This window comes from Lissotriton vulgaris, chromosome 9 (genome assembly GCF_964263255.1).
Source record: "Lissotriton vulgaris chromosome 9, aLisVul1.2, whole genome shotgun sequence".
Lineage (NCBI taxonomy): Eukaryota > Metazoa > Chordata > Amphibia > Caudata > Salamandridae > Lissotriton > Lissotriton vulgaris.
Genome location: NC_141697.1, coordinates 1166338172 through 1166626529, shown reverse-complemented (window position 1 = coordinate 1166626529; position 288358 = coordinate 1166338172). Strand labels below are relative to the sequence as shown.

Here is a 288358-nt window from a genome sequence, read left to right as displayed (position 1 = left end):
GTTCAATGGAAGTGTGAGGACCACTGTGCTGTGGAGCCATCCAGCTTTCTAGCATGCTAGTCTGGCAATTAGCCCTAAAGGAAGTGGAGGTTGAGACGTCACTATCCTCCTGATGAGGCACCATGGATAAGAGTAGAAGAAGATGCGTTGATGCGTCTGTGCCCTGCCTTTGTCCTGGCACTTTGAATTAGTTCCCTCCATAAATGTACCTGGTCTATGTGTTTTGAAAATTGATGAATTATGTTGAAAAGTCTTCTTTTTAAAGTAAAAACATTATTTGGCTGATCACACTTATTCTGAAGGCTCTGTTGTAATGAAGGGGCAGATGTATCAAGATTCGGATTTGCGAATTCTAAGTAGCGATTTTTTAGGAATCGCTATTTAGAATTCGCAAAATGGAATGTATGTACAAAATCTCTATTTTTTAGCGATTCCTTAATATTCTTTATTTGCGAATTCACAATTTGCGAATTCCCAAATAAGGAATAATTTCCAATGCATTCCTATGGGCCAGGAGGCCTATAGGAATGATAGTGCAATAATTCTCAAATTGCGAATTCGCAATTTGCTAATCGCAATTTGAGAATTATTTCAAGGGTGCAGGGGTGTCTCAAAGACACCCTGCTGCACCCCTGAAATTTACATGTGTGTGCATGTGGCACACATACATGCCCTATGGGCATGTATGTGTGTCACATGCCACCCTCACAAATGCCAAATAGGGCATTTTTAAAAGAAATCGCAAATTACCACCAACTACAAGTTGGTGGTAATTTGCGATTTCTTAACACAAAATCGCTATTTCCAAAAGTTACATAAATATCATTTAAGGAATCGCAAAAATTGCGATTCCTTAAATGCTATGGCAAAATAAGGAATGGCAATTTTTTGCGATTCCTTAAATTGCGATTTTTTGATACATACGAAATCATGCTAAAAGGCCGTTTGCGAGTCGCAAAGGCCGAAATTCTGCGAATTTCGGCCTTTGCGAGTCGCAAAAGCCTTGATACATCTGGCCCCAAATCATATTAATTGTTAAACTTTTATTCATGAGTTATTGCACTGTTTAGTAGGGGAAATCTCTTGTTTGAGCACTAATATACATTGTGAGGGGGTTTGGCGCATTATACGCTTTTCTGTACATATGTGAAGTTTGTTATTTGTGGTTTTGCATGAGTATGGCTTGAGTATGAAGGTGGTTGAGTGTTCTTGAGTGAAAGTTGAGCAATGGGATCTGATTTTTCAAAAAATTCTGAAGTTTGGTTATCTATTTATGATTACACTAATAATTGTGTATTGAAAAGATAAAAAAAACAATAAATCAAGTGATGAATACACTATCTTGAATGCCCTTAATATTTATGTCAACGGTCCAGCCAGAGTGGTCTATATAATATATGACATACAGCATATTTTAAATTGAAATAGGTAGAGTTCATCCTTTGTGAATTTTGGTCTATACCCCTGTTTCTCCACCTACATCCTTTCTCAGGGGTCCCCCTTTCTTGTAGTGGCCGTCCTTTGTGCTGGAACTGAGGCCACAAGCTTATATTGCTTTTAAAAATGAAGTCTGGAAACTTCTCGGCTGGAAACGAAAAAATTCTGAAAAGTTATGTCAACCAAATCAAATGCTCTTGTAGAAACAAAACTGTGTTAAATGCGGATAATAGACCAATCAAAATTCACTCATCACATATGACTCATAGCTTGACAACTTTTTTGCAATGCAGCTCATGGCGGGACAGAAACTGCAGCGCGTGTTGCGATTCAAACCTGGCTAATTATCACTTATTTTCAGATTTCACAGCTTGAGAGCTGGATGGCGAGGACCGAATCTCAGCGCGCTTTCGGAGGCTAAAGAGAAAATCTTTGTAATAAAAGCTATACTCGCTGCGAGCTGATGGGGCCTGTAACTACTCTGCAGCCTGCAGGCTGCACATATCACTGTCACAGCAGCCGTAGAGCATAGCTAGCCCTTTAAACATCACATCCCGACAACCAGTGCTTTAAATGGAAAAAAAATAAGTGCAGGTACTCATCAAAAATAAGCAGTGGATTGGGGGTGGAGTTTAGGAAGGGCTAGGTTTTTTACCTTTCTAAGCTTTGAATGCAAAAAATACGCATGCATTTTAAGAATGTATAACCATTTATATTTTAGTTACAAATAAGTCCTTAATATTACAAAGTAGAGAGGGCGTGGCTTGGCGAGCCAAGATGGCGGTCACACTCTAAGAGTGCTCTGGACCCCTCTGTGATCCGTCTCCATCCTGACACTCCTCAAGTGGCATCCTTTCAACTGGGGCACCTCTAGCCTCGAGGCGCCCTCCCTTACAACTGCCCGGAGACAAATAAGCCACTGCAGAGACTGAGGGGGCTGGCGGCGATCACCCGATGAGCAGCCTGGCTCGGGTCAAAATGGCGGCAGCCTGGCCTATCCCCTGGAGGCCGGCTCCCTGAACCCAGTAAAAGCTGTTGCACCACTACAGAGTGCACACAGACCCTGCTGACTGACCGACTGCCTCCGGAGGCACAAGGCTTCTTCCACGCCCGCACAGAAAGTGACTGCTGCAGCGTGACAGAGCTGCGATGCCTGCGACGGGACGGGGGCCCACCCCTGAGAAGGGCCGCCGGAACCTACAGTCACATGAGGTAAGGAGGGGACGCTGGTAGAGGCGGTGGGACCCCCGCACTGCCCCCGGAGTCAGCGGTGGCCCTCAGCTGTCCGTGAGTAGCACCTACAAGAGATAACCTGCCCGCGGCCGGCAGAGCACCCCGGGTGGATCTGTGGCTGGAACGAGACACATTCCCTGGGGCAGTGGATCGTCTGGAGAACCCATGTTCTGGTGGCGTGTTCCCCCATTGCTGAATCCTGCCTCCTCTGGATCCGCTGAAGGTAGCACAGTGCTGCCTGCCCTCCGCATTCCAAAATCCCGCATACCATGACTCCGCATTATTTACAACGCAGAGCCATTACTCCGCAGTAGAATCACTCCGCAAAATTTAACTCAGCATATAACTTTACAACGCATGCCTTTACAATGCAAAGGCATGTGTGCTGAAGTTATATGTGGGGAAAAGTTAGAAAATGTACTTACACTATATATATATATATATATATATATATATATATATATATATATATATATATATATATATATCCCAAACATACCCCAAACCCTAAAAATACCCCTGTACCCCAAAACCCAAACCTACCCCTGAACCCTAAAAATACCTCTGTACCCCAAAACCCAAACCCAAACCTACCCCTGAACCCTAAAAATACCCCTGTACCCCAAAACCCAAACCTACCCCTGAACCCTAAAAATACCCCTGTACCCCTAAACCCAAACCTACCCCTGAACCCTAAAAATACCCCTGTACCCCAAAACCCAAACATACCCCGGAACCCTAAAAATACCCCTGTACCCCAAAACCCAAACATAACCCAAACGCACCCTTAAAATACCCCGAACCCCAAAAACATATACTCCAACACCCCCAAACTAAAACCATATACTTACCATACACTTAAATATAAAAAACATATGCTTTTACCAATCATGCTTTTACAACGAATTTCGTTGTAAAAGCATGCGTAGTAAAAGCATATAATATATAATGGCATGCGTTGTAAAATTTTGCAGAGTAACAGTACCTGCGTTATCATGGTATGAGGAGTAATGGTATGCGGAGTAAAAAATGCGGAGTGACGGTGTTTTACCTTGGCCTACAGCTAATGTGGGCTGGTGAGGAGGAGGCACTTGGGGAGTAGAAGCGTGCGGCTGTACTGCCCCAGTGGACAAGGATAATCCTTGACTGCCAAGGTGCTCCCGACGGGTGGACTAAATAGAGACAACTGACCTGGGTAAGCAGGGCACCTCGGGAAGCAGATAGTTGGTGCAGGATGCGGCCTTCTCTGCTGGCAGCTACATGTGAGCCAAAAGGCCCCGCAGTGAGCCCCCCCCCTTGGGTTTGGGCCCAGCCTCCCTGACCCCCACAGTTGGAATACTGAGCCGCTGGTAGTGGCTGAGATCCCTGGTGTAACGTGACCTGGAGCTTCCAACCTTTGGATGAACACCTTCATTGAAGACTGGAATAAATCCTGGATGCCCCCCGAACACCCTGCCATCGTGGTTTGTGGTTGAGAGGGCTCAAAGGGCGCTCGTGCCCAAGCCGCCACCGGGAGTCCCTCACTGACCAATAATAGCAAGGATTCTGAATTTTAGAGACCGCAACGCAATTCTGCAGGAAGCCTGCTTCCGATCAGAGTTGTTCCACAAAGGCGCCAAAATGATGATCTTCCCCGATTACACGAAAGAAGTGCAAGCCCAAAGAAGATCAAACACTCAAGTGAAACAGAAGCTGCAGGCCCTCAATCTGCAATACAGACTCCTCTCCCTGGCCCATCTCAAGGTGATATTCCAGAACAGTACACACTTCTTTGACACACCGGAGGCGGCATGGACCTGGGTGACTGAGGAACGCCCAACCCGCCCACTGATGGGCATCCCCCTCAATCTGAGCCCCAGAAGGGACCACGAGTGGGCATAATGGCGGGCACCCGTGTGAGGCGCACATGGTCCCGCCGAAGGTGCAATGCCCATGGCACGACTTCCGCCTCACCTGCGGGATGCCCCCAAGAGAGGAGCAGATCGTCGAGATCTCAGGAACCAGCAAAATCCCGGGAGAACACTGAGCGACCTGAGCCGACATCCAATCTGCGCTCCATGGACTCTCTGGGGCCAAGCTCTGAGGACAACAACCTTGCACGCAGCCCCTATGTCTGAACTTAAGTATCAATAGTACTAATGACTTAAACTGGAGGAAAATGAATCCTTAATTGTAGAGGGGCCCAATTCATTGACTAACACCACGCTGCCTTAGTTAAATTTCTAACACTCTTAGTCTCTGTTTACCGGGCAACAGATGCTTCAATTGGGGAAGTACGGGGAGGTGGGTGGGTTGGGATTCGGGGTAGGGATTGTTCTCCCTGCTTTTGCTTTGGTTTGTGTTAATCTGTTTCTCTGCAACACTATGTAAAAAACGTACAATGTCCCCCCATGCAGTCCAAATAATACAGCTGAGTGCCCTCAGCCGCCCACAAGGTCTAACCTTTGGGAACAACTAAGCACCCCAGACCTCTGGCCACACACGTCACAACCCTACCATAATGTCACAACCTTATAGCGGGGCAAACCCCTTACAGTCCTTTCATGGAACGTTAACAGACTCTTAGATAAGATTAAGCAGACTACGATTTTAAAATGTGTGTGGGGGGGGTCCACCCAGATGTCCTTTTATTGCAAGAGATGCACCTGATGGGGATTCGAAAGGGTGTGGCACTCGGGGTTCACTAGAGGGGCTCGAGGTACGGGGATCCCTCTGCGACGTTCCCTCCCATTCACACCGGCCCACATGGTAAGCGACCCTCAGGGCCGTTTTGTCGCCCTCACAGGTACCCTTGAGGACACACCCATCAATCTGATGTCAATATATGCCCCACCGGCAAATCTAGACTCCACTCTCCAAACAGCAGTAGAGACAATATCCTCCCTCCCCCAAGGTCTGACGGTGATTGGAGGAGACTTGAATGCTGTCCCTCAACCAGCCAAAGACGCCACAGGCTCACCATTCTCCCACAGGAAAATAGGGGATAAACGTCTCGGAGACTGGTCCTCCAAACTGGGCCTCTGCAATGTCTGGCAAACATGGCACCCTAGAACACTACAATACACGCACACTTCAGCCGCACAGCATACCCACTCCTGCATCAACCTAATCTTCGTGCCCGCCCCAGACTGCAGGTCAGTTACAGAGGTCCAAATCCAGGCAGTAGGCATATCAGACCACTCCCCACTCCTCCTGCATAAAGGGGGGCCCACAGACGCTCTACCTCCAGTATGGAGGTTGAATGCATGGTTCTTTCAGGACCAAGAGTAGAAACGAGCGATTGAGGGAGACCTTAAACACTATTTTCACACTAACAAGGGCACTGTCCAACTCCAGGGTACACTCTGGGAGGCGGGTAAGGCCACAACCCGTGGGTACGCCAAAGGGTTCCTCAGACATAGAGGGCAGGTTCAGGATCGTCATCTCTCCCAACTTGAAGCCAGGGCCCGCCACCAGGAAATGACGATGGCCACCGCAAACGTAGGGGCAGATCGTCGGCAGCTTCACTTCTGCAGTGCAAGAAGAGATCAGGACTATCTCTTTTGAATCTGACAAGATGGTCTGGCGGTCCTTAGTGGCCCGGGTTTATGGTTGGGAGACAAAAATGGCAAATTACTTCATTGGCTTGCTACTCACCCCCTAGCCAACCAGATAGTCCCTGAGATACGAGATCCCGAGGGCAGGGCTTCTGCACCCCCGCTGACATTGCAAAGACCTTCGCGAACCATTATGCGGGGCTTTACACAGCAGACCGCCCATGTACGTCAACCGCCAGCTCTCTCTTCCTGCAAAATGACCCCCTTCGGCAGCTCTCCGAGAGGAACGCCGAGGCCTTAGATGAGCCCATTACTCCAGAGGAAATCGGAGAAGCAATCTCTGCACTGGCACGGGCTACCGGCGGAATCCTATGTGGCATTCCAGGAAATTTTTATCCCACATCTCCACACCCTGTTCGATGAGGTACTGGAGGGAGGCACCTTTTCCCCGAATCACTGACAGAATTTCGACTTCAAAAATATCGACCTACAAGAATATCGAGTCAACAATATCGAGGGCAAAAATATCGACATCCTATCTACAACATGGTAAGTACAAAAATATCGAAAAAAAAATATCGATGTTAAAAATATCGATGTTAAATATATCGTTTTTTTTTTTTTAATATATAAATGTAAAAGTAAGTCTATAAAACTAATAAATAAAAGAAACATATTTAAAAGTATCTAATAATATTTAAAAGTAATAAATAATACATATATTAAGAATACATTAATTAAATATATAAAGTAAATATGTAATATATATACACTGAACAATAAGTATTAATAATTATTTTACGAATTTATAAATTAATGAAATATATTCTAATTTACTAACCCATTTACAAACATAAAAAAGTAACATAAATAAAATGTAAGTAATATAAAAAATAAAATAAATATTTGATATATTAACAATTAATTAAATAAAACGTTGCATAGCGTAAGGGTAAAAATTTCTATTCCTACTCCAGAGAGTACAACAGTAGGGAAAACTGACCCTGAACTGAAAAACACCCCTTTACCCAAGAACTGAAACTGACCCTGAACCCTAAAAATACCCCTTCACCCAAAAACTGAAAACTGACCCTGAACCCAAAAAATACCCCTTTACCCAAGAACTGAAAACTGACCCTCAACCCAAAAATACCCCCTCACCCAAAAACTGAAAACTGACCCTGAACCCTAAAAATACCCCTTTACCCAAGAACTGAAAACTGACCCTGAACCCAAAAAATACCCCTTTACCCACGAACTGAAAACTGACACTGAACCAAAAAATACCCCCTTACCCAAAAACTGAAAACTGACCCTGAACCCTAAAAATACCCCTTTACCCAAGAACTGAAAACTGACCCTGAACCCTAAAAATACCCCTTTACCCATAAACTGAAAACTGACCCTGAAACCAAAAAATACCCCTTTACCCAAGAACTGAAAACGGACCCTGAACAAAAAATTCCCCCTTACCCAAAAACTGAAAACTGACCCTGAACCCTAAAAATACCCCTTTACCCATAAACTGAAAACTGACCCAGAAACCAAAAAATACTCCTTTACCCAAGAACTGAAAACTGACCCTAAACACTAGAAATACTCCTTTACCCAAAATTAATTATTATTATTTAATTAGCAATTAATTAATAATGAACAATAACAAATAAAGTAAATATATTATCACATTAGCTGTAATTATTATAATTTAATAATTAATATTATTTTTTCCCAATTAATTAATTAACAGTAATAAAAAATTATATATCAATAAATAACTCTAATTAATGTAACTTATTAATATTATTTAATTACCAATTAATTAATAATGTTAAATATGTTCAAAATAATAATAATTAATTAACTAATTAATATTAATTATTTTCCAATAAATTAAATATAAATTTATAAAAACATATATTAATTAATTAATTATTATTAATATACTCCCCACCCCATTCCCCTATAAATACACATCCCGCTACGGAAAATATATATTAATTAATCAATTAATTTTTTTCCCAATTAATCAATATTAATTAGCAATTAATTATAATTAATTAATTAATCCTACTAATTATTAATCAACTTACCATAATTAAATTACTTCCCACCCTATTCCCCTATAAACCCACAACCCGCTACAGAACATATATATCAATTAATAAATTAATTAAAATGATTTTCCTATTATTTTCACATAATTACCAATTAATTATAATTTATTAATAAATCCTACTAATTACTAAACAATTTACCATAATTAAATTACTTCCCACCCTATTCCCCTATAAACCCACAACCCGCTCCGGTACAAAAACATAAAATTTACTTATAAAATTATTTATTATTAAATAAAATTTATACACATATAATAGTAATTATTTTAAATAGTTAAATTAAACATATAACACATACATAATAAAAAACTATACAATAATACAAATATCGATATTAGTGTCATCGAAATTAGTAACATCGATATATATGCTATCGATATTACTTACTTCGATATTACTTACATCGATATTAAGTATTTCGATATTACTTACCTTGGGTCGATATTCTGTCCTACGATATTCTTGCCTTCGATATTATGCACCTTCGATATTTCAGACTCGATATTATGGTAGGTCGATATTTACAACTCAATATTTTGACTGTGTACCCTTTTCCCCCTGACACAGACACAGCCACCATCGTGGTCATACCCAAAATGGACCCTCTCCCAGCCTCATGTTCTAACCACTGACTAATTTAGTTAATTAACACTGAGATTATAATTTACACTATGATTCTTGCTACCCGTCTGAAGCAGGTGATCGACACTCTCATACACCCAGATCAGTGTGCATTCATGCTGCATCGTAGCACATGGCACTGCCTGAGATGCCTCCATTTGGCCCTCAATCACCGCCATCTTCTCAATCCATACTTAGCCTAAGTGCTACTTGACTTTGAAAAGGCCTTTGACACGGTTGACTGGAGCTACTTGGGAAGTGTACTGGAGAAAGCAGGTCTCGGTCCCCATTGTCGTAAACTCGTGGGAGTCCTGTACTCCAACCCGTCAGCTAGCGTCCTCGTAAATGGGACATTATCAAACGCCTTTCCCATCAGAAGGGGAACCCGACAGAGGTGCACTCTCTCCCGTCTCTTATTCGCTCTAGCAATAGAGCCTTTGGCCTGTATCCTACATGCAGATGAGCAGATACGGGGTGGCGCTGCCACGGCTCCCACAAAGACCGGATTGCCCTGTATGCGGATGATGTCCTGTTCTACCTGGCTGATGCGGCCCAATCTGGACCGAGGTGCCTCCAGATACTCCAATCCTTTGGGGGAGCATTTGGCCTGCGTCTTAACTGGGCTAAATCCAATTTAGTGCCCCTTAATGTAGCACAAGAATGTGTGACTGGCAAACAAGCATTCCCTTATGGAGACTTTTGAATATCTCGGCATGTGGGAGGTCCTTCTCCCGGAGCTGACCTATACCCTCAATGTCAGTCCGCTACTCAAGCGTATAAAAGACGACCTGTCGTTGGCAAACCCTTCCGCTCATTCCCCTTGGTAGGATCGACCTGTTCAAAATGATGGTTCTCCCCCGCCTCCTATGTGTACTCCAGAATCTCCCACTTCACCTCCCTCCCAGCTGGTTCTGTGGACTTGATGGATAACCACGACTTTCCTTTGGGGTGGCTTGAGATCATGCCTGGCCCTCAAACATTGTCAATGCCCCACACAATGCGGGAATGGGAATGACAAACCCCTTTCTGTACTACCTGGCCTCCCGCCTCTAGGTGATTCACGACTGGTTCAATGGCGGATGGTCGGACCTGGCCTATAGGCTAGAATTAGAAAGCCTCGGATTCCCACGGGCCCAGGCCATAGTACATGGGGCAACAAATCCACACACTTTACCAGCAGTCACCCGTACAGCCCTCCTTCATTGCAGCGCATTTAATGGGACTGCAGAAATACACTACAGACGCTCCTTTGGCACGGCACCAAGCTGCAGGAGGTTGGACATTAACTGGATTTCAGAAATGGGATCTAATTGGTGTCACTCACTTGGAAGATGTGTAGAGAGGTGAGCACTTGTTTTCCTTCCAAGAGCTCCAGCAAACATATTCCCTGCAACCCACCCAATTTTACAAATAACTCCAATTGCGACTTGCCCTTGCCCTCCACATTCCTGAACACACAGCAATCCCCGATTTTAGTCCTCTGGAAGCTAAGCTCCTCATGGGAAACCTAGGGAAGGGCGGAATATCCCAAATCTACAGATCACTGATAAACAACACCCATACTCCCTAGATTCCATTAATACCCAATGGGAACAACGGGTTGGCTCTTTAGAGAAAGAAGACTGGAGAGATGCATTGATGGCCCTCAGGGTACTAACCATATCGGCCAGGCTCCGGCTCATTCAAATTTACTATCTTCACTGTGCATATCCTACCCCTGTGAGTCTTCATAAAGCGGGCTTCCCCCTAAATGCCCATGCTGTGAGGCAGAACCAGCTGATTTTTACCATATGGTCTAGTCCTGCACAATCCTCTCCAGATATTGGTTGTTGATTGTAGCGGAGTTAAGTGACATAGGGGGTTGGACGGTCCCCATTAGTCCTCTCGCCCTTCTCCTGGTGGTGATGGATGGGTTGGACGGTTCCCATAAATGTATAAATGTAAATGAAAACTTACTGAAAAGTTACTCCTGGGGACAGCCACATTGGAAGCCAAAAGAGATATTGCAGTGGCGTGGAAGGACTCGGCAGCTCCTTCTCTCACAAAATGGTACAAGGGAGTGGATTGGTGTGCCAGCCAAGAAAAAACTGTGTACGAGGCTGCCCAGCCAAAAATGGGCGAATATGGAGCAAATGGTTAGACCTGTTAGGCTGATTGATCACGGACGTTGGTGGGGGCTGGGGGCAGGCTAGATGTTATCCGTTCCTGGGCCAGACATGAAAAGGTTCTTTGACTGTGATGAAATGTCTGCTCTGTCACAGTGACACTATGTTCAGTTTGTCGCTTATACAATTCAATAAAATTGTCTATAAAACAAAATTAACCAATGTAAACTTTTTTTAGCAACCTTAGAATAATAAAATACCGAGAAACAAACAGCAAGTGTCCTAACGTTTGCCTTGAAGTTTGCCTGCATATCCTTGATGCAGGATCTAAGTCACTAAGCTATATGACAAAGATTTTAACTTGTGACCTGCAGATAACACATTGATCTCTGCAGTAAAAACAGTAACCAACTGAGCTCTTTACATTAAAAAACAAATCTGTGGTTTGCATGTTTCATGCTGTGCTTTACAGCAGGCACATTAATCCTCTATGCAATTTTATATTCAGTCAAACCTTTGATTGGAAGAATGCACACAGATATTTCCAGCAAGTGCATTAACCACCAGAGTTATTTCACTGAGTCACTTTACCAACGCTGATGCGTCAAAGATCTCTGTACCAGGTAATATTTCAAAATGCAGCATGTTATGATGAGTTAAGAAAGGCAGAATACAGTTATTATCACATTTGTTTTGTTAAAAACAAATAAGTTCAGACTTTGTTCTTTGGTGAGGTAGTGTGGCTCACTGGTTAGAGACGGCAGACCCGAGAGCAGAGGACGGCCCGGGACCAGGGTTCGATTCCCGGCGCGGCAGGTTTCTGGACCAGGGTTAGCGGACTCGATAATTCTCTCGCCTCGGTGCCCACTCTGATCAGCGATCACACTCGGCAACTCTGGGCATTAGCTTGCCTCATCTTCACTAACGGCCCCACCAGACCGCCGGGGATGCCTGGTCTCACCCTGGAGATACCCATTAAGGGACCATCTCTCAGGGAAGCCAGGAAGGGTTTCGCAGCGGTCGAAGCGCGGAGATACTCCCCCGGGAGTGATTCTAGCGCTATATAAACACGCAAATTAAAATTAAATTTGCGTCTGCGCCCACTTTCTCCTGCCAACCCTTGGCTTTTGCCCGATTAATTACCCGAGTGTTGGCCTCATGAGTAGCCATTTTAAAGTACATTTGCCCTGGGTAGGGTGAGCCACTTACCCGTCGAGCCAGACTGGAGCCGGATGCTGGAAACTGGCTCAGCTCAAGGTTCTCTTAGAACCTTGGCTGCAAAATGACCCGTAATTTAAAGTGATATAATGTGGCGCCTGCCTGCTGCACACACTGTACCCTTAAGTACAAATTTAGAAACAAAACATTAACGTTTGACGTAAAACGGAGAGACAGATAGATACCCATTTAGTGGCTGATATGTACAAAGTGAAACAATGAAACCTGCGATTTATCCCAGCTTCCCTACTTAACCAAACTCTGTGATCTTAGGCAAATATATTGTTTTTACAAATCTCCCTTTTTCTTCATTATACCTCAATAAACTTGTAATGTGACTTATTAATATCAAAGCTGCCACATGTTAAAGAAATATGTTTTTATTTTTATTTTGAAGAGACGTTATACTATTTTACGTAATGTTTGTTGGATGATTTACTTTGCAAACATGTCCAAGGCTGAGCTCATGCAAGGTCTCTTAGAGTCAAGTCAGACCCTTGTCTCGGCTTTCCCTGTAAAGTTCACAAAATTATCTTTGAAAATGATGGAGACTGACTGTTAACACACATTCCATACACGCTAAATGTAAATGTAAATGTGCTGGACTTGTAAAGCGCACAGCTGCCCGTAAGCGTCCCGGCGCTTGCTTAGGGAACCAAAAAAAGTTTAAATACATTTGCCCCCTTTCACACACACACTCGCCCGCTCATACACTTAAGCACCCACTTCAAACTCTCTAAATCACATTTTGTTTCACACAAACACACAGTACCACTTTTCATTCTTACAGTCATGCCCACGCTTTTACTTCCTAGCTCTTTCACATTCTCTCTCACATGCAGTGCCAGACAAAGAAGGCTCTCAAAAGCTTTACAGGTACAGCACAAAGTCGGGGGTCGCATTTTGTGCGATGTTCGTATTTTCATATCGAAACATTTTCAGAGACTGCCACAGGTGTGTCTCATTGGAGCAGAGATACTTAAGGTGATTTGTCTGCTGCAAACCACCTACATTTATAGTTCTAGAAAAATGTGTATCAATAAATGGCACACTAAGGAATCAATACTAGAGCTGCTGCTTAAAATAAAAAAAATCATGAATGCATTGACTTAACTCTAGATTCCTGCACATTATTTTCACCTCAATCATCTGCAGGGCCTCCAGTGTGGAGAATGCATGGTCTGCCAGCATGGATCATATCCGTCCTATAAACAGATGCCAGAGTTAGAACATTTTACTGACCGCCTAGATGAATGCATAGAGGCTACACCAGAAGCAATCCACTGAAATAATTCCTTATTCAACATAAACGAACCAAAACAATGTTTTTTGTTGATATTTGTTTTATGCAAAATATGTGAGATGGGGCTAGGTTGTTCCCAAGTGACTCCATATTATGTGACATGTTTAATGTGTTCCTGATTTTTGCAATACATACTTTGCATGCTGGGATTTTTTTAATCTCTATTGAGAAATAGAAAAAGAAACTACAAATCCCAAAATGCAAAGTGCTGCAAGCTAAAATCCAGAACTGTAGGAAAGTGTCACACCTATAAACAAGGGGGCAAATTTATGTGGGACTTGCGGCACTTTTGCGCCGCCGTTGCGTCACTTCTGTGACGCAGCGGCGGCGTAAACCCTGCGCCACGTTGCGACACACTTACATCGTGACGCATCTATGGAGATGCATCACGGTGTAAGGCCCTGCGCCACAGGAAACCTGCGTCAGGTTTCATGTGGGCATTTCCACGCAGGGGGGGGGCGTTCCGTCGCAGGAACGCCCCTGAAAAGTGACTCAGTGAAATCTGCAAGATTTCACTGAGTCACTTTACAAACGCCGATGCGTCAAAACCCTGTGCCTGCTTGAAGCAGGCGTAAGGTTTGACGCACCACGTTAGAGTTAGGGCAAGTTGGAAAATTGCTGGAGTTGCGTGCCACATGCAACACAACTTCAGCACTGTGCCAACTTCACGCCCTAGATGCGACACGCATCTGTTTATTACTGCGCCATGGTGCGCCGCATTGTAAATGCGACGCATCATGGGTGGCATTTTAAAAAGAGGCACACTTAAAAAGAGGTACATTCCTCTCAGGATTGTTTTTGTGAAGAACGTAAAAACAATCCCCTTACAGCGCAGGCACCCTTTCACTATGGTGCAAGGGCGCCTGTGTTGGCGCTAGGCAGCACAGTGTGCGCCAGTGAAGGAAAAAGGCAGGAATGCGATGTATAATGTTAAATACGGCGCATTCCTGCCCTTTCCTATCCCACAGTGCAGCTAGGTGACTTACTTCTCAGCATAATTTTTTCATAAATATGCCCCTTAATTTCCTTGTGATTAAAATGGAAAAAAAAGTGTTACACTATTTGATTCTGTTATGAAGTGCTCTTATGCCCTTTGGTCAAGTCTGTGCTACAAAAAAAGTGCAAAATATGTAACTAAGCATGGTGCAAAAGTCCCGTTATGTAGACAATCCATTTTATTCTGCCCACACAACACCCCCCAGGTGTGGAATTTACTACTACAGATTTTTCCACACTTGTGGTTTAGATATTTGGGTCCCGATTCACGAAGAGCCTCTACGGTCATGGTGGAGTCTCCAAACTTGTGGCAGAATCTCAGCACCTGTGGCAGAATCACTGTACTTGTGGTGGCAGATTCGCTGAACTTGTGGCGGAATCTCTGCACTTGTGGTGTAATCTCCACACTTGTGGAGGAATACCCGTACTTGTGGTGGCATATTCGCTGTAATTGTGGTGGAATCTCTGCATTTGTGGTGGAATCTGCCATTGTGGAGGAATCGCCATACTTGGGTTGGCAGATTCGCTGTACTTGTGGCGGAATCTCCGCACTTGTGGTGGAATCTCTGCACTTGTGGTGTAATCGCCACACTTGTAGCGGAATCACCGTACTTGTGGTGGAATCTCCGCACTTGTGGAGGAATCTACGCACTGGCAGATTCAATGTACTTGTGGTGGAATTTCGTACTTGTGATGGAATCTCTACACTCGTGGAGGAATCGCAGTACTTGTGGAGATTCTGCCATGAGTGAGGAGACTACACCATGACTGCAGAGCCTCTTCCAAGACTGCGGAGGCACTTTGTGAATCAGGCCCTACGAATGGTAAAACTATTTACGCCTGCCAAGGATCATTTTGTGAATTCCCACCTGCTTTAAATGCAGTTATTTTAGCTACAAACATACATTTACAGCTAAAAATATCTTTGTAACTGTTTAACAGATACTTGCCTAAGCTTCTGGAAGACCACCCGATCAAAAAATTACACTTTAAAGAGTTTTATTAGTGGCATGAGCACATATACAACCTGTTGTACACATCACAGCCAGACAAGAAGGAATGTACGGCCATTAGAAACAGTTTTACTAAAAGGTGTCTCTGGGTTTGCATCATAGAAGTGACACCTACACATAAATTGTTGATTTTGGATTTACTTTCCAGAGCAAACCTGTATTTGTGCTGGAATACAGCCCTTAAGTCTTACAAAGTAGTGCTAGCGATGATTTGCCTTATTTTCCAACACTGGAGTGTCCCGTGGGTCGCACCCATGCAGCAACCCATGTGGTTTGAAGCAAAGCCCTATCTCTTAAAAATGGAAGACAGGGCTTTGCACCAAATTATTAGGTCTCTTCAAGGCTGGCATTAAAAAGGAGAAATGTTTTCATTTCGCCAAACCTTTTCAACATTGCATGTGCACACATCCAATGTGGAGAAAGTGTTAAGCTATGTCCAAGCATAGTATTTTGTACTGGAAGGGTACCCAACCTACACTAGCCATCACGCACACACCCTGGCAAGGGTGTGCATGGTGCAAGGCAGGTTGGAAAAGCCCCATGCAAGGGGAGAGAGAATCAGCACCTTATCTTAGTATATATGACACTGTTCTGCTCTCTGCCTTTTATGCAACAAAGCACAGTGACTTTGGTTGCTACATGGCGTGGCGTTGTGTAAAATGTTGATAAAACTACCACTTCGTATCTTAGCCACTTCAGGGGCCTCATTTATGAAAAGCGAAGCATCGCTGCGTGAAAACAGCGATGCGTCACTTTTCACTGCTCACTCCTTGCGACACCAATGATGCGTCATATTTAATGTATGACGCATCATGTCGCAAGGACTTACAGATACGTCAGTATTTCTGACGTATCTGTAAGCGCAAAAGTGACGCATTGCTGGAGTGTGTCACAAAAGTGACGCAACTCCAGCAATGCGTCCTTTCACATGGGGAAAGCCCCATGTGAAAGGGCTTGCGTCAGTCTTACGCCTGCTGTGAGGCAGGCGCAAGATTTTGACGCAACAGCATCCTAAAAGTGACGCTGTGAAATCTCATAGATTTCACTGCGTCACTATTACGAGGCTTTTTGTGGGGGAACGCCCCCTCTGCATACATTATACCTGACGCAGGTATAATGTGGCGCAGGGGTTTAAAAAGTGACGCATCTACCTAGATGCGTCACTTTTTAAATATGGCGCAACAAGGCGCATATTTTACGCCGCTGGTGCGTCACAAAAAGTGACGCACCGGCGGCGCAAAACTGACGCAAGGCCTCATAAATAAGGGCCCAGATTTAGAGGTGGATGAAAGACAGCTCATTGAGGGTTGCTGTCCTGTTCATTTTATTTTTGAAGGACAGGAGCACATTTGTGCATCAGAGCTACATTAGCATATGCTAGTGGGCAACGTGAACACATTTTTGGGACCAGGGCTTTTTTTTCATTATCAGACTTAGACCCAGACCAAGAGAGAGAAAGGCTGAAAAGTGAGATCTAAGTAGAAATAGAAAGATAAGAAGGGCAACTTACATTTTTTAGGTCATTTTTCACATGTAATGCACTCTTTCACTTTTGCTAGTCACAAAAGCCTAACATAAAGTTACTCAATTTATTTCAATTTACGAAGCTTTATTCGATTTCTTACAAAAGAAATCACGAAAGCATGTACAATCAAATCATTAATATTTACAATACAAAAATACACGTATAAACATTATTTAATGTACAATTATCTTTAAAAAGGTTAAAATCATCTGCGGCACCTAGTTGAAAAAAAATACGTGCAAACATAATTATAACAACAGGATTTCATAATATAATTGTTTTTCTGCAATTAATTACATTCTTTCAAAAGGTTGCTACAGGCCTCATAAAACATTCATTTTCTAAAATTTGGAGAAATAAAAATGCTGGACAGTATTGCCTAAAACCAAGCAGCTTTAAAATTGGCAACATCCACATCTTTCTTTGTGCCTCATAAAATTTACAAAACAGCACAACGTGTATTGTTGTTTGCTGCGACTTTGCATCACAGGGGCATTTGCTTAGCAATTTCGACCAATCATTGGTTACAGGAAAACGTATCAGTCGGTGAACGATACCAAACCTGAATCAAGTCAGGACAAAACTATCCTGCGGGCCTTCGATGTTTAGGTCTCGGCCTGATCCAGCGCATGCGCTGCTCTGGCCGAGACTTTTAGTAGCTGCTTTGAGAAGTGCTGCTTTCCCGCCGACCAGCTTACCATCACGCGCACAAGAGCGTGCGCGCATGCGGGTAATAGCAAGCTGGTGGCCGGCAAGATAGCACTTGCATTGAGGCACGTGTGCACCACTCGCGTTACCACTCACGTTTTTTAAAAATTTAATTTCGAGGCCCTGCGGCTTTACTTTTACGGCCACGCGGCCAATGCTTGTTTTTAATGCCACGATCTTCTCCGATCACTTGTCTTCCATATACTAACACTCAGCCGAAACCTGAAAGCTGTTGGTGACTAAGAATGACTCTTTGGAGGGGGCACACTACCTACTCCTGGCCCTGCAGCACCCTGATAGATTTCCCGCTCCCTGTATATTTACCATTCCTTTCTCGCCATGCCAAGTTCCTCTATTACACTGCACCTTACCCCCTTCTAGCAGATGGCTACCGTAGATGCAGAGCCACAAGCTGACCCTACCCGTCTTCACACCTCCCGTCAGAAAAACGCGACGTTCCCTCGGATTCTTTCATGGAAACATGTGTGCAGGGTTTTAAGGAAGAGGGAGCCTGAGAAACCATTTGCAGGGCGCCCGTCCGCCCCATACTCTTGTAGTTGTTCGTCCTGTGCCTGTAGTTAGTTTGTATAAATGGTGTCTTGACTTCACCCTGCCGAAACCGGAGGTGATTTATTGCGGCCTTCTTTCTAGGGTTGGCACATTATCACTTGCTCGTGTGCTAAACGATTATAACGAAGTGAAAGAAACGTGCCAGGGGCCATGTGGGGGTTTAGCGTTCATTCAAATGCTGTTTGGTTTTACACTATCTTCACACACTCTTTCCCTTTGTTTGACAATTAACTCTCCTTTAAAACCTGCTCCAGTGAAGACACTCCATAATTACTGCAGTTGGTGTAATACAGCGATTTACAATTGGCATGGTTTTCTATGTCGTTCATGCGCTGTTCATGTCTACAAATAGCATGCATGCCTCACACAACTTACAGCATGCCGAGGTTTCTATTTACCACGCACCGGCTGTGCTTCTTGTGATATTGTGAAACATTTCTGGCCAACGTCAGGACACCAGTGGGGGGATTAACGAATGTGAACGGAGTTTCCACGCTCACTTTGGAGAGGAAACGCCGTCCCCTTAGACCAAGCCAAGGTAGACTTGGAGGTGTGCCTTCTATTATAAAGTTGATGCTGAACACTAGCCGATTTTTGGTGCGATTATATCCTGGTGCTTTTTCTAGTGTTTCTTCAGAAACTGTTGCTGTGGCTGGACTCTGTGAGCTCTCTCTGTGCAAGTAAAAAGTTTCCTTAAGCATCTTCGTGAGTGATAATACGTGGCCATTAGAAATGCGATCATGTGCACTTGAAACGCCATCTCTACCCTCACCCCCTCTTACCTGTCACACAGGTGACTGCCCTTCTCCTCGGAGTCTTGTTACGGCAGGGGTTAGGTTGCAGGGAAGAGCTAGACTAGATGCAGCACAATATTGGGGGATGTGATCAAGAACAATGTTCACCTTTCATACCAAAAAGAAGAAAGCAAAGTTTTTAAAGTACTAATTTCAGTGTGGTTATGTGAGGATTACCAAAAAAGCTGAAACTTCCCACAAGCTGCATTTTTTTGCTTTTTATTCCATCATCAAGTAACTCTCTGCCATGGGAGATATCTTCAGCCACCCTTTACTTTGAGCCAAAAGGTTCCCTATTGTAACACTGCCATTATGATTTCAAAAATAAAAGCATGCAAAGTGATTCAGGCTAATAAGGCGGGACTTGCCAAAGGTTTCAAACATGACATGGAGTCTCTCGGCAACTATGCTATTTTACAAAATATTCTACTCTATTTCGAAAACTGTGACTGTTTGTTTTCATACCCAGAACCAAACAAGCATTGTCATTGCCAATAGGTCTCGCTTTTGGGACCGTATAAGTATTTAGTTATGCAGCACAATATCCTTGGTGCAACAACATTAAATGTTTCTTGGTCAAACACTTATAAAGTCCCAAAGGTGAGACCTATTGGCTATGCCAAAACTTGTTTTAAGGTAGGGCTGAATGTAGTGAGTGGTCAGTATCATTTGATTAGACTCTCCACTTGACCTTAATATTTCTGTAGAAAATATATTTGTCTCCAAGAGAGTCATACAGTCTCTTTTGAAATCTTTTCTGGTAACAGAGACTATCGAACCAGGGTCTTCATAGTGTTCTGGGTGTCCTAGGTCCTGAAAAAGGGGTAGAAGCCAAATTTACAAATGTAAGTTACTAATGCCAAAAAGAAACAGGCCACACCTGGCCAACCACTTGTTCTGTGACACTCCCGATAGGAAATAATGGTTGTCATGCTGCGTTGCGTTACTCTAGATTTATCAAGCGATGCAAGGTGGCCTTGCGTAGCTTGATAAATCTAACTTAGTAGTTGCATGATGCAAGGGTGACACAACTCTTTGATAAATATACCCCACAATGCAGAGCTCTGTAATCTTTGCCCCATATGCTAAAAACTGAGGGGCATATTTATTGTAAAATCACACAGCGCTGGAAGTCGCCTTGCTGCTCTGTGCCTCATGATAGGGAAAGGGCAGAAATGCACTGTATCTAACATGAAACAGCGCCGCATTCCTCTCTTTTCCCTGCACTAATGCACAATGAGCTGCCCAGCGTGAAAGGAGGCACCCTTGAACTATGGTGCAAGGGTGCCTCCTACGCTGTCAGCAGGATTGTTCTTTGCAGGAAAGGACACCTTCCTGCACAAAAACATTCCTGAGGGGCATTTTCCTCTTTGCAGAGTGCAGCACACATAGAAAGAGGAAGTAATGAGGAGCACCCTGTCTGCTGTTTGAATTGTGAAATACGGGCCCGGTGCCACTGCACCTGCTGCAGGAATGGAAGCTATGCCCTTGAAAACGGGTCACAGATGAGCTGTTGTCGTTTTTTCATCGCACTGTTGCTGGTCTGTTTGTGGACACACACGCAAAGGTGTGTTTTAATGTCATTAATAAATTCACTAGCTGGATTGAAGGCAGGGGTGAGCTCACAGGGACCGCTGCCAAGACCTACACTTTTGAGCCCATGTGTGACAAAGACATTTCTGGCCTGAACATGGTAACATGGCAGTCCAAGCTCCGTGCCTCTTCCCTGCAATGGCTGAACCTCCCAGAGCATGGGTACTCACAAACATTTTCCCAAAGGCCACAAGTAAGGTCTGTGGCGTGCCTGAGGGCCGCATTGATGTCAGCCCGGTGGTAGAGTCGCAATCCTTCTACCGCAACTTGGGGTGAACCTTCTGTGCTTGCTATCACTACCTTGGGAGAGCCAAGTGTAAAAAGAAAGTAACTTAATTTTTGAACTGGAATGAAACAGAATTGCACAATGTGGAGACCATAAAACCAGGGGTTAATCGTGGCTTCCCGACTCGAACAAATTGTGTGATCCTGGGCAATTGTCTCCTTTCACTTTGCCTCCCTTTTCTTCATCTTGACATGTAAGAGCAGCTTGAAATATATGTGGAAAAAATATATGCGGTATAAAACTTTCTCTTGCGTTTGATTAATAGAAACTATAATGTTGTCCATCTATAATAACAACCCAGACCACCAAGAGGGTTCATCGTGATAACTGACTAGCCTATTAGTTCAGTGTCTGCAGGATGACTGCTTCTATGTTCATTTTGAAAATTGTCACATTTAAAAAACACATCTCAAAGCACTGATATCATTTGATGTACTAAGGTGAAATTCACTTTTTTTAAATTTCGAAAACACTTTATTTTTTACACGTTTGTAGAAAGATGTTTTAAAAAATAATGTCTTCTGGGTACAGGACATCTTATTTGCTTCTTTTATTTTATTTCAGTTAGTGTAAATAAATGCTTGCCCGGTCCATTAACAGCTTCATGAATGTTAGTGCTCTCAGCAGCCCGGAGCGGCCGTTCAGCTGGGGACCGCATGAATTTGGTCAGGAGGGCGGCCCGGGCTATACTTTGAGCGTCACTTTCTTAGAGGTTCATACGGTGAAGGCAGGCAGCAAGGAGTCGGCCAGACAGTGGAGTGTTCAGCCCTACCAAGCCTCACTTCTTTCCTCTCTGTCCCCTGCAGCTTTTAGCCTATTCCATATCTTGTGCCTTTTGTCCAGATGTGAACACTGGTACTGCACTGACCGCATGCCTCAAGGGACAGACAGTTCTACCAATCAAGACTATGGGCCCGATTCACAGAATGAACTTAAGACTCAATCCTAAACTTACTACTATTTTGGTATTCACAGAATGCACTTACTCATTTCGATATTCACAGATTGCACTTACTCATTTCGGTATTCACAGAAGTTAGTAGTCCTAACTTTAGGACTCCTAAATGCCTTCTGTGAATACCGAAAGTCTTAAAATTAGGATTTTTCTCAGTTTAGTAGTAGTAAAGTTAGGACTCCTAACTTCTGTGAATACCGAAATGAGTAAGTGCCTTCTGTGAATACCGAAATGAGTAAGTGCATTCTGTGAATACCAAAACAGTAGTAAGTTTAGGATTGAGTCTTAAGTTCATTCTGTGAATCGGGACCAATGGCTTCTGACCCCCAGAATGAAGTGTGGTGGCTCTGTGCCATGTTGCTATTAGACTCCCAAGACTACCACTCTACTGGAACCAGGCTGCACGGAGCTTCAGCTTTACAAATGGGAACAGATCGTATGCTAGCCACCGTCAAGTTAAGTGACTCAGGGTCATATTTATTAAAAAGTTGTGTTGCTCTTGTGCTGTGTAATGAGGCGCAAGAGCAAGGCAACTCTAAAAACAGATTTATTGGGCCATGCAAGTCCACCTTGAGAGGCTTAGTAAATCTAGAGTAGAGCAAATTACTGCATTGTGCTATTCTGCCCCAGGGCGGCATTCCATGGGTGGAACGTGCGTGTCACCAGGCATCCATCGATAGATTTTGGCGCATTCCCAGATTTACCACTACTGGTAGACCTGGGAATGCTTCAAAATGCTATTCCCACCCAGATGAGGCGTAACAAGGAGAAATATCTTTTTTTCTCCTTATTTCCTCATTCTATGTGTGCTGCATTCTGCAGCACACATAAAAAGAAGGAAATGCCTCTCACGATTGTTTTTGTGCAGGAGGATGTCCCTTCCTAGACAAAAAAAAATCCTGCTTTTAACTCAGGCACCTTAGCACCATGTTAAATACAGAGCACTCCTGCCCTTTCTCCATCACGCAGCAAGGTAAGTGGTTGCGCATGCTCGCGACCGCTCGCGATGAGAAACTACCAGTTCGCGTTGAGAAAGCTGCCGCTCGCGTAAAAATCTCCTCGAGCAGCAGAAAACTACAGCTCGCACTGTGCAAGATGCCATTTTCAAAGATTGCACAGTGCCGGATGCTTGTCCGCACTGTGCAATTATTAAAAACGCATCTTGCACAGTGCGAACATGCTACTATGCAGCTCGCGTAGTGCTACGTGAAGTTCGCGTAGTGCGAAGTGCACTTCGCGTAGCGCTACTTCGCGAACTACGCCCACCCCTTAGTTGCAACCACAAACAGCCAACAAAGTCTTCCAGGCTCAAGACAATGAAGTGGAAGAGGGCAAAGACCGGTCTTCCCCTTCTCCATCCCCAAGAGCTGGAAATCCACCCTGACTCAGATCCAACAAACTCCATCCCTCCTCCTCTGAAAGTGACTGAGTTACACCTCTTAAAGAAACATCTCGCCTCACCCACAAGTAGCGACACCACTCTCAGTTAATGGATAGCAGCAGATGAGTCCGACCCTCCCGGAAGATAACCTGATGAACATTGACGAGCACAAAGGGACATATTTATAAGAGTCTTGCATCAGAGTTACACCACACATAGTGGTACGTGCGTGACTCAAGCCTCTAAGTCAGATTTAGGGACCACGCAAAGCCACATTGCGTGGCTTTGATTGGCTTAAACAAACTGGAGTAGGTCAATGTAGCGTAAAGCTCTGCATTGCCTCACTCTGTGCAAGGGAGGCTTCCATGGGTGTTGGGGTGGGTGTTCTCATGCAAATCCCATGGTTTTTGAGGCAGTCCCAGATTTACCAAACCAAGCCAACCTGGGAATGCGCCAAAAAGATAAGCCTCCCCAGTGAGGTGTAACAAGGAGAGATAACTTTATTTCTCCTGGTTTTATTCCTTTTCTATGTGTGCTGCAATCTGCAGCACACATAGAAAGAGGAAAACGCCTCCATTAACTTTTTTTGGGCAGAGAGGTGCCCATTCCTGCACAAAAACAATCCTGCCTACACCAGACGCACCCTTGCTTCCTGGTGCAAGTGTGCCGACGTTGGCGCCAGGCTGCCAAAATAGCGCCAGCACAGGGAGAAAGGACAGAGTGTTCTGAATTGCTTTAATACGGCGCATTTCAGTGTTTTCTCTGTGATGCAGAGCAGCACAACAAGCCAACTTGCTGTGCTACCCTTCGGCACTGTTCCCTAAGTATGACCCAGAGTACGCAAACTGAAACATTTAACATAGGTCTGTATTGATGGTTGTAAGGCAGTGGAGTGCAGTACATGGCCAAAGACAAGCATAGAGTCAACGAGTAATTGGACAGAAAATGGGTTGTGGATGATCAATGCATTGTGATGGAATGTGAGGTGCGCTTTCAACTCTTTAAAAAATTGGAGCAGTACTGGGGCTACCCTGAGGCATACGGGGATGTTGTAAAAACCACAGTTGATGGACAGAATGCAGAACAATGTCATACATTCACCCCAGTACAGAGATCTGGGACTAAATCCATCGTTTTTTTGCACTCCAGACCACCCCAGTTCAGACATGGCCGTATGCAAATCAGCCTTGACCCTGTGCCTCATGGGAACAGTCCAGCCCGAACTGCCAAGCCATCTCTTTCCTGGACCGGAATCAAGCATCCTAGAATCGGTTTCTGGCTAACAGCCGTCTTCAGCCAGGATAGCTTGACTCCAGTGGTGTGGAGAGCATGGGACTCACGTCTGAGCATACCCATCCCACTCGGGGTGACAAATGCAAAACCCACAGATGATGGACAGAATGCAGAATAATGTCATACATTCACCCCAGTACAGAGATCTGGGCCTAAATCCATGGGAAGGATGTGTTCAGACGTGAGTCCCGTGCTCTCCACACCACTGGAGTCAAGCTATCCTGGCTGATGACGGCTGATAGTTAGAAACCAGTCCTAGTATGCTTGATTCCGGTCCAGGGAAGACATGGCTTGGCAGTTCGGGCTGGACTGTTCCCATGAGGCACAGGGTCAAGGCTGATTTGCATATGGCCATGTCTGAACTGGGGTGGTGTGGAGTGCTAAAAAACGATGGATTTAGGCCCAGATCTCTATACTGGGGTGAATTTATGACATTGTTCTGCATTCTGTCCATGAACTGTTGTTTTTGCATACGAGGATGTTGTTCCAAATCTAGCTTGGAATCCCGGGTTTGGCACTTGGTAAAGCATTGTGGGACTCAGGGTAACTCATTTTCTCTCACAGGGTTTCAAGCTGTGTCCCTGTTAACATTCAGGTATTATATAAAAACCGTCTGAAAAAATCAATCCTATATCCCCCTCATTCTGACTGTGGAGAAACTATTGGATGCACAATTTAACACTTTACCTAGATGGACTATCGTTACTGTGCTTTCCTAGAGGTTTTTCTGCCTGGTATTAGTTTCCCGTTGGGAATAATGCACAGAAACAATATCACCAACCAGGATTACCACTTGGTATTCCACTTTTTGCATTGTTTTTGCTGCACAAATTCCTCCAGCTAATCCCTGGAAGAGTTTCGCTGAGCAAACCTCAGGTGGAACCTCAATTTCTGCCATACTCGAAACCTGGAATGGGATGCAAACCCCATTTGTGCCTCATTTCTATTTTATCTCAGGAGTAATAACGGAACTAGAGCTAGATGTGTGACCCTCAGTGTTTGCGACTTGCAATTTGTATTTTTTGGTGACTTGTAAATTGCAAATCTCAAACACTCATGTACAACAGTGTCTGAGACATTGCTTGTGATTCCCAAAGGGGTCGCAAAGGACCTGCCTTATTAATATTCATGAGGCAGGTCGCATTTTCCGACCCACTGGGAATGCCCAGCACTCACGGGGATGGTGGTCAGCAGACCACCATGTTGGTGACTGCTTTTTCGATAAAGCAGTTTTTTTTTAAATGCAGCCCGTTTTCCTTAAAGGAAAAGGGTATGCATTTTTACAAAAAACAATAAAATGTTTCAGTTTAAGTGTTTTTAAGAGCAGGCAGTGGTCCATGGGGCCATTGCCTGCTCTTAAACAACATTTTCACTGCCAATCACAAAGGGGAAGGGGTTCCCAGCAGACCCCTTCCTGTTTGCAACTGGTTTACCACCAATTTGAAATTAGTGGTAAGAGCAATTGTTTTGCGAACGCATTTTCGATCGCAAAACCATCTTGCATCCTCTGCTACTTGCTATTAAGAACGGACTCCTTTGGGACTCCTTCCTAATAAGTTACTTGCAAAACCTATTTTGCGAGTCGGTAAGAAGTTACTGACTTGCAAAAAAGGCTTGGTACATGCTACAACCCTTTTTAGCGGTTGCAAATGTGCCGATTTTCCGTTTTCAACTGCTAAAAACGGCTGTACATCGGGCCCCTAGTGTTCTAATTTTATTCTCCATCCAGACAACATTTATCTATCTGTAATGCAGTCTAAACTAAACCCCTCACTCCTATGTGCAACAAACACCCTATGTTCGAGATGCCCCTGCAGGAAAAAAAATCTCTGGAAAGCACTTTTTGTTCTGCCCCTAATCCTGCATTAAAACAGATGCCTGAAGTAACGTTTCCTCCTTAGTTGCTAGATTGCACATTTCTGTGATATAGTCTTCTATTTTAAGCGTTCCTATTGACTTCCAGTTTTTCAAGATAAGCCTCTGGCCTCTGTAAACCACTTTTTGATCCAAATATTGATTTCTTAAGGAATCATGATCCCTTGGTTTAGATAATTACATAAAATCAGTAGCTTGTCTTTTCACAACCTTATTCCTGTGTTTATTTGAATTCTCAGGACAATTTAATTCCCAGAATCTTCTGTGGATGGCATGTCATAAACAGATGAAGGAGAGAGCAAGAGATTTCTGTTTTGACCAGATTTCCCTCAGCGCCTCCAGGTCTCCGAAAATTCCACTTAAGTAGCAATAGTCCATCCATCAGCTCCCACCATGTCCAGGTGAATTAACATCTGGCCAGCTGCACTTGAGAAATGGTTTTTATGCTCAGGGCCCACCTGTGGGTCAGCTTGGGTATTGCGAGGCTGCTCCTACCGCAAGAACAGGCTGATACTGGCGGTAAGTACTTCAGAAGTGTTTTCGTATTACAGCCGGATTAACAAATCTTTCACACAATGGAGCGCAAAGCCATATCCACTGTGATTGGCCTGCGGCTGCTGTCATCATCACATGCGACAAAGCTCTATCAAGGCTGCCTTGTGTGACGCACAGCCTCGCACACTGGTGCAGAGGTGAGAGTGCGCTGTCTAGCACATGGGTACTCGCAAAGATTTTCCCAGGGGCCAAAATGTTTGGTCTGTGATGTGACCGAGGACCGCATTGATGTCAGCAGGGTGGTGGTTGGGGCAGGGGAATTGGCGGGCGGTGTCTGTGGAACGGTGGGTGTTTGAGAAGCGAAGCAGAAATATCTAGTGATGAAATGCATAATGTGAAGCCAGAAAATCTGTGATTAATCCCGGCTTCCCCACTTTACCTAATTGGTGATCCTAGGCGATTGTTTTCACTTTCCATCCTTTTTCTTCAGTATCACATATAGGAAGACCTTGAAATATGACTTCAGGGTGTGCACTTTACAAAATGCTCTCCTGTGTTTGATTTGATTAATTATAATGTGGTTCATGCATAATAGAAACCCAGGCCACTCGAGAGGATGCAGGTAACAACTGACTTAAATTTTAGTTCAATATTTGCATTGATGAAAGGGTGGAGGGAAGAATTCATGTTTTTAAATTCATGTTTGAAAACTAAAACTTTAAACAAAAAAAATACTTCTCAATGCACTGATATAATCTGATGTGCTAAAGAGAAATGGTTTTGCATGTTAATGAAATACACTTTTGAATGTAGAAGAGACTTTACAAAATGTTGACACTTTAGCTGAAAAATTAGCGTTGCTAAAGTTAAGAGGTGCAGGACACTTTCTTTCTTTAACTTCACTGAACCTTTAAATAAATAGTTGCCACTTTATAGAACATCTTTTGGAGGTTAGTGCTGAGTCGAGTAAACAGCAGCCTAGTGCTGCTTTTGACCAGGGGGCCACACTTAAAAGGTCAGAAGGGCCGCATGTGGCCCCCGGGCCGCACTTTGAATATCAGTCTTACCATAACATTTATACTGGAATCACACCCTTACAGTACTAATTTTGATGCCTAGACAAATTCTCTAGGATCCCATGTTTTGGATGCATACTGTGCACTGCAACACACATGCAATGCTTCATTTTCTTTAGAAAAATGAATATGTTTCCTTGTTTATTGCAGCATTAAAGTAGGTGTTAGTTTATGGTGTAAATTCTGGTCTGACCTTCTTAGTAGATCAAGCTTTGCGACATCAGCTCTAGTAATGCCCCCTTAACACAAATCTTGGCAAGGCAATGCAAAGCAGTGCAAAGCAGTTTTTGTGCTGAGAAAACTGGATTTTTTCAGTACAAATACCATGCACCAATTTGCAGCAGGCTGCCACACCAGTGCCTTGCTCCAAGACCGCTAAACTCAACTGTCATCCGCCTGCCAGATTTCTAGTCATTTTATGGTCTGGCGATGCTGCAGGCTGCCAGGCTCATATGTGAGCCTTTGCAATGCAGCGCCGAACAAGTGCCAAAGTAAGTTCCTGCACAGCATGGACTTTGCAGTTCATGCAGTGCCGGTACTAGGGTGCATGCTCACAGGGAGCACACCATGTGCCCCCCTGCATGCACACCCATGCATAGAGGCACCAGGGGGCCCTGTAGGGCCCCCTTACCTTCCTGAACACCACACTTTTCATAGCGGGATCACTGAAATGAAAAGTGTGGTCAGAAAAGTCATACTTTGCTAGTCGGTGATGCAGTGGCACTGCCAGCATATTACTGGAAACCGACTGCCTTGCCAATGCCGAGAGATCGCGGATCCCTGGTAGCCGCCACAAACTCATAATTAGGCCCTTAGTAAATGTGGGACCAATTGCTTACCCATCGTGGGTGCCTTGTCAACCGTGTCTGGTCTTGGTGACATCATCCAGCTACAAGAAAAGGGTGATTCAACTTATTCATGTGTGAAGACACAATAAAATACAATATACGATGTTAGTGGTGACATTAGTTAAATTATATGACAAGTGTACACTGGCTCTCAATATAGGGCACTAAAATGAAGACCACTGTGCAGAGAGTCTAGTGAGACCCAGTTGGGTTACAGAGCCAAAATAGATAATACTAACACTCTATTTGTGGTATGTGAGCCAGCAGTTAGGCTTAACAGAGAGTAGTGCTGAGCATTTGTTGTACTCACAGAGGCAATAAATGAGACACACAATCAAGAATAACTCTGAGACCAATTTATAAAAATTACACCGATTTTTATGTAATTTTTCAGACTAAGAACTTTATTCTACAGTAAGTACTTTTTAAGATATGAATTTTTCAGGTTCGCAAAATAAATCACTTTTATGCGCAATTATGCACCATTGAAGTGAATGGGAGAAAATAGAAAGACCATATCAATTCACACAGTTGCATCCCCAATAGCGCTGGGGATGCCTGGCTTCACCTTGGGGGTGCCCAGTAGGGAGCATCTCACAGGGAAAGCCAGGAAGGGTTCCACAGCGGTATACAGCGCTACGATGTCCCGAGAAGGGGCGGCAGTGCGCTTTACAAGTATACACACATTTGCATTTACATTTACATTTTAAGGTTCAAGATCGGGATTTAACTAAGTAGCAAGATCAGGTCCAATGTTCCACCAGGGGATTCGTAGGAGCGTCTCAGATCCGGTCGGGAGCAGGGTGCTGAAGTCGTTGGTAGCTGGGACACTACGAAGAAGGGGGACACTTGAAAATACACTGCACAAGGGGACTTACAGGAAAGTCTGAGTTGTCGTTACCAAGGCCGGACGGGCGAGGTGCAGAGCAGATAAGTCAGCCGGGTGGTGCGCGTCAAGATGTCCTCGTGGTAAGAGCAGGGATCTAGGAGGGGAATTCTGGGACAGCTGAGCCACTCATGAAGTGGCCCTCTGGGGTCTGGACATCACTCAATGGGTGCTTACTTCCTTGGCAGTTGGAGCCTAGATTGGACTCTTCGTCTTGGTGGATGCTGCAGAGGGTCCGGTACCACGGGTATTGGTGCAGCATGGCTCCAGTAGGTTCTGGTGTCTCCAAAGTTGGTTTAGAGACAAATCCAGCCCTCTGGAGCTGGGAAACCTCTTTTAGTTTGGGTGCTGCATCAGAGTCGCCTGGGAGCAGCAAGTTGGTACAAGCAGATTCTATAGTTCAGTGCCTACGGACTGCTGGGGAGTGGTACTTCCACTCCAAGGGAGTTCTTTGGTGATTTTTTTAGAAGACTGGAGAAGCTTCAGGATTCTTGGAGACCCTACAGTTGCAGGACGAGACAGCACACCATGATTTGTGAATACCAAAATAGTAGTAAGTTTAGGATTGAGTCTTAAGTTAATTCTGTGAATCGGGCCCTAAATATAGGGGCACTAAAGGGAGAGACAGGTAGTAGCCAATGGGCTACCTACCTTTAGGGTGTCTACAGCGTGTAAGAGGGGGCACTTCCCGGCCGTTTTGCTGTTCTCAGTGAGACAATATTTTCACTGGCGCTCGGCCACGTGGCCGCGTTACTTTTACGGCTGTGCGCCTTCTCCTCCTGTTATCCGTGGCGCGTGCGGCACCCCAGTTCTTCTTGTCTTTCTATTCTCCGTCCTCTTTGGTTCTCGGTATCTCTCCTAACCTGCGATCTTCCCTCTCTCTCACCTTTATCCCACCCCTGCACTTTCTTCCTGCACATCGTCTTTCATATCATTTTCGTGTCTCTCCGCTGCTTTGTGAAGCTTCCCCTCTTCACCACTCCCTCCTCTTTACCTCCTTTTTGCAGTTCTTATCTCACTTTTCTTTCATGGCTCCATTGTGATCCCTTCGTCCTCCCTCATTTTTGTCCACCTCCCCTCCCCTTCCTCTTGCTACACACCTCTTTCCTATTGATCCCTGTCTTCCCTTCAACCCCATCTCACCCACGCTTCTCTACATATGTTGTTCTTTCCCCTCCAGCATCAGATTTCCTTGAGCTCCTTTGTTGTCCACCTGTTCTCCTTTTCGCAGCTTCCCCTTTCACCTTCTCCCCATTCCACCCACTCACTTAGACCCCCTCTCTTTCTTCTCCTCGCCCCTCTGATCTCCCCTTCTATCTTGCTCGTCGGCCTCCACTTGTCTGCCTCTATATATTCCTGTTACCCTTCGCCCCCACCTGTTTCCACGATGCTGACCCACTCTCATCTCGCCCTGCACCCCCTTCTCGCGGCCTCTCTGCACACCCGGCCTCTTCCTTCCAATCACATATGCTCCCTCGGGCATCGCTTTTTCCTCGATATATCTCCAAGGCCTTTCGCTCACCCACTTCCTTCTTCCCTCATACCTCATTTACCCACCTGCTCACTGTCTCACTCCCTGTCTGCATCGGTTTCATCCTCAGTCACTTTCTCTTGCGTCTCCCCTTTTCACAAGCCCCATCCCTGTCTCTCTCTCTCTCGCTCGCTCCATAATGCCTTCTTTTTCTAATATATTTACAACTCTCATACTCACCTGGCTCCTCTCTTTACTTCGCTCTGCTACCTCCCCTCCCCACTCCTCTACACCCTTCTCACCTGCATTCCTCCCAGTGCAGCCTTCCCCCTGTCACACCTGTCTCCTGTTTCTCTTCCTCTCTCTGCTACATTCACCCCTCCCCACCTTGAAACCCTCCTGCTCGCCCCTTTTCACCAGAGCCCCCCTTTGAATCTCTCTGCGCCCTCTTTCCTTTGGCACCCACTCTCACCCCCTTCTCACCTTCCGTCCCTTCTATCCCTCCACACTTCCCCCTCCCTCACCTGTATCCCTCACTGTGCAACCCGCCGCCCCCTACTCTCGCTACCAGCAGAAGTTGCTGTCCTCATAAGGGCCCCTCTGTCTTTAGCCCTGTATGGCAGCCACTTGCCCCCACCAGCTCGGGATCGGCTACTTCCCTAGTGAGACCTGCAGAGAATGAATTTGGGGCCAGTGGTGGCCAAGGACACGTCTCCTTGGTAAACACACTGGCTATGATGAGAAACTCCCAGCCCCAGCCGTGTCCGGCCCACGCGGCTCTGATGAGAACGGGTCCACGCTGTATGCAGAGCATGTTCTCGCTAAAACCGAGCCTGCTGCTATTTAGAGGCCACTGCACCATCATAATATATTCTGAGGCCCCAGACACCGCCACACGTGGGAGGAGACAGCCGCGGATTGCAATACCGCATGTAAAGGGAGCACTGATGCAGTCACACCTTGATACAGACACTAAAGGACTGACAAAAGGACTCTTTTCCTCAGACCCTGCACTTTGACACCATAGGTGCTTGTGCTATAAAATCTATGCATAGGTTTTGAAGCTAGCAGATTGTGTTTTTTCATGTCAGCTGACGCATTTGAAATCATTAGTTGGTGGCGGAGACTGGAGCTACTTTGTTTTCTCTTTCCCATAACACTTTATTTTTAAGCTTCGAAACAGGCGCTTGTCACTTGGGGCCCTGCATAGTTGTTTGTATAGGGGTCCGTAAAAACTGCTGACGGGCCTGGTGCTTCTAGATGCTCCTCATGCTCTGCCTTGCACCCTTCTCCCCCTCCACCTTGCACCCTTCTCTACCTTGCACCCTTCTCCCCCTCCGCCTTGCACCCTTCTCTACCTTGCACCCTTCTCCCCCTCCGCCTTGCACCCTTCTCTACCTTGCACCCTTCTCCCCCTCCGCCTTGCACCCTTCTCTACCTTGCACCCTTCTCCCCCTCCACCTTGCACCCTTCTCCCCCTCTGCCTTGCACCCTTCCCCCCTCCACCTTGCACCATTCTACCCCTCTGCCTTTCACCCTTCTATCCCTCTGCCTTGCACCCTTCTCCACGTCTGCCTTGCACCCTTCTCCCCCTCCGCCTTGCACCCTTTTCCCCCTTCTGCCTTGCACCCTTCCACCTTGCACCCTTCTCCACCTTGTGCCCTTCTCCCCCTCCGCTTTGCACCCTTCTCCCCCTCCGCCTTGCACCCGACTCGCCCTCCGCCTTGCACCCTTCTCCACATCTGCCTTGCACCCTTCTCCACATCTGCCTTGCACCCTTCTCTCCCTCTGCCTTGCACCCTTCTCCCCCTCCACCTTGCACCCTTCTCCCCCTCTGCCTTGCACCCTTCTCCCCCTCCACCTTGCACCATTCTCCCCCTCTGCCTTTCACACTTCTCCCCCTCCATCTTGCAACCTTCTCCCCTCTGCCTTGCACCCTACTCCCCTCCACCTTGCACCCTTCTCCCCCTCTGCCTTTCATCCTTCTCCCCTCCGCCTTGCACCATTCTCCGCCTCCAACCTGCACACTTCTCCACCTTGCACCCTTCTCCTCCTCTGCCTTGCACCCTTCTCACCTTCCACCTTGCACCCTTCTCCCCTTTCGCCTTGCACCCTTCTCCCCTTCCGCCTTGCACCGTTCTTCCCTTCCGCCTTTCACCTTTCTCCACCTTGAACCCATCTCCCCCTCTGCCTTACACCCTTCTCTGCCTTGCACCCATCTCCCCCTCTGCCTTGCACCATTCTCCCCCTCCCCCTTGCACCCTTCTCCCCCTCCGACTTGCACAGTTCTCTACCTTGCACCCTTCTCCCCTCCGCCTTTTATCCTTCTCCACCCTGCCTTGCACCCTTCTCCCCCTCTGCCTTGTACCCTTCTCCACCTCCCACCCTTCTCTGACTTGCACTCTTCTCCCCTCCGCCTTGCATCCAAGCATTGGCATAGCCAATAGGTCTTGCTTTTGGGACCTTATAAGTATTTAGTTATGCAGCACAATATCCTTGGTGCAACAACATCAACTGGTGCATGGCTAAACACTTATAAGGTACAAGGTTTAGTCATGCAACAGTGATGTTGTTGCACCAAGGATATTGTGCTGCAAAAATAAATACTTATAAGGTGACAAAAGCGAGTCCTATTGGCTATGCCAATGCTTGTTTGGGAGGAGGGTGCTCGGGGCGGGTTGGGGGTTCAAAAGTACCTCGTAGTTACTTCTCGACACGAGGCCCCGCCCACTTTAAGCCCCCCCCCCTCCTCACACAGTGAGATTGTTCTTCAAGTTGGCAGGTTTGTTTACGTATTTCTCCTCTCACCCTGCCCCTCCTCTTTCATTCACCACCCTAATTCAGATGTATCATGGAACTTTTCACAGCAAGATCAAACCTGGAGCTGAAAGCAACTTCTACATCAGTCGTCGGTGTTTTACAAGTAATATTTCTAATTTCAATATATGCAATCAATACGTACGTGGTGAGTCTCGTCATTCTTGCTATTAGTGAATTGCAATGCCCTAGACGCCAAACAAATTGATTGACGGCTCACAACTATCGGTCCGTTTTCCCTTTCGCCCTCCATGCTCCCGACCTAGTTAATATTCCTCGCTTCACAAGTGGTCTGGTAAATGCTTCAATGAGTTAAAACTGAGAAAGGTCTGTGAAACCCGCCTTCAAGTTTCTGACTAAAAATCTTATACCGTAAAAATTCAAGAGAAAAACAAAATATTGTACAATACTGCCCCTTGGTGGACACTATCAAGCATTATTTGTTGGAAAATTGTAGCTATAAAATGAATAAAATATAGCTAACCATAATAAAACGTGTGGAATTAGTTTTCTTGTTTCTATAGCAACAGAACATTTGGAAATTATTTTTCTACATAATATATTAATAATTATGTGTTGGTGCACAGCTATAGGGGTGGAATTAGACGTTTAGTGAATGTTCAACAAATACCTAAATGCTTTATAAGGTGTGTTCCCTTAAATTCATTTATAGAGCCCAACAAATTACTCCCAAAAGTGCATCCTAACGCTCAGAACAATAAAACGTCGAGAAGGCAATACACGGAGTAGGCCTAAGGTTCAGAAGAGCGATGTTTTCAGCATTTTCTTGAAAATGGACACAGGGTCCCAAAAGATCGAATGTGGAACGGGAGCTTGTCCCAAACATGCGGCGTAGATGTGAAAATAGTACTCATTTCATCAACCTCGAAAGGACGAAAGGCTGAGTGGACCCAACTGGATTTGAACCTGTGACCATGAGGTCGAGCACAGACCCCTTCAGTGGCGCATGGCTAACATAGATAACTTAAACTTTGCTCTCCATGGGGCATATTACCAAGGGCCTTATCGCCGCTTTAGCTGGAATTTTTCCCGCTAAAGCAGCGATAATTTTATCGCCCTATTACCAAGCTGTCGCTAACACCAGTTAGCGACAGCTATTAGGAGATAGCGATCATCTTGGGGCCTGCTTTGCATGTCAGCGATAATTATCGCTAATGACATGCAAAGTGGGCGTGCCAAGATGTTAGCGACTGTAAACAGTCGCTAACATCGCTATCTCCTATTACCTACAAAGGCGTACTTTTGCAAACATTCGCGCTAAGCACGAATATCTCCAAAAGCTAACGCCTGCCCAGAGCAGTTCTTAGCCATGTTATCCAATGGTAGGTGGATAACATGGCTAAGAGCATTAGCTCGGTAATGCCTGAATATCGCTGACTTTTCAGCGATGTTCATGCATTTCGGCCTATTTTCATCGCTTTTGAGATAAACCTTGGTAATAGCAAGGTTTATCTGCGATAAAAATCAGCGGAGCTCGGCGATAATAATATTGCCGCTAACCGTGTTAAGCGATAATTATTGCTTAATCTTGGAAATAGGCCCCCATGTCTCTCGGAACCTCTTTGTGGAAAACCTCCCCATTACTCACCGTTGCCCATCTATACTTCGATTTGTACATGCACCATTAATGGACAGCCAAATGACTTCATGATACTTAGAGGTGTGTGGGGGGAGGGGTGTTTGTGAACTTTTTAGAGGGTTCTGTAACAAGAATCTGATCTTTTGTCAAGTGGCTGAAAGGAATACAATTGGAGTCCAAGTAATAGACTAGTGGTCAAGTGTGTTAATGACCAATGAAGATTAGTGTATTGAATGTGTGAAATTAAACGTTTGCTTGGATTTTCCCTATGTTCAGTAGATGAGAACAGGCTGCTTTGAATGTGTTAGGTAGAAATGTTTAGAGAAACTTTGGGGCATATTATCAAGAACGGCGTTAAAATTATCGCCGCTTTAGCGGCAGAAAACTGCCACTAAAGCGACGATAATGGGCTTGATCATATGCCCTTGAGAATTCCAACAGAAGCCCATGTTCTGGTGTGAACCTGGGGTTCTATGGGAATTCACAAGGCCATATTATCAAGCCCATTATCGTCGGTTCAGCGGCAGTTTCCTGCCGCTAAAGCGGCGATAATTTTATTGCCGTTCTTGATAATATCGCCCTTTGAGTGCTTGAAATATACCGAAATGCTTCTAGCGGAATATGTTGTGGTTAGGATGTCTGGAGGGAAATGCACTGGGTAGCAGCGGTAGACAGTCACCGTGCACAAGAAAAATAGAATATTTCGGTTTTGGACAATTTCATCATAAGTGATTGAACTTCCCATAGGATATCAAATAGCTACCGGGTCGTTTGGGATCCCTGTGTAGAGTTGAGAAGTGAAGACGTGGGAATTAAATATTTTGGTATCATCTGCATAAGCTGATGGGGAAAACAATAAGAGATAATGATATTGTCAAAGGAGGAAGTGCAGAAAGACAGCAGAGGAGTCGACAAGGACAGAGCCTTGTGAAATGTCCAGCAGCAATGGTGTGTGGATGGAGAATGAGGGACACAAGGAGGCAGAGAAGGAATAATCTGAAAGATCAGGATAAAACCACTTGAGTGCAGAACCAGTGAGCCCAAAGTTTGTTTGAGGGGATGGGAAAAAGGGGTGATTAATGATACTCAATGATGCAGGGAGCTCAAGAAATATAAGAAAAAAAGATAGGTGACTGCGGTGGTCAGAGCTTATGGTGTTGGACCAGAGAGAAAGGGTGGTTTCAGTAGAGTCAAATTGTAAGAACCCTTTTCAGAGGGTCATGAGGCAAGCATGGGCAACTGGGCAAAACTGAGGGGATTGAGGCATTTTACTCCTGATGTCCCAAAGCCCAACCTACCATGGATTTTGAGAAATTGGGCCTAGAACCTCTTCTGCACTTGACTCTGGTCGAGCAGCCCAAGGCTCCCTCAGCGGGGGATGGAGGTGTGGAAACAGGAGAGTGAACACAGGCTCACAACTCACAATGCGCGCAGCAGCAGCAATAAATCAGTGTACAGCAAAATACTCACTTTTATGTAAAAAGAGAAGTATTTTACTTCTATCACTACCAACACAAAGGAAAAATGCAACATTCACTGACAGCTACACAGTTGCCATGAGGTCAGGGCTTTAGTGATTCATAAGGCGGTTCCCTGGGTCCCACTCCCTCCTCACTTCTAGTGGTATTGGTTATTCTTCATTCACTAGTTATTCTCCAGCAACATCTGCTTTTGTAGTCCAAGTCAACAGTCAGCAGTGCTCGAGCACTGCAGTGCTAACTAGCAGCAAGTTCCTCTGGGGTCGACTGGCCTGAAATCAGTCTTAACTCCACCATACATGATTGGAGTGACCAAAGTTCCTCAGCACGCCCCTTCCTCGAGTGCAGGAGTGGCAGAAGCTGATTCTGGTGAGATTTGTTTTCATGCCATCTAAGTGGGTTGAATTCATTGGTCGCAGAGTACTGCTTCCGTGATTGGGGGTGGGCATGGTGGTGCGTAGATCCTGGTATGAATCCTTCATCCCAGGCATGTACGCCGGTTCCCACATCGGCCTCACACCTCTTGGGAATGACTCCGACCAGGTCACACAACTTCCTGGTCCTTGTGGCTCCCTCTGGAATTTCAGGATCACCGTATTCTCATGGTACATGGGCACCAGCCCAATCGACCCAGTTAAGTCCTCGGAGTCGGCCCATCCTGGCATACGGGGTTGTGGCTCGCTGCCTTATATTGCTCTGGCCCTTACCAAAGGCAGTATTCTCATGGTGGTCCCTCCTGGCATACTGGCTCCCCACTGCACATAGGTTCTGGTTTAATCGGCACATTGATGCACATTTCTCCAGTCACAGTGGCCCTCCTCTGGCATACGAGGGTCGCCAACTTTGTTCTGCACATTGCAGCAACCCGATCAGTGCAGCAGCCTTCACCTCACACTTCGCAAAGGGAGTCCACTTGACAGGGCTTCCCACTGGATCTCGATCCCTCAAAATCTCTTCTCTTCCTTACAGAGCTCACTGGTCTTGGCAAGCAAGCAGGAGCTGGTGCTCCAGGCTCCAGGAAAGGTGATCTAGGATTACCTGGGTGATGATCCTCACCCCGCAAGGAGACTAGAAGGCCTTGGCCCCTATTCCTGGTCACAGGCAGAAGTCCTGCAGCCAAGCAGTCTGTTTGACTGCTTTGCAAAGGACAATTTTTGGGGTCCTTTGCGTATCTTTTTATAGCCCATTTACACGAAACAAGGGCCAGATTTACTAAAGTGTCACCCAATGCAGCGCAGCATACAAAAATGCTGTGCTGTGTTGTGTGGTACAAAAGGGGGTGGTGATGGACGGAGCATCTGAACCAATCAAACACTCACACCCAGTCAAAAGATCTGGGTTTAATCCATCACCGTTCTTTAGCCCACTCTGCCACCCCAGTTCAGACATGGCTATATGCAAATCAGTCTGACCCAGTGCCTCATGGGAACAGTCCAGCCCGAACTGCCAAGCCATGTCTTCCCTGGACCGGAAACAAGCTTCCGAGGGCCGGTTTCTGGCATTCCAGCAGTCTTCAGCCCGGCTTGCTTGAATCCAGTGGCAAAGTGAGCAAGGGACTCACGTCTGAGCATACCCTGCCACAATTATGGCGGCCAAAAGCGGTACAAAAGGGGGTGGTGATGGACGGAGCATCTGAATCAATCAAACACTCACACCCAGTCAAAAGATCTGGGTTTAATCCATCACCGTTCTTTAGCCCACTCTGCCACCCCAGTTCAGACATGGATATATGCAAATCAGTCTTCCCTGGACCGGAAACAAGCTTCCGAGGACCGGTTTCTGGCATTCCAGCCGTCTTCAGCCCGGCTTGCTTGAATCCAGTGGCAAAGTGAGCAAGGGACTCACGTCTGAGCATACCCTGCCACACTTATGGCGGCCAAAAGCGGTACAAAAGGGGGTGGTGATGGACGGAGCATCTGAATCAATCAAACACTCACAGCCAGTGTTGTGTGACAGGGAGACAGCAGGAGAGTGCCATATCTACAGAGATATGGCACTCTCCTCCCTTCTCAAGAGTGCTGGTGCCGAATTTGCTGCAGAGCACCACACATACACATTTGTGCCTTAGTGCAACGGTGTGTTCTTGAATATAGCATAGGTTTTGTACTAGAAGGGTACTAGAAGGGTTCCCTTTCAGTAAAGTATACTATGTCCAGAGAACTTTTAAAGCTTGTCCTACTTTGTATGTATGTATGCTGTACAGTGCAGTACACAAGCAGTTTGAAAAAGTAGGAGAAATGAAAACATTTCTCGTTTTAACATCTGCTTTTAAGCAGCATTACTATTTGGCGTGCAACCCTGTCTACTATTGTTAGTAGATAGGGTTCTGCTTTAAAAATCATGGACGGTTGCATAGGAATGCCCTCATGGAATTCATCTTGGAGCTAAGTATTGCAAGGCAGTGCTCTACACTGTTTGCGTTACTTTCAGACTACTTTCCAGCATGAAGCAAGTTGCGCATTGGAAAGTAAATTACTTTAATACTTGTTTGCATCAGTTTTGCAATGTAAACCTTGTGGAATATGTTAGTAAAACAGGCCCCAAATGTGATTTAGAGTTGAGGGACAGATTTACAAAGATTGGCGTATATTTAACAAGGGCCCCCTGAGTTCATAGAAAATAGATTCCTATTAGCAAATTACTTTTGAAAATTTCTTTTGTTTTTATTTCAGAAATCTCATCTCTAAATCGCTACTCGATAGAAATGCTGGCACTGAAATATACTTTTTCAGTTCCTTTCCTACCCTGTTAACACATGAAACAGCAATATGGAGTCTTTTCTCAGCGGCAGTAGTCTGCCCTCCACTTCTATCTCTTCAGCGGCTCCAGTCCGCTTTCTACTCCTATGTAAAGCACACCTGAGCCACATCGAATCCCCTCCCAACACTATATAAACACCCGCACAGACACATTCAGTCACTTTCTGCTTGTGCACGCTTGCACAAACCTCGAGTCCCGCCGCCGGAAGTAGAGAGCCCTGTTGAATCATTTTGGGTAAGTGCACCTTTAGAGTAAATAGCACAATCCTAACTCTTAAATTTACCTATTAGCTACATCTCCCTTTTCTTTTATTTTCCAGACAGGGAGTTATTTTAACCTTTAACTAATCATCTCAATTGGAAGAAGAACCACCTTATTAGAGGTAAAACAACAAGAGTTCTCATACAATAATATGTATGTAGAGTGATATCCTTTCTTAGGAATATTAACAGAACCTCAATCGCTTTCTTTGCGCTCCCCTCTTTTTAAATAAATTAAAATTACCTTTTTCCAATTATACAGGGGTTTTGCTCTACCAAATATCTCCACATCAGGAGGATCTCGCTATTTTAAATTACCAAGTATATCCTTCACTTGAATGAATAAGAGGTTCCGGCCGGCGGGATCAGTTATTAACCTTTTTTTTTCATACAGGTAACTCACTGAAATTTTCCTTAGAACAACATAATTAGAATAACACGAATTTCCAAATAGATTAATTATAATGATAGGTTGGTAGTTTATCCATATTCTCAAATTGAGATCAATTTATCTAACCGATCATTACACTAACTAAAATAATATGGATTCTATCATTCGCTATCTCGCTTAATTTCCTTAGAATAAGATAAGGGTGATATATAAAAAAAACTCCAATACCTGCATCTCCTGGATTTAAATGAGTTGTAGACTGATTACCTAACAATACTAACCAGCAATGAATCTTTCAGATAATCTGCCTAGGAACTCTTTTATAAAATCACCCTTAAAATACAAAAAGATAACTTAACTATGATGATATGGCTAGAATAAGATAACAAACAGGCCCGGACTGGCAATGCCGGGCACCGGGCAATCCCCCGGTAGGCTGCCAAGGGTGGGGGCCGGTTTTTTGGCCGGGGGCCGGTTTTGTTGCTGGGTGGGCCGGGCCGATTTTTTTTTACACTGTCCCTTACTGTTTGCTCTGTTCTGTCTCTGCTGCGTGACTGCATCTCCTTCGCTCGGTTCGGAAAAAAGCAAAATTTATGAACGTAATTTTATCTGCTGACTGCTGGATAAATAATGATTTATTGGAGGCGGAGCAGCACAGCACCAGTGCCATTTTCGGAGGTGGGTGGGGTCGCGCGCGGCACGCTGAAGTCTCCACCGCTGCGTCTGCGCGGCCTGCTCCCAGTCGCAGACTCGTTCACCCACCTAAGGGGGGTGGGGCGGGCACGGCTGTTGGTGGTGAGGTGGCACATGCGCATTGGGGGATCACTCAATAAAAAGTGCGCCTGACCCCCTGATTCCAAAACCCAGCAGAGACTGAGGCCTGGACGAGTCGACGAGAGGCCCTCTCTCGCCTCCCCATAATTTAATTATTTCTAGCCCCCCCCCCCCCCCCTGGCCCAGGCCTGGCCCCTGCCTCTGTCCCAGTGTCTCCCAGTGTCCCGTCTGCCAATGCTGCCTGCCGCCAGGTGAGTGTTTTTGCATTTTTGCTAATTCCATTTGCAATCAGATGATGCACAGCAGTAGGAGCGCAGGGTCAACGGGTAGGGGATCGACCTGGTATTTTCTGATTGTCGTTTTCACCGAGCTCAGGTTTGTATATGTAAGTTACGTAACAGAGCAAAAGGAGAATCCAGATCAGACTCTGATATATTCCTTTTGCTCTACTGTTACGTAACTTACATATACAAACCTGAGCTCGGTGAACACGACATATGGGCAACTGTGTGCATAGTTCCGTCCTATAACGTTCATTTTCATCAAGTGAACATTTTATTTCCCAGCGAAATATGCTCATTTATATTGGATCTGTTCCAGGCCTGAGGCCACGGGAACAGTATGCTGCATTTCACCGCATACCAAGCAGTTTTTGCATCAATTTCCTTCGACCTTGCCTGTTAGTCAGCTGTAAACTAAGAAAAGGTTTTAAAAAGTACTAAAGTTGATGCAGACAGGTTTACTTGCAAGGCCTCTTTATTAAGTCAATTACAAAAGAGAATTTCAAGTCAAGGGAAAAGTAAACAAATGTAGCATACCAAAGGCTTTCACTGGTAACTGTCATCTACCAGGACAGACACTTTACAACCTGAATTGGCAAGGGCCACTTTAAAGCAACATCTCTGGTGTCCGCCATTGCTTGGGCTATGGAAGCTGAGTTTAACTGAAATTCAATCCAAGCACGTTGGAAACAAACATTATGGGTAATAATTGTGTGTTAAATTCAGATAACTGTATTATGCTGTCATTATCATCTGCTCAATTCCTTATCACATATTACATAAATCCACGTGACAAGTCATTTGATCTTCCAGTAAATAAAGAGAAAACAACACATCATGCCATTCTCAGTTGTGAACGAATGGGCCATGACAGCTAAAGTAACAGTACAGCTGGATGTACAGGAATTCATAAAAAAGTAACGTGTGCTTAATTTCTGTGAATTCTGCCATCTTAAATTATACCTTTAATTATTAATATACTCTCTTGAAAAGTAAGCAATGTTCTCGTTTAGAATGATAGGCGTTTCTCTGGTGATGTTTGCACTAAAATGAGTATGATCTGTGTTTGGGAGTTCAGCATCTTCCTTTCATACTGCTGCATAATTATTCGTCATGCAGATGAAGACCAGAGGGCCACCACAGTGGGACAGGAAGCGTGCATTTGTGTTTGTATTAGGTCCTTAATATATTGTAATTTAAGGGGGGCAGGCAGCTTATTGGAGAGATAATTTCAGAGCGTGTCTGCACGTTTTTATTGTTTGCCATTGCCTTTGTAACATGACATTACATCAGGAATGTTTTTGGGCTGTGAACAACATAGCGCTAAAACGAGGTGGCTTTTTCTGCACAGCCCACCGCATAGGCCCCTAAGTGTGAATTTATTTGTGAGCAGACCTGCCTGCTTTGGTTCCTCCTGCCACGGGCCGCCTGCCACCCCCAGCAGTGCAGCACTGACCTCAGGCTCAAACCCTGTTGTGCTCAGCGGCTCAGGTCAGATTCTGTAAAAATGATGGGTTTTCTTTTCGTCAGGGTCAGCCATCAGGTAATGTCTGTTGTTCGTGTCTGTATGTCCGAGTCGAGTCTCCGACTCTGAGCAGGGCCAGGCCAGCTGAAATGTTCCGAGCCAGCAGGCCGGATACATGTTGTGACTCGTGTGCTCCCTTTGGGGGCGCTGTGCTGTGCTGCTTGACTCTTGGGGGCTGTAAATAAGGCAAAGGTTGGGGTCAGCAAGTCTGCTTAAAATATATTTTTCAGTACAAAAGGGGGTGGTGATGGACGGAGCATCTGAACCAATCTAACACTCACACCTAGTCAACAGATCTGGGTTTAATCCATCACTGTTCTTTAGTCCACTCTGCCACCCCAGTTCAGACATGGCCATATGCAAATCAGTCTGACCCTGTCACTCATGGGAACAGTCCAGCCCGAACTGCCAAGCCATGCCTTCCCTGGACCGGAAACATACTTCCTAGGACCGGTTTCTGGCAACTTGGGGCTTGTGCTGAAAAGTATATTTTAAACCGACAACAGGGCTTTCTAGTGTGTTTTTTTTGTTACACAAATGTTTTCTTTTCCACTGGCCAATGGTGTTGCCACTGGCACTTGCAACCTCCCTAGTAAATTACTTGATATACAAGTAGGCCAGGATAGTGCAGCCATTGTTCACTTACGAGTTGACTAGTGCCCTATTCCACGTGGTGATTTTATGGAGTGATGCAAGGCAAGTTTTTTTATGAGATTCCATTAATTGGGTACATTTTCCTAAATCTCCACTTTGGAAGTAGAGGTCTGCATCCCATACAGCACCAAGTTTCCTTACTCTAACTCTCTGCTAAAGATGTGAGAGAAAGTTTGGTCTGTGAGATGTATTATGCTAATTTAGATGGGGTGTCGAGGAACTTCATATGCATGTAGGCTGGAGTTGGGGGATATCATCTCCCACGTGTTGACTGCAGTCAGAGATGAATGATTTGAAACACTTGGTGGAATGGTCTGAGATAAAAAAAAGCTACTGTTTGCAATCAGTAGATGAGAATTTTGGGGTCACAGTGTTGAGGGTGACGGAGACATGGGGGCAGGAAGAGGGCTCAGGTCTGCTTCTTCCAGTAGGTTGTCCCGTACTGATATCAATGTAGTATTCTTTGTCTGAAGTAGAAGCCAGATTAGCTTGTGTTTAGGACTTGTGGTCTTGAAGTTGAGCAAGAATTATATTTTACCTGGAGTTTGGAATTCTAAGAGAGTCCTGCAATGTGGCAATAATTATTAGTCAGCTCAGATTGATCAGCGATATTTCAAGGCTGTGGGACTTTAATGTCTATAGTAACTTTACTAATACTTGTCAGGATTCAATAATTTTAAGCCTCAGCTGCAGGCTCTTTTGGAGTCTGTCTCCTACACATTCAAGAGACCGGGTAGAGTTTGGGTCAGCCCCTTTCTCGTGACTGGAAGTTTTAGTATTGAAGCTCACTTCTTTGCTCTAGTTTCAGTAGTTTTTGTCTGGTCTTCTGTGTGTCCTACCGGCAAGCATTCGGTCTCACAGCGTTTTGTTTGGTTGATGTGGTGTTCCACTGCTGACATCAAACCTTTTATTGCAGTGCACGTGCGGGTCTATTTTGATTCCCCGTCTCTCTCTCTCTCTCCTCTCTTCTTCCTAGCCTCAGTGTCTGCACTTTTTCTTTTAACATTCCCTCTCCTTTTTCACTATGCTTCCTCTTTACCTGCCCCGTCCCACCTAGTTTTGTCGCCCACCACACTATTGGTGGCTGGTAAAATGTTTTTCCATTTTAAGATGGCCTCCCGCAGAAGCATTTACATCCGGCATCTTTAAATGGATTTGTTTCAGGTGTAGAAATCCAGTGCAAAGATGGCCACTGTGGATGTGCATGCATCCACGGTAGCATTCTTTAAACAGAAATTGTAAAAAAAAAAGTGTTCAAAGATGGCAAACCACGGTCGCAAGCACATCCAAGACGGCCACCTTTGAAGGTATAAAGTAGTTTGTTATAAAATATTCCCAATCACCTACAACTCACATTCTGAATTTCTGTAATCTAGTCTGAAGCAAAACCCACAGACACAGATCCCGGTTTAATGGATAGCAGTTGGTGTTAATCCTGACAATAGAAAGGCTCTCTAGAAGCTCTTGAGTTCCCCTTGGAGCTAGGGGTGTGCTATAGTAAAGTCATAAAATAAATATCAATTAATAGTCAGACGCAACTTGATCTTTTTGGCTCTGTACAGTGAAAGCTGTCATTCTCATTTATGTACATAAGGTCACACAAACTGGAATCTTTCAGCCCATACGCAACACGGCTGCTGGATGGATTACATCCCTGTAGTTAATATGGAGGTGTAAATGTAATAATTGCGTATAAAGGTAGATATCAAATGCAAAAGAAAAGGGATACACTGCTGGTTAATCTCTGAAGGCCTGCCAGACACAGGCTAAGGTACACAATAATTAATTCGAAGCAGTTTAAAAACACAACATGAAAGGAGTTCCAGGGGCAAAGGCTCTTTAAGATATCCGCTTCAACAAAGCCCCTTCAATTCAACTTACCCCAAAATACGTAACAGGTAATATGTGTAATATGCCATCTTGGGTAGTAGCTCCAACCAGACCCAATGTCTCAGCCAGCCCGAACCAATTGTAAGAGTGAGAAGAGGAGAGAGACACGAGACAGACATACACTCATCTCTAGCATGTGATGCCTCAGTCCCTTAATATCAAGCACAGGATCCGACATCCACTACTTGTGTCTATTTTTGGCGCTCTCCGAAAGAATGTCTATGGGTACATAAGACTAAATGGGTAACCTGGGGGCTCTTTAAGGTCATCATCTACTATTTACTGTGCTTTGAAAGTTGATACAGTTGAATATGTAATGAAAAATGTGCTGTAAAATTCACCATTTTGGTCTGTCGTTTTCCAAAATTTTCTTGGGGGGAGAAGTCCCCCAAATCCCCCCTAGTAGCAGTCGGGCTCATTCGCTGCACACGCTCACTATCGCGCCGAACGGGGGCTGGTCTGCCAAAATTTGCCAGGGCTGCTTTGAGTTCCCAGTCCGGCCCTGATAACAAACCTGGCCTTTTTTCTAAATATCATTTTTATCCCTTGTGATTTTACAGCCTGATATTTTCTTGTTTGGAATCCGTCCATCTAGGAAATAAAATACTAATGTCCTATCTTGACTAGACGTCGCCATTGAGCTTTACACGCTATATCTACATATCATGTAAGTGTCTTATAATTGCTATAAAATATATATATATATCAATGTCGCATAAAGCTAGGATTAATATAGAAAATAAATTTTTCTTTAGACTCTTGTTACCAGACAGCTAGAACCGCTCTCTAAAGAAACTAAGAAAGAAAAGTATTTTCCTTACATCATTACAACAACTTTTTGTAAGTATAGATTATCATTCTAATCTTTTTCTGCCAGTTTTGTTAAAAGGCCATCAATATCTACATGGTCTTAAAGAGGGTTCATTGCCCCTATCTATTTTCTACCACAGGGTCTATTCAAGTAAATTTGTATTACTTTTCCATATTGGTCAGTATTACAAGGAAATGAAAACTATGATAAGATTTGTCATTATTTTGTGACTATCTTAAATAGGAAGGTTCCATTTTTAAGCTACTGTAAAATCTGGAAACTGTTCTCTTGTTGTAAAGTCATTTACCTATGTGTGTAATCCTTATTTCTGTCTATATTTATTTATTTTTTTAGAAACTTTTTGTGGCTACTCCAGAAGAAGGCGCTGGCCGCCGAAACGCGCGTAGAGTACCAATCTGCCACTTCCAGTGTTTTTTAACTTTATATATGTTCCCATTTGCATTGTGATTCATGCCATGTGATTTATAGATTGTTGTTTTAAGTCTAGTTTGTTTAAACTACACTCTTTTAACGTATATATTAAATCTGTGAATGTGATATTGTTCTTTTTAACTCTTAATAAATTGTTTTCTTTACAAACATTTTGTAGCTTAATTCCCTTCCATTTATTAAAATTTCTTTGATTGTCTCTTATGGTTGCCTAGATTGTTAAATATCAAACAGATTTACAAAGATGCCAGGCAACGCAGGGAAGCACCTAAAGTTGTTTTGCCGTGTTGCATCACAAGAAGAGAGCAGAAGAGCACCACATCCGTCTGCGCCCGTCTGCGCCAGTCCCGCGCCTAGTGCCAGTCATGCTGCCAGTTGCCAGTCTGATATGCGACGCCCCTGGTCCAGGTCCCAGCTTATGAAGTTGAACAGTGGGTCATGTACACCTTTGGTACGTTGTAACCTTGCGGAGCATTCTCTCCCCCATTTTCAATGTAATTGTTGCGCTTTCACTCTGTCCACCATAAGGAAAAAACGTGTGTGCCTTCAAGCTGATCTTCCTGTGCTACCTAATCAAGTGAGATTGTATACACCAGGCCTACTTAACTGCCGGTCTCTCCCCCGCCACTCAAGCAACTTATGGCTGTTGCTATCTTCGAAGGCCTGGGATATGCTCTTTCTCACAGAGATTTGGATTAAAGATTTTTCGAATCCAGATATCAACCTGGCTATCCCTCCTGGCTATCGGTTAGCGGGCATGAATCGTGAAGGGTCAAAGACGGGTGGAGAAATCGCGGTCATTCTACTTTCCCATTCAAAAATTACGATTAGGAAAATTATCAATGTAGGACCGATTGAAGCTATGTACTTCTCTATTCTAGATGCCACCTCTGCCATCTTTTCTGGCATCCTTGTGTATAACTCCCCAGGATCACCCACTTCCACTATGGCCACTCTGTTGGCTATGATTGCGGATCTATCACTAAAACATCCTCACTTTACAGTATTAGGTGATTTCAATCTTCATGTAGACGTGGGTACATGTGTGCGTGCGAACAATCTCCTGGATACCATGCTGGGTCTTAATCTTACCCAATGGGTTAGGGGACCCACTCACTCAGCGGGCCACACCCTTGATCTTGTTTTTTCTAATTGTACTGGCCTTAATGTGCTTCCCTCTCTCCCTCTTACATGGTCTGATCATTACCTGATCCCATTTGAACTGTCTTTGCCTAGGCCGTCTAATATCCCATCTAAAATCAGGGAATATGGCAGAAAATGGCATAAGGTTACATGCAATGCATTAGATCAAACTTTTTCTAACATGTTAGGACCACGGTCTGGCGACCTTAATGCAGAAGTATCTAAATTTAATACATGTCTCTCCTCTGCAATTGATCAAATTGCTCCGATGCTTCCTCTTACCTCTTCAAAATTGAAACCTTCCGCACCCTGGTTTTCCATGGAACTGCGGGAGGAAAGAAGCAAGTGTAAAAAATTGGAACGTGTCTGGTGACGGGCTTACGATCTGGCTGCTAAAGCCCTCTATAGAATGGCCCTTAAGAATTTTCACAAACTTAAACGTAGCACTATGAAGGACCACTTTATAGGAAAAATTAAAACAGCGGAAAACTCTACAAAGACCCTATTTAATATTATCAAAGAATTTTCTAACCCCTCTGCCTTGGCATGCCCTAATGTGCCTAGTCAATCCCTTTGTGACAGCCTATCAGAGTTCTTCCATGTGAAGATTGTAAACATCACGGCTATAATTAATCAGAAGAGAACGATGTCTGTACCAAACAATAAAATCATTTATAATGAACTGTTTACTTCGTTCAAACCCTTAACTACAGATTACGCTCTCTCTCTCTGTTTCACAAATGCAAATCAGGATCTCCTCTGGGCCCGGCCCCCACACAGATATTGAGCGAACTGGCCCCACTACTGATTAATCAGTTGTTGAAAATTTGGAATGCTTCTTTGCACTCCGGCCTGTTCCCCTCTGTGTGGAAACAGGCTATGTTGATACCAATTCTTAAGAAAGCAGATGCAGACCCGCTATGTTTCAGTAACTATCGGCCCATCTCTCTTCTCCCTAAACCAGCAAAAATCATGGAGAAAGCGGCGCAGGAGCAACTGTCCGAATATCTGGAATCACATCACCTGTTACATGATTCCCAGTAGGGCTTTAGGCCGGGTTTCAGTACTGAAATTGCTCTACTGGAAGTGTCGCAGTGAATTCGTGAGTGTGTGGATAGGAGGGAGGAGGCCATGTTGGTCCTCCTCGACCTATCCGCAGCTTTCGATACAGTCTAACATGACATCCTTTTGGACCGCCTCCATGACAGTGGCATTGGGGGGACACCGTTGGCTTGGGTGAAATCCTTTTTGAAGGATAGACTGCAGCAGGTCTTTCTCAGGCCGTATGTTTCCAGTAAGAAACCACTGATATGTGGGGTCCCGCAGGGCTCTGCATTGAGCCCTCTATTCTTCAATGTATATCTGGCACGCTAGCGGAAGTGGTGGAATCCTATGGTATCAGAGTGATCTCTTACGCTGATGATACTCAGCTTGTGTTTTCATTTAGAGATCACTCTGATGGCGAAATGGCTAATTTGCTGCCTGGTTAACATCGCATCTTGGATGACCACCAATAACCTTAAATTGAATACTGATAAGACGGAGGTCTTATTTTTCAATCAAAAATCTCCTTTACCAGCGAATATATGGTGGCCAATAGAACTTGACCCCCCTGCTCCAGTACAAACTGCCCGTAACTTGGGCTTCCAATTTGACACTGCTATGTCTTGCAAAACTCAAATTAACAAAGTCTCGGCAGCTTGCTTTGGCAAGCTCCGTATGATTAAGAACATTGTTCTCTTTCTCCCACTTGATGCACGGAGGACGGTGGTCCATGCCTTAATTACGTCCCATCTGGACTATGCAAATAGCCTATATGTGGGAGCCCCGGCTTTCCTGATTAAACGTCTGCAAATTGTGAATAATGCCGCGGCCAGGCTAATCTGTAGCATCCCGTATCGCCATTCCATCACTCCGTATTTGGCTAAGCTGCATTGGTTGCCGGTGAGCTACCACATACAATTCAAGGCCCTAGTCATCGCCTTTAGAGCTCTCAATGGTCAAGGTCCGGCCTACTTGAGGCATAGACTCAAATTTACCCAATCGGTTCGTGATTTGAGATCAAACCACCTTCGTCTGATGTACGCTCCATGTTTTCGTCTTGCACGAACTGGGGGCCGGGCCTTTGCGGTGGCCATTTCCAAACTCTGGAATCGTCTTCCCCCTGATCTCAGATTTATTACTTCTGAGTCTCTGTTTCGGAGGAAACTTAAGACCTGGTTCTCCATGATCTAGTTCACACAGAATCCCTCTGGTGTCGGTTGTATGTAGCGCCGGGACACCCCCGTTGGGGGTAGCCGTGCGCTCTACAAGCTTCAAATAATAATATCTACAGAGGTATGGGAATCTCCTCCCCTCTTCCTAGCGCTGGTGCACAATCAGGCAGCTGTGCGCCATGCATACACCTTTCCATCATAGTGCAAGGATGTCTGCATGAGTGTAACATAGGTTTTCCACTGGAAGGGTACCCTTCCAATACAAAATACAATCCTTAGACTACTTTTCTTACTGTACAGTGCAGCACACATGCAAAGTCTGAAAAGAAAGGAGAAATAAAAGCATATATCTTTTTAATGCCTGCCTTGAATAGGTGTTATTTTTTGGTGCAAAACCCTGTCTACCATTGTTAATCGATAGGTGTTTATGTCAAAAAGCATTAGTGGCAGCATGGAAACACCCACGACCACCTATGTTACGCCCCTCTGGCACAGAGTAACGCAAAGCAGCGCTTGCCATTACTTTTAGGCGACTTTTCAGCTGGAAAGTAAATCCTACAAAAACCATTTTGCACTGATTTGTTAACCCTGTGCAAAAGTTTTGAATATCTGCCCCGGATTCTTTGAAATTTATGTTGAGGGTCTGCTTCTTTTGAAGTGCAGACTCTTCTGCTCTCATCTTCTTGAAAGCAGTCAGTCAAAGTCAGAGGCACTCCATAGCTTACAGCCCCACAATACAGTCCATAAAAGTGACTAGAGTTCACACCTGGATGTCAGTCACAGTGACGTGTATCAAAAGGTTATCCTCTGGCCCCAGCCCTACTCTTTATGATTCTCTTTTCAGCCCCATCTCCTTCCTGAAATGTGCTCAGGCCCATTCCTTGTGACACTCACTGAATCAAAGAGCACCCTTTGAGTAGTGCAGGGGCAGCCTTGCTCTCCCCTCTCCAGTGTGTGATCCACCCAGCTCACAAGAATGCAGCAATACACAAATCAGTCTGGGGGATTTCTCTACATCCTTTGCAGTTCATGATCCAGTGGTCAAGGTTGCATGTCGCAGTGTTAGGGTCTGGCATTGTTGGTGGTGGAGTGCTGATGAGGGCGGAGGTGAGCTGATCTTTGGTGACTTTGTTCCACCTTCTGCTGGGGAGGCGGTGAGCATGCTTGTGTGCAGTGGATTTTCTGAAGGAGAAGTGGATGCAATGGTGGTCTGTTCTGAGGAGTTCCATGGTGTGGCTGTAGGAGACACTGTTTCCTTCTGCGAAGACGGGCCGAATGTGTGTCCCGCTGTGTATGTGAGGGCGGGGACCAGTTCCTTCAGTCCTATGTTGGCGAGGTTCTCTTGGAGGGTGGTGGTGGTTGTCCAGGTGGAAGTTTAGGTCTCTGAGTAGGATGTAGTCAGAGGTTGGCGATGGGGTCAGTGAAGGGAGAGTAGGGGCCGCAAGGCCTGTAGAGGAGGGTTGTGCGGAGATTCATTTTTGGGTTTGTTTGGATCTGGAAGTGGAGGTGCTCCATGAGGGTCATTGTGTCATCCAGGCTGGTGGTTATCATGCGGAGGGTGCTTTTGTGGACGATGGTGATGCCTCCTCCTGGGCAGGTGGGGGCAGGATCTTGTATCCCTCTGGAAGGGCAGGTGGCGATGTCGGGCGCAGAGCTGGCGTTGGTCCAGGTTTCTGTGAGGAAGGCGGCGTTAGGCGCATGGATGTTGAGGAGCTCCCAGATTTCTATGGCATGCTTGTGCAGGGAGCGCACGTTGAGAAGGATACAGTTGAGTGATTTGTGAGCAGTGATGTCTGGGAGACTGGGGGCTGCTTCTGGGATCCGGAGGTGGGGGAAGGTTCACATGCAGTGTCGACAGAAGATCGGGCCTTTAGTGTGGCTCGGCATCAAAAAGTGGCAGTTGTTGCTGCATCCAGGGTTGAGAGCGTGGAGGGTGCTGGAGTTGTAGCGGCGACAGGTCAGAGGACCAGGGTCCATGGTGCTGGTCGTGGTTAACTCATGGACGGGTGCAGACGGGCTTGCCTTTGGCGCGCCAGCAGCCCCTCTGTCCAGCGGCTGCTCTTAAGTATCGGTCGGGGATGGGCGGGCTCCTGAGAATACATGGATCAATGGCACTTTTTTTTCAACAAGTTAAGCATGGTTCTCCATCACCTTGTACAATTTCAATGAAATTAAATCCGATTCTAAGTTAAGTCCCAACCACATGTTAAAGTATGCAACTCATGTGAGCAGTAGAGACACCTTAAAATCATTAACAAAAAAGTTAACATAGTTCAATGAAATTATTCATCCAATAAGGAGACCTGTAGGTCACAGGTTTGAATATGGCACATCCACTTAGGTTTTCATCCTTCTGAGGTAGATAAAAATAGTAACAGTGAGTTGGGTAATAATTAACACGTTATTAGTGCCAAACCACCGAATTGTGAATTCTGCTTTATTTGAATAGAAATTCATATTATTAAATAACACCTATACACAATTTTGAGAACATTTGTTGTGCTGGTTGTCTAACCGCCAATTCTCTTTGGGTCCCTTTCTATAATGTAAATGTCTATAAATACATAAACCTTGTAGCAGGAGTATTAATACCAGATCTGGTCAAACCTCGAGTACCTCGGGGGCATACATATGTCAGTTACAATGTGCACAACTTTTCTCAAAATCTATGTGTCATCAGTTTATTTGCAGACCTTGCAAACAAGACTTCGGTTCTATTCCCAGTTGTGGATGTGACCAAAATGTTCAGAGTCTGTGGAAATGTGAAATGAAAATGGGAGCGAGCTCATAACAACTCTACAGTAAGCTATTTAGTCCCAATAATATGTCCTTAATTTCCTCCCCAAAACATCCTGGTTTCTGCAACCTAATTTCAACTGGAGAAAACACATACAATGCAACCCAATTGGAATCCATCAGGCAAAAGGCAGTCACGTGACTGGAGTCTTCAGACAATAACCAATCAGGTATCAGTAAGACGCAATCATGCTGCAGCAAGCCTTTCTTGCCATTGGCGAGAGTAAATAAAACCTGCAAACTCCACTGCGCCTTCTAGCAACGGGTTGCATACAGCCACCCACCCCACTCTCTGCTCAGACCTCTCTCGCTTATCTTTAGACCTGTGGCCACCCTCACCTGGGCACACATAGCATATGGTGAATAGGAGCATTCCCTGTTTGGTCCTGTTGGTAACTATTTAAGATGTCAAAGGCTGGGGTCTTCTTAGCAGTCTGCGATAGTAATTTAAGGCTTCACTATCTTTTTGATTTGCTGCTCCCAGGACAATCATGTGTCTAAAGTAAGCCCCATGGTCTTTACCTTTTTGCAAATTGTTAATCTAACTTTCCTGCATCGTAATGATCATCTTTAAGGTCATTTATTTTTAGGGTGATTCCAGGACCCATCAACACGAGTTCAGCCCATTGGCCTCCAGCCAGTAATAGCAGTGTAGTGCCTCATCAGAGATACTCAAAATACATGTCTCTGCAACATGCGTTCAGTCGTTACCATCTAAAGAACTCACTGGGAGAAATCTACTGGCAACTCAATAGATGTTTCCCGTTGTCTTCCCGCCTGCACTCTCCGTCAGCCCCAAAGGTTTTGTGAGAAACCTACCATTATGGGTGCCCCTCGGCGGATAACAAAAACCTAACGGTAACTCTTTAATCCTAGAAGGGGGGAGCTAGAATGAGATGCCTGCTGTATTAGAATACCAACAATGCCTGGTTGATTGAAATTGACAATACAATCTCCCTCCAGGCATTTCTCCTTATTTCCTAACCACTTCACTCTTCTAGTCTTGTTAATGTGGGTTGTCAGGAACCCCCCCATCCATCAATTGGTTATTGCACCAATGTGTAACCTTGCGTATGAGTTGAGGGGTGGTTTCCACAAATCCCTCCTGCAAAGGGGGAACAGCCACTGAAATCGCCACTAAGGGAGTAGATTCAGGAGGGAGATGTAGCCTGTGGCAGGCTGAGGTCACCCCATTCGTGAATGTGGGGGGGGGGGGGGGCAGCTGCAAGCCCCCTGTCGACCTTTAAGGCTAAGAGTGAGACAGGTCGGAGAAGTGAGCCTGGACTGGTTAGAAGAGGATACTGCCATCTCTCACACTTTCTGACTTGTAGATCTATTTCTTTTACTCAATGATCTAGGCATAGCTCCTAAAACATCTCCCATCAACTCTCTGCTTTTAACAACGGGCTAAGGTTTCTGTAAGGGGTGCGGCCGGACCTTGTCATGGGGCCAAAAAGGTGGGATAACCCTCCGGCCGCCAGCATGCAAATGACTAGAATGGCTTCTGAGTTTTTGTGTCAATGCTAAACTTAATTTGGCAACAGTGGATTCTAATACCAACAATTTCTCCTGAAAGGCCTCCATAATAATTTCAATTAACTTATAAACTCTGGGGCATATTACCAAGCAATAGCGATAATTATCGCTATTGCTTGGTTAGAGACAAAATTTTCCGCTGAGCTGCGGCGATTTGTATCGCCGATAAACCTTGGTATTACCAAGGTTTATCGCAAATGCGATAAAAATCGCTGCAATGCATGAATATCGCTGAAAAGTCCGCGATATTCATGCATTACCGAGCTAATGCTCTTAGCCATGTTATCCACCTCCCATTGGATAACATGGCTAAGAACTGCTCAGGGCAGGTGTTAGCTTTTGGAGATATTCGCGCTTAGTGCAAATATCTCCAAAAGTTGGTAATAGGAGATAGCGATGTTAGCGACTGTTTCCAGTCGCTAACATCTTGGCACGCCCACTTTGCATGTCATTAGTGATAAATATCACTGACATGCAAAGTGGGGCCCAAGAAGGTCGCTATCTCCTACTAGCTGTCGCTAACTGGTGTTAGCGACAGCTAGGTAATAGGGAGATAATTTTATCTCCGCTTTCTTGGCTTTTAAAGCCAAAAAAGCGGAGATAAACCCCCTTCATAATATGCCTCTCTGTTCAGCAGGTTTCTAAACAAGGGTTCCAGCGCTGACTTTATGACACTCACTAAAGTGATTATGTCTCTGGATGCAATGTTAATAAGAGGGTCCTCAGCAGGAAAAATAGTGACGTTATCCTTTTTGGGGGCATAACTTGCCATACCGGTTCTGGATCTTGCCCCTAACTCTTTGTTTTCTCTTAGCGGGCGGAAAATGTTCAAACGAGGAAGTACCAGGGTCCAGATCTATCTCAATTATTGTAGTCCCCTCGCTTCAGCCGCATCTCACGGTAAACCTTCCTGATTGGGCCCATGAGCTGCCTCAGCCTTGTCTCTGGCCCTTGCCCCCTAGCCTGGGGCAGTGGACTCGGTGTAAGGGTATCCTGGCTTAAGCCCAGTTTTTCCTTAACACTCTGTATCTCTTTGTTTAAAGCCCTAACTGCCGAAGTGAGACATGAGATAATGGAATGGCACTTACATGGTACCCTTTGTTCTTCAGGTCCATTAATACAGGAGGATTTCTGCCTACCCATTCTTCAACAGACTTGAAGATGAAAGAGTGGTGTCCGGCCTCCTAGGGGCTCTGACGGGCGCAGACGGGCACACTCTTGGTCCAGTCTTCTCCCGGGTGCGTCCTTTGCAGTCAGCTGTAGGCAAGCACTATCTAGCGCAACAGGTGTAGCCCACCTCCTCCCTGCGGGCTCTGATCACAGGCTCACTGGGACTTGTAGTCGCACCAGACGATGAAAATCATACCGAGCAGCGGGGTGCTGGCAAGCACTATGTAGGGCAACAGGTGCTTCAGGTTAAACTATCCTGTAAATTGTACCTCGCCATCAGTGATAATCTACTACTTTCAACCTCGGTCATAAGGGCGAAGATTCATGAGAGAATTTACAAGTGCAGGAAGTAGTACAGGAAACTCTTTTATATACTCTTGCATACCTTTGTGAATCGAACCATTATGTCCAAGTCTTTATTAGTAAAAGCGTTGAGGGCACAGTCCTTTCTGAGTGTAGCACTACTATATAAAAATTCACGTATCATTCTGTGGGAGCGCGGGTTTGATATACAAGCGAGGAGGCTGTATATAGGTGCGAACAGGTTGAGGTTATAGGTCTAATTTCAGGGGAAACAAATGTTCGTGCGTCACAATACTCTTCTTCAGGTGTCTCTTCCTCTTTAAATGGGGGTGTGGAGGGCGATATTTCCTGCTCCTCGTCTTCGGAGTCCGAGGGGTTTCCCCGGAGGCTCATAAAAGAGGAAAAAGAAGGGCCGTCAGAACACAAGTTTCCTGAGTGACTAAAGGGTTAAGTCGTCACCACACCTTGAAGTGTTCCAGTACTTTTAACCAAAATGAGGCTTTTTAGGATAAGTGGGTTGGGAAGTAAGGTTTAGCGTGCACAGGGGAGTAAAAAGTGTGAGGGAAAAACACCAAAATACAATAACCGGAGGTGAAAGGTAATACCTCCTGTTAATAATACAAATAAAGCCTTTTAGGCGGTAGTCTGTGTCAGGTACTGTGGGTCACGGACAAGCTATGGGTTACATGGTAGGCAACCCACCCGGAACGATAGAGTGCTCAATCCAGTACTCGGCGTGCAATTTCACCCTTCCCGCACCCCTCCCTTACCTACCCCCCCCCTCCCAGGTTCCTCCCTCCAATTCCCATGGTACACCCTCACTCACCGGCCCTGCCGTAACTCTCTCTGGGGGTGAGTGTCTGAAAAGTATTAATGCTCCATCCATCATCTCCTTGTGTTTGCCCTAAGTTGGCAGGGTATGCCCAGATGTAGGTCCCCTGCTCACTTTGCCACTGGATTCGAGCTAGCCTGGCTGATGAGGGGTGTTACCCTGAAACCGGTCCCTCGATGCATGTTTCCAGTCCAGGGAAGACCTGGCTTGGCAGTTCAGGCTGGACTGTTCCCATGAGGAACAGGGTCATGACTGATTTGCATATGGCTGGGTCTGAACTGGGGTGGCGAAGTGAGCTAAAGAACGATGATGAATTCAACCCAGATCTGTGACTGGGGGTGAGTGTCTGAAAAGTTTCAATGCTCCATCCATCATCTCCTTGTGTTTGCTCTAAGTTAGCAGGGTATGCCCAGATGTAGGTCCCCTGCTCACTTTGCCACTGGATTCAGGATAGCCTGGCCGATGAGGGGTGTTACCCCGAAACCGGTCCGATGATGCGTGTTTCCAGTCCAGGGAAGACCTGGCTTGGCAGTTCGGCTGGACTGTTCCCTTGAGGAACAGGGTCATGACTGATTTGCATATAGCTGGGTCTGAACTGGGGTGGCGAAGTGAGCTAAAGAACGATGATGGATTCAACCCAGATCTGTGAGTGTCTGAAAAGTTTCAGCGCTCCGTCCATCATCTCCTTGTGCTTGTTTTGATTATAGACAGGTCCCCCGAAATTATGAAATATTGTGGCCCTAGCGTTTTCTGCATAGTTATGGAATTACCACATACACCATCTGCTGCTGCATTGTCTGCAGATTTTAGCAATTTTTTTGTTTCTGGCTCAAACAAATCAAAAGTTACTAAAATGCAGCAGCACGTGTTGCTGCGTAGAGGAAGACACTTCGCAAAAGTTGACTGGTCATTTTTCTGTTGCTATTTATGTGTCAAAGTGGTACTAATGAGGTGAGCCACAGTCCAAATAGTGTTAAAATGTAGAAAAATGCAAAAATAATGAGGTTATACTAACTCCCATTGGGCCGCATAATTTGCCTTTCATGCCACCTAATTCAGTAAATATGTCAGATATTTTGATCCTACCCTGACGCATAATTCCAGTGGCCCAGGTTATAGGTCTATAAGTAACTACATGTAATTGGTCCTGCGAAGGCTTTTTCAATAAGGTGTGAACCTCAGCTTTTTTTTATGTTGGAGAAATAGAAGTGTGCATGTATGTTTGGCTGGCCAAGGACGGCCAGCCAAACATACATCCGCATTTCTAAGTGCCACCACCTGCCTTTCATGGCTCGGCCCTGCCCCTCCCTCCAAGCATGTCAAATCCAGTGAAAGAAAATAAAATTATATTGTTTCATTATAATTTTTTTTTTCTTTGACTGGCTCTGACGTATGGGGCGACGCTCCTCCGCCATTATGGAGGAGCCGCCCCTGAAAAATTGGCAGGGAACACTTTTCTCCAAGGAGGAAACAAAACTGCATCTAGGGTGGAAAGAAAGATACGTGGCAGTCATGCAAATACATTTGCACATGCAGGACTGTTCTCTGAGTACCAACACGGTTATGGAGAAGAATACACATAATAAGAAATTCCTAAAAAGAATAATTCTGAACCCACAAACGGTAGTAAACCTGCGAGTGGAAGTGTAGGGTTTTTTTTCAGCATTGGCACATGAATGTGTGCTCTCCCTTGGTCCGTTGGGCCAGAAGCTGAAATCGTAGCGACTACGTTTCTTCTACATACATCACATTTATTTATTGCCCTGTGTAGAACAACTGAATGTTAGTTTTAGGGATTTAGAAATGCCAAGCAAATAGTAGTTTCCTCAGAGCAAACACAAATGCATTAAGGCTTGGCATTAGATGATCAGTGCAGATATTTTTTTTTTCAGTTTAAGAAATTTTTATTTGTTTAAAGAAAGTACAATACAAAGATAATATAATAGTACAGTAGAACCAAGTGATACACATGTGATGCAAAGCAGTGCAGATATTTTTAACCTCACATATCTTCCTTAAAAGAAGTGCCGCCTATACAGCCAGCTCTCTTACTGGCAAACATTGTATAGGTCTGTGGAAGCAGCACTGGAAAGCACAACCACAGTGCTCGTTAGATCAAATTTCAGCAATTGCCAGGACTGAAGGTGTGGTGTACTGTGGGGTACTGACCAAGCCAATTAAAAGGTAGGTGGCCTCACTCTCAGCCTTAACTTTTCCTGGTCCTGCAAGGTAACAGCAAAGAGGCAATGGGGGCGAATGAACCACTTGTCCTGTGTTTCCAGGGGCTATGATAACGTGGAGCAGGCCATCTTTGTAAAAAACCCTCATATGGTAACACAGGCGTAAGGCGGCATATCTTGGTTCTCCGCCATTCAGTGTCACAACAGCATTATCATTGGGTCTTTTCCTTAGTATGTTATGCTGACCTCCACATGGAGGAAGACCAACTGGTGTAACAGTAGTGGCCAGAAATAAGAATAAAAAGAGGGTGGGTTTGTGCTCGGGTGGGTGAAAAAATATATTAAAATTCCTTTCTTACTCTCGTGTTTTATTCTACAAATCACAGATATAGGAAGTTAAAAACAGAAACGTGCGTCTGCAGGCCTAGTTACTAGCCTTACGCATTGGACATTATGATCAACATGTTTCAGCCTTCTGGTATCTCTAGAGGCTTTCGTCAGGACCAATATTTTAGAGCCAATTGTGGCTCCTAGTTATGTAAAAGTGGGCTACTAACCACTTTTGAGGTTTGTACGGAGATAAATTATATCTGTACCTTAAATCATTGAGACTTTCGGCTTCATCTCGGAACGGTGCGAGCTGGGCAGACCTGTTGCGGTGCTGCTGCTACTGGAAGGTGTGCTGGCTCTGGTTCTTTGGGAACCAAAGAACCAGAGCCAGCACAAGTTCCAGGTAGAGATATAATTTAATCTCCGTACAAACCTCAAAAGTGGTTAGTAGCTCACTTTTACATAACTAGGAGCCACAATTGGCTCTTAAAATGTTGATCATACTGTCCAGTGCGTAAGGCTAGTAACTAGGCCTGCAGACGCACATTTCTGTTTTTAACTTCCTATATCTGTGATTTGTAGAATAAAATACGAGGGTCCTGGTATAAGGAATTTTAATATATTTTGCGACACTGAATGGTGGAGAACCAAGATATACCGCCTTACGCCTGTGTTCGCATATGAGGGTTTTTTACAAAGATGGCCCGCTCCACGTTATCATAGACCCTGGAAACACAGGACAAGTGGTTCATTCTCCCCCATTGATTTATTGCTCTAGCCTAAGGAAGCAGAATGAAATATAATTCATTTCCCCTCATCATTGATTTTTGAGCCTGCAAGGTAACAGTCAGATCCATTAGGCTACTGAAATGCCACTTTCCACTCTCAGCAACTCAGGCCACCAGTTTCCATCTCATCTCTAGGATTCCTGAGCAGAACAAAGATTTCATTGATGAATTCTCAGATCTCCTCATCACCTTGTCCATCTGACACCCCAACACCACCCTCTTGGGTGTCTTCAACCTCCCAGACAACAGAAGCTCTAAAACTACAGTCAACCGAATACAGTATGTTACACAAGCAACCAGTGATGTTGATTCCTCTGCAGGTGGATGATGGGAAATGCAGTGATGTCAAGTCCTGTTCATATAGATGATGAGAAATTAAATCCTCGTGCTCAACTTCTTCTTTTAAAGAAGGTTTTGGCAGGAAACCCATAATATCGCTTTCTATGCATTCGTGCAAGAGTGTGTGCATTGGTGGAAGGCAACCAAAGTGCGCCTGTGCAGCGGGATCACAAAACAACCCCATATCTTAATAGATATTCCACTGCTGTGCTCTCTCCCTTTTATGCAATGCAGCTCAGCATCTTTGTTTGCTGCACTATGTTGCATGAATTCTTTGTAAATTTGCCCCATGATTTTTTATAGTTGTCTCAAAATGTCCATGGGATTTGCTGTGAAATGGTCTTTTCTTTTAGGAGTTAAACTAAATTACATGATTTGTACACACATTGACCTAGCTGCTGTGAGCACATTGCACCACTGCATTTTAAGATTTGTGGTTCACAAACAAATAAACATAAACACCATCTATTTCCTGATTCCACAGGTCTGTGTGCACTCGTGAGTCCCCGGTGTGATTAACAGGAGAAAAAACTGTCCAGTGGAAATAATATTTGCACCAGGTAATGGGTGTCATGTTGTGTGGTATTAGCACATCAGTGTAAAAAAAAAAACGAGGATTAACATTTGTAGATGGTTTTGCACCTGTTTGCTGGCAGTATTTCCCGGGTATTAAGATTCTGCGCTGCCATCTACTGTCAGGTAAGAGTAAGACATGGTTGTATGTGCCTATGCTATATAAGAAAAATACATATTCCCCTCCCCTCAAAGGAGTGCTAGAACCAAATTGGTTACAAAATGATAAAATTACCCATCTCAACAAGAAGTGACATCCCTACGTTTCCTATTATCCATCTGTTTTAGCACCCCACCCCACCCGAACAAAGCCATGTTAGCATCTTGTATTTATCTCACTCTATAGTCCAGAATAAGCCTTTTGCTCAGTTGAAAGGAGCCAGAGAATATTACTCAACTTTAGACATTTGTGGCAGTTACTATAGTTGAAGTACTTGGGTAAAAAACAAAAAGAGAAACTTCAATTTGTGATCTGCTCTGAAGAAATGCTAATGGTAAAAATCGTCTCGAATTATGGGTTTTAGCATAAATGCCAAGGTCTGCACAGTTCCCACACCGTCTTGTGGCTCTTTTATTTTGTAAATGGTACTGTAAATGTGTTCACTCTGACTGAACTATTGAGGTAAGTGGGACAGGACGTGTGCTTGGGAGGCAAGAGTGTTTTGAGCAAGTGAAGATATCAACACAACAACACAAAAGTTCCTGCTCTTAGTCCTTGGATTATGAGGTCTCTTGCACTGTAACCATTGATAGAAGTGAACATGTCCTGGGAGGGTTGCTTGTACCCATTAGGTTTGCTTCCAGGACACTGTCAGAAGAAGAAAAGAACAACCCACTCATCAAAAAAGAAATGTTGGCTTTCACTTGGCAGTGAAACATTTGAAATCATTCTTTTGAGGACAGTACGTCTAAGTTGAAAGATGGCTCTGTTTCATATTTTGTCTAAAGATCGGATGAGCAACACTACCACAGGTAGCACCGGATTTATCTTTGGAAGATGTTGGGTGCTAGAAGACCAGCCTTTTTTCTCCCAGTTGCCAAGCAATCTTGTGCAGGTTTGTGTGAGGACCATCTTGCTATAACCATCCCCGAAACAAGGGGACTATTGGCCGACTATGGATCTCATGTGAGGTGAGAGTGAGCAGTGTCATGCTGATTTACTACCATGCAATACAGCAATCAAAGCTGCAGTGTTGTGCTGATTGAAACGGAGAGAGAGCAGAACAGTGCCTTGCCTACTAAAATATGGTGCTGTTTTCCGCTCTCTCAAAGTAGGTCAAGACGCGACTTGGAGCTATGTGCAAGCTCACTACGTCAATTTCTATGACATAGGATCTGTTCGATTAATGAGAATGGCCCCCAGTGCCTTCCTGGTAGGATAATTAAAAGTATTAAGGAGCAGTACCTTGAATTCTTCAAGTTCTTGTGTTTTTTCTGAGGAGGCACAAATTAATTGGGCCGTAACGCGTCGGCCAGCATATCATGAGGTGTTGCTAATTCTTTTTATATTATGGAATATTTGGATTGATTAAAATTAACTTTTGGATTTGAAATTAACAGAACAGTCTCTGATTTTGATAAACCCGATTAGAACTATCTCTGGGTGGACTTTGATCACTGACATTGCATGGAAGGCAATATTTAGCAAGGACTATGACTGAACTGCAAACCAAAACTTTGTGGAAGTGCACATGTCATAAAGTTCCTACAAATCCGTAGGACCTTCACATTTGTTTGGACAACATAAACTTTGGGTGAGGTGCCGAGACTGATTCCGGGCACCCCGCAGAATACGTTGGCTGGCTCACAGTGCCACCGTAAACCTCCCTAACCTTACCAGAGAGATAATAGTTTCTGGCAACCACTGAGCATGACAACCCTGACCCCTCAGGGATCGTGTATACAGATCAGAACCTTTTGCTCAGTCACTTATGCTTTCTTGTGCTCAGAGAAATGTACAGAATACACAGTGGGACGTTTTCAGAGTATTTATTGAACCAAAGTTATTTTGTTACAAAATACATGTGCTGCAATAATCAGTAGACAGAAGCAGATGAAAGTGATTACAAGCACCAAAAGCATAGTAGATACAGTTCTACCATAATGCTAAAACAGTGTACATATGTAGGCATAGAAACAATGCAGTAATCAGGTGAGGCATAGGATTCTGATGCATTCCAAGCTTTACAAAACGTTGTAAAGCTGGCAATCTGTCAGGTTTCATGGATGTTGTGTAGGGACACCCAACGCAACACCTATGGAACGCCCCTTTCGCGCAGAGTAATAAAAGGGCCCATATTTACAAGGCAATGAAAAGTAACGCAGGGTGATTTTATGAGGCCTTGTAATTTACATTTACATTATTAAAAGTGACGCATCAGTGGCGCAATGGCCTTGTAAGTTAGGCCCTACGTTTTTAGCTTGATTGTTTTCAGGGTAAGACTATAGATCTAATCTGACATACTTTCAGATACTTTTTCAGGATCTTGGTGTAATTGAATAGTAAAGGTGTTCTCCTTCTTTTGTGTCAAGTTAGTTGCATCTGAATGTCCAACCCAGTTGTTTTGCTATTTCTGCCTGGCACACAGACGGATTTATCAGTGTTGGAGCCGGTGCAGTGGCACCGGGACCAATTGAACCTTGATATTGATGTATTTTATATAGTGGAGAAGTGTAGCTCAATGGTTAGAGCGGCAGACCCTGATGCAGAAGTCTAGCCCAGGACCAGAGTTCAATTCCCCGCCTCAGCGGGTCTTGGACTCAATTTCCGCGGACCTGATAATTCTCGCCTCGGTGCCTATTCTAATCATGGGTCCCGCTCTCGACAATAGCTTGCTTAATCTCCACAACGGCCCCAACAACGCTAGGATGCCTGGCTTCACCTTGGGGGTGCCCAGGAGTGGGCACTTCACAGGGAAAAGCCAGGAAGGGTTCCACAGCGTACAAGCGCTTGAGATACCCCATCGGGGGTTGATTCGGGCGCTATACAAATACTACTACATTTACATTTTACTACCTTAACAGCAGTCATAGGGGTCATTTGTCTTGCCTGCACCAGGGCCCATAGCATCCTTGTTTGACTACTGTAACACACTTTTAATGTGATGGTAAAATTCCTTTTTTATCTGTTCAATTGCCTTGTATTTTTTTTAGTTCCTCCATTCTTGTTCAATGTGTTTTGTATTATTGTTTCCAGTTGTTCCAGGAGGACAAGCACTAGCCCTGGTGAAATTTAACTACCGTACATCGATAACATTTACAAAATTCATGACTTATCTCAAAATCTTTGTAACACGTGAGTACATATAAATTTTAAGGGAGTGAGCACCTCATGTAAAAATTATATATTTTTTACACGTCATTACCATTTGCTAAAAAATAAATCATGTGAGATACCCGCAATGCATATCTTCCCATAAAAACAACATTTTGCGAAATTCTCATGTCATTTCTAGATGAAAAAAAATACAATTTCCCACAAAGATTGGAATTTTCAGATAAAAGGTCATAAGAAAGGACACATAATTTAGATCACTTTAATCCACAGGCATGCAGTGCTAGCAGGCTCCTCGGCTTTTACACATTTCCTACCTCTACAATGGCTAAAATATTTTATTGAAGATATACTACATTTTGGTTTTCACAAAACATACCAATTTGCCTTCATAACACTGATGATGACAAACAGATAATCTGAGAACATGTAGATATCCACCCAGGTAGGAGAAGAAATCATGATTTTATTTTTTTTAAATTAATCTTTGTCGTTTATATCACTCAACTCGAACTTGAACCTATGTATGCCAGTTGCGGTATTCTAGGATTGCTCCATGTTACCTAGACACTTTTGGGCCGATTCACAGAACTAATCTGAGATAAAATCCAAAACTTACTACTTCTGGTATTCAAAGAAGACATTTGGCAGTACTAAAGTTAGGACTCCTAACTTTACTACTACTAAACTGAGATACAGTCCTAACTTTACTACCTTTGGTATTCACAGAAGGCATTTAGTAGTAGTAAAGTTAAGACTCCTAACTTTACTATTACTAAATGCATTTTGTGAATACCGAACCTTTTGATGTGGATAGTAAATGTGTTGTTACCGTAGATGCAAGCAACAAAGGCTTAGGGGGGATTTTGTCTCAAATTAATGAGAGCGGAAAAGAGTCCAGTATTGCCTACGCATCTAGAGCATTATCTCTTGCTGATAGAAAAATTCTCAGTTATTGAGAAGGAGACCTTGGCCTGTGTTAGGGCTGTGATGGTCTGTTTAAAGCTTCAGCTAGGGGGGCGTGGCCAAGATCGCGGAGTGAGAGGACGCTTCTTCTCGCAGCTCCCCGATCCGACTAGGCCCGAGCCCTAAAATATAGCTTTTTCTCCCCCCGCCAGAGCTCAGGGAGCGGTGGCGTAACCAGACGTGAAGACCCTGGTCTGGAACTAGTTGTAAATTGGCCTCAGGACAGCCCGTCGACGGCGTTGGAGGTCCGGACCGGGAGTCGGAGGAGAAAGAGGCCGGCCCCCGAAGCACGTCGGGAGGCGACGGAACGACCACACGCCGCGCCCACCACCGATCAGCGTGCACCGCCGGAGGAGGTATTGCTCCACAGCGCCCGGACGGCCCTGAATACTATCCGCCGGAGCAGCTGTGGGCGGCGCTCGGGGTCGCGGCTTCGGCCTGCTCAATTGAGCGCCCGCTGGGAGAGAACTGGAGTGTAAAGGGCGCGGACCCGGGGCTCCACGTCGAGTCTTGCATGCCCGGTCCCCCCTGGAGCCCCCTCCGGCTTGGTAGGCGAACATAAGGCGCAACAAAGAACCCGGTTGACTTGGAGGTCCCGGAGCTTGCATTGACGCACACTGACCGACCACCGGCTGCTGATTTCGCAACACAAGGCACGGCTGGGCTGGAGTGGACGGCCGCAGGGGCGGCCTGAGAGGCCTCCGTCAGCAAACACAACTGAGGGGTTCCGGGACGATCCGGTGGGCCCCACAGCGCTTACCCCGCCCGGAGCGATCGAGGTCTGGCGGAGACGACAGGCACGGAGGCGATATAGCGGATCGCAGTTGCGGCCCACAAACCAGTGTCCGAGTGGGGTCTCATCGGAGCGACCTGACCTCTCCACGCAACGGACTGCCCAGCAGAGCACGCGACACCCGGAGAACAGCGGGGGCCTAACGGAAGGGTGAGCGATGTAATGGCGCCCGCCGTCAGCTTCGGCTGAAGCCTAGTACGGCGGTGCTAGTAGCGCTTTTCCCGGATGTACTCGAAACTGCCGCTGGTGACGACCGACAGTCCCCTACTTAGCCCAGGAAAGCAACCACGGGGCAGGGAGCGTCGAGCCGAGGAGATAGGGAGAACTGGCCTACACTCGTTCCAAGATGGCGTCCGGCAAAGGCACCAAACGGGGAGATCGCACTCTCCCCGAAATGCTTAACAGGCCCCAGCTGAGAGGAGACAGGGGGCAACCGTCTCCAAGCTCAGCCGGAGGATCACAAGGTGCGAGTGGAGGGGAACCGTCTGTCACTAGATTGTTCCTTGAATCGCTGTTTAGCACCCTCAGAGATGATTTTCAGACACTAAAACAGGAAGTGGCGGGAGAAGTTCGGGAGGTAAGTAGAGAGGTGGATGAATTGGGGGAGCGAGTGGCCACAATAGAGAGCACGAACCACCGTCTCGACGAGGACATCGTGCAGTTGCAACAGGAGGTGTTGCGCCTCAGAGACCAGCATCTGGACCTGCAAACGCACAATGGGGACCTTGAAAACAGGTCACGACGAAACAACATCCGAGTCCGGGGAATCCCGTCTACAGAAGAGGGCTCGGATGTGGCTGGTTACTTGCGAGACCTGTTTAGGGCTATCCTGGGAGTTCCCAGTCCAGATCGATAGAGCACACAGGGTAGGACCGCCACGACGAGCATCAGCGCCACCTCCGGACATCCTAGCGTTACTCCTGGACTTTCCACTGAAGGAACGCATCATGGCTGAGGCACGGAAGCAACCCTCATTCACTTTTCGTGGCCACTCTGTGGCCCTGTATCAGGACTTGTCCGCCATCACCCTCCAGAGGCGGAAATCATTTAAGATTGCCACTGACTTTCTGAGAGAGCATGAAACATCCTATGCCTGGGGACACCCCTTCCGCCTCATCTTCAGATGGAATGGCACGATGCACCAACTGAGATCACTGCAGGAAACGTGTGAGGTTCTGGGGATCACGGTGGAGGGGGAAGAAACAACTACACCGAGCCAGAGACGCGGCCCCAGAGACAGCTGGCAGAGGGTATCGCGGAGACGGGTGTCCACCAACTCCAGAAGACCGGACTCGCCTACCATCAGAACTGGCATGGCGAATGCAGTTTCCGAGGCGGCCAGAGACACTGCTTCCAATGGTGATGTAGCGCTGACAGCATAACTACGCTCCGGGGGAGAACACCACAGCCTTACTGATGTAGCAGGTTCGGGTCCTGGGAAGAGGGGGGCCATGGGGAGGAGGACGGAGGAGTAAGTGGCCGGACGTCCACTTTGGTAACTCACCACAGACTTGTCCGCTGGACATGATTGGGACTGAAATTTGTTGGGGTTTCAGGGTTCTGAAGAAGGGAGGGGGAGGAGGGTGCTTGGTTGTTTGCATGAGGGGTTATTTGGGGTGTAGAGGGAGACGGGGAGGGGGGGGGGGTAGGTAGTTTGGGGGAAGTTCGCGGGGAGTTGGGGGGGAGGAACAGGGACCATCCAGTGCTTTTGATTCATTCGCTCTAGCCTTCCGGTGCTCCTACTCGCTATCTGCACCAGAGCCGCCCCTCCTGGGCTGTATCTCACTGCTTGAACTTTGGTTTCACCCATACAGATGACAGCCCTTAAAGTAGTCACCCTTAATGTGAAAGGGATAAATAACCCTGTCAAGAGGAGGGCAGTGCTATCCCTACTGGAAAACACACTCGCAGACATTTGTCTCCTGCAGGAGACTCACCTCCTGGCCCGAGACTGTCAGAGGATGCGCTCTCACAAATTCTCCACACAATTTTTCTCCTCCAACACTACCAAGACAGCCGGGGTAGCAATCCTAGTGTCCAGAACATTTAAAGGGGAGGTCCTACATAAATTTGCTGAACAGAAAGGTAGACTCCTCGCTTATAGGGTTAAGTCCGGGGGTCTGTATTCACCGTCCGGGCGGTGTATAGCCCCAACGAACACCAAGAAAGATTTCTTCACTCGGCCATGGTGGATATCACCGCCACCCCAGACAGGCACATAATTATAGGGGGGGACCTGAACATGGTCTTCCATTCTTCCTTGGATAGGTCTACACAGAGATATCCGCAGACAGGGGAAATTTTGCAGGTGGGCAGACGCCAGTTGGAGTAATTAGATGATCTCTGGTGCCGTCTCCACCCCACCGCCCGAGACTATTCCTATTACTCACACGCACATAAGACCTATGCATGGCTGGACCATCTGTTAGTCACGGGGCCGGTCTGTGACTTGGCCACAGCTTCCGAGATAGGGGTTCTCTCTCTGTCGGGCCACGCCCCTGTCACGGGAACGTTTCAGTTGCCACCGATGTCGCCCAAGCGTGGGGTCTGGCGCCTCAGGGATACTCTTTTGCATAAAAAGACAGTGGTGAAGCACATCCTTGACTCGATACGTGATTACCAAACGCACAATGATAATGCTGATACCACCAAGGCGACACAGTGGGCGGCACTGAAAGCAGTGCTTTGAGGGGAATTCATTGCCATCTCCTCCGCAGAGAGTAGGGAACAACAGCAAAAGCGGGATGAACTCACCAGTAAAGTGCGAGAGCTGGAACAGGTTCACCAGAGGACGGGAGCTCTCAGAATCTGGAAGCAACTTAAAACAGCGAGGAAACTCCTGTCAGCTTTAGATATGGATAGGGTGGAATATGCTGCATTGCTTGAAGCACGCATATTACACGAGTGGAGACAAATGTGGCAAGCTTCTGGCGCACAAGCTCCGGGAGGCGCATCAAAGGCACTAGGTGAAAGAGCTATCGATATCTAATGGGGTGATGGCTACGGAGGATAGCCAGATAGCGGAGGGCTTTCGCCGATTCTATGCTGATCTCTATACGGGCGAACCCCCGTCGGCACAGGCAGAAGCGGATTATTTGGCCTCGGTTGACCTTCCCTCTCTCACTCCAGAACAGGCGGAATACTTCGAAAGGGACATTCGAGTTGAGGAGGTGTCTTGACCGGTTTTTTGGTTCTATTTCGGAGTGATAAAGACTTTAAGCTTGCTCACATCTAGGATCTGTATTCTTACCTTGTGTTGGCCCTTTTAAGCCCTTTTTCCAGACCTAGAAGAGGATAGCTGCTTTATATGATGATAGATCCCTTATTCTTGACTCTAATCCATCTATTGCCTATTGGCTTTCACACAATTATGTGTCCTTTCATTATCCTGCCTATAGTAGAGGGTGGATCCTGTGGTCCTGACTTTATATTACACATTGGTATGGTTTCTGTAGGTACTCTGACAGAGCTAAGGGTTATTTCATCCTTCTCAGGCCTACAAGGCCCAGAACTAGAGAGATTCTATTTTGCTTTCTATCCCTGCAGAGCTGAGATGCTTGAAGGGGAAAGGTAATATTTTGGTTTTGAGCTGTTGTTCGCCCTAAGCGAACCGGAGAGAACCGGCCAGAGCTGAATCTAATCAAGAAGTGTCCCTGGGCTCAGGTCTCTAGACGAAACAAGCAGCTGATCACTGTGGGAGCGTCTAGAGCAAGGAGCCCGGTGCATGGACCTGGTGGGAGGAGGCTGCTGGCTGGAGCTTTCCACTAGAGGAGAGGAATCCATATTAGCGAATTGCAGGAGAGGAGGAGTGGTCAGTTTGGTTCTTGAAGAGTGGAGAGTAGGATGTCTGCTGGAGCTGCAGAGTGCAGTGCAGTTCTATTGGTTTTCTGGAATGGAGAAAGAAGGCAGATGATTGCTGAAGCTGAAGAGAGCATTAAAGCAGATGGAGGAGTTGAGGCTGTCAGCTGAAGCAGTTGAGCCAGAGGCGTGGAGCTGTGGTGACGGAGGGAGAGACAGAGAGCCCTGATCCTACCAGAGAGAGAGATATTCCCTCTAATAGGTAAGGTAGTCTAAATTAGCTTACTTTACACTTACACCTTAATCTTGTCTTTATTCCCTAGGCTATTGTATGTCTAATCCCTTTTCTTTCAGCGGTGTGTTAAAAGTTCCTGTTAGTCACAGAGACCCCGCAGATAACATTGTCCCTGTTATATTGTATGTCTAATCCTTTCCTTTCAGCGGTGTGTTAAAGTTCCTGTTAGTTATAGAGACCCCGCAGATCTGTGTATGTGTATTCTATTGTTATTGTAATAAAGATACCCCAGTTCTTAGTGAACTAGTGTGCATGTGTTGTTCTTATGATAGAGAGCGTTTTTACTCTTGCATATAGTGTGTGTCTATTGTTCTTAAAGCACAGGTAACCTTTCCTTCTAGTCAGGTGTTACAGCCAGAACAGATGCTGTCCCTGATCCGGTAAGTAGCCACTGAATAATTAGGGAGAGAGAGGAGCCCTTGAGCTAGGGAATTATTGACACTAAATGATTCGGCCATCCCATAATATTATTGTAGTAGCGAACCCTTAGTGAATAGTGAGAGAGACTTCCCAACATAGAGAGAGAGCTGAAGGTATTCATAGGAAAGTGGTCGTCATTGGTAAGTGGCGTTAATGAGAACACCAGGTAGGAGACTGGTGTGTAGATTCGCCGGATTGCGGATCGGGTTGTAAGTGAGCGAGCACTGGGAGGGAGACCAGTGTTTAGGTCCGCCGGATTGTGGACCGGATAAAGAGAGAGAGAGCACTGGGGCTGCAGCCCAGTGTTTATGGCACGCCGGATTGCGTGTCGAGTGAGCACTGAGGGTGAGCAGTGTGTATGGCATGCCAGATTGCGTGTCGAGTGAGCACTGAGGGTGATCAGTGTGTAATGGTACATAATCAGAACTGCCCCAGGGTAGATTAGTCTGGACCCATGTGGTCGCAAGACTATGAGGTATGAGTGTGGTGTAGGGCATGAATGTCCTTAGTAATCAGTGAGTATTCCTAGTAATCCCTATAGATTTAGTGGTGTTTCTGATGATATGAGCTTGTATATTGCGAGTTCCCCATCCTCAGGTAGGTACCCAGGTGCCTGGATAGATGGGTCCTGAGGAGGGAGGTGGTTACGTTCCGGCTGGGTTGGAGGGGCTCTCAGGAGCTGATCCCATCTGGTCTGAGAATCCGGTCGTTACATCTGGCGTCAACGAACCGTTTACGAAGCCTGTGTGCGCTGTATTGGTTTTTATCTTGATGGTTTGCACTTGGCATGAAAATTGGCCTATGGGCTTGAACAGTTGGAGTATAAGGAGATTGCAGTACATCATGGCATTTGACTTATGCAGAGTGGAAGACATGCTTTTCATCTTGGTGTTTGAACTGTCAGGCTTGAAGGGTGACATTACATGAGGGAGCCAATTACATCTTTGTGATGGTCCAATTGTACAAATGTGTGTGAAAAATGCTTTTAAATTGCCCATTAAATTGCTTGCTGCGTCTGCTTATGCTGTGCAATGTGAAATGTGTTCTGTGAGAAGTTGGCCTGATATGTAGTGTTTCCAATTCTGGAACCACTGGGTATCAGTCCAAACAAACCCCAAAGATGTCAGGTTGTAAGTCAACCTTGTAGACAAGCTATCCTAGTGGTAGCATGGACTAAGCAGCCTTAAAGGCTTAACTTAAGAGGTCGTGTTAAGCGAGCTGTTTTACCACATACAATCCTGTAATCAAATGAAAGGACACCACACAAGTATATATTGTAAAAATATATGTATTTATTTCTAAATTACTCCCCAGTACTCTTTATGAGGAAAGGGGCACAAGCGTTAAATCAAAAGCACTGTTACACATATAAAGTTGCACGTTTATGGATGAGGGCGGGTGGCCACTCAGACCATATATTAAAAAAGTGGTATAAGTAACACTTATCGAACAATGGTTAGGCCTAGGGCCTAGAGATTCGCTGGGAGCAGTCAGGACAAGCAATGAAGAAGTCGGGGGTAGCCCACAGGAGACGGGTGCAGCACGGAAAGTGCGGCGCGCACCAATGCACTGTCAATGGTGCGTAAAAGTCAATTAAAGTGAATAAAAAGATACTTCCGCTGAACCTAGGAACACAAAACTTTAGACACAGACCCTAGAGGTGTGTACCAGTGTAAAGACACCGGCGTTGCAAAGTTACCTCACCCACAGGCCGTGGGTGCACAGGGTCGAAGTGGCGTCGGGTTCTGTCACGCAGGTTCTTGGTGCTTGGAGCTGTTGCAGCTGCAGGCGCTGTGAAGCAGAAGTGTCCGGTGCGATCCAAGGGTGGATCGAAGTAGAAAAGTACCTGAAAGCAGAGGGGACAGAGTCTGGGTCACTCAGCAGTGACCAGGGTGGAACCAGGACGGAACCAGGCAATGTCGGGCGCAATCAGGCGGTTGTCGATAGGCTTCTCTCCGCTGTCACGTGGGCTCTGGGGCATCTGCGACGTCCAGGAGCAGGTCACGATCTGTCCCACGTAGGCTCTCGCCGTCAGCACCGTCGGCTTCAAGATTGCAGCAAACAGCACTTGGCAAAAGCAATCCACGCGGAACCGGGAGATTGCTTATCACTCGAACCAGGAGGGTCAGAGTGGGTGCTCCTTTTCACAGGAGCTGGTGCAGATCTGGAGCAACCAGAAAAGCAAGTCGTATTTCAAAGTTCGTCGGCACAGGGGCCACAAGCCAGCTGGCAAGTGACCGGGCCAACGCGTCGAGCGCACACAAGCAGAAGGGCCCCACGCAGCACTCGTCGAGTGTGGAGGGGTGAGCTTTGGTGCAAGTGGAGCTCGGGGCTGGGGCTTCTCAAACCCCGGTGTACAGCTTCGAGGGTCACTCGTGGGCCGCACGGTCAGCGTCTCGTGGCCTTTTCAAGATGGCGTGCCCCACGCTTCCGGTCGCCTCCACGGGTCTCAGCTCTGCAGGGACTGTGGATCGGGCAGGTAGAAGGCAGGCAAGCTTGATCTCGTCGATCTCTGTCGCTCGAGTTCCGGCGGGAACTGCAACAAAGCAAGGGTCGAGGGCTGGATGGTGCCTGTTTGCACAGGGTGGTCACTCCTTGACCACAAGGGAGATTCTTCAGTCTTCTCACGTCGTGTAGAAAGTCGAAGGGTCCAGATTTCGTTTCTTATGTTTCTTCAGGATGATCTGAGGTCCGTTGGGACTGCTCCCCCTCTTATTCGAATCTCGGGGGTTGGACATCCTGCTAGGTCCCCTCCTATGGGTGGGGCCCAGGAAGGGGGTGGTTACACCCCTCTCCTTTGATCCTGGCCGCGCTGGGACAGGGGCTGGGAGGCCCCAGAACCGGTTTGGCCGGATCCTGCAAGGGGCAGCCTTGTGCTCCCCAGGCAGTGTCTGGTTTCATTGAAACCTCCCTACTCCAATCCACTATCTCCTGTCTGGGGTGGTTTGACACCGCCCTGTGACAGGAAACTCTTTGTCCAGGCCTCCTCTGCCGGGTTTCGGTCAGCAGCAGGAGGTCAGACCCGTGTCTGTGGCAGGGGCATCCATTTTGTGGATCTGAGGCTCATTTTAAATCAACCGCGTTTCAGTAAAGTAACATGTCTTCTCCCTCTAGAAGGGTGGAATGCTACCCCCGTCGCCAGAACTGGCGAGGGGGTAGTATTCCAATTCGTATGACACCTTACACGACATGTTTTGATAAAGCCAAACCAAAGTTGCTATATAACCGCGAGGATTATAAGGCGCTTAAGAGTATATGGTATGGCATTATCCCGGATCAGCTTAGGGAGTTGTTCCCGACAGCTGCAGACAGGCTCAGCTCATGCCAGAGCACCATCTCACATAAAACCACGCACTCTGCCTCCAGGATTGATGAGGCCTTCCATAGGAGTGGCTTACAGGCTATATATGTGTCCAGATATAGGTTTAGATATAGGTATACTATATCTAAGCAAGGGGTGATTACACCCACTTGCCCCAGCTGAGTGATCAGCCAGTTGTGTCAATTTAAGAACCAGCCAGGGGTGGCAAAAGCTATGCTTCAGCCCCTGGTAGGCCTTGGTGGCACCTATGCCCTGGGCACCTATAGTGCATGGTACAGGGGCTGACAAGGAGTCCATTTCCAATTGTGGTATGTACCTATAGCACATGTATTATAAATTTAGAGAGAGAACAGCAGGCTGGGGGTCTGATTAGCAGGCCCACAGCCTCAGTAAGTCGAAAACCAGTGAAGCAAAAAGCAAAAATTGGGGTGACCATAGGATAGCAGACCCTACTCTCCTACATAACCCCCCCCCCCCAAACGCAGGGACATTAAACTTAACCTTGACCAGATAAGTCTTCATGTTCTAAGTGGAAGTACCTGGAGAGACCATCTGCATTACCATGGTCAGTCCCTGGGTGGTGCTCCACTGTAAAGTCCATCCCCTGTAGGGAAATGGACCACCTGAGCAGTTTGGGATTTTCACCCTTCATCTGATTTAGCCACAAGAGGGGCTTATGGTCTGTCTGAATTAGGAAGTGAGTGCCAAACAAGTATGGCCTCAACTTCTTCAGGGCCCAAACCACAGCAAAGGCCTCCCTCTCAATAGCTGACCAACGTTTCTCCCTGGGGGTCAGCCTTCTGCTAATAAAAGCAATGGGCTGGTCTTGACCATCTTGATTAAGTTGTGAAAGCACAGCTCCCACCCCCAACTCAGAAGCATCTGTCTGTACAATGAACTGTTTGGAGTAGTCAGGACTCTTCAGGATAGGTGCAGAGCACATGGCCTTCTTCAGGTCATCAAATGCCTTTTGACAGCTAACTGTCCACTGAACCTTTTTGGGCATCTTCTTGGATGTCAAGTCATTCAATGGTGTCACAATGGACCCATAGTTCTTTACAAATTTTCTGTAATACCCAGTCAGGCCCAAGAAGGCTCTGACTTGTGTCTGGGTAGTTGGAGGAGTCCAGTCCTGTATGGTCTGGATCTTGCTCTCCAGTGGTTGAACTTGACCCCCACCTACTAGGTGGCCCAAGTACACAACCTTGCTCTGCCCTATCTGGCACTTAGTAGCCTTGATAGTCAGGCCTGCCTTTTGCAGGGCCTCCAGAACCTTCTTCAGGTGGATCAGGTGATCCTCCCAGGTGGAGCTAAAGACAGCAATATCATCTAGATATGCTGCGCAAAAGTCATCCAACCCAGCAAGGACTTGGTTCACCAACCTTTGGAAAGTGGCAGGTGCATTCTTCAAACCAAAGGGCATTACCACAAACTGATAATGTCCACTAGGGGTAGAGAATGCTGTTTTGGCTTTTGACTCTTCAGCTAGTCTGATTTGCCAGTAGCCAGCTGTCAAATCAAATGTGCTCAGAAACTTGGCAGAAGCCAATTTATCAATGAGCTCATCTGCTCTTGGAATGGGATGAGCATCTGTCCTAGTGACAGCATTGAGACCTCTGTAGTCCACACAAAACCTCATTTCTCTCTTCCCATCTTTGGTATGAGGTTTTGGCACAAGGACCACTGGGCTAGCCCATGGGCTCTCTGATGGCTCAATCACTCCAAGCTCCAACATCTTTTGCACCTCAGCCTTTATACAATCCCTGACATGGTCAGGTTGCCTGTAGATCTTATTCTTCACAGGCAGATTGTCACCAGTATCCACCTCATGGGTGCACCAGTTAGTCTGACTGGGTGTGAGTGAAAACAAATGTCTGTGGGCCTGCAACACCTGTCTGCAGTCCACCTGTTGCTGCTCAGTGAGGCTGCCTGCCAAGGCTACTCCATCAACTGAACCATTATCAGGGTTCTGGGAAAGCAGGTCTGGGAGAGGGTCACTCTCTTCCTCCTGTTCCCCATCTGTGGCCATGAGGAGACTCATGTCCTCCCTGTCAACAAATGCTTTCAAACGATTGACATGGAGCACCCTGTGGGGGCTCCTAGGGGTGCCAAAGTCAACCAAGTAGGTGACTTCTCCCTTCTTTTCAATGATAGGGTAGGGTCCAGTCCATTGGTCCTGGAGAGCTGCTGGCCCCACTGGGTCCAACACCCACACCTTCTGCCCTGGCTGGTACTCAACCAGAACAGCCTTTTGGTCATGCCAGGCTTTCTGTAATTCCTGACTTGCCTCAAGGTTTTTGGATGCTCTCTCCATGTATTCAGCCATCCTGGAGCGGAGACCAAGTACATAGTCCACAATGTCTAGTTTAGGCTTTTTGAGAGGTAACTCCCATCCTTCCTTCACCAAACTCAATGGACCTCTTACAGGGTGGCCAAACAAAAGTTCAAAAGGGCTGTAGCCAACCCCCTTCTGTGGGACCTCTCTGTAAGCAAAGAGCAAGCAGGGTAAAAGGATGTCCCATTTCCGCCTAAGCTTCTCTGGTAAACCTTTTATCATTCCCTTTAGGGTCTTGTTGAACCTTTCCACAAGCCCATTGCACTGTGGATGGTAGGGTGTGGTAAACTTATAGTTTACTCCACACTCTTTCCACATTGCTTTTAAGTATCCAGACATAAAGTTGGTACCTCTGTCTGAAAGAACCTCCTTTGGAAAGCCCACTCTTGAGAAAACTGCAATGAGGGCTTTTGCCACCACAGGAGCTGTGGTGGTCCTCAGGGGAATTGCCTCTGGATACCTGGTGGCATGATCCACTACCACCAGTATAAATCTGTGCCCAGATGCTGTTGGAGGATCCATGGGACCCACAATGTCAATTCCAACTCTTTCAAAGGGTACCCCCACCACAGGTAGTGGTATCAGGGGGGCCTTTGTTGTGCCACCTGACTTACCACTGGCTTGGCAAGTGACACAGGAGCGACAAAACTCCTTGACATTTTCTGACATGTGAGGCCAGTGAAAGTGTGGAACAAGCCTGTCCCAAGTCTTATTCTGGCCTAGGTGTCCTGCAAGGGGAATATCATGGGCCAAGGTAAGAAGGAAGCCCCTAAACTTCAAAGGTATAACCAACCTCCTGGTTGTGCCAGGCTTGGGGTCTCTAGCCTCTGAATAAAGGAGTCCTTCATCCCAATACACTTTATGGGTACCTTGAGCATTCCATGCAGCCTCAGCAGCAGCTTGCTGTCTGAGGGGTTCAAGTGAAGGGCAATCTAATTGGGCCTGCCCCAGGTCTGCCCTTGAGGGTCCCCCTGTCCCCAGAAACTCAACCTGATCAGGTTCAAGCTCCTCTGAGACAGTCTCCTCTTGGACTGCAGAATCAGTTTCCTGTGAAACCTGATCCTCAACCTGGGGCAAGTGGGAAGGCACAGCCTTAACCCTCTTGCTCCTTCTCTTGGGTTGTGGTTGGTCTATTGTTTCAAGATCCACCACTGGTTCAGGAAGGCACTTCTTAGCCTGAGACCTTGTCACTGCAAGGACATGAGCTGAAATCCCTAGCATTTCTGCATGAGTCCTGTACTCCACTTCTGACCAAACTGAGCTTTCAAGATCATTGCCTAACAGACAGTCTACTGGGAGGTCTGCACTTACAACAACTTTCTTTAGGCCATCTACCCCTCCCCAGGAGAAGTTCACAACAGCCACACTATGGGAAGTAGTGGAGTTGCTTGCATTGGTCACTAGGTAACTTTCACCTAGTACAATTTGTCCAGGGTCCACAAAGCCAGGTGCCACCATTGTGACACTGGCACAAGTGTCCCTGTAGGCCTGAGCCAGTTTCTCATTAATTAAGGGAGTCTGCCTATATTTGCCCAGGTTACTGGGGCTTACTGCAGTGGGCAAAGATATGTCCACATCATATAGGAGAACTGCCTGTGTGGGGATTCTGACTAGGCCAGATTCCACCTCAGTACCCAGGGTCAACCCTACTAAACCCTTTGGATGTGTACCACCACTGCTGACTGTACTAGGGGGTGCAGTTGCTTTAGGAGCTGCAGTGGTGGGGACTGGATTTTTCTTAGTGCATTCACTGCCCCAGTGTGAAATTGATTTGCAGGTATTACACCAAGGTTTCTTTGGGCCATCGTTCTTCTTTTTCTTGTTTCCATTTTGGGAACCCCCCTCCTTATTGCTAGTTTGGGGGCCTGAAGACTTCTGGTCCTTTTCTTTATCTTTCTGATTCCCACCCTTCTGGTCTGTTTTCTTCTGGTCACCTTGGTTCTGGTTTTTCTGCTTAATCCTTGTTCTGACCCATTTGTCTGCCTTCTTTCCCAATTCTTGGGGAGAGGTCAAATCAGAGTCAACAAGGTATTGATGCAACAGCTGGTTCTGACAGTTATTAAGGATCTGTTCTCTCATCATAAGATTGTACAATCCTGTATAGTCTGAAACTTTACTTCCCTGCAGCCAACCCTCCAGAGCCTTAGTGGCACAATCTACAAAATCAGTCCAGTCCTGAGTCTGTGCTTTTTGGGTGTCTCTGAACAACAACCTGTATTGCTCAGTGGTTAGGCCAAACCCTTCAATAAGAGCACTCTTCAGAACAGAGTAGTTTTTGGCATCCTCAGGTCTAACAGTGAGGAGCCTGTCCCTCCCTTTCTCAGAAAAGGAGTACCATAAAATTGCTGCCCACTGATCCTCAGGGACCTGCTGTACCATGCAGGCCCTCTCAAGAGCAGTCATCCATTTGTGGATATCATCCCCTTCCTTGTAGGGGGGCACAATTTTTGTCAGGTTTCTATTGTCATAGGCCCTGTCTTTTTCTTTAGGAACTTTGCTGCCACCAGTGGCATCTAAGCCACACAATTTTCTCTCTCTTGCTAAAGCAAGTTTAGCTTGAGCCAAGGCTACCTCTTCCCTTTCTATTTGGAGTTGGACAGCCCTCATCCTGGCCCTATGCTCTTTTCTCTGGGAGGAAGTCATTCCTCTTTGAGATTCTCTTGAGGCACTAGAAAGGTGAGAGTCCCTTGACAGAGATCTCTCCCTTCTATTACCTGGGAGAATTTGGTTATGAGATCTGGAGTGGTGCTGGCCCTCTCCATTCCCATGTAGGTCCAAGTTGGCCTGGTTAAGCCTGGCAACCTGTACCTGGTTTCCCACCTGATCCTGATCTTCAGGCTCTTCTACATCAGAGCCTTCCTCTTCCTCTTCCTCCTCCTCTTCTTCTGGAAGATTCTCATTCTCAGGGGAGTTTATCCCTTCACCTGAATCTAAGGGAGCCTGACTCACCTTATCTAGATCATCCTTTTCTAGGAGAGCTACTAGGGAAGGAATGGTAGGGCCTCCTTTTTTAGCCCCCTGGCTGTGCACAAGGCACTCAGGTCTTTGTGGCTAAGGTTGTCATATCTGGATGTTGTCCCTATAGGATCAACTATTACAGGAGCAGAGCCTGAAGCTCTACCTGTATCAGACATGACTGCTAGTGAGGTGTAAGTGGTGCACTTACCTACACTAAGTGGTTTCCTACTGTACCTTGCTAGTGAGTTGTAGTCAGGGTGTGCTAATCCCTTTAATCTACAACTACTAAGTTCAGTAGAACTTAATATGCTAAGCTTTTGATTTATATGTACCTAGAGGTACTTGATGTGATCTTTCAATTTGATAAAGATTGCAATGGTAAAACAAACAGCAAGCTCAAATCCGCACCGCTGCACACCAATGTGAGAAGTTGGCCTGATATGTAGTGTTTCCAATTCTGGAACCACTGGGTATCAGTCCAAACAAACCCCAAAGATGTCAGGTTGTAAGTCAACCTTGTAGACAAGCTATCCTAGTGGTAGCATGGACTAAGCAGCCTTAAAGGCTTAACTTAAGAGGTCGTGTTAAGCGAGCTGTTTTACCACATACAATCCTGTAATCAAATGAAAGGACACCACACAAGTATATATTGTAAAAATATATGTATTTATTTCTAAATTACTCCCCAGTACTCTTTATGAGGAAAGGGGCACAAGCGTTAAATCAAAAGCACTGTTACACATATAAAGTTGCACGTTTATGGATGAGGGCGGGTGGCCACTCAGACCATATATTAAAAAAGTGGTATAAGTAACACTTATCGAACAATGGTTAGGCCTAGGGCCTAGAGATTCGCTGGGAGCAGTCAGGACAAGCAATGAAGAAGTCGGGGGTAGCCCACAGGAGACGGGTGCAGCACGGAAAGTGCGGCGCGCACCAATGCACTGTCAATGGTGCGTAAAAGTCAATTAAAGTGAATAAAAAGATACTTCCGCTGAACCTAGGAACACAAAACTTTAGACACAGACCCTAGAGGTGTGTACCAGTGTAAAGACACCGGCGTTGCAAAGTTACCTCACCCACAGGCCGTGGGTGCACAGGGTCGAAGTGGCGTCGGGTTCTGTCACGCAGGTTCTTGGTGCTTGGAGCTGTTGCAGCTGCAGGCGCTGTGAAGCAGAAGTGTCCGGTGCGATCCAAGGGTGGATCGAAGTAGAAAAGTACCTGAAAGCAGAGGGGACAGAGTCTGGGTCACTCAGCAGTGACCAGGGTGGAACCAGGACGGAACCAGGCAATGTCGGGCGCAATCAGGCGGTTGTCGATAGGCTTCTCTCCGCTGTCACGTGGGCTCTGGGGCATCTGCGACGTCCAGGAGCAGGTCACGATCTGTCCCACGTAGGCTCTCGCCGTCAGCACCGTCGGCTTCAAGATTGCAGCAAACAGCACTTGGCAAAAGCAATCCACGCGGAACCGGGAGATTGCTTATCACTCGAACCAGGAGGGTCAGAGTGGGTGCTCCTTTTCACAGGAGCTGGTGCAGATCTGGAGCAACCAGAAAAGCAAGTCGTATTTCAAAGTTCGTCGGCACAGGGGCCACAAGCCAGCTGGCAAGTGACCGGGCCAACGCGTCGAGCGCACACAAGCAGAAGGGCCCCACGCAGCACTCGTCGAGTGTGGAGGGGTGAGCTTTGGTGCAAGTAGAGCTCGGGGCTGGGGCTTCTCAAACCCCGGTGTACAGCTTCGAGGGTCACTCGTGGGCCGCACGGTCAGCGTCTTGTGGCCTTTTCAAGATGGCATGCCCCACGCTTCCGGTCGCCTCCACGGGTCTCAGCTCTGCAGGGACTGTGGATCGGGCAGGTAGAAGGCAGGCAAGCTTAATCTCGTCGATCTCTGTCGCTCGAGTTCCGGCGGGAACTGCAACAAAGCAAGGGTCGAGGGCTGGATGGTGCCTGTTTGCACAGGGTGGTCACTCCTTGACCACAAGGGAGATTCTTCAGTCTTCTCACGTCGTGTAGAAAGTCGAAGGGTCCAGATTTCGTTTCTTATGTTTCTTCAGGATGATCTGAGGTCCGTTGGGACTGCTCTCCCTCTTATTCGAATCTCGGGGGTTGGACATCCTGCTAGGTCCCCTCCTATGGGTGGGGCCCAGGAAGGGGGTGGTTACACCCCTCTCCTTTGATCCTGGCCGCGCTGGGACAGGGGCTGGGAGGCCCCAGAACCGGTTTGGCCGGATCCTGCAAGGGGCAGCCTTGTGCTCCCCAGGCAGTGTCTGGTTTCATTGAAACCTCCCTACTCCAATCCACTATCTCCTGTCTGGGGTGGTTTGACACCGCCCTGTGACAGGAAACTCTTTGTCCAGGCCTCCTCTGCCGGGTTTCGGTCAGCAGCAGGAGGTCAGACCCGTGTCTGTGGCAGGGGCATCCATTTTGTGGATCTGAGGCTCATTTTAAATCAACCGCGTTTCAGTAAAGTAACATGTCTTCTCCCTCTAGAAGGGTGGAATGCTACCCCCGTCGCCAGAACTGGCGAGGGGGTAGTATTCCAATTCGTATGACACCTTACACGACATGTTTTGATAAAGCCAAACCAAAGTTGCTATATAACCGCGAGGATTATAAGGCGCTTAAGAGTATATGGTATGGCATTATCCCGGATCAGCTTAGGGAGTTGTTCCCGACAGCTGCAGACAGGCTCAGCTCATGCCAGAGCACCATCTCACATAAAACCACGCACTCTGCCTCCAGGATTGATGAGGCCTTCCATAGGAGTGGCTTACAGGCTATATATGTGTCCAGATATAGGTTTAGATATAGGTATACTATATCTAAGCAAGGGGTGATTACACCCACTTGCCCCAGCTGAGTGATCAGCCAGTTGTGTCAATTTAAGAACCAGCCAGGGGTGGCAAAAGCTATGCTTCAGCCCCTGGTAGGCCTTGGTGGCACCTATGCCCTGGGCACCTATAGTGCATGGTACAGGGGCTGACAAGGAGTCCATTTCCAATTGTGGTATGTACCTATAGCACATGTATTATAAATTTAGAGAGAGAACAGCAGGCTGGGGGTCTGATTAGCAGGCCCACAGCCTCAGTAAGTCGAAAACCAGTGAAGCAAAAAGCAAAAATTGGGGTGACCATAGGATAGCAGACCCTACTCTCCTACATGTTCAATGTAATATGACTTGTGGATATCGCCATGTAAATGTGGCTTGTGAGGAGCATGTTCTCATTTTGACTTGCTGTGTTCCTTGTGAATTGCGCCTTGAATATATTCCTTGTGAAGAGCATGTTATTTTTTGGACTTGTTGACTTTCTTGTAAATATGGCTTGTGAATAGCGCCATGTAATTATGGCTTGTGAGGTGCATGTTCTCATTTTGACTTGCTGTATTCATTGTGAATTGCGCCTTGAATATATTCCTTGTGAAGAGCGTGTCATTTTTTGAACTTGTTGACTTTCTTGTAAATATGGCTTGTGAATAGCGCCATGTGGATATGGCTTGTACAGAGCATGCTATTGTTGCGTTAGGCAGGAGAGAGCTGGATCTCTTTCAAATGCTTGGGGAAAATGTTTTGTAGATGTGCGCGCGTGTTATTTGAAAACGTGGAGTGATAAGTTCTTGAATTTCCCATGTACTGCAGACATTGGGGAATGATTGTGTTTGAGCTGCCAAAGGGTTAATATCTTAGTTTGAGACAGCAGTATTTATTTTAACATGCTGTTTAACATGCATGGTTATGTGAGCTGACGCTAAAAGTCAGTGAGTGTTTGGATGGATGATGGTTTGATTTGACTTTCATTGGTTGCTGAGTCTGCCTATGTGCTTTGTCAGCTTGCTGACAGAATGGTTACATCTTGCATGGAGAGAAAAGCTGTGTTCATTTAACATTCTATTTGAAATGCATCCACGAATTTGTGTGGGTTTGCCTTGGAACACATGATTTAATGTGTCTGACTAGAGATCGGAAAGTTATAAATCAACCAGTCGGATTGAGATAAGGGTTTGCACGGAGGGTGCTTTAATTGATGCTTTCGCGGTTGTGAAGAACGAAAATATAAAAACAGACCCATCATAGAATGTGCTTTTAATTAGTGAAATGCAAACGTGTGCCTTTTAAAAAAAAAATGTGTGTTCTAGAAATTATTCATGATTATTTTTTCCAATGCAAGCTGCCCTTTAGAATAGCGTGTGAAAGTTAACCCACTCAGTTAGAAAAACTGGCTATTTGAAAAATAAATGATGTTGAATCTGGCCCTTTTTAATAGGTGGAGTAGAAATGCTTGCACACTAAATTATGAATTCTTGGTTATGCAATGCAAAATTACATGTTGTTATTTTCAAAAAGAATAATGAAATGTGTTTGCATGCAATGTTGATCTAATATTTTTCCCTTTCAGCCAGTAGCTGTTTTTATGATAGATTTATTTTAACATGCTAGCATGTGACTTAGTTGCAAAAAATATGTCTGTATTAATTTGCTTTTTACCACGTTTCAATCTGCTTCACTTAGTTAGAAAATAATGTTCAGTGCTTCTGGCCTGGGAAAAGCTGTAATGTTTTCAGTTTCAAGGCATCTGTTTTGACCTTGACTGATATGAGCCCTGCATCTGTTCACGCTCTGACTTTTGAAAGGGTGGAAGATGGGTAACTTCTGAGAGCAGAGAGAGCCAGCTTGTTATTCTTGGCTATGTTCCAATTTCTTTCCGCAGAGAAATGTTTATGTAAGGGGGGGTCAAGTCGCTCTTCCTTGCTGGCGGCGCAGACAGATTCATTGACTTCAGATAAGGGATCCTTGCACATGCAGAATAATTGGCAGACGCTTGGCCCTTGGAGTTAGATAAATACAGTAGGCCTAAGTGAGCTTCCCCGACTAGAGATTAGAGATGCTTGGACAGAATGGTTGGCAGTAGCCTTGCTCCTGCAATGAGATCAGCATTTGGCAGTGATTCAAAATTACATCGCACTGTAGCCCGGCTCCTGCTTATTTTTGGAGCGGATTAAAAACTCTGAGCGCGAACATCTTTCTGAAGGGAGGGGCTGTTTCTCAGATGAGTTAGGAGTAGCTAGGCCCCAGCCATTCTAGCTGTGTATGACAAAATTGGATTTTGCCCAAACAAATTTAAAAGAATATGATTTAAATTAATCCTTGAATTTAGAAGAATTACTTTTATAAATTAGGAGGTTTCTTTCGACAATAAAAAGCACTTGGGGTGCTTTTTAAATGGAAAATTTATTTTTGCTAGATTAATGATACTTGTTTTTTCGTTTCAGGTTGTTGGGTTGTGGTGTTTGGTGTGTGCGTCGGCCCACCCCCCTCCCCCTCCCTTTGTTATTTTACTTTATTGTTTTCATTTTTTATGTTAGTTTGTTGTTTTTGGAAGATGGAACCAGACCAGACCGGATTGGTGGCGGATGAACGGCGGAAGCTGGTGACTAATCACCAGATCGGAGGAAGTGCTTCCTTGGCACCGGATACAGATGAAGATGAAGGGTGGTGACCTACACTGATGAATCAACAGACTGTCTTTCCACAATTGACTGCCTTGAACCCTAAAATACAGTATTGCACGAGTCATGTGCTATGATCCCTAATGATGATATGCTGAAGAACTCATTTTTATTTGGTTATAATTATATTTCCAACAGAAGGAGTCATTTTTCCCATGTTTCTATTTCAGATGGACATTATGCCACTTTTGCAGTTACCATATACAGGCCCCACTTAAAAAGTTTCACAGTCCTGTTCTTGGCTTTGATGTTTATGCAGTGCCACATGCTTTTAGTATGCTATGCCATTTCATTATTGATACACTTGTTTATCTTTCACCTATTTCATAGTTTTCCTGTTTTCTGCAAAACAGTCTTGCCAATGGAAGAGAATGCAATATTTTAAATGATAGTGCACACATGTGTTCCACAGTGTGATACAGGTGGAGAAGTGTGGCTCACGGTGTAGAGCAGGCATACCCGGAAGCTGAGGTCAGACCAGGGACCATGGTTCAATTCCCGACGCGGCAGGGTCTTGAGCTCAAATGTCCACGGACTCGATAATTCTCGCTTCGGTGCCTGCTCTAATCATGGGTTCTCACTCTGCAACTCTGGGCATTAAGCTTGCTTAATCTCCACAACGGCCCCCCTGCGGCGGGATGCCTGGCTTTCACCTTGGGGATGCCCTGTAGGGGCTATCTCACAGGGAAAAGCCAGGACGGGTTCCCAAGGCAAGCACCGGGACACCTCCGGGTAGCTGTGCGGCATGCGCTCAATAAATGCAATAATAATAATAATGGTGCTAACTGTTTTGTGATATTGTGTCCTTTACCTATTGCCTTTGGCATGGTTCAAATTTATCTTTTAGATATGCACCACACTTAGATCATTTTCTTTGACTTATTGCTTGATATGCATAGTGCTACACCAGCTATTTTGTAGGAATGGGGTTATCCTTATTTTCCTGTTATTACACTTTCACTTTGATTGATCAACTCTTAATTAGAACAGTGGGATTAGTTCCAAGGGTGGTTACCCTAAACTTTAAGTTGTCCTGTGAGGTGTGTCTTTTAGTCAGGTTATGTCCTACATCTATTAGTAATGTTTGCCCAGACCTTGAGGACCCTTTGTCATGTTTATTTGTTAGATTTCACCAAATTCTTTCTTAAGTTGACCAAAGTAGGTAGGCCTCATTTAGGCCCATTGTTATTTTTATTCCACACACATGTCCCTTCACCAATGGATTTCATGAGTTATCACTAGGAGTTGAAGCACATTTAGTTCTTAAGTTGACCAAAGTAGGTAGGCCTCATTTAGGCCCTTTGTTGTTTTATCATTAGAAGTTGAGGTACATTTAGTTCTTAAGTTGACCGAAGTAGGTAGGCCTCATTTAGGCCCCTTGCTGTTTTCATTCTACAAACATATCCCTACATCAATAGATATCAGCAGTTATCACTAGAAGTTGAGGCACATTTAGTTCGAGGGTGCTTTGGTTAGTTTCTGTTGTTATCAGATCAATCTTAGATACGTTTCAGCATTCAGGTCAATGGTGCTTTGATTCGTTTTCTGTTGGTTGTTAGATTTGTATTCCCTACATCAAGTTTTAGGTGGAATTTCCTTAAGTTGTCATTTATTTTAGAGAGCCTTTTGGTTTTTGGTTTTGTTGATAGATTATGTTGATGTTTGTTTATTATTTTGTTGTTGTTTATAGATGTTCGCAAGATAAAGTCTAGGGTGGAATGTCTTGACCGTTTTTTTGGCTCTATTTCGGAGCGATAAAGACTTTAAGCTTGCTCACATTTAGGATCTGTATTCTTACCTTGTGTTGGCCCTTTTAAGCCCTTTTTCCAGACCTAGAAGAGGATACCTGCTTTATATGATGATAGATCCCTTATTCTTGACTCTAATCCATCTATTGCCTATTGGCTTTGACACAATTATGTGTCCTTTCATTATCCTGCCTATAGTAGAGGGTGGATCCTGTGGTCCTGACTTTATATTACACATTGGTATGGTTTGTGTAGGTACTCTGACAGAGCTAAGGGTTATTTCATCCTTCTCAGGCCTACAAGGCCCAGAACTAGAGAGACTCCATTTTGCTTTCTATCCCTGCAGAGCTGAGATGCTTGAAGGGGAAAGGTAATATTTTGGTTTTGAGCTGTTGTTCGCCCTAAGCGAACCGGAGAGAACCGGCCAGAGCTGAATCTAATCAAGAAGTGTCCCTGGGCTCAGGTCTCTAGACGAAACAAGCAGCTGATCACTGTGGGAGCGTCTAGAGCAAGGAGCCCGGTGCATGGACCTGGTGGGAGGAGGCTGCTGGCTGGAGCTTTCCACTAGAGGAGAGGAATCCATATTAGCGAATTGCAGGAGAGGAGGAGTGGTCAGTTTGGTTCTTGAAGAGTGGAGAGTAGGATGTCTGCTGGAGCTGCAGAGTGCAGTGCAGTTCTATTGGTTTTCTGGAATGGAGAAAGCAGATGATTGCTGAAGCTGAAGAGAGCATTAAAGCAGATGGAGGAGTTGAGGCTGTCAGCTGAAGCAGTTGAGCCAGAGGCGTGGAGCTGTGGTGACGGAGGGAGAGACAGAGAGCCCTGATCCTACCAGAGAGAGAGATATTCCCTCTAATAGGTGAGGTAGTCTAAATTAGCTTACTTTACACTTACACCTTAATCTTGTCTTTATTCCCTAGGCTATTGTATGTCTAATCCCTTTTCTTTCAGCGGTGTGTTAAAAGTTCCTGTTAGTCACAGAGATCCCGCAGATAACATTGTCCCTGTTATATTGTATGTCTAATCCTTTCCTTTCAGCGGTGTGTTAAAGTTCCTGTTAGTTATAGAGACCCCGCAGATCTGTGTATGTGTATTCTATTGTTATTGTAATAAAGATACCCCAGTTCTTAGTGAACTAGTGTGCATGTGTTGTTCTTATGATAGAGAGCGTTTTTACTCTTGCATACAGTGTGTGTCTATTGTTCTTAAAGCACGGGTAACCTTTCCTTCTAGTCAGGTGTTACAGCCAGAACAGATGCTGCCCCTGATCCGGTAAGTAGCCACTGAATAATTAGGGAGAGAGAGGAGCCCTTGAGCCAGGGAATTATTGACACTAAGTGATTCGGCCATCCCATAATATTATTGTAGTAGCGAACCCTTAGTGAATAGTGAGAGAGACTTCCCAACATAGAGAGAGAGCTGAAGGTATTCATAGGAAAGTGGTCGTCATTGGTAAGTGGCGTTAATGAGAACACCAGGTAGGAGACTGGTGTGTAGATTCGCCGGATTGCGGATCGGGTTGTAAGTGAGCGAGCACTGGGAGGGAGACCAGTGTTTAGGTCCGCCGGATTGTGGACCGGATAAAGAGAGAGAGAGCACTGGGGCTGCAGCCCAGTGTTTATGGCACGCCGGATTGCGTGTCGAGTGAGCACTGAGGGTGAGCAGTGTGTATGGCATGCCAGATTGCGTGTCGAGTGAGCACTGAGGGTGATCAGTGTGTAATGGTACATAATCAGAACTGCCCCAGGGTAGATTAGTCTGGACCCATGTGGTCGCGAGACTATGAGGTATGAGTGTGGTGTAGGGCATGAATGTCCTTAGTAATCAGTGAGTATTCCTAGTAATCCCTATAGATTTAGTGGTGTTTCTGATGATATGAGCTTGTATATTGCGAGTTCCCCATCCTCAGGTAGGTACCCAAGTGCCTGGATAGATGGGTCCTGAGGAGGGAGGTGGTTACGTTCCGGCTGGGTTGGAGGGGCTCTCAGGAGCTGATCCCATCTGGTCTGAGAACCCGGTCGTTACAGGAGGTGATTACAGCCATCTCCAGGCTTAAACACGGGACGGCTCCGGGCCCGGACGGCTACACATCACTTTTCTATAAAACATTCTGTCCCGTGCTAGCCCCGATTCTCACGCGCCTTTTTAACTCCTTCTCCACTCCTGGAGCCATCCCTCCAGATCTACTTCGAGCAACAGTGTCGGTCATCCCTAAACCGGGGAAAGACCGGACGCAATGTAGTTCCTACAGATCGATCTCTCTTTTGAATATCGATCTCAAGTTGTATACTGGGATCCTTGCGGCCCGTTTGGCACTTCATCTCCCGGGACTGGTGGACCCGGATCAGGCGGGATTTGTCCCCGGCAGGCAAATGGTGGATAACACCAAGAGGGTGGTCCATATCCTAGAGAAAGCCTGACGGATACCTGGGGAGAGAATGCTGCTAGCTGTTGACGCGGAGAAGGCCTTTGACCGGGTGCATTGGCCATATCTGGAGAAGATCCTATCGAAAGCGGGTATAGGTGAGAAATTTCACACCCTGGTGTTCAATTGCTACAAATTCCCATCGGCAGTGGTGCGGGTTAATGGCTGCAGCTACCAACAGTTCGTGATAGAAAGGGGTACCAGGCAGGGGTGTCCACTGTCCCCGCTTCTATTTGCACTTTATATGAAACCCCTCGCCCAGAGGATACGCCAAAACCCGAATGCGATTGGAATACGGATGGGGAGGTATACTCACACCATTAGCCTCTATGCAGACGACATCATATTGATACTAGCAGATCCAGAGAGGGCACTTCCAGTGTGCATCGATGAATTAGAGACCTTTGCTGCCGTCGCAGGCTGCAAGATGAACATGGGGAAGTCGGCGGCCCTTGACATTTCGTTGAATGCTGTCACTAGAGCTGACTTGCAGGGCCGGTTCCCCATGCACTGGTCTAAAGATCTGGTGCCCTATCTGGGCATACTTCTGGCGCCCACATTGCCCGCCATGGTGACCGCTAACTATACAGCCCTAGGTAAGAAAATAAAAGAAGAACTGGGTCGTTGGAGCAAGGGCACCTTGTCCTGGCTGGGCAGAATAGCCGCGGTGAAGATGACCATCCTGCCTCAGGCGCTATACCTGTTCCGGGCCCTGCCGCTTCAGCCCCTGAAAGGATGGCTCCAGCAGACTCAGGCGGACATTGCACGTTTCATATGGCAGGGTCGCAAACCCAGGCTCAAGAGGGCCCTGACCACACTGACACCTGAGGCTGGGGGGCTGGGGGTACCGGACGTACGTAAATACTTTCAGGCAGCTCAATTACGCTACCTGGTGGAGTGGAGCAGGTGGGAGTCTGACAAACACTGGCTTTTTCAAGACCAGGCGGTGGCGGGCCGGACTCTGCAAGAGGTGCTCTTTTTACGTAGGGCACATCGCCCACCCAACTTATACGCGTCTTTTACCACACGGGTCCCGATGAGAGTGTGGGACGCCACCAACGCGATGCATGCACTCACTACCTTCCCTTCGCCGTTCACACCTAACATGGGCTTCGATTGCAATTTATAAAGCATATTATCAAGGCCATTATCGACGCTTTATCAGCAGTTTCCTGCCGATGAAAGCGGCAATAATGTATCGCCTGTCCTTTATAATATGCCCCTAAATGTATATAAAACAATCTGGACTTATAGAACCGATGTTCATGAAGTTTTGAAGATGTCCCCATTTGAAATTATGAGGAGACGCACAGCTGGAACTAAATGCAACCCAGAATGATTACTTAAAAGTACAACTTGATATTTCTATGGAGGCGGTTAAGAAAAGCATTCTTGAGAAGCACTTACAGTATAAGCGTGTATTTGATTGCAAAAATGGATCTGGGAAGGTAGATGTTAAAGTTGGTGTGTGAGTCAAGGTTAAATAAACCTTGGAAAGTTAGGAAAGGTAACACTCAGTATTCCGATCTTTTACCAGTTGTTAAAGTGTTACACAACGATGTACTACTGAGTGATGGAAAGGTTTGGAATGTTAGGAGAATCGTGATTTTTAGAGGGAGCAATGATTTTTACAAGAATCACTCAAAACATTTTGATGAAAAGACCCTTCTGTCTTCTGGGTATTTTGAAGAGCATGATGATATTGACTGTGGTGTCAACTCCAATTTTAGTGGTGAGGTCAACTCCAATTCGAGTGAAGAGGACGATTTGGGTCTGATTGGAGAGTTGGAGCATGTTGTGGAAAGGATTGGTATTGAAGGGGAACATGTGGTGTAAGGTTCTTGTGGTGAGGACATTTCTTGTGATAGCAATTCTGACGACTTTGTAACAGAAGGAGATCAGGAAAATGTCAAAGGATGTATCAAGCCAGTTGAGGAAGGAGAAATGGTCAACAAGAGAGTGAGTATCAAACCTATATGGATGGCAGACTTTGTTTGTCACATGATTGAACAATTGTAATGCTATACTTTATGTTTTTTAAATTTCATTTGTAGCTATGTTGTTCTATATTCATGCATATGATTACTTGTTTTGTTTTCTTTTGTTTTACGGAGGAAGATGTGTTGTGTTCCTATGAAGTTACCATATTGTTTACCTTTAACCTTCTGTCCACACAAGCTTTGTTCTTTGCCGGAGCTCTGGGGAGGCAGTTGCTGTTGGGGGAGGATCTTGGCATGTTGTCCCTTCCTGCATTGGTGTTTCGACAATAAAGCATCTTTTATACTATTAGAGGAAGCGTCATACTTTACAACGGGGCAAGCTGTAATGATGGGGCAAGAAACAATGCAAGAAGAGGTGGGGAATAAAACAATACAAGAAGGGTTGAGGCAAGCAACAACCAAGAGGACCAAGATAGCCCGCAAACCCCTGCATGCTTACAAAGTGCTGCAAGTACATATAAAAAAACTTCAAAAGAGCGGGCAGTGGAAGTACACTGGGGAAGGAAGCAGTATTTGGGACACTGTTGTGACTTGACTTACGCTGCAGATGAGCCCCTCGTGCCGCAGTGGAATGCTCCGTTGTCCGAACGTTCTATGGTGAGCGCCGCTCGTTGACAGTCAGTGACCTTCCGCTGTCTGAAGACGTGGCCTAAATGAACCTATTGATGTCTTCGCCTCTTGATGTAATTACAACATCTTCTTGGCGACGAGGACGGTCTTCAGAAGGCGGACGACACAACACACAGAGAAGAAATTGACAGAGAGGTTTGGCAAAGAAATCGGAACCTATGAACTGTGATTTCAGATAGCAAGTCACAGCGAAGAAATTGACAGAGAGGTTTAGCGAGGAAATCGGAACCTATCAGCTGAAAGAAGCAATATAAGTAAGAGAGCGCATTCCTGTCTGTGGTGTTGCAGCTGTGAGAGCGGAAGCGTAGCCTGCTGAGTAAAAGACGAAGGCAACGTTTATGCTGAGAGCGGCATTAGTGAGAAGTGCCGGAGAACAGCTGAGTGCCCAGCAGAGAAATTCACATGTGTCATCGGGGTGAAAAGCGGTATTGCTGTGAGCAGAGCGTGTGAGGAATACAGGAATACAGCTGAATGAGCAGCCGAGACACTGAAACGTAGTAGTGTGACTGGACGTGGAGGAGTGAGCGTACAGACACAAAATGAGGGGCACCTTTTGAGGAAAATTGTCGAGCGCAAGGTAGAAGATTGTCATCTAACGCTGCGAACGCGGGAGCGGAAGAGCGGCGGAAGAGCGACGTGACAGGAATATAAAGACGAGGAGCAGTAGTGATCTGGAGGGTGTATGGATCAGCTGAAAGAAAGACTGTCGCGCGCAAAGCAAAGTTTTGTCATTCCTAAATGCCACAGCTGTGAGAACGGGAGAGCTGCGCGCGAAGGAAATGCCGAGGTGCAGTTGAATGCCCAGCGGAGAAAATGACATATGTTATTGCGGCGAAAAGCAGTATTTCTGCGAGCAGAGCAAGAGGGGTATACAATAATACAAGCAATAGGAGGGAGTTGATGGTTACAAAGCTGAGGGGGCATTCCTTGTGAGGAAAACTGCTGAGTGCAAGATTTTGAACTGTGATTTCAGATAGCAAGTTGAGGGACGTTTGGCACTGTTATTTGATGGACTAGAGACAATTTTTACAGTTATTTCTATTTTGTCACAGGTGTTCAGGTTCTTAAAGTAACGCTGCCATCTTTTGACATCTTTTGACATAAAGTGGTACATACTGGTCACTGAAGGTATCACAGAAGTATAATTGGTAGTATAGTGTAAGGTACATATTACTGTGACAAAGCGTCTTCCTGTTTCTTGTCCACTTTAAGTCCTCATACTACTTGAAAAAAAAAAAGGTAAAAGGTATTTCTGTCAGGCAAATTGGGTAATAGATTCAAGTAGAACATGGATGTTAATGCCCTTGATCTTTCTGCTGTGTCTACACCTTCTCATTTTCTAAATCATTCAGGTAATCCAAGTATAGAATGGGATATCAATATGTTGTGGTGCGTCTCAGGATGGATCAGCAAGGAGGTGTGCATGCTTACTACGAGACATACCACAAGAGTCAGTACATCACAATACCACAAATGATATCATGATAATGTGTTACAATTGGGTATTGATGCATAAAGCCCAACATTGACGAGGTGACCCAATCATGTTAAATCAAGCTAACATTGTTGCCAAGTCATTAGGGACTTCTGCAAGACTTAACAACTGGCACATTCCCCGTTGAGTACAGAGAGTGCACCCGCTGCAAGGGGGAGAGGGGCACAGAAAAGTTTGCATGATCCAATAGATGTGTGCTGAACCATAACCAAGTGTTCATGGTGTACAGAGCAATGGTCTTAAATTGTGGAGTCTAAAACCTACTGAGTGCCGATCCATTACATGGAATGAGGAGGGAAACAAAAGTTAACAATTTCGGCACGACTCTTAAGTATGGTAGAAGAGGCACCATAGGGTAATAACAAGAGCTGCAGGGGCGTAACAAACACCCCCGCAACCCCTGCGGTGCAGACGCCCCACTCTAAAGTAAATAAAGGGGGCCCCCTCAGCTCTTCGGTGAGAGCTGTGAGTGAGAGGCTTGAGCTCAAGCAAGCCTCTCTCCCTCTAAAGCAGGTGCAGTCTGCAGCCGGCTCCGAGCCCCTCGCGCTGACTGAAGAGAATCAAACTATCAACTGACATTGTTTCTCTTCAGTCTGAGCGCGTCAGGCCAGAAAGGGGATGGGGGTGGGGGCCCTGTACTCTTGAGAAACACGGCTTTCAGGGAGAGAGGTTAGACTGGTAAAGAGCAGGACAGATCAACATTTAGCAGCATTGTCAGTAAGTCTAGCAGTTCCAATTGCGAGCTCCTTCAAAAAACATGCTATCTTATAGTTTGATAACAAATGCCTAATATGTTTTAAAATCCAGCATTTACATTTCGCAACTACAGATAGTTAGGTTATCTGGGATTTTAATTAGTCCCAGATGTAAATCTTCTCCTGTCGCTGACCCTTTTCTCTGTCTCACAACACTAACAAGTGCAGGATATGTTACCTCCTGCCTTCAATTTTACCATCCCCCGTCCCACCCTTCGTGTTAGTTTGCACTAGCTTTACCTTTGCCAATGCTTGATTTCTTGATTCACAAGCATTGGCTGCCAGTGCATGGCTCCCATGTGCAGGCCTTGCACTTCAGAGCTGAGGAGACCCTTCCCCTGTTGCTGTAGACACCTCGGTGCTGTTGCTCCACCCCGGTGTAGGCTGCCAGCTCCTCACTCTGCCCGTAAACCTCTTACTCAGCTCACAGCCTCACATCTACCAGGGCACATAAGCTGAGCTACGGGACTCGTTTGTGTTGGTTTTGGCGCTGTTCTGTGGTATTGCTTGCTGTGCTGGAAGGAGAGAGCGCTCCTTCCTGACCACCTCTAAACAGGGGCCAGGGACTACACAGAAAGGGGGCAGGGAATGACAACCCTTGTTGCATGTGACAATACATTACCTAGTATTACATTCTCTCTATAATGGAGAGTTTAAGTCCGAACATGCCAAATGTGGCCCTTGTCTAAACGCACTGCTACTGGGTGCCAGAGACACAAAAATCACTATTCGGCTCCCGGGCATCGGCTAAGCTTTATCCAAACAGTTCTGAAGTGCTGCTCACGTGGTATTAAGAAGTCTTTTCTTGCACTTCTTGTCGAACAGCACGTTACAGAGACCTGTCTGTGTGCAACCATTACTGAAAGACATTGTACCTCTGCCAGTGGCATATCCATAACTTTTTTTGAAATTGTGCCAAGTAACACACTTATGCTGTTTGTGAGTGCTATAAAACACATATAGGCAGATCTACAAGAAAGTGCCGCAGCGCGGCACCGCAAGCCCTTTGGCTGCGCCACGCTGCAGCACTTTCAGAGCACAGGAATGCGATATATCTACAATGATATGTTGCATTCCTGTGCTCTCCCGTGCGCTGGCGCAGAAACAGCTGCTATGCGCCAGCGCAGGCACCCTTGCACCATAGTGCAAGGATGCCTGTGCCATGGGGAGATTGTTTTTGTGAAGGAAGGGGGCCCTTCCTGCACATGAGCAATCACTGCAGGCATTTTCCTCTTTCAATGCCTGCTGTAGAATGCAGCACGCATTGAAAGAGGAAAAAAACGAGGAGAAATAAAAGCATATCTCCTCGTTTCAGCAAACTGACGCATTTCCAGGTTTACGATTTCTCATAAATCTGGAAATGCATCAGTGGACATGGATGTTGAGGGGGAACACCCACAGAAACACCCATGTCCCGCCCCTAACACGCAAAGTGCTGCGTGAACAGGGGTGATATTTACAAGCACAGGTTAAGTCATGCAGGGTGACTTTACCTGTGCTTGTAAATATCCCTTGGTATAGACAAAGTGGTCCCAAGTACTATCGATAGATATTATCTTAAATGACTTCAAAAAAAGAATATCACAACAATGTTTTTAATCACAACGTGTACAGTAGAGCAAAATTCATAAAATTCATCAACAATTAATCACAATTAATGCCCCTGAGGGAATAGGAAGGGAAGGTAGTGAGTGGAAAGTGAGGAAACTATACAAATGATGAAACACTGGTCATGATGACCTCGATAAAAATGACTAATAATTGATTATGACAAACTAAAAATAGCATTTCATAAATTATTTACTTCAATAAACTCATGCCTCATGGGAACAGAATCATAAATGATATATCAAGAAAGAGGCTGGGAGAAGGAAGGAAGTGTCGAAGTTTCGACCCAAATTAATGCAGGTGTGCGATGGAACCTTGCTAGAGGGTCTTCATCAGGACAGAGACGGACGAGGGGCAGGTAATCTGCGGTATCAGAAAAGGCCACTAGCCCTCGACGGTTTCTATGCAATGAAGTTTCAGTGGACAAAATCCGCTTTCTGATATACTGGGAACGTGGAACTCTGGCTAATGTAGTTGGAAAGTGTGGCGATCGGTATTATCACAGCCTCAGAAAGACGTCCAGTTCCTTAGAAAAAGGATTTCCCGGTGCTCCCAGTAGGGTCCGCTATGCGAGTTGTTATTTTCAAGGTTAATAGAGGCCGCGTAAGTCAGTCCAATATCTGAGCAAAAGGATTTCCAAGGCTCGTAAAAATGTCAACGCGATCCACGCTAATCGGAGATACAAGTTTGAAGCGGATATTAAGGTACTTCCTACGGCGGAAATACAATGGCTTATGCGGCCTACATTAACCAGAGTTCCACTTTCCCAGTATATCAGAAAGCGGATTTTGTCCAAATGCTATTTTTAGTTTGTCATAATCAATTATTAGTAATTTTTATCAAGGTCATCATGACCAGTGTTTCATCATTTGTGTAGTTTCCTCACTTTCCACTCACTACCTTCCCTTCCTATTCCCTCAGGGGCATTAATTGTGATTAATTGTTGATGTATTTTATGAATTTTGCTCTACTGTACACGTTGTGATTAAAAACAATGTTGTGATATTCTTCTTTTGAAGTAATTTAAGATAATATCTATCGATAGTACTTTGGACCACTTTGTCTACACCACTTACTCACCCAGGTCCCAGTGACTTATTGGGTTAACCCATGTTTTTACAGCACATGTAAATATCCCTTAGCAGGCTGCGCCACTCGTGCGTCAGGCAACATGATGCATCGGCGGCGCATGGGGCTTGTAAATCTGCCCCCTAAATTGTACTTATTTCAGCTGCATGCAAGTTAACAACTGAAGTGTGTTACAATAGTGCTCAATGGAAGGTCCTTGCTCTTCATCTGATGTGTGCATAAAATGAAAAGAATTTGAGGCTTTGTTAGCTCTGGAGTCTTAGAAGAATATGGGAGGATTTGCTGTCTTCATCTTTCTTTTCTCATCTTTGTTTCTTTCAATCTTACTTTCATTACTCTTGCACTTAATTCACTAGCACCAATTTTTCCTCCTTATACCTACTGCTGATTTTTGTTTCTACTCATATGTTTCATACTTCCTCTTACTGTGCTACATAACCTCTTCATTATACCTTATTCTTACACCTCATATTTGTTCCCACTCTTACGTTTTAAAATTCTAACACACTCTTGCTTCCACTTACAACTTATTACGCCTTTTTGCCTCTGCTCTAACTCATTTCTCCTCTTACTCCTATTACGTCTACTTACTGCTATTCTTACTTTTACTACAGTATTTGCCAATGCCCTTATTACCATTAATTTAGTCCTTCCTACTCCTACTTGCACTCTTACTCCTGAATACTCCTACTTGAACCTACCTTCCACTACTTTTACAGCTACATACTTCAGCTCCTCTGCTTAGCCCTTCGTATGCCTATTCTTACTCATACTTGGGAGAGGAGTTGGCCTAACAGCTAGGGCGGTCAACCTCAAATCTGGGGAACTGAGTTTGAATCTCGGCAATGACGCTGAACATCCTGTGATTCTGGGCAAATCACGTAATCTCCCCGTGCCTAACAAAAATGAATGTGTCCTCATGTAACAACTTGTGCTCGTGCAAAGCGCTCTGATACCCGATACGGATCAACTTTGCGCTATATAAAACTCCATAAAAAAATAAAAAATGAACAGGATCTGCTGGGCCGCATTGGAAGCTAATAAGCATTTGCAATGCAATTGGTCTCGCATTTGTGAGAGTTAGAGCTATTGACGTTGTAAAGGACAGTGTATTTTACCTATGTGTTTTCTGCTTGGAATGGAGTGAATGTGTGTGGTGTCAAGTGGGCAAATGTGGTTTGGATTGGAATTGTTAGTTGTGGAATTGTGTTATGTGGATTGTATCTGTGTAGTGAAATTATGTAATTATGTGGATAGTAATTATGTGGTATTGAGTGTACTGGAATTTTGTGGAGTGGGATTGTGTGTCATGGAGTGGGATTGTGCGTCTTGGAATGAGATTATCTGGAATGATATTTTGTGGAGTGGTATGTAGTGGAGTTTACTTATGTGGTGTGCTGTTAAATATTGTAGCATTATGTGGAATTTTGTGGTGTAGATTGGATGTTTGTGGTGTGTTGTGTAATTCTGTTGTTGATTTGAATTATGTAGATTGTTGAATTATGTGGTGTGGAATGGAAATGTGTAGAGTTGAATTGTGTGACATGGAAGTGTGTACTGCTTAGTTAAAATTATGTTGAGTGGTATTGAGGCATGGTGTGAAGTGTCGTTATGTGGAATGTTGCTACATGGCATAGACTGGATTTATGTGGAGTATCTTTATGCAATATGGATGAGAGCATAATTATATGGAGGTTTATTATGTGGTACTGAGTGGTATTATGTGGAGTGTAATTATGTTGTGTGATTAATTGCGCTGGGATGAATTGTGGAATTGTGTGACATGTAGAATTATGTGGCATGGTGTGGTGTATAATTGTGTGGAGTGGAATTATGCAGCATGTTGCAGAGTTGTATTTTGTGGAGGGTAATTCTGTGTTTTGGAGTTGAGTGTAAATATGTTGTGTGACGTATAATTATATGGGTTGAAGTGTAATTATGTGTAGTTGAATTGTATTGTGTGGAGTGTAATTATGTGGTTTGGAGTGGTATTAAGTTGTGTTGAATGTTATTATGTGATGTGGAATTATGTGGTATGGAGGGAAGTGGAAATATGTGTTTTTTCATTTTTAGGATTGTAATTATGTGGTATGGAATGTAGGATTAAATTATTTTTAGTTGAGTTGTGTAGCATGGAATTATGAGATGTTCAAATATGCTGTGTCTGGTAGAATTAGGTTGGGTGGATTTGAGAAGGCTGTGCATGCTAAGGCTTTTATGTCAAGGGGTATAAAGTTGACAATTGTTTATTTTTCTTTGTAAAAATAATTTGGGTTGTCTTTACCTTCTGGTACATTTCTGAACTATTTGTTCAGCTAAATTGTAATGTTGCATTGTGTGCGCATGCAGGGAAGAACGAGTGTCTGGCAGATATGCAAAAAATCATCCTACGTCTCAGTAATTCCAATCCTAGAATGAGTTACGGGTTTGCTTTACAATGACAGTTAGTTAAATGAGTAAGTGCTTTGCCAGACTGTATAAGTAGCAAAGGTTTTAAAGGGACTTGTTTTCGTGCAAGGCATTTCTTTTCCCAGTTCACGGAAGGGGTAAAAAACATCTCCAGATAATAATAGGAATGACAGGATGGTGAGATAGCAGAATATTGATACGTGTGGATCTGGTGAGGACTGCGGGCAGCAAGTGCTCGATAAGCTATTTGCATAAGAAAATACTATTTATTTTTTTCGTTATCCTCCATTAGTTTATTAGTAAGGAAGGGGGAAGAGAAGCGTTCACCGACAGCATTCGGTTAGGCTTAGGGAGACAAAGAATGCTGTGGGCTGTGGTAGATGCCGCCCAGAAGGCATAGGTATATGTATCAGGAGCTGCCATTGAAAGGATGTGAAAATGCGCTGGAGATGTTGCCGGTATTGATGGCTACTGTGCGGTTGCAGACTTAGCTGGGCTGACAGTGGGTGGAGAAATGCTACGTTGTCTCTATAGGTTTAATTACATGAATGGCGCATTCTCTCTGGTGTTTGTCCTTGGGGTACTTGCTGACTGGTGCCACACATGGGATGAGGTTTGCCTTTGACTGGAGGTATGGTTTAGTGGGGTACATAGTGTAAATTAATGTTGCAGTGAGGAAACAAAAATTGGACCCTTTGTACATTTAATATTATTGTGTGCATCATACAGAAGATGAAAAGTAGCAGGAATGGCTTTGATGCTGTAGAGGCTAGCAGGAAGAACTGTTTTGGGGTGATCAGTTGAAGAGATTGTTTAACATGTTTTAAACTTCTACAGTGGCATTGGTGAGGCCAGCAGTTGAAAGACTCTGTCTTTACTGGTAGGCAGTGGTTAGATGGGGACCGGCCATCAGTCTTTCTGTTGGTGGTGTACAGGGGAGCAGTGGGTGGCGGTCACAGGTTTGCAGTGACATCCGAAGGTTGGTTTTAAAGGCGGGCGGAAAAGCATAATTGCATGTTTCATAGGGGTGAGAGTAGAGTGTAATGGATGAGTTAGTAGCAGGCACGACGGAAGAGGTAGGCGTTTGGATGTGGGTCATCAAGTAGGAGAATGTGTTTGGTGGGCCGGCTGGAGGCAGTGTTATGTAACTGTGCTGGAGGGCGCAGCAGCAGTATTTACTGATGGATGTAAATCGCCCGATGAGAGGGCGGATGTGACGAATGGAGGAACCAGAATCCTTTTTTTATGGCTGGGGTGAGCCCCTGCAATATGGTGGATCGCTGGCTTGAGAGCTCTTGACTGGCATGGAGAATGGGTGGCCCCCTCAAGTTTTTTACGCCACTGAAGAGCTGTGAAAGATGGAGCCCAAAACACCAAAGCATAAAAGGGGGGAAAAGAAGGTCCCTAAAGTATTCACTATTCAGATAGGGAACCAAAGGTTGCTAAAAATACCCGAAAGAAAATATATAAAGGATTAGAAGTGGAGCAATGGCCCCTATCTGTGAGCCATGTGGCAAACAATAAGCATGTGCATTAGTCCCTCTTTCATTTCTGCTTTAGGACATCATCTCCGTTTTGTGACATCATTATGTCTCCTGTGTCGAGTACAGTTAATAAGACAGTGCATAATGCCAGCTACTTCTTTGTGCTTTCTCCACTTGCATGGTTGGGTAGGATAAAAAACGAAAGGATGGATTTAGAGATTTTCAACAACAAAAAGGTCTGTCCGAGGTTATGTTTTCAAGATGGTGCCACTTGGACATAAAAGGTTTTCTGATAGACAGGCTTGAAGCAGTAATCTTTGAAATGCCGCCTCCACAGGGATGTGAAAGCAGTAGCTGGTCCCAGTACACCAAGCTGTCACATGCATAATGAACAGGATATTTCATGCAAAAAGTGCCCGTCTCTCTCGGGAAACAACTTACTCATGACCTTTGCATTACAACTTCATTAATATTCAATTACTAGGGATTGATTGAGCAGTAAAGAGCAGAACCCCTTACCATTTCTCAGCTTTGTAATTACCTTCCATCTGAATATTTGCTCAGATACCATCAGCAAAGGCTTTGATTGCTTGAGCGACTCCTGTGTATGACAAAGCCAGTGGAGCCTACAGCCTTAGCCTTCATGTGGAAAGGCTCCTGAAGCTTGAATGGAGGAATCCCTTCCAGAAAGCATCAGTGCTTCATCTCAGCACTAGGAACCCAAGGTCCTGACCCCTGGGGAGGTCAGACTGTGAACATCTGATGCTATTGCTTCTCCTGCCTGGTAGGGGGTCGCCATATTGTTTCTACTCATGTGGCATCTAATGTTATGTTATGTTATGCGTTTTTATTAGGCGCACAGATGCTCCAGCAAAGGAGCGTCCTGGCGCCCGACAGTCCTGGTGACGAATACCAGTATTGTTTCACACATTGTACCTGATCTCCTGGTGTTCTGTCAATTTACTTTATATCACAAACTCAGGTCAACAATTGTGGAACTTGGAGTTCAACAGTTGGGAAACAGAGACCATTGCCCCAAAGTACAGGCCCCAGTGCTCTGGCATGTGGTCTACACAGCCTTAATGTGAAGTTAAACTGGCTGCACTTTAGAAAACTCTATGAAAGATCTGTCCGAATAAGCTTTCAACTGCTAACTACACAATGATGTGGCGCTGCAGTCGAGTTACGTTGAGTAAGGGACCTGTTCTTATACCTTACTTAGACTCAAACTGCGATGTATGAGGCAGTATATTGAATTATCCCTTACCATTTCATATCAAAACTATATCCCAATAGACTTCTATCCTGCATGTACCCCTCCAGTGTACCCACTTCCCAAATTATATTTATGGTCCAAACTGCTACATATTACACCCACCACTTCAACAGATGGTTTTGTCAACCTAATATTTATCCATGACAAAGAACTTTGAGATGGCATAAGGTAACAGAGCTGACACGATATAAAGCACAAAAGAGAAATAGGCAACTAAGCTTGAACAGATGCATCAGAGAGCTCACTGCTCTCTCCCTCTACTGGTCACTCATTCAGGAGCAAAGAGCATATCCTTTGCTCATCCAGGACTAACAGCTCTCCCCATACTCAAAAGGTTTCATGACCTAGCTTGACCAGCTCTCTCTGACTAACTAGGATGAATGCAGAGGCTGCTCTGGATCAACCTGGTCGGCAACTATCTGACACATTTTTTGGTCTCCCATTGTAGGTACTTGCATCTTGCTTTCTTGATGTGAAGCCTCTGTATCATGGCTTATGTCTCATATTTAATCTCATTTCAGCCTTCTGATCTTTCCAAGAGACAATATCATGTGTGGATTGATATCTGCTTTATGTATGTGGCCCATAGTGACTTTCTCACGGCCGTGGCATCTCAAAACATGGTGATATATAAACAGGGTACCTCTGACACCATAGATTGAGTACTAATTTGTTAACCACAAAAGTCTCTTTATTTGACTCTGGGTCTGAAAATTATTTTTTCTTATTACTTTCTCTTTTTTGAAATATATACACATGAGAATCCTTCATTGAAAAGTTTTAAGACACCTCTCTTACATCTTGTCTGTATATTTTCTCTATTAATGCAGAACATTCAATTATATTCAACATCTCTATACATAACACATATAAATCTGTACACCTTATGTATATGCAATTTGTCATTTGATGAAGTATAGGATGATTAAACTTAATGAAACTTCTTCATGTTAAAACGACACACATAAAGTTTCTGTTAATTTGCAACTTCAGGGATAACAAAAATGTTTCTTATTTGTCCTACTATTAGTTAATAACACACTAGGACTAGATGTTATTTGCTCTCCATGGGCCCGATTCACAGAACTAACTTAAGACAAAATCCTAAACTTTCTACTTTTGGCATTCACAGAAGTTAGGATTTTGTCTTAAGTTTGTCTTAAGACAGGCTTAAGACAGACTTAAGTTAGGATTTTGTCTTAAGTCTGTCTTAAGTCTGTCTTAAGACAAAATCCTAACTTCTGTGAATGCCAAAAGTAGTAAGTTTAGGATTGTATCTTAAGTTAGTTCTGTGAATCGGGCCCAGTGTAACCAAAGCTAGGTGGAGTCCTGTATAGGGTCGGGAATTATTTGCTTTCATTCATGCAGTGGCAACATGAGTCTATTCCACTGATGGACCTTTGTAGGAAAGTCTATTTCTTTTGTACTCCGAACCACTATAGTTGTCTGCCGACGCGTTTCAACCTTCTCCAGTTAGGACCAAAAATAATGTTTATGAGGTCTTCTTCAGGGCTGGGTATTATCATGGTAGGACATCTGTATTCCCTTGGTTCTTCGCATGTTGTTTTCAATATGGTTATGGACTTGATTGTTTCTTGTGATTTTGAATCTTGGGATATTCTTCGCCTTAAATCTTTGGCGTCTCTTCCTGTTCTCGGGACGGCATGTACTTCCTGGTTTCAGTCGAAAAAGACGACTGAAACTAGGAAGCACATGCCGTCCCGAGAACACGAAGAGACGCCAAAGATTTAAGGCGAAGAATATCCCAAGATTCAAAATCACGAGAAACAATCAAGTCCATAACCATATTGAAAACAACATGCGAAGAACCAAGGGAATACAGATGTCCTACCATTATAATACCAAGCCCTGAGAAGACCTCATACACATTATTTTTGGTCCTAACTGGAGAAAGTCGAAACGCGTCGGCAGACAACTATAGTGGTTCGGAGTACAAAAGAAATAGACTTTCCTACAAAGGTCCATCAGTGGAATAGACTCATGTTTCCACTGCATGAATGAAAGCAAATAATTCCCGACCCTATACAGGACTCCACCTAGCTTTGGTTACACTGAGAGCAAAAAACATCTAGTCCTAGTGTGTTATTAACTAATAGTAGGACAAATAAGAGACATTTTCGTTATCCCTGAAGTTGCAAATTAACAGAAACTTTATGTGTGTCGTTTTAACATGAAGAAGTTTCATTAAGTTTCTATCCTATACTTCATCAAATGACAAATTGCATATACATAAGGTGTACAGATTTATATGTGTTATGTATAGAGATGTTGTATATAATTGAATGTTCTGCATTAATAGAGAACATTTACAGACAAGATGTAAGAGAGGTGTCAGAGGTACCCTGTTTATATATCATTACGTCATTGATTCTAGTCTCTGTTCTCCTTAACGAGTCACACCCTTCCATTATATATCTACCTCAAAACAGGGTTGCCTGACAAGTGGACAACTCTGTACTGACAAATATCACTGGCTTGATATGTGAGAAAATAATATATACTCAAGTCACTCAGATCTAAATGTGCAAGAACAATTCCAGCCTTGAGAAAGCCCCAAGCCCACAGCTATAACGGGTGAAACACTTGTTTGGAGTATATGGATATACAGTCTTAGGTTTCCTTATGATAGTTTACTACATATTACAATCCATCCATGTACTCTGTAATACAATGAAACCAGTTATAATAAGTCATGCATATATATATATATATATATATCTATATATATATATATATATATATATATATATATATATTCACTGAAAATAACATGGGTTTCTGTACGTTATAGTTAGTAATAAGCATTTAGAAAACATTTGGAATTCACTGAAAAAACATAGGTTTCAGGGATGTTATAGTTAGAAATTAGCATTTAAAAAACCTTAGAAATTCACTGAAAAAAACCCAGGTTTCAGGGACTTTATAGTTAGTTGAACATTTCACTCGAACAAAATCAGAGAAATTCGGCCGTTCTAGTTAGTTCAATCAATCAATCAGAACATTTGTAAAGCGCACTACTCACCCGTGAGGGTCTCAAGGTGCTGGCGGGGGGGGGGGGGGAAGTGCTGCTATTGCTAGAACAGCCAGGTCTTGAGTAGCCTCCTGAAGGTAAGTAGGTCCTGGGTCTGCCGTAGGAGGTTGTACCAGGTCTAGGCGGCGAGGTGGGAGAACGATCTTCCGCAAGTGGTCGTTCTTCAGATGCGGGGGATAGTGGCGAGGGTGAGGTTGGCGGAGCGGAGCTGGCGGTTCGGGTGTAGAAGGAGATTCGTCGGTTGAGGTATGTCGGTCCTGTCTTGTGAAGTGCTTTGTGTACATGGGTGAGGAGCTTGAAGGTGATCCTCTTGTTGACGGGGAGCCAGTGCAGTTCTCTCAGATGGGGTGTGATGTGGCTGTGGTGAGTGATGTTGAGGACGACGGGTGCAGAGGCGTTCTGTATGTGTTGCAGACGTTTCAGGAGTTTGGCCGAGGCTCCCGCGTAGAGGGCATTTCCGTAGTCCAGCCTGCTGCTAACGAGGGCCTGGGTGACAGTTCTTTTTGTTTCGTTGGGGATCCACCTGTAGATCTTGCGGAGCATGCGGAGGGTGTTGAAGCTGGAGGATGAAACAGTGTTGAACTGCTTGGTCACCAAGAGTGTTGAGTCTAGGATGACCCCCAGGTTGCGTGCATGGTCGGTGGGTGCCGGTGCTGCTCCCTGTGTGGTAGGCCACCAGGAGTCATCCCAGGCTGAGGGGGTGGAGCCGAAGATTAGGACCTCTGTCTTCTCCGAGTCCAGCTTCAGTCGGCCTTACTTCATCCACTCGGCGACGGCCTTCATTCCTTCGTGGAGGTTGGTTTTGGCAGTAAGGGGGTCCTTGATGAGTTGAGCTAACTATAACTTGCGCAACCGCAATGCACTGCCGATGACGTCACATATTAAATCACTGATGACATCTCAAATGACATCACTGATGACATCATCCACTTAATATCTGATGCACCTCCTCACACCCTAATATAACCTTTCATACACCCACTCTAAAATACAGACTATCATTTTAGAAACCATAGACAATTATGGCCCGGGAACCCCATCCCTCAGGGCCAGGCCTTACGATGGGGACCGCGGGGGAGCCCCCATGCCCCAGCGGTCCTAGCTGACTCCCTGCCTCATGCGGGAGCCGGCATTGCTTTTGGATAAGGGAAGAGTTGTCCAAAAGCAATCTGCTTTGCTTCATGGAAGCAAGAGCAGGTTTCCTGCTCTCACTTCCATGAAGCAAAGCAGAGTTTACCATGACAGGATGGGAGCAATGCTGCCGCCCTGCCTTTGCAAACTGCAATATACCGGGGGTGGGCACCCCAGGACATTGCCGGAGGCGGCCCTGGGGGGTTGCGGTCCCCAGGGCCATAGAAGGCTCCAGGAGGGGGGCCGTGTGGCACCCCTCCCATTGTGAAATTAGCCCTGTGCAGGTGGTGGTCCCTGGGGCAGTGGGGCCGCAACGGACACCGCCCATAATTAAAATTACCCCGGGTAGGTGGTGGTCCCCGGGGCAGTGTGGGGAGGGGCGGGAGCCCCCCACACTTAATATTTTTAAATTAAGCCTCGGGGAGGTGGCGGGCCCTGGTGCTTGGGGGGGCCAGCGAGGCCCCGTCCCCCAGCCATCATCAGAAATGCCCTAAAGAGGTGGCAGTCGCTGGGGCAGTGTGGGGGGGAAGGAGCTCCCCCACGTATTTCTTTCAAAGAAGCCCCGGAGAGGTGGCGGTCTCCGGGGCTGCGGGGGGGGCCGTGTTCCCCCGCATATTATTTCAAAAGCCCCGGGGAAGTGGGAGTCCCCGAGGCTGCAGGGCCCCCACGGGCCCCCGCATATATTTTATTTCCCCCGAGACCTGGCCCACCAGATGGCTTATTAAAACAAAGCGCGGGACACCGCACTTCGTTTTTTTTATTCTCTCAGCGGGGTTCGTGAACCCAGTGCAAATTCCGCCAAAAGGTTTTTTTTTTAAATGGTTCTTTGGGCCCTGGGGGTTACAGGAACTTTATAGTTGGGTTCAGATTTTACAAACCCAAAACCATAGAAATTCAGCAGTTACAGTAATAGTTATCTCAAGTAACTATAATGTGTGCCTTAAGATAACTTTAACTCACACCCCCTCCCCAGATGTCTAGTTTTCAGAAATGTCTGGGTTCGGTACGTTTGGCTGCTGAGACTGGGACCCAAAACACAGGTAACCCCCTTGCAAAATCAGGTTGTTTGTGATCGATAATTTTGATGTGTCCACAAAACGTTTTGAGCCCTTTCCTGTGGCGGGTACTTGGTCCACCCACACAAGTGTGGCAGCATTTGTATAGGGTGACCTGGGGAAACACTAGGTGGTAGAAATTTGTGCCGGCTCAGTGATCCCACAACTTTTCCACACAGAAACATGAGGAAAATGTGATGTTTTAGCTGCATTTGACGTTTGCAGGGGATTCTGGCTGGGTAAAAAAATTGTTGGGGGATCCACACAAACCACGCCTCCCTGGACTCACCTGGGAGTCTAGTTTTCAGACATTTCTGGGTTTGGTAGGTTTCTCTAGATAGCTGCTGATCCCAGGACCAAATACGCAAGTGACTCCTTTGCAAAATTAGGTTGTTTTGTGATCGATAATTTTGATGTCTCCACAATACGTTTTGGGCACTTCCCTGCCACGGGCACTTGGCACACACACACACACACACAAGTGAAGTAGCATTTTTATCAGGAGACCTGGGGACACTGGGCTGGAGGAAATTTGTGCCGGCCCAGTGATCCCACAACCTTCTCAAACATAAATGTGAGGAAACAATATGTTTTTGTCAATTAACCAAATATATAAGGGCTTCTGGGAACACACAAAACACCCCACGTTATTAGTGACCAGTTTCCAAAAAGATGTGAGGGCAGAAGGTGTTCACTACAGAGAGAGTATTCATTAATGGTAAAAAGCAAACAAACAACAAAACATAATACAACACCCATCCATTAGTCAATCACAGGCATTCTGGTTGGATTTGACATGAGGGTAAGTAAATAGTTCATTAAAAAAACATTATTCACCAATTACTTTAGGAAATAAAATCTGCAAGTGATTGTTAATAATTTCAACATTAGATCAAGGAACCAGTGACTTACTAGTTATGAGCTGTAACGCCACATAAAGGCATCACCCGCTTTACAGTCCATTCTCACGCCTTTCATACATCAGACACAGAAAACCATTCACACTGCCAGCTGCGGGACCAACACAATACACCACATACATTTACAAACAGCCCCATTCAAGGGTCCATCACTCTCATACACCAACAGTACTCACACACCAATCACACCATCAACCACACAAACATCAGACAACTGACAAACACACCTCATCCAAGGTACTACACATACCGGCTACCAACCACCAATACACCCCAGCCCACGCACACCACCAGTCAAACTCCAGTCTACATCCACCACCCACCAAGAACCTGTCCAAGCACACTGCCAACCAAGCACCAGCCTACACATATTGCCAGCCAAATGCCACACCACACACATCGCCAGCCAAACACCAGTCCACACACACCAACAGCCAAGTGCTAGTCCACACGCACTGCCAGCCAAGCGCCAGTGCACACACACTGCCAGCCAAGCACCAGTGCACATACACTACCAGCCAAACGTGAGTCCACAAACACCGCCAGCTAAGCGACACTCTACACACACTGCCAGCCAAACGCCAGTACACACACACACAAAAAAACTTTCCCTGTCTAGTAGTTTTGCGCCCTCCCTTGTGAACAGATGGGCATAAAAATATGGGCAATCTGCCCCCAGAGGGGGCAAAAATTAACCAAAATATTGCCCCAAATTTGGTGGGCAACCCTTGCCAAATAGGCTGCTACCCGACATATTCATTTTAAACTCCCTGGAAATTAGTGGCTTTCTGCCCCCCTTGGGGGCAGATTGGCCTATGAATATAACCAATCTGTCCCCCAAGGGGGCAGAAACATCCAAGATATGTGGCCAAATAAAGGAAAACGACCCTTGCACAAGGGGCCGGTCCTCTTATTGGGCAAACAATTGGTGTCTAGTGGATTTTTGAGATGGGCCTAAAATATATGGCCTATCTGCCCATAGGGGGCAGAAACTGACAAAATATTTGTCAGTAAAAATAGGGGAGGGACCCTTGCCTAAGGGGCTGCTCCTCCACAGGCCAAAATACTTTCCCCTGGTGTCAAGTGGGTTTCTGGCACATCTGCCCCCAAGGGGGGCAGAAATATCCAAAACAATTCCCCCAAAAAGGAGGAACAACCCTTGCCTAAGGGACAACTCGCCCACATGCCAAAATACGTTTCCCTAGTGTCTAGTAGAATTCTGCCCCCCTTGGGGGGAGGTCGGCCTTCAAATATGACTGAACTGCACCCAAAGGGCACATACATGGATAAAATAATTCCCTCAAAAAAGAGGGAACAACCCTTGGCTAAGGGGCCGCTCCCCCACATATCAATATACTTTTCTTTGGTGTCTAGTGGGTTACTGCCCCGGGCTAAAATATGGCCGATCCGCCCCCAAAAAGGCAAAAACTGTCAAACATTGCCCACAAATAATAGGGAGAGACCCTTGCCAAGATGCTTCTCCCCAAAGCCAAAGAAAATCCCTGGTGACCTAGTGGATGCATTCCTGCTGCGCATGTGTGAAGCAGGAATGCACTGCATAGAGACACCGGGGGACAGGAAATACTCTTTCCTTCCCCCTGGTATCTCTCTGCCCTCTTGAACCCTCCCCAGAGAAGTATAACACTTACTTCTCCAAAGCGCTGGAAGCGAATTGCTTTCCGGTCAGCATGTTTTGCTGATGTTGGCGCGCGCTGTGCACCGACGTCATCAGATCGTCGAGGGGTAGGGGGTCGGTGTGGCAGCAGAAGCACTTACGCTGCCATCCCTGGTGGAGGCCCTTAGATGGGTAGCCTGTAGGGGGAGCGCCATTGCTTCCCCCCGTTGCGCAGATGGAATGGTTCCATCATCAGCACACGCCCACCGTGACTAAGGACGGAACCATTCTGTCCTCAGCACAGAACGGGTTAATAGAATCAAGACAAATCAAGACACTTTACTTGGTGACACACAATGGTTATGCACATATGACAAATATTTGCGGAAACAATTTGTGGGGACACTGTAATGGCCTCGTTGCACACGTTCTGAATGGCTGAATAGTGTGCATGCTCACTTTTGTGAATGCAGAGTGCGCCATTCGGCCCTGGTTATCTGATGCAGCAGAGGTCAAAGAAGAAGTTATGCCCATGTTGCCGAAGACAAGACAGTTACAGTAATCACTGCATTCAGCGTGATGGGTGGAGGGGAAATCATGGCAGTTCATAAAAGTGCATAGACTTACTTGGGACAGAGCGCTGGAACCAGGAAAATGAATGACTTGCATGTTGTTTATTTCATTTTATGCTAAAACAAAGTAGCAGGTAAATTTAAAACAAATTCTTGATATTGATAATGCACAATTCTTCCTTGTGAAAACCAGAAGTAGGAATAGTTATCCTTCTGAGACCAGAGGAAACCTGCCAGACTCTCAGAACACAAGAGGTTTCTTCTCAGAGCGATGTAGTGAGAGAGGGGAACTAGAGTACCTGTTATACACAGTACTATAGTAGAAATGGGGGAACCAACAAGGGGGAGGCAAGCCAAGGGTCTAACTTGGTTCTACGAGCCCACGGACAATTGAAATTGTAAATAGGAACATTAGGCATGGAAATAGCACGTCAGATATAATATAAAAATATGACATATTGTCTTCAAAATTAAAAAAAGTTTTTTAAAAATAAGGACAATTTTCAAAAGGTTTGCCAACAGGCACAGCTTTACTTTCAGGAAAATGAAGGGACGGTTGCGGAAGCATGTACGCTGTGGGAGGCCTTCAAGCCAGTGATGAGGGGCTTTGTCCAGGCATGTATAGGGGCGCTAATAAAGAGAAGAGGTCACAGTGGGATAAACTAGAAGCGACAGTGTTGGTACTGGAGGCAACATACCTGGAGGGGGCGGAGAACGGATAAGGAATTAGCACATCGGATAGCGCTTGGGAAGCAAGAACTACAGGAAATGGCTCACAATGCAGCTAGAGCGGGTACGATCGCAACGCAGAAACGTAATAACGACCTTGGGGATAAAGCCAGCAAAATGATTGCATGGCTTGAAAAGAGGGACAGGGACAGGAGTTGGGTGGCGGAAATAAGTGACAGCCAGGGATGGGTATACAATGCTGGGGAGGATATGGCGCGGGCCTTCGCAAATTATTATGAGGAATTATGTGAGTCCTGTCCCATCAGGACAGTCTTACACTGTAGAGAATTATTGGAAGAAATGCAACTAATGAGACTGACTGCGGAAGACAGGGAGGGATTAGATAGGGAAATAACTACCGTAGAAATAACAGAGGCTATACAAGATCTGCAAGCAAGCAAGGCTCCAGGTCCAAATGGTCTGCTCATTGAGCTCTTTAAATGTACGGCAAGTGTGGTGGCCCCATATCTATTAGGCATGTTCAATGAGGTGCGGAAACGGGGACAGTTACCGGTTGACCAGCGAACGGCTACCATCGTGGTCATTCCCAAACCCTGCGGACCAGTGTAGTTCTTATAGACCAATATCCCTGTTGAATGCAGAGGCTAAAATTCTGGCTAAAGTCCTAGTTAATCGTCTCTTGGTCCCATTACGATCCTGATACACCCTGCCCAATCGAGCTTTATGCCCTGCAGAAGCACCAGACTCAATCTTCGACGCCTTTATGGGGTGATGCACATAGTAAAGACAAACCCGGGGATGGAGGCAGCGCTCCTTTCACTTGACGCCCGTATGGCGTTCGATAGTGAAGAATGGCACTACTTGTTTGAGGTCCTAGGGCGGTTTGACTTTGGACCACACTTCCAGTCCTGGGTAAAGTTACTATACTCACATCCTCTAGCCGGGGTTTGTGTAAATGGTACGGTCTCGCAAGCTTTTACGCTTTGCAAGGGCACACAGCAGGGATGCCCTCTGTCACCGTTTTTATTCACCTTGGCACTTGGGTGCGAGGTGACCCACTATTCCGGGGGGCGGGGGACTTGTGGGAGGAACGAATATCGCTCTGCGAGGATGATGTCCTTCTCTATGCGACGTGACCGCGGTTTACAATAAGCCAATTGCTGCAGATTTTTAAACTCTTTGAAGGGCATTACGGGTACCAAATTAACTGGGATAAGTCCCTCCTGTACATGCTTTCGGATGGACCACCTTCAAGGATTGGAGCCGACACACAGTTGATGGTTAAAGATAGTTTTAAGTATTTGGGTATACAAATAACAAAAACTGACGCAGCCTTCCTGACTGAGAACCTACAACCACAGCTGGAGCACCTAAGGAGGGACATTACCCATTGGAGAAAGCTGACGTTGTCCCTGATGATGAGGGCGGTGCTATATAAGATGATGTCCTTTCCCCGTATGCTCTTTGTACTACAAAACACCCCATACCTAATCCCGACAAATTCTTTAGGGAAGTTGACAGTGAAATTAGGGCACCGCTGTGGGATGGTGGGGGTATGAGAATTGTGCTAGACAAACCACTGAATGGTGTCTATGAGGCGGGGTTGGCGATTCCGGACTTACAGAAATATTATTGGGCCTCACATCTAATGGTAATTAATGATTGGGTATTTGCAGAAAGGAACAATCCAGCATATAGGGTGAACCACTGGGCAAACGGGACAGGGGGTCACTTAGGGGTACTATATCGTAGGAAAAAACAGGGAGGCCGGCCACCACATACTCAGATAGTCGAAGACATGTGGGCAAAGGCCAATTGGTTTCCGGCTGGGCTGATAAATTGACAGAACAGACCTCTCTCTTGGACAGTGATATGCTCCAGGAAGTAGGTAGCTTACAGGGCTTTGGAAAATGGAAATTGATCGATATAATGCGACTGGGAGATGTGTGGTGGGGGCAACATATGCTTACTTTTTCAGAATTACAGACTGATTGCCAGTTGGCGGAAACAGAATGTTACAGGTATCTACAGCTGAGACACGCTTTGAACAAATATTTAAACGAGGGGAACAGTTACCCGAATATAGCCCACTTGAAGATAGATTGCTACTGGATCCAATACCAGAAAAAGCATTGTCATACACCTATAGAAAGATGATCAATAACGCCTCAGATCTGATAACGTTGAGAGTGTTCTGGGAATCTGATGTAGGCTTACGAGAAAATGACAATTGGGCTGAGGTGATACAAAGCCCTATGGAGGTTGCGATTAGAGCAAGGTTCAGGCTGGTTCAATTACGAATATTTCACAGATCCTACTCCACTAGTATACTCATGTTCAAACTGGGGCGCATTCCTACAGAACACTGTCAGAGGGGTACCTACTTTCATATGGTGTGGGAATGCCTGGTCATCTAGTGTTATTGGCGGAAAGTAGTACGCATAATGTCAGAGGTGGTGGGACAGAAGGTTCCTCTTGAAGCTCGGTGGCATGTATTATGTGTCTCAGGAGAACCAGCATGCCCTAAATACCAAATGATATGGCCATTAGTGGCCGAACTGGTGGCCAAACTGAACATTGCCAGGGCCTGGGGGGAGGGGGGGGAACGCAAACGCCAACAGTGGCACAATGGAAGCAAGACTTGGACTGGTGCTGTAACACAGAAAAGACAATATACAAGAGCAGGGGCTGTCCCAAGGATTGGGGAAAAGTATGGCAACAGTGGGAATCTTATAGGGGTAACTGGGAGATACCTGAATGCTAGAAGAGGGAGAGGGTGGGGGAAGAGACTTGTATCAGGTGGAGATTCTGATTGTAATGTGTTCATTGTCGTATACGAATATTGATTGCTAATTGTGCAACATTGTACTGAGGAGGTATAAAATATGAGACTCTTGATAATGCTATATTTTGATGCTGACGTATGTTTAATAAAAAGAATTTGAAAAAATGAAAGTATATTTATTTGACAAGCGTTTCACCTTGGTGCCTAAGAGTATATCACTGCATTTAGAGGGATTTACTAAAATAACTTAGAAACATTTATGCCCCCACCCCATTCCAGCAATAATACTGTTAGTGAACTAAGAGGCAAGTTAGTTGTCATGTGGGTTAGTGGGGGTGGGGGTGGGGGTGTGTGTTGCTTTTATTTTTTTTACACACTGTCTTGAACTGCTGCTGTAGGGAAGCTTGAATAGTTTCTGACCAATTAGGTATGTATTCTATAGGTATGAGGGAAGCGTGTACTCCTGCCGGGCACTGTACCTACTTTGTGTGTGGCAATCTTGCAAAGTCTGCAAGTCAAGTTTGCACTCATACACCCCAGTGCTGTTCCAGACACTTCTGCCCAATCTGAAATCTTGCTTGTTCGTTGTATCTAAGGGAGGCATTAACTGGTGCTGCACAGTGCCACGCTTGTTCCATGTCTTTGAAGCAAGCTTGTACTGGTGTTGAATACCACACTTGTTAAATGTCTTTTAGGAAGATTGCACTGGCCCTGCAGTACCCTATCTGTTCTATGTCTTTGAAAGAAGCTTGCTCTGACTGGCCTTGCAGTAGCATACTTGTCAATGTCTTTGAAGGAAGCTTGAACTGGCTGGCACTGCAGTACTGCAATAGTTCTGTGTCTTTGAAAGAAACGTGCGCTGGTCCTGCAGTACCACACCTATTCAGTGTCTTTCAGGGAAGACTGTGGTGCTCTTTACCAGTGCTCTATGTCTTATGCATGTGAGCGAAGGATCCCCTGTGCTTTATATATTTCTATGTGTTTTTGATCTGACCAAAAGACTGTTTTAGCTGACTCATATTTTCATAAAAAGAATACATAATCTTGCTTAATGAAAATGGGCTTTGGGTATGTCCCCTTAAGTTATTCCTCAGAGTGTCATTCACATATCAGTTCAGCAGAACAGCATACATATAATTGGGAAAGGCTCAGCCCTTACCTTTGGTGCCAAAGTTTGGCTCTTCTTAGACGACAACCGCTGATCTCTAATCATGTCAGGCAGTCTGAGTGAGTATTTTGCCCACTTACACTGTGTTACTCTACATCTAGAGGAGTCCGACCTCTGTAGATATTTCCTTTAAGTTCATCCCCCAGTAGGGCATGCAAATGCAGACTTGTGCCAATTAAGAAATGAGAGTAACAGCAGCTGTTCTGCCAATTCTATTGGACCACAACTGTCTTATGCAGAGCACCAGGCAGCACTGCTTCAAGCTTCAAAGCAAGGCCACCATCTTGCAATTGTATTCTTCATACATATTGTACTGTTCCAAGATAACAGACCAGTAAGAAACTTTTCTTTTGAATTTTTTTAGTGAAACACATGCCCTCCATATTTAGTTGGCATTCATTGTTTTTCTTTTTTTTAATTCAATATATGCTTGTACTACAAAGAAAACAAACAACTTGTTTTTAAGAATGTAAGTGAGATGTTTTTTGATGTCAAGACTCTTCTCTACAAAAATCTGCAAAGAACAGTTTCAAGTAGTTTGCAGTGATAGTCCAAGAGTGGCTAAGGGGAGAGTAGATAACCTCAGTAGACATTCAGGCTTCAGCGTAGCTTACATCAACAGCTTTGAATTGTACTAGGGGCCCAATGCACCAGATAATAACCCTGTGCCTCATATCCCACCACCCATTCAAAATCTGCTCCTTCCTAGTGCGCGGCGTACCCGCGTGTAATTGTGGGAGCCCAGGATAGCCGCCATGTTTGGAGAGTGCATTGTGAAGGGTGTGCCTGTAAAAATGCAGGACTAAGATTGTCTTTTCTGAGTACAGGGTAAGTGGACTTCAGGTTGAAAGTAGTGCCTGTATGAGTGCAGCATGACGGATGTGCCAATATGAGGGGAGCATTGTGAATTTGGGGGCCCTGTATGTTGCTTCTATGTGTGCATGTACTTAACTAGGGCAAAACCTATTGGCTTTTTTAATGCTTTTCCGGGATATGGCTTTGACTTACATAAATACAGTGCAGAGAGTGCAAATACAAGTGTGGGTGGCGGAGAATGGTAGTGAGTTTTGATATGGCAGATGCAGACTCTGTTGAAGGAGGTTGAGGGCAGCTAACAGATCGAGATGTCATCCTGGTGGAGGGTATATAAATACTGAGGTTTTGTCCAACGGGGCCAGGCAGGACATAGAAATTCAAGTAACACACAATCGCCTGGTCACGAATTTAATGCTGTTTTTTTAATTCTCAGCAAAATTTGAGCTTCCAAGAAATTAGACAGCTCATGTGTTATTTCACTTATTTTTTTTTTTGTAAAATTTTTATTTTGCATACAGAGAAAAAAATAACAATTAACAAAAGACAGTACAGTGGACGCACGGAAGGTCCCACACAGTGGGAAGGCTGAAAAGGAAGATGAGGCAGGGCATAAAAACAAAAAAGTCTTCAGTGCTGGTAACGTCGGCAGTCCCGCAGCAATCCCCCACCAAGGGGTAGCTCAAATAATGCAGCCAGCAGATAGTCCAGGAGCGCTCCGGTGATCAAGTAGGCCTCATCTCGGTGAAGTAACTGTCCCAATGTAACTCCCCACCCTTCCCCCCAAAAACTCCCCCCCCCGTGACGGCGCCGCTCGCAAAACACATTCATTCACCAAGCACACTCTAGAGCTGAAACAAGTGCAAGTTCCTCAATGACGCCGGGCAAACAGCCGAAGGCAAGCCAGCAGAAAGGAAGGACACCAAGGGGCCCCACACATGCTTGAAGTTTTTGTATTTGCCTATAAATATATCCGCCATTCTCTCGAGACTCAGAAGTCTCCACAGTCTGGAGTGCCATAGGGAAACCGCCGGGGCCTCCTTACGTTTCCAGGCCGAGGCCAGCGTGAGCTTGGCTGCGCCGAGGCATAGCCACAAGATCTTTCTGTCGGCTCGCGATTGGTGTTCCAGGCCGGGATCTCTCAAACCCAGCAGAACGAATTCGGGGGAGTCATCGATAGGGTACTGCAGAATGTCCTTAATATGTGACAAGATCTCGGCCCAGAAGGGCTTAATGATCGGGCAATCCCACCAAATGTGGCGGAAATCCCCCAGAAGGCCACAACCCCTCCAACACCTGTCTGTGGCTGCCGGGAAAATGCGATGAAGTCGAGCCGGGACCATATACCATTGCGTTAGGGTTTTGTAATGTGCTTCCCTCAGGAGTATGGAGTGGTTAAACTGCGTCATGTCCTTCCAAAGCGCCGACCATTCTCCGTCAGTGATATCCCTCCCCACCATCTCCTCCCATTGCTCCATGTAGCGTGGTCTAGGGGAAAGGGCCGAGCGGAGCAACAGCTGATATAAAAAGGAGATAGCCCCCTTCATGGCCGAGGTCTTCAGGAGAAAGGCCTCAAAGTCGGAGAAAGGTCTCGTTGCCGCTTCTCGTACCGCGGGCGAAGTGGCCCAGTGTAGGAGTTGCAAATGCCGGTACCTTTCCCCCGGCGGCACTTGATAGTCCCGCATGCAGTTCTCAAACGTCAATGGGTCGGAGCCATGGAACAAGTGAAGCAATGCCCGGCATCCCCCCTCCCTCCAACCGTCAAAGGGGCCCTCGGTAAGCGCCGGGGGGAACTCTGGATTTAAATGCAAAGGGGTGAATGGGGATGGGAAGGTCGTCCATCTCTCGTCGCCGGCCAGTGTGTCCCAAACTTTCAGCGTAGTCCCTGTGGGGGTACTAATGTACGCGTTTGCCGGGCGGTCTCGCTTCGGCTTCCACGCTAGGTCCCAGATGGACCGGCCTGCCACACTCCGGTCCATGTGCAGCCAGTGTTTGTCAGAGAACTGCTGCGACCACTCCACCAAAACTCTAAGTTGGGCCGCCTTGTAGTAGAGGTGGAAGTCCGGAAGGCCTACCCCTCCGTCATTCCGCAGGCGCCGCAGGAGTGTAAACGAAAGCCGCGCCCGACCCCCTTGCCAAACAAATTTCAACATCATCGATTTGAGGTGGCTAAAAAAGGTAGAGGGCAGTGGAATAGGCAAGGCCTGGAACAGGTATAGATATTTTGGGAGAAGGACCATCTTGACAGCATGTACCCGTCCCAGCCAGGACAGGAATCTAGGCTTCCATTTCTCCAGTTCCGCGCGCGATCTGGCCATGAGGGGCGGGAAGTTGGCCGCAAAGAGACCGCCTACTGTAGGAGTGAGGTGAATCCCGAGGTATAGCAGGGAGCCCGAGGCCCAGGCCAACGGCGTAGTCGCCTTCACCCGAGCCACCTCGGCTTGAGATAGGGTCAGGTTCAGGACATGCGATTTGCCATAGTTAACCTTGAAGCCAGCCACCGCCTCAAATTCCAGCAATATATCACGTACACACGGAAGGGAGTTAGCGGGGTCGGCCACCGACAAAAGAACATCATCTGCAAACAGGGTGATCTTGTGCTGTTCCCCAGTGAACGGGATGCCCTTCACCCCCTCATGCTCCCGGACTGCCAGTGCCAGAGGTTCAATGCTGAGTGCAAACAGCAAGGGCGAGAGGGGACATCCCTGCCTAGTGCCCCGCGAGTGTTGGAAGAAGGCCGACAGGTGGCCGTTCACCGCCACCCGGGAACGCGGGCTGCAGAAGTTAGCTCTCACCATCGCGATGAAGCGGTCGGAAAAGCCAAATGCCCGTAACGTGTGGAATAGAAAGCCCCAGTCCACTCGGTCGAAAGCCTTCTCCGCATCCAGCCCCACCAAGACCGCCGGGATGCGGAACCTGTCCGCCTTCTCTATAAGGTGGATGACCCTCCGGGTGTTATCATGCATCTGGCGGCCTCTGATGAAGCCCGATTGGTCCGCATGGATAATCGACGGCAGCAGGTCTTGCAGGCGGCTCGCTAAAATAGCCGAGTAGAGCTTGGCGTCGATGTTGAGTAAGGCTATGGGGCGGTATGAGGCACACTGCTCTGGGTCCTTCCCCGGCTTCGGCAGGACCGTGATCACTGCTTCCGCCAGGGTCCCAGAATTCACCCCGGGTCCAGCCATGTCGTTAAAGAGGGCGACCAGGAAGTCACACACCTCAGTCGCATAGGTCTGGTAAAAGACAGCGGTGAACCCGTCGGGGCCGGGGGCTTTGTGTAGTTTCAGGTTTTTAATAGCCGCGAGGACCTCCTCCCTTGTGATCGGAGCCTCAAGTAAATCGTTCCAGGTCCCTGGCACCTGCGGAAGCGATAAGCGCTGTAGGAATGCACGTTGATCAGCCGCGTCCAACTCTTCCCCCGCGTACAGCGCGGCGTAGAAGCGGCCGAAGACATCAGCCTTCGCCCCGTCGCTGTGCTGGAGCACTCCTGCCAGATCTCTAATCCCACCTACGTATTCACGCTCCCTCTTATCCTTCAATTGCCGGGCAAGGTGTCTGCCAATCTTGTTACCCCCAGAGTAGGAGAGCCGGCCCAGCCGCAACATGGTGAGTTCAGCCCTATTCGTGTAGTGAGCCTTCAACTTGCCCCGTACTGCCGTCAGGGGACGGAGGGTCACCCTCGAGGGATTAGCTTTGTGATCCCTCTCAAGCGCGAGCACCTCTGCCTCCAGCGCTTCCCTCTCCTTCCTACGTAAGGCGTTCAATTGCGAGTTGAGGCCCAGGCACGTCCCCCTGATCGTCGCCTTAAAGGCGTCCCAGGTGGTCATGAGGGACGTGTCCGAGGGAGGGTTGCTATCAAAAAAGTCCCGGATGGCCTGACGCAAGGCCTGATGGGATACATCGTCTCGGACCACCGAGGCTGGGAAGTACCACTTCCGGTTCGCGGTGTCCGGAGGCGACCACCGAAGCGTGAGCACTAGAAGACTGTGATCCGAGACAGAAATCGGAAGAATGGCGGCATCTAAGATGTTCCCTCTAAGGGACTGGCTGAGGAAGACGTAGTCCAGGCGGGAGTAGGAGTGGTGTACATGGGAAAAGAACGTAAAGTCCTTCACAGCAGGGTGAAAAAACCTCCAACCATCCACCAGCCCCAACTCTTCCACCCCCCTCTGCGTACTCCCCGAGAAGACCCCCGTGTCTATTTCACTTATTTTAAACAAATTTTAAATAAGACATTCCTTCATTTCTGATAAGAGGTTTTAACACATTCTAACAAAGGGTATAAACACATTGTATTAAACAAATCATAATTCAAATTCAAAACAATTTCATACATTGATCAAATCATTGCAGTTCATTCTGTTAAGAATACATAAACATCATATAAAGGTACACCAGACTCAGTTGTGTATCAGTCCTGTCTGCTTATTTCTTAATATTTTTTAGGACTGATTTTCACCATAGGGATTGTTTTAACCTAGTGTGTCCAAGTGGGACACCCTTTCGTTTTCTGCCCTTGGCGAATGAAGTGAATCAGCCTTATAATTATTGAAGAATTTTCAGCACGAACTACCCACAATAGTCCGTAAATTATGTCCGAGAAAGAAACACTTTCTTTCACTGAAGATCACATTAAAAATTTAATTTCAGGCCCTTCTCCTTTTTCAGCAATTAAATTGAGCACGAGTGCTCAACAACAGAATGAGACAGACGGTGACAATTTCATGTCCCTTTTCACCAACATAGGAAGCAAAAAGTCTCGACATCAAGAGTGCACACGCCAAAGCGGCGCTGGAACATTAAGGTAAATCTGTGCGCTACAAAGCTGTAGCATATCAACATAAAAAGATAATTAGGAGAAGGCACTAAAATTGTAATTTTTAATCCGTTAGGTACCCAGGTTTGCCCTGAGGAGAAACCCGAACAATTGGACCGGGTTTGGAAACGCGTCGGCTTTTCCGATCAGATTCGTCACTTCATTCGCCAAGGGCAGAAAACGAAAGGGTGTCCCACTTGGACACACTAGGTTAAAACAATCCCTATGGTGAAAATCAGTCCTAAAAAATATTAAGAAATAAGCAGACAGGACTGACACACAACTGAGTCTAGTGTACCTTTATATGATGTTTATGTATTTACAACAGAATGAACTGTAATGATTTGATCAATGTATGAAATTGTTTCGAATTTGAATTATGATTTGTTTAGTACAATGTGTTTATACGCTTTGTTAGAATGTGTTAAAACCTCTTATCAGAAATGAAGGCATGTCTTATTTAAAATGGTTTAAAATAAGTGAAATAACACATGAGCTGTCTAATTTCTTGGAAGCTCAAATTTTGCTGAGAATTAAAAAAACAGCATTAAATTGGTGACCAGGCGATTGTGTATTACTTGAATCCTGGTGGAGGGGCCAGTTACCTTTCTTGCACTAGGGCCCTTGGCAACCTAGCTACGCCAATGGTTCGGTTTAGAGATTCTTCCCACAATGCATTTCATCTGAAAAATGTTCTGTCTGCTTCAGCTTATGCATCCCTTTCCCAACGACACAACAAGAGCATGGGTAACAGTTTGGATGCGAGGAGCGCTTTGGTGGTGCAGGCATGGTTTCTTTGCTCTCTCACCAGGGGCGGCTCTAGGCTCATGGTGGCCCTGGACAGGGAGTGTAGTTTGGGGGCCCCAGAAGAGGGGGTCTGGGCGGGGCGGAGCGCGGAGGCCAGTGAAGAGGGGAGGGTCGGGGTGTTTGAAAGTGGAACAGAGCCAGAGGCCGCCAACTCCCTGCAAGGGGCCGCCACGCAAATATGTATCCATCCTCAGAGGATTATTATATTAGGGATATATATTGGCGTGTTGGCCCCTGGGGTTTGGTGGCCCTGTTCAGGTGCACAGCTTGCACATGCCTAAGGCCGCCCCTGCTCTCACTGAGCCTGCCAGTGCTTAATTCGTAAAATATTATGTCTCAAAGCCCAGGATATTTCTCAGAAGGCTACTATATATTGCAACCAGCGGTCCCTGACAGCGCTGCCAAATGCTTGTACCAACACCTACTTGCCATGACAGTCATACAAAAGTGGCAATTTGAACTACACTAAGTGACCCAAAGATGTAAGAACAGCCTCGATTCCCTGGTATTCTTTTTTTGATCATATATTGAATTAATAAACACTTTGCTTTTTTTTTTAAAATAGACTGATTGCCTCACCATGTGGTTGACTCTCATGAATATGTGCCAGTGCTCACCACCAGCCAACACCTGCACAAATTAAGCACTTGGAGCCCCGGTCATGGGATAAATACTTCAAAACAGTGACTGCTTCAGCATTTTTTAGGTTCGCATATCACCAATCTGAAACGGCATACCCAGGGCCACTGGAATTATGTGGAAGGGGAGGACAAAAATATGCAACAGGGGTGATTAAATTATGAGGGAAGTAAAGGCAAATTGTGTGGGATAATGGGGCACATTTCGTGTTAGTATTAACTTCATTCTTTATCTTTTTTTACGCATAGTAACACGGTCTGGTCAAATATTTCACGTTATTTAGCAGCCATAACCAATTGAAAGATGACCAATCAACCTTTGCGAAGGACCTTCCACTGCACAGGAACATGTGTTGCCACAATTGTAGTAACTTTTTATCCATTTGAGCTAGAAAAAAAGTTTTGGTTTTTTCTTAACTGCAATTTATGCAGCAAATGGTAGAATAAGCGGCAAATGTTGCAATTTCATATTTATGCAGAAAACACTGCCGCCACAGAATCTAGTGGTTATTAGCCTTACCTAAGCTATTGGCATGGGTAAAGCGAATAAAGCTGGTTGATATAATCCCACAACACTTTGATCACACGAAACCTAAAAAATTAAAATAAAACAAGAGGGAGATTTGGCTTTACAGCCAGAGCACCAACTTTGGAACCGGGGAACCAAGTGTTCGTCTTGTCTACCCATCCTGTGACTCTGGGCATATCAACTAATCTACCCATGCCTATAAAAAATTTTTTTTTTTATCTAAGCTTGTGCATTGTAACTGGTGCTCATGTAACGTGCTCCAATACATTTGTGTCGTGTTTGTGCTATATAAAACTGGGAAAAATAAATATAAAAAAATCATATTTGCAATGCATATGGTGGCCATTTCGGTGGCACCAGCTCCTACTTTTGCTCCTCCATTCCCTTAATCATGTCTCAAAGGTAAAATTTTGCATAAACAAATTTCATGAACAAGTGTATTTAATGAGTGGAATACTATACCTTTCAGCTCACTCGCATTTGACAGGTATCACCCGCTTTTAACCCCTTCCCTGCTGGTGACGGAACCACTCCATCATCAGCCGCGGTCGCGCTGTGCTGATGACGGAGCGGTTCAGTCACAGTCCGCTCGGAACGCCGGCGCGGATTCCGCACCAGCGCTGAACATTCCATTGAGCGGGCGGGGCCGTGACGGAACCGCTCCGTCATGAGCACAGCGCAACCGCGGCTGGTGACGGAGCGGTTCCGTCACTAGCATGCGCCCGCCGCACGGCCCCCCGCCCTCTTAGCACTGCGGCGGAATAGCCGCCGCAGTGAAGGGGTTAAAGTGAAGTCAGCGAAAGCGCATTTACTCTCACTTGAGAGACACTATTGTTTACAATAAAAGTTCTGGAACCCGCCCATTTCTTTCCATTTGTTGGCTTCAGTGCCACTCTTCTTTGTAGCCTCTTAATTAGCCAGCACAGGGCTAAGCATCACTTGTGTGTCTTTCTCTGGAGCGCAGATTACGCACAGATTGTTTAAACTTAATTAGTGCCCGTCTGCTGCTTCCGATGTGATTGAGGTGCTATTAGTTCTTTCCCCCTCCCACTACCCTTACTTCCGCTCACCTCCCCTGCACCTTCCCGTTTGTTTTGTTTACCCTATTCCCCCCTCCTGCCACTGTCTGTTATTGCTGCTCACCACCCCTGCTTTATTTTATTTTTTATATATTGCACAGCAAGTGCTGCAGTGCAACATGGCTTTAAAAAAACTCTGGCCACGTCCTATCGCTTTTTTTTCTTGACTTTAAGCCTTGTTGCACAGCAGCTCGTGCTGTTATATAACATGCAAAACACACAATATGATGGACGGAATGTTGCACAATGGCAAAACATTCACCCCCAGTCACAGATCTGGGTTTAATCCATCGTTATTTTGCATTTGTCACCCTGAGTGGGACGGGTATGCTCAGACGAGAGTCCCGTGCTCTCCATGCCACTGAAATCAAGCTATCCTGGCTGATAGCCAGAAACCGGTCCTAGGATGCTTGATTCCGGTCCAGGGAAGACATGGCTTGGCAGTTCGGGCTGGACTGTTCCCATGAGGCACAGGGTGAAGCCTTATTTGCATATGGCCATGTCTGAACTGGGGTGGTGTGGTGAGCAAAATAACGATGGATTAAACCCAGATCTGTGCCTGGGGGTGAATGTTTTGCCATTGTGCAACATTCCATCCATCAATTGTTGTTTTTGTGTTATACAACATGGGGCAGATTTACAAGCCCCTTGCGCTGCCAGAACGTCACTTTTTGTGATGCACAGGAAGCGCATTTCTCAGCCCCATATTTACAAGGACAGCAAAAGCCACACTGCCTGGCTTTTTCTGTCCTTGTAAATACAGCCCCTTTACACGCAGCACTTTGCATGAAAGGGGCGTTCCATTGGTGTTGCTGTGGGTGTTCTCACGTAACACCCATGGAACCAGACACATTTCCAGATTTACGAGGATTCGTAAACCTGGAAATGCGTCAGTATGCTATGCCACCCTAGGGGGGTGGCGTAGCGAGGCACGACGAGGAGAAACATTTTCATTTTGCCTTGTTTTTTTTCCTCTTTCAATGCGTGCTGCATTCTACAGCATTGAAAGAGGAAAATGCCTGTAGTGATTGTTGTTGTGCAGGAAGGTGCCCCTTCCTGCACAAAAATCTCCTCATGACGCAGGCATCCTTGCACCATACTGCAAGGGTGTCTGCGCCAACGCATGGCAGCTGTTTGTGCGCCAGCACTCCCGCTGGGGAGAGCACAGGAATACAACATATTATTGTAAATATGTCTAATTCCTGAGCTCTGAAAGTGCTGCAGCGTGGCGCAGCCAAAGGGCTTGTGGTACCACACTGCGGCACCTTCTTGTAAATCTGCCCGCCTGTCATAAAAAATTGACAATACCAATAGATCGTGCTTAGGCGAGACCTATTGGCTTTGCCAACGCTTGTTATTACCTTTAGTCACCATTCTGACAAACAAAATGCCTCCATAGATTTTAGTGAGATCATACCCTATTCAAACCTACATTAACCTACGACAATGTGTTACTTCCCCACTGACTTTAAAGGGCTTTTCCTTCACCCACATTTTTTGAGAGGTATGGAATGCCTGTTTGATAGACGGGAGGGAAAGGCCAACCTCCTGTCAAAAGAGTGACGTGCACTTGAAGTACTACGTACTGCGTCAGCCAGTCCAAAAGACAGGAATAAAATGGATGGCAAGCAGTTGTCCGCGAACAAAACACCCCACAATCGTTAAGCAATGCTTTATCGATTTCATCTTCTTTTACTTCCGAGCTAATTTATGGGGTTAATTATTTGCACTGTGCGGCTCTCTGCGAATTTGACGTACTTCTGTAATCAGAGCGGTTCAGAGCGGCCGAGGGTAACACGTTGTGATCTACAGCCTGCAGAGAAGCGCTGACTGCTTAACCAAACTCGCCGTTAAATATTAACGCGCCGGAGAGAGGCCGGACGAAGGCTAAACTGAGATAATGTTTAGAGGCGAACCAGAACGCGGAGCAATCATTCATACGCATTTTAGGAAGGAGGAGGTAAAAGAATTTATTTTTTACATTTTGTTTTTCATTAAACATGCAACCCATGGACCGCGCTTGCTGTTCTGCTGACAAAGGTCATAATTCCTCGTTAGGAGGAGCATTCCCCGCTTAAACGGAGCCTGTTCGTCCCTTCCTGCGAGCAGTAAGGGTGCTAAATAACACTTTGCTCATGAAGAATCGCTTTGAATGCCCGAATTGAAGAGACAAAAAATAAACTAGGAAGCACAACTTCCTCCATGAGATATGGCGGGAAGAGCCAACAGCACACGGTGACAGCGTCATCTCATTTCACCTAGTTATAATTAGGGCTCCCGGTTTTATGTTTTTTTTTTTTTTTTAGCATTTCCGTCTGTATTTATCCATATTTATTTTTTGCCCACTTTATCTGTATTTATCCATAGTCAAGTCAAGTCAAGTCAAAAAGGCTTTATTTCGATAAAAATTATCATAAAAGCTTCACATAAAATACATGGATTCATTTAAAAAGCAAAAAATAGAGAAGGGAGAAAAAACAAGAGTACAAAAAACTTGGATACACTTGGTTAAAAAAGTTTCAGTATTCGTATAAAAAGAAGCATTTGATAAATTATTTAAAAAAGAATTAAACAATTGATTTAAGCCTTTTAGCTCTGATAGACCAAGCCCATGATAAAAACTTAGCAAGAGTACAAGCATACATGGTGCGACTGTCAGACATTAGTATGCGTAGTGCCTCCGCATGACGCCTGGTGCCCAACTGACGGCATAGATGTTTAAGCCATTTCTTCCTCGGTAAGGCATACTCTCCACATTCAAACATGAAGTGTGCCACTGTCTCTGGTCTGTCTGTGCATACTGGGCAGAACTCTATAGTTTGTGTAGGCGGTTTCCACTGTGATGAAAAGGCATGCAAAGGAAGAGTTCCTGCTTTAAATTTAAAGTAGAGGGCCCTATCAAAAGGTTTCTCAATAATGTCTAAATAGAGTTCCCGAATTGGTAGGTCCTTGAATTTCAGAAAATCCTCAGTGAGTCTGCCCAGTGAACCATTGAATTCCGTTGTGTCGCAATCCAGTTCCAATAAAGATTCTTGAGGGTTGCCTTTGGGGGAGAGGATCTATTTGACCAGGCTTCATTTAGACCCAAGTTGGATAGCAAAGTTTTCATGTCTCTCAGCCATTTAATTTTATGCCACCCTGATAGTGACATAATTTCTGAGAGCCCTTGCCCGTATTTGCCAAGCTCCTGAACTCGCCACAGGCGTGCCCATAGCAAAAGGGGCCGAAGCTTTGCTAGGTCATCAATGGGGCGGCATCCAAGATCAAGCATTAGTGGGGCCATGGGAGTACCTTGCGGAAGTGACATAATGGCCCTGCAGAACTTCCTCTCGGATCTTGGCAATTCGTTGGTAATACATGAACCCCATAACTCTGCCCCGTAAAGAGCAGATCTAACCCCTTTGGCTGTGTAGATTTCAAGGACAGCAGCTATGGGTCTGGTTGCACAAGAGCGTTGTTCTTTCAGGAGAGCTCCTGTTAGTCTCTTGTGGGTTAACAGCATTTTGTCAAGGTGTGGGGCCCATTGCATTTTGTGAGACAAACGAATGCCTAGGTAGTCAAATACTTCTACCCTCCCTAGAGGATCTGCATTTAAAGTCGGGGGGCATACTGTTTTTTTTGGGGGGTTCAACACAAGGTATTTCGTCTTATCAGTATTAAAACCAGGCCCCGTTCGGAACAAAAGGACGGAAAATTGTTCAGAAGTTTTTGGAGGCCTATTGGGGTTTTCGATATCAAAAGCGTATCGTCGGCAAAGAGAAGGGTGGGTATGCGCTCTCCAGCCAGGGATGGTTCGTCTGAAGGATGTTTCCGAAGGTGCTCGACCACCCCATTGATATATAGGGAAAAAAGAGTGGGAGCTAAAACACATCCCTGGCAGACCCCTCTCTCGACCGGGATACTGCTAGTTTTTTCACCCTCTGGGCCCCACCTTATCTGGGCAAAACTATTTTCATGGAGCCTGACAAGTAACGAAAGAATGTAGTGTGGCAACCCCATGTCAGCAAGGACTCTCCAAAGGGTCTCCCTCGGTACAAGGTCAAAGGTAGTCTTTAAATCGATAAACGCGAGATAAAGACTGCCTTTGCCTATAACCACCACTTTCCAATACACCATCATCAATCTAAAAGCTTGTTCAGTATTTATCCATAATTATTTTGTGTTTTGCTGATGAATGAAGTTGTAAAACTGTACATTTCCATATTTATTTAACTGATAGACACGCATTCATACTTTGATGTCTGTCTGTTTTAGCTATTTAAGCTACCAAATATTATATAACAAAACATCCACTGGTAAATATTCGCATTATACCACAAATGTATGTTGACACATGGCATTATTTAATGAAATTGCATCCTGTTTTTTTAAATTTCCCATGCTGTCCATCTGCTCAGCTGTTGATTGATAATTCAAGAAAAACAGCACAGTCACTTAAAAGAAACCCCTTTTCCGTATTTATCCAATTTTAAAAATAAATGCAGACAGAAAACACATTGTTTTCTGTCTGTATTCATCTGTAAAAATCCGTAAAACGGAAAACCGGGAGGTCTAGTTATAATGAAGTAGATCCTGAGCTCTGCGCGGCGCCAACTCCGTGGGGACTTGGGGGCAGGAGGTGGGGTGAAGGTTCAGACGATATTGGAGGTCTGACCCGGGGCGTTTTTGGCGCGTGGTGCAGTCCAAGGACTGATGGACAGCACTGGTCAGGAGATTAAAGATCAAAGTCGGGTTCATGTTATGTACAGCTCCAGTGTGTTTTACGACTGGGTTCCCCGACATGTGGTGGGGCCTAGAAATGAAGGAGATGTAAACGAGCGGTGAACGGATGCAAACTCGTCCTGACATAGGCAGTGTCTAACCACCCCGCACACCAGGACATAACTTTATTAATGTAGACCACATGACACAGGGCTATACCACACAAAACCGCGCAGTGGGGAACAACTGGGACCACCCCTGCACTAAATTCTACAATATCTATTCCCAGGCACCAGTTACATCACTGGCACGACACTACATTCCTCCCTTATTTTAGAACAACCACAACTGTTACACATTCATACTATTCCAGTCACCAGGTACTGATGTCAAGGTCAACAAAACACAGCGAACATGACACCGGTTCAGCGATGACCCAGCCTGGAAAGTTTAAAGTTATCTGGAGTCACATAATATGGTCTTTCAAAGACAAGAGGGTGCTGGATTGATCCTCAGTCTGTACCTTGTGCTAGCGTCGCGCACTCTTGGTATGACTGCAGGCGCACCACTCACTTGCTCTGTAGCATTCTCGCCTCTCTCTCTACCCCCACAGACTGAGAAGGGCCACTAGATGGTACATATGCCATGGAAGCTTCTTTGACATCACCTGTGTCAGTATCGGTCATATCCACCTCAGGACAGTCAGAGAGCTTGGCAAGTATAATCGTCTGAACTTTGAAATGTTCCTGGACATTCCTCCTCACCTCATCTGGCTCTCATTTGGTGCCATGAATATATGGGTAATGGTGATTACGCTAAATTTTTACTCCTTGCCTTTCCTACTAAATTTAAGGCAGATGGTCTTTTATATCCTGCTAAAAGTGTTTGAGGGAAGTAAGACAATTCAAGATTATACTTTCAACTTTATCATGCTTTAAAGGACCACAGACTCTGAATTTTCAATTTTGTGGATTTATTATAAGGCCAAAAATAATTGAATATGGGGGCGTGGCCAAGGCGGCGAACATGGCGGACGTTGCCTAGAATAGCTCCGTCCCGCCGTTTCATCTACTGACCGATTATCCTGCCTTCCCCCCCTGCTGACACCCATCCCGCGACAGGGCAGAGTGGCGGAGGGGGTCCGGCGGCTGTTGCGTAAATTTCAGCCGCTCCGGTGACTCAGCGTGGGTGCATTCAGCACAGGAGGCGGAGCGGCCTATCCCTCGAGGTGAAGCCGGGACCTCGATTTTGAAGGAGCCCGGGGTGAGCGCCGTTGGACGGCGGACTGCGGAACAGAGCTGAGCCGGGGCCCGGCCCTCCTGAGGGGCAGCGACTGAAGGCTGTGGTCTACAGATACCCTGTGGTGTTGGAAGTACGGCGCCTGGGGGCCCCACATATTGATATACGGCGGTCGCCGACGGGACACTGGCAGGAAGCCCGGGGGTCGGAGCACTGACCCAGACAGTGAGGAGGCCCCTGAGGTGGGGGCGTACTGGGGTGCAGGGCACTGGCCCCGAGGAGTGGCGGGGAACCTGCAGAGATTCGGCGGTCAGGTCGGACCTCACCGGCCCCCACTGTTAGAGGGTGTGTGCGCTGGTCTTGAGGTGGGTGCAGATCCTTGGCGTCCGCCCTGCGAGGTCTCCTATACTAGCAGTTGCAGCAGGCAGGGAGCAACAGATCGGCGTGCGGGCCTCACCTAGCAGAGTATTGGGCCCCTGAGGTGGACACTCTGCAAGGCGCGGGGCTGGGCGGCGACGGCCTAGGAAGACTTGGCGAACCAGCAGTAGCCTGCGCCCTTTCCACATTTCTCTGGACTTGGAGGGCCCTGGTGCGGAAGGTGATAAGGCGCCACAGACAGCTTTTGAAACCGTGCGCAGTGGCCGTGGCCCGGACCCCCTGCTGCCCGTTGGCGAGATCCGTGGAGAGGCTGCGGGTGCGATCAAGGGGCTGACCTCTTTGTTGTCCGCCATGACCCGAGGCGGGAGTGGTGGTGGGTCCTCGAAACAAGGGACAATTGATAAATTCACGGGGCCGAGTGGAAACTCCGGTGCTTCGGGTGGACAGTCGACCACTGGACCAGATAACGCTACTCTGCTGGCAGCGATCACCCAGTCCCGGGACACGTTGGACGCTAAGATTGGGGCTGTTGGCGCCGATGTGACCCTGCTGCGGCAGGATCTGCGCAACGCAGTGGCCCGGATCGCGGAAGCAGAAACCCGGATCACTGGTGTAGAAGGTGAAATGGCGGCCTTGAAGAAAAGAGTGGCCAACATGGAGGGCATACAAAAGGGCCTAGCTCTGCGAGCCGAGGATGCCGAAGGACGAGCTCGACGCAACAACCTGCGCTTTGTTGGCTTTCCGGAAGACTGTGAAAAGGGAAACATGGCAGCCTTCCCTTACAGAGTGGCTGGAGGGCTGGATCCCGTCGGAGTCCCTTTCCCACTGCTTCATCATCGAGCGGGCTCCTAGGGCACTCACTCAGAAGCCACCAGTTGGTGAACGTCCACGGCCGGTGATAGCCAAGCTACTCAACTATCATGATCGGGACACGATCCTGAAGCAGGCCCGGCTGAAAGAGCCCCTCCTATGGAACAATCAGCGGATCATGATCTTCCCGGACTACACGCGGTTGGTGCAGGAGCAAAGACAGTCCTTCGTGGCCGCGAAGGCTCGCCTGCGGGGCCTCAAGATCCAGTATGCTCTGCTTTATCCGGCTCGGCTACGAGTGGTCTTTCAATCCCGTACTCTCTTCTTTAATTCCCCTGAAGAAGTCTTTGCCTGGACGGATGAGACTGTGCGTGTCAGACCTCACACGCCGCCTGCTAGAGACTCGGACTCGTCATCTTCGGCAGCGCCCCCGTGGACGACCCGGCGCTCACGCAGTAGAAGTAACTGGCGATCACGCTCCAAGAAACGCTCGCCGGCCAAGACAGGAGCTGTAGAGGAGTCTAGGCCCCCAGACTCTCCGATAGTGGATCCGTGAGGGATGCAGTGACGGGGGGCGCCTATTTGACTGATTGACTATGGTACAGGCTGCGCTGCGGCGATTCCAGGCCTGCATGGCGGTGATCTACGATTATGGTAACATTAACACTGGCAATTACGAGTGGCTTTTATGGTCGCGGGATGCGGGTTGGTTGGGGGGAGATGGACTATAAGGCGGTCAACCCTCATATTAGAGGTGTTTGTTAAGGGGGGGGTTTGCGAGGGACTGAAGTTGGGAGTTCATGGGGATCCATTGGAAAAGTAGATCTCCGGCCTCCCGTTGGGGGCAGGAATTGATCTATACCGCGACAGGTACTTCAGCGTTTTGAGGTATGGGGTGGGGGGTAGTGGGGAAGTTTTGGGTGAGGCTTGGGAGGGGGTGGGGGTTGGGGGGTTTGTTGAGGGTTGGCGGTTGAGGTGGGTGGGTTGGCGGGAGGGGTTGAATTGCACAGTGTTCTTTCTTGTACTACTGAGGCGGGATGTGTGTGTGTGGCTTTGGATGCTCCAACTGCTTATTTTCCGGTCCTTAGATGGCGGTAACTACCCCTGACTATGGCCTGCAAAGGGCTTCATTGCATGTTGTGAGCTGGAATGTGAGGGGGATGCTGGGCAGGATTAAAAGAGGGGCGATCCTCAGACAGGGGAAGAAAGTTGGGGCGGATGTCTTGTTGCTGCAAGAAACTCACCTCATGGGCACTAAGGCCCTTAGCCTGCAGCGATATGGCTTTCAGCAGGTATATCATGCTGGTTTTGCGAGGGGGTCTCGGGGTGTAGCTGTTTTGGTACACCGTAGGGTGTCCTACATTCATGAAACTCAATGGCTCGATACACAGGGAAGATATGCATTCATTCAGGGTAAGATCGGCTCTGAATCGGTACTCTTTGGGAGCGTTTATGCCCCGCCTCCGCTGCAAGGAGCCCTTATCGAAAGGCTGTTCTGTGTGGGCCGGGATGCCTGATATCATGTCTGTGGTTGGTGGTGACTGGAACGATGTGATGGATGTGCGGATGGATAGACACAGGCTCAGAGGCGAGCAGCTCTCGGACACACCCACTAAACTCAACGGCATGGTGAGGGGAATGGGGTCGGTGGACGTGTGGCGTCACCAGCACGCTCAAAGTCGCGAATACACGTATGTCTCGGCAGTACATAAGTCCTTTTCTAGGATCGATTACCTGTTTGTTCCCCATGCTTGGGTTGGGAGGGTGGGTTCCACATCTATCTTGCCCCGAGGTCTGTCGGACCACTCCCCGGTTGCAATGGACCTACTCCTGGATAGGCGGAGACAGCCGTTTAGGTGGCGTCTCTCCACGTGGCATCTGCAGCAGGAACCCTATCAACTGCACATGAGGGAAGCGATTGCGCGCTACTTGAACGAAAACGATAACCCTGACATAGATGCCATGACTCTCTGGGAAGCCCTGAAACCTACACTCCGAGGGGTGGATATTGCGTGGTGTGCGGCTGCCCGTAGGGCACGCGGGGAGGATTTAGCGCAGGCGGCTGACCGGGTCCGTGCCCAGGAGGCACGCTGCCATAAAGATGGGAGTGAGGAGGATGTGGGTCAGCTGCTGCTATTGCAGCAAACATACGCCTCCCTACAGCTGGATGAAGCCAGGCAGTTGTGGCTGGCGACTCAAAGTAGGATCTACCAATGGGGCGATAAATCCAGCTCTATGCTGTATAGGCTGTGCCAGAGCACATTTCACCCTCAGTCCCTGCCGTGCCTACGGGACGAGGAGGGTACACCCATGACAGCCCCGGCGGCTCTGGCGGCCAGGTTCGCACAGTATTACGCGGCCCAATATGCTCCCCGGGAACTTCTCCAAGCAGAAGACATAGATAAATTTCTTGCTGACCTTCCGCCGCGAGCGGTTTCGGACGAGGCGTGTGATAGTCTCGACCTTCCGTTGTCGGCTGAGGAGCTGGGAACAGACCTCGGGGAATTGAATACGGGCAAGGCCCCGGGACCGAACGGGTTTCCCAGTGAATTTTTTAAGAAGTTCCATCTTCAACTCGGTACACATTACGGTAGGGCCCTGGAGGCGGCCAGGGAGAGGGGCCAGCTCCCGAGGGACTGGCGGCATGCGGAGATAGTGGCATTTTGCAAGCCCGGTAGGCCTCCTGACCTGCCTGAATCCTATAGACCTATATCGCTTTTAAACACCGAGTCAAAAATTTTAGCGAAGGCGCTGGCCAATCGTCTTCTCCCGTACATACCCGACCTTGTACACCCTGGTCAAGCTGGCTTTATGCCTCATAGAGCAACGCGGCATAATATCAGGCGCGCCCAGGTAGTGGTGGAGGTGGCCCGTGCGGCGGGTATTCCTACGGCACTCTTACTGGCCGACATAGATAAAGCCTTTGATTCGGTGAGCTGGGTCTATCTTCGCGCACTTCTGTCTCGTCTAAACCTCGGGCCCCGCTTTCTATCATACCTATACTTACTGTATACTGACTTGACTGCGTCAGTGAGGGTGGCTGGAGCGGTATCTGCCCCCTTCCCTATAGGACGTGGCACCATACAGGGCTGCCCCCTGTCGCCCTACTTATTTGCCCTGGCCATGGAGCCGTTGGCAGCATGGGTGAGAATTGACGCTCAGATGCGGGGTGTCGAGTGGCAGGCGGGCCCCACCGATAGAATTGCACTTTACGCGGACGATGTCCTATTTTTTCTTACGGACCTGAACAGGTCGGGGCCGCGAGTCCTAGACATAATGCGGATATTTGGTGAGGTATCGGGCCTCCATCTGAACCAACGAAAATCTGTGCTGTGGGTGTTGGGGGAGCGTGGTGGTCTAGGACCCTGGGCGAAGACACTACAGGCAGCGACGGGTGGCCTTCGGTATCTGGGTGTGTTTCTGACTGATCTGGGCGGTGTCTCCTGGTCGCGTAATGTTGTGCCCGTGTGGGAACGTGTACGATCAGACATGTCCACCTGGTCCCGCATGCCTCTTAACGTATATGGCCGCTCAGCCATTTTCAAGATGGTGGCCCTCCCGCACCTGTTGTACCAGCTACAAAATCACCCATATCCCGTTTCCCCGCAGTGGTTCAGACAGGTCAACTCGACGCTTAGTCAGTTTCTTTGGTCCGGGGGAGTGGCGAGAGTGGCGCTGCGCACATGTTTCCTCTCCACATACTGTGGCGGCCTGGCGACGTCTGATATCCAGTCCTATTACCAGGCCTCCCTGTGGTGTGATAAAAGCTGTGAGGTGACGTGATTCTTCTGCTAACACCACCTGATGATATGCCGATCTTAAGTCCAAAGTGGAAAATATGACACCTCCTCCTAGCATGCTCACCACTTTGTTGATATTGGGCAGGGGATGACAATCTACCACTATGTTTGCATTAAGTGCTCTCAAATCTATGCATAGCCTCAAAGATTTGTCTGGTTTGCGTGCCAAAACCACTGGCGAAACCCACTCTGACGATTCTATCTCTTCTATGACATCATTCTTTAACATGTCATTGAGTGCATCACTTAACTCTTCTCTAACATTCAGTGGTACAGGTCTAAGTTTTTGTACAACTGGCATAGCTCGTTGTTTAAGCTTAATTGCATGAGTGAAACCAGATAGTCTACCTAACTTATCCGAAAAAACTCCAGGAAACTCATCCGAAAGTGTCTTCCAAACATTGCTCTCTTCCACAGATTTGACACTTTTCACCAACATATCACAATCATGTGACACCATTACGGGATCTTTGTTGCGTGGATTCAAAGTAATATGAAGTCTGAATTGATCCCGCCACCCCAATACATTTACTCCCTTTACAACAACATACAGTTTGATATATGCAGATTGATCCTTGAAATAAATCATGGAAGCAATATACCCTATGAAATCAATACTAGAACCATTAAAACCATTCGCCATAACATCAGGAGGACTCAAATCGCTCTTTGAAATAATAGACTTGTACATTTCATCAAAGTACTTCTCAGTTATGATGGTCCAAGGAGACCCAGAATCAGCCATCAACTCTAATTCAACTCCCTTAAATCTGACAATACATTTGGGAGAATCCAAAACATCTTCCTCAAGCAAACTTAAATTTATTATGGACACAATCATCCCACTTAGATTATTAGATGCGTCAAACACAACAATTTCACCACGAACTGAGCTTGAATCAAAATCTGTCTCATCTCTCACACACCAGTACCTACTACTTCTTCAACAGCAGCACAGGCGTGGTACATCCAACATTTTTGGACTATTTTTTTTTGAAAATTTCATTAATCTTGAAAGGATTCCAGAGGCTTATGGATCTTGGAGTGTAACTTTAACACACGCTTCCATGAATATTGGAAATTATTGAACCATATCTATGTGGATTTCTGTGACATTACATTTTACCTCCTTTGATTCAACTTAAAGCTATTATTGGAACTGCATCTGGGAAAACGCTGGACTTCGCTGAAACTGCGATCGCTGTGAGTCTTTGCTGCATTTTTCCACGATTTTATAACTAAATAACATTTATTTCGCGTGTGTTTACCTTTGAAAGTGACACGCGAACGAGATCGTGAGGCTGCAGTTTCCGTGCACCGCCGTGAGCGAGGAGCCGTTACCATGGATACAATTGCCAAGTATCACGTGACGCATGACGTAATGCGCATTGCGTGAGCAATCTCCATGTTTGTTTACCTTTAAGGATCGTACAAGCGCTGCCGAGTGTTGTGCGCTTTTCCTGAAGACTTCAAACTTATTTCAAGACTTGCCTCTGGAATTCATACAAGCGCTACACGTTTTCTGAAGTCTCTGGTAAACGGAACGGTGTTTATACAACGGAACTATGATTGGAGGTATTTCAACAACGAGAAGTTAAAGACTTCTACCGATTTGTGTTCAAGCTTATTCACTGAAGTGGAATATCGCTGATATACACAGCTTGTGTACTCATGAACTAGAGTCCAATTTACTTACAATATTTTGTGTTTTGTTTCATATAATTTTATTTCACTTTCATCTCGTTTTTACTAATTTTGAGCTGATTGTATTTACTGTTTAACAATGCAGTTTGACCCCCCCTTCGAAATTTTTGCAAAGTAAAGGTGACCCTCCTATTCCATGGAACAGATGGAAGGAGGAGTTTTTAACTTATTTAAAGGCCATAGATGGGGAAAGGATGGGAAATGAAAGGAAGAAAAATATTTTTCTCCATTGTCTAGGTTCCGAAGGACAAGCTAGCTTTAGGAATTTACCACCTGTTCCTGGTGACGCTGGTGTATTTGATGAAGCTATGCTTCGTGTGGAAACACGTTTTAAACCCACAACTAGTATAGCATTAAATCGTTATAAGTTTTATACCAGGGCCCAAAAAGAGAATGAGTCGTTTGATGACTTTTTAACAGGTCTCAGAGCCTTAGTAGTACCATGTAATTTTGGTAATATGACAGATGAGATGCTTAGGGATCAGATAATTGTAAATGTTAAGTGTAAGAAAACACAAGAACAGTTGTGGATTGTAGGGAATCCAACCTTATTGGAATGTATTTCTACGGCAAAAGCTTTTGAACAGTCTAACAAATGGATGAAAACCATTGAAGAAACTAGCAATAAGAGTAATAGGAATGACAAATTGACGGATGAAGTGGATTCAAAGTAATATGAAGTCTGAATTGATCCCGCCACCCCAATACATTTACTCCCTTTACAACAACATACAGTTTGATATATGCAGATTGATCCTTGAAATAAATCATGGAAGCAATATACCCTATGAAATCAATACTAGAACCATTAAAACCATTCGCCATAACATCAGGAGGACTCAAATCGCTCTTTGAAATAATAGACTTGTACATTTCATCAAAGTACTTCTCAGTTATGATGGTCCAAGGAGACCCAGAATCAGCCATCAACTCTAATTCAACTCCCTTAAATCTGACAATACATTTGGGAGAATCCAAAACATCTTCCTCAAGCAAACTTAAATTTATTATGGACACAATCATCCCACTTAGATTATTAGATGCGTCAAACACAACATTTTCACCACGAACTGAGCTTGAATCAAAATCTGTCTCATCTCTCACACAAGAAATTTCTTTTTTTCTTAAATAACCACTTTTGTCCCCACTTTTCTTTTTATCCTCTTTACAGGAGTTAGAAAAATGACCAACTGTACCACATTTGTTGCACTCCTTGCCCAAAGCAGGACAAAATTTGAAAGAAGCTACATGGTTGTAACTCCCACACCTATAACACACAATACGGTTACGTCCATATTTATAATTTTGGGGACCTCTAGCAACATTGTTCATAGCACATACTTCATCCGTCAATTTGTCATTCCTATTACTCTTATTGCTAGTTTCTTCAATGGTTTTCATCCATTTGTTAGAAAAGGAATTGTTGGGATGCGTATGGGGTGTTGAACACTTTCGGAATTACATTTGGGGTGCAAGGTTTTTGATACATACTGACCATAAACCGTTAGTAGGTATTCTTTCACCCGGAGGAGGTTTAAATGCAACAGCTCGTATTGCTAGATTGAGGTCACGTTTGCAGGAATATAGCTTTGATATAGAATATGTACCAGGAAAACTGAATGTGACAGCAGATTGTTTGTCTAGGTTGCCATATCCTTGTACTGAAGGTGATGAAGATACTGAAGTTGTAACTAGTATTTCTGAACTGTTTTCAGGAAAATACAATGTCATATCAGAAGATATGTGGATGAAAAGCATGAGTGAAGATGATCTATTGTGCAAAGTGAGAGGTTATATGAATTTGGGTTGGCCTTCTAAGGAACTCATACCAGCTGAAATTATGCCCTTCTACAATGTTGCTGATGAGTTGGGCATTGAGGGTAACCTTTTATTCAGAGCTGGAAAGTGTATTCCACCTGTGAGTGTTAGGAACGTTATTTTACAAATGAGCCATGAGTGTCACATGGGAATGTCATCCATGAAAAGATTAATTAGATCTAATTTCTGGTGGCCTGGAGTAGATAGACAGGTAGATAAGTTTGTTAGAGAATGTCCTGACTGCATTGAAAGTGATAAGACGTGCAAGTGTGATCCGGCACCTTTAGTTCCAGTGAAATGGCCAGATCATCCGTGGCAGAAATTAGGGATTGACATTGCTGGTCCATTTAATTTTTTACCACAGGAGTGTAGGTTTGCTATTGTTGCAGTGGATTATCACTCCAAGTGGCCTGAGGTCAAGCTGGTACCTCATCCTAACACTGATAGTGTTATTTTATTTTTGAGAGAGATTTTTTCAAGAGAAGGTTTTCCTGAAAGCATCGTATCTGATAACGGTGTGCAATTCAAATCCTCAGAAATGTTAGAGTTTTTGAATACTTATGGTATAAAGCATTGCACCACTACTTTATATGAACCACAGGGAAATGGACTGGTGGAGAGATATAACAGAGTGCTCAAACAGGATCTAATATGGGCTCGGAAGTCTGGTGGAATGTGGAAAGAAAAATTGAGGGAGAAATTGTGGTTATATCGTATAACACCTCATGCCACAACTGAAGTTTCTCCTTTTCGCCTGCTGAAGGGTAGAGATCCTGTATCTTGTTTGTGTCCTTGGTGGTTCAAAAAGAATGTTTACCATCAAAAGGCAGATTTGTGTGTCAAAGATGTGGCTGAGAGAGTGGAACGGAAACAAGACAAGTACAAACGTGATTATGATACCAGGATGAAGGTTAAACAACCAGCTTTCTTTGTAGGGGATGTTGTTAGAATTCGTAAGCCAGGTTATGTAACCAAAGGTGAGACGAAATTTGGCAAACCTATGAAAGTTGTGAGGGTTTATCACAATAGTGTGGTTACACAGGATGGTAAGAGATGGAATGTCAGAAGGGTATCTAAATGTATATCTTGATCTGTTTCTTATACTTAGTAGTAAAATGTCAGACTAGTATTTCATTTCTTTAAGGGGGAAAATGTGTTATATCCTTTTCCATACATATTTAATTCATGATTCCCTTCTGTACATATTTCCCTTTTAAATAGAATGCCTCTTGCTATGTGCACATGCACATTGTCTGTTAGATTCCATTGGAATTGTTATGAACTGAAATGTTATAACTGAGACAGACAACTTGGAGAGTGGAAGTACTGTGCTGCAAAGAAATAAATCTTGGATTTTAACTTGGATATATTTGATCTCCTATTGATTCTTTACACTCCCACCTTCTGATCTTAAATGAGTGGTGGTATGGGGACCGGAGCGATCCGGCCTATGCCTTGGAGAGGCATCTGATGGCCCCAGACACGTTACATACCATACTCTACTCAGCGCCTAGGCGACAAAGCCTCCCAATGGTCACACAGACGGTATATCGTGTATGGCGTGACGCCCTTTGCCGTATGGGGTGTTGGAACAAACTCACAAGGGAGACTCCTCTTTGGCGAAATGGGCTCTTACCCTCCTTGGCATCCCTCCCGGGATTTAGGGACTGGGATGCAATTGGAATATCGGCCCTGGGACACGTCGTCAGGGGCACTACCCTAAAGTCATTCCAGGAACTACGTGAGGAATATGATATGCCCCAGACCCAGTTTTTTAAGTACCTTCAACTTAGGCACGCCATCACACCCACCCTGAGGGGCTTGGGCTCCTTGCCCGAATTCAGCCCTCTGGAGGCCAAAGTATTCATGGGGGAGCTGGACGGTAAAAAAATATCCACTATATATCAAACACTGGTGACGCATTGCTCGACCTCCCTAGATGGACTACGAGATAAATGGGAAAGGGATGTTGGTCCACTAGAGGAAGAGGACTGGAGGGAAGCACTTGAGGCCCCGAGAGGAGCTGCCATCGCGGTACGTCTACGGTTCATTCAGTTCAAGTACCTTCACAGGGCTTACTACACGAGGGAAAGGTTGTGGAAGGCGGGCCTGATTGGAGCCCCAGATTGCTTGAGATGTGGCACCTTTCTCCATACTGTATGGGCGTGTGCTGGGCTGCAGAGGTTTTGGTCTGGTGTGTGGGACTGCCTGTCTGAGGTTCTGGGTTGGGAGCTCCCCCGCTCATCTCCACTGGGTCTTCTTCATGTTATGGAACAGGTAGGGGGAAACATTTATAAAAGGCATCTGCTATTGCTGGGTCTTATTGTGGCCAAGAGAGACATTGCCCGTGCCTGGAAGGATCCTAGGGCCCCTCTGGTAGGAGTGTGGAAAAGGGGATTAGACTTCTACATGGGCCTGGAACGCCCGATCTTCGCAGCTAGGGGCTGCCCCTGGAAACACTATAAAATCTGGAAGCGATGGGCGGATTATCGTGGACTGTGGCTGGAGCCGCCGCCACCTGATCGGCCTGTGGAGGAACTCTTGGATGCTGGGCCCGGGCCGTAAGGCACACACACAAAACGCTTCTTCTTGCCTCTGTACTTGAATGTTGTTTCGACGCTGTGCCAGGGGTGGTGGGGGGGGGGGGGGGGTGGTCTGGGCTGGGGATGTGGGAGGGTGGAGGAAGGGGGGGATTTGGTTGCATTTCTTTATCTTGAACTGTTGACCGTATTGCTTTCCTGTGTTTGCCATTATGATGCTCACAGCTCCCCCTATTTCCGGGGTGCTGTGCTTGTTATGCAATTTGTCAACACCAAAATAAAAATCTGTTCTGAAAAAAAAAAAAAATGAATATAAACACACCTCAATATCAGAGTATATAGTTACATAAAAATCAATATAGAGCCGAATCTACAAATATAATTCATTTGGCATAAAAGGCATAATATGATGAACTCCAAAATCAAAATGCAACAAAGGATAGAAGCGGAGTCCAATTCTTTTCTCTACTCTGTTCTAAATGAAAATCCTACCTATTTCCCAATATACTATCCCAAAGGTGTCAGCACTTGTTGACTTCCTAAGAAGTTCTCACGTCAAATGGGTCCGATAGCTTAAAGCTATGGAGCTCGCTCTAAGATGCTCCTTCTCCTCCGAAATAAGCAGAAGTCTCCCGAATCTGTCCCTGCGCATTATACAAAAAGAAAATGTTCAACCCACAATAAGACACATGATACACTTTTCCATATGCAACATTTTTTCAGTTAGTTTCCACAGAAGCTTTGATTAACTCGACTCTTCTTCCAGTGGCCTTGTGTTTCAGATAGGCCAGGCACGAAAGGCATCCTCCCTTTTCACCTTTCAGACTTCTTCAAAGACATTCCAGGTATCTCCTTAAATCTAAGAATAACGAGGTCGAATTCCTGCACCTGCAGTAGGATGAGAACAAACTGTCTTCGAGCACAAAAAGGATTCATTTAATTATAATTCTTGAGCAGCCAAGGAGAAAAGAAACTTAAAACAACCTGCAGTTTTGTGCCTACAATCCAGGCAACTTAAACCAAATACCAATTACATTACATGAATATAATTTTATCCGGCACATTACACATACAGGAATGATAAGTTTCTTTAATACATACAAAGGCTTACTTAAATGTGTACACTACATTTCAATGCTAACATAACTCAAATAGATGCATCTTAATAATCATGAAAGACTGCAAACGATAAAAATACATGTGAGTGCGTTTAAACCATGAGTATAGTACACCCATACAATTTAGATTGCTGTAAGCGCTCTACGGAGAGGATTCCAATGGCAGTCTGAATTTGCAGCCATTAAAACGGCCTTTCACTAAGACCAAATAATTTACCTTGAGGAGAGACTGTTTGGCATGGCGGCGTCGGCTGGTTCTGGACCTGGCAACTTGACATTTGGCCAGGGCAGGCTGATCGTCCACTGGGCTAGGGAGCCACTCAGGATAATGGGGAATAGAGCCTTGCAATACCCTCCCCAGAAGCAGGAACCTAAGACTGCCATGTGGTGGAATGAGGCGTCTTGCGATATTCCCAGAGGAATTAATATATGGCTCACCCATAGGGCTGTTCAGTGGTATTTTCAATTCTGATGACCTCGTTTAAAGTTCTCATAACACGTTCCATTTCCCCGTTCACTTGCAGCTAAGGAGGGGTGATCTTCCGGTGGATGATGTTCAGGGATATGAAATCCTCCATTACTCTTGTCCATGAAATGGGGGACTATTGTCAGTTCGCGTAGCAGTCAATGGGTGGCCATGTTTTTCTCCAACTTCAGTAGTACCTCTTGGGCTCCGTGCGATGTAATAATTTCTACTTTTGGGTAGTTAGAGTAATCATCAATGATCACCATAGAATATCTTCCATCTGGCAGACTTCTGAAATCAATGCTGGTGCAAACCCATAGCTGTTGGGTCCTTTCTCAGTTTCTCAATCAGTCTGACCCTGTGCCTCATGGGAACAGTCCAGCCCGAACTGCCACAGCCATGTCTTCCCTGGTCCGGAAACAAGCATCCTGGGACCGGTTTCTAGCATTACAGCCGTCATCAGCTAGGCTAGCTTGAATCCAGGGGCAAAGTGAGCAAGGGACTCACGTTAGTCCGGCTGGACTGTTCCCATGAGGCACAGGGTCAGACTGATTTGCATATGGCCATGTCTGAACTGGGGTGGCAGAGTGAGCTAAAGAATGGTGATGGATTAAACCCAGATCAGTTGACTGGGGGTGAGTGTTTGATTTGCTCAGACGCTCCGTCCATCATCCCCTTTTGTATCGCTTTGTTTATTCAGCAGTTTAGAAGTAAACTTACACGGGTTTATTCCAAAGCTCTTCAGCGTACAAAATCCCTAATGGACAATTCTAATTATCATTTCACGAGGTTTCCTTTGGTTAATGCAGTCCATAAAATATTCTGGAAGGTGCTGAAGTGGGCCCTTTGAAGTTATTACAACAAGAACGAAATCTATATTGAAGCATCAATTTGCATCGCAGCAGGTTGAACTCTAGTATAGTGGAGCTTGGGAGGTTGCTTCCGGCAATCGTTATAAGGCGCGAAAATTGTTGCACTGAATTTTAACTAGTGAATCGGCCAATGTGTATCTAATCACAACCATTGAGTAAATTAACACTTGAATGAGTTTGCATTCAATAACTTTAGATTTTAGTTATGTCTGGCAGGATTGGATTGGTAACACGTGCACTCAGAAAATGGCCGAAGGGCCAGTAGCCGAGTCCTAGCTGTGGGCTGCTTTTTTGGGCAACCTGGGGGCTGTCTGTGCTGTTAGGGTACCACCAGCCACCCAGTCGGTGCCTGAGTGGCCTTTCTAGCGGCAGATGGACAAAGGTATCACTCCCTTTCTCTTGCTGGGCCGGCCATTAATGTATGCTGATTGAGCGGGGGCAGGGGGCCTGAGTAGAAGTGGCCTCACTTGCATTCATGTGTGGCTCAGCAGTGTTAACTAATATGTGCATTTTTATTTAATCTAAGTGCCCCACCCCCTTTCCTTTCATACAACTTCGGTGAAGCAGTGTTTTGCAGAAAGGCAATACGCAAATGTGGGCCACTTTTTTTTGGTGTACCCGGACTGATTTTGGATCCCAATCCAACCCTGATGTCTGGGCAGGTATTGTTCTTTAATAGGCGCATAGGTATAGTGTTCAGAGAGAGCTGCATACTTAAGCGACGCAGTGACGAAACAATAGCCTCCGCAGTGCATGGGAATAGCTTCAGGGGGCCCCCTCTGGCACTGGGCACGAGCGTTGGGCACCTGGCCTAAGAGCTCCTGCTCGGGTCCGCGACTCTTTCGATTTGCTTGTCATCGATTAGCCATCAGCCCTTCGTTTTTTGTTGTTTTTTTTAAAGCTTTTGTCCAAAAATAATAATGTTACTTTTAGCTGTATTGATTTTAATGTTATTACTTTTGTAGTATACAACTAACTTGGGTGTCTTTAGAGCCATATTGAGTTTTGATGCAAAAGTATGGTGCCAGCGGCATACTGAAATATGTTTATCTTTCAATCTGCCAGCTTCGGTGGGCATGCTCTTGGAGAACTGGAGGTGTCTGTCACATCTGCTAGATAAAGGTTAAAAAAGAGGAGATAATATGTAGCCTTGCTTCAGCCCTTATTTTTGCCACATAATAATTTAGAGGTTAATTGGATAATTACCCAAGTGTTTTTATAATTGCTCTGAATGATTGTGGAGGGATGCTACGTTTTGCAACGTCTGCCTATCATTTGCCTCTATGGAGATTATCAAGGGCTGTTGTAAAATCTATGAACGCAGTTTGCCCTTTGCATTCACAGTGTCCTCCACAAGTATGGACAGAGATAGCCAGTTGTCGTCTATAATGCAGCCTTTCTCAAATCCAGTTTGGAAAAAAGTTGTACAATTTTTTTCAATTGCCCATCTCTCCAGTTTTTTAAGAAGGAGTTTTACCTAGACTTTTCCAGCAAACTCTACAAAAGCAATTAGCCTAAAATTTTGTAGCACTTTGTTGGAACCACTTTTTTGTGACTGGGGACCAGCAAGCATCCCGCCAGTTATCCGGAATTGCTTGATATATTAAACAAGAGCTATACAGAGCTGATAAAATATTCACCTATTGTGATGCTGCTTTTTAAAAATAATAGTGGGCAGAATACCATTCCAGCTAATCAGGTGACATTGACATAAACTTCTGATGTTGGCAATCTAGGTAGCCCGCAGGATATTTTCTGAAGATTGCTGCTTCTGACCCACAAGGGTCATCACTGAGCTCGACCCTCTTCAACATCTACATGGCCCCCCTCGCAGCCATCGCCTGACAATCCAGCCTCAACATCGTATCCTACGCCGACGACACCCAGCTTATCTTCTCTCTCACCCGAGACTCCATCACCACCAAACTCAATTTCCAGGAAGAAATGCAAGACGTAGCAGTCTGGATGACCAACAGCTGCCTTAAACTCACCGCCGAGAAGACAGAAGTCCTTGTCCTTGGGACAACCCGTCAGCACGGGACAACACCTGGTGGCCAACCGCCCTCGGAAGCCCGCCTACCCCCTCAGACCACGCCAAGAACCTTGGCCTCATACTCGACTCATCACTCACCATGAACCGACAAGTCAACACCGTCACATCTAGCTGCTTCAACACCCTCTGCATACTCCGCAAGACCTTAAAATGGATCCCCCCCTGAGTCAAGGAAGATGGTCACCCAAATACTCATCACCAGCAGACTAGACTATGGAAACACCCTCTACATCGGCACCAACAAATCCCTACTCCGCAAACTCCAGACTATACAGAACACTACCGCCAGACTCATCCTCTGCATCCCCCAGCATGAACACATCAGCCAACACCTGCGAAACCTCCCCTGGCTCCCCTTGGAGAAAAGAGTCACCTTCAAAATCCTCACTCACGCCTACAAATGCCTACACAACAACGGACCCAAATACCTCAACAACAGAATCAACTTCCACGTACCCAAAAGAAACCTCCGATCTTCCAACCTTACACTAGCCGAAACCGCAATGAGCATGTAATAACACAGGGGGGTGTTTCTGGCTAGCCTAAAGCAGATCTTGATGCATGAAAGAATCCTTTGCACTGATTTTCTTTTTTGGTTTAAGAAAAAACAATGAAAAGTTTCTTGTGAACAATCAATGCATAAGCGAAGGGCTGTTTTCAGGTCAATACGTTGGAGCTGTTCTTCCTTCTTGAAAGTGACGAGTCAGTGCATATACAAGGCTGGCAGAGTGATGGATTGCCCATGTGAATAGGCATGACTACCTTGGGCAAGAATGCTGCTTTTGTCCGGAGGACCCTGGGAAAAAGAATGAGAATGGTAGCACTACAGACAACACTTGCCGTTCTTTTACTTGCCTGGCCAATGTTATGGCGATGAGGGAAAACTGCTGTGATGGATAACAGCCAAAGAGAACAACTGTGCATGGGTTCAAAAGCAGTGACCATCAAGTACGCGAGTACCAAGCTAATGTCCTACTGCAGATGAGAAATGGAGTTTGCAAGAACATATAGACCAGCCTCTCCCAAAATAATACACCTCACAATGGGTGGCTTGAAGAGGGATAGTTGGTCAAGAAAACAAAAATGACAAAAGGGCAGAGAGGCAGTGCTTAATTTGAGCCGGTGCAGCCTATGACGGCCACCTGCACCTATTTTTGGGGACCGGTGCGTCTTTCTCCAGATCAGATATTGGCCACAAACAGGGGAAAACACACAGATCACAAAGACGAAGGAAGAGAGATATGGCAAAACCGTCATCAAGGAGGAAAGCAGGAGCCAGTAAGACCCAAAAATAGGGCAGGACGTGTCTGGTATAAAGTGGTGGATTGAAGACTACCAGCCTTGATATTAAGTACACCAACGTTTAATTGCATGGCCACTGGCTTCTGAACAGAGGTTCGGGCACCTGCGCTATCTCTTTTACAAACTAAGCACTGCAAAGAGGTAAATTTTAACTGTAGCCACAGCAAGGGCTTGACAGGCCAAAGACAAACAGAACAGGAAAAAAATCTGATAACTAAACATTGAGGGGTTGTATGTTTTGGGAAGGGCAGCAAAGATCAATTTTCTTCCAGCGTTAGGCAAAAACAGGTCGGCCATTGACTGGAAGCGGTTTACGACTAGTTGAGGTGAGTCCATTGTCAGCAATGAGTCATCGAGGCATAGGAAGACTGGCATACCGTACTCCTGCAGGTGAAATGTAACTTTCACAATCACTTTTGGGAATATCCAAAGTGCACTGGTCAGGCCACATGGGAGCACGGAGAACTAAAAGTTCTTGTGACCTACCTGAAGTCGCAGATAGTTTCTTCTGGACTCTTGCATGAGTATGTGGAAACAGGTGTCCTGCAAATCAAGCATCACCATCCAGTCTCCTGGATCCAGGGCAGGCATACCTTGGGCCAGGGTGAGCATTTTGAACTGGTCTTTCTGATGGAAAAAGTTCAGAGAGTGAAGATCTAGGGTGGGACAGAGGCCTCTATATTTTTTGGGCAACAGATAATAACCAGAGTAGCAACTTATCCCAATTTCTAATGACTGCATATTCTGTACTGCTCACTTGGCCAAGACAGGCAAAACATCTCCTTGGAGAATGGGCAAGTGGTCCTTGGGGAGGTATTGCGGTGTGACTGGTGGGCAGATAGAAAGGATATGAAATAGCCATGTTTCACGATCTGAAGGACCCATTGGTCTAAAGTGATGCTCCTCCTACCAGGCAGGTGAATGATGACTAATTCCTACCGGACGATAAGCAAATTAAAACAGATTTTGCAGTGGCTGTGGAAAACAGTGGAGGGAGAGAGGGGGGTGCTGGGTGGAGCATTGTCCTTGGGAGGCCTGGACGTTTGCAGTCTACTCTGTCTCTAAAGCAAAAGGTTTGGGAGGCTTGCTGTTGCTGCAGCTGAGGCCTGCATTGGCGCCCGTGCAGGTAACCTGGCCAGAAGCCTTCAAAGGGGCTCATGTTCTGTGGAACAGGCAGAGCTCTAAGGCAAATTCGGCCTTCGCTCCAAACTGGTGACTGGCATATCAATTCGGGAATGTTTGACACGTGAAGAAAAGCTTGTGAAGCACATTCAGGCATGGTGCCTTAGCATCACAATGGTGTCAAATGCCCAATACAGACAGTTGGTTGCATTCAGACCAGATCTGATGGGATATTTTGTTGCATTGGGACCGTCCAAAAATGGCCACTGTAAAGGGACCCAACACAGTTATACAGGGTGTGACGGATCTGTTCCGCAAGCCACATGACACCACCTACCAAAGCAAAGGGAATTGATACCAAAGTTTAAGAATTCAGTCTGATGCCTGGGGATATTCAAATGGAGAGGAATCTGCAGTTAGGAGTCTATCAGAACACATATTTCATCCTTTTATCTTTGTTTCGCCACATTCTACCTAGCTGTGCACTACATTGACCCTCACTGGGCTCCTGAGAGGCCTCTTGGTATTACCAGAGGAATGCATAGAGTAGGATTGGTGTACATAGGCATGGGCATGTTTCATTGAGCAAAGGTAATATTATTGTAACCTTAAGTGGAATCGAGTCTTTTCTCACACATTCAAATAAGGTAGCTTTTCCAGAGCTGCAGAAACATAAGATGTTTTAGCCATCAAAATGTAGAGTGCCGGTTTAAATAAAACACAGAGGCAAAATGCATATCAATTTTAATAGAAATTATTTAAAAAACTAAAATTTCTGAAAGACATTTGCCAAACAGTTATAAAAAGACATTTGGCCCTCCTATAAATTGAATGAAATTCTCACAAACAATGATTAAAACACAGGATTTTTAGTATCTGTTTTTGTAAACCACATCCATCTATCTCACTCAATTTGGCTTTCACAAACTTAAGTAGAAGAGTGCAATATCATGGACACCAAGAAACAATACAAATATAATTCAGTTACTACAACTCTGGGTGCATAAAAACAACCTGGCACGACAATGTCTCCACACTCAAATAGAACAAAATTAGGTTGAGTCCAGCTATGGGATACTGGAATGAACAGTAGAGATTGAACACTCAGGAATCATCTATTGCAGGAAATGTTTTCTCTTTCTAGGTGCGTGGAGGAAATAACATACTGGTTTTGAGGAGCATCTACAATAGCACGTATATGCAACCAATACATTTAGTAGTTCAGGCAATTGTTGTTGTGAGAATGGAGACAGTGTCCTTACACCCACTGATCGAGCTGTGCTCACCCACTAGCTGTGGACCTTGAGTGAGAGACATGTAAATAAGAAGGAAAAAAGTTTCAAAAAATATATGGCTTTAAACCTCGTTTCAATATTGCACATTGAATACAGAACTTTAACAGGCTGCAGATTAGCATGTCTTGATCTTGTGTTGATACGTAAATTATGCAGCATTTCCTGGTTCAAAACCAGCACTCTAATTCCCCCCTCCCCCCCAAAAAAAACGATGCTTCTGGGAAAAAACAGCAACAAATAGTCTACAGCCTTCAAGAACACTGTAAAAAAAAAATCAGGACTCATTTCACCCTGACAATTTATGGCTAGAATGCACATATTCATTAAACATTTCTCAAAATGTTCATCTCTGGACACAGGCAAGCGCCTACTTAGATATAACATAATAAGCAACCAGTAAGGTGTGTCTTCAAGATTTTTTGAATCTCAGCTCAAATACTCCAAGTCAGGGGACTAGTGAATTGGCTAGGGATGACATACTAATGTGATATACTCTGAACTTTTTCTCAGTTCTTTGTGCTACTCGCACTACAAATACCAAGATGCAGAGGGGCGATCCGGTGGAGAGGCCAGCAGAGTCGCACCCTTCTTTGTTTCTGATTTAAGGGCTCTTGCGGGCCCCCAAAGCTGACGATCTTATTGGAGACGCACCTGCGCGCCTAGCAGGCAACGAAGCCCTTTACAGTTGAACGGCGGCTTTCTCTACCACCCCTGAACTTGCTCTACTGATGAGGGATATAAATCCCGAAACCTGGGCCATGTCTCGGGTCTAGAGACGATGGAATTTTCAAGAACATACTAGCACCAACTAAGGTGATATACTCTGAACTTTTTCTCAGTTCTTTGTGCTACTCGCACTACAAATACCAAGATGCAGAGGGGCGATCCGGTGGCGAGGCCAGCAGAGTTGTGCCCTTCTTTGTTTCTGACATACTTATGAAGTCAACTAGGCACCAACAAATTCAACTGCTAAACAGAAAAGAAGAGTTCTTGGGAGACATGGAATAACTCATCCAGGGCACCAATTTTTAGCATAAGACCACTCATCCTTACCGACACACGAGATAAGAACAGCAGGAAAGCAGTTAAAGAAATTACGTATTTATACAATTTTGTGTAAACAAATAATCCAAAAGACAGGCCCACCCTTGACAAACACCCCTGTGAACCACTACAATAGAACCCTGTTCACATCTTTTTTCATGATCAAATTCAATGACAGTGAATATGTACTATAACTGATTTACATCCTATTCCTTCAAGAATCCTCCCTCAGTTAAGATGCATCTTATTACACAAATAAGGGTATCGGTATAATTCTTATTCAAATTAACATGGGCTTTGGAACACTAGATAAATTAAGGGTGTCAATAAGACAACTGATTAATACATTCCTTAAAAAATATGTTTAAAGGTGGAAAAGCCCATATAAATCATTTGAATCCTGATGAAAAGGGGCAGTAAAATGACCTGAGAATTTGTTTCTGCATTATTCTTTTTAAAGACTAATGGGGTCCTTTAGACCTTGGAGAACTGCCTGATAGGTCAGCAAGAGACATGGCCTACACTCCCCTGGCAGATGACTACCTACCCTAAAATGAGATCCTCAATTGGGGAAGCTTTATTCCATCTGGGGAGCTGTCAGGTATTCGCTCTACTGAAGGCAATTCATTTTTTGGAGAGGGTACCATATATATCCGGCACTCACTTGCCAAATTTTTGTTTTCAAGAAACAATCTATTAAAGAGGGTCATTTTGTGGGGAAAATTGGCTGTGGCATGCAGAGGCCAGTGTTTGATTTGTCTGCCCGGCAGGGTTAATCTAGTGAAGATCGCTTGCTCTAATTTGTGCACGGCAACTGTCACTATGACATGCCAGTCCAGCGGCTTTCAGGTCAAAATTTTACAAAAGTTAAGTCTGTTGAGGCTCCACCATTGTAAGATTTGTGATTTCCCAACATCCAGAAGAACTGCATGTTTTTGCAGAGCAGGAGATCCAACAGTTTACAGTAGGGCACCAGCCCCACAAAACTTTAAAACATATCCCTAGTACTGAAAAAAATAAAGGAGTTGACTTCAGAAATAGGAATTACACAAAACATCTAGTTATAAACAAAGTGAGGCAGACGTCATCAGAGATGGGTTAGGGACATTTGAAGTGAAGGAAGAGACTGAATGGATTTCTAATCATCTCACAGTTATCCTGCCATTTCGCAAATATAAAATAGCAAAGATTATATGAGGACATGGAAGGGCATGCTCACAACCAGCAGAGAAAGAGCTCATAAAAAAGACTGAGGTTACTTTTCAGACCGTCTATCAGGAATAATTTAATTCAAATGCACTACTTCTTCGGGCAACCCAACCAACTCTGAGAGATGAACTAAATTAAATCTGGAACAAGAAAAATAATCCTCAAATCCCACATTTTTATAGACTTTGCAAGGACACCGTTTTCTGAACGCTTAGACATTTGTGGCAATTTGCTTCTTATAAGATGTGTATGGCAGGATGCTTCCTAATATGTGCAGTTTGAAACATCTCCACAGAACTTCCACAAAAGAAACCTTTCATATGACATTGGGATAAACTCGATCATTTCACCAGTTAACAAGACCAAAAACAAGGAAATTTCAACGCCTGAGGGTAGAGCTACAACAGTTGTTTCAATCGTGCCAGTAAACATTGCAACTTAAAAGAAAAACTAACATTTAATACAAGACATTTGATCTTCTGCATCTTTTTGGCACGGTCACCACTGGATGCCCTGGTAGGTGAACATTCTCATTCCTGCTTATTGTCAAGCTTGCCCAGCAACACTTCTTATGTTCTTGACGAGGCAAAGCCAAGGGCCTGAGAATGGTCAATCACTATTGTTCACATTTTCAAATGGCACATAGTACTGGAGATAGTGTTTTTGATGGCTGCGCTTTGTGACAAACAGGAACTTAAGCACTGAATATAGGATCAGAAAATGTAGTAAAAATTCAAAACTAGGATTAAAATGTGGTCTCCTAATTCTGCAGCCCACATAGTAATCTACCTCTCCTCCCTCTAAGAAATATTACATGGTAATCGTTTAAATAGTAAACATTTGCTTACGTTTCTATGTAGCTGAAAAACTAAACAGATAGTTGTGAACTTTAAAAGATCTGTGAACTATGCAAGCAAACAGGATTAAATCATCTACAGAGCAGACATCTCAACACTACGGCTGTTAATTACCATTTTAAGATTTATGAACCAGTCTAGGATGTTTTCATAGAAAGGGTGATACTGTTGAAGGCAATACTTCTACAAAGCACCCTTTTAAAATAATTAGCAGCGACTAAACTAGTAAGGATTGCAACTGTTCGGTATTCGGGAATAGCTTACGTCTAAGTTCTGCTACTTTCCCATTAAGCTTAAAAGGGAGTACAGTGCAAAAGAGTACACCACACAGGTGTCTATGCTTAAGAGGGGGGGTGTGAGGGAATGAGGGCCAGCATTGCACACTATACAAGTTTTTCCTCAATGTTCCATATATAAAAAAAAAGTTATACATGGATTTCATTAATAATGCTGTATTGGTACATTTTCTGACCTCACCGCTACTTATTTTTGACCTGTAATGTTGGAGGAGGATTTGAAGGCAGAGGTCAGACCAGTAATGGACAATAAAGGATATTATAAATAAGCTAAATCAGGTTTAGGTGGACAGCAGACTGCCTTGCTCAATAGCTTAGAACTGTACACATGATGTTCACAGCATAAATCAAAAATAATAGTTCAGTACACGCATTATTAAAAGTTGCATACCTTATCCTACACTAGCAATAGATCACTCCATGATGAACAAAATCATTTCAACTATTAAAACAAATTATAAAAGATTTGTTCTTCCCCAACACTGGTAAAGATGACTGGTAAAGGCAACTATTGGGAGCCTGCAGGTCTTTTTCCAATGAGTTTTCACAATCATGTGATTTTGTAATGGAGCAATGGGAGATGTAAATGTTATATACAAAAATGCCCTGCATAAAACGTTAACTAGAATCAATTCATGACCTGAAACAGACTAGCAGGATGTACATAAGGCACGGACCGCAGTTTAAGCACAGGCACATTTTTAAGAATACATCATATCATACTGCTCCGTTTATACGTTTTTTTGGCAAGCTTTTCCGAGCATTACTGTAGACTAGGTCATTAAACACAAATATCTGTCCAGTTTCCCTTAAACGATGCCTTCATACTCCGCTTCGAGTGCATACTCCACTTGGTTCTGGCAAGTCCTCAAAACTAGGATGGAGGCTACACAGAGTGCACCAAACCTAGTTTCCCTCAAACATTTATCCAACGTGCAGTGCACAGGATACCCTCTCTCCCATCTATAAGTCCATGTAGAACAACTTACACAAAGCAAATACTTCAGGTAGACTTTTGAAAATCTTCAAATGAGAAATACTGCACACATCTATAAAAAATAAAAAAAGGCACTTGGTGATAAACCTCCGTTGCACACTGCCTGTAATGGTGAATATTCCCTCAGCTTGAATCCACTTACGTGTGACCCTGTGCACAAAATACCCAGGAAAGGAGCAGAGGATAAACATCTGACATGCATCAGCACGTTATAGCTCCGTAGCGGATGCTGCACGCTTCTCTCATTTTCCCACCAAACTCCAGCTCTTTCAACCAGAATATCCACCAGCCCACAGTCCCCAAAGCACAAGTCGCCAAAGAACCCTCAAGCTTGTTCAAAAAGTCACACACACAGAGTAAGCCTAGAAACCTAGCAAGGCAAGAAACAAGGATTTCTGAGCAAGACTGCTGAGGAAAACGAAGAGGGTCACCAGATGTGTGGTAGCGGGAACCAAGGAGCACACTGAATTACAAATACCAAGGTAGTAACACTAGAGTATGGCACAAACTGTACAAAGGAGCATCAATGTACAGTTAGGGGATGCAAAGCACCAAATTGTGGCAGTAGTGGGTGGGTGGAGGAAGGACCTTGGGGAAATACAACCAGGAATATCTCACACAATACTTGAGCATTTTCTTCAGGTTTTTCACTCCTGAAAATTTAACTAAAGTAGGAATACTGTGAAATGTTGGGCAAAGCCAACAAAGTTGACAAAATAAAATCCAGCTTTGTGCCAATACAAATAGGATTTCTACAGCAGTAGGTGGACAGCAGTGTCTGATTACAGGATGGGGTGCACGTAAAGCAGAAAAAGTAGTAGACTGGCAACCACATGTGATGTGTGCAACTGTAACTGTAAAAAGGTCAGCTGCCAATGGTCCTGGCACCAGGCTGTGTCTATGTTCACACCGGTTCTGAAGACAAGATGCAGTTTCCTGTGCCCATCCCCAGGCTCCAGTAGAATACAATATAAAAACATTGGAAAAACGTGAATAAGTGAAACTCCAGGTTAAGTCATAATTCGATCTGCCATGGAGGAATGTAACCTTCAATACATGATTAAAATGAACCAGTTTCCACATCTCCATGACACTCACTGTTTAAAAAAATAAATGAACAAAACAGACTTTCCTTTTGTCCGACTTCTGGATGGAAACCTGAGCAACATTGTAAGATATCTGTGTCCTCGAAAATTGGCATGAGCACGAGTAGCGGACAATCTGACGAAAGTTACTGTATAAAAGAAACCCAAATTAGAGTTACCAGAAATGTCTCAAAGGACTAGACACTACTACTTAGGGGGTAAGAGAAATGTCCACTTCCGGTTTTCTACCGTCTGGGAGTAAAATCAAAATCTCAGAACCAAAAAGTTAGCATCTACCTGAGAAAGGGTACAAAAACACCACCAAATGCATGATACTGTGTCCAAGAAAACAGGCTTGAAAATATACACTTGTCAAATGTTAAGCTAAGAATAGACTGATGCCACTCGAATATGGGTGCTGGCTCTGCCATGAATTCATCCTCCCTCTTTTCCCCATAGCCAGACTGTGGGTCCGCATCCGGTCATGAGGAAATTTGCCGTAGAGCTGTGCTGTCAGATAGACACCATTATTACCTGGAAGACCTAAAGTGTGAGAACGCTTGGATTGTCCACGTGAATGTCAAACATACAGTTGCAGCTTTCGCCACAAAATCTTGGAGTCGAAGATTTTCAAGCCTTCACTGGAAGCCGTGAATCACAGGACCAGCTCATATTTTCCCAGGAAGCAGTTTGAGAGGTAGCTTTGCATTCTCTGTAGAGTTCAACATGAGTTACTCTGTAATTGCATCAATCCTTCTTGATGATTTCAGGAGGGAGAACATTGTCTAAATGACACCCACCATCTGATCTAGCTGTCGCATGTAGATGCTCTTCAGTGGTAAAGAGTATCGTCGCTCATCAGGCACGCGGTTACACTGAAAAGAGAAAGCAATACTATTAACTAAGAGTTAAAATAGTAAACGGCTATAGATTCAATCCTTTTCAACTGGAGAACAAGTACATCACCTCATAAGAATCGGCACCTTTGTTTCTAACTCAAATGGTTCAAAAGTAACTAAAAATGCAGAAACACGTGTTGCAATGCAGTGGAAGGCCCTTTGCAAACGTTGAATGACGACCTTTTCCATTTCTTATTGCTAATTTTAGGTGTTAGACTGGTACTAATGAGAGCAACCAATGCCCAGACAGTGTTTACAAGTGTAATGACGACAAAATAACGAAAACTATCACTAAGTGTGCCGCATTACACTGCATAATTTGACTTTTCTTGCTGAATAATTTACCCAACTCTACCGCACAAGTTGGCCCTCCCGTGATGCATACTTTCATTGCGCTTGATTATAGCAGGGTTTGAATTCTAGAGGGCTTTAATTTTGCTACCTTTCGGCTACACTAAATATAGGGACTGAAAGAAGGCAAGAAGCAGTGGGGCCTGTGTTGGAATGCCCTGAGGCTGTGCACACCTAAAAACATGTGTTTAACGGTATTCACCAACACCTTTACAATCTCTTCATACAATGGTAAAAAATGAAAAATGTGCACCTCATAAAGGAAAGAGTAAAACCTTTCCAGAGAGGAGAAAAAGAGGGAGTAAGAAAAGTGGATTTGCAATCACTCAGGAGATTTTCTCACGGTTTGACACAAATTCTCCTTTGTTGATCTTCCTTTAAATGTTGGCATGCATAGAACAGGTTCACAAAAGGAGTTCTCAAAGAAATGGCATCTAAAGTAATTTAACAGTTCAGCAAAATATTTTTACCCAGGAGTTTTGTGCAGCAAAGGGTTGGGGATTAACTTGCCCAGTGGACAAAATAAAATAACAAGCATTTACAATGCAATAGGTCTCGCCGCATTAAAGTTTGAGTTATTGGCATTGTAAATGGTAATGCGTTGCATTAATTTTTTTAACAAGCAAGGACAGTGCTGTTGTGGTACTGAGTGATGATGTGGTTGGGCTGAGTGATGTGGTGGTGTCCCAGAGTGATGTGGTGGTGTCCCAGAGTGATGTGGTGGTGTCCCAGAGTGATGTGGTGGTGTCCCCTATTGATCGCAACCAAAAGAAAAACACAATTGAGTAGTACTGCATTGCAGCATTATTAAACAGGTGGATGGCTTTGGGGGGTGTTCATGTGCAGATACAGTATGCACTGGGGAGAAATAAGTCCGTGGGTTTTCATGTGGCAGCAAAACAGATGCGTTTCTAGCCGTTTCCCAGAATTCATAGCCTGTAAATTGTGGCGAAGTCATTGCAAACGTGTGGGAACACCCACGGAGCTGTGGCCAGCCACAGCCCCTCCCTTAAGAGAACCCCTGCTCCCTCTGGCCCCAGGCCTTACTGCTGCTAAAAATACCCCCCCACCCCCACCCCGACTGGTTTTCCAAAGCTGGATGTTGGATTTGCGGTTTGAAAGTCCTCACTTTTAGTTTGTGACTCTGCATTGAACACCTAAATCCAGGCGGTTGTGGCTGTAAATCGAACCTGCGGTGTAAGGCGGGCACAGACCCGGGCACCTCTGGGCTGGGCTCTTTTACCACGGGTTCTCTAAGTGTCCGAGTATTATTGTTGGCACTGCCCTGCACCTCAGGGGCGTATTTGGGAGGGGGCCTGTGCTGCGCTACTTGTAAAGTAGTGTGTTTGTTCTTTTGAGGTATGGAATGCAAGCAGTGGAGGGAAGTGATGCATCTCTGTTTGCATCAGCATGTTAATCGATAGTTTGGAAAATGGCATTTGTCAATTGTGAAGACCCAGGTCCTTTTTCACAAGCCCCTTGCGCATCCGGTGAGTCACTGTTAATATGGAAAAAATTACGTACTGGCAGTGCAAGGGGCTTGTAAATAAGCCCCCAGTATTTTGATGTTCATGAACAGGTGTAGTTGCGCCAGTAAGAAGCTCGGTGTGCCGAGCTCCCACTGCGCAGAGCTGCGCGTGACCTGGAGGCTACAGGCTAGCCTCCCTACAACTCATAACACAGAGCTGGGCACAAATGTCCACCATCTGCATGTACTGAACTCAGCCTTTCTTTATTTATGGTTGATAAAATGAGTACCACTGAGGCAGAGGGTACTTCCCATCAGCAGTCTAAATTGTCTCAACCTTTCCTTCTTTGCATTATTATGATTTTCTTTTGCAGTTTTATATAGCTCAAACTTTGCGCAATTGCATTAGTGCGCTTTACTTGAGACCCAGATTCTGTTACACGTTTTTGGGCAGAATGAGATTCAATAATTTGCCAAGAATCACGGGATCATGAGGTGAAATGGGGACTCCAGCCTGGTTCCCCAGTTCCAAGCTGGCAGCTCTGGAAATGAGAGCCATTCATTTGGCTAATAACTCCCGTCAGCATGCTGAACCGGCTCAATCTTTATTTAACCCCTTGTATACTGACGGCCCCCAGCCGTCATGCACTACGGTGCTCATGTGCTTATGACGGCTGAGGGCAGTCATAAACCCGCCCACTCGCGATTTTGCCGCACAGGCGCAGAATCGCGGCTGCATGGAATGGGTTAAGGGTTGATAAAATGAGTACCATTGAGCTGGCTAATATTGAGCATCAGCACGCTGAACTGGTTCAATCTTTATTTAAGGGTGGATGAAATGAGTACCATTGAGCTGGCTAATAACGAGCATCAGCACACTGTACCGGCTCAATCTTTATTTTCAGGTTGATGAAATGAGGGCCTTTGAGCCGGGTTTTAAAGCTCATCGGCACGCTGAACCGGTTCAATCTTTATTTACGGGTTGATGAAATGAGGACTATTGAGCTGGCTAACAACGGTCATGAGCATGCTGAATAGACTCGGCATGTTTAATTTAACTGTTGCTAAAACGAGTCCCAGTTAGTTGAGTAGCAGTGCTCCTGAGCACTCTAAATAGATTCCTTGTGTCTATAGTTACAGGATGATGAGATGAGTACCACTGAGCTGGTTAGTAATGATAATCAGCACGCACAGATAACTTAGTCTTTCTTTATTTAAAGGGTGATGAAACGAGAAGCATTGATGTAGGTAGCAACACCCTCGGCACGGCCGCTGAACCGAAGGCTGTGATTGGTCAGGACCGTCGGGATGCGCGTGTGTGTGCATGTCTGTGTCTGTCTGTCTGTCCGTGCGTGCGTGCGTGCGTGTGTGTGTGTGTGTGTGTGCACGCGTCCTGATCCATTGTGACTGGGAACAGCATGCCAAAATCGGAGCTCGTGTTCACGCGCGCGACCTGATCCGATTCCGGCATGCTGCGCGTGCCCATCTCTTGTCTCCTGGGAAGCACAGCTGTTGACTATAGGTCTCGCGGCGAGACAGCGCTTCGCGCTGTAATCGACAGGGCGAGACCTAAAAACGTTTTTGTCCTTGACCGCAAACAAAGGAACCTGGTATTGCACGACAGGAATTCTACATTCCTGATGACACCATACACATTTGGCCTGAATGAAGAACCGATGAATCAAGTGTCTTGCAAATCGACACTACTCACCAGTAAGTGCCTCGAGGCACGGGGGTAGAGGGGGAAGGGGAGAGAAGGCACTGTGATCAGTTAAAGGGTCCCGTAGTGCAGGGGGCCCGAACTCCATGGGGCCCTTCTTTGGCACTGTGCATGGGCTACGGGCCTCTGGCCTGAGAGCTCCTGAGCGAGTCTGGAGCTTAGGGTACCCCCCCTCCATGTACATTGGAGGGGAGGGGTGGGTCCCTCAAGTTTTGTTTTACTACTCAAGTGAATTAATAATCTTGGTGTATGTTTTACCAGGCAGCTGAGTCCATAGTTATGCTTTGGAATCAGTGTTCATCAGAGTTTTGGAGATGGATGCTGTACGTCTCCTAGTGAGGTATCATAGGTCAAATCAGACACATTTTGGTCAATGCATAATTTGCTAGAAAGGAGGAGTGTCAGTTTAACAGATAATATCAAAGAAAGGAGGGGAGATAAAAGGAGTTGTCACACATTATCAAGGTCTCTCCTCTGCTTCATGTTAATTAGCAGAGGAGAGATCTTGATGCAAGTATCTACGCTTTTACTACATTGCGCACAGTAGTTGAGATGTCACAAGTTCCCTATCAGTCGGCCCAACCTGCAGACCTTGTTACTCTTATTCTAGCCTGTTAATTGAGTGAGGGACTAGTTGTCTTTATCTGTTAGTCAGTATGCCTTTGGAGACGCCCATAACTTTGGGCGGCTCTGGGCAGAGAGGGCACCTTACTTCCCATGGTACGCGCATTCAGCATGGTCCTCATACATATGCTTCTGTCCGCTCTGACACTAAGAAATTGGCCATAGTGATGTGCAGTGCCCATAGAAAAGTTACTGATGATGTGGGTAAAGGGAACACTTTCGCCGACCAGACAGGTAAGAAAATAGCCCGAACTAAGATGAAAAAGATGTTTGTAGCAGGTCCCGCTAGGTGGGTGCCTGAGGTCACCATGTTTGAAGATACACTTGAGAACGTGAAGAAAATACAGAGTGAGGCCACAGTGGAGGAATTAGCAATGTGGTAAGAAAGTACAGCCCAATTGAATGATGAGGGATGTTGGATTGACAAAGTCAGGGAAGCAAAGATGGATGTTGCCCGATGCATATGTTCTTCCTGTAGTCACAATGGCCCACCTCATATCAGTGCTAAGGGTATTTGCAAACTGCTAGACCCTGTATGGCAAAATGACAACATTCCAAAGACGGCTGCACATTTAGTGAAGTACTGTATGGCGTGCATGATGCACAATCCTGGAAAAGGTCCCCCTACACCACCTGGCAATTTTGCACCTTCCACTTTCCCTTTTGAGGTCCTTCAAATGGACTATATTGAAATGGACAGGGTCAATAATTTAAATTATGTGCTGGCGGTTGGCGGTTGTTTGTGAATTCAGTAAATGGGTTGAGCCTTACCCTACTAAAGAGAATACAGCCATCCCGACTGCAAAGGTACTCCTGAAGGAGTTCTTTCCTCACTTCGGCTTGCCCAGTTTGATCAGGAGTGATAACGGAAGTCATTTCAATGCCATTTCAATGCCAAGATTATCCAGTTAGTTTGCAATGATTTGCACATCAAACAGAAGTGCCATGCTGCGAACCACCCCCAGTCAACAGGTCTGGTTGAGAAGTACAATTGTACTCTCAAACTGAAATTGGCAAAGATTCATGAAATGACTAGGTTAAAGTGGCCAGATATTTTACCATTAGCTCTTTTGTCAACGAGAACAGCAGCACATTCTAGAACAGGATGGTCACCCTACAAGGTCGTGTTCAGACGCCCATCAAATGCCTGGGGCATTCCGCACCCACGTAGGTTTTTAGAATTGGAGTACCCTTTATTGACTACCGGTGCAAGTTAACTGAAAGTTTGCATTCTATTCACCAACAGATTCAATAGTCGCATAAACCCCTACCAGAGGGGCCCGGCCACAACATCCAGCCTGGGGAGTGGGTGCTGGTGTGTAACTTTCAGCGGAAAAAGAGCTTGGAGCCCCGGTGGAAGGGGCCTGAGCTGGTCCTACTCACTACCTGGACCGCTGTGAAGGTCCCCGGTCAAAAGAACTGGATCCATTCCAGCCACTGTCGCAGGATACCCCTACCCTCGCCCTACAACCAGTGGTAAGCGATGGCCTCGGGGACACAGAATGAGAAGGTGCATCAGTTTGTCCCTTTTTGCGACGCAAAACGTACGTGGACCCATACTGATGCAGAGAAAGATGAGGTTCTAAATGCAGAAACCCCCAGAAATTTGAGCCCTTGAAGAGCCACTGTTTGCCGAACTCTTTGCCAGGAGTCACCAGGTATAATTTGCGCCCTCGAGTGAGGAATAGTGCACCAAAGGAGAAGTCAGACTAGTCAGGGATGGACTGAGCAAGTTAGAGCGTACTTTACTGTAGTACCAACAGTGTTAGTTTAGGGTGAGGCGAGATTGGTGCACTGTTCTGACATTGGACACGATAAATCTAACATGCTCCCTAGGAGGGGAGTACATTATCCTGTGCGACGTGGGATTCATCAAGAGCTAGGACTGAGCAAGCTCCGCCGTCAGTGCTCAAGAGCGCCAATGTTGATGAACAATAGGAGTCTACCAGTGAGGCTCTGACGGACAATGGGAACACTTGCCCTTGCTATCAGTTTCATTGCATTCCCTTTTCTGGTTACATAATGCATTAATTGGTCGACCTATTGAGGAGGAGGAACAGCCATCTGCATCACCACGACTAGCACAGGGCCAGTCCACAAAGAGTAAAATTGTTTTCGTATTGACAGTTGTAATAGCATTAATAACAATGCTTGGAATAGCTTGGTTCCTGGAGGAAAAGTATCCAGTACATTCCTTGGTTGGTACAACGCCCATTTCCCCTGAGCATATGTTTGTTACTTTGGCCCCTCACAAAAGGGAGCATAGAAAGACTTACACAGATAATATATTCATAAAAATGTTGCATCAAGCCCATGATGTGTCCAATACAACTAATTGTTGGGTTTGTGGATTGCTTTCCACAAACTTGGAAGGGGTTATTAATACAACAGCTGGGATACTGACGAACATCACTGCTGAGCTCCAAGATTAGTTACCTTACAGAAAGGGATGAAATTACAAGTCATCCTCGCTGATCGGGGAGGGGCCTGTCACATCATTGGTGGTGGCTGTTGCATTTACATACCTGACCACGCCCCCAGTGTGTATACAGCTATAAAAAAATTGCATAGAGTTTCATCAGACATACACCATATCGGGGGGGGGGGGTTTCTGGAATATGCTAACATGGGGTTGGAAGATCCTCATCTTTTTGGTTGTAGTTGCTGGTATCATCTTTACATTTTTCCTCTGCATACACTGTCTCCTGGCTTGTTGCACCTATTGTGTAAGTACTTTGACACCTAAACAAAATATTTTCAATCATGATACTAATGCTGGATCATGTTGCAAAAGCATATTGACGAACGTATGCAAATTGATGAGGGTATCTTTGAATACTGATTATGTATGCACCAGCTTATAGCGAGGTTTCTTATCTTTGCCATATGTTATCCGATTCTAGACAGTAACAAAATAGTTAGCCCCTCTAAAAGGAGGGTCTGTTGGAAAAAGGTGTTTCTGCGGTGTTGCTCATGCATTGATTTATATTACGTTGGCATTTGCTGAACCATTTTATGTTTAGCTACCATTTTGAGCTATGATCGAAACTAATTAGTCTTTGTCTCTGCTGAAAGCAGCTGTGATCGTTTTCGTTCCTCCAAGGTTGGGTCTTGCTGTACTAATGAATACACTGTTCTTATTAGTGCATACATTTCCCACTAGATAGAGGCCTGCTCCCACCAGTCCAGCGGTGGGCATAGACAGAACCACCTTGGCGTAGAGCTAGCGTGTGTCCGGTCTCAGGATCGAAACTCATCCTTCTGTACCTCCTTTGTCTAGCTGCTTCCAACTGGAAATTTCCAGTCTGGGTGTGTCTTTATTAGTTCTGAATTGTACATAATGTATCACCATACATGCTGAAGTTAGTCCCGCCTGCAGCAATCCCAGAAGGCTGGTCAGATTGTACTGCGCTTGAGTATACGTGAATAAAATATACTTGGTTTGTATTTTCTACTGTCTGACCGACTCCTCATTTGTATGGAAGGCTGAGAGGTGGTCGCGAGTGACCCTGGTGGCCCTAGTCTGGTCACTTCCTTCATAGTGTCAATAGAAGAGCCAACAGCCAGACCCTGAATGCTCAACCTAAGACGTCAAGAAGAATATGGTCTGAAGAGAAGACTGCTAATTTAATTAACTCTGATGAAGGAAAACCCTCTGCGATGCAATAGAGTATACGCAAAGCACTATCAGTGACTACAAATATTACCAGTTTCAATTCACTACTGAAGTTAGTAATGAAATCAATCATATCTGGAAACTGTATGTTCTATTACCTTTCTACCAGAAAGAGATTTACATTGGTTGTTGTAACTTACACGTCAAAGAGGATAGAGACATCACAGTTATGAGTGAGATTCCCATATAAAAGTTGTTTATTTTGATTGGTTTTGTTACACATAATGAGGTACAGTGGTTATTGACAGCAGCTTTCCAAATTTTTTCAAAAAACAGGTTTTAAAAAAATGCATAGTGTCCAGCTATTGCCCCAAAAGTAGAGCCAGCTAACTTCCTGATTACAGAGACAACTGAAATGACACTCCTGTGTTAGAGGAACATAACACAAAAATGCTCACAGAAGTACCATATTAATAGACTGAGACCATGCGGGGAAGGGAACATAACTAATACCAGAAACATTACAGGTGCCAGGATATTGGGGCTCCGACATCAGGGAGAGAAGTACCCCTTAAAGAAGAAACCCCTTTTTTGGTTGGTGAAGCCGTTTGCCAATGACTAAGCTTAGTTAACAATGGACGCGCTTTTGCAAGGTGGGTAAACCACAGTTAATAAAATTAGGGCAAAGGATCAGAGTCATGTAGGGTATAAACATAGGGTGGTAGGGTGGTAGGATGGTAGGATGGCTGCAAGAGCGTACACGATAAAAATCACCATTGACCGAAAGATCCAGTGAACCTGTGAAGTAATTGGCATGGCTGCAGACGATAAATAAAATCAGACTATCGCCATGGTAGGATTGTATACGAATGGTTTCCAGAGCTGAAAAATGAGAATCACAAATGTGTGTGGTTTCCCAGGAAAACAGAAGGTCAAATTGTTGACTCATTGCAAGAGGTAACTGATAGAGTGACTGAAGTAGAACATGAAGGTCTGGGAGCATTAGTTAAAGTCCTAGGTGAAGATATTGGAGGTAGTGTCAGAATCTGACAGAGGTCGAATGTCTCCACTGTAGTGAAATGAGGTTGATTTCTTTCATGTACTATATTTCAAGCTTTTGCTTAGGCTTTCTAGTTTTGCTTTTATGTTTACTTTACAATACTATAAAAAAGAAAGGACATATTATGGGACACCAAGCGCATGACATAAGGTAGGATTTGGTAACTAGGGTTCCAGGTTGGTCTTTATAAGGATGATCAGGCTGGTTGTCAAACTATCTGCACTTAAACAAAATCACAGGGGGGAAGCGCCAGTGAAATGTCTCAATTTATTGTATGAATTAGCCAAGTACAAACACACAGACACTGGGTCTGGAGCATACAGACTGTCATAGGCAGACTGTGGCAGACACACTATAATTAAAGCGGAAGGTATGAAGAAAGATCGCAAAGCCTCTATCCCTTCCGCCCACCAGAGACCTCACGATAGTGAAACCAAAAACAAGCTCTTGCCCCTTTTCCTTTTTGAGCGTTTATGAAAAAACCCAAAAGGTAAAAGGGGAAAGAGGCCATAGCAAATGCTATGTTACACACATACATGTAACTTAAGCATTGCTGTATTCATACAATTCCAAACTTGTATCCCATTCCTAAAGGGGGATAGGTAATTACTTATAAGAGTGGTTATGTTGAAGGTCGTGAAAATTACTGGACTGGAGTGCAGTTCATGTCTAGAGAACGCAGTATTCACAAAAATATTGAGAATCGCATGTCCAATAGCAGACATTCTCAGTATGAACTGTGGCACAAACTAATGAAGTAGCTCCTTCTGGAGTTATACTTACAGTGTAATATCTTGCATAAGCACACTTAGCATCCTAAAGGAGATGCCTACTGGAGGGCCTGCAGAGGATTAATCGATTGGAAAATAACCATCACTTTGAAATTATATTTGGTAGTTCTACTAGACTGAATGTTTTTTTCTAGACCAGGAAAGAACTTCTTGTGCTGTAATTCCTTTCAAAAAACATAAATGTGAAATCCAGAATGCAGTACACTAAAAACTCACCTCAGCAGAGTAACTTCCCCTTCTCGCAAGGAAGTCCAGGTTCTCCCACACCCTTCCCAAGCAGATAAGTAGGGGATACTTGTGGCATAACTTACATTTGAGCTGGAATTGGCTACTCGGGTGTTCTGTCGTATGTGAGCAATAGTTTCTTCTTCCTCTTCATCCTCTGGAAATATATCCTGCCACAGAGAGTCTCGAAGACGTTTATCCAGTGGCACAATATGCCCCTCAGTGGTGAAAATGTACTTGTTGCCAGATTTATGAACAGGGTTATCCTCATCAAAAAGCTGAAAAATAATGGAAAGTGTAAGAACAAAGCAAGAAATATACAGACCAGGCGGTATCCAAGCTGTTCTGTTATAAGAGCTACTTGTGTCCATTGAAAATCATACCAAGCTACTAATGTGCTAATAGTGAGCACCACACAATATTACATTAGTGGTCACCCCATCAGGCAAGGTTGTCATCCGTAATGTGAATATGGTATTATGAATATAGAATGCAAAATACAGAGTTAATACACGACAGTCGCAGATTCAATGCCTCTCACACCAAAGTAATAATTTTAGTTACGTCTCCCCAATGCCTCAAGATTTATTTCTCCAATATCCGTTTAAAATATAATTTTGGAAATCCAGCCATTTGTCTTCAAACATCAGTTAACCGCAGGAGTTCTGAAAATACACATTTGTCTCAAAGGCACACTTTTCAATTTAGGAATGCACATATTAATTCAAACAAGTGCTTTTCTAAATTTTGATACATGTATACAGAAGCTGACAACCAAGTCAACTAAGTGGCACCCCTTATATCTTTCATGGTGGGGCTGCATTGACACCATTAAAAAGCTGTTAACTCCTATTGTCTTTCATATTATTTCTAATATCCCAATGCCCATACCAGCGGGCGATTTCACAAAATAAACTCCATCCTTAGATCGTTTTTGTGGCTTAACAAAAAAACCTAGAATCTCAAGACAAAAACGGTCATGCCCAAAATTGGAAGGAGGTGTCAACTTCCCTTAATATTACAAAGCCTTTCTATTAACCCCTTCCATGCGGATGACGAACCCCAGCCGTCATGCACTACGGTGCTCGTGTGCTGATGACGGCTGGGGTTCGTCACGGCCCGCCCCTGTTTATGTTGTTTACAGCACACCAGGGGAATCGCGGCCGCATGGAAGGGGTTAAGGCATTTACCCAAATGGGTGGCTGATTCATCTTTAGACTCTCCATTATGGATTGATCGCGAGAGAGAGATCTTTGCGGTCCCCTTTTTCTTTCCAGGAATATTTATCTTTTACACGCAAACCGCAAAAACTATCCACACCAATTATGAATCATTTATATAAAATCTTGAATTCTTTCCTCCACACCGCCCCATATGATGTTGAAACCTTACTCACTTCAACTATATGGCATAATATGTTCATATGCATCAAGAACAAACCTATATACTGGAAAACATGGAGGGACAAAGTCATAATATGGGTCCATCAATTGTTTGATAACAATACTTTTATTACATTTTCAAACGCATATTCGCTCTTTCAGTTGCCTCCCTCATTTCAACACAAATTTTCAATTCTAAGTACTGCAATTTTGGAGTCATACTCATTTTAAATCCCTACTTTCTCCACCTTCGCTCCAGATTCTACATGGTATAACCTACTTCGAAGTAAGCACAATCACATATCATGGACTTATTATTAGCTGCTGCTTTTCAACAAATTACAAAAAATGGAAGGAGGCATCCAAACTCTCATACTTAGCTTGGTGGTACTCGGTCACAATCATAGATTAGATACCACCTTTGTATTTCCTATGTCTCATGCCAAGTAACATCTATGAATATGGTCTCCCATCGCGCAATTTTTAGATGATCGTGCAAAAAACTGTTTTGCTCCTATTCCCAAAGTACAAGAAGTTGCTCAGGCCCCTTGACTTTGTCATACTGTGATTTTCATTATTTGCCATATTTTTCTAGTTATACTTGTTCTTGCTCTATGCCTATTAATGCTTTATGTCTCGCCTTTTTATTTTCAGCCATAAGTGTGATTTTCAACACTCAGCCCATTAGGTATATCTTGATATTTTTCTCTATGTAACTTTTGATGTTTGGAATACATGAAGTATTGATGTTTATTCATTTGTGTTCAATAAACTCATCTTTTGAAACTTAAAATGGAATGTTTTTGATTTTCTTTAGGGATTTGAGGTATGGTTTTATGAATTGTAAGTATCTGTTTATATATGTAATTGAGATAGGCTGTAAAAGTCCAAAGAATGTACTTTAGGGTCAGTGTCTGAAATCCTCATACACTAATACAGTATTGAATCCACTTTGAAATATAGTGTGGATGGGTTGTATGAGAGAACCACACATGCCATTACTATGTTAAAATGTTATGTTATGTTATGTTAAAATGGGACTTTTATAGCGCAACGGCTACTCCAAAGGAGTGTCCCGGCGCTTTGAGCTCCAGACCAAAAGAAAAGAGCTGGAAAACATAACAGTAAAAGAGCAGGGGCCTGAGAGAGGGGACAAATTATCCAGCGAACATCCAAGTTTTTAAGTCTTTCCTGAAGACAAGCAAGTTTGCGGTGTTACGCAAGGACACCGGTAAGGAGTTCCATAGCTGAGGAGCAAGGAATCTAAAGGACCGGCCGCCTAGCCGAGCCCTTTTGATGCGTGGCACCCGAGCCAAAGCCAAAGCTTCTGACCTGAGGGATCGTGCAGGTCGATTAGAAGTCCAGCCTCCTCTGAAGGTATTTGGCACCATTGCCATGCAAGGCCTTATGGGCAAGAGTCATGGCCTTGAACAGTATCCTCTTCCGCACCGGAAGCCAGTGAAGGGATACAAGGAGATTGGAGGCACTAGTGCGGCGGTGCAGGCCAAAAATTGCACGCGCAGCAGCGTTCTGGGTGACCTGCAAACGCTGGAGGAGGTATTCAGGCAGACCCAGATATAGGACATTTGCATAGTCCAATCTGGACCCTATAAGTGCCTGAACAGTGATCTTCCGATGTTCCTCCGAGAGAAGGGGAAAGAACTTGCGCAGCATTCTGAGGATCCCAAAACATGTTCCCGTAAGAGTGGAAACCTGGGATTTGAGCGAGAGCTCGTTGTCAATTTTAACTCCCAGGTTCTTAGCCCACTTAGAGGACTGAGTGGGAGGGAACATGTCAGCAGGCCACCATCCCTGCCAATCTGGTTCCGATGGGCATCCGAAGAATAGTATTTCGGATTTGTCCGAGTTGCACTTAAGGCTGTTGTGAGAGAACCAACTAAAAACAGCCCCAAGGCACTCACGGATCCTTTCTCCATCGAACTCTTCGCTCTTACGACAGGTGAAAAAGAGCTGGGTGTCGTCAGCATAAGAGACGATCCGGGCCCCGTAGGACTCCGCCAATGTCGCCAGAGGGGTCATAAGGATGTTAAATAGAGTGGGGCTCAATACAGAGCCCTGAGGCACTCCGACTCCCAATGGCGGCATCTCGGCGGACCCGGGTGGGACCCAGACCGTCTGCCGGCGGTTGGCCAGAAAGGAACGAAACCAGTTGAGCACCGTCCCCCCTAGTCCGATGTCATGAAGTCTAGAGAGGAGATCCTCATGGGGGACGGTGTCAAACGCCGCCGACAGGTCTAGCATGACTAACATCACCCTGCCTCCCGTGTCCAGCACCTCCTTCACGATCTCCGAGACTTCCAGGAGCGCCGTCTCGGTGCTTAAGTTGGAGCGAAAGCCCGATTGGGATTCATGAAGTAATTCATTAGACTCCAGGAAGTTGGAGAGCATGCTGTGCACGTGTTTTTCCAGGATCTTAGTCAGTGCTGGAAGGAGCGAGATTGGCCTATAATTGGAAGGCGCCTCTGGGTCAAGATTGGGCTTCTTGATCAGGGGGATGACCATGGCTTGCTTCCAGGCCTGAGGCAGAAGACCCTGGCTCAGGGATAGATTGAGGATAGGGTTAGCTATGGGATTAATGACGTCTGCCGTTTTCGCTAGAAATTTTGCTGGGCACGGATCTAACGGTGAGCCCGATTTAAGGTTCCTCATCAAGGTTAAGGATGTGGCAACCGAAAGGGGAGGAAAGTCTAGCAGAGCTGGGCCTGGGGGAGACAGAGAGGCTGTCTCAGACGGCACCGCAGACACGTCATCTGGAGACCTCAACGGGAAAGAATCCTGAATTTGCCTGATTTTGGTGGTAAAGAAGTTGGCAATAGTGTTAGCCCAGGTCTCCACCGGAGCACCCTGAGTAGAGATTGACCGGGGGCTGGTGAATTCACGCACAATTGAGAAAATCTCCTTACAGGAGTTAGCTGCGTCTTCAATTCTTTTGGCGAAGTAACATTTCTTGCCCTGAAGAACTAGATCATGGTATGACTTCATCATGATTCTATAACGTTGTTTAGCCTCAGGCTCATACTGGGCTCTCCACGCCCGCTCAGCAACTTTGCATTGCCTACGGGCGTGGGCTAATTCCTCCGTGAACCAGGGGGCAGAGACCCGAAGAGCAGCGGACCTGGGTGGCTGTAAGGGAGCGAGCTCATTTAGTCTGGCAAGAAGCCAGGATTGCAGGCTCTCCAGATCTTTCTCCAGGTCGCCCGTACAGGACACAGGGTGATCTACCAGAGCATGCGTTAGCATATCTGGGGTCACCCGATGAAGTGCCCTATAGCTGCTGCCCTGCTGTCTCGTAGCACTGGCCGGAGAAACCGCAGAGGATGGTAATTCAAAATGGGCAAGATAATGATCAGACCAAACGACTGGCAGAAGTGTTACAGCCAAGATAGGTGTGGTGGAAAAAACCTGATCAAGTGTGTGGCCTTTGTCGTGGGTCGGACCAGAAAGATAGGGGGAAAGGCCTAATGTGGATGCGATGTCCAGCAATTTGATGGCATCTTGGTCATTGTGGTCGTCCATATGGAAATTAAAATCTCCCGCCAGTAAGCAGCGCTCCGATCTAAGGACAAGGACCGACATGACCTGCTGGAGATCATCAAGAAAGCATCCCACTGGGCCCGGAGGTCTGTAGACAATCAGACCCTTCAATGCTTGTTGCGGCGATAAGGAGATGGTAAAGGCTAGAGAGTCAGCCCCTGCGATGGTGTGAGTATGCGTGACCGTGCATGGAAGAGATTTTTTCACAACCAAGGCAACTCCTCCTCCCCTGCCCTTGTCTCTATCCTGTCGATGGATGGCATAGTCAGTGGGAATGGCTGCCACAATGTCCGGGTGGGAGGAATCATTAAGCCATGTCTCAGTGAGCATCAGGCAGGTAGGACTGGTCGTCGAAAGGAGATCAAAAATCTCTTGAGTGTGACGATGCAACGACCTCGTATTGAGGAGTAAGCAGAGATGTTTTATGCTACTCTCCTTAGCAGGGATAGGGGAAGGGAGGGAGCGGACAGGGTGCCAATGACAAGCAGGGCACTTATGTTTACCCCTATATCGGCCAGGAAAAACCGAATGACACGACGCATTCCAATTGCGCAACGAGTAGAGCTCCTGAGCGGAGTAGGAAAGCATAGTGGCCAGAGGTACCTGCCACGCCAAACGCCTCCGGGACGCTGACGGGCGCAGACGGGCAGGACTCTGGCACGACTCCGGCGCAGATCCGGCGCGACCGCTGATCGCGTCCGCTGCGCGGAGGGAGGGGTTAGCTTTTTATAGCGCTGCTAGAGCGCGAGGGTGAAGAGTCCTACCCCCAAGATGGCGGCCAAAGTGAGATCCCAGCCCTCAGCGTCAACATTCAGCCGAGGGCGGTCTCAGAGTCCCAGGCAAAGGAGGGGAGAAAGCGAAGCGCTTACAAGCGCTGGGAAGTCTAATGGCAGGCAGCGCTGTGCTCCTACACGCTTATTACACAAGCGCGAGCACGAGCTGCAAAGGGCACACAATTAAAATAGCAGCATGGAAGTCTCACACGCTAAGTTTAAAAAGCCAAAAGAAAAGTAAGGAGACCTCCCGGCTTCCGCCACAGGAGGGAAAAGGTAGGTAGCAGATGGTAATCACTTGCTGGATGTTCCGTTTCCCTTTTATAGCGCTGCTAGAGCGCGAGGGTGAAGAGTCCTACCCCCAAGATGGCGGCCAAAGTGAGATCCCAGCCCTCGGCGTCAACACTCAGCCGAGGGCGGTCTCAGAGTCCCAGGCAAAGGAGGGGAGAAAGCGAAGCGCTTACAAGCGCTGGGAAGTCTAATGGCAGGCAGCGCTGTGCTCCTACACGCTTATAACACAAGCGCGAGCACGAGCTGCAAAGGGCACACAATTAAAATAGCAGCATGGAAGTCTCACACGCTAAGTTTAAAAAGCCAAAAGAAAAGTAAGGAGACCTCCCGGCTTCCGCCTCAGGAGGGAAAAGGTAGGTAGCAGATGGTAATCAAGTGCATACTGGTAATTGATGACCTGCACAATTGCATATTTAAGTCTTTACAATGCGTGTCTTTGCCACACAAATGTTACGGTGCATATTCCTTTACCACACATGCAATTCCTTAAACAAGGGCTTAACAAAGCATAAGTCTTTACAACGCCTCTTTACTATGCATACTTCTACCATGCATTCCCCTTTATAATGCAAGTGTAAGTATGATGCAAGTATGTACACAGATATGTATAACACATATATATATATTTGTTATCGCAAGGGCATTTTTTATGTGGGATGGGGTATTTGGGTGGCAAGGGTATTTTTCGGTTTTAGGGTGGGTAGGTGTATTTGGGTCCAAGGGTATTTTTAGGGCTTAGGGGTGGGTGGGTAAGGATATTTTGGTATCAAGGGTATTTTTAGGGTTTAGGGTGGGTTGGCGATTGATAAGGTGTAATAAATATCCTAAACCCAACCAACCCTAAAAATACCCTTGCCACCCAAATACCATTATCCATCCTTAAAATACCTTTTATATAAGCTTAAATAGATTTACTTACATTTAAATTGCATGTGTGGTAAAGGAATATGCACCGTAACATTTGTGTGGCAAAGACACGCATTGTAAAGACTTAAATATGCAATTGTGCAGGTCATCAATTACCAGTATGCACTTGAACTCACTGGTGGCCCACTTGAGGGCGGTACTATATTCAAATTGGCAATTATGCTCTATGTTTGCTCAACTGTCACACTGACTTGTGAACTGTGCTGGGGAACCCGAAACGCGTCGGGCCCGAGGTGATTTGCGGAGTTTGCGGTTATCTGAAATAAATCACATGAGAACCTGCTGGGAGTGCATTTTTGTTTGAGGACAAACTTTAAATGCAAACAAGATGGCTGGTCTAGCCATGAAGACTCTAAACTGCTCTATTGTAATGCAGGTCCATATGACTATGATTCTCAGTCACGCACTGAGCAACAGTTCATGTAAATTGAATCAGCAAGCTCTGTAAGGTGGTACTGGAGAGCCCACTGGGGAAATGCACATTTGTGTGTGATGGAGCAAAACCCATCGGAAGGGTAAATTTCATTGTGCAGGACTTCAATTACCAGTATGCACTAGAACTCACTGGAGGCCCAATTGAGGGCTGTACTATATGTAAATTGGTAATTAAGCTCTGTGTTTGCTGAACTGTCACACTGAGCTGTGAACAAGGCCAAGGGGAGCCCGAAACGCGTCAACCCGAGGTGATTTGCAGAGTTTGCTGGTATCTGAAATAAATCAAATTAGAACCTGCTGGGAATGTGTTTTTGTTGGAGGACAAACTTTGAATGTGAAAATATAGATCTTTACACTGACCTGCGAAATGCACAAGTTACTTACCTTCGGTAACAATATATCTGTAAGAAACATTGGTTAGTTATAGATTCCTTACCTTAGAATTACCCCCAGGCGTCAGACTGGACCCGGAAAGTTTTTTTTTCCGTCAGCAGTACCTCTGCGTGTCGGAAGGTGGCGTTAGCCGGCTCCACGTCAGTAGCCGGCGTCGTGGTCGCCGGGATGCCGTTGCGGCAGCTACTTAAGACGCGGCCCTCGCGCGATGACATCAGTTCTGTACACTACTTTCAGCGCCAGAAACGCAGAGCCATGCAAGACACTGACCATTGGTGCACAAAACTAGGGCCCAGAAAGGACGTCCTTAACCCTAGAAATCAGTTCGCAAAACGGGGAGGATGGGTGGGGTGGTATGGAATCTATAACTAATGTTGCTTGCAGATATATTGTTACCGAAGGTAAGTAACTTGTGCATCTGAAAGAAACACGTTAGTTATAGATTCCTGAACTTAGAATAGATACCCCAGCAATACCAACCCCGGTGGTGGGTCTGCGAACCAAGATCACACCAGAAAATCCTGGAGAACTGAACCGCCAAAGAAGCAGTCTCTCCGGACTTGGCTGTCCAGGCAGTAGCGTTTGGTGAACGTGTGCAGTGATGCCCAGGTGGCTGCCTGAGAGATGTCATTCACAGGCAGTAGTGGCTGCTGTCGCCCTGGTGAAGTGAGCGCGTAGCCCAACTGGAGGCTCCTTTTAGCCAGAGTAACAAGCCTTAATACACAACACGACCCATCGAGAAATGGTGCATTTATGTATGGCCCAACCCTTCTTACACCCACGAAACCAACAAAAAGTTGATCATCCACCCGGAACTGTTTTGTGCGGTCCAGATGGATGGAGAGCGCAGGTTTTGGGCCCAGATGGTGAAGCCTCTCTTCCTCGTTTGAAGGAGGCGGAAAGAAGGTGGGCAAATTAATGGTCTGCCTGATGTGGAAGGCAGTGACCGCCTTAGGAAGGAAGGATGGACGGGTCCGAAGAACCACCTTATCCGGATGAACAGACAGGAAAGGAGGCTTAGAAGAAAGAGCCTGGAGCTAACTCACCCTACTAGCAGAAACTGTTTTAACAGTCAAAAGACGTAAAGGACAGTTATGCAGTGGCTCAAAGGGAACACACATTAAATAGGTCAGCACAAGATTCAAGTCCCACTGAGGCATAACGAAGGGGATTGGAGGAAAAAGAACAACCGGGGACTTAAAAAGAGAAGGTTGATCCAGCAACGGAAGGAAGGCAGAGATGGTTGAAAGATAGCCCTTGATAGTGCCCAGAGCAGAGACCTGCTGGGCTAAAGAGAGAAGAAACAAGAGTACTTTAGAAAGTGGGGCAGAAAGGGGATCCACAGCCTTTGCTGTGCACCATGCCACACATTTTTTCACCTACAGGCGTATACTGTCTTTGTGGAGGGATGCCTGGCTGCCAAGATTACGTCACAGACTTCGGGAGGCAAGTCGAAAGACTTCAACTGCCACCGTTCAATCTCCATGCAAGGAGGTGGAGACTGGACAGGTTTGAGTGGAGGACCGTCCCCTGCTGCTGCGACAGAAGATCCTCCCAAAGAGGCAGTCTGGTCGGAGGATCGATGGCCATGTTGAGCAGCTCGGGATACCAGACTCTCCGTGCCCAATCTGGAGCCCCAAGAATGACTTGGGCCCAGTCGCGCCTGATCCTCTTCAGAACTCCGGGCAAAAGTGGTACAGGCGGAAAGGCGTACAACAGACGCAACTCCACTCGCGGCCAGCGAGTGCCGCCTTGGAAATTCCAACGCGCAGAATTGCTGACATTGCTCGTTCTCTTCAGTGGCAAATAGATCTAACCAAGGCTCTCCCCACTGTTGAAAGAGACCTTGCACCACCTCCGAGTGACGATGCCATTCGTGCTCCAGCATGCACCTGCGGCTGAGTTTGTCTGCCCTGGCGTTCAGTGAACCTGCCAGGTATTGAACCATCAAGGAAATGCCCTGATGTTCCAGCCATGTCCAGAGGTGGTGGGCCTCCTGACATAGGGTCCATGACCCCACCCTGCCCTGTTTGTTGCAGTACCACATGGCAGTTGTGTTGTCCGTGAACACCTGCACCACTCTTCCCCGGACAGAGGGAAGGAATGCCTTCAGTGCAAGACGAATCGCCCGGAGCTCCAGAAGGTTGATGTGAAACCCAAACTCGCCGGGGACCAGAGGCCTCTGATCTCCACCTCTCCCATGTGGCCACCCCATCCCAGAATGGAAGCATCCCGCACCACAGTGTGGTCTGGTTGGGAAAGGAGAGGGATCTGCCACTGTCCCAATCCTGGTTCGTGAGCCATCACTGCAGTTGTTTAGAAGTGCCTTCCGAGATCTGGACGCAATCAGCCAGATTCCCCTGATGCTGCGCCCACTTTTTTTTTTTTTTTAAACAATTTTTATTTTCATTTCGTTATCCATACATTTATAAAAACAATCAACTACAGTCTCTTCCGTGTACATCAATAGATTACAAATTTTTGGGCGACGTGTACTCCACAGGGTTCAGCAATATCTTGCCAACTTCATTACCCCGCACATCACCCTCCCTCGTCTCCCCCTCCTCCTTCATTATATTGGTGGTTCCAACCGTAGCATGCATTTCCACCCCTTATTACGGGCTACTTTCAGGGGTCAGTGCTGCACATGGTGGTTCACATACAGTCCCCCAGGATTCATTCCATTTCCCCCATATTCGCGTCCACTTTTTAGGGCAACCTCTGAGTGTAAACTGCTTTTTCAGCTACCATCGCTACGTCCATATCATTCTCCCATTGTGAGTGTGCGGGTATTACCCCCGATCCCCAGTTTCTTGCTATATTTCGGTTTGCAATAGCCATCCCCAGTGTAGCCCACGCTTTTTGCGCCAAGTTTAGGTCTGTTGGTTGCCATAATATTTAAAATGCAGCATCTTGGGTCTGCCTGGACCACCACCCCGCCCACTTCTGAAATCTGGTCTAGAACTTGTTCCCAATATGATTGTATCTTTGGGCAATCCCATAGTATATGGAAGTATGTGCCAGTTTGTCCACAACCCCGTAGGCAAAGTGAATCGGGTAGGTGCCCCAGTTTGTGTATCATGGTGCGGGGGTAGTATATGCGATGCAGGACTTTGAGCTGTATTAATTTCAAACGAGTCGGGATCGCCGCCTCCCTGGCCGATGCCAACGCATCCATCCACAACAAACAAAAAAATCAGGGGGGAAGGATCACTTGTCCTGCATAACCAGGGTATGCAGGTAGGTACGTGGTGTCTCACAATTTAAAAGACCCTCATGCACGTGTATTATGAGTTCTCGTAGCGGTATATGTTGTCTCCCCGCTCTTTTATACACGTGTGTGCATAATCCTTGGGTCAGTATTTATGCACCCTCCGCCTGCAGGATTTACCCTTGGTTAAAACAGTAGTGATCGTGGATGGTGAGAAAGAGGTGCTAGGGAAGCGAGTTAACATACCCGGACAGCCAGATACATGACTTTATTGGGTCTGGATTCGGGTAGCCCAAAAATGGGGGGCAGTTGGCTGGTGTGCCGCTTTGGAATGGTTAGGAATTCAAGCGCACTGTATGGTATGTGTTAAAAACGGTCGACATGTTTCAGCCTCGTTGCCTATATAGGTCGGTGGGCGTTCTTCAGGACGAGTGCTATAAGAAAAGAAAAAGTGAAAATAAGTGAAAATATGACCTGTTTTCAGTCAGTCTAAGGTCACATTGTACCTTGCGAAATGCGGAAGCGCACTTCTTCGAGTAAGGGACTAAGAGGAGATGCCTAACTGTGGGGTGACTCCTCCCGCGTAGCTTGTGCTATCGCTGCCTCTTCTAACCCGGATATCCAGTCAAGTCTTCTATGTCCCCCAGTTCTACCTCCCATTTGCTACACAGAACTACCGTAGGATCTGGGAGATTATTTATCAATTTACGGTACGTTTGTGATATGGGGTTTTTGTCTAGGTGGTCTGTGAGGAGTCTGTCCTCGAGGGGTGAAGCGTCTGCCAATTTAGTGCCCGGGGGGATAGCGCTTTGGAGTGCATGCCTGATTTGGATGTATCGTTATAATTCTGTGTCTGCCAATCCGTACTTCTCCTGGAGTGCTGTGAATTGTATGATTTCTCCCCTTACCCACAAGTCACCAATACTTGTGATACCCATTATGTCCCATTGTTTGAACCCCTTAGTGTTTGCCAAGATGCCCAGTCGTCGTGTCTCCCAGAGTGGGATGGCCAACGTATGTACCCCTTCCCATCCCAGCGCTTTCTGGGCCGCGTGCCTGACTTTGATCGTGTGGGCCGTGGGGCCTGTCAGTGTATGACGCCTCTTATTTATGTAAAGGGCTCTCATCAGACGATCTACCGGTAGTACGTCGCTGTCTAGTCGATAAGCCGGGTCATTGTGTGGTGCGTGCAGCCATTGATTGACAATCCATAGCTGTGCAGCCCAGTAGTACAATTTGACGCTTGGTAGAGCTATGCCGCCGTCATACCAACTTCGTATCAATTTGGATTGTGCTCTACGAGCAGGTTTCCCGTGCCATAATAGAGTAGCTACTTCAGCATTTACGGCCTTAAAATAGGTGAGTGGGACCGGGAAAGGAGTATTTTGGAGTGCGTAGAGGAACCTAGGGAGTGCCAACATTTTAAAAAGTGCTGCCCTACCTAGCAGAGTCAGCGGGAGGGACCGCCAGTGAGAAACGTCGGATTTCAGTCTTTGTAGTGGTTTCATCAGGTTTTCTTCCATAGAGGTAGTATCTTGTGGGTGATATATATTCCTAAATATTTAAATCCTCTGGTCACGATTTGCACGGGACAATCTGGGGGAAGGGTCGGCGCCAGGCTGCGTAGCAAGTAGAGCAGTGACTTCGACCAGTTGATTGTGTAGCCGTATTTCTCCCTGTACACTGTGAGGATCTCTAAAAGGGCCTTCAGGGAGTCTGTCGGGGATGTCAAGTATATTAGAACATCGTCGGCGTATAGGGAGATGCAGTCTTCCCAGCCCGTCTCCCATGTTGGCCCCCGGAGCAGAGGTGTCGTGCGTATCCAGGCTGCCAGAGGTTCTAAGATCAAGGCAAAGAGGAGCGGCGAGAGCGGGCAGCCTTGCCGCATCCCTCTGCCCAGCGCAATCTCCCTCGATATGTGACTATTTGCGACCACATGCACCAGGGGAGGTGTATACAGTAGCCGAATCCATCCACAGAATTTTGGGCCAAAACCCATCTTCCGTAACACTGTGAATAGGAATGGCCATTCTAACTGGTCGAATGCCATCGTCACGTCCAAGGAGAGGATGGCCATAATCGTCTTGGAGCAACGGGTGCGGGCCAGAACCCCGTTGAGGCGCCGCAGATTAAGGGAGATGTTGCGACCGGGCATAAAGCCTGATTGGTCCGGGTGGACCAGCGTCGTAAGATGAGGCTGTAGACGTAGCGCCATTGTTTTGGCCAGTAATTTTGCTTCCGCATTGATAAGTGATATTGGTCGGTAAGAAGAGGGTTGCTCTGGGGGCTTACCCAGTTTGTGTATCATCAAAATAGTAGCTAACCGCTGATCCCTGGGCAGTGTCGCCTGTATTAGGCAGTCATTGTACATGGTTATCAGATGGGGGGTTATCTTGTTTCCTACCTTTTTATACAATTCCACCGGTAAACCATTGGGTCCCATAGCCTTACCTGTATGTAGTGCCTCCAGTTCCTTTCCTACCTACTCTGCCGATAAGTCGGCTTGTATCGTTTCCATATCTTCTATCTGTAGTGTGGGTAGTGGTATGCTGTCCAGGAACTGGCTATATTCCTCTTCTGTTGCTTCTATTCGTGGTGTGTAAACTTTCTCCTAATGAGTTGCTAGCTCTTCTACAATCAGTTGGGGATCTGTTGTAATTGTGCCGTCCTCTAGTGGCAGTTGGGCTATCCACCTACTCGCCCTCTCCTTTTCGAGCCATGCAAGCATTTTCCCCGTTTTGTCGCCTAGTTTGTATATTTTGTGCATTGTGTCGGTGTGTCTTGCTTTGGCCATCTCCTCGGCATAAGCCCGAAACACCTGAGCTGCTAGTGCCAAGGTCTGCGCTGTGGTTTCGTTGGGGTCTATAGCGTGCACCCTTTCCATCTGCAGTGCCGTCGCTTCTAGGGAATCAATAATTCGCCTTTGTTCTCGCTTGTGTCGGGTGATAGCTGAGATTGCTTGCCCCCAGATAACCGATTTATATGCCTCCCAGAGCGTGCATGGGGAATCTACTGTCGCTGTATTTTCAGCAAAGTAGAGGTCTGTGGCTGTCACCAGGGCCTTTGCAATTTTTCGATTCTGGAGAAAGCCGGGATATAGGGGGTAGATGCACTGTATTTTTGGAAGGTGAGTAGTGTAGGTAAGCTGTATCGGGGAGTGGTCTGAAATCCCCTAGCTAAGTGGTCAATCGCTGTAATTTTCTCAGGGGGTATCGCTAATGTGAGTATGTAGTCTATGCGGGAGAGACTATTATGCGCCCCCGAGTAGAATGTGAATTGCTGTTCCGTGGGGTGTTTAAGTCTCCACGTGTCGGTTAGGCCCATGGCACCAAGAAAGTCCATAAGGACGTGGCTGGATCTATTGTCCTCTCTGGGTGGGCTCCTGTCGATGGTAGTGTCACATACTGCGTTAAGGTCCCCCCCTAAGATCAGTTTGCCCTCGGGTAAGTCTAGTAGAAGTTGACCAAGATCATGTAGTGCTGGCTGGTGAAGTGTCGGGGGAATATATACTGAGACCATGTTATAGATGCGCCCCTCCCATTGACAAGTGAGTGCAGCGAACCTCCCATTATCGTCCGTCCACGTTTTTGTGACCACTAACGAGCTCTTGTGAATCAAGGCACCCACGCCCCTGGATCCCGAGGAAAACTCCGCATGTGCGGCCATTTTGAACCCCCATCGGTTTAGTGCCTTACACGCCAGCCCTGTCAAGTGTGTTTCCTGAAGCAGTACCACTGTAGGGGACTTCCGCTTTAAATATTGCAGGACTAGACCTCTTAATTTTGTGACCCAACCCGTTTACATTCCACGACACCACCGTCAAGGGGGGGGGTAATCATACGAGGTGCCCGGGGATCATTTCCCGTCACTTCGGTGCTCTGCATAGCTTTTGTGAAGTGGAGTGTCAGTAAACCTGTCCCCTGTTCGTGCACCCGACTCCCGTTTCCATTTTAATATCGATCCGAGGAGAGACTGTGTAACTTTAACCTGTAAACAAAATCGCACAAACTTTGCGTTACTTAAAACCCGTGCCCCCGAGGAGGCGGAGCTTGCTGGCGTCCATGAAAGACGTGTGAGCCCCGTTAAACTCCGTCAAACTTATTCTTCTGGCGCCTAACCAGCTCTAAAAGTTGCGGTGGACTCCCTACCTACGCTCCAGCCCAATGGGGGTTCTTTACCCGGTCGAAATCCGGTGTGGTGGAACTTTGCTGCTCGGAGGACGGTGCTGAGATGGACCAGGCCGTAATCCACGGACTATCCTGAGGGGCGGCCTGTGCTGCGTCACACTACGTGCGGCTCGCTGTACTGAAGCGGGGCCGGTCTACCTAACCTGCTGCCGAGCAACTGGTCCTAAGCGTCGCTACTACGCCCTGTTCCCGGGCAGCGTTGTGGTGAACTGGCATTCGATTGTGAAGTTTTGGAGGGGGCAGTGCTGGTGTCTGCGGTGATCCTAGCCGCTGGAGGAAGTTTCTGGCTGGCCGCCGATCTGCTGGGAGGACGCCCTAGCTGCTTGTGCCTGGACCCCACGCTACCTACGGACAGCTGCAGGATCGTAGGTGTGCTGTGATCCGGAGTGGTGGTGACCCGTCTGCCTGGTCTTGGTTCGGTGTGGTTACGGAAGAGTGCTTGACGGTATACCTTTTTGGCGGCTGGGCCTACTCGCACTATCGTGCGGACGGCCCCCATTTTGGGCGCATTTCTTGCTGCGCAACACCTCGCCCTGTGGCGCCCACTGCCTGAGTGTCTCCTGTTTGCCCTCCTACCATCCGCTGGTGGTGTACTGCTAGCGGATGTCCACCAGGAGCGCCATGGGAAAGGGCGACAGAACCCAGCCCAAACTGTCGTTTGATCAACAGAAAGCGAAGGGAGCTGAAGGACCGGCCCCAGACGCCTCGCCGCGGCCCGCTGCCCCCGACAGCTCCTTATGTGCGGACATACGAGAAATGCTAGTGTCGATGGAAAAAGGCTTGCAAGACAGCATGGCGGCGATTGGTACTAAAATTGATGCATTGACATATCGGATGGACCGCATGGCCGAGAGAGTCGATAAGCATGCTGAACGGCTGGATATGGCGGAGAGACGGCTGAGGAGGAGGCCCAGACGGAATGGGATAAAGATCGCAAGCAGTTCGGAAGGCTACTCCAAGTCATTCAGGACAAGACGGAGGACTTGGAGGCGCGCTCACGGCACTCCAACGTTCGCATTACTGGGGTGGAGGAGTCTACCAACACTGGTAAAATGGAGCTGTTCGTAGAGAAGCTGCTGCGGACCCTGTTAGGGGAGGAGGTCTTCTCCCCTATGTTTATCATCGAGAGGGCTCATCGCACGCTGGGGCCGAAGCCGCAACCAGGACTCCCACCGCGGCCGATTATTGCGAAGCTGTTGAACTATAGAGACAGGGACATAGCGCTTCGGCTGGCCAGGGAGAAAGGAGATCTGCAATTCGAGGGCATGAACATCTCCCTCTACCCGGACTTCACAGCGCGAGTGCAGGAGGAAAGGAAGCGCTTCGCCCCATATAAGAAACAATTGAGGGAACTTGGGCTTGACTATGCCATGTTGTACCCTGCGAGGCTCCGGATTAACAGGCAGGGGCATTCACATTTTTTCACCGACCCTATGGAACTGAAAAAATCTCTGAAGGAGTGGGCCAAGGAACAGCGCAACAGTCCGAGGAGTCGACGAGAGGACGCTGATGTTGCATCTAACATGGACGACCAGGAGTAAACGGGAGTACGGCCTCCTTTATGTGTCGACTGTGCCCTATCGTACTCTGGCTCTTGTAAGACGATGCGAGCCCACTGTGACACGATCTCGGGGTGAGGTCTTCCTGGTTACTTCCTGAACTAATTTGATTGTACTGGGGAGTTTGTTGGCAACACGCTCTACTGGCCGTGTGTTACTATGGGGAAGGCCCTCCCGCGTGCGGGAGTTTCATTATTAGACTATGAGGATTTGAGCTGGTGAAGGCGCCGAATGTTGGTCGGGGGCGGGGTGGAGGAGTAACTGAAGTTTAAGGTCCCGGACCCAATTGTGCTGTTGTCTGGCTGGGAACCTCTGCCCCTGCGCTTTCGGCTTTTGGCTCTTTTGAGAGCCCCTCAGGGTTTGTAGAGTCAGTTGGTAGTTCGGGGGGGGGGGGGGGGGGGGATGGTGGGTGGTGGCGGGGCCTGTCTGACCGGGTTGGGGATGGTCGGCTGTGGGTGGGTGGGTGGATGCTTTTCTATTCCTTTGCTGAACGTGTTGAATATGACAAATTGGGACAGTTGGGGGGAGGGTTTTGTTAGGCCTACTACGGGACTGTGTCTGCGTTTCCAGCTGCGCGAGTTCAATACACTCATTACTCTGCAATGGCGGACGCTGAGGTTTTAGGGTCGGAGAGTGGCCCCAACTCTATCAGAATGCTGACTTGGAATGTGAGGGGGTTGAATGACTTTCGTAAACTCCGGAAGGTACTGGCATATTTACAGCGTCACCGGGTTGACCTTGCACTGCTCCAGGAGACACACCTGCCTCTATCCAGCCCTATGCTGTTGACTAGAGGGCTTGGAGGCAATTGCGTTGCAGCGGGGTTTACTACACATGCAAGGGGTGTGCTTACATGGGCTAATCCCAAATCGCAATTGAAATTACAGCAGATGGTTGTGGACCCGGAGGGTCGATATACAATTGCCCGTTGTGTAGGGAAAGGTCAGGATCTGATGGTTGTGAATGTATATGGCCCCAATTATGATACGCCGGCCTTCTACTCCTCTCTAGCGGATCTAAGCAGACAGTATGAGGGTTCCAGGTTGCTGTGGGGGGGTGATTTCAATTTTGTGCTGAACCCAGAGCTGGACAGGTCGGCTGGCGCTTCCAGATGCCCGGCGGCCTCGGCGTTGATTATGCAGGCGGAAATGGTGAAGCTTGACCTGGTGGATGTGTGGCACCATAGACACCCGGGGAAGGGAGGTTACACTCACTACTCAGCCTATCATAACATACACACGCGAATTGATTATTGGTTTGCCTCCCACTCCCTCCTTAATTCAGTGAAGGGTTGTGTAATATTGCCCCGCACGTTATCGGACCATTCACCACTGCTTATGCTGCTGGAGGCGCCGGCTAGGAGAATCCCCCGTTCACTTGGAGGTTCCTCCCATACTCACTTATGGATGAGGCTTTCAGAGGGGAATTAGCTGAAGACATTGACACTTACTTTGCGACTAATGTGGGGTCGGTGGATAGTGTGCAGGTTCTTTGGGATGCGTTCAAGGTGTACATACGAGGTATGACGATGGCCAAACACTCAGGGGTGCTCAAAGCTATCAGGCAGCGGTTGAAGTACTTAGAATCGCAGCTGTCTGATCTGGAACGGCGAATGGGGCGTGCAGGAGACACGGACACTGATGAGAGGCTTAAATCCTTACTAGCAGAATTCCATGATAAGGCGGACAGGGAAATACAGCACATGGGGAAATATGCCACGGCACGCGCCTATGGGGAGAGAGACCGACCTGGTTCCCTACTGGCTAAACTTATGCGAAATAGTAGACCGCCATTGGTGATTGAGGAATTACTAACATCTAGCGGTGGGGTGGTGACGGAGGAAGGAGATATACTGGCGGAATTTCACGCTTACTATAACGAACTGTACAGAACACGGTCAGGTCACCTAGAGGAGGAAATAGATGACTACCTGAGCTATATTGATATGCCCTTTCTAGCCAATTGGCAGAGAGAATTTCTTATGGCTCCGATTCAGAAAGAGGAGATTTCGGAGGCACTCGAGGGAATGAGGTCAGGCAGTGCTCCGGGGGCTGATGGGCTTACGGTAGCTTTCTATAAGGCTTTCCAAGATAAACTTATACCACACTTGATGTTGCTTTTCGATGACATTTGCCAACAGGGTAGTATGCCGAAATCTATGAGGGAAGCACTTCAATCCCGAAGCCGGGGAAACCTCCCAACGAATGTGGCTCGTATAGGCCGCTCTCCCTGATTAATGTAGACGCCAAACTGTACGCGAAAGTCCTGGCTGCGCGTCTGGCTCTCCTGGTCCCGGACTTGGTTGCCCCGGAACAGGCTGGGTTTGTCCCAGCTAGGAATTTGACATATAACATCCGTACTGTGTTAGGCACCATACAGCATGTCCGGCAAGAGAATAAGGCTGTCGCTATTTTCCTGGACATGGAAAAAGCCTTTGATTCGGTGGAGTGGCCATTTATGCTCAGGGTCCTGCGTAAGTATGGGCTGGGCGAGCCTTTTTTGCAGATGCTAGGGGCCTTGTACTACAAGCCAACAGCCCGATTGAAGATAGGGAACTCGGTCACTGCTCCGATTGAGATCAGCAGAGGCACCAGACAGGGTTGCCCCCTCTCCCCTCTTCTGTACGCCTTAGTGGCGGAACCACTGGCGTGCGATATCAGGGAATACCATGGGTTTGAAGGGATCAACTTTCCTACCTATCAGATCGGCATATCGACGTACGCCGACGATACCCTGCTATATGTTCGGGAACCGGAAGAGAACTTGGTGTCTGTCCTGCGGGAAGTGGTGAGGTTTGGAGCTCTGTCTGGTTTGCGGGTCAACTGGGACAAGTCCGTGGCGTTACCCCTGACCCCGGTGACCCACCCATTTGACTTGGAGTACCCGTTGCAGTGGACCACGGACTCGATTCGCTATTTGGGGATACGTATCCACACTGATCCCGAGACCTTGGTACGCGAGAATTATGGTGTAGCGTACTCTAGACTGGTGGATGATGTGGAAGTGTGGTGCAGGCTGCCGTTGTCCTTGATGGGCAGAATAGCGATTATGAAGATGGTGGTCCTCCCCAGGTTTCTTTTTCTTTTTACTAATTTCCCCGTGGTGCTTTCAAAGGCATTTTTCCGGCAGCTTACGCAGACGCTTATCAGGCTTGCGTGGGGGGGGGGCAAACAGCCTAGGGTCCAATGGCAGACTTTAATGCTCCCCTATGAACGAGGGGGACTGGGGGCTCCGGATCTGGAGCGGTACTATAGAATAGCGCAGGGGGCTCATCTACACACTTGGGTCCATGGGGACCCCGGTATCCCACACGTGAAACTTGAACGCCTCTTTGCGGAACCCACCCCGCTCCCAGCCACAATATGCTGCCCTGTTGACCGTAGGGTTGGGAATTTAGATTCTATTGCGGCTACGAACCACGCCTGGCATGAGCTGGTCCGCTCGAGGGAGAGCGAGCTACTGTACTCGCCCCTCATGCGCGTGGAATGGGCGGTGTGGTTAACTCCACTGAGAGAGAAGGGGGTCCTTAAGGCGTTACGGGACTTGGGCATAGAAAAGATGGGCGATCTCTTCCTGAACTGTACTGTTAAAACGCTGCAACAGGTCCTACAATCCCACTCTGGGAAGACGCTATTGCACAGTTTTCAATATCATAGGGTCCGTGGTGCGCTACAGGTGTTACTGGGCCCGGAAATGTCGGAACCCCTGGAGGTGCCGGAGCCCACCTACGTTTTCAAAAAACCCTAGTCCAGTAAGTTGGTCACGAACCTTAAGAAACTGGGGGACCGACACAAGCTGTACCCGCTCTCCAAGGCCAGATTAGCTTGGCAGACCGATCTCCAGATGACGGTCACGGATGAGATGTGGCAGTACTGCTGCACGAATACTAGAAAGATTTCGCTTAATAGCAGACATAGATTGATACATTTTAAGTATCTGCAGCGTGTCTATTACACCCCGGAAAGACTGCACAGATACGGACTGAGGGATTCGGCGGAGTGCGAGCGGTGCCACTTTCCCTCGGCTGATTTTTTACACATGGCCTGGACTTGCCCTAGCATTTATACATTCTGGCAGGGGGTATTATCGGAACTCAGTGTGATATTGGGAATGGAGGTCTTGCCGTGCCCCGCACTGGCACTGCTAGGCTTCTCCAAGCCGCTGCCGGTGGCGGTGCGGCGCTTGGCGGATATTGCGTTGCTGACTGCCAAACGCCTGGTTGCACTGTGCTGGATGAGGGGACCAATACCAACTAAGAGGCGTTGGGAGGTGGATTTGCTGTACTGCTGCACGCAGTCGGAGGTCTATAATGAACTGCTGCCCCCGAAGAGTCGCCCTAAGAATTTCTGGGGTCTATATAGGGAATATCTGTGTGCCAAGGAAGGTGGGGAGTCCGAACCTGAAGGGGAGGAGCTGGATGTGATACAGGAGGGAGGGGTGGAGGCGTCGGAGAGAGACTTACTACACGATTGACTGCTTCCTTCTGAGAGGTGGTCGCTGGTTCCTTGGTGCTGTTGGCTGTGCTATGGGGGTGGGTGCCCCCGAGGAGGTTACACAGGGAGGGTAGTCCTTGGTGTTTGTTTCAGTGGAAACACTTGCACACATGGGGCCTATCGGTCTCTGGCTGTAGGCACACTGTTAGCATTCAGACACTGCAGATATGGCAGGTGGCTGGGTGGGCACATGTACGGGTAGGTCGGTTGCTGGGGGGGTTGGGGGTCTGTTTGAGTATGGGTTTTATTGTACTGTTACTTAGCAGAAATTGTTTATTGGCTTCAGGACTTCTTCTGCTCAGTCACTCTAGCTGCACTGCACTTGCACTTTACTCTACGGTTCTGGGTTCCGATATACAGACTGTCCATTCCATTCTTGCTACATGGCAGCACTATTCCTGCATGAGAATTTCTCTGACTGCGCCGCCAGGCCTCCGGGATGCTGGCATTACGGCTGTGTATGATGCTATTGAACACTGTACCGGATACTATTTACTGTTGCCGCCGGCCTCCGGGTTGTGGGCGAAGAGTGCTGTGTGCTTTTGTTGAATGTGCAATAAAGTACAAATTTAATTTTTAAAAAAAACCCGTGCCCCCCACCCGGCCTCCCTGCCCGGCGGATCCAAAACCGTCCACCTCCCCAACTGAGCAGAGTGCTTACATTCCCCAGTAACCTGCATAACTCGTGAGGGTAAGACCTCATCGACCCAAAGAGGTCTCCCATCCAGAATTAGTCCCATTATTGCATATTAGGTCCAATAACTCCTACCTCTTGCTGTCTTCATTAGCTGTCCGGTTGTAGCCGCCTTACTCTGCGGCCGACTCCAACTGTTGCATTCCACCCCCTCCACCCCAGTTAGAGGCTGCCCACTGGTCGCAGTCTATATGTCCATCAATGTGGCTAAGACCACTAGTTCAGCTGTAGTTCCTCGTTCATGCCGCAAACTTCCATGTTGTCTGTCCTTCAGTGTGCATCCACCGTGCGCTGTCTACCCTCATCTGGCTCTCCTTTGGTCGTGCCTCGATTTTTGGGGCCTCTCGCCGGCCACCAACCCTCTAGTCAGTCCCTTGCCTCACCTGGGGATTCGAAGAACCATGTCTTCCCTTCGGATTCTACTCTGAGCTGCGCTGGAAAGATCGAATACTTGATTTCCCTGATTCGAAATTCTTTTTTCTCTTCCACGAAGCTCCTCCGTTGTTGCGCCACTGCCGCTGTGTAGTCAGGGTAGAAGGTGACTTCTGAATTCTCGATCTTAACCGGTAGGGCAACTTGCGCGGCCTGTAAAATGGCGTTGCGGTCACAAAAGTTAAAAATTCGCGCCAGAATGGGCCGCGGTGGATTCCCTGGACGCGGTTTCCCTCCCAGTACACGATGGGCCCGTTCCACCGAGAAGTAATTAGATAGGCCTAGTGGTTTTAGTTGGTTTTGAATTATGTCCTCCACGAAGAGGTCAAGGGCCGGGCCCCCGGCCGTGACTGGTACGCCAACCAGGCATACATTATTGCGTCGGGATCTACCTTCTTATTCATCCAGCTTAGCCTTCAGCACAGTGTTATCTTGCTCCAGCTTGCGCACTCTGATTTGAGGGTCCGCCGTGTCCGCCGAGAGTACAATCGTTGTTTTCTCCACTTCTCCCAGGCGGTCCGTTACTTTGGCGAGGTCTGCTCGCATGATGGAAATGTCTGTAGAGATTGTGCCCATCGAGGATCGCATTGATTACAGTGTCGCCATTACATCTTTGAGGGTGATTTCCCCGGTGCCCCCGGGCTTTGCGGCAATTGGGCGGATGGCTGCGGCGTGTTCCCCTTCGCAGATTCCACGCTGTCTTTATTGTAAGCATATTTCTCCAGTCTGGGGGCCTGTTGCGCCCGTGCCCCCCTGCCGCTCATTGTTACTTGTCTTAAGGTACTTTCTATCAGCCAACCTGGGGTCGATGCTCAGGAGTCGGGCCCTGGGTGTTTGCGTCCTCCTCTCTTCAATAACCCCCTCTTGGGACCGGAGCCGGGCAGTCCCCTCTTTCGCCCCCCCTTGCAGATCTCAGCCAGCCTCTTATCCACTATTTTGGGGGCCCCCACGGTGCCTCCTGCGTTTCTGGTCTCTGCGCCCCAACTGTTGGTTTGAGTTGTATGTCTGAGATTACTGGGGGCTTACGCCCGATGAGTCCTTTACAGCCGGCGTAGAGTTATTATTGTGGGTGCTGGGTCCCCCTGCCGATCAGTCTTTGTGCCGGTGTGTCTCCGTTGCGCACCAGGGGGTTGGTGGTCTCATCGGGCCCGCGGCAGGTCTTCCGCGCGCCTTCTATGCTGTTTTCAGGCCCCTGGGGGTATTTCTGGCCGTCCGGTCCGCTTTCATCTCACTGGCGGGCTGCTCACTGCCTGCGCGGCGCTCGCGTGTGCTCTCCCGCTGGGGGGTGTTCTTCGGGGTTCCCGGCGTCTGTCCCAGGCTCCGCTGTTGCCGCCGGAAGATGATGTCTCCACCGCCGCACTTGCCTCCGGGCCTTGGACCTAATTTAGTCCCTGGCTCCGGCGGTTTGGTTAGGCCGCGAGGCTCACTGCGGCGGATCTCCGTGCTGGTGGGGTTCTCGGCGATGCAAGTTGGCTCCTCTTGCAGCGGAGGTGTTCCGGTCGGCAACTTGCTGCTAAGGGTGCCAGTTTAGGGCAGGATAACTAGTCGGATTTCGTTGGGAGGCTCGTCGGGTCACGGAGCTCTCCTAAGCTGCGGCCATCTTGCCTGGTCACTACCCACGCCCCCTCCGATGCTGCGCCCACTTGAACTTCAGGTCCCAATGCAGAGCCCGCATATGTCACCTGGAATGATCGACCAGCAGGATGCAGTAGGTCATGAGGCCCAGCAGCCTCAGGGTCATTCTGACCCAAATCCGGAATAGAGGCTGAAAGATCGGAAACATAGGCCGAATATCCCAGATTCACTGTTCAGGAGGATAGACCTGAAACCGCGTCATGTCATGTCCAGAACCGCTCCGATGAAGAGGAGCTTCTGAGAGGGAATCAGGTGGGACTTCGGCACATTGATTAAGAGCCCCAGCAAATGCAGGAGGTCGGCCGTAGTATGGAGGTGGGAAGAAGAATGCCTGGGGCAAGCCTGCCTTAAACAGCCAGTTGTTGAGATAGGGGAAGACTGGAACCCCTGATCTGCAAAGATGAGCTGTGACCACCGCCATCACTTTCGTAAACACCCGAGGGGCGCTGGTAAGGACAAAGGGGAGCATGGTAAACTGAAAGTGCTCATGGCCGACCATCGACCGTAGGTAACGCCGGTGGGCTGGCACAACGGGGATGTGAAAATAAGCGTCCTGCAAGTCCAAAGCTACCATCCAGTCTTGCAGGTCGAAGGCAGACCTGAGCAAGCGTCAACATCTTGAACATCTCCTTCCAGAGGAAGCGATTGACGTCTCTGAGATCCAAGATAGGACGCAAGTCCCTATCCTTCTTGGGAACCAGAAAGTAGTGGGAGTAACAACCACGACCTACTTCTGGGAGAAAGGAACGTGCTTGATGGCTCCCTTGGCCAAGAGAGCTGTAACTTCCTACCGGAAAAGCGCCAGATGATCCTCCAACATGCAGTGGTATCGTGGTGGCATGGCTGGAGGGGTAGTCTCGAAGGGCAGGGAGTAGCCCCTTCGGACTACTTGCAAAACCGACCTGCCCGACGTGATGGTGCGCCAGTGAGGGAGTTGCTGGCGAATCCTGCCACCCACTGGCGTTTGATGGGCCTGAAAGGTCGGACTAGGAGGGTTTGGAGGCTGCTGCAGATAACTGGTGGACTAGCTTGTCCGCTGGCCCCCGGAACCACGCTTGTTGTTTCCACATCCCCGGCCGCGCGAAGGTGGGGTAACTTGCTGCGGCCTGTGGCTCTGGGTGGGACGTAGGGGGCCACCCCTTCCATCGCCACAAAAGGGGCAAAAAGCAGACTGCGCCAGGAGGGTGGAGTGGGCCAAGAAATTCGCTGTAGGCCGTGAGTCCTTGAAGCGAGTTAGGTTGTTGTCTGCTTTGTCACCAAAAAGGCAATGGCCATCAAAGGACATGTCCATCAAGGTGTTCTGGACATCACCTGAAAAGCCAGTAGACCTCATCCAGGTGTAGCGACGAAGGGCTACAGACGTTGAAATGATCCTGCCCAGAGAGTCGGTGGTGTCCAGCCCACAACGTATCGTAAACTTGGTTGCATCCTTCCCTGCGGCAACAGCCTGGGAGAGCACTGCCCGGGCCTCCTTCGGACACTGAGGCAGCACTTACGCCACCGTATCCCGCACTAAGTGCGAATAACAGCCCAAGAGACATGCAGTGTATATGAACCGCAGTCCTAAGCTTCTTGCCAAGGTGGTCCAGTTTCTTGGATTCCCCTTCCGGTGGAGCGGTAGGGAAGGTGTTCTTGGAGGTAGAAGCTTGAACTACCAAGCTTTCCAGGGTGGGGTGTTGGGAAAGGAAAGTGGGGTCGCCCAGAGCCAGGCATCGGGCAATCAGCCTTCCCACGGTAGCCCCCGTGTTGGGCCTAGACCACGTGCCCAAAAAGGACATCTGTGAGTGCCTCATTAAACGGCAGCAAGGGCTCTGAAGAGCTCGCAGCCGGTTGAAGCACCTCTGTTAGGAGGTTAGTCCTGACAGCCACCGTAAGAAGCTTGAGGTTGAGAACCTCGGCAGCCCTACGCAACACCACTACATATGACGCTCCCTCCTCCACAGCCACGGTAGGAGGAGACAACATGCCAAGGTCAGGTGAGGTGTCAAGACCACTGGCATCCCTCAGTTCCTCTCTCCAATCCTTCTTAGTGTCTAACTTGTCAATGAAAGTGTCACCCGACCCCTCCCATACCTCCTTATCATCTGGGTGCTATAGTTGTTGAAAAGGGACCCCAGGAGTGAACAGGGGCATAAAAACCCGCCGGATCCGGCATCGGGCGGCGCCAGTCAGGCTGACTATCCACGTCGGGCTAGAGGCTGGGGTCGACGCCGGCCGGGGAGCCGACCGGCTCTGAGTGCATTAGTGGTGCCGTGCGGAGCGGCACCGGTGGAGGCGTAACGAGGTCAACCGGCGCCGATCTGGATCCAGGCCTGGATCCAAAGGGGGCCTGCAGCGCCGGAGCCGCCAGCAGTAAAGACCTAGGCCCCCCAACCGAGTCTGCGAGCCCGAAGGGGCACCAGTGGGTTCGGTCCGCCCAAAGATGACATGCATCACCTCTTAGAACGTACGAAGCTGGGCGGGGGTCATTCCGGTTCCCCGAAAGGGAGGGGAAAGTCTGAGTCGACCATTTGGGGTCCGTGCGCTGAAGGGGGACCACCTGCATGCCTCGTCAGATCGGCCGACCGACGAGAAGTCGAAGAGCGACAATGCTTCTTCGACTTCTTATGCTTCGACTTACCCGACCTAGAGTGTGAAGAATTCGATGATTTCGGACTGGTGGTGGCTCTGCGACCGGTTCATCGACCTCACTCTCGACCAGGACCTCCAACGGAGCAGAGAAAACTGCCAGGCTTAAGGCAGCTTTCGGGACCGCTTGGGGTCGGGGTCGTGGTCGCACTCCAGGCAAAAGAGCCACACGCGGTGCGGATCCGTCACCCACATCAGCCAGTTACAGGAACCGCAGACCCTGAAACCGGGCATCCCTCGTGCACCTGTGTGGAGTCAGAGACTCGAGACAAGATTTCGACAAAAGTCCAGAAAAAGTTAGTAAAAAATGTACTGAGGTAACGCTCTTCCCGGATCTGCGCTGGCTGGTGAGGAAAAATAAAGAACTGGCGTCGATGCACGAGGGCGGCGCCTAAGTAGCTGCCGCAACGTCATCCCGGCGACCATGACACAGACGACGGATCCGACCGACGCCACCTTCCGACGCGCAGAGGTACTGCTGACGGAAAAAAAACATTCCGGATCCAGTCTGACGCCTGGGAGTAATTCTAAGGTACGGAATCTATAACTAATGTGTTTCTTTCAGATACTTGCATTTAGGTTACTGAATATCTGTGGTAAAATTTGCATTGGAAAGACATGCATTGTAAAGACTTATGCATGTATAAGGATGCGTAGGAATGGTATTTTGGGTGGGAATGGCCGCATTGTAAAGGCTGTTTCCCCAAGTGGGAGGGAGGAGGGGGGCATTGAGATACCTCAAACAAGACACCCAGAATGTAAGCCACTTGTTTTTGTGGTGGCAAACTTACTCAAGAGTTAGGACGTAGGCCAACAATGAACAGAAGCAGACCCCATTGTTATTCGCTTTTGCAGCTCTTCGCTATAAATAGGTTTGTGTTTGCATTTCATCCCTGGGCGCTGCTGGAACCTTCAGTGTTTCCGTGAGCTATTTTCTTGACTATCCATACTACTTAACCTATTAGTAGGCTCTATTCTTCCTGAAATGTGCAGCTTTGAGAGGATATTCAGTTTTCATGTTAGTTGCTTTATTATAATGCATGTGACTTTACCGGAGATCAACTCCAGGAGTAAGCCTTAATTGCCCAACTTCGCTACCCATGAAAAGTCAAATATCCACAGGGAGTAACATTATTATCCAATTTTAGTGCAATTGCATTTCTGGGGCAGAAGCAGTAACCAACAGTAATCACTACAAGTCACTGAATACCCCTGTTCCCCAAGGGACTAGAGGTATCCATCCCCCCACCCCCAATTAATGTGCTTTATTCTAGTCTAGTGCTTACAGTGCTGGGGAGAGAATGCACTGGACACGTTCCCTTTAATCCTCCCACGCGGTGTTACAATGCTGTAGGGTGAAAGAATAGATGTGGAAGGAGGTTACAAAGGTGTCTATGAAAAAATGAAAATTAAGGATCACAATCGGGGGGTTGAATCCACCAGCGAAGTCTTTAAACACATGGGCCATCAATGAAGGGCTGCAGCGTCTGCAGGAGCTGCAGAAACAGTCAAAGCACTCCACGAAAGAGCGGGCAGCAGGGGCAGTGCGGTTATGGTGAATAGACTACAAATTGAGAACATCAAACTTTAAGACTCCTCTTTGGCTGGCCCTCCATACCCATTCCGTCTTTTTTTTTTTTTTTATGTAATTTTTATTGTAGGCATACAGCGCACAGACCAGGATACATACAGTTATGTTGTTGCTTTGACTTATTACCAACAATCATTTTTTTGTCTTGGTATACACAGCCTGCAGGCCCACAACCCGGAGGTCGGGCGGCAACAAATGGTCGATCTTAGTTTTGTCTGGTTGCGACGTTTAGGATCATTTGTTTTCGCATTAAAGTGTGCATGTCTACTTTTCTTTCCTAACTTAACTAAACTATGTAACCCCCCCCTTACCCCGTCCCTAAATAATGCCATGCCCCCACCCTCCCCTCCCCCCTCCACCATCCGCTCACAGGGTCTCGTGTTAGAACATCCTAGGGTGTGATTTTACATCTGTCAATGTCTAAGTGTGTGCTACTCTCGGTAACTCCTGGGTGCTATTCCAGTCTGCGCTGAGGGTCTCCTCAAATTCCGTTAGTATGCTGTCCCTAAGGACCTGTACTAACGCCTCCCAGGCTGTCGCCATCTCCAACGCTCTAGGGTCAGGGTTTCTACGCGCTAGTTGATATCTGTGCGTGCTGTCGCAAGCTGCCCATTTGAGGAATTTGTTGTACCATCTCCTGTGCGTTGGGCCTGTTCCCGCCTTCCACTGTCTCGTTATTTCCCTTTTGGCTATCATCAGTCCCATATCCACAAACTTACTGGAGTCGAAGTCAATGGCTCTTTCTGTTACTTCATTCAGAGTCTCTCCTATGGCCTGCCAGTACTCCCGGAGGGCCGGACAAGACCATAGCATATGTTCCAGCTCCGCCCCGTCCGTTGTACAGGGAGGGCACGCCGACTCAGCCACCCCAAAATATTTCTTAATTCTGCCTGGGGTTATGCAGGCCCTGTGTAGCACATAGTAATGGATAAGCTGAAGTCTCGCGTTCCTCGTACTATTACGGGCTCGGCGCACAAGCCGGGCCCAAGTCGTGTCAGGAATATCCTTTCCCAGATCAGTTTCCCATTTGGTCTTCAGCGCAGTGAGGGGCAACAGGTGTTCACGGAGCATTCTTGAGTACAGGCATGTCACCGCCTTAACCGTCCCAGCCGCCATCATAGCATACTGACAGACCATGGACGTCTCTGGCTCCGCTAGGCCCCCACCCCAATGCTCCTGCATCGCTCCGACCACAGCTGAGAGCAGGAGGAATCCTCCTTGTGGTAGGTCAAAGCATTCTAGAAGGTCCCGATATGGGAGGAGTGCCCCGTTCTCATAGAGGTCCCCTACAACCTGTACACCCGCTTCTTCCCATTGCTGTAGCTGCGACCAATCGCCCCGTGGGGTAGCGCCGTTAGCATGCCCAGGGGAATTTCCGGGGCATACGGATGCCTTATCCCCGCCCGCCGTTGGGAGCGGTTCCAGCAAAGCCGGAACGTCCGCTGCTCAAGTGTCAGGTCTCGGGTAGCGATCTTCTGCTGTAAGGCTATGTAGGCCAAGACATGTCTTGGCGTACCTCTAATCTCCTCATCTTCCGGGCCTCAGCACACTTGCGCCACCTCCTGCGAGAATGTCTGCAGTTGGGCGGCCAGATAATAAAGTTCAAAGTCTGGTACCGCTAATCCACCCTCATCTTTGGGGCGGGTGAGCGTCGTCAGCGCTACTCTGCACCTGCCCGCCCCCCACAGGAACGAAGTCAGCTGGGTTTTAAGTTGGCGGAAATAGGAACTGGGGATCCAGACCGGTAGTGTCCGAAAGTAGTATAACAATCGCGGTAGAGCAACCATTTTTAACAAGGATATGCGGCCAGCTATAGAGAGCGGGAGCGTAGCCCAAAAGGCAATGTTGCCCTTTAGCGCTCGCATGCATCGACCAACGTTACCCTCCAACATGTCCGCAGCCATGTGATATATATATATATACTCCTAAATATTTAAGACAAGTCAGTTCCCAGTTTAGTGTGGGTCGGTGGTCAGGACGATCAGTGTCCCTCTGTAGCGGAAATACGCATGTTTTTACCCAGTTGACCTTTAGGCCCGATATTACACCAAATCGCCCTAGCAATCTCTCTGCTCCTTCCAGCGCTGTTGTGTCATTTTCAAGAAATAACAGCAAGTCGTCGGCATATAACGATATAAACTTCTGCCCGTCTCTGCTACCTATACCCTCGAAATGTCTTCCCGTCCGGGCCTTGGCCGCTAGTGGTTCAATCGCAAGTGCGAACAATAGGGGGGACAAGGAGCAACCCTGGCGGGTGCCCCTCTCCACCGGGTATTGTTGCGAGCATATGGGCCCTATCCTCACCCTCGCCACTGCCGCCGAGTACAGGACCCGCGTCCACTTAATATATCCTTCTCCTAGTCCAAATCTGCTCATGACCTTGTACAGATACTCCCACTCTAGACTATCGAAGGCCTTTTCGATGTCTACGGATAGGACAAGGGGCGCCTGAGTCGCAGCCTGTGAGCTCTCCAGCAGACGTGTAAGCCTCCTGATGTTAATCGTCGTGTTCCGGGCGGGGATGAATCCATTTTGGTCTGCGTGTATCAAGCCGGGCATATGCTGCAGGAGTCTAGCTGCTAATATGGAGCTCAATATCTTACAGTCAGCGGTTAGCATGGAGAGTGGCCTGTAGGACGCAGGGCTACTACTTTCCCTACCCGGCTTCAGGAGCGGTATCACTAATGCCTCCCGCATTGATTGGGGCAGGCGGCCCGTTGCCCTGGCCTCCTTATAAATTGTCTGGAGTCGCGGCGCTAAAATGTCTAGATACTTGCTGTAAAATTCAATGGGAAGCCCGTCTAACCCTGGCGTTTTGTTGCGGGCCATTTTTTTGACCGCTCCCCTGATCTCTCCCAGGGTGATGTCTCTCCCCAGATCTTTCGCCTGTTCCTCGTCTAGCTGGGGCAATTGGAGGCCATCCAGAAAAACCTCGGTCTCATTCTCTCGGTCCCCCGGTTTGCTTTTGTAGAGGGCCTCATAATACTTTTGGAAGCCATCTAATATCTCCGTTTGGGAGTAACAGGTGCGGCCCACTTCGTCTTCTATAGCTAGTATAGGGGAGCATCGCTTCGTGGGGTTCGTCAGCCACGCTAACAGTGTGTCGGCCTTGTCCCCCTCCACGTGGGTTCTAAGCATGTGCGCTCGATGGTCAAAGGCGCGAAGTCGCTCCACCTCCACCGCCACCGCCTCTCTAGCCGAACTAAGCTCCTCTTGGAGGTCAGGGCGGCCAGGCCGTATTTTCTCTACTTCCCGCAACTTGGAGTCTGCCTTACTGATATCTTCTAGCAACACCTTCCACGCGCCCACGTATTTTGTTATACATTGGCCCCTCACCACCACTTTAAAAGCATCCCATTCTATCGCCCTAGTGGCCGTCGTCCCCTCATTATCAGTAAAGTATTGGGTTATACCCGCCTCCAGTGCCGCATGGAACAACGGGTCTTCAAGGGTCTCTGGTCTTAATTTCCAGGTCGGCACTCGAGGCACCTCAGTCGCCCAGGCCAAGTTAATGAGTAGTGGGTTGTGGTCAGAGATTGTCCACGATAGGTACTCTGACCAAGTCACAGCTGGCAAAACGCCCTGCGAGCACAATATCGCATCAAGCCGGACCTGTAGGTCATGCAGGCTGGAGAAGTGGGAATAATCCCGGGTCGTTGGGTGGTGCGCCCTCTACACATCAGTTAGCCCACATCCCTCCTGCCATTCCAATCTACCCTTTGTGAGTCGGTGAACAGGGGAGTCCCTCAATGGTGGGTGGGACCTATCCAGTGTTGTGTCCGCTATGGAGTTGAAGTCCCCTCCCATCCCATTCCGTCTCTTGCTGAGAAGTCTTCAGAGAGGTGGGTAAAATAAAAGAATGAAATTAATCACATCACACAGCGTCATCTTGGGATAGGCAGTAGGCCCTGGGTGATAGCCCATCAAGTATATTGGTATCACTTTGGATAGGTGGTGCACATCCTGGTATTTAGCGATCACAGGGAGCCACCTTAAATAGGGAAACAAAAAGGTTTGGCATACGAGAGAAATTGTCCAGCACGGTTTTCAGACTGTGGCATTTACAGCTTTCAAAATCTTGGATTGAACCACTTCAACATTCAGAGGACTGACCTAAAGTCAGACTGTAACTTCTGTTCCAGCCTGTAGAGGTGAAAATCTTTTGAATCAGCACACATTTATGAGTAATATATGAAAACATGAACAGATGAACACTCGTGTCTAAAAGAGTAAGGTAGAGGAACGTGCTTGCAATCTACATTACAACAGGAAACAGAGTACAAAGAAATAAACTGACAGGTGTCCTACTCAAAACAACAAATTATAAAAAACGGTTTGTGTGTCAATTCCTCCACTGTCCTAAGAATGACAAAGCAAAGAATGCAGATTTCTTCACTGCAGACTAATTAGAGTTGCTTTCAACTTGAAATAAAAAATGCAGAACCCATGAAAACTCGAATATTTCATGTGCCTTTTGCAACCCCAGACACCATGAACTTATGCCCTTCAGCCTCCAGTTGACTTCTTTTTTTACCTTGTTTGTATAAAGTCTCTGCTTAACAGTCACAAGATTTCAGCCCTGCCCACAAGACTAGAGCAGGCTCTCCCCTGCTAGCAGAGACTTTATTTAATACACATAAACTTGCTACACATATACGTGGGAAGCAAGTGCAAGTAACGATTCATTGTATATATTTGTTTCTTGCACTATTTCGGAAATGCATTCTGTAGGAAGCTGGCTCCTTATAGGGTATATACCAAAAAGAGGTATACCAGGCAGAGGGTCCAAGTATTTTCCTCACCAGTGGACAGGGGCTTGCTCTAATAATCCCAAGATGATTTTTTAGGAGATGTTCGACATCTGCAAATAATTATGCAAATGACTCAATAAGGAGATCCACACCAATTTATAAAAATAACACTCATCTTTACATATGTTTAGGCACTAGAATTAATACAGTCATGTAAGTAAGTTTAAAAGGAATGCTTCTGCATTTAAAAAATTGGCACTTGGTGCATACTTAAAAAGTTGCAATGAGAGGAAAACCAAGTAAGGCATTCAGGTACAATACAGCGACTTACAAGACCAATCTCCTAGACTTAAGAGGAGTATGGGGCAAGTTCCAAGGCACCACCAACAGGTCCCCTTGGGTGGCATTTGGACGGCTGGGTGCAGAGGTGCTTTTCAGCATCTGGTGCCCAATGATATCGTATGGAGATCGGTCCGGTTGAAAAGAGGATGCAGGCTTGGACTGAGTAGCCAGTCGTTCTGAACCACAAAGGGGCTCAGGTCTCACGAAGCTTGGGGACACCTTTGGTCTTCCACTATATGGGCGACAGGTACAGAGGTGTCTCCAGCTGTCAAATTGTTGTCACCAGGGGCAACCATGGTAAAAGAGGCCTGCAAACAGAAGCATCAGGTGGTGTCGGGAAGCCCACAGTAGGCAAGTCCAGGGCAGGCTTAGTCTCTGGAGGTCAGGGGACCACGCTGGGACTGTTGACCTACTTTAGCTCGGGTTAGGAGGCACAGGTGCAGTGGCGCTTTCTGGTGTTGGGTTTTGGCAGTCCGGAGTCCTTTCAGGTCTCCTTGGTTGCCAGCAGGATGCAGGGAAGCAGTGCCGCTGCTTCACAGGAATTCCTGAGTCTCTGCATCTCGGCAGAAGTGCTAGCAGCCCTCCCAAGCTTTGGGTGGCACAGCAGCTTGCAGGATGAGTCTACTTTGACGTAATTGTTGGGAACAGCAGACTGGACGGAAGGGTTGGTGCCAAGTCAGTTGCTTCTTCCACAGTTATTGCTTTTCGCAGCTCTTCTGTAGTCCTTTTGGTCCACAGGATCAGATTCTTTGATGCCAGGGTTCCCCAAAATATTGAAGTTAGAGAAATTAGGGGAGTGTAAGGTAGTAGCCAATGGGCTAACCACACATGGGGTCACTACACCCACTATATGCACATTTCCTAGGGGAGGTGGTAGTAATCCGGTCCCAGAATTCCTGATTTTGCCACCACCAATATGGCTAATTTTGAAAAGTTGCATCCACTTCTGGGAGCCCACCTTAGGCGTGGCACTAGCCTGAGTGTGGACATGCTTATCTGACTAGATAATGCTCCCGCCTGTCCAGGTGCCAAATGACTCTGGGCAAAGACGGTCAGCTTCTTCTCCTGTGAGAGAAACCAGATTCACACAAAGGCAGTAGCCGCTTTGAAGCTCCCCTGCCTTAGATTGTTAACCTGGAGCTCATCCTGTGAGAGGAGGTGAAAACACCCTCTGCCCAAGCAGGCCTGGTTTATGGCCTCCGAGAGCAAACCCCTCACACTTGGGGGGAGGGGAGTGGGGGAGGATTAGACACTCGTCTCTGATGGCATGCTAAGGGAAGCCAGTCAGTCCGCACCAGAGGCTAGTGGCTTTTCAGGGGGACCTTTAAGGTGCCCTCTGGTTGCATGTATTACTAAATCAGACACTGGTGTCACTGTGGGTTTATTAATATGAGATGTTTGATACCAAACATCCCGCTTTTCAGTGAAGCCACTGTGTAGCTGGGGAACTCGTTTTCACCAGTGTCATGCACATGTTTTGAAATGGCTTCCCAGTTCCCTTATACTACTGGCAGTAATGGAACGGACGAGAACAAGGGAATATCTGCTAATGCAGATATGCCCTAGCATGTAATAGGCAAAAACAACAGGTGATGGACGGAATGTGGATCAATGTCACACACTCACCCCAGTCCAAAGATCTGGGCCCAAATCCATCGTTTTTTGCACTGGGGTAGCTCAGACGTGGGTCCCAGAGCCTCCACACCACTGGAGTCAAGCTAGCCGGGCTGATGAGAGGTGTTACCTCGAAACCGGTCCGGTCCTCGGATGCTTGATTCCGGTCTGGGAAAGATATGGCTGTTGTAGTTCGGACTGGACTGTTCCCATGGGGCACAGGGTCAGAGCTGATTTGCATAAAGCCATTATCTGACTCAGGGTGGTGTGGAGTGCAAAAAACGATGGATTTAGGCCCAGATCCTTGTACTGGGGTGAATGTAAGACATTGCTCTACATTCTGTCCATCAAATTGTTTTTTGTAATTTTCTCCCTGAGTGTACTGGGGTAGCTCAGACGTGGGTCCCAGAGCCTCCACACCACTGGAGTCAAGCTAGCCGGGCTGATGAGAGGTGTTACCTCGAAACCGGTCCGGTCCTCGGATGCTTGATTCCGGTCTGGGAAAGATATGGCTGTTGTAGTTCGGACTGGACTGTTCCCATGGGGCACAGGGTCAGAGCTGATTTGCATAAAGCCATTATCTGACTCAGGGTGGGTTGGAGTGCAAAAAACGATGGATTTAGGCCCAGATCCTTGTACTGGGGTGAATGTAAGACATTGATCTACATTCTGTCCATCAAATTGTTTTTTTGTAATTTTCTCCCTGAGTGTACTGGGGTAGCTCAGACGTGGGTCCCAGAGCCTCCACACCACTGGAGTCAAGCTAGCCGGGCTGATGAGGTGTTACCTCGAAACCGGTCCGGTCCTCGGATGCTTGATTCCGGTCTGGGAAAGATATGGCTGTTGTAGTTCGGACTGGACTGTTCCCATGGGGCACAGGGTCAGAGCTGATTTGCATAAAGCCATTATCTGACTCAGGGTGGGTTGGAGTGCAAAAAAACGATGGATTTAGGCCCAGATCCTTGTACTGGGGTGAATGTAAGACATTGATCTACATGCTGTCCATCAAATTGTTTTTTGTAATTTTCTAGCATGTAATAGGGCACAGTTCCTTAAGGCTGTAAGGCCTGCTGTAGAGGTGACTTACAAATATTACATACTGTGTTATGGGACATGGCACACAGTTGTGTTTTCTCCTTCATTTGACCCAAGACACGCAGCCTACAGCTGAATGAGCTTGGTGAGGGGTCCTTTAGAGAGGCACAATTCATGCTGCAGCCCTTTGGAGACCCTCTTTAGTGCACCAGGCCCTAGGTAACATGTACTAGGGACTTAGAGGGCACTAAAGGTATCGCCAATTGGGGAAAAACAATTGCACAGTTTAGGGAAAGATCTGGCACTGGGAGCCTGGTTAGCAGCAACCCAGCACACTTCCAGTCAAAATCACATCAAATTGCAGGCAAAAAGTGGGGGGTGACCATGCCAAAATGGACACTTTGCTACAAATTCTTTTTGAAAGACCAAAGTCTTTCTGAAAATATATCTATGTTTGAGCATAAGATATTTATGCATTTCTTTTACATCAGTGTTTTCTCAAACTTGACACAACCTTACACCTGAGAGAAAAAAAAGTATGTTAGCTCAGAGAGGCAAACGAAGGATAGATTGGATGAAAAGAGCTTACCGATCCGTAAAGAGAGAAAACTAGGGAAGGGTTCTTGGACTGCTTTCTCTTTGCAGCTATTAAAGGTCTCCTGAAGCCGGACGGCATGAAGCAACAGGGGGCAAACAAAAACTGAAATACGCTGATCAATGTGCCTCTGTAAATGTGCAAAATATGAGGATTGTAGATTCTGAACAGAGGAGGCACGGGAATCAGCCATATTGTGAGCATGGAGATTGCATGAAGAAACTGGAGAAACAGGAGAAAGGCAGTCATAGTAGAGCTCACCAACTACACTGATTCAGAGGGCAGAAACCCTTGGAGTTAGCCACCAATGTTTGAAGATGGCAGATCGATTTGGGGTGAAAGGGCCACACTTTAAGACCATTATTTGCAATTCTAGGAACAGAGTGGAGGAGCTTACAAGGTTGGGAAAAAGGTGCAAATGATAGCAGCTACGACATTAGTTAAGTCGTCAGCCTAAGTGGCTGCAGGGGAGAAATGCAAAGGTCATGTGCAAGGAAATGTAGAAAAGAAGGGTTTTGCTTGGAATCACAAGGGCACTTCAATTCCACAGGAGTCGAAGTCACGAAGGTCGATGGTGCAGTAACAGTTTGTTTGTGTCAACTACACCACCAAGTAGCCTTCCTGGTAGAGACAAACAGGTTGAAAAGCCAAACGTGTGCTTTAAAGGAGCAAAATATTTGTAAATCCCCCTGGAATTCTAGAAACTTTACTTGAGGTCACTGCAAATGACAGTACATTCGTATGACCCATCTTACACCTGGCAAGCTTACCAAACCAGTTACGGTAAGAATACTATGGACGCTGGTATAACGTGTACAGTACAGCAGACTGATCAACAGTGCGGGTTTCTGCTCCATTCGAAAACAACCTGTCCGCTCACTGGGCAGTCCCCATGTCTGAATCTCATCTCAAAGTTCAGCGAAGTCCATATCTTTTCCCATATCTCATTTAAGCGATTTATTGCATGCAAAAGTTTACGACTGTACTCAAGTGTAAACACTGGCTTTGAAAGGTGCCAACTCAGTGAAATTAAGTGACTGTTACTCAAACAAAACATATCTGCTAAATCTAGACACTCCTTTATATTCAGAATGAGCGCGAATACCAAAAATAAACATTTTAAAGCAGTAGATCACGAACAAGTCCATCTTTTCACTATGCCTCATGTGCATAGCTTCCCCAAGTGGCCCACGTCATTTGTGGCATCATCAGCAAATTCTGATGTATTCACCCACAAATGTTTGAATTCTGCAACTTGTAGTTTTGCTTTTACCACTATGAATGTATAACTAAAACTCATAGAACACAATTTACAGTGGATAAAAAACTGTAGGAAGTACAGAGGAAACATAGTCTAGAAGCTATGCAGAGTTGCATATTTTAGTTATACACGTCTGCAAGTGTACCTCTATGGTCTCTGGTGTATATAAAGCCTTTGTAAGATGGATTGCTTAAAAAAAGAATTTATGTGCAAATAAAAGAGGATAGTCCAAATAAGTTTTTTTTGCATTCTCATTCCTTTTGTTGTGCATTTACATTGGAAAAGATAAACGTTCCAGAATACTAAGAATATATATAGGACTGCATGGACTGTTCACACTGATATGGGCCAACTTAAAACGTCTCTGTGCCGACCTACTGCACACCGATTTGAGCCCTCTATTGTACATCCAACCCTTCCTTCGGGCCACTCTACTGGAAATCCACCAGTGTGCCGCTGCTGCGAATGATTATGAATAATGGTTGAAGGATATGCCTTTATGCCTATGCGTTTATTACACTGTGCAAAAACAGATGGCTATAGATTTGTTGGTCTGTACGCCCATATATCTCTTGTCTCTATGTAATTATACAATAGTGAAACCCAATGGCTTTATTAATGCTCATTCAATCAGTGTTGGAGAAGAACATAAGTTAGTATGGACTCTGCAACGACTCTTGGTCTGGTCATCACAGTTTAGCACAGAACATATTTGCCAATGCAACTTAACTCAAATTTAAAACCCAAGGATACTTACTAAATATAAATACTTGCATGTTTCGCTCAGGAAAAAGCTCTCCATACGATCCTCAATGGATTTATCAATCACGTGGTGCAGAGTTGCATATCCACACCTATAAGGGAAGAGGGAACATACTGAGCTGAACCAGCAAGGCTTCATTACGTCAATTATTAAAGAGCACTGAGCTGATCTGGAAAACAGTAATGGTTTGTGAAAAGACTACAGGACAGCTCACTGTAAACAAAGTAGATGGGATACACAGCATAACTACTTTTACACAAGTCTAACTCGCACAGTTCCCTTATAAAATATACTAGGAGATGAAAAAAGGAGCTAGAATGTTCATGGATTTCAACGGGGATAATTTAATGCTTCTCTTTTCTTGCCCCTACCCGAAACACTGAAGTAGGTTTGTCCACAGTCAGCCTTTAAAGAAGTAAATATCTATTTGAGCATCAATCAATAAATTTAGAATTAGGAATGATAAAAGGCAAGTTTCTTGAAATCAGAGATAACCTGTGAGAAGCCAAAATATAGCTTTGCCATGGAAGACACGCTAAAATGTTAGATAATTAATAGAGACAAGTCAACCCAAATACTAACTTCACTTTCGTGTGATTCTCCAGGCTCTGCAGAATGTCCATGCCCACATGAAGGTAGAAGGGATTCTTTGTAGCCTGGGGAGAAGACAACACATTTCAGTGGAAGGAATGATTTATTCCAAGCTGCATCAAAGAGCGCACATCTCGCCCAGCTCTATGGTTGAGACAAGTCACAATAGAATCAGGCTTTATGGAACACTAAAAGAACAAGTTACTTACCTTCAGTAATAATGTATTGGTAAGAGATAATAGTAGTTATAGATTCCTTACCTTAGAATTACCCCCAGGCGTCAGACTGGATCCGGAGAAGTTTTTTCTTAGCAGTACCCCTGCGCGTCGGTAGCTGGCGTCTGTCGACTCCATGTTCATCGTTGGCATGATATGGCGATGTCTACTTAGATGCCGGGCCTGTGTGCTGGAGTCAGTTCTGACACGACTTTCCACTCCAGAAGCGCAGAGCCATGCAAGACACGGACCACTGGTGCACATAACTAGGGCCCTGTAAGGGAGTCCATCCCTAGACATCAGTTCGCAGAATGGGGACGCAGGGTGGAGCGGTACGGAATATATCACTACTTCTATCTCTTACAGATACATCGTTACTGAAGAAAAATAATTTGTTCATCTGAAAGATTCCTTACCTTAGAATAGATACCCCAGCAATACCAACCCTAGAGGTAGGTCTGTGAACCATGTTCACACCAGGAAATCTTGGAGAATAGTAGGCCGAAAAAGCCATCTCTCCGTACTGGACTGTCCAGGCAGCAATGTTTTGTGAACGTGTGCAGGGATGCCCACAAGGCTTCCTGGCAGAGGTCAACCAGTGGAACTCCACGCCCCAAAGCAGTAGTAGCTGCCATCGCCCTGGTGTAGTGGGCGCACAGTCCTACTGGAGGTTCCTTTTTAGCCAAAGAATTACAGATCTTAATGCATAGGACAACCCATCGAGAGATGGTACGTTTGTGCACTGCTCGAACTTCTTGGCGCCCACATAACCCATGAAGAGTTGATCATCCACCCGGACATCTTTAGTGCAGTCAAGGTAGAAAGACAGCTCATATTTTGGATCCAGTCGGTGGAGTCTCTCCTCCTCTTTGGAAGACTGCGAAGGTGGAAAGAATGTGGGCAATGTGATGGTCTTAAGTATGTGGAAAGAGGTAACCACTTTGGGCAGAAAAGAGGGCCTAGTACTGAGAACTACTTTGTCCAGATAGTCAGCAAGAAAGGGAGGCCTGGAAGATGAGGCTTGAAGCTCACTCACCCTGGGATCAGAGGTGATAGCAAGCAAGACAGCGGTCTTCAAAGTGAGGAGATGAAGAGGACAATTATGTAATGGCTGAAAGGGAGCACACATAAGATAAGTAAGCACAAGGTTCAAGTCCCACTGGGGTATTACGAAAGGAGGAGGAAAGAGATAAGTAATGCCCTTCAGATACCTGTTAACAATCGGGGACTTGGAGGAAAAAAAAAGGCGGATCAAAAAGGCGAAGAAAGGCCGAAATGGACGAAAGATAGCCTTTCAGAGTGTCCAGAGCAGAGCCCTGCTGGGCCAAAGAAAGAATGAAGAGTAGAATCTCTGAAAGAGGGGCAGAAAGGGGACCCACAGCCTTTGCTGTGCACCATGCCACAAATTTGTTCCATCTACAGGCGTATACCGTTTCAGTGGATGGACGCCTGATTGCCAAGATGATGTTACAGACTTCTGGAGGAAGGTCAAAAGCGGTCAACTGTCGCCGCTCAATCTCCACGCAAGGAGGTGGACACTAGACAGGCTCGGGTGGAGGACCGTCCCCTGCTGCTGCGACAGAAGATCCTACCGAAGAGGCAGTCTGATCGGAGGATCGATGGCCATGCTCAAGAGCTCGGGGTACCAGTCTCGTCGTGCCCAGTCCGGAGCCACAAGAATTACTTGGGCCTGGTCACGTTTGATCTTCTTCAGCACTCTGGGTAGAAGTGGTTCAGGCAGAAAGGCGTACAGGAGCCCGCAATTCCATTCATGACGAAAGGCGTCGCTGAGCGAGTGCCAAAGGCAAAGAGCCTCTTGACAAAGGGTCTACGACCACACTCCACCCGGTTTGTTGCAGTACCACATGGCTGTAGTGTTGTCCGTGAACACCTACACTACTCTTCCTTTGACAGAGGGAAGAAATGCCTACAGTGCAAGATGAATCAGGCAGAGCTCCAGAAGGTTGATGCTGAGCTCGGACTCCGAAGGAGACCAGAAGCCTCAGATCTCTGCCTCCCCCATGTGGCCGCCCCATCCCAGAAGTGACGCAGCCATCACTACTGTGAACTGGAACTTCAGATCCCACTACAGAGCTGGTATATGCCATCTAGCATGATCTACCAGCAGGATGCAGGAGGCCATGAGGCCCAGCAGCCTCAGGGTTATTCTCACAGAAATCCGTGATAGAGGCTGAAATATCGATATAGCCCAGATATCCCAGACTCGCTGCGCGAGAGGATAGACCTTAAACTGTGCTGTGTCCAGAACCGCTCCAATGAAAAGGAGCTTCTAAGAGGGAATCAGGTACGACTTCGGCACACTGATAGTGAACCCCAGCAAATGCCGAAGTCTGGAGGTGGGAAACGACAGCCTGGGGCACGCTTGCCTTCAACAGCCAGTCAGAGATAGGGAAAGACTGGAACCCCTGATCTGCGCAGATGAGCTGCGACCACTGCCATCAGTTTCATAAACACCGGAAGGGCGCTGGCAGGGCCAAAAGGGAGCATGGTGAACTGAAAATGCTCATGGCCTACCGTGAACCGTAGGTAATGCCGATGGGCAGGCAAGACGGGGATGTAAAAGTAAGCGTCTTTCAACGCTACCATCCAGTCTCTAGGGTCGAGGGCAGACTAGACCTGAGCCAAGGTTAACATCTTGAACATTTGCTTCCGAAAGAAGCGGTCAACGTCCCCGAGGTTTAAGATACGATGCAGGCCTTGATCCTTTCTGGGCACCAGGAAGTGTGTGGGGGGGGGGGGAAAGCAACCACAACCTACTTCTGGCACAGGGACGCTTTCTATAGCTCCCTTGGCCAAGAGAGCCATAACTTCCTGGCGGAGAAGGGCCAAATGATCCTCCGACATGCAATGGAGTGTAGGTCGCGTGGAGGCAGGGGTAGTCTCGAAGGGGAGGGAGTCGCCCCTTCGAACTTCTGCAAAACGCACCTGTCCAACGTGATGTTGTGCCAGTGGGGGAGGTGACGGAAGATCCTGCCGTCCACTGGCAGGTGGTGGCCCTGAATAGTCAGGCTAGGAAGGTTTCAAGGCTGCTGCAAGGGGGGAGGGGGGTAGGGGGGGCATTGGTGGACTGGCCCGCTTGCTGGCCCCAGACTTACGACGTTGGGTCCCATGTCCCCGGCTGCACAGAGGCCTGGTAGCTTGTGCAGGTCTGTGGCTCTGGGTGTAACGTGTTGGGGCACCCCTTCCGTATCCACAAAAGCAGACTGCATGGGGCGAGAGTTGGCAGCGAGGCCCAAGGATCTGGCCGTAGCCCTAGAGTCCTTGAAAAGCACAAGCGCGTTGTCCGCCTTGCCGCCAAACAGGCGATGTCAAAGGGCATGTCCAAAAGGGTTGATTGAACATCCCCAGAGAAGCCAGTGGACCTCAGCCAGGCATAGCACCTCAGGGCTACTGACGTAGAAATCGTTCTACCCAACCAGTCGGAGGTATCCAGTCCACACCTGATGGCAAACTTTGCTGCATCTCGACCCTCTGCAAAAGTGTGGGTGAGCATGGCCTGGGCCTCCTCTGGGCACTGTGGCAGCACTCGGGCAACCGTGTCCCACATGGAGTGCGTGTAATGGCACAAGAGACATGCAGTGTTCACCGACTGCAGTCCTAAGCTGGTGCAAGAAAACAATCTACCCAAGATGGTCAAGCTTCTTGGATTCCCTGTCTGGGGAAGCAGTAGGGAATGCGCCTTTTGATGTTGAGGCTTGTCAACCAAGCTCTCGGGGTAGGGTGTTGGGAGAGGAAAAGTGGGTCGCCCGGTGGAGTAGGGCAATCATGCTATCCACAGAAGCCCCTGTGCTGGGCTTGGAACAAGTGCCTTGAAGGATGTCAGTGAGGGCCTCATTAAAAGGCCACAGCGTAGGAGGCCCCCTCCTCCGTAGAGACAGCATGGGGAGAAAGCATACCAAGGTTTGGTGAGGTTGTCCAGAACCCTGGCCTCACCGAACTCCTCTCGCCAGTCCGGGTCCTCAAGTTGGTCTGCTACAGAGTCACCAGACCCCTCCCAGTCCTCCTCTGGCTGCCAGTCAGGGGAGGTAGGGAACGTCAAGGAAGAACAGAGTTACAAAAGTACCATTCGGTGCCAGCGGTTAGTGCCGGTCCCGGCGTTGGTCAGTGCCAGTACCGGCGTCAGTCAGTGCAGGTCCAGCTCCATGCCCAAGTCACAGGTGAGGCTGGGGTCGACGCCGGCTGGGAGCACAACCGAGTTGGGGGTGTCGCCACTGGAATCTGCACCGTGAGATCGACCAGCAGGATCTGGATCCAGGCCTAGAAAGTCTTGGTCCCTCCGGTGCTGGAGCGGAAGCCAACAGCCTAGAAGGCCCAGGGTCCCGAGCCGAATCCGCGCCGGCTGAGTTCAGCTGCCCAAGATGCTATGCACCGCTTCATAGAAAGTTCGGAGCTCGGAGCCGGGCAGGGGTCGCTCCGGCTCCCGGAAAGTGAGTGAAGCGGAGAGTCGTCCCATAAGTGGGCTGCTAAGGAGGAGCCGGAGAGCGACGACACTCCGGTTCCGCGTCAGCCGACGGATGGCGAGAAGGCGAAGAGCAAAGATGCTTCTTAGCCTTCTTCTTGTGCTTCGACTTACCAGAGGAGTGCGAAGACTTTGAAGACGAGTGGTGATGGCTCCGAGACCTTGTTCTTGACCAGGACCTCGAGCGGCGCGGAGCCGACTGCTGGTCCTCCAAAAGGTTTTGGAATCGCTCCTGCAAGGGCTTCGGGTGCATGGCCGGACAGTCGGAGTACGGCTTGGGATCATGGTCGTGCTCCAGACACCAGAAAAAATTGCTAACCTAAACAGTGCACCACTGAGATAATTTAATATGGAACGTTCGTTTCACTTTTAGGCCGAGCAGTAAGCAGGATTCATCCTGGAGCAATAGCACCCAAGTAATTGCTCCACTTTTTCATACGTTCTTTAATTCAAAAATAAATTAGTCTGTTAATCGGTAATTGACAATAAAAACATACAATAAACTGCACAATTCGAAACCACCTTCAGAGCTGCAGGAGTAAAAGGAGATGCAGTCTAGTGGTTACGTTGTCAATCGTAGAGCCAGTAACCCTAAAATACAAGTGCAGCATCAGCCCATAGACCAAAATTTACTGAGATCTTTAGTTCCAGAATGGGAATAGAGGGAACTCTACTGAGCTGCTTTAAATATTTACTTTCTTCAAGATCTTAGTGTGTGAAGGCTCGACTCCTACGAAGCTCCTTAACTTCAGTGAGGATCAGGGCAATGGTCTATTTCTTCACCTAACCTATTCACTTCAACAGGGAGCCTCTAGCAATAATCCTTTAGGACGCATCCATTTCCATTCATCAAAATGCAAACACTCCGCTTTACCACCAAGTGTCTGAGCTATCAAACTTACCAACTTGTAAAGTCCTTTCTCTGTCCTAGAAAATGAACCCTAGAAAGATTGAATTTCTTCTCCAAAGATGACTGAACGCTTTTCACCCTTTATTCATCTTTCCAACTGCAGTTCCACTTGCCAAGGCGTTTGGCTTTATTTATTTATTTATTTATTTATATAGCGCAGGATTCGACCCCCGAAGGGGTATCTCAGCGCTTGCGCATTGGTACAGATATTGGACTGATAACTGAATAATTAAACTACCAGCAGATTATGAAGTCGAGTATAGATGAGTTTTAAGGAGCTTCCTAAAGGATTGGAAATTTGAGTTAATCTTTAGGGCAAGTGGAAGTGAGTTCCAGAGAATAGGACCTTTATAGCCCTCCCTGTCTTACCCCCTTAATCCTATTTATTTTATTATTTATTTTATTTTGACATTTGTACAGCGCTCTGTTACTCGTAGGTGTCCTGGCGCTAAGTGTTACTCCTGAGATAGAGGCAGGTTAGGGAATCAGAGGGTAAACAGCCATGTCTTTAAAGCTCTTCTAAAGGCCATGAGGTCCGTCAGTTTTCTGAGGGCATGGGGCAAGGCATTCCACGCTTTGGCTGCGCCCAGCACAAAGCTTCTGCCTCCCCAGCGCACTCTCCTAATCCGAGGCACCGCAATCAGCCCCATGTCAGCAGATCTAAGATTTCTAGTCGGTCGGTACCAATAAAAGTACCGCCGAAAAACTAAAGGTCCCTTGCCTTGTAGGGACTTGAATACAAGGCAAAGAGCTTTAAAAAGAATTCTCTTTCGCATTGGAAGCCAGTGCAGCTTGACCAACTCCTGGGACACGGGGACAAATTTAGGGATCCCCAAAATGAGCCTGGCCGCCGCATTTTGGAGTACCTGCAGTTTATTAAGTACCCCCTGATAGGCACCAAGAAATAAACTATTGCAATAATCCAACTTTGCCATGACCAGCGTTGTGACTACAGTTTTCCTATCGCTGCCAGGGATGAATGGAAGGATCTTACGGATAGATTTGAGCAGGTAGGCTACCGAAGAAGATAGCGCATTGACCTGGGGACGAAAGGTAAGTTGATCATCGATCAACACCCCCAGGTTTTTCACCTTCGCTACTGGGATGGGGGCCTTGCCCATTTGGTCTGGCCACCAGCTTGGACTCCAGAAGTTGGTGTTTGAACCAAACACTATAACTTCGGTTTTAATTTAAGGCAGTTAGCAGCCATCCAGTTTCCGACCGCCAGCATACAGTCCTGGAAATTCCTAGCTACCTCTTCTTCCCTCCCTGGAAATACCGACACCACAATCTGTGTGTCGTCAGCATATGATGTAAGATCAAAACCTGTGCCCGAATTACTGGTGTCAACGAGCTGACGTAAACGTTAAATAACATTGGGCTCAAAGACGAGCCCTGAGGAACTCCGCAGGGCAAGGTGAAGGGTTTTGACTCAGTCTCCCAAGGCCACACTCTGGACTCTGCCGGAAAGGAAAGCTTTAAGTATGTCAAGCGCTTTCCCTTGAACTCCGCAGGCCTTCAAGCGGTCCAATAAGATCCCATGGTGGACCGTGTCGAAGGCCGCGGAGAGGTCCAGCAGCACCAGGGCAGCCCTCTCTCCCGCATCGGTCACCGCTCTGATCTCCTCAGTTGTTTTAATGAGGGCGGATTCCGTGCTATGGTAAGATCTAAAACCATGCTGAGAGGGGTCCAGAGATTGAGTGGCAGCCAGGAAGGAGCTTAATTGAGTGTTCAGCACCTTTTCTATTAATTTAGCTGGTAGTGGGAGCCTTGCTATTGGGCGATAATTATTAGGGTCCCTAATATCCAGGTTAGGTTTTTTTAGTAGGGGCAGAATTGATGCCCGTTTCCAACATGCTGGAAAATCTCCTGTCGCAAGCATTCTGTTAAAAACGGTCACCAGTGATGACACTATCGGATCTGGGGCCATTTTTATTACAGCCACCGGACAAGGGTCTGATGGAGCACCTTATTTTGCTGCTAGCAATAGCTGCCTAATTTCTTCGCCATTTACTGGCGAAAAACTGTCGAGGTTATGTCCTAAGGATGACTGCCTATCGATTTCTGAGGGGACCGCCTGGCTATTCAACCTCTCATGACAAGAGAAGGCTTTCAAAATCATTTCCACCTTACCTTCAAAGAATCTGGCAAGATCTTCACATAATTCAGAACTTGCGGGAATGGTCGCGGGAACCGGGTCAGCCAAAGCTGCCACCGTAGTAAACAGTTCCTTCGCAGAGTTCTTAGCCAGATTTATGCGGTTTGTATAGTATTCTTGTTTTGCCTTCCCCACCGTTTTTTTATATGTTAGAAGACTTTGTTTAAGAAGACTTCTGTCACTTTCCCTGTACTCCTTCCGCCAGACCCTTTCCAGTTTTTTACATTGCAACTTGTGATTTCTTAATTCCTCCGAAAACCACGGCGCTGAAGGCTGGGCTCTGACCAGGAGGCGTAGTTTGGGTGGGGCAAGAATATTGCAGGCTTTATCAATCCAACTAGTGTGGGCGAGCGCCGCCGCTTCCACCTCTGATGGAAGGGGCTCCTTTGAGGAGAGCAGATACTCTTCCAATACGCTACCCTCAATTTTATTCCAGGCCCTGCATACCCTGGCTACTTTAGGCGAGCACCCCCCACCTTGGGATTTAGGCAAAGAGATGGCGAATAGCAGCGCCCTGTGATCAGACCAGGTGAGCGGTAAGGATTTAGTAAAGCCCAAGGGTGGTTTGAGAAAATCCCGTCTAGGGTATGACCGGCCTTATGCGTGGGGCCACTAACCAGTTGTTTAAGCGCGGCGCCATCCATCAGGTCAATAAGTGTGTTGGTATCCGCATCCATGGGATTTTTTAATCTAAATGGAAGTTGAAATCTCCCAGGACCGTAAAGTCCTTAGAGCAGAGTCCCTCCTCCAGAATACTTCCCACAGAGCTCAAGAAGATGATTTTAGAACCCGGGGGTCGATAAACTAAACACCCATTAAATGAATGATGTTTGCCTAAGGTAAAATTAAAAGCTAACGCTTCACAGCCGTCCACAGTTAACGGGTGAAAAAGAACATTGTGAGAGTTATGATAAATAACTGCCAAACCTCCACCTTTCCTCAGTGGCCGGTCTCTCGTAAAACTAAGGTAACCAGGGGGAGTGGCATGGACTAAGTCCGGGCCGGAAGCAGCATCCGTCCACGATTCAGTTATAAAAGCGATTTTAATGTTTTCTTCCTGTATTAACAGGGCGCACTCCAAGCTGTGCTTGACCAACGATCTAGCATTCACGAGGAGGCACTCAAAGTTGCATTCCACTGCTTTATGATTTCCTCGATCTACTCTGGATAAGGCCTTAATGGGGGACATTAATACAGTTGGATCGCTCTCAAGCAACCCGAGCAGATACATGGGCTAGATGGTTGGTCCTTATTCAAGAATAGGACTGCACAGCTGGATTTTCTCCCTGGTCCCATCAAGTCACGCAACGCATCTGGGCTATATGTCACCCTATGTGGATCCCCCGTAGTGCAACCAACAGAGTGCGTGGCCCTAGGCCCGGCTCGGACGGGCGCAGACGGGCTTGCCTTTGGCGCGCCGCCGGCGCGCCACCGGCGTGCCTGCTGCACGCGTCTGCTGCGCGGTCGCGTCATCGCGACCTTTATGCACCAGGGGAACAGGGGAGGAGAAAGACTAGACTGCTCGGCCTTGGCCCACCACAAGATGGCAGCCGTCCAGGCGAGCGTCTGGTCGCAGTTCCCGCCTCCCTGTCTCCAACCTTGTGCTAGGCTAAGGGCGAGGAGCTCGTGAATCAGCCTGCCCCTCCAGCCAGGAAAACAATATATATTTTTTTTTTTTAAAAAGGGACCTGAAGCAGTTGCTGGTTACTTGAACGCAAGGAACGTCCAGGACTATAGGGTATGAACTTGTCCGTTAAGTACTTAGGGCCTGCCCCAAAAAGACATTTGTGTATGGTACAGCAGATTTTATATTTAACCAGCTGCCGAACAGGCAGCCAATGAAGGCTGTCCAAAAGCGGGCGGCAGGGAGTCCTGGGCAAAACATTGAGCACCAGTCTTGCCGCGGTGTTCTGGACCACTTGCAAACGATTTAGTTGTTCCTCATTGGCCAAGATGAGCAGGCCATTGCAGTAGTCCAGTCTACTGACCACCAAGGTCTGGACCAGAGTCTTACGATGATAATCAGGCAGGAATGGGAAAACGCGTCGCAGGAGTCAGATGGTATGGAAGCATAAACCGGCGGCTTGATTGGCATGCTAATCTTAGTCAACACTCTCCATACATTACTACATCATCAAACTAACCGAATCATCATCCTATCAACACTCAACACCTAACTGACCATTCTCCACACAGACTTCAGATCCGCAGGGCAGGCCCTTGTTCTCAACCATCTAAAAGCTACAACCGCTGCCTTCGAGCCATTCTACAAGCAGCAGCTTGGCTACTGAAACAACTCATTTATCTGATCAGACCCCCTCCATCTCCACTGAAGCAAGAGTGGATTTCAAAATTGCATCCATCATACATATAGCAATCCACATTGCTCTTCCTTCCCATCTGTGCAGTAAAAAGACATATGGACATCAAAGTACTAGGGCTTGAGATTGTCTGATTAATGAAATTCAAAAAGTCAAGAAAACCCAAGCTACAAGCTCATAGACTTTTGGAACCCTATACCAGACTATGCAAGGCTAAATTCAAAACTTTTGGCTTTCAGGAAAGACATAAAAATCAATATGTTCAGATATTACCTCCATGATTGACTTAAGTATAATTCCTACCAGTGGTGTTTTGGAGCACCATAATTCCACTTACAATAAAGCATGTTGCTCTATACTCCATTCTCAATGCCCCTACCCTATGCTCATTCTTCTATGCCAAATTCTCTTTATAACTGCCTTTGTTAATTGCTACATGAAAAAGCGCTGGTTTGTCCTGTGGCTAGGCATGCGCTATATTTAATACTTTAATTACAGAACAAACAGCTTAAGTGAATGTAAGCTTCTCTTCTTGACAATGCCCTCTTCCTCGGTTCTGCTATGTACAAAAACAAAGGCATGTGAAAGTTGGAGGAAGGACTACATAAAACGCAGGATTTTAAGCACCACACATGGAAGATATGGCAGGGAAACAAAACTGCATTTTTGGAACACACTTCATTTTCCCTGACATGCCCCAAACCTTTTATATTTAACCTAAATGTTAAAAGTTGAGGAAGACAAAAGAACAGATTGGAATAATCATCAATCAATCATTCAGAATACTGATTTAAAGGAACAACGCCTCAAATACAAATTAGTTCAATATCATGAATATGCCACCAAAAGAACTAAGGCCCTTGGACACTCAGTCAATTGCATGCTTGATATTTGCGTTCACCACTAATTCTTGCCACAGATGAAGATAATGACTACACATCATGCAACAAATGGGTAGCTTGTAAATGGCGGGAGCTGGTTTAGTACCTGATACAGAAGATAAGTTGATTCCACTAGCTCAGGCCGCAGAGGGTAAAAGGCGACATCTGGTGCCTGCAGCTGCCAGTTATACCTCTCTGGCAACGCTCCATATCGCTTCCAAATAGCATAGTAGAAAGCATGCATGCAAATGGCGTCTTCTATGTCTCCTTTCAAAACCTAGTAGAAAAGCCAACAGATCGAAGTCTTAATGTTTGTGGTGTACATCGACTGAAAAGCGATCCGGCTACATATTAGCAAAAATAAGAACACTGCAGTAATGGTACATAATCAGTTTCTTGTCAATTTTATCTGGTTTTAAACATATGGCTACAAAGATCACATCCATGGTCAGAAACCTCAGTACAGTATTAATGGGGATTCCATTTTCATGCAAACACACCAAAGTTAGAACTTTTGGGGCACTGGTATTACAGAAGGGGTTGCAGATCTGTACAGCAACCACTCTGTAATAAACATTGCAGCAGACACAAAGTTAGCAGGAATGCCATGAAAAAAACTGTCATTACACACATTTTCACGCAACATGGTGCCAGGCAAATCGATTAACGCCCAGGCGTGTGAATGTGGTAGCTATCAATAAAAGTGAGTACAGGGTAAAAAGGCCCTTGAAGGAAATACAAACTGTGCCCCTCAACTTCCCCTCGCCAAATTGGAGCCCTTGAAAAGTGAGCACAGAGCCCACCCTGATCCCACCAGGCTGCAACAACATCAGGGTTCTTGTGGGAGGAGGAGAAAGGATGGCTGGGAGTACCCTGCTGAGACATGGACAGTGAAGTATAGACTGATGTTTCAGTACATGAACAGACACACTCCTCATCCTGGTCCCTAAGGGGGCCTAAAGGCCTCCACAAATGTATATGAATTCTGTGCGTCCACTCACTATTGTCGAAGATTTCTACAACAGAACTCCCTTGTCTGCAAGGGTCACAACGGCAGTACCTCTGCGCGCCGGGGGACGGCGTCGCCCAGCTCCGTCCGGACATCGTCCACAGAAGTTACGTCAATGGACGAAAAAGAATGTAAAGAAGGGTCTAAGGGGAATTGATTAGAGACTGAAAACACCTCCGCTCCCCGATCAAAGTGAACACAACTAATGAGGAGATGCCCAGTCTAGCTTGAAAGGCACTGAAAACAACTGAATGCTGCAGGAATGTAAAGACCCAGTTCCAATATTTGACCCATCACCTGGCTAGATTCAAGAGTACATCGGCCCACCCTTACTGGTGGAACATCGTTATCTGGAGCTCAAGGAGATTCAGGTCTAGGACCACAGCCCTGAGCCATCTTGCCCTGCTGGGTACCTGACCTCATGCTCCTAAACGACTCATGCCAAGGTGAATGTTCAAATCGTATGTCTCTGGTGTGGTGCAGTGCTAAAGTGTGTGAGAATTTAAAAATAGCTACTTGGACAAAAAATATATATTTATTAAGAATTATCCAAGAACCATATTTAAAATAACCTGATAGTATGAGAAATAATAACTATCTCCTGGCTATAAACTAGTGCGGTCGACATGTTTCAGCCGTCATGGTCAACTGACCCGGCTTTCTTCAGGACCTAGATGTTGATATGATACAAGCTACTGCAGGAAAAATTTGTAACAAGTGAAAACAGTGTAATTAAAGAATATTAAGGTAAAGTTGTGGCCCTCGCCACCCTACCCGACATGCAAAATATGTATTTGCAGATAAGAGCTACCTCCTCTTTCCCAGCTTTATGTGGGAGGAAGGCCTCACCTCACCCGGCTGACTGCTCGGAGAAGGAAGCCCCGCTCTGTCCGTCGGTGCTCCAAACTAGACTGCGAGCAGTCTGGGAGGTGAGCATACAGGAACAGTGTGATAAAAAAAGACCAAAAATATTGGAAACGACAACAAATCACAGAATGATGAGAAACATCACCATGTTGATGAATTGAAAGGCATGAGAAACAAAGGACAGTTTACAACCACAGGATGGAACTGTATGAAAGACAGTCTAACCACAGGATGTAACTGTAAAGGATAACAAGATTGGAACAGCATGATTTATGGCAAGTGGCCACACGTGTGTAACAGAGAATGTGCACCACACCCCCCATAATGACCTATACGCTGTAGAATAGTCAAATAGATCCCCAACCCAATCGACTGCAGCACAGACAAGGAGACCCCAAAGTAAGGGGAGAAACAGACTAGGGTGGAGGGAGGGTAGAATAACATGAGAATCCCTACGCCAGAAGAACCAGGGTGGAAGAACATGGAAGGGCACATAACCCTTCTACCAAACAACGAGAATGGTTGGAGAGCCAACAAACTAAAACAGAATGATACATCTTGCCCCGGAGGGAGGTGAACCAGAGCACCCCTCAAAAAGACCACGGCCACCTGCAATGAGGCAAGTGAGTAGAACCCAACCTGGAAAGGTCCTCGCAGAACGGGGAGGATGGGCAGGCGTTAAGGAATCTGCAGCTACTCAGAGTCTCTACCAGATACATCGATACCGAAGGTAAGTAACTTGTTCATCTGATAGAGACATCTAGCCGCAGAGTCCTTAACTTAGAATAGATACCAAATCTATACCCCATTGGAAAAGGGTCTGCGACTGGAAGCTACCAAGTTCCCAAGGGAAGTAAGCTGTTAATAGCATTGACTAGATCAAGGTGGGGACAGTAATGCCAGTGTGGCAGACACCAGACCCATGAGCTAAGTGTGGAAGCATGATCAAGGGAAGCAAGGTACCACAATCCGTCAGAGGACAGTACAAGCCTACTCTCGTCCAGACAGGGATAAAATGAAATCACAGAACCAGAATGGTCAGTGCATAAACTTCTGCAAAAATAAGTGAAAATAAGCATAGGATCCAAAGATCTGCAAGAGAGAAAGTCCCAGAGAAGGGACTAAACAGTATGATAGTCACAGAACATACAAACAGAGCGTACACAACAGCAGATGCCGAACAATGGCATGTCAGGGGCAGATGTCTTCATGCCTAGACATACAAACTACGACTACCAGGAGATACATAGATGGGGCTTATAAGAATACACGTAAGCAGACATTGTGACAACCAAGGAGAAACTCGAAGAGCAAATCTAGAGAATAGAAGGTTGCCCAAGTGGTCCCAACGGCCCGATGTAAAACAAAGCAGGACATAGAATGTCCATCCACTAAAAGGGGAAGGAAAGACTGTGGTGGTCAGTGTCCCCGACTGCGATACAGTTGGGGACACTGAGCACCACATTAATGAAGAAGAACGACTCAGTAATAACCAGATATAGAGTGTCAGAAAAAGTATATATATATATATATATATATATAGAGACTGGATGATGCCAGAGATCATCCGGAGACAGAATATGTCCACTTCAAATCGCAGCAGAGGGCAGGAGGAGAAACACCTGAGCCGTGTGCAGTAACGAACAGAAGAACTTGAGCCCCGCCGGGGAAGGGCAGAGGGAAGCAAAGGGCACAAGTCAAAACGCAGCAGATACCCATCTGGCGAAGACTCAACTGCCCTTAGGCAAACCCCAGACAGGGTGTGAGCCATGCAAAAAGCACAAGCCCTAACCAACACCAGGGAAGAAGACAATACCACAGGAAGAGAACACAGCCAAGGCAGTAGGGCCAGCTGCAACTGGTCCAACTGAAGATTCTCCACCGTGTCTACTTAGATGCGAAGACCTTGGCCAAAATGGGTAGGAGAGCGGACGCCCTGTGTCTCCGGCAGTGCCGTCAACCGGGAACCTTTTTTCATATTCTATGGATTGCCCTATTGGGCAATAGTGCGACAATATTGGGATAGAGTTACTGAGCAGATGGAGAGAGCGAGTGGCAAGACTCTGAAGGCCTCTCCCCGGTTGTCTCTTTTAAATGTCTGGGATGCCACAGATCTAACTAGGGTGGGCCATCGCTAAACATAATATTGCACAAAAGTGGGGGGTGGGGGCCCTGACCAGGCGGGATTGGACAGTTGACATGGACAGAGCAATGATTGCTGAGAAGGATGTAATCAAGCACAGGGGGTGCCCCAAAAAATGGGACTACAAATGGGGGAAGTGGAATAAATATAGAGGCACAATCTGTTTATCTCCTACAGTTGGATTACAGCGGGAACAACATGCATTACTTGACCTCCCTGAGCTCGACCATGTGCCCACTGATTAAAGTGATTGATCGATTACTAAGTGTCAACTGCTGTGGGTGCCAGGTTTCCACATTTTACCATTCATGTAATGGCTGCATGGTGGCTGTACTGGACAATTCTTGCTACGTCTAATCGAGGGGGAAGTGGGGAGTGTATTGGACTTTTCAGAATCTGTTTGCACTGTGCTGTGTAAAACCATACTGTAGACCCAATTATTGTCTTGACATTGCATTATGTTTTTCTTTTTCCTTCCTTGATAAAAATTGTTTATAATAAAAAAAATTAAAAATTAAAAAATAAAGACAGTGGGGCAAGGAATACTATGGGCCCCTGTGACAGCACACACACCCGCCTAGAACACAAAGAAACCTATCTGGAGCAGAACAATGCGCCCACATGGATGCGTACTCATGCTGAAGAGAGCCAGGGGCCCATCGAAAGCTGAAAGATTAGCCAAAGGCTGGACAGAAGGATTTGAAACCCACTGGGGGTTCGGATATGGCAGAACGCCAGCAATACAGTGGAGCAGCCTGCGTCCACAGACGCAGGAGAGGGCCACACCAGTCCGTGGGTCTCCTCCAAGGAGGCATCCTACCACAGCAGGAATACGGAACACAGTGAGAAGCCTTCAGTACAACCCATAGGAAAAGTCCCCGGAGGGACAGAAAATATATAAAGGAGACACCACAGGAGCCTCCGAAACTTCCCGGGCAAGGAGGAGCAGCTACATAATAGCGAACGAATACCGCACATAGGGTACGTCTCATCCCTATAAAAAAAGCAAGGGGCAACTCTTGAGACAAGCTCATAGGCAGAGGTCAAAAGGAAAGTATAAACAGCTGGCCTAGCTGTACCAAAGGAAGGGGAAAAAACAAGGCTGATCAGCCATACAACCATTCAGGGAAGTAATGTGTTGAACCCAGAGATGGAACACAGAAAAGCAGTGACAATACTGCATAAGAAATCAAAAGTCCGCCATGAGGACTAAAAATCATGGGAGTCATGGAACCCCAGACACGAGGCTCTGGGCTGCCGAGTCAGCATGCTTGTCAAACAAATTGACCTAATCAAAGGGCAGATCCCAGAGTCGCTCCCAAACATTCTCCGGGAAACTGCCAACACGTAGCCACACAAGGCGAAGCAGAGCAACTGACTTGGCCATAGCTCGACCCACGGATTCAGTGGTGTCCATGGCCGACTGGATGGGAAACCGCGCCATGTCGCAGCCATCTCGAATAAGCCGGTCCAGGTCAGCAAGAGGGCCCTACGGCAAAGATGGAAGGAGTTGCTCGACTGAGTCCCAAGGGCAAAAGTAGCCCGAGCAAACACGCAGGACGTGTTTAGCGACCGAAGACCCGAGCTGGTGGACGCAAAGACATTGCGGCCACACGACTCCAACCACCTAGACACCCGAGTGGGAGGAAGCAACTGAGGAGGAGAGGAAGGGAGCACTGCCTGGACTACAAGTCCTTGAGCCCTAGGATGGAGGGACAAACAAGCAGGGTCATCTGGAGCCAGACGATGGCGATGTGCAATAGCTCAACCCACAGGGTCCCCCAATGAGGGCCAGGCCCAAGTCCCCAAAAGGACATCATCTATTGATCTGCCAAAAGGCAACAAGGGCTTCATGACCACCGTGCCCTGGTGGAGAAGATCCAACAAAGGATTCGGAGGCAGGGAGACAGAGGGCGGTTACATCCGCAAGACATCCGCAGCCTTGCAAACCGCCCTTGCAAACGCTGAGCCAACCTCCGTGGCCATCCTAGGCGGTGACAGCAAGTCATCCGTAGGGGATGGCTGCAGGCTAATCTGTCCACCAAATGGCAGAGGCTCCGCAGAATGTTGAGCCAGCCAGTGCCCCATGGGCACCTGCTCCGTGGAGCAGTAAAACAACCCTGGAGGTATAGAACCTTCTGGGGTCACGTCCTCTACCAACAGAGAAACTGCCGGGGACCAAACCGGCGTCGGATCGACGTCGATGACCACTGAAGGGGACTCATCCTTCCGGCGTCGACTCGACCTCCACCGAGGTGGGAACTTGCGGGGAGGAACAACATCGACACGGAGTCAAGTTCCGCACTGCAGCTGCATCCAGCTATGACGCAGGGAACCCCACAGGCTGTGCAAGGACGCTGTAGGAGGGCCAGACATCAGAGTGGGATGCCCCTCCAGGCCGTGTCTCGACGTCACAGCGACTCCAGAACCAGAGTCGAGGAAGTCTGTCGGCGCCGAGGGCAAACCCACCAGCGAACCCCCGATCTGAGTCCTTGCCCGAAGGCACGCCAGGGAGAGATGGTGACCCAAAAATGGCCTGCAGGACCCTGGAATAGGTCTCCATCTGGGTCCGAGTCGCCCCAACACCAGGAAATGGTGGGTAGGCGGGAGTCGACTCCTGAGGGCCCATGTTCGGTGAAGACCGGGAGCAGCAGGCCCCAATGTCACACTTCCGTGAGGTCGACGACATCCTTGAATTTTTCCGGTGTTTACCTGTGGCAGGCCAGCGACGTCTGCGGGAACGACTCTGGGACCTGCCCAGAACAGGAACCTCAGCATGGGATGAACTACTGCGCCGCTTGGACCCCTCCGTTGGAGACGGAGGCCAGCGTCGCAAGGAATCTGACCAGGACAACCGGGCGGACATCAACTTCATCCGTCAATCTCGCAGGGACTTTGACTTCAGCTGCCGGCAGGCGACGCACTCCGTGGAGTTGTGGTGCTCACCCAAGCAGCACATACAGATCTTGTGTGGATCCGGCGCCGATATCTGCCGCGTACAGGTCTCACACTACTTGAAACCCGCAGGCATCGGTACACTGTTCCGAACGCGGAAAGGCGTTGAGAAGGCCTGAAAAACAAAACAGACCAGAGGAACCACTTCTCCCGGATCCGCGTTGGGACACGGAAAAGAAGAAAACTGACATCAGCACACCAGTGGGGATTTAAATGGCTCGATTGACGTTACTTCCGTGGACGACGTCAGGATGGAGCTGGGCGACGCCGTCCCCCGGCATGCAGAGGTACTGCTGGGGAAAAAGTTTTCCAGATCCAGTCTGATGCCTGGGGATATGCTAAGTTAAGGAATCTGCGGTTAGATGTCTATCAGATACCTTTTTTAATTCTTCCTGTTCTGTGATACTGGCACAGGTCATTACCCCTCACAGAACATGTGCACTGGAGAAAGAAAATTAAAAAACAACTTTTATTACAAAAAAAGCAGTGATATTGAGAGTGAGAATGTAACATGATTTACAATGAAGAAAGTGAGACATTCCGGTAAGAATAAATCCAGAGAAAGTGTAGCCTGCTTGAGCATTCAAGAGTACATTGGTTGGTGTTTAGGTTATTCCTTCAGGACAAATATGTCTATGGCTTGTACAGCTACCGGGAGCTACTCTTAGCAAAAATAACAATCAGAATAAGGAAACAAAAAGGTGCATATCTGAACAAAATGTTTCATAGGAGAAGCAGATGGCAAAGATGAGGATTTGCAAACCTGGAGACCAGGGAAGAAGGCCTGTAGAGAATCAATCCAGGTGTTCATCAGCTGCCCGCTGAACATGTTCACATTCACGTAGAGTGGGGGATCCCCTTCCCCTTCATTGCAGGATTCTCTCCTATCAACGTAAAAACAGTTTATGAAAATCCAAGTTCAAAAGTGAGAATACGTGCTACCACCACTGTGTAAAGGACTCCAATCCTGTGAGTATAAATAGATAATGAACTGAGGTATTTTGAGCGTAGGTTGAGAAATGTAAGATGCATGGAGCCCAGAAAAGTTTCCAACGGTTAAAAAAGGATACATATATGCTGGATAGGGCATTTATACTCCAGCTTTTAAAAGTGATCAATATTACATAACATGGACAATACTACCTGAAGATCTAGATGCAATTTGTGCTTTAGTTGCAGAGACTAATGCTCACAAATGTTTATACAAAATTAACAAAAAAAGATGCCATGCACCACTCAACCTTAATCCTTCAGTATAAGTGTACAGAACTCGTAAATGTCCTTTCCACTTCTACTAAAACATAGAAATGATTAGTTGTACAGCTACACGTTCAAGAAGATTATTGCCACAGCTACTGGAATTATGCAGCTGTGGCGTTTGTCGCATAATTATGGATTTGCCACATAATCCACCATCTGCTACATACTTTGCAGATTTTAACAAAATCAATTTGTTTCCAGCTCAAACGATTCAAAAGATACTTAAATGCTGACTGGTCATCTTTCTTCTGCTCATTGCTCTATTTCAGCGTTAAACTGGAACTAAAGAGGTTGCAACCAATTCCCAGACAGTGGTAACAAGTGTAAAAATAACAAAATATCTAAATATATCACAAAATGTGCTGCATTACGCCACATGATTTACGTTTTCTTGCGCACAATCTACTCAACCCTGTTGCATAACTTGGGCCTCCCCCGCCACACAATTCCAGTTGCCCCGATTATTGCACAACAAGGACAAACGTTCTACACCAAACTTAAACCATCCTTTAATGCACACTTCTTTAAGTGACCTCAGCTACAGCTTACCCTCTCCTCATATGACTCTGGATACTCCTGTAGGCATCATTGAACATCTCCAGATCTTCCTTTTCTCCAAAGAGTATGTAGGACTTCAACAAGTACTCGTAGAAAGAGTCCAGTCCAGCTCCGAGACCACTCTGCTTCCCCACCCAGTGTCCAGTCTGGATGTTCACAACATTTCCTGCAAAACACCAGAAGCTCAGGATACTTTATGCACAAACCAGGTCAATTTGAACTTTAGTCTCACCATGCACATTCACTCATCATCTTACAATGAAACAAAAGCCACACACCAAGATACAGGTTTCATTACCACATCCACACATTTTAAGATAGAAGTCAGTCTTAACTTCTTACCTAATAAACCAGTATCATTGCTTCGGAGGCTCCAGAGGGCTCGTACTGCCCGACGGGCTACCCATTCGAAGGTGGAGTCCCCCAGTAAGCGACTGAGGATACCAAATTCCACCAGTAGGGACCCAGCCCCAGCAGTGCAGGTCTCATTGTTGCTATCAGCCGGGACGCCAGACTTCAGATTCACCTGCAAGAGAGTCGCATATGTGAAGCAATGGGAACATAGCCAAGAAAAGTTCAAGACCCGGAGATTTATAACCAAGCCTTTCTTGCAAATTCATTTTAGTAACAAGCATTCAAACATTATACCTACACCATAAAAAAATAACAGTTACACTCACAAGGCAAGGAGAGATCAAAATTGCAACCCCTTCCTCCTTTTGTCGCCCCCTCTTAAAAAGGACATCTCTACAGATCAATTACTTAAATTCCCATAAAGAACTATATAATGTTCTACATGATGTGGCATTGGAGTAACAAAAATAGTGGGATGTCGCTGGTAGTAATGATCAATGGTGGAGATTAATTTGAGCATTCTATCCATCACAGTTTTTCTTTTTGCCTGATAAGAGTGAGCATGCCATTTATTTCAAAATCGCTCAAGTACTTAAAGTGCAACATGTACAGTGATGTGAAAAAAATACACATAGTTAGGACTCTATTTTATATCAGAATATAGATTTAACTTTATATTGTACTCACCAAGACCTAACAGGAGAGAAATCCAACTTCATGTGACAAAATACCCCACATAAATTCCACGGTCATTTAGTAAACAAAAACATCTGCAAAGATTCAGATTGGATTGAGTGAAAAAGTAAATGTATCTAACTTTCCATGAGACTTAAGAAGGGAAATAGAATCAGGTCCAACTTAACTACTGCATGTTGGTATCTCAGTCCTTTCTTTTATATGGCCACATTCATCAATGGAATATCAGGGCTGAGGTACACATCACAGGCAAACACCCAGCCAAATTTCAAAGTGACGAACAAATACTGTTAAGGGAAGGTTCAAGCAAGGTGCAATTGGCAAGTAGCCCCATACCATTCTATACTTTGTCCATAAAAGAAAGCTTCTACTGTAATTAACATGTAATTGGAGTAGCCAAAGGTTCCTCTCGAAGCAAGGATATAATCATCTTGGCCAAGCATATGGCGTCTTGCAATAACTTTTTTAATATGGCTAGCACTAGCACCATACTCACCCGTGGGTACGGCATTCCAGTCTTGGTATTTTCAAAGGCTGGAAGGAGTCGAACTGCAAGGTCATGAGCCATGTGCAATAATTCATCATCATAGTCCTTAATGGTCATGTCCCCAAATGGTTGCTTAGAGTCTGTGATGATGATGTGGGCAGAAAGCAGGCTGCCCAAAATCCTATGAGCAGACAATAACAGCGTCAGCAGACCTTCACCAATGATCCATATAGCATACTCACAACAACAGAGCCTTATGGCAACTCGCTCTCACTTGCATGTTTAGTAGCTTGAAAATTTAAATTTACAAGAAGGCAAGTATCAGGGGAGTAAAGGGGGGGGGGGGAGACACCCTCCAGGTCATCTAAGCATTAAAGGTATACTTGAAAAATATTTCATCCCACAAGACAGTTTATCAGCAGAAGTCAATTAACGATCGAGTCAACTGTGGTCCAAAAGAAAAAGAACGCTGCCAAATTAGTATGCATTGAAGACTGGATTCCAATGTTCATCTTAGAGTAAGTAGACTTTCAAATTCTTACATCATTCCTCTTGTGCAGCTTCAAACTAACTAAATAGAATTGCAACAGCTTGCCTTTCATACTATCTGATTTAAAGAAAGGAATGCATGACTTGCAACTAATCACTCAGGCTTTCCCACGTACCGTATGGTTGCCTCAAACACTTGCACAGTTGAATCTTTGTCAAAGGAGACCGTTTCAATCACCAGTTTCACAGCTTTCTGGAACTCAGAAGAATTTCCCATCACCTACAAAAAAAAACCACATTGGAGACAGTTATTGATATTTTCACTCAATACACCACTCCACCGAAGAAGTTTGTCAGGAATCCACAAAATTGCCAATTCAAGGCAGTATTCGAGTTAACGTTTTAGGGCACACAGCTAGCCCTCTCAACATGCTGTGATACACACAAGCTCCACCCCGGATTTCACGGAATCTCTGGTATTCAGAAATAACCAGTGATGGTAAGGCTCACTAGGTGCCAACTGAGCTGGAATACCTAAGCCACCCCCAGGGAATGAGCATGATTTTGGCATTAACAAGGCAACTTTATGAGCAGATGAGGTGGGTGAATGTGGCCCAATGGCAAACCAACCAGCCTTCCTTCACACTATTTGAAAATAAATAAATACTCCCTGGTGCTCTTGTGAGCTTTCTGTTGCCTTGGAGATGGAAGTTTGGGGGGCACCCACCTGCCCCCACAGCCGCTCATGCAGATGATGGGCAGAAAAAGTCTTCCTCCTCGGGTAGGTGTGGAGCAGTGTCAAAAAGGGCCAGAACCCACCCTTTTCACCCCAAAAAATTAGAAAAGTCTACGATTTAATTGTGAACCACATGTTTGCGTGTTGATTTGTTCAACGTTGCAGAAAATGTGGTTCTGTCTGTTCATACAGTGTAAGACGACAATTCTAGTCACTGTGGATTTTTTGCTACTTAGCTTAGTTTAGTTTATAGCTGCCATTCTGAAACTGCTCATGGATGATCTGTGGCTGAAGATGTATGCATCATGTGCACTGCTAGGATATTTTACTAGCACACTGAGGAACATTCCCAGATGGTCCACTATGGTCTGGACATTGATGGAGTAGGTGTGCGTGCGCTTTCTGTACAGGTGGGATATTGCAAAAGGGGGCACCAACTGCCAAAGAACATTAGGATCCAGCTACATAGGGTAGGTGGGGTATCCCCTCTACTGTCTCCTTCCTTGTCAGAGTAGAGAGAACTGTATGGGTTCCGTGGAGTGTCAAGGGTGCGGCCCAATGACTTGATGGGCCGGTGCTCCACTCCACTGAAAGTAGTAAAAAATAAAACATGATTGATAGAAATTGAATTACTGGATGGCTGGGTTGTGAGCCCCAGTCAAGAAGCACCCACTATCCTAGTCAGGGTGAGCACAAGTAAACCCCTAATTAACCTATGCTCAATCCCTGGCATCATGGCACATAGCAGTCAGGCTTAGCTTGGAGGCAATGTGCAATGTATTTCTGAAACACTTCAAACTGTAAAAACACCATACACAAAGATCCCACACCAAGTTAGAAACTTAGACCATAATTTATTAACCATAAAGGCCAAAACGACAAAAATTCAGAACCACAGTTATGAATATTTAAAGAATAAACTATAAAATAGCACCTAAAAGCATAACGTGCCAACCGGAGATATCCGGTCGTGCTAGACAGGGTCAAAGACAAATGTTCAGGCCGACCGCAATGGAGTGCGGGTCGGATACAGTCCTACTGAAAAGTTTACCTTCTCAAATTTTGTGCAAGTAGTCAATTTCGCATTTAAGAAAGTCGACAGGAGCAAGTGCAGCATCGCTGGTGGTGGTCAGTGTGGTGAGAGGCGCAGGCCGGCATCACAGACTGGCAGTCTGGTACTTCTTGTTGGCAGTCCTCCGCAGGCAAACAAGGTTCCGAACCTGAGGGGGCACCAGTTGGGGGTCGGGAACTCGCCGAAGGCGGGTCATTTTGTCCCAGATGCTCAGGTCAGGAGGCCAGCACACTGCCCTTTGAATTAATATAGGGTCCTATGTTCAAGATGGGTTGCAGGTCAAGTTCTTCATCCTCAGGCAAGAGGGCAGCAGGTCAGCACAGCAAGGCAGCAGCTACTTCAGAGTAACAGTCCAGTAGAGGGCAGTCCTTTCAGCAGCACAGCAGTCCTCAGGCGTCGAAAAATCACAAACCTTTTACTAGACCTACAGGTCTAGTGACTTCAATAATCTACCTAACCTATTTGTAATGCTCTTGACCCATAAACTGGTTTCAAATGATGTGATTGTGGGCAAATAATTTAATTCATTGAGCTGCCATTTTCTTCGTTATCACATATTAGAGCATGTTCAAATGTGCGAGTTAAGCATATCTGCTGTACAAAAATCTCTTTTGTTTGATTGAATAGACTAAGCTTTCTTTCCATATATAATACAAATGTAGCCACATATAGGATACACATGACCCCTGACTTGCCTCTTAATTCATTAACAGAATTTTCATCAGGAAGGCAGTAGATATGTTTCTCAAATCATGTTTAAATACTATCACATTTAATAAATACATAGCAAAAGCATGAAGTGGTAGCACACTGTCATTTGTAATCAGCAGGTTTCACATTGAGATGGTCACAAACTTTCCCACCGACATGTAGCTTTACTGATAAAACTATATAGAGTACAAACAATGTTTGGAAATGGTGATGTGCAAATGACACATATTTGCAGAAACTCGAAGTAAAGTGTTCTGGTTTGTTTGGCTCCTACTTAACTCTTTCTTTGCATCACACTTCATTACAAAAAAAGTGTGCTTTTGTAATTCCTAATATAGTTTGAAATATTTGTAATATTAAGTTACAGGCTATTTATTTAAATGCTATGTGTTAGAGAAAAATAACTGACATATTCAGACAGCTCACTTGACAAAAACCTCTAACCATTTTCTAAGCATCAGTTAGTTAAAAGACAAACTGACATTTGAACTCTTATCTTGAACAGACAGCTAATGTGTCAAGATAAAGACAGAATTGTATGGCGTCTTTATTGCTCATTTACTTTGTGAATGAACAGAACACCAGTTTTTTTTCCACCCCAAGTTTATTCTGCCAGGTGTGACTAGTAGCTGATAACATGTACTTGCAATTGCAGGTGGACGAACAGAATGAGGCCAGAGTCCTCCTTCCTGTCAGAGCATCCACAGGTCTAGAGTGTACTGATGTTGTGGTGTTAGTTAGAGGTCCTTATTTTGTACACTAGAGCCATGGATATAAAAAGGTGGGAGAAGCTTTCAGACAGTGCTTTGAAGTGAATGGAATTCACCGCCTCCCCTGGTTCCAAGCTGGCTAAAGTGACAATGCAGGGTTGTAAAAGCCCTTTGTGTGGAGACAGGGCAGAGCGTAACCAGGTATAAGTGAGGCTGGGACCATATCCTTCCTCCCATCCTGCCCATCCAGTCACACCTAAGCTCTCATTGTGTGTGGCTGTCTAGGTGGAATACAAAAAGCCCAACTGCCAACTACGCCCAGTCATGAGACCAGAGACAGGCTGTAGGCACCAAATGTCTAAGGCAAGAAGATACCAAGTTTCTAAATGTGGCATTTTCAGAATTGAAATGAAATGAAATCTTTATTGTTTTAGTTAATAAAAACCATACAATATCGAAAGAATTTATATCCTCTTTTCCTTAAAATTTTGCAAAGGTTTTCAACAAATTATATAAAAGTAATTCCATACAAAAATATAAAATATACAGTATTAAAAACTTTTTGGCTAAAAAAAAGACAATTCCTTTTTAAACCTATTTAATTTAAAAGTGATGTATCTAACCCAATATATATTTACCAAAAGGCAGGGCTTACATTGCCACTTATTTTCAGAATTGTTAATTTAAAATCCAACTTCACCATAAGTTAGGATTTTAAATTAAGATTCAGAGACACCAAATATGAAGCAATCATCTCTTCCCATTTGGAAATTACACTTATAAAATGTAATGAGGCAACTCCAATGTTATCCCATTGGAGAGTTAGGCCTTGCAGTAGTGAAACATGAATATAAGAGTTTTTCACTACCATGATAGGCAAAACTTAAAACGTATATGTCCTTCCATTTTAAATACAATATACTGTGCCCTCTGGGCTGTGCAATCCCTACTCTGATGTGACCAGCATAAAAAGGGAAGGTTTGGACCTGGCAACAGGTTTATTTTGCCAGGTCGAAATGGAAGTTTAACCTGCACACAGAGGCTCTGCACTGGCTGGCTGTAGACCCACTAAAAGGACTGCTTCAGTGGATGGCAGAATCAGTGTTGCAGGCCCACTAGTAGCATTTAATTCACAGGTCTTAGGCACATGTAGTGCACTTCACTACGGACTTGAAGTACATGAAATATGCCAATTTGGTACAGGCTAATGTTGCCATGTATTAAGCAGAGAGCACATGTACTTTAGCACTGTTTAGCAGTGGTGAAGTGCCCAGGGTGATAAGGTCAGCAAAACCCAAGTCAGCAAAAAACAGGAAGTATGAAGGCAAAACGTCAGGGGGAAACCACACCATAGATGCAAGATCTAACAATAGTATTCTCTTAACTATTAGAAGCTTTCTAAGAAAAATTTCCTCACAACCTCCATGGTGAGCAGATTGCAAGTAAATGCTCCAATCTGCCACACCCTCAGGATAGGTTTGACTCTCTTAGATGTGAAGATACTGTAAAATCTCCTGAGTGGAGGAGCAACTGGATTCCAGGATGGCAGGCCTGCCTATCCCATTTATACAAAGAAAAACAATAAATAATTGACACTGGTTACTAGTGGGCTAACAGACCTCTTGGGTAGACAGACTAGGTTTAAGCCCCATCCAGTCTACCACAAGCCCGTGGGGTGGGGAGGGGAGGGAAGGTGCGGCTCAATGTCAGCAAGGCCTGGTCCCCCTAAATCCAATATGACAAACAAAAACATCTCTGGTTACTAGAGCGTACAAAGCTAGCCTGAGGAGATACCATGCCCTGATAAGGAAAACTCGATCGGCCCACTACACTGAGCGGATCGATAAGGCTGAGTGTTTGGCTAAGGAACTCTTTGTGGTTTATAAGGAGATATCCTCACTTGCCTCAGTCGGAGAACAGGTGGTGTCCTCTGTGCACTCCTGCAATCAGATAGCGGAATTTTTCTACAATAAAGTGCAGGATATCTACTCCACTTTTCCCAATGAAGCCAGGGCATGTCACAGGGGTGGAGCGCTATTGGAGGAGAAACCGTTGGGGACAGACAGCCTCAGGGCTTTTGTGGTCCCGGTTGAGGAGCTGCTTATCACAGTAGCTAGGGGGGTGAAATCGGGTTCCCCTAGAGATCGGGCCCCCGCAAAGATCTTGTGTGGTAATATGGAACAGCTAGCACCCTATGTCAGGCACCTATTAACACTGTCTTTTGAGGCAGGTAGGGTGCCGAAAACTTGGAAACAGGCTGTGGTGCTCCCACTCAAGAAAAAGCCACATATTACTATTAAGGAAATGAGCAATCTGCGGCCTATCTCACTCCTCCCCTATTTGCCAAGATAGCCGAAAAACTGGTTAATCAACAACTTTATGCGCACATTGAAGCGCACGTGCTCCTTCACCCCTCTCAGGCGGGTTTCCGCGCTGGCCACTCTACCAAGTCTGCCCTCCTCTTCTCTACAGAGGCTCTGCGGAAATACGCAGATGAGGGTCAGACAGCGGCACTGATTCTTCTCAATCTTAGTGCCGCGTTCGACACTGTGGCACATCACACCTTGCTGCAGTGTCTGAGGAGGGGTGGAGTGACTGGGAAGGCATGGACATGGCTAGAGTCTTTCCTTCATGACTGTAGCTTCTATGTTGTGCAGGGCTTACATAGGTCAGAGGCTTTTGACCTAAAGCAAGGGGTTCCCTAGGGCTCTAGCCTCAGCCCCACCCTGCTTAATCTGTATGTGGCGCCTGTGGCCTCAATAACCGTACAATATGGGGTGGAGGTGGTGACATACGCAGACGATACCCAGCTGGTTGTGACCCTGACACAGCTGGCTGAGCACGCAGCCAGCAGATTCGCATCCTGCCTTCAAGATCTGGCGGGATGGATGGACGATAACTGTCTCAGATTGAATGGGGACAAAACGGAGGTGCTAATTGTTGGCAAGTCCCCCTCTGTTTGGACGTCTGCATGGTGGCCTTACGCCCTGGGCCCTTTACCTACACCGAAGGAGCAGGTTAAGAATCTTGGTATCTGGATTGATTCCAAAATCTCCTTGGACTACCACACCCGGCACGTTGCAGGGACGTGCTTTGGTATTCTCTGCAGTCTGAGAAAGACACTTGATCTGCTCCCATTGTCAGCCAGAAGGGCCCTAGTCCATGCCCTGGTCACCTCCAGGCTGGACTATGGGAATGCCCTCTATCTAGGAGCGAATGTGAAGTGCCTTCAAAGACTGCAGCATATACAGAATGCAGTTGCGCGTCTGGTGTTGCTGCTGCCCAGAAGAGCTCCCTCTAGAAAGGCCTTAGAGGCACTGCATTGGCTGCCTATCAGGGAACGTATTCAGTTTAAAATTCTCTGTGTTAGTCATAGGATTATTCAAGGGCAGGTCCCCAGATTTTTGCACAGCCTGATCAACCCGTATAAGCCCACTCGGCTCCTGCGGTCTCAGGGTGCGGGATTGTTACATGTCCCCAAGATTAACAGGGCACGTATGGGGGGGGGGGGGGGGGGGAAGATCCTTCGGCTCTTTGGCTGCCCGTAGCTGGAACAATCTTCCGCTCAGGCTCCGTGTGGAGACCTCGGAGGCGGTGTTCCGGAGAGAACTTAAAACGTATTTGTTCCCAAAGTCCTAATTGCTGACGGCTCATGGTTCTGTTTGGAGTGTTGCTCAGTCCATTTTAGCGCGGGGACACACTGCAAGTGTAACCAGGTGCTTTACAAGCTCAGTATTATTATTATTAGAGGGTCTTCTGATCTCATGGAGTGAAAAGATTGGGGGGGTATACTCTCAACCACCCACCCCAGGGCAGGGGTGTCAAGGAGGGGGTGAAGACAGATTTGTCCACTTAATGGGGTGGGAAAAACTGGGGTGAGGGATCAGGGGAGGGCTCTCGCTGAGGTGGAAGCAATATGCCATGCTGTGGGGCTGCACATCATCATCTTCAATTTACTTGTGGTTTAATTGCATGAGTCTGTGCTTCGGGAGCACCCTCCTGTAGCGATCACCGAACAGAGATCCACTAGTGAAAGATGACAATAGAAAGAGGAGGAGTCTTTTCCTTTCCAATGTACCCATCTGAGAGGTTGAGTTATGCCCAAGCAAGGTTGCTCTCACCAGATGAGGAAGGACAACAGCTTTTTGAAATATATTACATGACACCAGGACAAGCGGATCAGACTCAACTCCTTTTTGGAGTGACTGCTTGATTATGTAACCCATTCAGAATATATACGAGGGCTTTCTCAGCCTGCTTGGTGGAGATGTGACCTCATTTCTCCACACTGTAAAATTTGTGCGGAGGATGAGGAGATCACACCATTTGCATGCCAGAGCTTAAAGTGGTCAGAAAGAGAAGCCAACTAATCAGAAGATAAAAACGTAGAGCATATCTAGGAGGGCAGATAACTGTTCATTTCAAATGATATTCATCTGGTTTCTTTCTTGCCATAGCAAAAACACTAGACTGTATTTGCAACACAAGAACCTAAGATCTAACTACAAGCCTATATTAGAAGAGAATAAGCAATCACAGGGCTTTTTTCTGCTGCGCAGCTTTTTTCTAAAAGCCGCGTTAGATGACGAGCTCAGTTCATCATCCGCACACGACCACCGTGGCTGATGACGAGCTGAGCTCGTCATCAGCATCGAAGGGGTTAATATATTCAAAATAAGCAGCTGAAGTGCATCACTACAAGACATAGCAAACCCTGCACTCCTCTGTTACACATCAAGTTCTATCCTCCAGCCAAATACTACCCTGAACTGCAGAAATTGTAGCAAATGCCTCGGGGCATAGACAGCTACTCTGGATCAACCTCATCTTTTAGGCAGGTTTGCCAAAGCATACAAGAAATTCAGTTAGTCCCTGAAGCTCACACTATTCTTCCACAATATGTTACCTACCTTTAGCTATGCATGAGCAGTACAAGCCTCACAAGGTCAAGTTTATGTTAGATGTCTGCTTTACCAGAGCTTATAAAATTAAAATCACAAAAAGGCTCAACCAGTTACAGTTTGACTTCTACGTATTGTATGGATCATTTCTTTGTATTGCAAGTGATCCAAGAACACATGCACGTGCCTACAACCAGAGGCCAACGGGGAACAAGATAAAATGGAAAACAATACAACAACAAACCTACCTGTCCTTCTTCCCTATTCTCTCTCCCCACCAATCGTTAAAACAATATGCCTTTGAGATCTTTGTCAGCATTACTGAGATTGGTCAACATACCTAGCTCAACACGCAGTGTTAGTTACTGTGAGAAAGGGACTCTTTTTCATGGCAGCCCCCCACTTTATGACTGGTGTTGATGTGGTTTTGAATGTGGCGCACAGGGTCCCTGCCAACCAGGACCCCTGTGCTAGTGCTCCTTCCCTAAAACAAATCCCAAATTGGTACTTCTGTCCCCAGCAAGTCCCTAGTAAATGGTACTCTGGGTACCCAGGGCCTGGGAGCTGAAGAGGGTCCCTTGGGACCCCCTCACTGGGACCATGCCACTGACCTTGCAGCCTCCATGACCCTGTGATGGAGAAAACCAAGTCGACATGGCACCCTAGTGCTGCCTGAAAGGATAGGTTAGTAACCCCTCTACCAGGCCTCACAGCCCTAAGGCAGGGTGCACTATACTACAGGTGAGGGCATATCTGCCTCAACAGGTATGCACCTACAATATTGGGCACCAATTCCTAATGTTGTAAGTGCCAGTGAAGCCACAGAAAGTACATGGGCTGGAAACTCAACAACTCAAGTTCCACAGCACTATGATGACGCCAATGAATATAGGAATGTTTGGTCCCAAATCACGCTTTACAATAAATCCACACTGATGCAAGTGTGGTATTTATTGTACCATGTACCTAGAAGGCACTTCAGAGGTGCTGCCCCGAATCCCTACCAATCCTGGTGTTATATCTGATCGGCTGTATGCAGCCAACCATCACCAGACATTGTTACGGACCACTGGTTAGATAGGATCTGCACTCTAGGACCAGAAACCTTGAACATCCTGGGCAGAGGTGTCAAGCCTCCTCTTTCACGATGGGCCAGTGCTCGAAGAGGGAAGCTTGAAAGGCCTGCCACCCTTTGTAATGCGACCACCAGCCTCTGCTGCTAGCAGCAGATGGCAGTCCCTAGTTTAAATCCCCACTTTGGGCGGGAAAACCGTGCGAAAATTCATGAAGATAGATAGGAGGTGTGCCCACCTCTGCCAACCACACCTCTAAGGTGAGGGAAGCGAGGTGAAACATAACTTTCAGTCCCCGCCATCTTGAAGAGGGGGGGGGAACCCTGGAATCAGGGCTAGATCTATGCCCCCTACCACAGGAGGGTGGCATAATAGAGGGTGTAATCACCCCAGATGAAGTGCCCATTGGCCCTACCTGCTACTCCCCAAAACGCCCCCTGAATTTAGTACTTAGGTGGCTCCCCCAGACTTGGCCTTACGATTCAACAGACCAAAGAAGAAGACAGAAGACTACCGCCGGCGGACCAGCATTAAAGAGAATTGGAAAATAACCCTTTTTCCTTCTAAATACATGTTTCACCCATGTTCTACCCCATACTTCACACAGTTCTATTTCTGATATTAAACCAATCAGAAAAAGCTGCATTGCTCAGCCCCAAAAGAACATTTATTCAACGTCCCACTCCTCACTCTCCTCCTTCCCTTGCAGCAGATGCAGTGCGTAAACTTTAGTGAACTATTGAGGTAGTCCATGCGGCCATCGGAAGACATAGGTGAAAATCTTAATTTAGATGCAAGGCTATCATGGTCCTAACTATACCTGCAGACCGATGTGAAGGGTGGCAGGATTCCATCAAAACTGGCTCCCTCCTGCCACGTGTACACCTGGGTAAAAGGTTTCAAAGTCAGCGATGTACATAAAGAAAAGATAGCATTGAAAGCTGTGCACCGGTGTAGGTACAAAGACTGTTACACAACCGGAGAGAAACCAAGATATTTGAGAAGTAAAGATAAAAACATAGCCAAAACTTTGTATGCAGATCTCACTTATCAGACTCCAGAAAGAAAGTCGTCATTGTTAACTTTTGTTGAGCTCAACTCACCGCCAGGGTGTCCAAGGCATCAATCAGAGTTAAGGAATAGTTCCCTAGGACATCATTTATGTTAAGGTTGGAGCTGAAACAAACAATGAAAATGTTAAGAACAAGTTAGCTCTGTCTACAAGACAGTCAAAATGACAAGCAGCAATACTGAATACTACGAGCACCTATTCGGAGGTCAGAAGCAAGCGTGGCTTAAGCTAAACATGGCTTTAAAGGAGCAACACATTCATACAGAAAGTGGAGCTCTGAGTAGTGGGCAGTAAAAGGTCGCAAAGGCTTACATAGAGCACCAGAAGATTAGAATCAGCATTTAAATCGAGAAGTGTGTGAATTTCTCATTTTAATTAAGTTTATGTAATTGCAAAATGAATTCAAAGTATTACAGGGCTTTCCAAACATTAACATATTAACAATGTATCCAAAATGTAAACTCGTAAAACCATTACTCCAAAGCAGCCAACTCCTCAAATAGTAAGTCTAATAACGAAAACTGTTCGTGGCCAGCATATTTTATGCTCACATTCATTCTGATAGATATTGTATTGTTTTACAACTTTCCAGACAATAATTCAGCCACACCAGCTGGTCTTAAACTCAAAACGTCGGTTTAAATTGTGATTAGGGGTAGCTTTGTAATTCTTTTATTATTCGAGTTGATAATTATAAACATTAGCATACAGCCCAATTGTATAATGCTCATTCAGAACACAAAGGAGGCCCACCTTACTCCAGTCCATTATCACAGTATTATCAGTGTATTGCACAATCTATATAAACTCTGATCCTCATGAAGGATCACCTTCAGTAGAGCATCTTCCAGGACCGCAGAACATTAAACGAATAAGGGGGGTGTAAGTATGCACCCATGCCAAATCCATGGTCCGTACATAGCAGATATTGGGGTGGCTGAGCCAAAAATAAACCTCATCCAAGTGTCCATGTATAGTACGTGACCATAAGGAGACCAACAGCTTCATGGGTATGGCAAAGCCCATTACGTTTTTTCCATAATAACGCACTGTCCACTCCCTCAAATGCAGCCGTGAAATCTATGAAGCATGTACATAGACACTGTTTCAGGGAGCAGCAGAGTGGGGTCTCAAAAATGAAAAGGCTAGAAGAGTAGCTACAGTCCCAATTCCCGTGAGAATGACTAAGTATAATGGAAGTAACAAAATCTTACAGATGTGTGGCTCTGTTTTTTGTTTTTTAACTCAAAAGAACATGTTAATACGTTTTTGCCTCCTGGTCCAACACAGCTATTAAACTAGAAATGGACGGCAGGGCCAGCTCCTCCTTTCAGAAGTGAGAAGGGAGCACTGAACCCCTCAATCAGTTCGAGACTGTGGCCCTTTAGGAATATGCACTAAGAAAAGGACACAGCCAAGTAGATTGGTTTCAATGTAAACAAGCATTTCTAAATTTGCTAAAGTCGATAGCTCTGGCCTTGTCTGGCAGGAGTGATGGTGGTTTGAATTCAAATGCATGTTTCAAACATACGCCCAACAAATGAAAAATGAAAAACAAAAAACAAGCAACAGCCTGAACTTGGAACCCATGTGCTTGTAATAAAAATCATAAATGTAACATATTAACCATTGCATACAATTTTACAAAGAACAATGCTGGTGTTCTCTCAGGTATGTGTACTTTTTTTACTTTTTAGTTTTAGCACACATCATTCGAAAATATGATTCTTATTTGCAAAGAAAAGTTGCCTTTGAATAGCTGTCACCTGAAGACATATTTAAACACATAAGGATAGCTAAAAAAAAGAAATTAACAAAAAATAGTGTTGGTATACAGAGCCTGTTCGTGATATGCAATTCTTTTTAGGTAGATGTACACATACGGTCAAGGGAAATTTCACCCTAGCTGGCTATGATGGAAACACATTTCTGATGCCTTGGAATATGCGCCAGCATCAGCCCCGGTCATCAAGTGTCGGTATGCGATAGACAATTAAAATTATTTACTGGTCGGCATTCCCTAGGTTATACCAAATAAAAAAACATTTCACCAGTTTCTACAAAATATATACTTAAAAGTCAAAAAGTACCCGCCAGTACGAAGAATCTTCATATTTAAGACAGACATCACAACCCTTTTGGGAGAAAAGAGAGCTTTCGCAGTCAGACTCGTATTAAGATTTCCAGACTTCAAATTAATCCACCCCCCAACCGCCTAGAAAACCTATCGGATGAGTAGTGATTGTATTAGGGGGGGATGACGCAGCATGGGATATTCTTGAGCGCAACTCACTTGCAGAGATGGTTCTTTTTGGGCAAAATTCTTAACACCACGTCGTTTTTACAAAGTGTACAGGTTTCACCTCATTCAAAGGCTACCACAAGCTAAATAAAATGCCGGACTGTTTACTAATCAAAATAAATAATGATAACGCATCTTTACACAACATCCTCGACCAATCACAATCCGGCTTCAGAAAAAACCAAAGCACAGAAACCGCCCTGCCAGAGACGACATCCACTTCCTACTGGACAAAGGAGAAAAAGTAGTCCTCATCCCACTCGACCTTCGGCGGCCTTCAACACTGTACCCTTCCGCACCCCAATATGCAGACTCCACATTGCAGGTATCCGGGACAAGGCCCTCGACTGGATCTACTCTTTCCTCTCCAGCAGAACACAGCGGGTCAGACTCGCCACCCCCCCTTCCTCTCGGACCCCACACCAACCACCTACGGAGTCCCCCCGGGGTCCCCCCTCAGCACAACGCTCTTCAACGTCTACATGGCTCCCCTCGCCCCCATCATCCAAACCTACGAACTCAACATTGTCTCTTCGCGGACAACACCCAACTCATCCCTTTCCAACGAAGCCAACGCAGCCAAACACAACTTTCAAGAAGGCATGGAAGCTGTTGCCAAGTAGATGAATAGCAGCTGCTTATAACTCAACACCAACAAAACAGAAGTACTCATCATGGGCCCACACCCAGACACCTGGAACGACACCTGGTGGCCCTCCGCCCTTGGTAGCCCTCCCGCCCCCAAGGACCATGCATGCAAACTTGGAATCATCCTGGACTCCGAGCTCAAAATGGACCGACAAATCAACTCAGTCACATCCTCTTGCTTCCACATCCTCCGCCTCCTACGTAAGACCTTCAAATGGATCCCCCTCGAGCACAGAAAAACCGCCACCCTCGCCCTCGTCATCAGCAGACTCTACTACGGCAACGCACTCTACACCGGAATAAATAAAAACCTCACCCGCAAGCTACAAAACATACAAAACGACGCCGCACGACTGGTTCTCAACTTACCACGACACTGCCACATCTCCCAACACCTGCGCACACTCCACTGGCTCCCCATCGAGGCAATAATCCACTTCAAGATCCTCACCCACGCACACAAAGCCCTCCACAGCACCGGACCTGCATACCTTAACAGCTGTATCAACTTCCACACACCCCAAAGAACCCTACGATCAGCCCAGCTCTCCTACGCCGTGGCTCCCCATGGCAGAAAGACCAGATCAGGAGGCCGCTCATTCTCCTTCCTCGCGGCAAGTGCTCCACCTCCGGCAGACATCCCTCCTCAGCTTCACGAGAAACCTCAAGATCTGGCACTTCGACAGACCCCCTGCTTGATGGACTGGAACCCGCACCCCACTCCTCCCCAGCGCCTAGAGATCCTCCTGGGTAAATGCCACTCAACTTACTGGCACTGGCAGTGTAAGTTGTCCTTTGGGATTTCACTGTGACCTTAAAATAAATGCAGATGTCTGAGACTAGCATTAATTCATCATGATCATAAATCTTCTTTTTGGACATTTGTCCATAAAAGCACAGATTAAAATACAATACATTAAAATTAATAATTTTTTTGAAAATGAATAACATTTGATCTACATGAGGGGCAGAATCGCTCACAAAAGTTATTGTGTATCACATTAATGACCCATAAAACACTGGAAACTACGGATACGGATACTGGAATGAGAACAAGCTGAATCATCCACTTCTATGCTAACTAGGTTCCCGCAACGCCTGTAAGGCCCTAGTGTCCTTTCTGTTGAAGTAGAAATTCACTGTTGCACTATTCGTGGATAAGCCCCTTATCAGTCACTAGGAAATACGAACAGACAAGATATGCCATTAGGCAACCTGTATGCCCGTTTGCCTGATTGATTTACGAGACCATACAAATGTGTGCTCAAAAAGTGCGTTACAAGGCCATGGCTACATGGTCTATTATCTGCACCCAGTGATATTCTTTCCCTGTACTTTTGCCGTAGGTCCCGGATGATTTGAAGGAGACTGCAAAGCGGCATTATTGGCGACAGCGGTCTCAAGTGCATTTTAAAAATTCAAATAACAGGTCTGTCAACTTAAAAAAAGGCGTGATTATTAATTACTTTATTTTCTTTACTAATAGAAAGGCCAGATGGAGAAACACACTAAGTAACTCACTAAAAATTCAGGAATTAAAGAATAGTCTCTATGGAACTAAGTTGATCATTAGAAATCTGCGAGCAACATTAAATATTACATGTTATAACAAGCATTTGCAATGCAATAGGTCTCGCATTAGGAAAGTGTAAGCTATTGGTATTGTAAATGACAATTTTTTTTTAATATGTGTTGGCTTTGAAAATATATAAATTAATAGCATTGTTATTCACAAAGCCAATAGCTTACACTTTCCTAATGCGAGTCCTATTGGCTATGGCAATGCTTGTTGGTAGCAAGCAAGGACAGTGCTGTTGTGGTGCTGAGTGATGATGTGGTTGGGCGGAGTGATGTGGTGGTGTCCCCGAGTGATGATGTGGTGGTGTCCCAGAGTGATGATGTGGTGGTGTCCCAGAGTGATGATGTGGTGGTGTCCCAGAGTGATGATGTGGTGGTGTCCCCGAGTGATGATGTGGTGGTGTCCCCGAGTGATGATGTGGTGGTGTCCCCGAGTGATGATGTGGTGGTGTCCCCGAGTGATGATGTGGTGGTGTCCCCGAGTGATGATGTGGTGGTGTCCCCGAGTGATGATGTGGTGGTGTCCCCGAGTGATGATGTGGTGGTGTCCCAGAGTGATGATGTGGTGGTGTCCCAGAGTGATGATGTGGTGGTGTCCCAGAGTGATGATGTGGTGGTGTCCCAGAGTGATGATGTGGTGGTGTCCCCGAGTGATGATGTGGTGGTGTCCCCGAGTGATGATGTGGTGGTGTCCCAGAGTGATGATGTGGTGGTGTCCCAGAGTGATGATGTGGTGGTGTCCCAGAGTGATGATGTGGTGGTGTCCCAGAGTGATGATGTGGTGGTGTCCCAGAGTGATGATGTGGTGGTGTCCCAGAGTGATGATGTGGTGGTGTCCCAGAGTGATGATGTGGTGGTGTCCCCGAGTGATGATGTGGTGGTGTCCCCGAGTGATGATGTGGTGGTGTCCCCGAGTGATGATGTGGTGGTGTCCCAGAGTGATGATGTGGTGGTGTCCCAGAGTGATGATGTGGTGGTGTCCCAGAGTGATGATGTGGTGGTGTCCCAGAGTGATGATGTGGTGGTGTCCCAGAGTGATGATGTGGTGGTGTCCCAGAGTGATGATGTGGTGGTGTCCCCGAGTGATGATGTGGTGGTGTCCCCGAGTGATGATGTGGTGGTGTCCCCGAGTGATGATGTGGTGGTGTCTCCGAGTGATGATGTGGTGGTGTCCCCGAGTGATGATGTGGTGGTGTCCCCGAGTGATGATGTGGTGGTGTCCCCGAGTGATGATGTGGTGGTGTCCCCGAGTGATGATGTGGTGGTGTCCCCGAGTGATGATGTGGTGGTGTCCCCGAGTGATGATGTGGTGGTGTCCCAGAGTGATGATGTGGTGGTGTCCCAGAGTGATGATGTGGTGGTGTCCCAGAGTGATGATGTGGTGGTGTCCCAGAGTGATGATGTGGTGGTGTCCCAGAGTGATGATGTGGTGGTGTCCCCGAGTGATGATGTGGTGGTGTCCCCGAGTGATGATGTGGTGGTGTCCCCGAGTGATGATGTGGTGGTGTCCCAGAGTGATGATGTGGTGGTGTCCCCGAGTGATGATGTGGTGGTGTCCCCGAGTGATGATGTGGTGGTGTCCCCGAGTGATGATGTGGTGGTGTCCCCGAGTGATGATGTGGTGGTGTCCCCGAGTGATGATGTGGTGGTGTCCCCGAGTGATGATGTGGTGGTGTCCCAGAGTGATGATGTGGTGGTGTCCCAGAGTGATGATGTGGTGGTGTCCCCGAGTGATGATGTGGTGGTGTCCCCGAGTGATGATGTGGTGGTGTCCCCGAGTGATAATGTGGTGGTGTCCCCGAGTGATAATGTGGTGGTGTCCCCGAGTGATAATGTGGTGGTGTCCCCGAGTGATAATGTGGTGGTGTCCCCGAGTGATAATGTGGTGGTGTCCCCGAGTGATAATGTGGTGGTGTCCCCGAGTGATAATGTGGTGGTGTCCCCGAGTGATAATGTGGTGGTGCCCCCGAGTGATAATGTGGTGGTGCCCCCGAGTGATAATGTGGTGGTGCCCCCGAGTGATGTGGTGGTGCCTCTAAGTGGTGCCCTTGAGTGATGTGGTGGTGCCCTTGAGTGATGTGGTGGTGCCCTTGAGTGATGTGGTGGTGCCCCTGAGTGGTGCCCTTGAGTGATGTGGTGGTGTCCCTGAGTGATGTAGTGTGTGAGGGTGGATGAGGGAGGGAGGGTGGGTGAGGGAGGGAGGGAGGGTGAGGGAGGGAGAGGGATGCGAGGGAGGGAGGGGGAGGGAGGGCGAGGGAGGGCGAGGGAGGGAGGGCGAGAAAGGGAGGGCGAGGGAGGGCAGGGGGTGAGGGGGTGAGTGAGGGTGTGGGGGTGTGAGGGGGTGAGGGTGGGTGAGGGGGTGAGTGAGAGTGGGTGAGGGAGAGTGGGTGTGAGGGTGAGTGAGGGTGTGTGGGGGTGAGAGGGTGTGTGAGGGTGAGAGGGTGCCTGGTGACTGCGTTGGTCAGTTTCAGAATCAGGAGGGGCAGAGTCAGCACAGTCTGCGAGGGATCAACATGTCTAGAGGCAAAGCATAGCGGATGTAATATTGCAGCTAGCAAGTCGAGTGTTTTCAAGCTGATTGTCCCTAGAGGGAATGCGGTACAAAAGGGGGTGGTAATGGACGGAGCATCTGAATCAATCAAACACTCACACCCAGTCAAAAGATCTGGGTTTAATCCATCACCGTTCTTTAGCCCACTTTGCCACCCCAGTTCAGACATGGCTATATGCAAATCAGTCTGACCCTGTGCCTCATGGGAACAGTCCAGCCCGAACTGCCAAGCCAAACCCAGATCCTTTGACTTGGAGTGAGTGTTTGATTGGTTCAGATGCTCCGTCCATTACCACCCCCTTTTGTATCCCTAGAGAGATGGCAGCACAGCAACAGCATTTGAGGAGCAAGGCTACTGTAAACAAGCACGGTAGGTTTTCACTTTCGTCCAGAAACAAGCTCTCGGCATTGCTGTGGCGAGGGGCAGGAGCGCATTCCTTTGAAGTCTGATGCGGGGGCGGGGGAGCGGCAGCCTTTGAAGTCTGATGCCGAGGCACAGATAAATGGTGGTGCGCGATGTGCACGCGGGGGGCGGGGGAGTGGCAGCCTTTGAAGTCTGATGCCGAGGCACAGACAAATGGTGGTGTGTTATGTGGCTGGCGATGGTGTGCACGCGCACAGATCACATGAACTGTATGCGATCCGCAGCCGTTTTGTTAGACTTTTCTTTTCCGCTTACTATAATCTCGCCGAAGCAATGCACAAGCGCATTAGCTCAGGTGAGACCTAACGAGACAAGCATGAAAGTCTAGGGTGATGTGACTTGCGAGGATCCCACAACGTTTTCCTACTCAGAATGTCCTGCAAACTTCAAACTTTGGCTAAAATCCAGCATTTTTCTCACATTATTTTGAGGGACATTTCCAAAATCTGCTGGAATCCACGAAATACCAACCACCCATCATTCCCACACTTTTACATTAACCACTTTAAAGGAGTAATGAGTAGATAGAACCAGATTTTCATAAAAATCATCCCAAAGGAATTATAATCCCTAAGAAAGAGAAGTAGTAGGAGACACTGCACGCGACGAGTACCATTTATGAAAAAGAGTACCAGCATCTACCGTTGAGTTCAAAGTCGACTGCCTTAACGAAACTGGAATTCTCTCAGCCAGATGTAAAGAAATATCTTTATTTGAAACTTCTTTCCTACAACTTCCATAATGACAAACACAACTGAAAAGGAAGAGAAACTGTATGGTTTCAGACGAAGGATCCAAGGAGGAGATATGGACAGAGATTTGAGAAGTGGAAATGATGATTTGCATGGCCGACAGGAAACCACTGCTATCACTTCTGCTTTCGCCTTATGAAATTTAGGAAGCATCTTTGGGAGCAAACAAAAAAGGACGGAATGCAAACCCTTTCCTTGGTTAGCTAATTAGAGGTGCATCCTCTCTACATGCTTCCACCTCATGAAAGGGAGAAAAATCTGGGGTGCAGGGAGTTTGTCCCAGATGCAACGAGATCCAGATAAATATCAAATCTTCTGAAAACCTTCAGAAATCTTGTTCTGAGAGGAAGAAAAAAAAGTCTCTGCTCCACTTCAGTTTTCACATTGTTCAGACCTTTGATGGGAATTGCTGAAATCAAATTTAGATGATTATTGGGCCATCTCCCCAAAGACTGCCACCTCGTTGACAGATCTCAAAATTGTGCTGCCCTGATGGTTTATGTAAGCCACAGGTACTATGATGTCTGATTACACCAATACACTGCTTCGCTAAACTTGATGTTTAAAGTGGTACAAAGCTCGGAATATTGCACTCCGATCATTCAATTTCAGTGACTTGAACATCTCAGTAATGTTCCACTTGGCCTACACTGACATAGTCTTAAATTGTGAAAAACCAAAGATAAACCTAGGGGTCTGCTATTGAGTGAACTGTGCACTCAGGAACACTGAGACTTGTGCCCAAAAATTTGGTGCAAGGAAAATTACTTACAGTCTCAAGAGAAGTGCAGAAGTGCTTTTAATCCAACACACATAACCACCAGCAAAAGTAGGCGAGACCCAATGTCCAGAGATGGATTCCCATCAAAGTCTTGTTAATGATCAATATTATCATATGGTCATCCAAGGATAGGACTGGTGCGTCCCTAGATCATTGAAACAGTATCCAAGTCCCCATGAAGGACAGGGTTTCGCCCGTAGCTACTCGTAGACCATGTGTATGACCATTAAATGGGAACAGGTGCAGTGCAAATAGAACTAAGTGAAAGTGAGATTAAAAGTAGAATAGAGGACAAATAGTGGGAAAACTTTATTAGCTATAGGTCTCTTTCTGATTAAAACCAAGAACCGCGCAAAAAAGCAGTCTCACCAAATAGCTGCATAAGGGCCGACATATTTCTGCCAAGTAGGGAACAAACTCCCAAGGCTTTCTTCAGGGCCTCTGTTCTAAACAATATTTTGCCACTGCAAGTGCGTACTACATATACATAAACCATATACACAATCGTGAATCAATCAAACTGAAAAGGATATGTGTTACAATTCCTCAGTGTCAAATGGTATAGTATTCACCTACAATAAACAAAAGTGGTGTCAGTGTGTTGGATATCTCAGTATCCAACACACAGTATGAAAAAATCTCCACTGGCTCGCAGTCCAGGAAAGATGCAAGTTCAAGCTACTCACCCAAACCCTCAAAGCTCTCCACAACACCGGTCCAGCTTACCTCAACCACCGCCTCAACTTCTTCCAACCAACCAAACACCTTCGACTAGCATCCAAGGCACCTCCCTTGCATCCAGAAGCTCCTTGTTATACATTGCAGCCAAGACCTGGAACGACCTCCCAAAACATCTCAGAACCTCCCCCTTCCATATGGACTGCCGAAGGAAACTCAAGACATGGCTCTTCCAGAAGAAACAGGCATGATCTCCTCCTCCCCCCTCAGGACTGCCCTGCCCAGCATCTCAATATCCTCACGGGTGATTAGCCAAGCTCTACAAATTCATATAATACAACATCCACTGTTAGAATTTTTGTTGGATCTTGATGTATCCTCACTCCTTATAACCGTTTATCCAGTAACAAAATCCAGTGAAGTGGCGCCTTGAGCTCCTCTGTCACTGAACGGACATATCCATTGATTGGGATTTCCGGCACCAAGGTTTTTGCAGATGCTAAATCATAAGTCAATGTCTGAGTTTCGCTGTGCTCAGGCCACGCAGTGAACCAAGGTGAGCAATGCAAGCAATGCTGATCACTGCACTTCTCTCTCACTCCTCCCGAAGCGGAGTCATACAGTAACAGGGTCGAAGGTTGTCCCTCACAGTTAAGTTAGCTAATAGCTGAAGGGGCTGACTCGCTACCCCCATGCCAGTGGTTCTTAACATTTTGACCCCCAATTAATCATTAATGGAGCCCAGGGTTCCCAATTGAATCATTTATGGGATATGAAAGTGTGAGATGTTGAGGTTTTAAGCCAGAATACTTTTATATCTTAAACAGACTATGGAAGGTGGCCATGAGCCAATGCGATTTCTATGCCATCAGTTTAAAAGGTATCATTTATCACACTGAAGATGGTGAGATCCTTCACACCGAGATTAGGCATATTCAATGAAACCAGACATATTACATTTTATCAAAGCTTGCAATGCGATTACACTCTGGGTATAGAGATTTTGTGGCTATAAAGTGCTGTGGGTGCTAACGTCATACATTCCAAGCAACAGGTCTCTATCCGCAAGCCATTTTTTTCTAGCACAGCCGTAATACGGGTCTGGCACCTGCATTGCCGCTCTTGCTTTTACGAGCGGACAAGCCAACCAGTATTTAAGTAGTGTCACACACATTGCTGAAAACACCATTCCTTCATCAGAATTCTAAGAATGCAGTCATGCTACACTGCTGTTGCAGGTGTCACCAAACCTAGGGTGGAGCAAAAAAGAAAAATATATTGCAGAATCAGCACTGGGAAATATATGATCGGCAGTGAAACTCAAGTTCAGATCATGCGATGCTTCACAAGTCAATGTAGATAATTATCCCTGAAATATGTCTTCTAAAAAAATATATATTTGGCCAAAAATGCTCTTACATTTTTGGCTGAACCATTTTTAAGTATGTACCTGCAAACAGGTACTAAGCTTGCTCTTCTTGCCTAGGCATGTTTACAAACCAGGATTACTATCAAACAAATGCTTTCCAACCTCAGCTTGTAGAAACATTCCTGAAACGGGTCAGAAGCCAGGTAACTCAAATAACTGCAGAGCAACTTTTGAAAATGTTCTGAAATGGTAACGTTAGAACTTTTCAGTATGGCTAATGTTTTTAGATCTTGCTACAGACAGCTCTAGGTGACAGCAGTTAGACGCCCTCAAGAGTGATAAGCAGCGCTCTACAAATCCACCTTACAATACATGTTACCAATACTTTAGGTACATATGAAGTAGTACAGAGAGACATGGCTTTGGGTCACCACACACAAGCCATCGTATTTCATAGTTTGCAAATTACCTGGATGGGCTGACCACCTTATTTGTTCCAAACGGTAATAAACTCACGTAGTACTTTTGCTAGCCTGCTGAAGCAACAGACCGTGTAGCTTATGTTTCAGAATCAAGTCGTATTCTTTGATGTTTTAACGGGCAGGATACATTTCTGGTGTATGCCTTGCTTTGGTTTCGGAAGTACGTTCTGTTGATCAATATGGCAGGCTTACTGTAGTCACTAATCACCCATGCAAGCTTGCTTCTTTTACTTTACTGTCTTGATTGCATGTTGCTGGGCGTCCAGTTTCTATTCACAAAAAGCAGTGCATGAACACAATATTTCTGCAAGTACACTTTAAAGACCGACCCTTGTAAAATGTATCTATTATGTAATAAGAGGCTGTTTATGCATTTTAAGTTCAGCACTTACAGCACAAACTTCAATCTCGGTCTCCTTCTTGGAACACTATGAGGATACAACCTACCTTTGCTATTGCAGTCTGTTCCACAAAGTGGTCCCACTCCCAGCTTCAACTGTCTGTAACCCAAGAGGTTCCATTATTATGGTACTTTTCTTCCTGGGGCAGCTGAGAGCAGCATACATAACATTGCCCAACTATTACCAAATCCCTCCCATTTCAAAAAGCCAGGCCTACTAGCTTTGCTTAAGCGTGTTTAAGAAAAGAAAAGCCAATTTGTTTTATCAATGCTTGGCTTTAAACTTCTACAACAAATACTTTTTGTATACACTGGAGTTGAACTGTACCAAAATCCGAGGCGAGTAATGCTGCTAGGGATATTACACAAATCTGACACTTCTTTAGAACTCCATATCTTTTGTCTCTCTGCAAGTGAGGTTATTGATACTTCAAGGCATGCTTAGAGGATGACAGTATGTGTATTTTAAAGCACAGCAAATGGTCCGAATAAAATATATAACGGCCATTAAGAAGAGCTTTCACCAAATACAATTATGCTTACAATGAGAACAAAGGCTAAACAACTATTGAAACACAAGTGTGCCATCTATCCCTTTAAGCCCAAGAGGGCGAGGAGTGGTTAGTTTTTGAGAGCCGTGCCTCCTAGAAAAAACTATCAGTGAACATCCAAAATCCCCTTTCTGATCAACTAATAACCGAGTCCATAAATGTACATGCCTAGAACTTCTCAAATCCACTAGGTATTTTAGAACAAGGACATTGCAATCTGGGACTGTTTCTTCTCATCATAGTTTCGGCACCATGCTCATCTGTAATTTGAGCAGGGTGGATTAAAGCCATTTTATGTGTATTTGGAAGGATCCATAAGGGAAGGGGGATAAGGTGGAAATATGGTGGGGATTAAGTTGGAGAACTGGTTGAGACATATACAATTAATTTGTATTTCTACACAGATACTCCCTCGGCATAGCTACGGTACTATTGTTGCGTGCCTGAGATTAATTTTTTAGCATGAACAAGTCAAAAATATTTTAAGTAGGCCAACATTAAATGTCTCTAAAACAGAGTAGCCAATTATTTCCTCTCCAAACGTAAAATAAATCTTGCCAATATAGAATCTACTGTATATCCTTTGTGTGGTACAACAGCCACATAAGACATAGGACATGGTTTTCTCTTTACTGCCTTTTCATGCCCATAAGATCACAAAAGAGAACTACCAAGGCCTCCAAATTAGATTACACCAATATGTTCACCAAGCTTATAAGGAAGATAAATTATTCTAACCCTACCATTTACATCTCTACCACAAAACAAGAGATTGCCCTCAGCTCGGCAGGGATGGAGGGAAAAGCCTGTGCATGGTCCACATGCTTTTGAGGGCTCTCAGCTACCAATGTATACAGATGCTTACCTTTTGAGTCGCCAATATATACCTTGGTCTCTTTTAAATCTCCTAAGAAGGATTCTTTAAAAGGATCTTGTGGCAACCACACTAGCCAATCAAGAAATCATCGTCCACCAATTTGCTGATACATAGCACTGCCCTAAAATACAATGAGAAGATGATAATCATTGAATGAGCTCTTGCTTCATCTACATTTTGGCCAGGATGTCAAACATCTACATGAAAACCAAAACCAAGCCAAAGTGAAACAAAATGTGATACCCTCACCAAGAACGTTAAACAGCAAAAAATGAAAAACTAAGCCTTAAATTGAAAAAGTTTCATTCTAGTGTCAAGCCAGTAGGAATGCACTGGTCTCTCATTCAAAGTCCATACCGCCACAAAACCCTTACAAGCGGTCTAGTTCCAACTCCTCTTGCTCAACAAACTACAGCACAGCAACTAGTTGCCAGTCGGCTGTACCAGCTCTCATTCTCTCTTAGCTGGAAAGTGGCAATGTTCTATTGACAAGCTTACCGGTGTCATCTCCCATCCCACTCACACGAGTACTACCTTTAGCAGTGCAACTTATAAAGGGGAAAAATACATATCATCTACTTCGAATCACACTGCAGCTGATTCCCTTAAAGGTAGTGCCCCCCGTAGGAGTGCGCTCTCATGTACAGAGCACTTAAAGAACAAAAACAAAATTCACTGAGAACCTCTCTCTGATCGAAACTGCAAGACAGAGTCAAACCCTTGCTAGAACAGAGACTCAGGAGTCACATAATCCACATCTACATAACATTCAGCCAGTTGTCTAAAGTAAGCACAGCAGTATCCACAATAATTCCAGGGGTCTGCAAGTTGCAAAGTGTCTTTAAATAACACCTTAATTTGCACTTTAAAGTATCTATCACTTGTGTTCCAATTTTATATGCAGACTTATGTGGTCTCTTAAAACTAGGCCACCATTCGACAATTACCATAAATATAACACGCAGAGCAAAACATTTCCCACCTCTTAGTGCAAGCTTGGGCTCCCACTGGCGGTGCCAAGGAACTGGCCATCATTTAGCCCTATTCCATGCACTTGGTTACAGAGTCTCGAACATGTAAGTCAGAAATATTGTTTTTTTGTAGGTTTGGAGTCAGTTTGTTTGCCCTCATTCCTTGTCGTATACAACAAATGTATTACTGTTTAAACAGGCTAGGAGGTTACAGGTTGCTTCTCCATGTGCCATGATGCACCCTCTTGTAGGTGCGACCTAGCATTTTACATCAGGCTTGCCTCTAGGTCCCATTGGGGGTGGAAAGTAGAGGACTCACTAGACATTTTCAGGGTATCCACGTGAAATACTTAAATAAATTGACTGGTAAAAACTTGGCACTGTGTCATCTGTACCATTCTTTCCCCCATGTGGGCCAATTCAAAACCTGTAGGTAAATAATATCACAAAGTATCTGTTGTGCTACAAAACAAGGGAGAAGAAACTGAGGTCAAGCTTGCACAGACAGCTGTAACCACAAACTTATTTTGGCTACCTCTAAAGTAGGTAAAATGTGTGTTGTGGTTCTAATCAGTAGAATAGTCTCAGAACCAGCAAGTGCAAACAACGATATCATAACGAATGGGGTAGTCAAATGTTAACACCTGCACTGCCGAAAGTGAAATATTTCAAAACCAAGCCGCTTCATGCTTAGTACCACCCCTTTCCCTCGCCACAACGATTTATGGTTTCAGAGGATCAACTGGTAAATAGCAAAACCACCACAGTATCCAGCTTAGGTCTATTCAACCTCTCTAAGATAATGTCAAGTAACCGAGAAAGACTGGATCGGAGACCAAGAGATGCAATTGATGAGTTGATGGCTACAGTGAAAGATTCCAGTCCCCAAGTCAAAATATCTGCTCAGTTAAAAAGGAAAAAAAAAACACACACTTTTCTCTTCGCTACATCCAAAACACTTCATTATTTAAACTTTAATTCAAGAAGACATTTAGGTGATCCAGCGCTCTACTCGAAAAACTGGCTCATGAACGCTACCCAACACCTCAACACTCACTATCAAACACCGAACACATATTCAGGCCCATAACACCAATGAGACAATTTCTGAGCAACTGAATCAGGTGATTTGATTAATCAATCTATTCACAAAATATTTACACTATTATATACAACTGCAGTTTATCTTTCTTTAGTATGATATTAAACATATTACAAACACAAGACATCAATTATTGAAGAATTGAGACCCATTCTATTACCCTCCCCCTTTGCTAATTAACCCTGTTAATTGTGTTACCTAGCAGAAGCACAAGTAGACAGCATTATATTTACTCTTCCTCCTTCAGAAACTGCACGAAATCCATGAGCTTTTGTCACAAAAGACATAACATAAGCACACATAATAAGCACATGCCATTAGTTAAACAGCCGCATTTAATACTGACAAAGACAATAGACAAGGTTAGTTTATTATTTTTCTTCTTTGAGTTTGCAACATAAGGCACATTAGTTTTACCCCGCGTGTACTGATGATTGCATTTTTAAACTAAGTTGATTCATAATTTCACCACAAGCTTATTAATTTGGTTACAGTTACAAGGGATTAATTTCGCAAGTTTGAACAAAATTTTGTTCTTCACCTTGCTCCATCAAGGTTACAGATAGCGCAATATGTGTTCAACTTAATTCATTTTCAAACACTTTGTGACCACTTTAAGACCACAAATCTAATTAGGGTTGATGGTAGCAGGCTCAAACAGCAGGAGCACAGCAGTGCAATAAATAGCAGATGGTGAATGGTAGCAAGGGATCGTCTAGTGCACTCTTCTGACCCTGCTTTAGCTGCTCAGCTGTCACGAAACAATCCATCGGCCTTCCAACCCGGTTCTACTCCGATTTACCTGGATCTTGCTATTTCACACAGCTCCACCATTAAACTAGATTATTGCATCGCAGAGTCTTTACAGTGTCCCACCTGCTCACCAAGTGACCCCGCTTCCGTCCACTCCATTACAAATTCTTGGCACTCCAGTGCCACTAAAGGCAGAAATAAAATAGTGAGAAGATACAGAGATCCTTCATTTAGGACAGAGCAGTTGCATTTGACCCTTTTGCTTAAGGGCTAGGTTTTCAGGGCCTACATACATCCATGAAGAACAATACATAGCCAGCAAAGTGAAGGTAGAAGTGGGTATAGACTTTAGGATTCCAAGGTGCACCTTGCAATCTGCTTACATTACAGCTACCCATTTTCCCTGACAGCCAATGGTGAAAACTATGCATGTCCAAAATACAGTACAATACATGAAATGATTAGTTGAAAGAGGACTATTAGAGACAGAGACATCAAATTTTAAAAAGATGAGTCGCATTATGCTGTTGCCCACAGTCCTCTGGTGAGCACCACTATGCTGCAAGCAGCATCAAAATTAAAATCTCAAAAAAGCCCAAAAAGATTCAAAATTCTCAGCAGTGGCCACATTTCCCACATGTCAAACTTCATTATGTACGCTTCGATGAAATTCTTAAACCAATGATGTACAGGTATGACCATCCAAAAGGCAACGCTTGAATAGCAACCATTTTTTCTAGGAACCCCACTATGCACTCTTGTTCACCGACAGTTAGCGGGGGAATCAGGTGGATTTCATGACTCTCTGAATGACATAAAGGTCTTTCTTGACCAAAGTCCACCTTCTTCAACACAGACACTCCTTTGACATAACTACCATTGTTGCGTGCCGCAGATTGATTTCTTAGCATGAACGAGTCAAAATTCTCTTAAGTAGGCAAACATTAAATGTCTCTAAAACAAATATACAAACTCATCAAGGAGACGAAAACTTTTGACGCCCAAGGAGGATCTGTGGCTCAACAACTAAAACAGCTTGAATACTTAACCAGACGTGAACGAAATCAGCGGTTACATGCAACGACACTAATTCAATATCACCGTGTGAAACGAATCCCGAGAGGTCTCAGATTAGCTATTCGACCGATGCTATATAGACTAAATAACAACCCTCAATTCATGGAGAAATGGTTTGAAATTCTGAATAAGTGTTCCCTGGATTTAATTTTGTTGTTAATTGAAGAGCTTGCAAAAACTATACGAGACCTAGACGAGGAAATTTCCAATGTTATACGAGAATTGTCCGAAAAAAATGGAGGATGAACCATGGGCTAAGATCTTGGAGGATATTGACATAAGATTAGACAAGTATGGAAAGGAGCTACAAGAAACAAAACTGCGTAAATTTAAGCGTGACACTATCGATTATAAGTTGAATGAAGCATATACTTGGGCGGAAGTCTACGCAAAAAGAAGATTTACCAGCAAAAAACAACAACCAGCTTCATCGGAGGAAAGCGTAGTCTCAGATAGTGATCTAAGTACTGCAAGGCAGCCCATAACATCTCAACAGCCTCAAAAAACAGGTCCCCAAGCTCCTGATCTGACAGACACTACACCTGGTACATCGTCAAATGTTTTTTTAGAGAAGGACCTACCACCGAATTTTCCAACAACACAACCGGGAGACAAAAGACGAGAAGAGGACAAGGAAAAAGAAAAGGAGAAAGAAAAGGAACAAGCAAAGAAGACGGGATTGCGGAGCCAGACCAAAATCTCGTAATTAATATTTCACACTAGCCTCTTTCGAATTTTGAGGAAAGTTTGCTAAACAAAGGGACCCCTTTTGTAAATACATACCAGACTAATGAACTAGAGACGGAAGTAGCATTCTTCAAATTCATGAGAGTTCTGAGGTTAAAACACTTCTTCACAATATTAAATCCAACTGACACCGTGGACGAAACGGAGAGACAATTCAAACCTAAAAGCAACTTCATGGCACCGGTATCTCACAAGAGCTTGGATACGTTTGAGATCTTGGTGAAAACTGACATGAATAAAATTCAGTATAAGAGAAAGCTTAACAACTTGACAAGAGCAGAATATAGCGCTCTCCAAAGACTGGCAAGGAACAACGCCATAATGATTCAGAAAGAGGACAAGGGTGGAGGATTAGTTATAATGGATTCTGACTTTTACAAATAAAAAGGTGATGAACATGTCCAGGATATTAATACTTATGCTAAGCTTGAACATGATCCGACGATAAATATTTCTCAAAACTTGGACAACATTCTAAATAAAGCTGAAGAATTTAATTGGATTGACAATACCACTAAGCGATATCTAAAACAGATATACCCAAGAAGACCAAAAATTAACTTTTTGCCAAAAGTGCATAAAAGCATAGATAACCCCCCATTCAGGCCTATAGTGTCTGGGTGCTCATCAATTTTTGAGAATCTTGGTATCTTCATTGATGCTCATATGCAATCCTTCATTCAAAATTGGCCAACGTATTTGGAGGATACGTCAGACTTTCTTAGAAGTCTTGCAACCATCACAACGGCAGGATGCACGGGATGGACACTCTGTACTATCGACGTCACTTCCTTGTACACGTCAATTCCTCACAAACAAGGACTAGAAGCTATAGAATGAGCTTTACTTAGAACAGATAAACCAGAAGAACTCAACTATTTGTTATTACAGCTACTGGAATTTTGTCTTGAAAACAGCTATTTTCTTTGGCAAGATGAATACTATACCCAACTCACAGGCACCGCAATGGGATTTCCAGGGGCATGTATATATGTCAACATCTTCATGGCAAAATTTGAGCTTGATTACATACTTGAAGATCCTACTTGGAAACAGGGGACTGTATATTACAGGCGCTACATTGACGACATATTCATAATATGGAATCGTCTAAATTCAGAACTACTTCAAAATATCAACAGCTTGAATTTAGCTAATCCAAGAATTCAGTTCAGACACAATGTAAGCACAACATCATTACCCTTTTTGGATGTTCTGGTTGAAATTAAAAATGATTCTATCCAAACAAAACTACACAAGAAAGCAACTGATAAAAACACAGCATTGATGTACGGAAGTTTTCACCCGGCAAATTTAATCAATAATCTTCCTGTATCTCAGTTTATGAGGATTAAAAGAATATCTTCAAACAAAGAACAATGTGATAAAAGTTTGGAGGAGCAAAAACAGATACCTCGACAGAGGCTACCCTAAAAAATTGCTGGAGGCGCATCTGGAAAAGATCAAAGCAATACCCAGGACAGAACTTTTACAAAAGAGACCCAAGAAAGTCAACTAAAGGATGGTCTTTGTATCCAAATATTCGACAGCTTCCAGGGATATAAAGAAAATAATTCTAAAAAGATGGGAGATCTTGTTAGCTGAGAAGGACTTCGGGACATTGTTTGTAGATAGGCCATTATTTGCCTATAAAAGAGCCCAAAACTTGAAAGAGCTTTTAAGTAAACCAGCAAAGGAGATTGCACAGCAACAAGTGATCTTTAAAGGCACAACTCGGTGTTTCAATTGCAAAAATTGTAACAATGCTATACTAGGAAATGTTTTATTGCATCCACGCACTGGTGAGAAAATACTACTTAGACATACAACCAACTGCAATTCTGAACATGTAGTTTACTCAATCAAATGCCCATGCGGGCTACTATACATCGGGAAGACTGATAGGAAACTAAAGCTGAGACTCTCTGAACATAAAAGTCTGATTCGCAACAAAAAACATACTTCTCCGTTGGCTAAGCACTGGTCCGAAAAATGTCATTCCATAGCTCAACTACGATTTCAAATTATTGAATTAGTACCACAGAGACTAGGAATGGACAATGCGAAAATCCTTCTCCAGAGAGAAGCTTTTTGGATACGCAAATTGCAAACACTGATCCCAAATGGGTTAAATGACAAAATGGAGATGATGTTTTCTTTGAGTTTCAAACACTTGAATCTCTAGGGGCTCAAACACACAGTGATATGCATGTTCACACGACCACACACATTAATAGCTGCAAGCATGTTGGATAGGGCTTTTCATAAAAATGAGTCTTTTCTGTAGACACCATTCGTATAGAATGTAAATAGGCAGGAATGTACGTAGTTCATTCATTTTTTCACTTTATGTATTTTTTGATATATTGTGGAGTTATGTTTGCTTTAGTGCAATTTGATCGCTACTCCTTTTTATAGGCGTCTTAACAAAATAGAACAAAGGACAATAGTCCTTATGTAAGCCTCAAACCACTTCGTTAAGAACGCATTTTCTAACTTCCACCATTTAATAATGGCGACTGGATTAGCATGTAAAACCCATTATAAAATCCCCCTTCATGATCAAACATTGTCCAGGGAGAAATCAGCAATAATTTAATAAATAAATAAAGACAGTCCGTGGCTCAGGGTAATTTTCGTTTAAAAGCGAAACTCCTTTTAAAATATGAATGCTCCATGCGATTTCACAACACGCAATTCCATATGATTGGACAACAGTCATTAGCAAGGGAGATACCGAGTGATTCGTAAACGTTGCTTAATGGCGACCATTTTTAAGCTGAGGCTGTCTTGAATCCTCTGTCTATTGCTACGCATCGGGTAGCATGGAAGTGATAATAGAGAAAGGACTCTTGTTTGTTACTCAGTTTCCAGCCGGCAGGCTAGGTGCTGGACGCTTATTCGAACGGCAGCATTTTGAGTTAAACGGTATGCTTATTCGAGGAAATGCCGTATACATAACGAACCGAATTTAGTTTGGGTGGCAATCTTCATAACGGACCTGTTCTTTATATTTGCAGTATCGTGAATTGAGATCTCAGCGAGACCGAAGTTTAATTTACAAGGCTCGCAGGTAAAAGTTATCTTCTTAACTTTCGACAACCCGCAAATATTATAAAATAGAATATCATACTCCTGGGCGATTGCAACTCTTGTCCAATTTAGGTCTTTTCACGTATGCGCGACTCAGAAAATCACAGGTGAGCTCATAACCAGAGCGTGAAAACGTGTAACATTTGATGTTTGTTTTTCTTTAAAATGATTCTTAACAGCCCTCGTCCCCCCCTTTTTGTTACAGAAATTTCAGTGCGCAAAAATATTCAGGTAACCTCATCTTCCTTCAATAACTTCATAGTTTAGCTCCGAATTAAAAAAAATTTCCTTTTCTAAATTGCGCACCTTTTTTTCTTTAGATAGAATACTGCCAATTGACTATAACAAGCTAACAAGGAATCTTATGATTTCCCTGCATTCGTGGTAAGAATTGATTGAGCTTATACACTTTAGAGATTCAAAAACCTCCGCAAGCACCAAAAGTAACACATTTTCCTTGTTTGTTTTTCTTCTCAAACAGACCCCCGACGAAGGGGCCTTAGCCCCGAAATGCATTGGGTTTTTATTTCTACTTTGCTTTGGGAAATGTAAATTTGTTTGTATTCATAATGTTACAATGATGAAATAATTGCTGATGTTGCAAGCAAAAATGAATGAACAAAAAATGCAAATGTGATGTTCTTATCATTTGAAATATTGATAAAAATAAATTAAATGAAATACAGGAGAATTTGTATCTTAGTAGTGCGTACTAGAGCCCTGGTGACTTATTGCACCAGGCTACATATATCCTTTATCTAGTGGGCAGGCACTAATCTAGTACAGCACACATATCGAACCAACATTTCAAAACAGTTAAAACTGAGTGCAGTACCCTTCTTCATTCATTTTAAAACAGAACAGCCAATTATTTCCTCCCCAAAAAGTATCAAATATCTGGCCATTATAGAATCTACTGTATATTCTTTGTGTCGTTCAAGAGCCATATGAGACATAAGACATTAGTTGTATTCCCTCTACTGCCTTTCTATTCCCTCAAGGAGACAAAAGAGTACCAACTATAAAGACCTCCAAATAATTTACACCAATATCTTCACCAAATTCTATACTAATATAATAAAGAGAGAGCCCAAACCTTTGAGGCGGGTAATCTCAGGAACCACAGCACCAATCACAACACCCAATACAGCGTTGGAAAGGGCAGTTGCAGCTGAAGGACATAGGCTATGCAGACGCCCACCATATACATTTAAAAGGTAAAAGAACCGTGCCAGCAAAGTATTCCCTTGTGGGCGTGTCTGCGTTGTGCTGTGGGCGTGACAAACGCTGGGGCGTGTGGTACGTTCCGCCCTTCATGCCATGTCTCATATTGTATGCTGTGGGCGTGTGTTGGGGCTGTGGGCGTGTGCTGGGGCTGTGGGCGTGTGCTGGGGCTGTGGGCGTGTGCGGGATTACGGGAAAAAAAGCTAGAGTTGTGCCCAATATTTAATTGTTTTTTCTTCCCAGGTTCTGTACATTCCAGCTCCGGGTGTCCACCCTGCTCCCTTTAAATCCCCCTGCACCCCATAATCATAACCCACCCTTACCTATTAAAATACCCCAACACCCTTAAACACTAACCCATCTTAACCCTATAAATATACCCTGTACCCCAAAACCCAAACATATCCCTAAACCCTAAAAATACCCCTGTACCCCAAAATCCAAACCTAGCCCTGAATCCTATAAATACCCCTGTACCTCAAAACCCAAACCTACCCCTGAACCCTAAAAATACCCCTGTACACTAAAAATACCCCTGTACCCCAAAACCCAAACCTACCCCTGAACCCTAAAATACCCCTGAACCCCAAAACCCAAGCCTACCCCATAAGCCTTAAAATACCCCTGTACCCCAAACCCCAAACCTACCCATGAACCCTAAAAATACCCCTGTACCCCAAAACCTAAACCTAGCCCTGAACCATAAAATAACCCTGTACCCCAAAACCCAAACTTACCCCTGAACCCTAAAATACCCCTGTACCCCAAAACCCAAACCTAGCCCTGAACCCTAAAAATACCCCTGTACCCCAAAACCCAAACATACCACTGAACCCTAAAAATAGCCCTATACCCCAAAACCCAAACGTAGCCCAGAACCCTAAAAATACCCCTGTACCCCAAAACCCATACTTATCCCTAAACAATTAAACTACCCGTTACCCCATAACCCAAAACTATATCTGAACACTTGAAATACCCAAACACCCCAAAACATATACCTCAGTACCCCACAACATATACCCCTATACCCATACTTACCTTATCCAAACATTAAAAAAAAACATGGTTTTACCATTCATCCATTTACAACGAATTTCGTTGTAAATGTATGCATGGTAAAAGCATATAAAATCTAATGCCATGAATTATGATGGCATTGCGGACTCATGGTACTTTCGTAAAGAAAATATGCAGAGTTTTGGTATGCGGAAAGAAAGTTGCAGAATAATGGGTGTTTACCCTCCCCAGGTAAGTACATTGGTGGGACAGCGGTCCACATCTCCAGCAACATACTCATATTTTTTCACCACCGATTTGAAAAATGCACAGGTCTCGCTCATTAATGGCCAGCACCGACAAAACACTTTGGCACACCTCCCGCCACAAGTTCCAGAATTGCGAACTTTAGAGCTGGGGAGCTACGATCGAATCTCTGCATCAGCTCAAAATCCTGTGAATCCAGGCAAATCGCATTGTCTCCCCGTGCCTACCACAAATTAATGTGTTCTTCTGTAATGTAAATTTTGCAGCGTGAATCTTTCTGGATTCACTATGCTGTGAATATTCCGCTATCTGGTGGTTGGGTCCGGAATCGTAGTCTTTTTTTCTCTTTTTTTTCGTAACCCAGGTGGGCGGCGTCGTCCCACCATTTGGTGTACCTTCGGTGACGTCGGCATGCTTCCGGCGGAAGCTCCCACCCTTGGGCGCCATCTTCAGATTCTTTCGCAAACTCGTGCCTGAAGACAGCCTTGGACGGGGCAGAAACATCCAGCAGGCTGGTGGCTATAGGAATCACAGAGAGAAGGCAAGCCTGGCTCAGGATCTCAGGCTTCAAGACGGAGGTTCAAAACAACATCCTGAACAAGCCTTTCAATGGAGAAACACTGTTCGGAGCCCCAGTTGATGAGAAACTCACCCAACTGAAGAAAGACAACGAGACTGCAAGGTCCATGGGGGCCCTGCAATTCAGGGGGATGAGAAGAGGCACTCCTACGCAGAGGCCAAACGGAAGGGGAGGAACCCGGCAAGGACAACCACACCAGGCGTTCCAGCAGGGTCAACAGAGTGACAACCAAAGCCACCAGGGCCAGCAGGAGCAAAACTGGAACTACCAGAACGGGGGCCAGTCCTTTCGCGGGAGAGGAAACGGACGAGGCCAGAGAAGGAGAGGCGGTGAAAAACCCACCTCTAAGTGACTTCACACAGGAAAAAGGTGCTCACCCACTCAAACCCTCCGAGGGAAGAGCACGGAAAAGCAAAGAGGAGAGGTCTACACGGACAAGTCACAAAAGAACATGTAACACCAGTAGGAGGCAGGCTGAGATTTTTCCTCCAAGAGTGGAGGAAAATAACCACAGACAAGTGGATACTCAACATCATACAGTTCGGATACTGCATAGTGTTGGAAAAAACCCCAAACAGAAAGCCAAAGAAAAGAGAACACTCTGGAAGAGAGCTGCAATTGCTCCAAGAGGAAGCTCAAGAACTCCTCCTCAAAGAGGCCATCGAACCGGTCCCATTCAAAGAACAGAACAGGGGAGTGTACTCAAACTACTTCCTGGTGCCAAAAGTGGACGAAAGCCTAAGACCAATCCTGGATCTACGGTTACTAAACAAGTATGTAAAGACTCAAATTCAAGATGACGTCCCTACAAGAGGTCATCCCACAGATAAAGGCTGGGGACTTCTTGTCCACCGTAGACCTCAAAGATACATACCTGCACATCCCCATGAACAGGCAGCACAAGCACATGCTAAGATTCACAGTAAACAAGGACCACTACCAATTCACAACCCTGGCATTCGGTCTAAAGTCCGCACCAAGGGTATTCACCAAATGCCTCGAAGAGAGGGGATACACGTGTACCCCTACCTCGACGACTGGCTCAAAGGCAAGCTCTTACAGGACATTCAATGGTTCATGCAGAGCAAGTCACAAGTCACAAGAACGCTAACAAGCCTGGGATTCTCCATACATTGCGGAAAATGCTCGATGGAACCAGAGCTCAAATCAACACCGTCCAATGCAGTTTGTTACCCAGCAAAAAGAGGACACTCAGCCTACTGAGGGAGAAACGTCACTACCAGAAGGGGCGAGCTCTGACAGTGAGGACAGTGAGCAAGATCTTGGGAATTATGGCGTCATGCATACACCTGGTCCGCAATGTACGCCTACAAATGAGACCACTCCAAGAGTGGCTGCAACAGCAATGGTCACAAGCTACAGGAAGTTGGGAGGATCTAGCGGTTGTAACGCACAAGGTGCAGGAAGAAATGAAGTGGTGGACCAAAGAGAGGATAACAATAGGGAAGCCTCTAGCACCACCGGACCCAACAGTGACCATCACCACAGACTCATCCCAGAAGGGATGGGGCGCTCACATGAACAGGCTCAGAGTGAGGGGTCTGTGGAGCCCAGCGGATGCGGTCAGACACATCAATTACCTAGAGCTGAAAACAGTGTTGCTTGCCCTCAAGGCCTTTCAGAAACAACTGTACAACCAAAAGGTGCTGATACAAACAGACAACACCACAACGATGTTTTACATCAACAAGCAGGGGGGAACTCAATCATTCCCTCTGTCAAGCTTGGCACAGGAAATCTGGAGATGGGCAATACCACTCAAAATAGACCTGCTAGCCATACACCTGCCAGGGAAGGATAATGTAGAAGCGGATTGGCACAGCAGGCAGACTTCAGCATCCCACGAGTGGGAACTCAACAAACAGGAACCAGAAAGACTATTCAGGAGGTGGGGCACTGCAACAATAGACCTGTTTGCAACACGCCAGAATGCAAAATGCCAGTACTTTGCATCCAGACAACCAGAGGCACTATCCCAGGGGAAGCTGGACAAAAAACATTTGCCTATGCTTTTCCCCCGATACCACTGATCCCCAGGGTTTTCAACAAATGCATGACGAGCAACATGACGCTCATCCTGGTGGCACCACAATGGGCCAGCCAGACCTGGTACTCACAGATAATGGAGATGGCGCAGGGCCCACCCCACAAGTTCTCAAAAAGAAGAGACCTTCTCTCCGTGGAAAATGGAGAAGTTCTACACCCAGAGCCGGAGAACCTCAGCCTCTCAGCTTGGCTCCTGAGGACTTGGAGTTCGCACATCTAAAACTACCAAAGAGCACCCTGCGGGTGCTGCGGGAGGCAAGAAGGCCCAGCACACTTAAGTGCTATGGGGAAAAATGGAAAAGATTCACTCAATGGTGCTGCAAGAAAAAACTCCATAGAAAGCTGACCAAGGAATCAACGGTGCCAAGATACCTCACGCACCTAATAAAAGCTAAGCTAAGCTCATCCTCGCTGAGGGTACACCTGGCAGCGATTGTCGCATACACAAGAGGTGAAACAGGGAGAAGCTTCTTTACATCTCAAGTAGTAAAAAGATTCCTAGAAGGGGCTAAAAGAATAGCGCCACCAAAAAGGATGCCGCTGCCGGCATGGAACCTGAATGTGGTACTGACAGAGCTCATGAAAGCACCTTTAGAACCCATCCACAAGGCATCATTGCAAATGCGGACAATGAAAGCGGCCTTTCTGGTAGCAATCACCTCGCTACGCAGGGTGAGCGAACTACAGGCACTAACACTGCAGGAACCCTACATCCAGATACACAGTGACAGGGTCGTGATGAGAACAGACCCGCACTTCATGCCAAAGGTGGTGTCAAGGTTCCACATGAATCAGAGTATTCAAATTCCTAGCTTCTTCCAGAACCCCACGACAAGCGCTGAGAGGGCGCTACACACTCTAGACGCAAGAAGGGCAGTGATGCACTACATTGAAAGGACGAAGGAACACAGGAAGACAAAACAGTTCTTCGTAACCTTCGCAAACAGTTACCTGGGTAGACCAGTGACTAAGAACACCATAGCTCGATGGATCGCACAAACGATACAATTCTGCCACAAGCAAGAGGGCCAGGAGCTAAAAGGAGGGGCACAGGCCCACTCAACCAGAAAGAAAGGAGCAACAATTGCCTTTCTGGCCAACACACCAATTCAGGACATATGTCTGGCGGCAACATGGGCTTCAGTGCACACGTTCACTAAGCACTATTGCGTGGATGTACAGATGAACAAGGAAGCACAAGTAGGACAAAGAGTGCTTCAACATATATTCAACAACCAACGCTCATCTTCCACCCAGCCACCACAAAAGTAACGAAACTGCTACAAAATATATGCACAGCATAGTGAATCCAGAAAGATTTACGCTGCAAAATGAATAGTTTCTTACCTGTCGGTGTAGTTTTGCAGCTTGAAGATCTTTCTGGATTCACTAGCGAACCCACCCGCCTCCGCCAGAAAGATGAGGCTGGAGAAGAAGGTGGAAACACATGGAATAGAAAGCAGGTTGAAGCTTACTAGATACATGAAAAGAATTACGTTGAAAAGAATTATGTTGAAGAAAGGTTTAACAAATATAGCCATGGATTCACTACAAGGACAAAAAAGAGAAAAAAAGAATCCGAAGATGGCGCCCAAGGGTGGGAGCTTCCGCCAGAAGCATGCCGACGTCACCGAAGGTACACCAAATGGTGGGACGTCGACGCCCAGCTGGGCTACGAAAAAAAAAAAAGAGAGAAAAAAAGATACGATTCCGGACCCAACCACCAGATAGCGGAATATGCACAGCATAGTGAATCCAGAAAGATCTTCAAGCTGCAAAACTACACCGACAGGTAAGAAACTATTCGTTGTGCTCAGATATGTTGTCGAGTTCGCGCTATACAATATTGCAAGGAAAAATAAAGTAGGGAAACTCGAGTTCACACACTACTGAACGCGCACTCTTAAGTGCATCAGCAGTGCACTGTGAATCGGAGCGTTTCACAGGCCTGTCACAGATAAGAAATGCTATCAAAACGAAATCCTACAAAACAATATACTACTGGCCGGCAGCAATTCATACCCGGACAACGTCGGGACGGGCTGCTAGTGTTTAATAAAGCAAAACTTTTGTAACCTTAACCCTTACTTTCTCTACCAGAAAACAAGAGTTTGCCTACTGCTCTGCAGGGATGGAGGAAAAAGCATGTACATGGTTCACAAGCCTTTCAGGGCTATCTCCCACCAATTTATACAGATGCTTAGCCCTTGAGTTCCCAGACTGGAGTCTCCTATAAATTCATTGGTCTCTTTTCCATTTCCTAAGATGATGATACGTCTTCCTACAACACCCCAGGGATAATCAGGATGTTTTTACTATTAAAGTCCCCCAAATCCATAAGAAAAATTTAGGTTGCAGATCCTTCCATACAATAGCATTCCACCATTAGATTGTGAATGCACTGTCCTTTCTTAGGTCTCACCTGTGACAGCACACATGCTCTTGCTTGAGAGATATTGTATACAACAAGGGGATTCCATTCCACCTGGTGCTTAACATTTATTGACTTTGTCACACTTATTTGCTGCCTTTAAATTGGCCAGCCCATGGTTCCTTCGGGTGAAGCATGGACCAAGTACCAACTGCTTAAGTCGGAGTGCTGTCCTTCCTCTTCCATGTTGTGTTTGAAGTTTTACATTTATTTTTTCTTCTTCCTTCTAGTCCTTTTTGAACCTCTTGCCATTTGTAGCTATCTTTTACTATGAAACACATATGCACACTTCACAAAACCCTTTTCTTCTTTGAAATGGATGTTTATTTTGACAACAGATGGTATCTGCTTCCAAATGTATATTTTCTAAGACATGGGTGCAATTGCTTTCTTTATTTAATAAGGTTTCATGGCCAAATTTCAGTTTTTTTTCTTTTCTATGCAGGGTGTGGATTAACTGGTCTGCTAAGAACTTAAAGGGTGATGTGTCGATACCTAGCAAACAATGACATAGCCAATAGGTTTCACCTTTAAGAATAGTGGCTTTGCAATTGCCTTCTGTTTCTGCTGTACAGCATGGGAATTGTCAACTTTGGCAAGTATCTGAAGCCAAGCTGTAAAGTAATGTGGCTGCTATGCAACATGTCTACAGTAATAACAAGCATTTGTAATAAAATCGGACATGCATTAGTGAAAGTTAGAGCTATTGGCGTAGCAAATTACATTGTTTTTTAGTTTATTTTTTTGTTTGCAGTAGAGTGATCATTTGACCTATCTAAGGAGATAGGAATGAAAGGGGATGGATAGGAAACTGTGGAAAGCAGGGCTGGTACGACAAATGCATTAAAGGAAAGAGGAAAGATGAAATTTGCGCACATATAAAGTGCCCCTCCACCACTGAATGAGACAATAGGAAGAGCACTCACAGCAGAGCACTTATCTGAATATTGTATGCATACTGTAGTGTTAGCAACTTTGTAGATATTAAACTTTAAATATATGCCTTTAATGTCTATGTAAGCACTCCACTATCCTTTTGGAAAGTATAGGCTCCAAGAGCTGAGTTGAAGTGATGTGATAATGACAAAAGGGCAGAGGGGGATGTGGGGGCGGGGGACAACGAGAGAGAGAGTTAGCAGGCGACAGGGTGTAGTGAAAGCAAATAGAGGCAGCTGTTCCTATGCACAGGGCGTCCGGTCGCTTGTCTTCAGAGACAGCAATGGAGTGAGTCAGCAGGTCCCACCAAACCTGAAGTATTTTATGATATAATTATAATAAACTTAGTGTCACAAAATCAACCACCCGGGACTCACTCTTTAAAATGGGCTGCATTCACATTGTAGCCAGATGTTTGTTGTAATTTTCTGTAATGGAGCTGGGGATACAAAACTATTAGTATTTACTTAATTAATCAGGAGGCATAAAAGTAAATTATTGAGGTGGGCGGCCACATGCTGTCTGAACATGCAGGCTGCAGGGAGAGATGCAGACAGTGTTTTGCAGCTAATACTGTTAAAAGTTAGGCTGCAAACGTCAACATTATCGGCGCCATCTTGCTCTTTTTGAACCCATTCGTGCACGTAAGCGGCAGCCATTTTGAGCACCATGGCCTCCCTGCCCCTCGCTGATAGCCAGCGCGTCTCTCTCTCTCTCTCCTAACCTCGCAGGCATCCCCCGCACGCTGACAACCCCCCGCTCTCACATGCCTTGGGTCATAAACCCCTCTTCAGCGCAGCTCTGCCTCGGAATCCCATCCCGTTCCCAGCGCGACACCTCCCTTCATTCCTTTCATGGTCCCAGGTCCTTTGATACAAACCCCCTTTTCCTGTGTGCCCGTTTGTCTTCCTCGTTCCCAGGCCGCCACCTGGCCTTGCGGATACTGTTTATTGCCCCCCCCCCGTACAGTAGGAAGCTTCCCCCATTAAAGGACCCTCGAATTGATCAAAGCCCCCACCCTATGAGATCCGATCAACCCCACACATTCCGTGAATCGGCGGAATGTCCAGCTGCGCGATAATCATCACCTGTTGTGACCGGGGTGGGGACTTCAACTGTAAATGTGTGTGGGAACGGGCCTGAAGGGGAGATTCCGAGGATGTCCTTTCATACTTCAAAGCATTGCAAGAATGTGTTACATGCAATAAAGATCATAAACTTGTGTATAAGAGGCCAAGCCTCAGAGATGCGGAGAGAGCACCTCGTGACGATACTTGCTGTCCGAATTGATGTGTTCTCCTCCGGAGAGAATAAACCCTTGTTTCCTGCCTTCTAGTCTCCAGCGCCTGCCTCTTCATTGATTAATATTTTGTGGGTTAAAGAGGTGACACCGCCGGGCAATACTTAAGGATCTTTGTTTATTGGTTGCTTCCCACCTTTTTACAATACTACACCAAAGTTCACTTTTACACAGTGTGCAAAGCACAATAGCAGTGAGAGCTAGGAAGGTCCCAGCTCGTGTGACGGCAGGGGGAAGGAAGGGGTTTCCTCATCACCTGACTAGGGAGGTCAGCCCCCTGTATTACAATTTAGGAGGTCAGGCCGCTGTGCACCGATTTCAGTAGAATTTCCTGTTCCATTCCTTTTTCTGGTAGCAAAAGCTGAGTTGCCAATCAGTCCTCTGACAGCCGTAACCGACAGACCCTTGCATTGCTACCATCGCAGTCACGCCTGCATCTGTCCCATCACTAACAGGGTGTGACCAAAGCAACTCGGCTCACCACTATTATCCTACACAAACATGAGCACAGAACATAAAATCCCTTGAAGCAGGCTGAAGATCGGAAGCAAATGAGCATGTGCTTAATAGACACGTTATATGTGCATGTGTAAAATGGAAAGTTCTAATGTGGATATTAAGTACAATGAATCGAAATACGAATCATTTGCTTTGTAATGTTGATTTACATACAAGCTCGTTGATATTGCCTTACAGTTCTGAGTTTATTTACCGCAAAGTTTCCCAATGCAAAATGGCTGCTGAAAGACACACTGCAACCATGATTTAAGATGAAGAGTGGCCACCAAAAGAGACGGGTGCCGCGCTGTTCTTAAGCAAAAAGTAACAAGCTGGGGCATGCATATTAAAAACATTAATAAAAAAAGAGTGAGAGTGAGTGAGTGAGAGGGTGAGAGAGGGCCCACCTATAACGGGAATGGAGTTGATAAAAACTGATTCCTGCTTACCCGTCACATCGTAATGAAAGCGCCAACGGATATAGGAGAATGGCATAGGGAGGGGAGGCTGCTGCAGCCCAGGAGACGGAGCGAAGAGCAGCTATTCAGAATAAAAACTAAATACGATGGGGGGGGGGGGGGAATTGGTGTTATAGGAACAGCACAAGAGATTACGTGAACTGGGAGCAGTAACGAGTAGAGAGCAGAAAGGCAAAGTAGCGCACTGAAGCAAAACATATGGCCCATAGTAAAAGGATTCATGTAGCAGGAGCAGTCTTCATGACGGAACAAAACAGCAAAAAGCGGGTCAAACATATGCTATTGGCCAACGAAAACAAAGGAATTTGTAAAGGCAGACGAAAGAACCAATGGAAAGCGATGGGCATGTTTAAGACCCATAGACTGAATACAACATGTGGAAGACAGCGCGTGCGCTGCCTAGGCTAGACCTAAAAAGGGCCATGATGCATCTAGCGATAACGCCCCCAAAAAATTCTAATTAAAAAAAATTAGAATTTGCCCTGGCGTGTGTTAAGGCGCTTTCTTAAATTAGTTTCACCTACACTGCAAAGCATTTGCACTTCTGTACAGAATAGCTGCAAAACACTGCCAATAGCGTATTTACCTTTCAATAGATGAGGGAAAACAGCATTCAGGAAACTTCTTAAGATCTTACTATTTCTTAAATGAGCATTCAGCATTTAACATTTCTTCTATAGGAGCCAGCATGAGATCTCTAATGGCAAAAGTGAAATCAACAGCCAGGTTTAATGCAGCAAACAGTTCCACATACAAATGTGCTAAAACTGTAGCAATTCTGAGCAAACACGTGGATTAGTGAGAAGGGAAGGACAAAGCAATGCTGTAAGTGTGTTATAGTTTGATGCATGATGCAAATCAAGTAGGTGGATAGCACATGGCAGTCAAAGGATCTCTGCAAAGGAATTTCTTCCTTGATACTTTTGCAGAACTTGACGTGTTCAAATCCCAGGCTTATTGTAGAGATTGGACTGTAGCAGCAGCTGAGTCCATTCACACTGGTAGACACCCTGTAAATCGTAAGGGTGGTTGTGCAACAGCAGAGCCAGTTCAAGATGGTTATATGCTTTAGCGGGAAAGCCAAACTGTGATGGGGAATTGTCTGAATTAATGTCCGCTACAAGTGACTACTGGATTACTGTTCTACTGGAGAAGAAGCAAGACTTATTTGCCTACGGCAAGTCTTGCCTCGGTCTATAGAGTTGTCTAGTGGGTAAACAAAAATGGACTGGAAAGCTGCCCTGTGCGATTTCCAGTGCTTGAGATTAATTTAAGCATATTTTCCATCACCTTCAGGTCTGTTGCAGTAGATACCCCAAGTGCACGAAATATGCAGTTATGGTCCTGTCCTCACTGAATAGGTCAAGTAGATTGAAACAAGGCTGTGGCTGTATGTGTCCCAAACTTGAAAGGAACTGACCTGGCTGTTTGGGCTGAAATGATTATAAACAAGCAATGCTGGTCTTCGTCTAAAGTGGAGTTAAAATTATAGACTGGAATGCAGCACAAGAAATCACTAGTGGTTCAGAAAAATTAAAGCATTCTTTCCATCACCTTTATTAGGCTTCAGCTCCAGGATGTCAGACATGTCATCGATGTCCTTAAATGTCTACAGGTGGTAAGCTCATCAACACCGACTTGTTGACTAAAACGAAACATTTAATTTTTACCCACTGTCGTCAGATCTTGACAAGGCCTAATTTTGTACTACCAGAAAGATTTCTTCCATGCCACAATCCCAAAAAAATGCAGTATCTTAAAAGACCACACAGCGATTGCTGTCACAATACATCTGCAGCTCAGACATGATGATAAAAAAAATCTTTAAAAAAAAGAGAAACATTCTAGATTACCCATTGCTGGGAACTGCTAGAGATGCAGGACTGGGTAAAAGGCTGGTATTTTTCTCTACACTGGACGGATGACCCCTTTGTTGAGAAACAAATGTCCCCTCCATGGTTCTTGCACAGAATGCCCGACCGCATGCATCCAATATCTTGACTTTATTTGTTTACCCTGGCATCACACTAATCTAGCATATGTGTAGAGGCCTAGGCAAGTAGATCCTGGGCATGTCCTGTGACCTGGAGAGGGGCAGCAAGAGTGCGTTCAGTCGATACCAGTGGACTTTTGTCCCAGTCAATGGGTTTAGTACATAGAATGGTGGCGGCAGCATATCTAGGTTTAAAAATTATTAGTGTGGCCAGACCTTTTTATCATAGTCACTGGAATTGGAGGCTAATGTAAGTTCAGCATTGATGTGCTTATTGAGTCCTTTGCACTAACTTCCCCAGTGTGAGTTAAGCATGCTGATGTGTGTAGCCTGCTCAGCGTGTGAGAGTGGACCAGAGTAATAGAGTACAGTATGATCCATTTTGGATACCTCTAGCCTAGTCTTGCACAAGACAGAGGTTAGCGTTGTGCTCTCAGATATTGAAAGTGTATGCTCACACTTCCCAAGCTGGAGAGAGAACTAGACACCGATGAGTAGGGAAACTAGACAGGGCTCCTTAAGTTATTCTTTGAGGTCTTTCGGTTAGCAAAGAACTGCTAATTAGTTTTCCTAAGTGCAGCAATTTGGTGGAGGCAAGGTGTGAGATGCCCAATTCCGTTGTGAAAGAGGTGGAAGCCTTAAGGCGAGTCATGAAGTTTTGTCTTTTGCGATTACTCTTTCAGTTTGGCTGATGACAGCCAGGTGGAGAAACCTCACAGATCTTTTTGCCTCTGTTGTGGGAGCTCCAGCCTATGGACTACCGTGTGGTGTGTCTAAAGAAGTGTCTGGAAAGGACAACTTGTAATGATAACTACCCAAAATAGATCTAGTTTCTTACAGTGGACCCTATGTGCTAGTTGTGCAAAGAAGTGGGACCCCACTAGTTGTTCCAAATCTTAGTTCTCTAGGGCCTGAAATTGAAGTTCTCTACCAGGTACGAGAAGAGTTTCTGTGCAATCAGGGCTAGTGTCTGACAGCCAGTCTCCTAGAGGTGAGGGAGACATCACCTGAAGCCTGGATCTCTTGCTGGAGAAGATATGTGCCTGTCCAGTATAGCCTAGATGCCGGCCTACTGAAAAACCGTAGGAACCAGCCTACTTTGAAGGAAGAGAGACTGTACTGGAAGAAATAGTGCAGCCCTGGTGGTTGTGGGGCACTCATAAGAGCAGATTGCTGGAGAGCGATCTGGAAGGACCCAGGCCAAGGGCCGCCATGATTCTATCAGCGATGCCAGACAGGAACTCACAACTCTACCATTGCTCAAAGACAGTCCTGTGAAGCTGCTGAAGATGCTCCAGGCTAAGGTGGGGATGCATCTACCTGGAGATCGCTCTGTTTAGGGCTGCAGCAGATGAATTTATATCAGACCTGTTTAAAAGTGTCAGCCCAGTACTCAGTCCATGTGGAGCTACAACTGTAAAAGTTCTGTTCTGCTTTTGTGGGGTTAATACTGCGAATTTGTGATCAGTCCATGTGGGGTAGTAACGCCCAAGTGTTGCAAGGCCCTGTCAGGGGCTCTGTGCCAGGACCAGCCTACCCTTCGTAACGTGTGGGAACATTACGAACACGCAGAGGTCAATGGCACTCCCCATCGACCGAGTCAGGGTCACACAGAATCTAAATGGCTGATCCCTGTTCCTGAGAAGTAAGGGTAAGTGTTTCCCGAGCACTGTCCACAACAAAATTGGAAGAGACTGACGAATACCTTGCAGTGCACGACACTCAACCAAGTACACGGTATGCCCGAGGCAACGGGCAGGGCGGGCCAGTACTGAACAAACTAAGACTCGCCCTAGAGAAGGTAATAGCTGAGAAACTTAATGCAAATATAGTTTTTGGAGGGCATTTAATCTAATCTACACTTGCCCAAAAAGCTCAAGTATCATAAATCTTATATTACGTTAGCTGGAACTATAAAGTGTGGGTTATCACCCGGTAGGGTGTCCAGGCTCTGAAGAAGGTGTTTAGGTGTGGGTCTGCAACACTGGTGAGTGGGTTGGCTATGGGTAGTTAGTTGATGAACCAGGTCTTCAGCTTCCCAGGGAGTTCAAGAAGCAAGGAGGTCATTGCAGGCTTTCGGTGTGATGTGTGAGAATGCTAGACCTCCCAATCTGCTTTAGAGGATCTGCACAAGTGAGGCAGAGCGCAGGTGTCTGGTGGGTTGGTGGAAGTGAAGGCGGTTATTAAGATATGCTGGTCCTATGTTGTTCAATGCCCTGTATACATGAGAGAGGAGTTTGAATTGACACATTTGTGTATAGACAGCTACTGGAGCGGTCTGACGTGTGGAGTGATGCGAGTGAGACATGGGATGTCTAGAAGGAGTATTGCTGCAATTTATGGATAGTAAGAAGTCAGAGGTTAGAGATTCTGGCATAAATTGCATTGCCATAGTCTAGTCAGCTTGTGATGAAGGCTTGAGTGACCGTACACCTGAAGTACCTGACAATCAATCTGAAGATTTTTCAAAGCATGTTGAGTATATGGAAGCAGGAAGAGCTTACTGAGTGTTCCTGTGCTGAAATGTTTTTTTTATCAAAGATGATTCTTGCATGGTTGGTTGGTTTAGGTGTATGACAAAGCTCTAAATTTCACCAGGTGGGGTGCCAGGGGGAGTTCCTGTCCTAAGATCAATCCTACCGTCTTGTTGGAGTTAAGTTTTAGGCAGTTGTTTTTTATCCACTGTGCTACATGTAAAATGCATTTGGTGGAGTTTGTTCTGCTGGCAGTGGTCTTGTCTGACATTCATAAAATGAGTTGGGTGCCATTAGCCTAAGAAATGATGGGACTGCTGTGCGCTCCGATGGCGTTGGTGATTGGGGTCATGCAAGTGTTGAACAGAGTTGGGCTGAGTTATGAACCCTGGAGGACTCCGCAGATCAAGTTCTTGAGTCTTGATGTGTATGGTAGGAGTCTGTCGTTCGTGTGAGGAAGGAGCACATCCAGTTGAGGGAAGGACCTTGCATGCCTTTGCCATTTACTCTTCTGATTAAGCTGGAGTGCTATACTGTATTGAACGCAGCTGAGGTCAGGCGATATAAGGTCAGCTGTTTCTCAACAGTCGAGTATGGTGCGGATCTTATCTGTGGCAATGAGGAGTGCTGTCTCTATGCTATGGTTGCTTCAAAAACCGGACTGGGTGTGGTCGAGTAGGTAGTACAGTTCAAGGTGGCTTGTGAGTTCTTAGTGGATTGTCCTATCACTTTGGCTGGGTACCAGAGCAGGAAGATAAGAGAAGTTGTTCATCTCAATAGGGGTCGGCTGAAGGTATTTTGCCAAAAGACGTGACTGCTGCTTGTTTCCCGTCTTCAGGGAAGGTGAATGATGTGATCGAGAAGCTGATGATGTGGGTAAGGAGTTGGCCGATCAGTAGTCTTCCATGTTGTAGATGTGATGGGAGCAAGGGTCTTTTGGGGACCCGTAGTGGACAGTTTTCATTATTGCAGTGATATCTTCCTCAGTGTTTCCAGTTTGTTAGGTGAGTGTTTTGGCTGGTAATGGGTAAGGTGTCGATGATGTCCCTAGGGTTAGGTTGTTGTTCAAAGTCACTGTAGATATTTTCGATTCTGCTATGAAAGAAATTGGAAAGGCTGTTGCAAATTCCTAAGAAGAAGTGATGGAGCTGACTGTGGCCTCTGGGGTGGTGAACTCCTTGATGATCGAGAATATCTCTTTGCAGTTGGTGGAGCTACCTTCAATCCATTCAGTATGAGCTCTTCTCATGGTATCTCTCTAGAGAAAGTGGTAGTGCCCAAGTGCCGCCTTGTAGACAAATACGGCATCGGCTTCATGGTTGGATCGCCATTTTCTTTCCAGCTGCTTGCAGTATCTTTTGGAGTCCCGGAGCTTATCAATGTGTATCCAGTGGCCTGTCTGTTGGTTTTGTAATGTTTATGAATTTTGATGTGTACGGGTGGGTCTGCCCCGGTCTTGATCCACTGGTAGTAGTAGGTGTTTTCGTTGTCAAAGTTGTTGGTGGTGTTGGATTGGTCCGTTTCAAGAGTATTATGCTGGTCAGCTTCTGTTATTTTGTTCTAGTTTTGGCTGCTTTGGCATGTGATGTGGAGATCTGTAAGTGTATGATGGAGTTATTAGTCCAAGTGAAGTGCTTTCTATTTGTTGATGCCGGACGCGAAGGCAGGATCTATGGTGTGTCCTACGAGTGATATATTGGGGGGGGGGGGGGGTTCGTCGATTATGAGCTCCAAAAGTCTGACGTCAGTAGAGGAGGGAATCAATGGAGTCGTCCAAGTGAAAATTAAAAGTTGGCAAGTAGTATGAAGTCCTGGGAGTTGATGGTGAGGGATGCGATGAAGTCTGAGATGAGGTTGCTGAACGCGCATGGGGTTGTTGCACTGGGCAAAGTTCAGGCACGGATGGGCTTCCCATTGGTGCGGACGTGCCACAGCCACTATTAAGTAGCTCCTGAGAGGTTAGAGGTTGGAGGAGAGCAGGGGGCAGTGGGCAGGAAGAAGCAAGGCAGCAAGGCAAAACGACACAGGAGAGCAGGTAAGGATGATGTAAGGGGGCAGGAGGGTGGGCAGCAGGGCAAGAGAGGAGGAGTGAAGCAGCACAAGAGGAGACTGAGGCAGATAGGATAAAGGAACATGAGACAGACAAGTGGGAAAAAACAAAGAAAAATAGAGCACGTGCCGAAACACGCATAGATAGAGCACAGAAAAACAATAGCACAAGTGTGTAAAAAGTATGAAAGGGCCTAGACTGGTGAGAGGACCAGTCCCAGGTAATTGGAGGACGAAGCTGGGCCTAGGCCTGGGCTTATGTTTTACTGCTACTAGTTTGTACCGTTTAGCACTAGTGTGCAATACAGTATGTTCTTTTCTTATAGGACACGCACTGGCCAGGACATCCACTTAATTAAATTGTTGATCGACAGTTGAGCTCTGTGCTCGAGCAGCCCACACTATTTCCTTGAGAAGACTGCTATCACTACTCTAAGAGTCAAGAGCGGAATGGGTTGTAGTTGGCTCCGTTTCCAGAGCCATCGCAGGACACACTCTAAAAAGAGGCAAATACCTCTGCCGTCAGACGGCTGAGGCCCAGGAGCCCAGAAACCCTAGAAAATCTCTCCAGTAAAGAATACATCCTCAGACTCATCCCTCACTGCACATAACTTCACAACATTCTTCTCTATCAAGGTTCAAACATCAATAACTTTACATGTTTCTCATCCAGCTTTCTCCATACCAATGCCCGTTTAGAAGGCTTCCTCGCTCACCTTCTTGCCATTTCTTCTGAACTTAAACCAATCTATGAGTGCGCCAAACCTTTGAGTGCCCCTTCTCACTGATTTACCCTACAACCCATCAAGATACTGATAGAATCTTGATGGTTTTTAGGGTAACCCGCCCACCAAGATCACCTATGCAGACATTTCCTATCACCGCTGCTTCACGACACTTGGCAATCTCAACAATTGTGGAATGAGAAGACTAAAGTGTGGAAAGGCCACAAGGGGAACATATCTCAAGTAACTCTCTTATGGTTACAACTGCAATGAAAATAGGGTATGGTTTAACAAAATATTATCTATGTACCAGGAAGGCATTGTTAACTTTATAATGAAGGCACACCTATTTGCAATGACTGAGAACTGAATCGTTGAGTAAATTTTTAATGCTGGATGAGGGAATAACTACCTGTACTTAGACGTTGTGCTGGAGCTTCCATGTCATTCAGTGGAATAAATCACTCTAAAAGAACAATCATGCTCATGAATTTTACTTAAGGTTATGTGGTTCACAACACCTACATCCTAAAATGTTAGAACATGAGTGCAGGCAGGTCGCCCCACACCGCCACTCGTCACCTGTTCACCGGCTGTTTCCTGTACCCCTGCTGCCGCCCCCTGGTCCCTGGGCTTCCCTCGCCCTGCACACCAGTTTTTCCCCCCGACCCCCACTGCTCCCGACCCAGCCTTCCCGCCGCTGCCTCCCTGCGGCCCTGCACCCCAGCACACCCATTGGCCTCCCCGCTCCCGCCGCCCAGCTGCTCCTCCCTCGCAAGCCTCCTCATACGCAGGCTGAGAAGCAGCTGCGCAGCGGACGCGCGCTGCGGGCGCTTCGCTGGCACGCCAAAGGCAAGCCCGTCTGCGCCCGTCCGCGCCTGGACCGCGCCAGAACCCCTGCACCCCGCGAAAGCCACGACACCAGAATCCACTACAACGCCAGCACCATCCACGCACTCAACGCCGGCCGAAACCGCACCTGCTTCCAGGCAACCCTGAAACGGACCCTTCTCCTGCCGCACCTGCAGCTTCACCTGCGACAGAAACACCAAATCTCCAAGGACTGGACCCAACCACCTCAGCGGCATACTCCTCAACACCCGCTCCGCATGCAAACAAGTCATCGAGCTCTGGGATCTGCTCGACACCTCCGCTTCAGACGTGGCCTTCCTGACCGAGACCTGGTGGAACGACTCATCGGCGCCCGACCTCGCCATAGCCATCCCGGACAGCTACAAGATCACCCGCAGGGATCGCGCCAATGGAATCGGAGGAGGAATAGCCATCATCCACAAGTCAACCCTCAAAGTCGCCACCCACGCAGACGACACCCTCAACACCGCCAAACACTTGCACTTCCGGATCCACACTGACCCAAACACCACCCTCAGAGGAACACTCATCTACAGACCCCCGGACCCCGGGCTCAGTTCAGCGACTCCACCGCCGACCTCGCCAGCACCCACGCACTCGCCTCCACAGACTACATCCTCCTCGGGGACCTGCACTTCCACCTAGAGAACAACAATGACGCCAACTCCGCCACCCTGATCGACAACCTCTGCCTCAGACAACTCATCACCACACCCACCCACAGCGCCGGCCACACGCTTGACCCCATCTTCTCCACAGGCTCCCACGTCACCTTCGACCACACCACCAAACTCCACTGGACCGATCACCGCTGCATCCACTTCACCTTTAAGAAACCAACCACGCACCATCGCACCCAACAGCTGCCTCGCCACTGCTGGAGCAAAGTCACCGAAGACCAGCTGCTCACCTCCTTTGCTAAGAACCCACCCACCATCCACACCAACTCTGACGCCGCAGCCCACAACCTCATACAGTGGATCGACGACTGTGCCAACACCCTCGCCCCGCTCAAGAAACCCTCCAACAGCAACACCAACATGAGAGCCACATGGTTCACCAACGAGCTCCATGCCCCCAAACGCGCATGCGGAAAACTGGAGAAGACATGGCAACACGAACGCACACCGGACAACCACGCAGCCCACAAGGACGCCACCCGCAGAAACCACCACCTCATCAGACTAGCCTAGAGATCCTCCTTTCAAAGACCGCTTGGACAACAACGCGCACAACAGCAAAGAGCTCTTCAGCATCGTAAAGGAACTCTCTAACCCCAGCACCAACGACATCCCGACCTCACAAGAACTGTGCGACTCACTAGCCATCTTCTTCCACCGCAAGATCGATGACATCCATGACAGCTTCAACACCACGACCGCCCGACTACGCCAGATCTTACCTCCCCTGTGAACACCACCAGCGCCAACCGCCTGACCTCCTGGTCCAACGTCAACAACGACGAGACACGAAAGGTCATGAACTCCATCCACTCAGGATGTCTGTCTGACCCGTGCCCACACCACGCAGCCATCACACCCCAACTACTGAAGGTCATCAACATCTACTTTGCAACAGCGACATTCCTGGAAAGCTGGAAGCACGCTGAAATCAACGGTCTCCTCAAGAAGCCCAAAGCAGACCCCAAGGAACTCAAGAACTTCCGGCCCATCTCCCTGCTCACGTTCCCGGCAAAGGTCATCGAGAAAATCATCAACATGCAACTGACCCGCCACCTGGAAGACAACATACTGGACCCGTCCCAGTCCAGATTCAGATGAAACCACAGCACCGAGACAGCCCTCATCGCCGTCACAGACGACATCAGGCGCCAACTAGACAACGGCGAAAAAACATCAGCCCTCATCCTCCTGGACCGGTCAGCCGCGTTCGACATGGTCTGCTATCGCACCCCAAAGACACGCCTCCTAGAAGCCGGAATTTAAGAGAAGGCCCTAGACTGGACCACGTCCTTCCTCACCAGCAGAACCCAGAGCGTCCACCTCCCACCCTTCCGATCCGAAGCCGCCGAAATCATCTCCGGCGTCCCCCAGGGCTCATCCCTCAGCCCGACGCTGTTCAACATCTACATTGCCCCCTTCGCACAAGTGGCCTGCCATCACGACCTCAACATCTCCTACGCCGACGACACCCAGCTCATCCTCTCCCTCACCAAGGACCCACACACCGCCAAAACCAACCTCCACGAGGGAATGAAGGCCGTCGCCCACTGGATGAGGAGCAGCAGTCTGAAGCTGAACTCGGACAAGACGGAGGTCCTCATCCTCAGATCCACCCCCTCAGCCTGGGATGACTCCTGGTGGCCGACCGCACTGGGAACAGCACCAACACCCACTGACCATGCACGCAATCTGGGATTCATCCTCGACTCCTCCCTCTCCATGTCTAAACATGTCAACTCCATCTCCTCCTCTTGCTACAACACCCTCCGCATGCTCCGCAGGATCTACAAGTGGATCCCAACCGAAACAAGAAGAACAGTGACACAGGCCCTCAGCAGCAGACTGGACTAATGAAACGCACTTTACGCAGGAATCCCAGCCAAACACCTACGACAACTACAAAGCATCCAAAACGCCTCCGCCCGACTGATCTTCAACGCCCCCCGCCGCAGCCACATCACCCCCTACCTGAGAGACCTACACTGGCTCCCCTTCGACAAGAGGATCACCTTCAAGCTCCTCACCCACGCACACAAAGAACTCCACAACGCCGGACCTGCCTATCTCAACAGCAGACTCAGCTTCCACACCCCCACCCGCCAGCTCCGCTCCGCCAGCCTTGCCCTTGCCGCTGTTCCCCGCATCCAACGAACGACCTCCGGCAGCAGATCCTTCTCCTACCTCGCCATCAAGACCTGGAACACCCTCCCTACCCACATCTGGCAGACCCAAGACCTACTCACCTTCAGAAGATTCCTCAAGACCTGGCTCTTCAAGCGGTAGCAGCAACCCCGCCCCTCCCCTCAGCGCCTTGGGACCCTCACGGGTAAGTAGCGAGCCGTACAAGTACATTGATTGATTGATGTCCAGTACGGTAAAATGTACCATGACTAAAGATTCTGCAATTAGTTTTTTGTCATTCTTATGTTAATTTTAGCAGTGAAGGAAAAATGTTCATCTGTATTCCAGCTTTACATAACGTAAAGTAAGGGAGAACAATAGTTATATTTTGAGTACTTACAAAAGTCTCTTTTTTTTTTATTTAAAAGTTTTTATTAAAATATATAAAAGAAGTGGAATATACATTTGGCAATTCTTATATACAGTACAGTGTGTTATACGCTTCGCCTTAATCTTCCCCAAAGAGGAGGGAGAGAACGAAAGAGAAAAGAGAGAAGGGGGAAGGGGGGAGGCGCTTCGGTTCCGCGTCTTTTACTGGGTTCTCTTCAGCTGTGCGTCTAGTGGCTCCCACAGGCCTTCTTTCGAGTTGTGTTCCTTTGAGAATTTCCCTGTGATGTTGTTAGCCCCTCTGAGAAAGGTGACCCAGTTCATCCATGTTTTAAAGTTTGCTTTGGTGGTATTTTTCCAGTTCGTCAGGATTATTTTTAGGTCAGCTGTGAGTAGTAGGTCTAGTAGATCTCTCTCTTCTCTGCTGTTTAGGTTCGCTGTCACATGCTCTGTTGCCAGGCTTACAAAGCTGATTGTTAGGTCCGTGTTGAAAGTTTTCCACAAAAAACTAGACAAACTCATGAACATCTTCATATGGAGTAACAAAATACCAAGAATCAACCTACAGAAACTGAGACTAACGAAAGACCTTGGAGGACTCAACCTAGCAAATTTCAAAACCTACCAAACAGCCTGCCTAGCGAGGCAAGGAATCTCCTGGCTAGACGACACCCAAACCTACAAACCAGTTTGGTTAGAGGTGGAAAAGGACACTCTGGGAGGCCTAAACCCAATAGCGCTTCTAACAGCAAACAGACACCCCCAAAGAACAAACCCAATACTGAAACACACCAGGGAGGCTCTGATGAAAATAGACAGGCGTATGGCACGGAAACTGAAAGGCACGACATGGGAATCGATCTGGTTCAACACAAAGATAACCTATCAAGGGGCAACAATGCAAAATGATACATGGATCGGGAAAGGAATTAGCCTTCCAATTCAGCTAGAAATTAAACAACTACCACTAATGTTCCAAAACCTGCAGCAACTACACAAACTCCCTAACCGCGAACTCTACAACTTCCTAAAAATAAAAACAGCCATAACCAAAGCGAACCTACGCAGGGAAGAACCCACCATTATCAAATATATGCAAACGCTCAACTCAGCTGGCCACCAAACGGCAAAGATATACAGGTTCCTCAGCCCCTCCACGTCGTCACTGAACAAGAAAACAAACACATGGGAACAACTCCTAGGCAGGCAGTTAAATGACAAAAGTCTTTCTAAAATCAACACACTTTTGAAAGGCGAGGGAGGAGTGGGGAATCAGGTAAAAAAAAAAAAAAAACTTCTGGGGACGGCCGTGGACAAAAATACACATTCAAGGAGTATCTCACAGACACATGTAGAAGATCTAATTAAATAAAAACTGCTAGAATCTAATCGCCGATTTGGCCGCAAGAATGGTGTCCAAAATGTAAATGTGCGCCACAAAATGTCCATTTTTGGGTTGAAATTTTTACAAATCAATGCTTCAGTAACCTGGGCGATATGAGGGTACATCTTGCATGCATGTCGCCACCCAGCATCTGCCACACTAGAATTCCAGGGTTAACAGCCTCCTCCCGACCCCCCCCCCCCCCCCGCCAACAAAAAACACAAGAATTGTAAAATAAAAAAAAATACACCTACTGGTCGCCCACGACAGAACAGTACAAGCCAATAAACCGAACACAACTTGGCATTGCAGAGGCACTCAGTCCTTCGAATACTTACGGGTTCTCGGTGTCAGGGCCACGTCCCCCGCACAGCACCGGGTTGAGCTCGTCCTGTGGGAAGCCATGCCTCATGTAATTGTCATAGCCGAAGCTGAACATGCCACGGGCTTGCTCCCGCATCCGGTGCCGCAGTCCCGGAGGGAAGGTGCTGTACCGCCGCCCATACTCGTCCCCGTGGGGTAAAAGATAGCGTCCGTATGAAGGCGGGGAACAAGAGGGGAGCCGTGGAACGGCGGGGGAGATGGGCAGTCCAGCCCAGGCACCCCACCACTGCCCAATGCCCAGGCATAACAACCAGTGCAGCCCGAGCCGCAGGAGCAGCAGCGCCAGCACTACAGAGCGCCATGGCATGGTGCAAATCTAGGGCCCCAGCTTCGCATAGCGCCTGTCGCCGCGGAGGGAGAAGGAAAGCGGCAAGGCACAGACTAAAACTCAGCACAGACAGCTGTCTACGCTTCAAGCAAAACACTAAACGTCAACACAAGGGCTCTGCACTTTTAACAATTACAACACTTCCGCGGTAGGCGAGGCATGGCATTGACATAAACATAGGACAATTACTTGAAAGTGTGAATCAGCCCCTCCCTTCGTGACAGGAAACTTTGCAGTCAACGTGAGATTATGAAAGGAAACCGGTAAGATCCAACCCATCTCTTAATATTGATGATCTCTCATAGAATAGATGATCATACAAGTACAGTACCAGCTAGACTAAATCGACTCCAACATGGAGAAGTACTAATGTAATAGTTCAAAGATGGCCGCCGCATATTTAGTAATTGCATAAGGGTACACCAGCCACTGTCGATTTGGTTTTGTGAAACAGTGCGTTTCAAGCCTCCTTTTGAGTTCATTTTGGAGCTTCCTTTACCTTGAGGCGTTTCTCACCCTCCGTAAGTAGACTGTACTACCAGTCTTCAGACAATTGGTCAGAAGTGTGTCGACGTTCCCTATTGTGATTGGCCCTCTAACTTTTATTTCTGTCGTCACTCGACCCGGTTTGACAGCTGTCCTAATCGTCGTGGCACAATATTATTGAAATGAGTGTTTCAGCCAATTCAAACGTGCAAAGTAGTCAGTACTCCATTTGAAGAAGAAAGTCCGGAGTTCAAATTTTTAGCTCAGAATCTCGTTACCAGCGCTGCCGAATGCGGCGTTGACATTTGATTGATTTACTACTAGACACCCCCTGCCCCTTTATCTCACATTTGCAAGTTTATTTATGTATTTATTTAATGCGATTTTCTACAGCGAACATTACCCGAATGTGTCAGAGCTCTTTACAAAAGAACCAGTTGCGATACATAAGGATTTAGGAGTACATGAGTTACATAAAAGATACAAACAGGAAAAAAATGCAAACGTTCAAGTTGTAAAGTCATACAGGGAAGAGATACAAATAGAAAAAGCATTTGCAATGCAATAGGTCTCGCATTTGCGAAATTTTAAGCTATTGGCATTGTAAATGACAATGCCTTTCATTTATACGTTTTGAAAACCAACACATAAATAAAATGTTTATTTACAATGCCAGTAGCTCAATGTTTTGCAAATGCGAGACCTATTGCATTGTAAATGCTTGTTTTAATATGTGTTGGCTTTGAAAATATATAAATTGATAGCATTGTTATTCACAAAGCCAATAGCTTGCACTTTCCTAATGTGAGTCCTATAGGATATGGCAATGTTTGTTGGTAGCAAGCAAGGACAGTGCTGTTGTGGTGCTGAGTGATGATGTGGTGGTGCCCCAGAGGGATGTGGTGGTGCCCCAGAGGGATGTGGTGGTGCCCCAGAGGGATGTGGTGGTGTCCCAGAGGGATGTGGTGGTGCCCCAGAGGGATGTGGTGGTGCCCCAGAGGGATGTGGTGGTGCCCCAGAGTGAGGTGGTTGTGCCCCAGAGTGAGGTGGTTGTGCCCCAGAGTGAGGTGGTTGTGCCCCAGAGTGAGGTGGTTGTGCCCCGAGTGAGGTGGTGTTGTCCCCGAGTGAGGTGGTGGTGTCCCCGAGTGATGTAGTTGTGCCCCAGAGGGATGTGGTTGTGCCCCAGAGTGATGTGGTGGTGTCCCCGAGTGAGGTGGTGGTGTCCCCGAGTGAGGTGGTGGTGTCCCCGAGTGATGTGGCGGTGTCCCCGAGTGATGTGGCGGTGTCCCCGAGTGATGTGGCGGTGTCCCCGAGTGATGTGGCGGTGTCCTCGAGTGATGTGGTGGTGTCTCTGAGTGATGTGGTGATGTCTCTGAGTGATGTGATGGTGCCAGTGGTTTTACGTCCCACTCTGCTTCAATGCAGCAGCCAGACAAGCCCTCCCGTCAGAGACATATGAGGCGCCGCCGTGTTTGATTGTGTGTGTGGTGTGACGACCCCGTGAAGCGCCGACCTCACTTTAACTGACAGTCAGGCCGCTAGGTCCGCGCTATGTTCTGATGGGTTGAACATTGCATTGGGTGCAGAGGGCGACACTGAAACAAACTTACATGTTGGACGACGGCAGTTAGTGGTGTTGCTACCGCCACTGGTGTCTTTTAGTACCCAAAGTATAGGCGCTATAGTGCCGAAATATACAGTATACCATACACCAAAATTCATAGATGTCATACCTTACCACCCCACACCGTGCTATGCCATTACACAACGTGATGTGAGATAACAGTTCAGCACAATACAGACTTGCATCATAATACAGCCTAGCATGGCATAGCACACCGTATGATACTGTACACTAAAATACAGGATGAATATGGGCAGTGTGGCACAATATAAGAAAGCTTAGCACAGCATAACACAGCATGGACTAACGTGACAGTGCACAGCAGGATATAGCAACTCACACAATAACACAACATGAAAAATTACGATATAAAATGAAGCTTAACATAACATAAAATATCACACAGTAACAGGTGCGGTTAGGGGCGAAACTCAATTTTCTGAAACGCCCCAAAAAAATATATGACCACTGTCATACACAGAAATAAACACAAAGCACATCCAGAAACACAGAGACACATACAGATCAAACATGAAGCCAAAGATATTACAATAAAACACTAATTTCTACGCACAAAAAGGCACCTACACAGAGCCAAGACACCCAGCTGAAGGGTAAGCATGGACATGCACATTACATACACACATCCCACACCACAAGGGGACACAGGCAGCATCATCAGTGCAATGGTAAATGTACAGCTATACAAGAACACGGATATGGAAAAGGAGAGACAGATTTGGGAATATATGCACAATCACCCTCGAATTCACACAGAAGTACAACAGACACAAGAGTAGCTTAAATGCACACAACCGACCCATTAACAACAGCTACATTTGGGAGCACACCTATATGTGACAAGCACTCTCACGCACACCAGAGATGAACATGCACACGATCCATGCAAAGAGAGCTAGACCGGAGAATAGATTGGCAAGGTTATACACAGACACACACACACCACACACACACACACACACACACACACACACACACACACACACACACAGGCAGCCAAGCCTGCAAGTCTGCACGCACACACCAAGATATGTCAGCATTCACACACAAACATAGCTACACATTAATTATTGCACAAAGACTTACACTGAAACAATTCACTTCAGTTCCCAAAAAGCCTACACACAGACATGCACTTCAGCACACATGTAAATGTGGAGACATGTGTATAGAATACCTAAACAGGCAATGTCGAGGAGACACACATGCGCACTTACAAGTGCAAAGCCACACTGTCAGAATGTCCCACCTCAGGAACAGCCCAATGGATAAATATGTACACGCTATAGGTTCACATACATATAATCTGAATACAGACATACGCCTATTGATTCAAGTGTGCACAGGTAGATTCATACGCATCCATGCCTACACACACTCAAGCACAAAGGCATAAACACATCTGTAACCATACTCTTCCGGAAGATGCCCGGGACACATCAGATCAAGCACACAGACTGCAGATACATATGCACACGCATGTTCCTTTGAACACACGTGTACCCCCCAACACACACAAATACATTGATTACACAATCAGGTACGGAGAAATCGGCATGCACCTAAACACACATGCAAACACACATGCACCTAAAGACATGTAACCACTGTACATCTAAGGATATGAAGCTATAAACATGCATGGACGCAGACCTTCTTCAGACACAAGCATACATACTTGCACACCACATGTGCAATGCACCCATGACGAGCAGGTGATTCTGCACGGAAGAGACGCCCCAGGCAGAGACATGCAGAGAATAATTTCGCTGAAATGACTTACCCTCTTCTCTGCTGTCTCCTCACTCGTGCCCCTGGGTAAGAAGAGAGGCAGGGGGCTGCCGGCAGCAGAAGAGACGCACACTTGTAAGAGACTCACACTCTGGAGAGACCGCTCACACTGAAAAGACTGTCCAGACAGCAGAGTCTGGAGAGACCTCACGCACCTCGAGTAACCACACACTCCTCACGTTGGGTAGTAGAGACTGCGAGTAGGAAAGGGGCAGGAGAGGGCACGGCTCAGTGTAGACTGCACACTCCACCACTGGGCAGAAGAGACTGCCAGCTTGTGTTATCGAAGTGCCAAGGAGTGCAGTAAGAGAGACCATGGGTAGTTTAGGAGATACCTAGGGTGGGGAGAAAGACTTGACTGTGGCATGAGAGACCACGAGTGGAGGGGGCAGAGCTTGTGAGCGTGGTGTGAGACATCGCAAGTGGAGTAGGCGAGACGGCACACTGCAGACGAGGCCTGGCAGCAGACAGCCATTCTGTGGGGTTGTGTTGGACATGCAGAGAAGGTGGGGCGGCCCGGGGGTGTTGAGTTCTGCCGGGCAGATCTAAAGATTTCGCCTTCCCACACACACAATGTGCAAAGGGAGCCTGACCCCCCTCCCTTCCTTTCCCCCTAACACACGCAGTGGCGTTATCTCTCTATTCTCATTGGGCTGTGAGGAGGCTGCCTCCTCTTCCTCGCGCTGTGCCCATCTCTGCGCCAGCTCACCGGTACCTCCGCAATGAGCATGAGCGGGGCAGACACAATGCGATAAAGACAAAAGCAGGGGGAGGGACGGGAAGAGGCGGACAGGGGTGGTGTGAGGGACGCAGAGGAAATGAAAACGGAGGAGTGGGCGACCGCAGCGGGAAAGTTCGTGCGGCGAGGGGGGTCGAGGTGAGAGGATGGGACCATAAAAATGTGGGTCAGGGTGGTGGGGTGGAGAGGCCACGCAACAGGGGGTGATGAAGTGGATAGGCAAAAGAAGGGCGCGCAAGTGAATATAATTACCATAGGTGGAAGGGGGGCTAGGAGGCTCGGGACGACCACCCCGGGGGTTGGAGGGAGGGTGGGGAGGGGATCATTCAGAGACCACCCAAGCGTGGACTGTGGAAAGTGGTGAAGGGATAAAAGAACACACAAAGGGGTGGCGGCGCAGTAGGGGTGCCTGCATAGACGGGGTGTGGGGGTTGGACCACACTAGAGGGGGGCAAATGAAAGAGAAGACTTTACGGGTAAGTATTGAGGGGTTGATGAGGAACCACAGAAGAGGAGATGTTGGAATATGGAATCGGGAGCCCCCGTCAGTGGGGGTGGCGGAAAGGAGGGGAGACCTCACACGATGAGAGAACTCATAAGAACGGTCTAACAGGATGACAAGACCCCAGGGAGCAACTAGACTCGAACTTCGGTGGAAGGGGCGGCCATTGGAGGCGTGGCAAACACTTTCAAACAACGGGGGGGAGCTATCTTTAGAACTAACAAACACACAAAACAAGGGAGACGATGGAGGCTAAACAAAGTATAGAAAGTGCTCCCCTGCAGCTCGCCCCCTGCTCTGTCTCTCCCGGGGAAGGCTCGGACTCCTCACCGTGCTGTGTGCAGTGCCGACACCGTCATGAACTCGACCAAGGGGGTGGCTCCGGCTATGACTCAGAAGAGCACAACATGGCGGGCGCTGATTTCACCGAGCAGCACAAGATGCAACAAGCATTGGCCGCGCGGCAGTAAAGCTGCGCGGCCGTGAAAGCCATCATTTGCATACACTGCAATGCCTCCTTCCAGCAAGGAGAACGAGGCAACAATGACGAAAACCGCATGCACCAAAAAAAAAAAAAAGGGGAGGCGGAAACAGCTACTGAATCCCTCCCCTCCAGGACTCCGTGACCGGCCTCGTGATTGCCATAGCAACTTTTCTGGAAATCGGTTTGCGACACCAGAAGCCTGGTCACGGAGTCTTGAAAAGGAGGAATCCCAGCCGGACAAATCATCCGGACAGGGGCATTGTCCAATTGCAGGCCTCCGTTTCACGAGGCCGGCCAATGGCAGAAGGGGCGTGGTTTCATGCCCCTTCTTGTTTACAAGAACTCTTGCCTGCAGCAGCGCATGCGCTGCAACGCAGGCTTCAACCTAAAAAATGGCGAATATACAAGTTGTAAAGTCATTCAAGGAAGCTATACAAATGGATAAACTCTAAGAATCACATAGGAATGGTAGTGAGAACAAAGGTCTACTACATATACTAGTGGTTAGAGTTATCTCTAAATACAAAAAGTAGATTTCCTCAGGATTCCATTTTACCAGTGATTCGGCTTGAACAAGTATATATCACATATTTACAGAGTGAAATTTTTTTTTTAAAAAAATTAAAATAAAAAGGGGTAAAGAGCGGTATGTGGGGGGAGAAGAGTTGGAGGCTGAGATTAGTGAGAGGGGGAGAAAGAGATAAGGCAGTCCAGTGTAAGTAAAATGTCTGATGGTCAGCAGGATGGAATCCAAGGGACCAAAGGAAAGGACAAGAATCAATTTTTTTCACTTCTACTTTTTCTCTTTGTCTCTGTTTTGCATTCATTACCCTCTTGCATCTTTACTTATTTTATTCCTTTTTCTATTATTCTGTCCCAGCCCCAAACAGGGCTGAAACACTTCCCTGGGTGGCAGTAAATAACATTTATTTGTACAGCCCTACCGACTCAGAGTGCCAAGACTCTTTTTAGAAAGAAAGGAGGTTCGTGGGTATAATTATGTGCATGCGGTATGCGGTATGACCTGCGGTCAACTGCTCAACGGCAGAAATGCACATTTGTAGGAGCGAGCAGAAGAAACCACTGAGCACCCGTGTTTGACATTGCGGTACACATGGCATGAGGTGAGTGCACAACGAGCAGGCACTTCAACAGAGAGCTAGTTGACAGTCTGCCCACAGTGAAAAGGACCACGGAGCAGGGCGCTGCATTTTAGCAGCGGGAGCTCGGTGACAGGCACTCAAGCGAGGTGAT

At 46.4% G+C, this 288358-nt stretch overlaps 1 protein-coding gene and 1 long non-coding RNA gene across 2 annotated transcripts; one reads left to right on the top strand and one right to left on the bottom strand.

Moving 5' to 3' along the window:
* The first annotated feature begins 46349 nt into the window (after positions 1-46349).
* LOC147692961 (uncharacterized) lies at positions 46350-46970 on the top strand. The gene is made up of 3 exons (XR_015299850.1): positions 46350-46432; positions 46535-46605; positions 46931-46970. It is a non-coding gene; the product is annotated as an uncharacterized LOC147692961 (long non-coding RNA).
* Positions 46971-148133: 101163 nt separating this feature from the next.
* On the bottom strand, positions 148134-281599 carry EDEM1 (ER degradation enhancing alpha-mannosidase like protein 1). Its single transcript, XM_086939212.1, has 12 exons — positions 281084-281599; positions 236171-236243; positions 226041-226144; positions 225385-225556; positions 224181-224364; positions 223830-224004; positions 222784-222904; positions 215153-215323; positions 204073-204146; positions 203485-203581; positions 165030-165221; positions 148134-155064 (listed from the first exon to the last, which is right to left on the bottom strand). Exons 1-12 carry the CDS (start codon positions 281434-281436, stop codon positions 154975-154977), a joined length of 1806 nt encoding a protein of 601 aa, XP_086795338.1. The 5' UTR covers positions 281437-281599; the 3' UTR covers positions 148134-154974.
* Positions 281600-288358: the final 6759 nt, after the last annotated feature.

Bases quoted from the DNA above. Each gene is read 5' to 3' on its own strand.
- EDEM1 (XM_086939212.1), bottom strand. From the start codon at position 281,436: ATGCCATGGCGCTCTGTAGTGCTGGCGCTGCTGCTCCTGCGGCTCGGG. The intron at 236,244-281,083 runs GTAAGTATTCGA...TGTTTGTTTCAG, and splicing joins GGCCCTGACACCGAGAACCC to CTCCAACCTTAACATAAATG. The intron at 155,065-165,029 runs GTAAGTTATGCC...TTCTCTTTTCAG, and splicing joins TAGCCAATTCCAGCTCAAAT to TGTAACCGCGTGCCTGATGA.